The sequence below is a fragment of the Tyto alba genome, unplaced genomic scaffold (assembly GCF_018691265.1).
Source record: "Tyto alba isolate M040663 unplaced genomic scaffold, T.alba_DEE_v4.0 Super-Scaffold_16, whole genome shotgun sequence".
Lineage (NCBI taxonomy): Eukaryota > Metazoa > Chordata > Aves > Strigiformes > Tytonidae > Tyto > Tyto alba.
In genome coordinates this window covers 20,745,181-20,987,593 of record NW_024881278.1, presented here as the reverse complement: position 1 = coordinate 20,987,593, position 242,413 = coordinate 20,745,181, and the positions used below count along the sequence as shown (strand labels likewise).

General features: G+C 40.5%; 4 protein-coding genes across 17 annotated transcripts; 3 read left to right on the top strand and 1 right to left on the bottom strand.

Moving 5' to 3' along the window:
- Nucleotides 1-7,853: 7,853 nt before the first annotated feature.
- Nucleotides 7,854-68,082, bottom strand: UBR2 (ubiquitin protein ligase E3 component n-recognin 2). 4 transcript variants are annotated; one of them, XM_042789295.1, is made up of 47 exons: nucleotides 67,873-68,077; nucleotides 62,392-62,651; nucleotides 59,298-59,376; nucleotides 57,582-57,695; nucleotides 54,675-54,802; nucleotides 53,540-53,678; nucleotides 51,800-51,862; nucleotides 50,440-50,560; nucleotides 47,750-47,857; nucleotides 46,058-46,146; nucleotides 45,282-45,380; nucleotides 42,628-42,791; nucleotides 42,439-42,538; nucleotides 41,281-41,409; nucleotides 40,331-40,514; nucleotides 39,250-39,311; nucleotides 38,340-38,450; nucleotides 36,402-36,467; nucleotides 34,908-35,030; nucleotides 34,463-34,526; nucleotides 34,134-34,258; nucleotides 32,785-32,837; nucleotides 32,408-32,510; nucleotides 31,799-31,847; nucleotides 31,272-31,426; nucleotides 29,217-29,319; nucleotides 28,361-28,470; nucleotides 28,047-28,127; nucleotides 27,106-27,287; nucleotides 26,199-26,398; nucleotides 25,211-25,304; nucleotides 23,600-23,761; nucleotides 23,142-23,239; nucleotides 22,846-22,918; nucleotides 21,924-22,072; nucleotides 21,772-21,827; nucleotides 21,240-21,336; nucleotides 19,023-19,090; nucleotides 18,408-18,543; nucleotides 17,661-17,751; nucleotides 17,024-17,154; nucleotides 13,419-13,527; nucleotides 13,102-13,158; nucleotides 11,522-11,599; nucleotides 11,071-11,241; nucleotides 10,277-10,378; nucleotides 7,854-9,516 (listed from the first exon to the last, which is right to left on the bottom strand). In XM_042789295.1, exons 1-47 carry the CDS (start codon nucleotides 67,948-67,950, stop codon nucleotides 9,375-9,377), a joined length of 5,256 nt encoding a protein of 1,751 aa, XP_042645229.1. In that variant the 5' UTR covers nucleotides 67,951-68,077; the 3' UTR covers nucleotides 7,854-9,374. The 4 variants fall into 4 exon arrangements, with proteins under 4 accessions (XP_042645229.1, XP_032845166.2, XP_042645230.1 ...); XM_032989275.2 differs by lacking the exon at nucleotides 45,282-45,380 and adding an exon at nucleotides 45,109-45,207; XM_042789296.1 differs by lacking the exons at nucleotides 7,854-9,516; nucleotides 10,277-10,378; nucleotides 11,071-11,241; ... (14 more) ...; nucleotides 26,199-26,398; nucleotides 45,282-45,380 and adding an exon at nucleotides 45,109-45,207 and having other exon boundaries at nucleotides 27,198-27,287; nucleotides 28,009-28,127; nucleotides 67,873-68,081.
- An 18,551-nt stretch (nucleotides 68,083-86,633) lies between these two features.
- Nucleotides 86,634-191,978, top strand: TRERF1 (transcriptional regulating factor 1). Of its 6 annotated transcripts, none has more exons than XM_042789740.1 (18): nucleotides 86,634-86,673; nucleotides 86,850-87,008; nucleotides 117,334-117,389; nucleotides 160,468-160,565; nucleotides 168,628-170,280; nucleotides 170,895-170,944; nucleotides 171,730-171,880; nucleotides 172,812-173,060; nucleotides 176,509-176,878; nucleotides 177,466-177,526; nucleotides 178,342-178,481; nucleotides 179,221-179,324; nucleotides 180,520-180,595; nucleotides 185,061-185,149; nucleotides 185,994-186,107; nucleotides 186,917-187,102; nucleotides 187,574-187,782; nucleotides 188,428-191,978. In XM_042789740.1, exons 5-18 carry the CDS (start codon nucleotides 168,895-168,897, stop codon nucleotides 188,747-188,749), a joined length of 3,507 nt encoding a protein of 1,168 aa, XP_042645674.1. In that variant the 5' UTR covers nucleotides 86,634-86,673; nucleotides 86,850-87,008; nucleotides 117,334-117,389; nucleotides 160,468-160,565; nucleotides 168,628-168,894; the 3' UTR covers nucleotides 188,750-191,978. The 6 variants fall into 6 exon arrangements, with proteins under 6 accessions (XP_042645674.1, XP_032845024.1, XP_032845026.1 ...); XM_032989132.2 differs by lacking the exon at nucleotides 86,634-86,673 and adding an exon at nucleotides 167,305-167,412 and having other exon boundaries at nucleotides 86,724-87,008; XM_032989133.2 differs by lacking the exon at nucleotides 86,634-86,673 and having other exon boundaries at nucleotides 86,723-87,008; nucleotides 170,898-170,944.
- Nucleotides 191,979-192,616: 638 nt separating this feature from the next.
- Nucleotides 192,617-207,042, top strand: MRPS10 (mitochondrial ribosomal protein S10). Of its 5 annotated transcripts, none has more exons than XR_004406559.2 (9): nucleotides 192,617-192,704; nucleotides 195,640-195,698; nucleotides 195,805-195,877; nucleotides 197,040-197,179; nucleotides 197,652-197,760; nucleotides 198,873-198,962; nucleotides 199,236-199,331; nucleotides 206,486-206,633; nucleotides 206,809-207,042. XR_004406559.2 is itself a non-coding variant. In XM_032989137.2 (8 exons), the coding sequence occupies exons 1-7, from the start codon at nucleotides 192,669-192,671 to the stop codon at nucleotides 199,320-199,322; spliced, it is 594 nt and encodes a 197-aa protein (XP_032845028.1). In that variant the 5' UTR covers nucleotides 192,617-192,668; the 3' UTR covers nucleotides 199,323-199,331; nucleotides 206,486-207,042. The 5 variants fall into 5 exon arrangements, 3 of the variants coding, with proteins under 3 accessions (XP_032845028.1, XP_042645678.1, XP_042645679.1); XR_004406558.2 differs by having other exon boundaries at nucleotides 206,730-207,042; XM_032989137.2 differs by having other exon boundaries at nucleotides 206,486-207,042.
- Nucleotides 207,043-210,954: 3,912 nt separating this feature from the next.
- UTP25 (UTP25 small subunit processor component) lies at nucleotides 210,955-225,861 on the top strand. Of its 2 annotated transcripts, XM_042789742.1 has the most exons (12): nucleotides 210,956-211,084; nucleotides 212,356-212,395; nucleotides 213,560-213,809; nucleotides 214,596-214,805; nucleotides 216,928-217,016; nucleotides 218,384-218,794; nucleotides 219,421-219,640; nucleotides 221,703-221,905; nucleotides 223,146-223,328; nucleotides 223,987-224,099; nucleotides 224,519-224,764; nucleotides 225,513-225,861. In XM_042789742.1, the coding sequence occupies exons 1-12, from the start codon at nucleotides 210,984-210,986 to the stop codon at nucleotides 225,757-225,759; spliced, it is 2,313 nt and encodes a 770-aa protein (XP_042645676.1). In that variant the 5' UTR covers nucleotides 210,956-210,983; the 3' UTR covers nucleotides 225,760-225,861. The 2 variants fall into 2 exon arrangements, with proteins under 2 accessions (XP_042645677.1, XP_042645676.1); XM_042789743.1 differs by lacking the exon at nucleotides 225,513-225,861 and having other exon boundaries at nucleotides 210,955-211,084; nucleotides 224,526-224,758.
- Nucleotides 225,862-242,413: the final 16,552 nt, after the last annotated feature.

The following is a 242,413-nucleotide window of genomic DNA, read 5'->3' as shown; positions in this document are numbered from 1 at the left end:
TTTGTAAAAAAACCAAACGCTACTCTTACCATAATCAACATAAAATGGAAACAGATCACAAATACTTACTCAAAATGAAAAAAAAAAAAAAAAAAAAAAAAAGAGTATTATTAGAGAGTAGTTAATTAAGAGCTAGGACCAGAAAAATAGAATGGTGCCATGTGATAACAGCCCCCTGCAGGGAGACAAAGGCTTAGGCAAATTTGATTCTGGTAACAGCAGTACAACTATCTCAAATCTGAAGTAATGCATACATGAAACATTTTTGTTTGTTTTTTAAATTATATAAGACCTATAGAGTTCAGTAACTGACAGAAACACTGAAGTAGTAAAACACCTCTCTCGAAGCACCTGCACTGCAGACCCTGTGTCATTTCACAGGTATTTCTGAATTTTGATCCAAAGCACACCCGTGAGGTCAGAAAGCTGGAGGAAACCCTGGCCTGGGGCTCAGCTTTGTGGGTCTCTATCACATTCACAACCTCTGCAGCTCCCTTCCCTGGAGAACGCACCTCGGTTTTGCAGTCTGCCCCTCACCCGTGGTGCCAGAGGAAGGGCTGAGCATTTCCCATCCCATCAAACCCTTCCAAAGCAACACACAGAGAACAAGCCTTGCCTGATTAACCTGTTTCTACTAAAAAGAAGGATAGTCCATAAACAAAAGTCAGCTGTCAAGTTCATTATGAGGGGCATTTCCATAGTTTGTTCTCAAAGCCAAATTCTCCAGCGCAGAGGGTGGTGCAGGAATCAGTGGTACCAGGCAAACTCAGCCGAACGAGGACCAAAGGGCAGGTCTGCAGCCTGTCGTCTGATTACAGCCACATCTCCACACATTTTACATCACGTTCCCAGGCAAAACACGGTCAAGCATCAGAAGTCAGAAACGGGGAGGCTCAGGCATGTGAAACTCTGTAAGGTGTGACTGCGGCTGGGGGGGCGATGGAAGGAGGAAACCAAGCGGTAAGTCTGAGGCACGTAATTCCCCAGGCTGACAGTCTTGTTAAGAGGGTGAAAATGAAGTTTAATGCCTGAAGAAACCCCAAAGAAGTCACTTTGAAATATGCCACGATACAGAATTAAACAGCAAAGAACCGCTGTCCTTCCCAGGGGTGCAGAGACACCCCGAGCCCCCGCCAGGCAGCAACATCAGGACATGCAGACTGGAAGGAGATTGCTCGCTGCATTTAGCTGTTCCAACACACACACAGTCCCCCAGCGCAAAGCTTTCCTTTTCAGAATTGTTTTTTGCCTTCCCAGCTGCCCGGGTAACCTGTTCAGAGGGTATCACAGCTCTGCCTTAGGCAAACGTTTTTTCAGATAGGTGTGAGTTTTCCCATTTACACATGTGTTTTCTCAGACACAAATAACAGATTAAGGTTAAAGATGAAAAAAAACACGGGGAAAACAGAAATGATGACAAGGTGAATTCACAAATTCATATGAATGAATCTTTCATGAGTTATATATATTAATCACGAGCAGAAGTAATATCAATTCTATAATGTTGTTGTAGACATATTTTAAATAAATTATGACAGCATTTCTTGTTTTCACCCCAGAATTTTAAATGTAATTGGGACCTAAAATTTAAATTTAGTCTCTACTTGACTAAGGATTTTTTTTTTTTTAATTTTAGAATACAGATTATTTCTGAGATTAGGTAATGATAAAAATGGATTTAATAATTTCAGGAAGCATTTTGATCAGGAAGAGACTCACAATGGTATGTCTAGATTTCAGATAATTATACCGCAACATAATCCCCAGCTCCAGTGGGATAGAACAACTTTCTGTCCCCTCCTTCTTTGCAAGTTGGTGCTCAACCAGGAGTGCTGCTCATGCAGGTACACATTCCCAGTGCCACATGCCACCCACAAATGTTTCACAACTAGGTCTCTGCCACTGGTGACAACTTACAAGCGGATCCTGAAGGTCTGAAAGCAGGCAACAACCCCACCCTCCTGTCACCACAGTCACTGCTACTGCCGCCCTGGGAAAGCGTGGGCACCTCGCTAGCCCTGCCCGGAGCCCGGCTTCTCACCCTGAGCCCAATGAAGCAACCACGCTGGCTCTTGGGTTTGCTGTCTTCAATGGACACGACACCTTTCAACACTTGTGTAACTTCGATTCCACATCTGCCCAACCATTTGAAATGCTTGCTACCCACGCTGAAATGTTTTATCTCACGTATGTTGATATTAACAGCCATTATCCCACAGCCTCCCAGCTGAATGATGTGTGCTTCTGCACACTTCAAGTGCCACACGTGTTGCTATCACTCAGCATTTACCTCTCCATTTAAAAAAAAAAAAAACACAAACACTCAAAATCCTTTGTTTTCAGCTCCATCCTGTTCAAGCTGACAGTAGAGAGCTTAAAGCCTACATTGCGAAGTAGTACACAGAAAAAGAAAATACAACACAAAGTACTTTGTTTCAGAGTTCATTCCATATTCTGAGCTTTCAGCTACTAGATTATTTTATCAATTACCAAAGCTTGACATGGAAATATTTATAATACACAGATAAGATGCCTGACAAGTTCAACAGCAGTAAATAGAAGCCCAACAATTACTGCAGCTTTTTTCTCCTTCTTCTCGTGTACTTTGTGCAGAATTGCACATTCATTTCAAAAGACTGATACAGTCACTGCAAGAAAACACAGGCTCCTTGGAGCTGTCATTATGTGGAGCAAGCGTTACCTCTCTAATGCAGGCATCTCTGGTTAGAAGACACCAGTGAATTACATCAGTGAACATATTGCTGATCTCCTTCCCTTTGTTATTTGTCTAGAACCTTTTCTCTGATTAATAGCACATTTTAGCATCCTCCATGTTTAGAGTACTGCAAGTACAGAAACATGTTCCATACATTATTCCTCACGTACACAGTTGATTTCAAATCAACACCTTGGTTAGGTCTGCACAGATGCCATCACTAACCTGAGCTCAGCTGTCCCACCCTTCCCAGGGCTGACTAGCCAGCCTGGCTTTCCTTCCAGGATCCTACACAAAGGAGAAGCTGGAAAACTTACCACCTCCGAGCTCATGCTGTCTGGAAAGTGACTGAAAATATATATTCACAAACTGATGGAAAAGTAACATTTAATCATTGCTGTCATGGAGACGAAGATCAGTACTTGCCATTTCTTAGCTGCTACACCTGGTGCACTGCAAAACTCCTCATACTCTCTCTTTTTTCCTCCAAGAGAAGAGTGCTTGACAAATGTCTTTATGAAGACACAGAGGTAAAATCTGGGCATCTAATGTTTGCATGCCAGGAGGGGGAAAGGTGGCAGAAGAACAGAAAACTACTAGAGGCTGAATATACAACAGCCTCAAGATAAGAATATGCAAAGCAGTTTTTATACTTCGTACAAACATTTGTAGAAGAAATGATAAAATTGCTGCAAATTAAGTATTAATATAAACATACGTGAATGAAACAACAGGAGAAATAATTGAGCAAGCCTTTAAAGAGCAGCTTGTATCAATAAGCACGGATGTGACTAACAGAAATAAAGCGGGTAGATGCTGAGAAAGGTGTTGTTTACACCCAGCCCAGGTATCTCGAGCTCCAAATGGCCACAGTACAGCTGACTTCTCAGAAGCAGACCCGCACTTTGGTAACAAGAGGGAGAAAATGGGGTTATAGTGTGTTGTGTGTGCCATTCCTCTTCACATTATTATATTCTAGCCAAGGCACCCCAAAACAAGAAGAGACAATGAGCAGCCTTACTTAAGATTTATGAAGGGTGAAGCAGGATACTAAGGCAATACATGGCACCACAGTTACTGCCAAATAAAAGACCTTTCCAAAAGCCAGCTTGCCATCACCAGCCACATGGTACCTAGGGAGGACTCAGCAGCCATTGCTTCTGTCCTCTGTAGCACATAGTCCTGGCCAGACCACTGGGACGCACACCTCTTGGTGCCTGTGGGCTTAAGTGTGTGGGTGGATACAGTGAACCTAAAAAGTTAAGATAAAAATCACCATGCCCTTCCTATAGGGTCTCAAGCTAAAGAGAGAGGATGTTTTAATATGAAGCTCCCATCCACCACCATAAACAAGCAGCTATTTCTCAGGGCCAGCTACTAAGCAGCATCCAAGCACTCCCTACATGATCAGAGGGGTACAACACACGTTCTAAGTGTGGGATTCACAGGGCCCTGCTTTGTAAACGTCTGAATTATTTTACTGTAGCTTATGTTGCTATATCAGTCTGTATCATGTTTAACAAAATAGGTATTAATAGAAGGTAAAAATAACATCACTGAGAAAGTAGCTCAATACAATTGCATAAAAGTCACACCTGGATCAGCCATCAGACACTGAACTGACCCTCCTGGAACAGAACCAGCAATTGCTATTTCTCCTGACTGCTGTTAGCCTCGGAATAAAATAGATAATAATAAACCCCCTTCTCGCTCTTACTGGAAAAAGCTGCCTAACAGTCTGAAAAGCACAGCTCTGTGGGACTTGCAAGTCAGGCCTACGGAGGGTTTTCCAGTGGATGAACTCCCAGGGCCTGGTCTGGGAGCAAGCACTGACTGGTCACGAGCCTCTGACAAACCCGGGACGCTCAACCACCCACCTGACACGGAGTTCTGCACTGTCCCTTGCCCAATGGCTCCAGCTCGCACGGCAGCAAGCCCCCAGACTGCACGGGTCCCGCGGGCGGCGCCGGGAGGCTCCCGCTCCCTCGGGGCATGCCTCCTGCCCGCGGCCTGCGCGCCCGCTGCACTCCCCACGGGCAACTCGGAGCCAGCCCAGGCTGACAGCAACATCCCCCCATCAGTCACTGCCCGTTCCCCAAACCAACAGGTGACACTCCAACAAGGTGAAGCCACTTAGTGGTAACTAGAAGTTAGCAGCAACTGAAGATTCAGGTGTGCTATCCACATGCACACACACAAGACTTTCATCAGGCACTAAATGGAGACTCCCTCCCCTCAGCAATACATGTTTGCAGTGTAAGATTCCTCCCACCTTTGCTTAAACATAGAGCAAAAGCAGAAGCCAACTCTACTCCTTCCCATTCTTCTCAACATTCAAATCTCATGAGGCAAAAAAGAAATTTGTGGTAAGGAGAGATATTTCCCTAAAGGCAACTTGTCTGTAAGACTTCCCATCGGTGGTAAGCTACCTTTCTGTGTGTCTGTCCCTGAGAATATGTTAAAGCAGTGCCCTAGAGCCTGAACCAGTTACCCAGAGAAAGCGGACAGTCAAATGGTGCCACGTTAATGATGTACGCAGAGGTGGGGGTGGCAGGCTCCCTGGCCATGGTCAGTCACTCCTTGAGCACCTGGAAGCCTGCTTGTAGAAGGCAAGACTTGATAATAAACAAATCCACTGTTGTGCCCATGAAGTCATCAATCTTCTTCATGCAGGGTCAAGTAGGACTCTGGGACACTCACTAGAAGCTGAGGAACTGACCAGCTAATGGTAGAAAAGTGGATGCCTCCCTAAAAATTTTCTTTTAATGCCAATAAAGAGCACCATCCCACTCTGATGATGATACAGGATGGACTAGGTAACAGTCCTGGCTCACCAAAAGCAGAGCAGATTGCAATACAAAAATATGAATAACAGAAGACCTATAGAGGCCCCACAAAGACCAACCCAGTAACTCTTGCTATTACCAGAGATTGCCTCCCTGTCCTGGTCATAAACAAAATCATTCAACTGTTGGGTTAGTTTTAAAGGCCTGATGGTCTTTTCCTTCTTAGTAAATTGAAAGTTCCTGTAAAAACTTTCTCTGTACAGTAGATTTCTTACTTTAGAAAAACTTTCAACCCACAGTTCAGTGTGGGGAGGTGCAGACTAGACAGACTACAAGGTGGACAGAAACCTGGCTGGAGTTTCAGGCTCAAAGGGCAGCAGTGAACAGTTGGAAACCAACCAGTTACAACTGGCATTCCCCAGAGGCTCATACTCAAGCCAAAACTGTTTAATACTGCCACATTTGAGTTATATAATCAATAATCTCAACCGTGGAATGGAAATACCAAGTCACTACTTCTTGCCAAAGGCAGAAGGGAGCCAGATTGCATGCTCAGTTGATCACAACAGGACTCTACTGTGAAGAGATTTGAGATGCAACTCCCCTTGCGCAATTTAATCTTCCAGAAAGGAAAACAGCTGGGATTTTGTGCTGAAAGTACTTGCACAGTTGAGCATCCAGCTTCTCCTCTAAGCATTCAGGTCGAAGAAAATTATCACAATGGTAGAACTTCTAAACAAAACACCAAATCATTTAGCATATAATAAAATGCACTTAAAAATAAGATACCAGAGATGGAGCGTGAGAGCTGGTAGGACTTCAAGTCAAATGTAAAAGGACAGAAAAGGGTCTGTGCAGCTTCACGTGCAATGTCCACTGGCCTAGTACAAGAAAAGTTAACCATATGGTGCAGCACCACACTGAACCCTTCAGTACTGGTTGTTCCCAAAGCTAGAGTGAGAAAGGAGGCCTGAATTTTACCTGCTTAGTCACCAGCATGAAGACTGGTTTGAGGGACATAGAAGGAAGCTGTAGGGAACTGGAGAGATCTGAAGATGTAAATAGGCTCAGAATCCATGAGCATTTCATCTCAGCCAACAAATTCCCGAAAATGAATTCCCGATTAAGTAGTTAGGGAGCTATGGGGAGCACTGGCTCTTGGCAGAAGTCAGAAGGCATCCAGTGTTATCTTGGTTATATACTTCCACCAGAGTAAGAAAGAGCCTCCTAGGGCAGATTGGGGGGAATGTAAAGTGTTATCCTGAAGTATGAACACAGAAAAAATATTACTGATGTGAACCTCAACCCTCATCCCTTTATAAAACGCAGGTTACAATCCTTTAAAAAGATGATTAGACTTTTTGGTAGAGGTCAAGAAAGGTTTAGCTGACTGAAGCAAGTGACACTAATAATATAATCATCTTATATTTACAGCCAAGGAATTGCAGATGTTGCACATCCAGGTATTTCTGTTAGCTTGTGATTAACAAGGTGACACACCTGAAGGAACAAGCTCAGCAAAATTCTAAAAGCAACATTTTAAAAGTACTTATTGAATGTCAACACCAAAAGCATTTATTTGATGCTTTCAGCTTTCCTCTGTACTCTGTTATGATGGTTTCAGGTTTGGGGGTTTTGTGGTTTTTTGTTGTCAAGTTTTTCTCTCCCCCTAAACACATAATACATTCTAGATTGTACACATAACCCATAAATATTAAAGTTATAGCCAATTTATTACAGATATTATTTCCCTGACAGTTAAACAGTGTTATATATAAATATTTCTACATTAATACAAATACATGCAAAACAAATCAGAAAATAGAAGCCTTGAGTAAAGAATGACTGAATTGCAAAAAAAAAAAATATTATAAATTGTATACTTTGCAATTATTCGTGGTCATATTTTTACGAATCTATTCAACCTCACAATTTCCAACTCTGATCCCAGAGGAAAAAAATTCTACGTGTTGCCAGTATTTTGCTTTGATGATACTCACAGATTTCTCCGTGCAATTATCTTTTTAATATTACGCTTACAGGAAAAGAGTTTTCCAGTGCAGCTACACATTATTTGAAACTGTGACACACAGCTTAAGCAGCAAGACTCTGTGCAAAAGAACAGTAATGTCACCAAAAAAAGTGTGATTTTTAAGTACCATGCACAGAAAATTGTTGATACATCAACCAGCTTAAGCAGGGGAAGATAGAGATGAAGCATTAATGTCATTTTTTCCTGCAACTTCTGCATGTCTCTGTAAAAAGTGACAGCAATAGATAAAAGATTTGATCTACAACAGGTAGTAGAGACAAGAGTAGTCTGTACTGTTTATAAGAAAAGGAACTCAACATTGGCCAAGTTTCTTTATTTCGTACTTCACATCTTCACTCAATACTGATGTTTGAAAAATTGTCCTGTACACCATGAATATACAAAATTTATCTGAAGCATTCGATCTGTAAAAATAGAAACAATTCAGTCAGACCAAGTGTAACTGAAGACATGGCAGACAGTAAAGGGATTGTTTATCTGGGCTGAAGATGCAGTCAGAAAGTAAGACTTAACTAAAAGAACCACAGATTATTAAGGAAACAGAACTAGGTAAATTAAGATTTTACTAATTTGTGAGAAGATAGGAGAGATAAAGGTAATGGATTTTATTTTAAATCAGTAAGCATAATGTCACTTTAGAGACACCTTGGTGGCCTAATTACATACAGCTAGAAAACTCACTGCCTTCAGGCACCCTCATATCAAGTGCAAATCTGCGCAGTTATAGAATATATTTATAAAATATACTATATGCAAACATCTTTACAGAGCTTTAAATCAAGCCAAAAAGTAAATATACTGGATGGGACAACAGAAAAAAAAAATCAATGCAAAATGGGGCCAGTGTGATTGTGGCCCTTCCAAACCAGAGGAAACCATTCAGTTTGTCTGCAACAAAAAGGAGATAGGATATGCACCTTAAAAGTTGACTGTTAATAAAAATGAAGAAAATACCCTCTGTGCTGCTGCAAATTAACATAAAATTAGCTTTCATGAAATTTTGCGTATTGTTGTTATCTTAAAATATCTTCTAAAGCACAATGTCAACCCTTAAATACCAATAACCAATCACATAATTGAAAGTGAAAGGGTTCCCCAGCTAAATTCAGATTACAAACTACATAATTCTAAAGAGTGCAATGCTCTCGAAAAAGCTTTAAAATTAAATTATTTTACTTGTAAAGCTAGTGTTAGGGAGGTTTTTTTTTAGTTAAAAAACAACTGGAAGCAAGAAAGCTGCAAGAGTACAAATGACAAAATTGTTTTAGATACACCAAGTGAAAGAGTGAATTATCCACTGATGCAGACAGAAACATCCATTTGCTACATTATTTGCTTCCTTACTTCATTCAATTGCATGTACACACATCTTAAGTATTAAAATGTAGAATAATAAATAAAACGGCTCAGATTACTAGCAAGGGGCAAAACACAATCTGTAATTGTGCTCTAACTAGTTTCTGTTTCAGCAGTCTTTTTCTCTTGCAGTTTATAAGAAAAATCATAGTCAGACTTCCAAAAAGAGTCATTCTTTTTTATCAGAAGCTCAAGTTCAGTTGCCCAGGTTTATAACCCAAGACATTTCTGTGAAGGAAGCACAGTGCAAATTATATGACTAATAAAACTTGCTTACATAGAAAGAAGTTTACTTAATTCATGTTAATTGGTATCTTTATGAAATACATTGTAAAACAAAGATTAAATAACAGGACTGGGTTTGTGTTTTTTTTCACTCAAACTTTTTTTCCTAATCCCTCCATTGAAAAGCTTACTGAGTTACAAAAATCTTAATAAAGTTCCAGTCTTCTGCAGATAGCCATTATAAATGCTGCCAATCAATGCCAACTAGCGTTTGATTTGCTTCTTGTGCATGTCCAATTTCCTCTGTGATACTGTGCTGCTGCCAGAGTTTTTGAATCTTTTTAAATCGTTCTTTGCACAGATGTAACGGATTCCCACGTCTGAAAAGGAGATAATACTTATCAGCAATGATAAAACACTGCAACTAAGCACAAACACTCAGGTGGTACATATGAAATATTAGATAACTCTTCAAAATATTAAAATATTTAGACAATCCTTTAGCATTATTCTCTTGTCAGAACTAATCAACAGATACTTGGATTAGTAAACTGGAGTGGTGCCTTGCCCAGTCCCCCACCCTGACTGCTCAGTGGTTCCCTCCAGCCTCTGGGAATCTCACAAACAGCCCACAGAAGTCTAAACATAGTTTTTCATCAATCTTGCCATGCTGAACCAACTCACATTCTATGATTTTGAACAGTTTCAGAAGTAGCAATTATTAACAATATCAAGTCTTCAAACTATTCTCATACCAAGCAGAGATAGAAGTTAAGACAAAGAACTATCACATTCAATAAAATAATCTCAAAGTATTTTCACTTGGTATTAAATTAACACAGATTATACAAATAAAATTTTCAGCCTTAGTTTCTAGGCAACTTCACAGATGCTAAAAAGATATAAGCTTTTACATCTCAAGACAACTGTTTATAACCTGGCAAAGATTTGCCATTAAGTATTTTTAACCTAAAAACACATATTAGCATTAAAATGTTTAAAGACATCAGATGCAGCAGCAATGTAAAAACATATTACCTATATAGTTAAAATAAAAAGGTAACATAGAAAGTGTACTTTACAACCGAGATAGTTTTACAATCCCTGTCTTTAAAAAGATCCATTTTACAAAATATTTACCTGAGCCCCTGGTCAGTCTCTCCATAGTCATCAAGGTAAGGAGGAGGATAAAAGCAGCCCTTTGTTTTTCCAGCTAAAAATAGCACCTGACATTCTCGTACTCTAGAGAGAAACACAGAGAAGATTTTAGGTTTTGATTTTTTATGTGAATAGTTTCTCATATCTTAATAAACACTGCTTTTCCAATTTTCAACTACTTTTATTCTGTATAATCTGCGTGTACAGGTTTTTAAAGGTACTTTTTTTTTTTTTTAAAAAAAAGCAACACTAAAAATCTTATTCTCTTCCTGTTATAATGCCTCAGTAGCAGTTAAAACCAATGTAGTTTCATGTCATATTACTTGCAGTCTGTGTAAGATACTCAACCACAAGAAAATAAACCAATTTCACTTCTCACTAATCTTTGCCAAAGTGAAAATAGACATCATCTAATCTTTCCTTGTATGCTGGAAGACAACTAAATTCAATTTTCATGTTTTCAACAACAGCAGCAACAACAACAAAAATAAAATCAAGGTATTTACCTTCATTGTTGTGTAATACTTGAGTGGAAATAAACACACAGAGAAAACAAACGCACTTCAAAATGAAATTCAGATTTTTCTATGATACTTTATCTTCAAAGAAACAGCCTTTGAACCTCACACCGAAGTACAAAGAAAACGAATCCACTCTAGTTTTTAGGCCACTGCCTTTACAAAACACCCCTGCGATCACAGTTATAGAACAATTAATTTCCTACCTGCACAAATCATCTAACCTAGCAATGTAAGTAGAGCTATTCAGTTCCTTACCTAAGGAATATGCCCACTCCAGAACCACAAGTGTATGTATGTGCAGTACAAGCTCCAACATCATCTCCTTCTAATTCAGTTTGACAACAGTAACTCTGAGAACATAGCATGGTCCCACACACAAGGCACAATGTTGGGGCTCTGCTTTTATCACCACCTGATTTCGGACACCTTTTGTTAAGTAAAAAAAAAAAAAAAAATAAAATCCATTGTATGTATTAACTCTAGATGACTTTTGAATCTTTATACAGTTAACAGTTAAACAGATCCTTGCAATTTCTATTTCACTGAAATGTACGGCAGTTTTGCTGGAAGAGATGACAAGCAATATGTGCCATTGACTTTATGATTTTATAAACAACTTTATGAGGCTTTCAATTTAGAGGTTTCCCAGTTCATCAAAAGGAGATGACGACCTTAGGGGTCCTCACTATAATTGCATATAACTTACGAGAAATTGGATGCTTGGTTAATGAGGCAGCTGTAGTCATCTGGAAGGTCTATTAATTTGTTGGATTCTCGTGCATAGCTGGAATAAAGCAATCAAATTAATCACTCATATTTCAATGAATAACACACAGTGATTTCAAACTCATTCATGTTTTCCTGACTCATCTAAACAGCATCTGTGAATAATTAAATTTTTACAGTTTTCCTCTTCTATCGTTCATAGAATAAAATGGTAGCATGTAAAAAAGGAATCCACATCTCAGACCACCTCCAGTTTTCTTAGTCATATTTTCTTTGAATCTGAGAAAATGCGCAAGCGGAAAGTCAGAAAAATACATGTCATATGTATTCTTTTAGAAAAACCTCATGATGAGGTCACTACAGGTTTAACCGAATATTTATTCTGCTCCCTTATCAGTTTGCTTTGTATTTTCATTTTGTCGCTAATATTGAATGGAGAATAGTCTGACTCTCAGAGAATCCTGAAGAGAATGAATTATTCATGCAACGACAGGGACCTATTTAATACCAAATGTTTCTATCTGTAGAAATAACAGTTAAAAGTTAGTGTATAGCATCTGCCAAAAAAACCTAAATCTTAACAGTCTTCACAAATGTGACTGTGAAATCTAAATAGAGGTTTGTAATAGAAGAAATGTACAAGAACATGCTGAGAGGAAAAAAAAAAAAATCACTGTCAAGTTAGACATAATCTTGGGAAAAGCAGTTAAGAATCAACAAAAGAAACACATGGAAAAAATCCAAACAGCCACACATAACAGGAAATCAATTATGCAATCACAGTATCCTTACTGTATAAGAAATTCTGTTAATAGCCTGGTATTTAACAGATGAAATGATTAAATTTTATTTTTGCCACTTCACATTATTGCATGTACATTGACTGACTTCATGTACTTTGCACGAGATTAAAATGTAGGAATATATTTAATGATGACACTGTAAACTTCATTCATTTGTAATTATTTGGATAATTGATAACCATTTTTTTTTCCCAGCCTTCATTAAGAAAAACACCTTCATAAAAGAAAAACACATTTCCACACCCACTAAGTACTAGATGTGTTCTGAATACAGAATAATTGCTTAGCAAGTAAAAAGGTACAAAAAGGAAATTTTCATTATAGCAACTGATTTGGTGTTGATTTCACTGAATAATTTGGATTCTTTCAAGAGTTAACTTAAAAAGCTCTTCAATGCCTGGTATTTTTAAACAAAGGTTGTACACATCTTTTAGCAACAGCATATCTTTTGAATCAGAAGGTACAAACTTACTATAGGAAACATGAGAAGAAATATTATGTTCTTCAACTACTGCAAATCAGTCTAAATAAAACTATAATATTTAACTTTGCCTTTAAAATCTACTAATTCAAGCAATATTCCACTTTTCTTACAAAATTCCCCAAATCTCTTTGCTTATCTCCTAATACCTATGTCACTCAATAAAGCAGAACTGATACTATGTTATTAAAAAGACCCTTTAGGAAAAAAATACTTGGAGAAAACTGCAACATTAAAGTTTCTCCCCATCTCTGCTAAAAATTTCTCCATGTTTACCTGATAGCATGTCTCTTCCCTTCCAGATATCTTTTTACTTCATTGTTACTGCACCAACTAAGAGAAAGAAAAAAATTGGCTTTTAACTTCAATAGATGATACTTTCCAAAAATAAATAAGCAAAAAATCCACCATACACCTGCTCAATAATCTCTATAAACATAATGATTTCTATTTCTTTTAAAACACTTCTTTCACAAATGCTTTTCAAAGTCTATGATTCACTTCCATATACACGCTCCTGGGAGAATACTTATATTACTATCTTGTGCAGGATTCTTTATTACATTTAAACTAAGCATAAAAACACAACTTACCTTTCTATTAATGTGTTCAGAATCTCACTATTTTCTTGAAAAAGGCAAGTGAGGTTGTTTGGCAAGGAAAGATAGCTACATAAGTGTTCAAACTGGTTTGTTCCATTTACTGTAAAAAAAAAAGTGTAATTCTTATAATTACATTTTTTTTTAAATGACACGACCTACAATAAATTAAATACAGCTCTAAATAATGGGACACCTATCTTTTTTTTTTTTTTTTCTTTTAAACTGTATTCCCCCACACCCAAAATGTGGTATGATATATGAAAGCGCTAGTAAGGGCACCAGACAGCTATGCTGGAAAACTGCCAGTAATGAAAAGCAACTTTCCTCAGACTTCCCCTCAAGCATGTGTCAAGCCTAGTCATGTAAGAACCACAACAGAGTTCAATGGCCTTTACAACCTAGTATGTCTTTGGTTAATGTCATCCAATAAAGGACTACTTTGCCCTCCTGGGAGTCCGTGACACAAACCAAGACAGGTGGTCAGTGACAGGCAGTATAACAGCCTTAGAAATACAGAAATTACAAATGCCTGCAATGCCAAACTCTACTAAAATACACAGGACACAACCACCAGATAACCATATTCATACCAGTCTATTGGTTTGACTCCCTGGGTCTCTGCTCTCCCAAACTTTCAGGACAAAGAGTACTAGTACCTCTTCAATGGCACAGCTTCTTTTGCTCCTGAATAAAGGAGCAAAGATAATTACAATAAAAGCTGTGCTCACTTCCCTCTCATGCCCAAGTGACTGCCATTTCACAACCCCCAGTAAGACACCACAGAAAGCCAATACAGGCCAGCTGTGGGATCAGTGGGTCCTGGGGCAGGTACATGGGAAGGGAAAGCAAAACACCCAGTGCCACGGCCACTGTCAGGACATCCTTTGGTGGCAGGGACCTACAGGGACATCCAAGCATCTGGGATTTGAGGATTGTAAAAAACAAACAAACAAACAAAAAAAAAAACCATGAAGCAAAGCCTTCCTCTTCCTCTCCCCTACAACCAACTCTCTAAAGGCCCACAGACCTACTGTCTGGAAGTACACCTGCACTTTGTACCACATCTTCAGAGTATTCTTAACCACAAAAAAAAAATTAAAAAAAAAAAAAAAAAAAAAAAAAAATCAACTGGTCACTACTGGTCCAGTCTATGAACTTGAGAAACCTTGTTACAGAAAAATCAAAGTTCAGAAATAATGGTTTCCCTTCCCTCCAGCACGTCACCACAACACACAGCTGGGTGTTGTTGGCAAACTTGCTGAGAGTGCGCTCAATCCCACTGTCCACATCATCAAGATGTTAAACAGTGCTGGTCCCAATACCAACCCCTGAGGAACACCGCTCATCACTGCTCTCCACTTGGACATTGAGTCGTTGACCGCAATTCTTTGCATGTGACCATCCGGCCAATTATCCACTGAGGCATCCATCCATCAAATCCATGTCTCTCCAATTTAGAGGTAAGGTTGTCATGCAGGACAGTGTCAAATGCTTTGCACAAGTCCAGGCAGATGATGTCAGTTGCTCTTCCCTTATTCACCACTGCTGTAACTCCGTCATAGATGGCCACCAAAGTTGTCAGACAATCACCAGTCACCTCCTTATTTACATATGCTCTAGCATTGTTTCCTGGAAGATCTGCTCCATGGTGTTGCTGGGCACAGAGGTGAGACTGACTGGCCTGTAGCTCCCTGCGTCTTTTTTTTTCCCTTTCTAAAGATGCTGGTTATGTTTCCCTTTTTCCAGTAACTGGGAACATCACCAGACTGGCATGACTTGATGCACAGTGGCTTAGCCACTTCACCTGGCAGTTCCCTCAGGACCTGCGGATGCATCTCAGGAGGTCCCATGGATCTGTGCACCTTCAGGCTCCTTATATGGACTTGAACCTGATTTTCTCCTACAGCGGGTGGTTCTTCATTCTCCCAGTCTCTGCCTTTGCTTTCTGCATCTTGGGCAGTGTTACTGAAGCCCTTGCTGGCAAAGACTGAGGCAAAAAAGTCACTGAGTACCTCAGCCTTCTCCGTATCCCAGGTAACCATGTCTCCTGTATCCTTCTGGAGAGGGCCCACATTTTCCCTAGTCTTCCTTTTATCAGTGACATACCTATACAGGATTTTCTTTTTGCCCTCGCCCAGATTTAATTTTACCCTGTCCAGATTTAATTCTGTCAGAGCTCTGACCTTCCTAACCTGATCCCTGGCTGCTCAGATAGTTTCTCTGTATTCCTCCCAGACTACCTGTCCTTGTTTCCACCTTCTGTAAGCTTACTTTTTGGTGTTTGAGCTTGTCCAGGAGCACCTCATTCATCCATGCAGGCCTCCTGGCATCCTTACCCAACTTCCTCTTTGTTGGGATGCATCTCTCCTGAGCTTGGACGAGGTGATCCATGAATATTAACCAGCTTTCTTGGACCCCTTTTCCCTCTGGAGCTTTATCCCATGCTACTCTGCCAAACAGATCCCTGAAGAGATCGAAGTCTGCTCTCCTGAAGTCCAGGGTGGTGAGCTTGCTGTGTGTCCTTTCCGCCCTGAGGATCTTGAGCTCCACCATTTCAGAGTCACTGCAGACAAGACTGCCCTTGAGCTTCACACTCCCCACCAGCCCCTCACTGTTGGTGAGAACAAGGTCCAGCATAGCACCTCTCCTTGTTGACTCCTCTACCACTTGGAAAAGGGAGTTATCCTCAATGCATTCCAGGAACCTCCTGGATTGTTTACTCCCTGGCTGTGTTGTCCCTCCAACATGTATTGGGGTGCTTGAAGTCCTCCATGAGCACCAGGGCTTGTGAATGTGAGGCTGTTCCCATGTGTCTACAGAGGGCCTCATCCACTCAGTCTCCCTCGTCGGGAGGCCTGTAGCAGACCACTACAACATCTGTCCCTGCATTCCCTTGAATCCTGACCCATAAGCTCTCAGTCAGCTCCTCATGCATCCCCAGGTGGAGCTCCACACACTCCAGCTGGTCACTGACATTGAGGATGACACTCATGTCTCATCTCCCCTGTATGTCCTTCCTAAAGAGTCTCTGCCCTTCCATTCCAACACTCCAGTCAGAGGAGCCATCCCACCATGTCTCCATGATGCCAGTAAAGATTGTAGCCCTGTAGGCATGCACATGTCTCTAGCTCATCGTGTTTAGACCCCAGGCTACATGCATTTGCATAGAGCCATTTAAGTTGGGCCCCCAAGGAAGCTGACTTACTGGCTGGAATTTCAGAAACATAATACAGTGTATTTGTGGAGAGATATTAATTATTAGCAGATGCTGATATGAATGAAATCAATGCAAGCAAAAGCAGGGCTCATTTGAAGACAATAATCAATCAGAGATTTGAAATAATAAAAATTTCACATTTTGACCGAAAAGCATCAATTTCTAAGTAATCTAGAACAGCATTTGCCTCTATATTAAAAATACTTTTCTAAAATGGAAACTATTTTTCTTTTGCTTTTTTCATTATGCAGATATGGTTCTCCACTGGTAACAAGCCCACATTCATTCAACCAGCTTCCGAATAGAGTTTAAATGTAATTTATTTTGTCCATAAATGCTTATGTCTTCAAAAGCTGATTTAATACAAAGCAGACAGTACCTTGAATTTCTGAGGGTGCTGGGACTCCGTTTAAGTAATGGAAAAACAAAGCAGAACATCTCAGGAAAGGCATGATTCCAGCTTTTAGATTCCTCCATAGGTGCCACCCTGAGGAAATTTCTTTCAAGGCACTTAAAAACACAATAAACAAGTTTGCTTTTATTTAATCATTTCAGTTTGAGAGCTATATTCGAGTAAGTCTTCAGTCATACTTCATATTAAATTACTGAATTCAGTTGAAACAGGCATTAAGTGTTTATTTCAAAGCTAACTCCAAGAAAAAAGAAATAGATATTCATAAAAATGTAACCGGCTGGGAAAGTAAATTAAAGAAAATTTTGCACAGACATTTCAGATCCTAACAAGTTTTCTGTACTTAGGCACTGTCAATTCCAGATTCTACACATCTGCAAACTAAAAAACATTGTTCCAGAGCATGATCTTCATGAGCACAGAGGAATTTATAGGAACAGTTACTTGAAAAGTTAAACTAGGAGTGGATAAGAAATAAGATGCAAGAGTTCCCAAGTTAAAAGTTTCATCTTTGACATTAGTATATAGAATTCAGTTAGTAGTTAATGTTGAGTCTGGGAGGGAGAACATATTATAAAATTTTATCAGAAGATCGAAATTTTACCTTCCTGTACACTGGCAAAGAAATTTATACAGTGTAAGCACAGCTATTTCCTCTTCGCTGTTAGTATTTTCTTGATCCATGCCATTCTCTTCTGAAGAAGAAAGAAGTAATAAGCAAATTACTTCATATATACATGTAGTTACTTCATATATACATGTTTATACAGCAAGAATGTAATTTTTCAAGTTTTGAGAAAAAGGCCAAAACTAAGTGAAACATTCCACTGTACTACAATATGCTGTGCTGGAAAAAAGTCTTCTGCTGCACACATATGTGCTAAGTTTATGCTATTGTCAACTCCAGTGTGGTGTTGATTTACTTGTTCGATTGGTTGGGTTTCTTAATATACTTGCTTGGAGTTCTTTGTTTTTGGCATACTATACCTTATCCAGTTCCTCTTGCCAGAAGATACATTGATTCCTTACTTTGCCAACTGCAACTTATTCATCATGCAATGCCTAAGCCAAGTCTCTTCAATAAACACTTCCAGACACTGCTACATTAGCTGGAAAGCTAGGATTTATGACTAGCTATGCTCCAAAAAACCTCCAGTGTTAAGCAATAAAGACAAAAGACTGAACTTTCATGAGTACAATTTATCAATACTTTCCATGGGCTGAAAGGGAGAGCACCAGCAATTTTATTTTGCAACTGTAAACTGCATACATTTACCAATAGCACCTTAGTGTTTTCCAAGCAGAAATTTGAGAAATCATTTCAATAAAAGTTGGAAGAAAGTGGCATTACCTGTTGATGAGGTAAGTAAAATTTGTATTATGTGTGCCATAGTGACAAGATGAAACAGGTGAAGATCTCCAGTGCCAAGACTAACCCCTGAAAAATCCTGACAATGTATGGCAGGAAAAGAGAGCACCAAGCTTACCTGTAAAAGAAAACAAGAAATATGTTATATTCCTTTTCTTCTTGAATCTTCCCCTTTTCTCTGCTCATTATGCAACTATGCCCTTTGAAGACAGCGTACTTCATAAGGCTAATTTTGAAGCTAATTAGCCAGCCATTATTTAAGGGAACAACGATTAACTATCAGGGGGTTTTGGGGGTTTGTTTCTTCCTTTTTTTTTTTTTCCCTATTTTTTGTATGTGGTTTCTTGAGCGGGTTGGTTTTGGGATTTTGTTTTGTTTAACATCCAAAGAGTGTATATTCCACCTCATTTCACCCCTTTTTTATCTACAGATACAAATATCTGAAATGAAAAAAAGTCTTTAAGTAGTGAAAAAATACTAAAAACCTGAATATTTTGAAAAGTTCCTAACCCAGAGTAAAGAGAAAGTTTCCAATTAAGTTTTTACATAGTGCCTACTGGATCAAAACATTATTAATGCATATTGTAGAATACTTACCAATAAATGAAACATGTCAATATCAAGTATGCAAGGAAGATTTCCATTTTTTTCATTAGGCACCAGTGCTGAAAGAAAAAGAAATTTCTTAATTGAACATGTATATATGAAAATATTTTAGTGTACTTCAGTTACAAAATGAGAGCCATCTCCTTGGTTTATATGCTTAAAGTACTTAAAATGCAAATGTATCTGTTTTGGTCGGAATGGTATGAACTCAAGAGTCGTTCAACATTACTGTAAAAGACTCTCACCTACTTGACTGTACTGTATTGAAATGAAAGAAACCCATAGTAACTATTAAAAAGTGTGTGCTGCCATTCATTACTCCCATAGCGACTTTCTTTCATTGCTAAGGTTTCCAGTGGGAGATAAAATGAGACAGTACCTCAAGCTCTGACCCAGAAATAAGCTCAAACACTAGTGACTAAACAGAAACACTAGTTGTTCTCTGTTGGACAGCTGTTCAAAGGAAACTTCCGCAATTTGCTTACCTTTACAAGGTTCACTAAATTTGCCTCCTGGACTCAAAAATACATTGCTAAAGAGTCTCCTAAATTCACTATTTTATCTATCATTAAGAAAGAGCTAGGTATTGGTCTCCATCTCTGTGGTTTCACATTCACAGTAACCAAAAAGTATGATCCAAAGCACTCCAGCTGACAACAGAAATTCACACTTAGGAAATTACAAGTACCTCCAGCTAAAAGCAAACATAAATAAAGTGTCTTTAAAACGTTACATTGTATTTAAAGTAACAATCAGAGAACAGTTGCAAACTTCTTTAATCCAAGAAGTAAAATCTGACTTACAATAAAAGTTTCAACTGCAGCTATGAGAATAGTTTTGCAGTGTAGCTATAAGCATTAAGCTGCCAAAATTAAAAACACTACTACAGTAAAAAATAGTCTCCTCATAACAACTTAAAAATACTGTAGTTGAAGACTGCTGCCTTGCTGGGCAAAAAAATAACAGCTGAAGATCTGTGGCATTTTGAAGGCATTTCTATTAGCAAACATTTCACCACCACTTACATTTCAAATGCTTTCACTTTTGCAAGCATATAGCCACAGAATTCAACACAAACGTGTGAGAAATGCTTGTCAAAAACATGACCAGCACAAGTGACTTTCAAAACCAAACTTTTATTCAATAAGTTATCTTTATGTATAGTTCATAGAATACTGACAGATCAAAGGTTAGTAATTGTCCTTATTCCCAGCCCTTAAACATAAAATAGCAAACACTTTTCCTTCATAAACGTAAAAGCAGTACAGTTGCTTCTGTCAGCTGGAAAGAAGAGCTTTGAAGAAATGTTGATTCAAGTTTTCAAGGAAACACAAGCCATGCAGAACACCATATATTACAACGTTCCAGTCAGATAGTGAGTAACATTTTCTCTTCTGTCTCACACAGAAAATGGCTCAGTTGTTATGGCTCCAAAACGATGTCAATTAAGTTCTTCGCCATAAAGCTGCCATATGCTTGCTGAAATAGGTGGTGTATCAAGTCTACTAGTAATTTCAGTATGTGACAGCGTTTTAGAAGTTTCCCTGCTCTACTGACTGTAAATATTAAAATGATCCCATTTTACAACACCCTTTCAGAACAGTCCTCTTGTGTAATTACTGCATTAGGCTGAACTTCAGACTTTTCACCTCTATCTACAAATGCTTCAAGCTGGGAACATTTTGGATGTTCTCATTAAAATTCTCAACTAATTTATGACATTATTTAATAAGTCCTATTTTATCACAGATCCTACTTTTCAAAGACAAAGAAGTTTGCAGATATATTATAGACCTCTGCAAAAATCCTGTTTCATTTCAATACTATACTAATCTTAATTTCATCCACTTTAAAGTTTCAGTGCATCACTTTTTTTTGTGAAGAACCACTCCTTCTCCTCCTTTGCTCTAGGTATCTTTCTAAAAGCAGCAATACAAACGCTGGGAAGAATCAACAGAACTCCTTCACAGCAAAATAGCCACGCTTCTCTTGAAATGTATCTTGGAACTGCAGACCAAAAGAAATGTGTTTTTTTTTTTTCATGGTATGACAAAACACATATAGGTACAGATGTGAAAATACCAGCTCCTGGCCTACTAAAAACCACTACACAAAGCAATCCTCTTGCAATCAAGACTAAAAATCATTTTGCAAGCATTTTTCTATATCTATATCTTTGTGATAAACAGCATAAGGTGGTGAACTTACATGCTAAGAGAGTACAAAAGTGAGTCTGTACTGCTGAAAGAGACGAAACTGACCAGTGAGCTGCTGCAAATCTTGTTAATGATGTAAGGCAGTCATCCTTTAAAAACAAAGAAAAAGAGACACTGCCACTGTTAATTAAATTCCTCAATATAAAAAGGTCTTTTGACTTAGAGCATTCTTTTCAGGCCCCTCAGATGTAGTTTATGGGAGCAGTTTGAGTGTCTCAGTATATGGCAGATACTTGCAATTATGCAAATATACACATGCCCTTGAGTATTCTTATTTTGACTGTTACCATGAGAAACCCTGGCCTTACTAAACTATGCATTTATAGGAAAATAACCAACATAATAGTTTTGCTAGATTTTATTTTCAAATAAATTAATAATCAGATACCGATTGACTAAACAGTGGAATCCAACAAAGAGAACTATCAAATAACCATAACTTAAAATTTAGATATTCTGCATTAAAGAAGCACAATTCCCTCTTCTTCCACCGACACAGAGAAAAAATGCTACTTGATCCTTACCTGTCGACAAGGTAAATGACCAAATAATGGTTTATCTTCATCAGCTAAAATTCGTTCTGGAAAAAACACAAAACCCCAAAATATTTCAATGCTGTGAATTTAACTAAATTCTGAAATTCACATATAAAGGAACAAAATGAATACATTAGTACCTATAGTCTGTATTGTGTAAGCACAGCTTCCCCAGCACATTATAGGTACACGTGGATCTTCTTCATTTGGATGGACCTTCAAGCCTACTTTGTATGTTGCTGTACCAAAAGTTGTCAACATCTCTTTTATGCTCTCGGAATAAGGATTCCTGAAATAAAGAAAACAACAGATGAGCATTCACCCCATAGCTGAACACCTGGATTTTTGAAATTTAAGTGAAAACTCCAATATCCTTCTTTGGATCTGTTATTATGTAACCTCTTTTCTGTGACAGATACACTCCCAATTACTTTTTTATTATTTCTTGGAACCAATCTGATTTTTTAGTGTTAAGAATACCCAGTCTTCAAAGATAAAATAGTTAAGGCTAAATTAAAAGAATTGTGTACAACTGATAGCAAAGTCTGTCATCAGCTGGGATAGGTGACTTGCGTTTCTGTGTGCAGCTGGCAAGTGCATGTCTGTACCATGCAATGAATTTTACTACTTTCTCCTCAAGTGAAGAAAGGGTAGACTCAAATAGAAACACACCATAATAGCTGAAAATACATATTAACGTACTCTCCATTTCATAGTCTTTCTTCCTGTTTTACTTGCAGTGCTGAGCTACAATGATGAATCCTTTGTTCACTTACAAGTAATAGAAAGACACAGCTTAATCCTGATGTTGAAATTTACACAACTGTAGCATCTTCTCTGCACACCCACTTACTACATCCATCTCTGAAATTCTACTGCATTATTTACTACTCATGGCTTGGACTTCAGTATCATTATAATAATAGGATCTACTTTTCTAATTAAAGCAAAATTCATGTATTTCTCAATCATTGAGAACTTACAGTACAGAATTCACATTCTATTTTCATGTTAGTATTTCATAGTGAATTTTTAATGATTTATTAAGATGTAAATACATACTTCGGCTTGAAATCTGGTCTAAATCCTTCAGGTAATTGCAGCTGATCCATTTTTTCTGAATTACCAGAATTGCCTGTACAAACAAAAAGAAATAAGACACTGATTATCCACCTATACATGATTTTTACGTTATAAAAAGGTGCAGAACCGCATTAACAGAAACTGAAATTCCAAGCTATTCTGGCCACTTTTGCCACCATCTCCCAACTCTACTGCGGTAGAACCAAAATACTCAGTCTTTTCCATTAATATTACAACATTTTCACATAGAAATATATACATTTCTTCAAACTTACTTGCAGAGTCTTCACCTCGAAGTAAATACAGTGCTTTTATTTGCTGGGATATTGTTTTGATCCACTGAGTTAGGTTTGGTTGGCCTGAAAAGTCTAACCTGTCCAAAGATATATATAAACAGAATACACAAATTAGTTAAAACCAAACTACATACAGAATTAGTATTTCATAGGCATTCCATGTTCTTCTGTTTCTCAACAGGCTCTTTCTCTGCTATCCATGTATTTATGTTCAATTCTTTTTCTGCAGGTTCTACACATTACTGGATTTTCATACTCTAAATTCCATGCTATACAGTAACCAAGGAACATCCATGAATCGAAATAAACAGACAGGCAATCCATTTGAGATTATCAAAAAAGAAGATAATAAACATTTTGAAAGGGTTTCTTGGGGTGTGTTTCATTAGCGATTTTATTTTCCACACTTATTGAAGACATTTATAAAGCAGACTGACCTGTTAAACAAAACTCTTGGTGGAGGAAGCAGAGGAATAACAGTGTTGCTTAAGCATTCACAAAGTGGGCAAAGGAATTCACCATTTTCTACGTCATAACTTGTGTGTACTCGTAATCTTTGTTGTCTTCGTTGCTCTTTTGCTTGGACAGCATCAAAATACCTTTAGAAAAGAGCAAGATATTAGTGGGAAATTATTAAAACATTACTTTAACATGTAATTCATGAATTCACATGAAGACACTGTTTTGCCTTTTCCCAGATATACCTAAGAAATTATCTGAAGGAAAAAGCTTTACCCTCTGGCTGATAAAGTATTGCTAACTACAGGTTATCCCCCATTCTTGGCAGCCTAAATCCCCCAGAAGTTCTGAAGTACACTGGGCTACTATTAAAATCATGTTTAAGCCTGACATTTAGTAATTTTCATTTAGGAAAAAAAGGGTAAGAGGAATAAGCAGAAAGTTAAATAATTGAAAAAAATATTCTGCAGTTTTACATAAATTTTTAAGGGGAGTGCCATGAGCATTATCCATGTGCATATTCCATTACAGACCATAACAGAGCAACAGCTGGAAAAACTGGTGGCTGATCTCCGAATCCTGTATGAAAAGGAACTGAATTCACTGCTTTGCTAAAGCTAACTGCTATTCCAGAAGTCTCTGGAATGGTTTAGAGAGTGCCCAATGATGACCCAAAATGCACTGTGAATACAGGCACCTAAGTTCATTTATTTCCAGGACTTAATGGCAACCACACAGAACTGTACATGCACCACACAACATGAAGAACACATCTTCAGTGAGCAGCGATTATCAAAGACCACAAATGAAATCCGGGCGTGGTTAATGCCACAGAATCTGAGAGCTCCTATCAATCTTCACACAGAAGGCAGAATTTGAAATCAGGTGCTTCAGGAGCCGTGTCAGGGACCAAAGCAAAGGCCTAATCCAAGTCAGAGGCTTGAATGGTTTGCATTTGTTCACGTGGCATTGGCACCATATAGCACTAAGCGCTTCCATCCTCCTCCAAAAATCAAAGAAGTAATTGAAAAAGGTTTTATAAAAAAACCCCAACAACTTAAGAGCAAAGGATAAAATTGAGTTTATGTTGAAGATGAACTTGAACTAGGTTGCAGACGTTTCTACTTCAAATCAAACATGACAGAGGAATTAAGAGTGCAAGGAATGCACTGTCATTTAAAACTTCAGTAGAGAGCACAAGAAGCAGCAGGAACATGTCTATTACTGAATTGCAAGAAAATCCAAAACATCTGAGCTTCAGTGTTCAGATATATGTGCACCACAGGGGTGCATGTGCACGATTATGCATAGGGATAAACAACCCAAGGGGATGAAAGCTGCCATACGTGGATTTGGATTCTTCTTTACCAAGATGACACAGCAGATGGAAGTTATTTTGAACATGTTTACAGTATTTATTATAATGAATTCTACTTCCCCCTCCCAAAAGAAAGCTGTTTTAATCACCTCATTAAATTACTTTTTAACTTTACTACATGGCAGTAATTTTGCCATTAAAATTAGTGCCATTAGGCAAACTGATGGCATGACATGCTATTTGGACTAAAAACTTCAATAGAGCTTTTTACCTTTGCCAACAATGAGCGTGCATAATATGTCCACAGCTACCCGTGTGTGTTCCACATGATAGATCTGGGTGCATGAATAACGGGTCATATTTTTCTGTATTTAAAACAAAATAAAATTATTTTGAAATAAGCATTTATCAAAAGACTTAACTGCTAATAAGTGTTTCCACATTTATTTTATCTGCATATTTATTTATGTTATCTGCATTATTATTAAACTTTATCACAAAAGTATAACTCATTTGATTAAGTATAAAACATATTGCTAATACACAACAATTTAAACTGTTTAGACCATTTACAAGTATCATGTAATTTTGTTTTGAGCACATGTTCTGTACTTCAACTTCAAACCAAGCTTTCAGAGGTGCTGGGCCCTGGTAAAAGTCCCCAAGATCTATCTGCGGTTTTGGTGGTCCAGTACTATCAAACAGTGAGTCTGAAAACACTAGTCTTCTGAGTGAGAGTGCAAAATGATTCAGTGCAGAAATCTTCTGTGTTTACATATACAGAATTCAGAGGAACCTTTGTAACAATGCCACTGATCATTGTGATCTATTTCACAAAGTTACCTACATCCAAACATTTTTTTATTATTGCTAAGGGGTATTTCAGACCATATAACTCAGAGGAAGGAAATGTATGTCTTGTGCTTTTACAGCAGTGTATCAACACCTCCTCTCTCTATAATGTCACAGGCATAGTTTAAGAACATACACTTCTGATTTTAAAGGCTTTTTAAACAGTTACAAATAATTTGTCATAAATGGCTGGCGGAACATTTAGATAATGCGTTGCAGTGACTATACGTTTTTTAGAATACACGTTTCTACCTCATGAAAAATATGGGAGTTTTGACACTGATTACAATTAAGTCCTTCACAATTACACAGTTAAGGTGAGAAGGTGATGCCACTGTGTCAAAGAAAGCATGCAGTTGTCACAGTGACTCTGACATTCATTAAGGACAAATATGAACACTACTTACCAGGGTCTGGTGTAATTTTGTTTCTGTTTTTAGACAACACAGTTGATCGCTGAATAAATGCTGCCAAGACCATAGCCCTGCTGTCCACTTTAACTTCTTGTTCCTCCTGACACAATATACACATAACAACCTGTCTGTGTTCAGCTACTCTAGTTTGCTCTGGTCCCAAGGCTGTGAGTTTTGCATCTGAAATTACAGGGCTAGAATATCCAAAGAATACTAGTGAGCAAATTATTTGAAAAAATTACAGATCAGATGATGATTTAAATGTGATTAATGAGCTTTCTAGCTTTATGATAAATGCTCTCTGACAAAAAATGATTTTGGCATGTATACAACAATTCCTATGACCCCAGAAATAGAACATATTTTCCAGCAAAAAATCATACCCTCCCAATAGTACTGCCCACTCCAGTTTAACACAGAAACTGTGTCTGCTGCCCTCCATCATCACCATCCTTCAAGTGCCTGACATAAGTTTAGAAAAACTCTCCACTTCCCCACAAAATCCTTAGCATGCTTCAATTCATATTTCTAGCTACAAGAAGATTTTCTTCCAGATCAACAGACATATAATCAATTACCTCCAATTTGCTATGTTTAATATCATAGACTCTTCAGTATTATTAACAATTTACTGGATAATTTAATACAAAAAATTATTGGCCTGTTTTTGCTAAGTGCCATGAGGATGGGATAAGGAAGGAATCAACATTTAACCCACTATCTTGACAGAAAGGGAGAGAAAAGCATCCTATTTACTGTTGCTTTTTTGGTCTCAAAAACTTATGAAGAGTTTTCCATCAAGACAAAAAAAAAAAAAAAAAACAAACACTTTTTAAAGCAGTAACAACAGAACAATCTGATGTAAAAGATCAAGGAAGAAAATTTAAAGAGATTGCTTTACCTATTTTCACGTACTCCAGAGGCTGAAGTATCTAGCTCTTCCAAAGTTTGCTGAAAGAGTTCTTTGTTTTCATTAATGAAGTGCCGTTGCATCTCAGACATCTGGGCCATGATCTTTTCCCTGCGCAATCTGGCAATCTCAGCTTTTCGCTTCCTTTCAGCTTTGTCTTTATCACGTGAACTCTGAAATTTTATTGTTCAGTCATTTTTAAAATCTTGCTGCAACAGTCAATTTATTTTAGCTACTGCTATGTGTAATTTGCACTAACCTCTAAACAATTAAAATCTCATAAAAAGACAAAGGAAAAGTCTATCAAAAAATTATTTGGTGCCCTCTTTACCTCATGTTCAATGTCAGGCAGAATTGCAGATCCAGAAGGGTACCTCTCTCCCTTCAACCTTTAACTGTATTTTGTATTTCTCTTCCTTTTGAGAATTCATAAGATAAAACGCTAAGTAAGGTCTCCTCTCTAGTACTGCTCTTCCTCCATACTAGCTGTATTCCTAAATGCACTACAGTGCTCCAAGGTCTTTGTGTACTATCTAGAATGTCATGTCATGCTAAACAAATTGGCAGAGCTTATCTGGAATAACCAGCATGGTAAAAATACATAGATACCATTCCTTTTAACTTCCCAAGGAGCCTGAAATTATGAGAAGAGTAGAATCATTAAATACTGTGATCAGTACTACAAACAGTTCTAAGGAGTAAACTTGCAAAAGATCTGAGACTACAATATATAAAGCAAAGAAAAATAGTCCAGGAATTCTCCCAATAGGTCTTTCAAACAAATGGGTTTGATCTATAAGCTGTGAGACAGAATTCCAGAAATCACTGATGTTTCCCATCTTTGATTTAGAGCTGCAATCAGAAATATTGTCCTTTGCTAGTCACAACTCAGACCTGTTCTGGATCAGCTAACTGTTGCAGCTTGCTTTTACCTCCTCCACAATATTTCCTTCTGTCTCAGCCACGGGACTTGTAGAAGAGCTTTCTCGTAGCTTCTTAATAGTATTAAAAGTCTGTTAATAAAAAAAACAACAACAAAATGAACAAGTAATTTGTTTGTGATATGCGAATAAAACTGTGTATACTATAATGCTGGCCAGATAATGAGCAGTGTTGGATTCTAGAAGAAGAAAGAAATAGGTACAACAAATCGACATAGGAAATAAAGAAATCAACACAGTATAATTAGGCAAGTTTCCAAAATCTTCTTTCCATGCTTTTCAGCAGTTATATAAAATAGATTTACCTTCAATATCCATCTGATCATGTCCTTGTGCACTTCCAGATGAGGTGCGTTTTGCAGTGTTTCTAGCATAGCTAGTATACTAGGGGAATTATTGGGTGCCTCCCCTGGTCCTGAGAAAAAATTAGGATGATATTTGATGATACTGTTAATCTGACAAACTAATCATTCACTAACATTAGAAACAACAAAAACACCAAAAAAACAGTCATGTATATTTAGCAGCTAAAGAATTCCTTCAACAAATAGGTACAATACAAAACTTGCACTTCCCCCTCTGCAAACATTTTCATGAATACCCTCTAAATCCTGAAAAGTTAGAGGAAAGAGTCTCAGAAGTCTTGCTCACTGACACTGTGTTCTTACAAGACAAATGCACTGTATGTGCTCTCTGGTTGTTTTTATCTTAGGAGCTGACATGTAGAACTTGCAGTATTTTATTTCCCACCTATTTTAAATGGAAGAGTGTTAGCAAAACTGGAGGCACTAGTCAGAAGATACAACAGAGAGCCAAGATTAAAAGGCCGTTTAAGAACACAACTACAGTTTTTGCAATTTTAACATCTGATCATGTTTTGATCAGATCATGATCTTTGTTGAAACACTACTTGAAGAAATTAATAATCAGATTTCCTGGAAATTATTCAACTTTTGGATTTTACCTCTAGAAAAGGCCTTTAGTATTGCTACTATGGGAATCCACACATATGTTAAGCACACATGTATAGTCAACTTGGTAAAATCTTGATGGATAAACAAATATACTCTTCTCCTAAATACTGTTTCAGAAGAATAAAATTCAAGATACTGGCATTTTCAGTTATTTAAGATTTGTATACATTTGAAAAGAAATGCATACTTGATATTTTCTGAGTGAAGGTAAATGTCACAACATTCTCCTCACTGAGATTCTCCAGATGTTGCTTTTCTTCTTGTAGTGCCATTCCAAGCAAATGCAAAACCTAGGTAAAAATTATAAATTATTTCTTAATTAATCCATATAATACCTTTAAATAGTTTGGATAATGTATTAAGAGACAAGTCATACAATAAAATTGTAAAATATGAAATTATAAAATAAGAATATATTTGAAGTTATTTCTATATACATAATTCCAAAGCTACATTACCCAGGAGTAAGAGTGTGTTTGTTTACAAGTTCTTGAAACTTTGCCAGATAAAAAAAGTTTTATACCACTTGTATCTTTCTATTTGCTGTCCTGTCTAGTGAGAAGTCAGTGCTTCTTCAGCTTTCTCCCTAGCACTTGCATTTTATTATTGCAAGTCTCTGGACAGAAACATGATGCGCACTTTAAATCCTTTTTACATACAAAATTTGACTGACAAAGTTAAAATCATTAAACTAAATTTATTCTAACACTCCAGAAATACATTTTAAAATAATGTTAACTTTTAGGTCAGTAAAAAGCTGTAATCTTCTTGAACTTAAAAACTGAAATTACCCTAAATTTGCCATGAAAACAGTCTGAATGGCATTTTAAAGCTGAAATACTTAAATCTGGGTGGTGAAGTCTGTCATCCTGAATCAATCACTTTTGTCACCCCATACAAATCGGCAGGATGCTCTAAACAAAAAGTTACTGAATGCCTGGAATCAACACGGAAACCCGTGTAAGGAAAGGATAATCACCGGAAAATCTGTAGCAGAACTGGAATGCAACACTCTAAGCATCTACAGAAAAAGTGGTAAAATCTGATTTGAGTCTTTGTTTTAAAAAGTAACAGTCAGTTTTTCCTCAGTCAATCACACCTGCCTAACAAGGCCTCATCAGATACGGGCAACTTCTTCCAGATGTCTCAGAACCACCTTTGCACGGTGCTTCCAAGATGAGTGGTTGACTTGGGAAGATACAGTCCAGCTGCATGGCACCAGTGCATACAAAGTGCCATCAGTTTCTGAGCAAGTGATAGATCCCTAATGAATCGCACATTTTGGAGAACACCACAGAGGTACTCAAATGGCTGAGCATGTTTTAGTTCAGTTTCAAAAATAAAAATAAAACCTTACTCTATTCAAAGTTATTCCAAAGCCTAGCATTCTCACATTATATACATGTAACTAAATTCAATTTTTGTTGTGATTTATAATAGTGATATATTGTTCCATTTTCAACTTTGTGTTATAAAGAATTGCTTCGGTTAATTTAAACTTAGCTATAAAAGGTAATATACTCTCAATAAGACTCAATGTCAGAAAATTAATATTCAGTTTTAAAGATGGGGTTTCACTGCAAAACATTATTGAAAAATCCATCAGTATTTTCGAAAAGTTTGGGTTTGGATACTAAACCAACAATCCTGACCAATATGAATAACCCTTTGGTGGCAGTTCGCCACTCACCTCTGCACACCCCAGCAAATTACCACAGACAACAAAATCTACAGTAACTCTCCAGGTTTCTAAAGACCACTATGAACAGTGAGGAACAAACAACTCAATTGAGTTTCCAAAAGCTGGTATCTTTTCAAGTTAGAAAACTCTTTTCTTAACTTTCATGTTCTTTTCTGAAGTGATTTAGCCGAAAATGAAAATAAGCAAAGGAACATCAAGAAAAAGTCAATGTGCTTTACATAATATGCAACAACTCAGCTAAGTTGTTATCTATCATAATAATCACTAACTTTTTCAACTGATTCAAGCAGAATTCTTCCCTCTTGTGCACAAGTCATCAGAAATTTATCTCTGTCTTCCATTCACTTTTAAAAATAAATTGCATCAGTGGCAGAGGGGTTTCCCTAGTCTTGTATATCAGAAAAAGAGCATTTATTTCTCAGGGTATTCTGGATATGTTACATACCAAAAAAACACCACAAACCTATAAACCCATGTTAAAATGCTAAAGTACATATTCCTTCCTTTAGCATAAGCATAATTTTAAATAAGGAAACATACCCTCTGCAGCATGGACTCTGACCAGGCATAGCCATTGTGTTCTACTGCCCACTGCAGTATAGTTCCCATAATACACAGCATGACATCAGACTGCAGAATATTAACCAGACTTGCAAAAAGTGGACAGAAAGGAGGAAGAGCTGGCGGTGGAAGTGCTGAAAGAGAAATTTGTGTGTTTGATATTTCAGCATCTCTAACATTCGCAACACTCATATAAAATGTCTGACTTTCAAACAGCTTAACCCAAGACAGTTTACAGTTGCTTAATAAAGAGTATTACAAATAACAGGCTGTAACATTCAACATGGCTTGCATGTAACAGAAAAGCCAAAGGAATAAGCTATTCAGAAGGCTGGTTCCATGACGGATCAGATTCCTGTCTACAACCAGGGAGACATAAGGAAAATTGCTACATTTTGAACCGATTTCTGGCTAGCTCAAGAACAGGATGTTTGTCTAAGTGTCAGGGCAATGCACAGTGTGATAGGTGCTTCCCTCTTCTCCCATCTTCTCTCAAAGAGAAATACCTGTATCTTCTCTGTTCTGTCTTTTCAGCTTTCTTTGCGCTTCCTCTGCCTGAAATAGAAGAATGATTCCAGTATGATTCAAGAGCTGTACAAATATAAAACTAAGAAAAAAGCATTCATGCTTTATTGAGTTGTTATTGTTTTTTCCCAGCCTTAACTACAGTAAGAAAGCTTCCATATCTTTTCAGATTGTCTTGCATTCTACTTGTAAAGTAGGGTATGCATCTTCAAAATTAATCTTTCATCTTAAAACAGCCTGGATTATTTCTCTCTGGTCTGAGCTAAAATGGTAATTTCCATCATGGTAAGCAAAAATACAGGTTGTTTAAATACTTTCAGTAAAGTAAGACTTAAGAATGCCCACAGACAAGCTCCTGAAGGCCCACTCATTTCACCTGCTCTGTATAGGGCAGAGGATCTGGTGGCACAGAAATCACTGCAAAATCTTGGGCAAATTTTGTTAACATTTCCAAATACATCAACCTTTAATAGTTAACTTTCAACCAGTTGATAATACTTCTTCACAGAATTACGCTTTGGAAAACAAACAAACAAACAAACAAAAAAAAAGCCACAAAATAAAACGCAGGAAGTTACATTACTAGTTACCTTTGATTGCTCTGCCCTTGAAAAGTGATAGAAATAGAGATTGAAGTTCCTGGCACATTCTGGTTTTAATTCATACAGCCCTCTGCCTGTTAATCCAGGTTTCCTACAAAAAAATAAAAACAACAGCAATCAACAAACAACACCAATTTATGCTCACTGGTTATTAACATGTGAGCATAAATGGTTACACCTAGAACAGCTAAGTAACTCTGCTCAATAGGCATTCTAGAAATCAAGTCACAGTATTAAGAACGATGCACACAAGTAAAGCCATGGGTAAACACCACGACCCAGCCCCCTTTCTTCTATTCACTCATTTTCACTAATTTAGATATTCCATTTTTAAAGCTGAAATAGTAGACTAAAGGGAAACATACTTGAAACATGCCACTTCTTCAATCACACTTTCCATTCCCGTCTCTCTGTTCTCCTACATTGAGTGAAAAGGCAAGACAGCGTGTTACCATAGTTCTTGAATTACATTCAAATATCATACAACACTAGATAAGCATGCAAAACAATTGTAGTGCAAAGTCATTTTACTGGCACTCAAGAGAACGTTAAAGCATGTAACATGAAAACATATTCAGGAATACCGTCTTTGCAAAAAAATATTTTTAAAAACTCATGCCATTTTAAGCGCTTGATTTTTACTGTTTTTCCCTGTCATAATAAACTTCGACATAGCATCAACAGAAGAAGACTCTAAGTTCGCTTACTCAGTTTACTTAAGGAATACACAATCAGTATTTCTTGTTTCTAGGCCTTTTAAATGAAATATATATAGGAAAGCTAAAAAGACAAGTCACTGAAAAAACAACCACAAAAGGCAGCAGGAAAAATCAGCTCAAAATCAATTTCATATACAAATTACCTTTTATTATTCCTATCCCTTTCTTGCAATACATATTCACAGCAGTTAACAGGCTGAGGAAAAATTATTTAAGACTGAGAATACAATTTAGAACTCTAGTTTAAATGCTGGTGTATTCTTTCATCCAACTTTAAATTATTTAAAAAAAAAAATAATGCTACCCTAAAATTTTACTTTAAATTGTTTAAGTTTGAAATATTTAGAACAATGAAAAATATTTCAGAATTTATCATTAAAAGTACTACCAGTATAGTAAAAAAATAATTTTTAAATTTTGACTGCCTTCTGAAGTGATATTTAAAAGTATACTTGGAAAATATTCTAAAAAACCCAAAACAAAATAACAAAAAAAGAAAACAACACAACAGAAAACTTGTGTATCCTACATAACAACTCATACCAGAATTCAGACAAATGTTTCTGTCCATGCAAATGAAGCATTTCTGTTACACAAATCGCTAGTGTCTGGTTCCATTTCTTTTCAATTATTGTTAAGCTTTTAAATATAACAGCTTATATATCTGGATAGTTCTAACAATCCATTTCCATACATCTATTCAGGGCTTACAAGCAGACTGCAGAGACTGTTGGCCAGATGGCCTGATAAGAAACAGTATTAAAAAGAGAACAGAGCTGAAGAAGCTCTCAGTCTCCTGCCTCTTTCATATGTTGTTTCTTCTTCTTTAGCTCTTTCCTACTTTCTCCATGACAACTATTAATCTGTATTCATGCTAACCTTGCTCTTAGCATAATCATGCTGCTCCCATTCCACACTAAGGGGCGTAAGAAAAATTTTCAGCAATCAGCCTTACAAAGTTGAACTTGCTTTCTCCCTTGTCCCAAGTTACTTACATCTTCAGGCAATGCCTTTACCAATTCACTGTGAGCCATTGGCCTGATGCTCAGCTGATGGATGATCTCTCGTTTGATTTCATCTGTTGCATTTACTTGTCCTATTCCAGAAGTGAATCTTTCACCTGTAAAGATAAAATATAACCTTTTTTAAGATTTTAAACATCTATTTATCTTCTTTTGCAACTCAAAGGAAAAGACCAGAATATAAGCCTCTTCTGTGAAATCTTGTGTTCAGAACTGAACTGGAGATGACAGTGAAGAATGCTCATTCCAGACCATTAAAGAGACTAAAGTTAAAAATAAATTAAAATTGATTCTGAACTTACCAACAATCATTATAATGAGGTATAGCATCTCTTCTATAAGAGTGTTATTTTGTTGAACAACATCCTGAATTAAAATAAACAAATAAAAAAAATTTACATTTTTCAATTAAGGGTGAAAGAAATATTCCATGTGCTGAAAATATTTTTTCAGTGCTTTAAAACATTGCCTGTTTTCACACTTAGCACTCCCAAATTAAGCTATGCTGAAATGCAACCACAACTGCCTTAAACTTCTTAAACAATGCAAAAATTATGCATCCGTTTTTGATATCTACCAGTTTGACAGGTAAAATTATTTATGCATATTTCGAACTGGTCAAACAACATTAAAATCGGATACGTTTTGCTTTTTTATTAAGAAATCGCACAGTCTCCATACAACAGCATCTGATACACCTTTGAAAACAAAATTGCAGATTTTCCATTGCAGTACTATATAAAATACCTTGTTAGTATTTTCTGTGCTAAATCTTTTGCCATAGTCTGGAGTACTAAATATCTGATAAAGTTCAAAGCGACTCAGCATTATCATCAAGAAGTGATTTGGATCCATCATAGACACACCTGTCTATTGAAGAAAAAAAAGTATTATAAACAGAAAATAGATTGGGTGTTGTAGCATGTTTGTGTATTTATATATGACATTCACAATATATTCTTTATGAAAACCATTAAACCATTCCCCTCTGTATCCTGGGCATGAAGATTTAATTACTTAAGTTTACTCTCTTCCGATTCCAATAACACAAGAGACAGCACGTTTGACAAGCAGGATCCTATGCTTTATCAATAATTTCTGATGCCCTTTTAAGAGTAAAGTATTCAGGGTTATTCCTTTTATCTCAAATACTCTAAATGAAATTCAGCAAAAGACTTTTGGTTGGTTGCTTTTGTCTCTACAATCCTGTTCCTGCTGGCTCAATTTTTAGACAGCATAAGATCACTTTGTATGTAGCACAAAGATTTTAAAAACAAACTCCAATGCTCAAAACAAAGGCTGACGACTTCAGCAAGACCTCCCAAACCTTCCTGTAAAGAGGAATATTAATGTTTCCAGGGAGCCACAAACATTTACTTCCATTTCTGAAAACTACTGGCCAAAGTTTTTTTCCTGTGTAATAAACAATGTATCTAAGTTAGCCAATTATAAATATTTGTTGTTAGTTTACTATTGCTAATGGGACCATCTGTGAAACTGAGTAATTTCCAACAAAACTGAAGGATATCTACCCAAATGGGCAGTTGCAGATGATTATTAAAAATGAGAGGCAGATCAAGCCTCAGGGAAGTATGTCTGAAAGCAGAAGTAACTCAGGCCATATGCATTGTATTGGGTACTGATAACTCTAGGTAAGCCTGGAGGCACTTGCTGAGAAAAGACTTTCCTATCCAGGTGAACTACACACCCCAACCTTCAGATTTTAGCTTTCATCACTCTCAGTGTAGAAGTATTGTATCAGACCTCTTTGTGCCAGAGCTAAGTAGACTGCCAGATTTGAAAATCTCTTCTGAAGGAACAAAATAAAACTACTATATGGGGTTCCACTTTCTATCCAGCCTTTTAGATGCCAACCTTGAAGGCAGGGACAAGAGGCAACACAAACATTGAGTACATTACTGAAGAACTGCAGACTCACACAACTGCCGGTACAGCACAACCCATTAGTTAAAGTATTACATTCTTAAAGATGCAATATTACATATATGTCACACAGAAAATTCTGCGCTTTCCACAGTATTTTTGCAAAACAAGGATTACAATAACAGTATTTTCTTTACCAATTATCCCATAAAGACACAGATATAATGAAAAATCGAAGTCATTCCACAAAAAATTACTTTTTTCCTTGACATTAAAAGGTTCTGATGGAGCTGAAAACAAACCCCACACATATCCTGAAAATGCTTGATAAAAATGCAAACTGGTGCATACGTTTACCTGAAGCATTACGATGTCCTTGTCAAACATCTCCCTCCTGCACTTCACATTATGATAGTAATAAATCTGAAATAGAAAAAAAAAAAACAAACCCAAACCACAATAACTAGCAAACATCATATTTAATCTAAACATTTTCATTCTGGAAAAGTAAACTTTGTTATACAGTATTAGCAAAAAAAATGAAACTGTGATTTGAAAAAAAATGCATTTGTATGCAAAAAACATTTTTATATAGCATAAAATAAGCACAGTTGCTGTCTGGCTTGTATTGATCTAATGTCTAAATTGCACACAGTTAGAAGGAAAAATCTTGTGGACGTGTTTGGGCTACATTTTAATGTATCTATTTGTTTAGCAATTAACTGGAATTCTCAGGAGAGAAAGCCCTTGCAGTTGGAGAAATGTTCGTTCTTTGTTCTACGAATTACTCTGTAATTATTTGAGATATCATATTTCAGGAATTGCCAGTTTCAGCAAAATACTAGTATCATGATAGAACCACACTTAACTCAAACCATCATGCGAGTGAACTCAACAGTACTAAGCAGCAGCAACACTGCAATCAGAGCATGGCACTGAAATGTGGGAACAGTTGATTCTACCACAATTAAGGATAAATAAAGAGGGCTGTCAAGTTTCTACCCGGGACTGGGAACAATCTTCATTGTGCCAAACCTTGCTCTAGAGACACACCATTTCTCACCAGATTTACAGGGAAGAGAGGTAGGCATGCCTTCCCTCTCTTCCCCACACTAATAATCCAGACATATAGATGTCCGCTCCTACCTTCTGAGAAAACACCCAAAAGGAGCTCACTGAACACGAGCTATCCATAGACAAAGTAAAGAGAAAGGACTTCCAGACTGTGGGAGCCCTATTATCTAAACTAAACCAGGCTCTTAACTTCAAGATGCTGACAACCAGGGAAATTAACAGAAAGACTTATTTCTCCATCCAAAGCTATGCTGAAGTTTTAGATTTGATGTGACTACAGTACAACTGTACATAATTAGAGCTCCTTCTGGTTTAATAATGACAATAAAGGACATGACCTTATAAACATTCTTTAGGTTAAGAGGCAAGAAGTGTCAGAATATAACGTTTGAGCAGCTTAATTCAGCCTCCTAGTACACACGCACTGCAATTATCTAGTGAAGATGGGGGCTTGTAGGAGAGAAAAAAGTTTCCTGAAAATAAATCAAGCTAACACCCCACAGAAGTAAAGCCTATTTCTGTTGTAATCTCTGTCTTGCTGAGAAAATCACTTTAGACTATCACCCCGGTGGGCAGCCCTGACATTACAGTACCCATTTTATAGTCATTATGCTTGAAACACCTAAAACCTAACTCGTATACACACAGAGAACAAACTTTAGAGATGGCTGAAGCTAGTCTCCAGGAGCATGAAAGAAGTTTGAGATAAACCCCCAAAAATACTCAGTTCTACACTGGTTCTCATGCTTCTGTGTGGTCTTTTGATTTCAATTACTTTATAAACATAAATAGTAATAATATCTTAACACTACGTATTTTTATATTTGAGACACTTTTATGTGAAGGTGATGAACGCATTGCTAGAAGACGCACAGATTAATTGTGCATTTCATGCTGCCGTTGAACAGCATACAGTAAAAAGGCTGGGAATCATTAACTGCATTATACTAAAACATCTTTATGAACAGAGCACTAAGTTCACTGAGCTCTGTAGCAGTCCTGAAACATAAAAGCAACTTCTGACTAAGAAATCAAAGACCAGATTAAAAGCATAAATATTCAAATGATGAGTGACAATATAAATTCCTACCTCATGCTGCCTTCCGTAAGATTCACGTAAGTGAAATTTGAAATCAATACAGAATGGGAAGGTTTTGAGGTCCAAAATTATCTTGGGGTCATTAGCAGAAAGCAGTGATTCTACAGCTACTAGGTACTTACCTGATTAACGAGAGAGAACCCATTTCTTCTCCACATCCCTGCATGCACCTGGGCACAGAGGACTAGGCATCGCAAAGGATGTTCTATTAACATGGGCGGGCTAAGTTCACTCTGCATTAAACAAATGTAATATTTTGATATATACAGAGAAAATAAACCAAAATGGGACTGAAATTAAAGCGGATTATATTTGTGATCATTAAAATATTTTGTCAATACAAAAGAGAATCAAATCCAACACACATATTACGGAAGTTTGATAAGCCTATTCATGATCTACCCAACTGTTGTTAACAAATCTTACATTCTCCCTTTGCTCCACAGAAGTATTCCATAAGAGCTTTAGTTTGTTCTTAAAGACCATAGTAAGTTTGCTATTGTAAAACATCAACAACATCAATAACATTGTCATTTGCTTTCTTTCATTCAAAGGTTAAGTACTTCTTTCAAAAGACACTGAGATTTTTTTCTCCCAGTTATGTTTTCTCCTCTTTTAATTTATCTTTTTCTTTTTAACTTCCCCTTAAATAAACAGCATATCAATAAGAACATGCAAGAAGCAAGAAACAGCTGGGGAAGAAAATTAGAATCTAGGCCAAAGAGAAGGAATCAGATCCTGCCAGGGGCTCCTAACAACAGTTTCTACTACAAAAAGAAGGTAACTGTACACAAAGAACAAAATACAAACCTTAAACTTAAGGCTTAAGAGAGTAATAGTGATTGCTTATGCTCCAGTCATGAATATCTAGATCTTAATATTTTTAAAGGTAATTTTATCTACTAGTCTCTCTACACAGAATTCCTAGCAAAAACATCCTTTGCTTTATTTAATAATATCTTACACTTACATGACCAATTTCACATTCAGCATTAATTATATTTAATGACTATGCTACATTTAATTACATACCAGGGGTAGCAGCTCTGGAAACTTATATGCCACTTCAGTTTTACTCAGCAAAACATGCAAGCCTACATAAATACATGAAACAAATACATACATAATATTACACATAGCATTTTATATAATCCAAGTGGGACAAAAAAGGTCATCTAATTTACTATCAGATCTTTTTCTGGACACAGTTGCAAGTAAGTCTGCAGATTTAACACTCTGAAGACACACAGCTACTTCCTGAAGAGATACATTACAAAGCACACATTTTAGGAGAATTAAAGTTTTCCCAATGTATCTGTATAAAACTTATACTTCAAGTGAGACAGTTTGCCTTTCTTTTGACTCTGTCATGTCCCTCAGCAACAGTCAACAGCCCTTGGTCTATAGGGACAAATTATCAACAACAGATACCTCGTCCTTTCTATCAGGCCTTAGAGGTTTATCAAATACCTCAGGAACTACAAGACCCCTACAAAATACGTAAGTGTTCTCTGGTTTGCTTTCTTTGCTTAAAGATTGAAACATTCAGTTATTTGATGCTGAGCTGCATAGTATTTCATCTAAGAATTACCTTTTTGACTTCCTTACGTATTTTTATCACATAACTTTCTGATTCTGTAAACTAAAACTCACCAACCTTTTCTCAATACAACTGATGAACAAGATAGGCCTAATAGAGAAAGACACCGCTTAATTTTCTGGTGACACATCTGTTTGATAAATCTGCTCTCTAATACAATGTTGATTAGTCTATTCAATCTGACAGCTAAATGTATCTCAAAACAATGAACTACAGTCCATATTTGGTGGCATTTCTTTTGCATCACTCAACTGGCAAAAGCAGCAGTAACACCCTACAACACAAACCACCAACAAATCCAGAGGCATGAGAATCTCCCCCAGGCCTGAGAGGGTACCATCATCTTCACTGCTTAGAAACATTTTGCCTGAAGGCTATCAAACAGCTAGAAAATGGGCCAAATGCATCCCATTCAGGCTTTAAAACTGTTGTGTGGTTCCTTATGGACACACAAATACAAAATCACATTTACACATTTTCAATTTCCTGAAATATTTTTAAACTAGTTCATACCTGCAAGTAAACGAGAAACTGGAAGATGAATGCTAACTTTTTCCTGAGAAACACAGTATCTGATGGTCTCAACTGAATGTCCACACATACTGAGAACAATAGGCTGTTCTCCATCAGTAAAACCACTATGACACTGCATCAACACAGTCAGGCATTTCTTGTAGGCTTCAATTAACACTTTTTCCTAAGAGAAAGATCATAGTTTACAAGATTATGAAAAAAGAGGTCTGCAAAATAATACAGCCAACAAAAAAAGTTTAATGGATTTGGGGTTTTTACCTTTATTAACAGTCCTGCAAAATTAATATAAGCAATTCAACAAAAGGAGCTGAACTAAGGGGATAACAGACTGAGAAACTCATATCAGTATGTCTGATCAGAAAAATACCCACTAGTATTTATTTTTTTTGTAACTGATATGGGAACTTTCTGGGCAATTACCATGCTAGGCTAGCAAAGCCTGCACATTAACTAACAGTGATAGACTCAAACCAGCTTGAATGTTCAAATATTCTAGGATCACTTGTTACACAGGCATATTTTACCATGCTGAATCTCTGTACTTTAAAAAAAAAAAAAAAAAAAAATCAAACCAAAACGAAACAACAACTTGAAACATTTATGAAGTAGAAACTTCAGGCAGCATTTGGTAGATCCAGAGCTTACTCCTCTATTCACCCTTCTGATAGTGTTTTCATTATCACACCTTTCAGATGTGTGACAGAACTGTCTCTGCAATATTTTTTAAAAGGCTTAACCATGTCCTTATGAATTGGTCAGGCTGAGCCATAAAAATATGTGTTTAAATACAGAAAATATTTGTGCTTGCTCAGAATATAAGATGCTGCCTTATGGTGCACTTGCGTTTAGCACAGTTGTTACACTTATTAATGTCTGGGTTCCTTACCCCTTCATATATGCACATGAAAAAAAATTCAGAAGGAACTTACATCTAATGCACACCAGTCCTGCATCATTGAAATAACAAGTGTTAATTTCATCTGCAATGTAAATGCTGCTTCCCATTCTGGTTCCATTTCTATGTGTTGTCCTACTTGACGAGTTATTGGATCCATACCCTAGAACAAAAAGAACTATGCATTTCTATCACTGAAATTCATTGACAACATTAGTGTGACAGACAGTGGTTACCTGTCCTTATAAATATAATGTTGCTACTAAGGGAAAATAGAAGCTTGGACCATCGGAGAAGGAATTATACACATTGAAATAATAACAAGAAAACAGACAGGAATTGAAAGAGAATACTAGGACAAGAAAGGTTTCAGACATGAGCTCTGTTTATTATTAACACCTGTAGAGATTTCAGTATTATGGTCAGTACAACACCATTTGCATACATAATATTGCATACACATTTTGGTTTTTGAACATATTTTCTAGGGATATTTTCTAGACAGTTAAGTTGTAATTAAAGGCTGGCTATTACAGTATCTAATCAGCTCTTGGCATAAGGAGAGAAAACGCAGCATGATCTGAGGATTACAATATATTCAAGAGACTACCGTAAACAAACAAAAGCTAAGTACTGAGAAAGGTATGCTACTGAAGTACTGCAAAATGGGAGTGATTCTGACTTATACCTTACTGATCATAGAGTCAATCTGCCCTTGTAAAAGCTGCACTGCTTTTAAAATATTCCTCTTAAGGAAACATAGCACATGAAAAGGCTGGGGAAAAAACACACAGTGAAGAGGTCTGTCTGTCAGGAACTATATATTCCTCAAGACAACTCTGCTGACACTGGAGTAGTAACTGGAGCTCTTGCTATGAGGGAAAGTTGATTAAGGTGGACCATATTTCGCTGACACAACTAATTGTGTCTTGTCTGACTCTGCAACTGCAAAATATGCTCAAAATGACAGTTTTCTTTTTGAACCACTCTTTTATTGATCTCTCTACAACAAACTAAATTTTAAAAAAGTTAGGTAAGATGTTATGTTTTAGGAAAACATGATGACTCCAAAAGTTATACCACATTGAAGTTATAAAGTGGAGAGTACATTAAATTTCTTCCATTTTTATATCATGATAGCTAACTTCCTGCTTTAATTTTGCAAAATTTTGTAATTCACAGATTTACATACCTGCATACATTTGAGTAACTCTAAGAAGGCATCAAAACCCTCTAGGAACTTGTGCCTCAAGTCATCTGACCACTCAGTTGGCTTACTTATCAACACATACCTGGGTACATTAGAAAGATGCAAGTGTTAATTTTATTTTATTTTTTTCCTCCTCAATTGATCAAATCAGTGCATAGTTAATATACTTACTTGAGATCCAAAATAAGGCTCTGAACACGCCTGAATTTGAAAGCCTGCAGAGCAGTGTAACGTTCAAACTGAAACCTGCCTTGGATGTCACGGTGCCTTAAGTGGTCCATAAAAGTTTTGATGATAGTGGTCATGAGATTTTCTTCTGTTATTAGCATTCGAGCCTATGCCAAAGTACATTGAAATTTGCTGTAATTAACAGACACAGCTAACAAGATTTTCACACTGCACCGTGAAGTTTATAAATACATGAATTTTTATCCAAAATAGTTACATCAATAATTAAAAGAGAGGAATATATTGAAAGCCAATCTTCCAAACATTCACAGAAGAAAAAAAAAGTAATCTAGCCAGAAATTATCATAATCCAGATCTCTTTCGTCAGATCCCAAACAGAAGTTTGACTATGGTTAGGCCTCTGCTAAACTATGTAATTATGACACAAGACATACATTATTATGTGTCTTATAATTATCTCGTACCTCCCTTTAAGTACGTATTGTCTCCTCTCATATAATTTAAGTATGAGCCCTTTAGGGGACTGACAGCCCTTCTGTTTTCTGTTTACAAACTGTCAACCACTGTGGTGAACAGAGAATCTTCTGAACTGCTAAAGAACTATATAGTGCAATTTCCACATAGGAATTACATGAAATGACTCACAATTCTCCTCAAGGGCTACTGCATATATCCATGTGTTGTAGGAAACAAATCAACAGGCATCACCAAGTCTGATGAAAACAGTCTTCCACACCCAACACCACAACAAAGTAGGAGGCGCTAAGAAATTACTGCCATCTCCTACTTGTGTGCTCTTCCAGAACTTCCCCATTCTGTTAGTTCTCCAAGGTAAATGGAATGAGTCCTGAAGTTCTTGGAGCTCATGAGAATTTTATTATGTGGCTGGTAGATTCAAGAAGATTGGACACCCTGATCTACCTCAACAACACTGTGGTTGTTAACTAGAGCTTCTGGGTTCTACAGTTGCTAATAATACCCCAAAATACAGTTCCTAAAATGCTACTGCAGGGGGCAGAAATCTAATGGTTAACATTTTCCACCAAAAGATCCACCAACACAACCACGCATCTTCCCTCAAACCAAAAAGCCTCAGTTACTTGGTGGTTCAAATTCAAATTACTAAAATCAGTTTGAAAATGTTACTGGGGGGCAGTGGGGTGGTTTTACATTCTTCAACTCATTCAGTTAAGAATGAATGACTCTAAATATATCTAAAATAATTTTTAATTCATATGGTAGGAATTTATAATTACTTTCATGTCACCAGTCTATTCTATCCTTCTACAAAACAGTCAAAACCAATTTGCTTTACTTTTTTTTTTTTGCATGCTTTTGAAATGGAAAACACTTAAAAGGGACACTACAATTATTCCCCTCTAAGGAAATATTTTAAATTCCTTTTTTTAAAAAAAAATAATATATTAATACACATACTCCACCACTTCATGTACCAAAGGAAGAAATAACACCATAACCATTTGAATAACACTAGTTGGTTAAGTCTAAGTCTGAACATTGGCAACATGCTTGTTGACAGCATTAAAATTAAAAGATGTAACACAATATTGCCCTGAACCATGGAAACAAAATCCTGAGGTCCTGTTGAATTCCCATGATAACATCCACCCCTAGGAAACTAAAAAACAACTTTACTCAGTATCATAACTGCCATGCTAGTGTTGAATTTCAGAGCTCAATCAAGCTGATTCAACTTGGAAGAATTCAGAAGCATTCATTTTCTAAACAATTCTGACTGAAAATCATACACTTATTTCCAATAGAGCTGCAAAGTTTAATTTGTCCAGTTTGTAATGCACGTACAGACTTATTTGGAGACTGGAGCAAAAAAAGACACTTTGCAAACAAGTAAAAGCTAGTGAAAGACCAGCAGAGTTAGTGAGCTGGGAGGAGTACCAGTGCCTGAAGCACTGTAACAAAAAAATAACTGGAAACCTAAAAGAAGGCATCATCCAAGTCCAAAAGTACTAAAGGAAGCAGGGAATATCATGAGACGATTCTTCCTTGCACATGTGATTGGAAAACTAACATAAAGTGGATCATTTTTAAAACTGCACCAGAGGTATACTCCAAAACTGTGATATGCAAAGCATAAAATAAACTTCTACAAACAGTAACTGTGGCTTGGTAAGATGAGGAATTTAAATGTTATGTGCGTGTGTCTAAATAAACATTTAAGTATCTCTCAAAAAAGTAAAAGAAAAATGTAAAAAGAAAAACTAAAAATACCCAGCCCACTCTGGGAAGTCAGACTCAAACTTCGCAATGCTGAATGCTTTAACATCTAAACCCACAGCAATGTATGCAAACAGTCTGACTGCTGTGCAGCAGCGGTGCCCTGCATTTCCATAGTAACGTTAAAGAAATCTGCAGTCTTGATTCAAGAACCTCAAGTGGCTTTTAACAAATAAAGATTTCCTTTTTTGGTCTTTTAGTACTTACAAGAGAAGGCACTGTGAATATCTGTATCGAGAGGTCAGCAATTGAGAACTCTCTGTCGTGGTCATCTTTCATAAAATCACTCTGCAATCGCTCATAGTTCTATTAAGAAGGAGGCAAAAAAAGGCAAGGAGTGCCAACTATCAGTTTTTAAAAGAAAGACAGGCACTACTCACCAGAGTAGGTACAGTGAAGAGTTGGACAGACAGAGCAGCCACCGATACTGCCCGTTCGTGATCATCCTCCATATAATCTCTCTGCAATTGCCGGTAATTCTAAACAACAAGGGGAAATTCACCTCTAATCCACACTGACCTGATTTTTTAATTTAAATGTCTGCTCTGGGAAACTTTAATGCCATGATAAAGGGAAGAGTAGCGTTTACAGCTTATTATATAGGTAGTTTGTACAAATAACATGACAATGTAATCTGCTCACAAGTGAGATCTATCCACTCTCCTTTTCACAAAAAAGGCTAATATTTTATTTTCTACTCAAAAAAGTTATTTGTCTTCAGTAAAGTGAACAGAATTTTGCCGTGATGATTTAAACATTTCAAATACTAGTTACTGCAGAAACATTAATCGGCATAACTGAATTTCAGCACTATTTCTGAGTAGTGCTGTAACAGCTTACACCTCAACAATGAAAAGCAATTAGCTCTTAAGAAGTGATAGCCTGCACAGTTGACGGGGAAGGCAAAAACATCTGAACTGCTTTAGTTCTGGGGAGCCTGGAAAGTCCATTTTCTTCCCAGGAGATGAGATGCCATTACAACTAATATTTTGAAGACAGAAATAAGGTAGTCAGCATTTCATTTCAACTTTTCGCTTTCAAAAAAGGAAAAAACCCCAACCTGGATAACAGTTTATTTGAAGCTCTGTATGCTAACTAAACTCTCTTCACTAGACAGCTGAAGCATTTAAAGGCTCTTTTTAAGAGAACTACTTACTCTTGCAAAGCGGATAGCAAAAAGTTTCTTGTATTTCAAATCCATTAGTAGACTGCTCATGAATAACTGGTGGTACACATTTCTAGCTCCTGTCAAGAAAAATGAATGAAATATTGCATGTCACTATTTTCTGTCAACGTATTATGGAAACATAGAAAAGTAAACTTTTACATAATGAGGTAAGTGTGCATTTCAGAGCAAAAGCTGCTTTGATGAAGTCTGTCAGGTAAAACAAAATTCTGCAAGTGCCATTATTTATTACTCCTGTATAAGATAACACAGAGCTGTTGAATGGGAGCATAAACCTTCAAATATAAGTCAGGTCAAGCAGACAAGACTAGAACTCCATTACACCTCAGGATAAACAAAGCAGGGAAAAAAGGACCTGCTATTATGAGAGGTCCTGTGAACTGCAATAAATTTTGCTAGTTGTGAACAACTCTCCAAAACAGTCAGCGCTCTGAATTTCTAGTTTGTTTCAGCAGCATCTCAGAAAATATTATCAATACAGATGAGAACTGACTGTATGTAGCTTGGAAACACATGCACATATGTACCACTTCTTTCTGTAGGTCACTTTTAAGTCAAAAGCCATTATGCTGCTTTCTTAATACAGAGTAACTACGGAATATACGAAAAAGTAGAGAAATATTCATGTTGAAATAGAAATGCAAAAGTTACTCCTTGCTTACAAAGACATTATCCTAACAAAAATGTTGTAATGGTCCACAAAAGCACTACCTTTCAGATCGTTAAATTTGCGGTTAAAAAAAGTAAAAATTCTGAGTGTCAGGAATTTATTCACACAAGATAAAAGTATTAGATAAAAAAAACCTAAAAGAATCATTTTCTCCATATTACATCCACCTTCCACCTTACTTCTTTCATTGCTGTTCCAAGAAGTTCCCAAGACAGACCACAAAGAGATGTTACTATTCTCTAGAATTTCTGTACCTCAGAACTGAAGAACAACATAAGATACCGGGGGGAGGGTAGCAATCTTCAAAATATTATATTAATGTTTAAATAAGGAAAGGACACATATATTGCGTCATTCTCTACATTCTCTTTGTGCTTCTCTTTCTTACACCTGGCCTTACATGCCCTTTCAGAATATCAAATCCGACACGGAATCCTTGAAGGAAAAGAAATACCTCCACTTCCTCAAAATTATACCCTTCTAGCCAAGCCCATTATATCAATCAGGATTTAAAAATTTTAAGGGCTCTAAAATAACACAACTGTAGTTTTCACTGAATGTTCTCAGAAGACTTAAGAATACCTCATGAACACAAACACAAGTCAAAGCAGAAAACCTCTGCCCTATCCCTTAAAAAGAGGCATTTTGGGAGATATGATATAGATGATGAGGTCCTATAAAGCAGACAAACCCCAAATCACTCTACTATTTACTCAATTTCCCTTAACTATCACTGTCATCTGTATATTCACGTCAGCCCTAATTTCAGACTATGTGGAAAAATTAGATCTAAATCCCATCTCCATATGGTCTCCTCATGTTCTTGTCTTCGATACATTTGGAATGCCTCATGAAGGGACAGAGTATAATAAATCAGGCAGTTCTACCTATAATACACCACAGTAAAAATGACCAAACATTAGCAGACACAGTAAAGGGAAAAAAAATTTACGCATAGCTTTAGTATTTTCCAGAAGTTTGAGAAAACTCACCTTTCCACAGTTTAGAATCATACAACATCAGCTTATCAACAAGAGAAGAATTTTCACAATCTGGCCCCTCCTGTAAACCAACCTGACACAATATTCGACGAAGGCCATCTTAATGAAGATAAATGATATAAGTTAGTTATAGCTTAAACACAAACTTGTACATTATTTTGACGTACTGGAATTTTCACAAGACACAGTAGAAGCCATAGGGCCCTCTTGTCCTGGACAACTGAATACAATTGCCCACCTTTTGCCAATAGAAACACAAATATTTTATACCTTGCAAGTTTCATACTAACCTTATGGAACATTAGGAACCTTGTGAAAATTGCCAAACAATTTATTTCAAAGTTACTAAATAAAAATGTGCTTTCTTAAAAGTGCTGCTGGCCTACTAATGTAAGAAATAATTATACAGTAGACGAATTTTCTAGGTTATAGTTTTCCTGTTTAGAGTTCTAGCAAAAGGAAAATATAATTCATATATGAAACAAAACATATACTCATATAGGAGTTTTTTTGTTTACACTTACTAGCTGCTATTATTTTAAAGCTTCTCTACATACTTTTTTCTAATGGAAAGCAGTAATAATTGTTATTATATGAACATATAAGTTATTATATGCTTGCAGGCAAGTCTGCATCTGCAACAGAACACAACACAGACATGCTCATATTAAGTGTTCAACCTAGCTCTGCACTGCAGGTAATGCATATTCACTAGCAAAACTATATTACTTACATGCATTAGCCCTTATTTCTGCACACTGCTTCGCCATCTCAGCTTCTTAAGTAGAGCTGACAGTGGCTCAGTGCCACCCATACCATACCGTGCGCTGCATGGTGCGGTTCTATACTGTCTGTGAACTCCTATAGCAGTCTGTTGGGGTTTTTTTTGCCTTGCAGAGTTCAATTTCAACTACTGTTATGAAGGGTAACAAATTAATGGAAGCTACAGCACTGTTCAACAAATGGCAAACAGATGTTTATTGCTGAAGAACTGATATTTGCTAAAAAGGATATGATAGTCAAGCTTGTGGCAAAGTTCCATAGTAAGGTTTTTACCTTTATTCACTGACAAGAGTTTGACATTCATTTCACAACAGTCATTCAGCCTAACTTTGTGGCACAGCAGAAGACCCTCCACCTGCCAATCACCCTTTGGTCAAGGACATTTAAGTGTAACCACCTAACCAGTGCAATTCTATCACCCCATGTTACAGATGAACAGTAACAGGGTTTGTTAAAAAGCTAAAAGAAACCAACTTTTTCTGAAGTGCATTTCACAAAACCAGACTCCAAAGTACATTGCAAGACTGGATCCCAAGGTGTAAGGCATTTCAAGTAGTTGAGCACACAGGTCACAGACAAAATGCATACTGCTTACCATCAAAGATTATTTTTGCTCTTCTGAATCATAAAGGAAACCGCATTTAATTAAGTGAACTTTGCAGAATTTCAGAAATGCCAAACACACAAATCAAACTACAAATTCAATGCTTTCATCTGTAATTTGATATTCCATTAACATATTCAAGTTACTTTTTTGCAACTGTAATTTAGTGCTGAAAAATAGTGACTTTGGCACCTGGCACAAGACTGGGTTTAAAGAAAACAAGAAAGACAGTGCCTGCCTACATGTTACACAAACGAAAATTTATCTCAGAAATTAAATATCTTCATGTCTCTCCTTCCTATTAATACCTATTATTTGCCAGCAACACTGGCAAATAGTTGCACAAAACGCAACCATAACTTTTCAAAAACTTGATTTATATATCTAAAAATTAACTTAGACAAACATACTTATCTTTCAAAAAAGATAACATGATACAGAGATCCTGTGGCTGAAATCTTGGCTAGTTTTTTCAACTATCAGTTTAATAAAACATATACAATCTCTGAAGAAATCTTGTACCTATGCAGAACATATACGCAATAATACAGCTGTGTGCTTTGCTAACAATTCTTATTAGCATTTACAGATGCATAGAGCAAAGTGCATTGGGAACTGTATCTACATTTCTACATACCAACAGTTTGACACACTTTCCTTTTATTTACCCTCATGCTCCTCATCTTCACAACCTTATGATTCATCAGAACAAAGGAAGAACCAAGTCAAAACAAACACAGAGCCTTTCCATACAAATGATGCTGTGCATCTTGACTCCTCTGAAGTAACCTCTTTTTAAACATCCGATTAATACTTTGTTGGCTTCTGTATTAACCCAAAACCCTCCACACATCCTTGCATTTTTTCTGTTGTTCTACTTAGTAAAAAATCTGAAGCAATCACTTTCATCATCATTCATCAAATTACTTCTGAATAATTTTGTTTTATCTAATCAGATGGGTTATTTTCAGCTTAGTGCATTCATTTAAAAAGAACTAGGGACTGAGAAATAGCTTGTTGACATACAGCATCTGACAGCAATTCTCAGCTTCTGTTCAACAGCAGCTACACAGAAAACAGTATCCAAAAAGACTAAGACTGGTAGCACGTTCATATGGAAGTTAGAACGCAGAACAGCACTCCAATAAGAGAAACTAGAATGAAGTCTGACAAGTTATTAATAGCTTTGCCTTATATATCACATATCTGAAATAAGTCGACAGAATTGCTTCAGGAATTCAGCTTGCCTCACATGTATTCTGTAACTTATCTCAAAAATTTCAAGTTTGCCTACCTGAATATCCAATAACACTGCCAAGCCAAGTTAGGAGTTTCAGACCAAAACTCTGATGTGCAACAATAGATGAATGCATAACTTGTACTTTCAATGGCTTTGTCTGACGACTGGTATTTCTCTTAAAAAGAAAAATGAAAAGGAGGTAATGAATATGTAAGTGAAGACTAGCATATATTTCTGCACAGAAACACAGCATTCTTATGATTAAGTGAAATAATATATAATATTAATACATATTCTAATTACTAACACGTACATAGGGAAGAAACAAAACTAAAACAGTCTCAACTTTGTTTATCCTGTTAATATTTGAAGGACCTCATTATGCAGTAAACGTGTTTAGGCCAATCCATTTTCCACTCTTCGTCTCTTATCAATGTAAACATTGATTTGCTGCATTTTACTGATAAGCAGTTCCACGCACGGCATAAGACAGCCATGCGCATTTGTTCCTCACAGTATGACATGCAAGTCACACAGCAGCCCTCCAAGGAGAGAAACTGATTGCCCATGGACTATTTTCAAAAGTACAAATTAAACATACAGAGCTAAAACAAGATAGAAAGTATCTCCCCACATCTCTGTGTTAGAAACCTTATTAGTTAGACATTACACACAAAAGCCATTTATTCTTTGACTGCATAGGTAGCAAGTTAAGAATATTGCACAACTTTCTCCTTAAAGGTATGTTAATATTTTCAAAATATCTTAAATAGTTGAAAGCCAGTAACTCTAGCCGCAGTATTTGTTTTGCAGTGGTAGCAGAATTATTCATGAACTATTTATTTCATATGATTAAGTACTGCATTGTAGCAGTTAAAGATTAAATAGAAAATATTATTCCCATGTCCTTACATGGAAGGACCTTGTAATACATAGATATTATGAATATATATACACATATACACACATGCAAAATTAAAGTGTATTTTTAGTTTTACACTTGGATTCAATCAGTAACTATTTCCATAGTTGTGGCTGTGAAAGATGCAAACAACTCCATACCATAGGAGAAAAATTAAACTTCACTGATCTGAACTGACATGTAATTCTAGAAGATTACACTTGAAGGTCTTGATCAAACTGTTTTCTAAACAGATAAATTGTCCAAGAACTCCTTTTTAGGAAATTATTTTGGGTGCAAGGTAGATCACAGTAGAAAAAGAACAAAAAGAAAAACAGAGCATAAGGCTGTATTTTGAAACTATTTAAATAAGCACAGTAGAGGTATCTCCAACACTTTGTATTATTAAAATATAAAGTCATTTCAGTAACAATATCACAAAACTCTGTAGCAAATTCTCTTTTCACTTAAGATGAAGCAAATAAGTAGATATTACTTACCACTATTACTTACCACTATTACTGATTTTGCTTGATCACAGTACTGAAAGTCTCCATATCGAACAGACCTACGTCCCTTGAAATTTGTAAAGAAGTAACATTACCACCAGCTTCTAAACAAGAAGTTCAAATGTTGTGTTTTACATTATTATAAAAGGTACAGTAAAAGTTTCAGATGCACATTAACCACTCTTTCATGCTATTTTCATTTTTTAAAGTACTGTACGTAATATTTGGATTTCCAAAATGTACCCTGTATTTTTTTAAAAGAAAATAAAATTACATCATATATGCAGTTACATGTTATACTGAATTTTCTGTGTATAATACTGTTTTTAAGATGTAACCATCACACTTCTTCAATTTAAAAATACTGAAAACTTATCTTTAGTACTAATGCAATCAATCGTTAGTTCTGGTAGACTTTAATGGTATTTCAGACATTTCAATGTCTTTTTAAAAGTAGATATTAAAGCTAACTGGCCTTTTAAACACAAAACTAAAGCACTCTATTTCAAAACTGGGAAGTTTCCTGTCTTTCTCTATTGTCAGTAGATACTAAAATAGATAGTTAATTAAATTTATAGTGTATTATAGACAGAATAGATTACTGAGCTTCTACATCTGGTCTGATGTCAAATCATTGTTTCAGTCAAAACCTTCAAATTTCTTTTACATACATACATGCACATGTATATATGCATTTATGTATGTATTTAGAAATAGGACAGGGATCAACAGTAGGGAAAAATCTCCAACATGCATCCAGCAATACATAGCATGTGCTCAAGTCAGCATTTCATGGATCAGATGGCAATCTTCTGGCTATTGATATCACAAAATCAGAGTAGTGATTAAAACAATTAATACAAAAACAAAACCCAGTTCTGTGTTGAGTAATATTAAGTGGTTATATTTCCTTTTCCACTGCCCTTCTTGAAGTACTTTAACAACCCAAACTGACACTCATTGCCATTTTGGAACTTACTCCCTCCCCACACCACCCTCCAAAAAAAGGCACAAGCCAGCAGAAAAATATAAAAGGACACTCATTTCACAGCAACTGCTTAGAGACTCATGGCACAAATAAGAAGATGCAGTTGTCCCTAGAAAGTGTCTCTTTCTTAAAAAAATAGTGCACAAGCCATAATACAAACACAGCTGAGAGGGCTTCTGAGACCAACATATTAGTTAAAATTATATTCAGCGTGTAGTGATTCTGACCTCATTGTTCTTTCTAAATGCTGTAAGAAACGCTTTATTGCTTCCTGCCAAGATCATCTGACAATTATGAAAAAGAAAATTAAATTTACAAAAAACACAAATAGTTCCACAAGCACCAGAACAAAAGCAGTCAATTATGGATTTTATCCCTCACAGTTGACTGCTGGTACTCTAAGAAGTACTTCCCATGCTTGCAGAACATATAGGGGCTCCTTCCATGTCAGCTCCTTGGTGTACAGTAAGGGATGAGCTAAAGGTGCTGCCTGTCCTTGACAGAGGAGAGACAGCCTGCTATCTACACTCACCAGAGTTACTGGAATACAGTTACACTGAAACATTCAATATTAGGTCTGGTTTGGATTGGCCAATGAGTTAAGCATTAAGGCCACCCCATTTTAGGGTGGCCTGACACACAGGGCTCAAACACACCAACCGCGCTCTTTGAGAAAACAAACTAAAGCAAATGTAGACATGTAAAATAAACATTAGGATAAGTATAATTAAAAGTTCTAGCAATTAATTTACTTACATCTCTGTCTACTGTTGTTGCAAAACCAATAGCTTCCTTCTGAGTGCAGTTGACAGCCTTCTGAAGAGTATAAATAACTTGTTCATAGGTATGGACTTCATCATTAAACAGCATGCAGTAGTAAGTGTCACTCTTCTCACTTCAAAGCAAAGATTGAATTATGTGACTCAAAGTAACGTACTTGAAAAAAATCAACTTTGAATTTAACAAAGGTTTCCACCAAGTAGAAATCCCAAATCTTAGCTTTCTTTGCTATATGGGAACATATCTCAACAATTTATTTAGGAAGGACTGACCACTCCTAACTTGTATAGGAATGTGGATCTTCCCTGCAGAATTAAGTCCAAAATGAGCAAAATCTTAAGACAATACTTAAGTCAGAGTATTATTTTTGAACATTTGTTGATTATGAATTGATAGTTTCCTACTAAGGAAAACACATTTCCTTCCAGTGCAGCTGTGCTCAATACATTCCCCCATAGCTTCTTAGAGGTGTCACTGGTCTTGGCATTATTTTGCCACATCTGTTTCCCCAATACTGCATAAAGGTCTATTAGACAACAAAAACTTGGCAGTTTCTTAAAAAGCCCAAATTCCACAATCTTCAAAACCACAACTTATGAAGCTTACATAGATTCAGTGCAATTCCCATTGTTTATTCACACAGCATTCTTATTCACACAACATAAAGGAAGATACTAACAAGATGTCACAGATGAATCCACGATACCTATGATGCTATAATACACTTAACCATTATGTCATGCTTCAAAATTTTTAGTAAGTGGATCACCAGAAGTACAAAATATTTTTGTCATCAGAATTTCAGTAACTTTGATCATAAGAAATTAACCCACCACTTTTTTTAGGGTATTGTATTTCACTAATACTTCCTTTTCGATGTTAAGAAAATGAAGGTATCATGAAGACATTGTTTCATCATCACTATGGAGAGAAATGAACTGTATAATCACAGAAGTAAAAAAATATGAGAAAAACAACTCAATTAAAATTCTTTTAGTCCCAGGAAAATACTGCTGACAATTTTAGGAAAGGCAGAAAAGATACTTAGAATTTGCATTTTCTGTTGTAAATATCTGCAAGCCCTCAGAAGGCAGAAAAATACTACACTTACATCATTTCTAGGCCAGGCAATTCATTTTCCTTTTCCCATGTTAATATATCTACTGCATATTTAAATGTGATGGCAAAAATATTGTAAGCTCTTGCAACCATATCTTCTGGTAAGTGTACAAGAGGATCCTGGAAAATAAATACCAATTGAGAAATTAAATTACATTGAAAGCAGAAATTGTCAAATTTGCACCTCTTTGTCAAAGATGATGTAGGCATATTTAATGATCTCTTCCTTTAAATGACTTCACATTTCAAAGGACTAGAGTCAATAATCATCCTGTTTTCTTTTTCCAGTTCTTCACTGACAATCACCAAGCAGTAATTTAACATTCAATATCTAAATGTTAATTTGTCTCTGATCAGCCACTTATATTTTCACACATTTCCCCATTTTCACTTTGTTTCCACTGCTGCACACCTTCTAAGATAGTTCTACTGAAGTGCTTTTAACCTCAGCTATATTAAAATCTGCTTTTTCTGCAATGCCTTCAAAAACATAATTTGCAATCACTTTCTTTTGTTCCACTTACCAATATTAGCAAACTGCAGAATACAAACAACTAAGGCAATAGATGCATGTTTTATATGTCTCAGGCATTTAGAGGCAGAAGTTTTGTCTATCCAAGTTTATACAATATTCAGCACACTGGGATCATGATTTATGATGCATGTCTCACATGCTGTAGTACATAAATAATTAAATGATTAAACTATGTATTTCATAATGATCTGACCATGTCTCAGACTTGTTCACAGACAGCTGTTCTTTTGTATGTGGACCATGCACCCACTTGTGCCCATTCTGCCCACTCTAGGGTGCCCTCCATTTGAAATCTGCAGCAGCAGACAAATTCATCCTCCTCTCCCTGCCAGAGCAGAATAGCGGCTGCTGCAGGTGGGGGAAATGAAATGAGTAGGCAGGAGGAAGAGGAGTGCTGCCTCAGTCTGCAAAGCCAAAGGGACTACTTTTTGGAGCAGCAAATATGAACCCACTGCCAGCTCTGAATCAGGTAGTAGAGGTACCCCTGACATTTCTTTCCAATAAATGTCAAGACATTTGTGTGTGAAAACAGTAAAAACCTCTTCTCTGAAAGGATTCTTTTACTATTTCAAATTTTTGATGCTCTGAAAAATTAGTCCCTCTTCTACAAAGCATGGTCACCTGCATGTATAATATACATTGGGTCACTGACTCTATTAATCACTTGATGTTTTGAAGTATGTGTGATTGTTAGCCAATTAAAATATTTAACAGTAGCTCAATTTCTGGTTTAGGATTACCTAATAGCAAATTCTGCATTTTACTACAGTTTATTTTATAAAAATAGCCACAACAATCCTTAAGAATTTAAGTCTGCATTATCTACTGGAGACCCTTTACAGTCAGCAATTCACCTGTACTAATAAAGTTTATCCACCCCACCCCCTCCAAGATTCTCTGGGAATATTTGGAAGCTTTACAGACATGTTAATAACTGCCATTTCTCTTTTTTTGCTTCATGTAAAACTTATCTAGGGTATGGAAAACTATCAGTCACCAAAAGCAAAGGCAAACTAAGCAGCAGCACTGTCTCCATTCCCAGCACTTTCAAAGACACGTATCTGGGCAAGGCAGAAAACAAGCTCCAATAATGCTCAACAAATTATCCTTGATCTACACCTCAAATACAACATTGCATATTATAAGAGATCTCAATCCCCATCACTCATGGTGAAGAAACACAAAGCCTGCCCAGTACCTTAATTTTTCTGCCAGTCACACTCAGTGTTTTGGGTATCTGGACATAGAAGTAGCAGTCCACTCAAGATTTCAGAACAAGAATTTTCTAAGGCTGCCAACTACTGTAAACTGGCACGGAGATCAAGTGCGGGGTCCATGCGGCAGTTCTAGAGTTAGGGCTGAGATAGTGAGCACAGACTTCAGAAGGATCACTATCACTGCAAATACAGTTACAGCTGCTTCACTTAAACCATCATATCAGCAAAATTTCTACAAAAATTTGCCTTTTATTTTCCCTTCAAAAAAATCTCACAGAAATTATAGTAAGTACAGACATGAGTGGCTAGACCAGAAGACCAACCAGCCATTTTCATTCCTGAAATGTAATAACAGATACTAAGGGAAGAGTATAAGAAAAGGACAGAATGTTCTTTTGGTCTCTAGTAACTTAAGACACTAATACTTCCCACACCAAAGATGGTATCTGCAATTGTAGATGGCCATTGATCATTTTTTCCCTCCATAAACCTGATAAATTCCTTTTGAATATATACAAACTTTTAACAATGGTGTTTTTAACTGTTAGTCTAACAGCTTGAATTCATACTGTAAGAAGTAGCATGTCTTTTTGGCATTTAATATGTCCAGGTTGTTATGCTATGAGAAATCCTGAAGATGTGTTCTCTATTTACCTTCTCCATACCAAACAAGTTTTTATTGACCTCTATCGTACATCTCCATTACAGCTTTCCTGTAACAGCAAGTTATTTTAAACAACCTGTGTACTTTACTTTGCTAAGAATCAGAACATACGTTGCACAGACAGCTTAACTGGGCTTCTTATGCACATGACTACATACAGATATTTTTCACACGGCAGACTCCCTTCACCTTTCAGAATAAAACAGAGAAACAAGAACAGAACAACAAAGAAACAGAACTAAAGCTGCAGAGGTGATCAAGAACATAGAAAATGAAGTCTTTAAGTAGAAAATGTCATTCTAAATAACTCCTTAAGTTAGAAATGACATCAATTTTGTCTAACACAGTGTGGTTCAAATATTGTTTCCTCCCATCTCTCATACGTTGCATACAAGATTAAAAATAACATCATATGAATGATTTTTATATATATACACACACAGCTAACAATGTTTTGAAACATGATGCCGGAATTGTTATTACCTCTTCTTCTGCAGTCTCTGAAGTATTAAATTCATGCTTTTGACAGTAAGGACCTTCTTTCCAAGCTTCTGTATCACCACAGTCACAGAAACCTCCTCCACCTGATGTTGTCATCTAAAATTATTTAAAAACAAAATAGTTCATGTGAATATGCATATACATACATGCACATGAAGAAATGAGTAGTCATAGCTAAACTAAAAAAGTATGATCACAACACCTGATAGCTTTAGCCAAGTACCCTGTTAAAACCACGTCTGCTTCCATGACAGATAAAAGCTTATCTACTTCATCAGTCTGTCTATGCCAAAATAATAATAATAATAATAAAAAAACCACACAACAAAACAAACAAAAAACAACACACCACAGAACTTCCAACACTCCCATTCTGTCCCACCTAAAGGCTATGGGGTTTTTCTTGGTTTTCAGTTTTTCTGAATCTATTATTTGCAATGCCATCCGTACTATTTCAGATTCTCACATTTTTAATCTGAACAAAGCTAAATCATTTCATATAGCACTATTACACAGAGAGTAAGACGGGCTGTTTACGGTAAAAGGGGTTTACAGGCAAAACTTAAATTGTTCATATAAGTCTAAGTAAACATAGAAAAAAGTATCTGAAAACTGTAATGATATTTACCCTGTTTTCATAAAATTTATTTTAAAGCTAAGACCACCTCAAATTAATACATTTAATGATACTCTTTTTGAACCACAACTATTAACTGATTCAGACTAGAATTCTTCTTTCACCTATTTTTGTCATACAGGTACATTCTGTACATACAGGTACATCCTACAGTATCAACAAAATTAGATGGACATTTGAAAGAACATTTGCTTACGCTTTTCGATGTCACCTAGACTTGTTAATTCATTAAGCTTGCATACTGAAAACGTACATACAAGAAGTATATGCTGATATAAGCAAATTGGCTTGGGTTTCTTGGGGCAAGTTGTTGTGCTTGTTTGGTTTTGTTTTGTTTTTTTTTTTCCCTAAATCCTAGTGCTCAGTGTAATCATGCAGTTATCAGATTTACATCAACAGCAGTGCAGTACTGTCCAAAAGAGATCTACAGAAAGATTGCACTGGTCGTTTCCACTTCTTGTTTAAAAACACACCAAGGCCTTATTGGTTTTGTTTGTAGATAAAAAACCAAACAAACAAACAAAACAAAACAACCTAATCTGTACTACTAATACCAGTATATTACTAAAATAAACAGCATCTACAATTTGAGTTTTGTATTTTAACTTCATGTTTAAAACCAAACAAAAATCCTGCTGTTGTACAGAATTTTAAAACAATTCAGATTTTAAAGGAAATAAGTTTTAGATAAAAGTGTTTTTTTAATAAACATTTTTCAATACCTTTTAAAAATAGACAAACATTAACATCAGAACAAGTCAAAACACAACTCTAATGCTGTAAAGTTCACTAAAGGGCACATGTTAAAATTAGAATACGTTTGTAAGCTCAACTGTTTTGAATAAAGTTTAATTGCTCGATATTTTAAAGGGCTAATTTTCAGAATTTGCACTCAGATCAAAACACTCAAGTACTTGTAAGATTATGCAGACACAATTCCAAACTTCGCGTTCATCCAACATTTTGATATTATGTATACATTCTTTAACTTTAAACAATACGTTTCATAGACATACAAAATTATTAATGACTACATCATATATTCCAGCAGTATTACTAACCCTGTATCGGTGGTCTCTATGAATACTTCCAAGAAAGCACTCCATGCATAACACGCAAGTTGGGTCAACTGCACAATCTCTGAAAACAGCAACAACAAAAATGTATTAAACAAATGTTTTTATCTTCAGTTACACGTTGCAGAACAGGTGATTTTCAAATATCACCAATACCAACCTCCTGGCTACTGTATATATTATTCTGAAAGAGGAAAGGGGTGGCTTCCAAGGAGGAGGAAACAAGAAAAAAAAAAAAATCTGTTCTAAGAACAGAAGAGGCTCTAAAACATTGTCTGGGTAGCATGTATATTTGAGCAATATAGCCATTGCCTTCAAGAAACGAGGCAAGTATGTAATCAAGTAAACAGATGAATTACAGAACACAGTACAGACAGGTAAAGAGTATAAATTCAAGCACATTCTCTCAAGTAGAGAAGACAAGCATTAACAACCTCCAGCAGAGAAGACATTTTTTCACTCAACACTGGAAAGAAAGCACACAACAGATTAGATGAAACCTGCTTCCAAATTTAGCCCTACAAGCTCACTGAAGAGGTCCGAGAATGCAATTTCCTCAACCAGGAGATCAGAGACCAGTAATAACGTCTTGCCTACAAGCACTGCTATATTAGATAGAAGTAGTATTTCTAGCAAAAGGGGCTAAAGGCATGAGACACTTATGCATTATATTTAACTGTCTCCCTGAGAAACACTGAAAATACATGAACCTATGTAATGCCACTGATTTGAAGGCACCTCAAGGTTAAGGGAGTCACATTTTGACATGTAAAAATAATTACCAAGAGAATGTCTTATGATGGTTATTATTAAAACAAGAATTCAGAGAAAAAACTTATTTAGTTCAAAAGCAAATACCAGAGATCCTATGAAAAATTACCACAAATTATCTTAATTTAATTTCACCAAATAAATTAAACAAGGTAATCACTGAAAGATAATCAAGCAACCATGACTTATTACACATAATGTACCATTTTCACATTTGTTTTCTCCAGGAGTCACTAAAGGTAAAAACATCAAAGCAAAATTACATGAAGCTCTTCTGTTTTAGAATAATGTATGTTCATAGTATTTCTCTTCTTATTTAATTAAAAAAAAGAATCAGAAATATTTATTGCAACAATATGCCTACAAGATTGGGTAGATCAGTTCTACAATATTGAGTACTGATTCTTCAGAGCCCTAAACTTGTGGCAATATACTTACATACTCAGTACCATTTGCCAATTAATCTCTCAAACAAATAAGGGTGCTTACACCCAAAGCAAAGGCAGACCTGTAAGCTTCACAACTAGACAGAAAAGCCACCACTTTTAATGTATTTCACAGACTCAGAAAACAATTATTTTCTGTATCCCACAAAAGTTTAACTTAAACTCCCATTATTCTTCATTACTAGCTCTAAGTCAAAGAAAATTATTAAAGCACAACAGGAAACGTTAGAAGTTTTATGTCTATGTTCCGTACTTAATCGAAAGAAGATGAGACACCATCTTGATAGCAGCAACAGCAAAAATATTCTGTATTCACTGCTGACCCTGACTTGAGCTGAAAATTGGACAAGATGGCCTACCAAGACATCCTTTCTAACCTGAATGGCATTATGCTTATATTGCTGTATTTAAATCATTTATCTACTGAAACAAAGACCCTGAGTATGAACAGTACATTAACACATTCTCTAAATTCTACAACAATGGATTGCATTATTCTATGTTTTCATCATATCTGACCATCTTCTCAAGGATATACTTTACACATTGAATTGCTGGTCTTGAAAAAGCAAGTGTTTAGAAGAAATTAACAGAACTCCCAGAGTTTTCACAAGTCCATATTAAGAGTATTCAATCATTAACATATTAATTATAGGCTGTAATGGAATTTGACTTGAATTACACTACTAGTTCTGAGGTTTGGATTTTTAGTTCTTTGGGACCAGATTTCGTGAAAAGGTACTAAAGAAATTGTGGACATTCTTTTTATAGCCCCTGAGAGTCTTCAACCTCCCTACTCAGATATCTTACCTTTTTCACAGGTGTAAAAAAACCTAAGGACACCTGAGAGATGGAGCTTTCTTAGTGGTTGAAAGTATCTAAAGTACCCACCAGTTTAATCTCATCCATCTCAAGATAAGAGGTTTCAAAACATTTTCAGAAACATCTATTGTAACTGATTGTTGAAATAGAAATGCAGAAGAGGGAGCTTGCTGAGTTAAATATCTCAAGTCCACCCCGAATCAGAACTTCAGTAAATAAGGCCAATAAGGTATCATGTTTCTAGAAAAGAAGAGCACTGGAGTGTAAACTTCTTCTACAATCACTCTCTCTTTTTAAATGAAGGGGATGGAAACCCGGAAAAATAAACCCTTGAAATAAGACAGACATTCCCTCCCCCCATCACTCCATCAAGTGTTCAAGCATTCAAGAGAGTGGTAGAAAACATAAAAAACCAGAAGAATCTGTGACAGAGAGGGTACAAACTAAACAAACTACAGACTGTTCAAGAAAGAAAAGATCATAAAATAATGAATACACAGCTAGTGATACACTGGCTTAATACTGAAGATTCTTAAAATACCTGTAATTGGTTAGTAACGCCCTGTCCTCTTTCAAGTAAAACTGTATTTCTAGAGAGATCTAGAGTTAGAGGTAGGGAAGGACCAAGAAGCTGGTGCACCTGTTTTAGCACCCAATACATTGGTTTAACAGGTCATGGAAAGAGGCCTAGAACAGAGGATCAACACTAACAGCTGATATTAAAAACCTGAATTACACACACATACACCTGCCCATTTACTTCTGATTAATGTCCTTAAATCGCACTGAGAGTTCACTCCAGACACTTTCTTAATCTTACAGTTCTTTTGTACAGAAAACATTCTGTATTATACTAATTAATGTATTTCCATGTACAAATCTGTAAATTTTCCCTTGGTCCCTGCTGTCACAAAACACTGCAAGATTACTTTAAAAATACATATGGAGTATTAACTTTTCATTAGGACAACATATTCTTATCGAAAAATGTTCCATGACTTGACAAATTAGAAATATTACACAATGCTAAATTGAGCTACCTGCAAGAATACGTAGGCTCTCCCACTTTAAAAACGCGGCCACAGAGATGGGAAGGTTTGTTTGCTTGCTCAAGCTTTGGAAAACCAAATGCAGGATCTTCACCACAAAGATACCATTCCATTGGTCCCAGCAAAACGTGTTGTGCCAGCATGTCTTCTCTCTGTGGGGCAGGGTTAGGACCCCTGCAGTAAATTTTTGGTACATAATAGGCCAGATGCTGGTATACTTCTTTCTGAAGGTCATTTGCTTGCAGCCATTTCTTTTAAATTAAAAGGAATGAGAACACAAATTGTTCATTAATAAAAATACCAAACATAATTCTATTCATCAAGGTGACTTTTTTATTACTAAATCAAAAATCTAAAATTTAATTGCAAATCTAGAAAGCCATACTTCCTTCTAAGTGTTAAATCCATATGATCACAGAAGAAAGGTATTAGGAAAAGAATAATTTGTTCTCCCGCTTGCACATTTTATCCTTTTTACATACAAAATTATTTTCAAAACCACAATAGTTAAGAGACCAAATTCTTAAAAATTTTCCTCCAGGATGCATGACCAGTAAAACATCCCAACATTAGCAGTGATTTTTAGCATAAGGCCTAGACTATGCTGGTTGCATCTCTTTGGAGCACTGACTGATGCTGCCAGCTGGGGACACAGGAGCAGTGGAAGCCTGGAGTTGGCAAGGAACAGGCAAAGACAAGAAGTACAAAGAGAATGGCAAAAACAGTATTAGGTAACTGTCCCCCTCAATTAATTTAAACAAATTATCTATGAAAATTACATGTTTCTGGTTCCTCCTACCACCAAAACAACTTATCTGGCTTACTATTTCGGGTGTGACGTTAGATCTATGAATTATTGCACTGCATTTGCATGGCAAGGTTATGGTAGCAGGGGTAGGGGGAGGGCTAGAGGGGTGGCTTCTGTGAGATGCTGCTAGAAGCTTCCCCGGTGACCAATGCAGCTGGCTCCAAGACAGACCCACTGCAATTGTGGCTACAGAGAGGATTAAGAACATGTGAGAGAAACAGCTCTGCAGACACCAAAGTCAGGGCAAGGAGGTGCTCCAGGTGCCAGAGCAGAGATTCCCCTGCAGCCCGTGGTGAAGACCATGGTGAGGCAGGCTGTGCCCCTACAGCCCATGGAGGTCCACAGTGGAGCAGATCTCCACCTGCAGCCCGGGGAGGACCCCACACCAGAGCAGGTGGATGCCCGAAGGAGGCTGTGATCCCACGGGAAGCCCATGCTGGAGCAGGCTCCTGGCAGGACCTGTGGCTGTGTGGGAGGAAGCCCACAATGAAGCAGGTTTGCTGGCAGGATCTGTTCCTGAGGGACTGCACCCCATGGAAGGGACCCACACTGGAGCAGTTTCGTGAAGAACTGCAGCCCGTGGGAAGGACTCACATTGGAGAAGTTCATGGGGAACTGTCTCCCATGGGAGGGACCCCACGCTGGAACAGGGGAAGAGCGTGAGGAGTCCTCCCCGTGAGGAGGAAGGAGCAGCAGAGACAACATGGGATGAACTGACCACAACCCCCATTCCCCGTCCCCCTGTGCCACTGTGGGGGAAGAGGCAGAGAAATCGGGAGTGAAGTTGAGCCCAGGAAGAAGGGAGGCATAGAAGGAAGGGGATTTAAAATTTGGTTTTATTTCTCATTATCCTTCTCCGATTTCATTGGTAAGAAATTAAACTGATCTCCCCAGGTCAAGTCTGCTTTGCCCGTGACAGTAATTGGTGAGTGATCTCTCCTTGTCCTTATCTCGACCCATGAGCTTTTCACTGTATTTTCTCTCTCCCCTGTCCAGCTGAGGAAGGGAGTGATAGAGCAGCTTTGGTGGGCACCTGGTGCCCAGCCAGGGTCAACCCACCATAATTCTCTTAGTCAATCAATTGTAAAAAACAATGCTGACAGAGTTTTTAAAGCCATCAGACTACTGTACCTGCTATAAGCCACTGAAAAACTCACAGCTCTTTCTAGGTTTTTTTTCCCTTTGAATACACACACAGAGTAAAAAAATCCTCTAGGACATTTGTTTTATTTTTGCCTTGTGGATTACAATTTTATAAAGGTTTAAACTGTAATTTAAGGCTTCAAGCTTTTTATAATAAACAAATGGCAGCAAGCACATACTGCAAATGTGCACTGATTAAATCCTGTGTTACATAAGCAGCCTTAGAATGCCATTTCTCATCGTAAATATGACAACCAGACACCCCATAGCAACTTCAGAAAAAGAACTCAAAATCAACCTAAAACTGTACATGAAAACCAAGAATGAATTGTACCAAAAGAAATGGGTTTGGTAATCAAGTGTTACAGGTTGATTTACTCTGAATAATTTATGACTTTCTCTAAAGAACTTACGTTTGAGACAACACAGTTGTAGCCAGTTCTTCAGAACATAGTCAGCTGAGCATTTCTGCATTTTCTTTATTATATTGTTGTATTTTCATTTACTAGATTCTGTTTTCTAAAGCAGAACTTCATACTAAAAAAAACCTTATTTGTCATTACAGCTCTTAGTAGAATAACATGCTTTCCTCACTTGTTTTTCCCTAAATTTAACTTAAAATCATAAGCAATCTACTAAATCTTTCTGTACTGATCTAGCTTTGATGGTCAAAGCGCAGATTTTTTCCAAGGAAGCCCATGGGAAAAGGTTGCCAAAAAGCCATATCCAACAATCTAAAAGTTTACAGATAATCTCACAGTTCCCACTAGGACTCAGAGAATATTCCACAAAAATTAAAAAAAAAGTAAAGTTTTCATTACTATGAATTTGATTTGTTTTGTTCTGTTTTTTTTTTTTGTCCTAGCTCATTAATATTTTCCTCTTCTTTCATCATTTGTGCCAAGTATCTACTACCGCTAGGAACTGACCCAATCAAAGGAAACTTACTTACTCTCTTCCATGATTTCCATTTAATAGGATCATTTTTAGATTATTTTCTAGCGTATATATTAGTTACGCCTGTATTTTTCTCATCAAAATACCTTTAATTTCAGCATTATTATCTAAAAAATAGACAGTGCATATTAGCTACACTACAAGCTCAGACAAATACCTAGCCAGAGAAAATTCTTGTTCCTCAGGTAAACAGCTTTCCCATCCCAAAAGTTCTGGGAGTAGTTGCCTGAAAGTTAGGTGTGGCAACATCGAACGTCATCACACCAAAATCTCTTTGTGGAGCCGGTTCTATACACGTAACTGTGCACACAGTTCTGAAAATCAGATCCTAACTGAAAGACTGAGAAGGAAGTACAGGCTACTGGGACAAGGAAACAGATGTCACTCCAAGAGCTACTGGGAAGGCAACTCAAAATACTGCTGTGAATGCAAAATTGTTACTGGAAGTATATACATATTCATAAATATGTTGCACTGCCTTTCCAATTGCTACTTGAGACGTACTGAACTCCAGCAAAACTACTCCAAATTTTGGCATTTGTTCTTTAACAGAAACATTTTGTATTTAGGCAAATTTTCAATTTATATTTGTCTATCTCCTAACCTGAAGTCACATGTAAAAGAAGCTAATGATCTACTCTCCCAAGAAAGGTTTTTAATAAAAAATGGGAGTGTATTACTCTTCACTTCCTTCCCCCCTCAAACTTTCTCTCCTGCACCAATTTTTGACTGCCCTGGAAAACAAACAAAAAATCTAAAACAAAAACAAAACAACAAAAACAACAAAACAAACAAATAAACAAAAAACCCCAACCACCCGAAAAGCATTGATCAAATAACATTTTACGTAAGTAAATACCTAATGATCCATCAGAATTTCTATTAAATCCACATACTGGGAGAACAAATCATGTAATACAAATAAGCCATAAAACAGCTCAGTTTACTGTTTCAAAAGCTAAAAGGTATAATTTATGTTTTTCTTAGCTATACAAAGAAATATTTGCAATGTAGGCTCATGTTCTGTTACAGATAATTTATACTTTTGATCATAGCTCTTTGGAAGTTTATTGTTAAGTTGTTGCAATGAGAAACTGAAGCTTCAAGTGCTACAACTATTGCTTTGGGTTGGCTATCAGCTAAGCAATGCTACCAGCAAAGGAGGGAGAAAAACAGTGCTAAAACATAAGTATGTTGTTTACATATACAATCAGGCAGTGCCAGCAGCATTTAGTTGCTAACACACTGTAGATTTAAGAGTGATAGATCTCAGAATTGTAGCTTGTGCTGGTGATGGCAGAGAATAAAAATAAGGACTAAATTTAAACTGCCACTTGCACCTATAGCAAACTCCCAACCGTGTTTCACTTGGTGCCTTTGGGTTACCTACATTGCGACCCAAAAAAAACCCATCTGCTACCCACACAAACAAGGTAGTTTGGGCTCAGTTTGGGCTACTTTATCAAGTGTTTGATGGAATTATTGTGTTTGCTGTTGAGGGAAAGGAAGACTAATCCTGGAGCTAAACTAGCAAGGATATTGCTAACTATGCACATTTTCCCATCTAATCATACCTTTGTCTGCACTGTAGATATACCAGCATAATCTGAGGATAATCTGAATCATAACATTGCCTTTTATTTTGGAAAGCAGCCACTGTAATTCTCATTGAAACACACACAGACAGCTAGCTTTTCAAGGTCTTATCCTACAGACATGCACATGAGCAGTCCCAATATTCTAACACATAAATCCTGCTCCTCAAATGCGCAAGTGTTTCTGGCACCTACACCACAAATTAAAGTTTCTGTAAAAACTTTACCCTCAAGACTGCACTTCTCTTTCAACTACTCTGCATAAATGCAAGAAAAAGTAAACAAAAGTATATTTTTTCAAATATTACACTGATTTTACTAATATTTCCTCTGCAAGCATCCCATTCTAATCAACCCAAACTTAACCCAGTGCAAGCTTTTCCCAGAACTGGATCTTAAATCTGAGGAAGGAAGAATCCTGTAGTGAAACTTTTACTCTACAAAGCGTATTTGGGGTCAGATATCCACCTAAATTAACGGGGGGGGGGGGGGAGGGGGAGGGGAATCTTCTCACGCCGAAGGACGACCGCCGGCAGCGAGATGTGAAAAGGCAGCAAAGTGGGTAGGAGAACTAAACTTCTGGGCTGTTTGGAAAAGGCGAGGAGGCGAAGGAGCGACGTACCGAGCAGCGGCCCCTCGAGCGCGCCCGCCAAGCCCCGGAACGGCGGGGAACGGCGGCCGCCCTCGGCCCAGGGGCTGAGGGCGTCGCGGCGGCCGGCCGGGGAGCCACCTGCGCCAGCCAGAACAACAGGAAAAGCCGGCTGCCATCTCGGCTACCGCAGCAGCGGCGCTGGCGACAAGAGCGGGCGGAGGCCAGGCAGAGGCGCCGCTGCCGGCCGGCGGAGGGGGGTGGGGAAGGGCCCTTCGCACCCGCCCAGGCAGCGAGACCCCCTCACGAACAAACCCCTCGCCGCCCCGGCCCCCGCTCCGAGCACTCCTCGCCCTTCCGCCCCGGGCCCGACGCCTCACCACAGCGATCTCCTCGGCGGAGCACTCCAGCAGGCTCTTGTCAATGGCCTGCACCTCCGCCTCCAAGTCCGCCGCCATCTTCTTTTTTTTTTTTTTTTTTTTTTTTCTCTCCCCCCAGCCCGGTGCGAACCGCCGCCGCCGCCAAGGCAGGGACACCCGGAACCGGGCCCGGCCGGCCGCTCTGCCCGGGGAACCCACTTCCGCCCCTCCTCCGCCCTCACGGCACCGCCCACGGCGCCGCGCCGGCCGGCCGCGGGGCATTCTGGGACTTGTAGTCTTTCCCCGCCTCCCCTGGTCTCCTAGGAGACGACCGGCTCCCCCTTGCCCGGGGCTGCGGTGCGGGACCCTGCAAGGGCCCAGCCCGGCGCCGGGGAGGAGGGCCGGTGGATCGGCACCTCCGCGCCCCGGTCCCCTTCGCGGGATCGTACGCCCTTCTCGTCTCCTCCTACGCGAAACAATGCGCGGGACCGGGGGGCATCTCCCGGTGGTCCCCACGGCTGAAGCCCGCTCGGCTTCACGGGCCCGGCCGGTCAGCACTGCCCGTGGGTGAGGGGTCAGCGAGGGCTTCCCAGGAGGTACCCCCCCGTGTGGGTGAAAAGAAAGAAGGAAAAAAAAAAAGTAAATTACGTCAATCCGGCAATTACAGCTTTAAGACAAATTTTACTAATTTGCAGAAGCTATAAATCCTGTTCCTCAGCCGCCCTCATCCCATGACTCCCACAGGGGCCACGTGCCACCGGGGCTGTAGCGTGGATGTTCAGCCTTGCTCATTCAGGTTGAGCGCCAGCTTGCAACTTAAAACTAAGTCACCACCAACAAAAACAGCAATCATCCTCCATAACTCTATTTAATTTGAGTTAATACAGGCCCAGCTTCTTAGGAGGCCTTTCCAAAAACCTGTTGTACCACTGTTGCACCCACGGGCTTGTCTGCGTGTTGGCGCTGCACCACTGTAATTACAGCTGGGCCAAAAAAACGAGCAGACATGTCTAACTGTGTGTGAGGCCACACAGCACCCGGGCGGCTGCGCTGGCCACGCCGAGGGCTTCACACCACACCTTCCTCTGCTTGCTGGGAATTTCTGTGTGGCCCTAAAGAGTCAGGCACCAACTAAATGTTATTTCCACCTCACACCATCTGGCAGCCTTCACAGAGGTAAGGACCCAGCCTGCAGGAGTCTAGCCCAGAAAATCCTGCTGAGGAAGTATCTGCGCCGGACAATTTACACTTCCAAATCTAGACAATGCATGGGAGGGGAATAAACAAGCAGAAAAGACAAACTGAGTTATAATTGCCTGAAGTACTAGCCGAAGGTGGCCATCAATGTTCCCTTTGCCAAGCAGTACTACCTTACAACAAAACTGTGCATTAAAAGTGAGTTCCAGTTCAAAGCTTATTTTCCTCAACAGTTTTTAAACATTCTTATAGTGGGTATGCTTAGTTGTTTTTTTCCTTTTTTGTCTCATTTCTTTCTTCCTCAATTTCATTCTCCCCTCACCTAGTAATTTAAATATTGAGTTATCCAAGGGAGATACATTATCTTATATCTGTCCAAGCAGTAACAAATACATCTATGGCCATATATTAATACAAGAACGAAGGTGGGCTGCGTGCCATTGCCTGGTGCCTCTACGAGATTTTAACGTTCCCCGCATCAGGGGGCAACAGCGCTCACTCACATATTAGTCATACTTTATAAGCACTTGTTTCTGAAACCTCAAGGGTTTATAAATCGTTGCATTTACTTAAATACAGTGTTTGGGAGTTCTGGGGAATTTTGAGATGGAGTATACAAGTCTGGAAAGACTGCAAGAACTGAAAAAGATGGGTTTAGCCAGTGCTATGAGGGAATCATAGCGTGGTAAAAGGATGGCCTTTAGTATATTAATTCCACCTCCTAATATTCTAAGAATAAGCATAATTTCCTTTTGTCTGATTGTACCCTTACTATATGCAGGGTACGTCTTTTTACTATATTTAGTTTTATATCGTTTGCCGCTTTTTGAGTATTCGCTCTTTGAACATAAAAAATAATTATATATTCCTTAGAAGATCAGTGAAGCCCACGCTGTTTCTCATTCATGTGCTGTTGATGCCTAAGGAATACAGAACATGATGCCTCTTTGGAAGAAGGCAGAGGGTGAAAGTAAGCTATATGATTTAATTGTCTCTCCTTCTGGGCTGCTTGAAGAACATGTTAGAAAAATCCTGGTTTAGCTAGTAATGTGGAAGGCATCTTATTTTCCTGAGAAAGGTGGGCAACCCAAACAGAAATTAGACTGCAGAGCCATTATTTCAATATGAGCATAACAACTTCCTGGACATCATTTTTAATAACTTTGGGTAAAATTTTCCATAACTTTTAGCCTGTGCCATTAACTTCATAAGAAAAGATATTATTCAAATTCTGGAACAATAATTAAGGTTCAGGAGACTGCTTTTATCTTCTGCCAAAAAGCCTAACTCTTCCCAGGTCTATTATGAGATAGAAATTGAAGAAAAGAAATCTAGAGTATTTAATGTTTCAGCAGGGTTAATAGTAAACCTGCATAGCATTTCCCCATGCTAGCTGATACATTTCTGGGTCTCACCTTCCTTTCAACACACTAGATAGCCCACAGAATGCCACAGCCTATGGTTATGAAAGATGCAAATATCGCGCATATCTCTTTCACATCCTCACCTGTCTGTTTAAGCACTGCTTGCTTCTGCCATTTAAAAAAAAAAAAAAAAAAAAAGAGAGAAAAAACATCACAAAACAAAAAAAACCAAAAACTAAATGGTACTTTGACTGGGGGTCAATTAACTTGGTTTGGTTCCAGTATTTTTAATAAATGCTGCATCCATTAAAAAAACAAAGTAGGCACAAGTGAGTAAATATTAATTATTACAATGGAGACTGCTGGTTCCTTTCTAAAAACTGTTCTAGAAGCTATTAATGAAACAGGATCTTCCACACTAGAAGACTGAAGACTGCATCTTGATCCAAGTCCAACAGAAGCCACCAGTGGCAGCCGAGCTGAAGCCCAACTATTTTGCAAAACAAAGGGCCTCCAACAGAGCATGTTCCAGAGGTGCCCTGCCTATAGAAATTATTGTCATCTTGGCTGAGTACTGCCTGAATGTGATCATCTTCAGGGCCTGTTGCATTTGTGAGTAGGAATGGATGAAATCATAAGGTAAAGGGATATTGGAGGGAATTTTCAAGTGGCTGGTTCACTGTACCTTAAATGTAGTCAGTTTAATATCACATTAATTTGAATGTAGATAGAAAAATATTCCGTATCTAGACTGCAGAAATAGATGTCTTCTTTATAGACTCAGAAAAATAAAATGCTATTTAATTTTCTCCACACCGATTGAGTTTTCTGGCAATCATTATGCAAGGCAAGTCTTGTGAGAAGGATTCAGAAATGTTTCTGTTCTCTGTGAAAAGTTCATCTCCTGGTACAGTTAAAAAAAACATTTTAAAAGCATTTATTTCCTTGTCTGCTCTCTAAAACAATGCTGCCGCTGTAACTTAATTTAAAAATTTAACTATGAAAGCAAATAATCAGCATTTTGCTGCATTAAGTTGATATTACGCACCTATATCTAAGATCATCACCTTGCAAAGACATTTGTATCTCTTTAATCTTTCCTAAGTCAGCAACTCTTTCCACCAAATAAAGCATGTGTCTAAGTGTGGGATTCAGGTTTATATTTTCAGTAACAGTAATTTTGATAAAACAGTTTGCTTAGCAGATACTGAATGGCCAAAGTAGTGATTTTTACACTGCAAATATAATTTTTAAAGCCATTATCATTTACATGGTTTCTCTCCCTTCCTCTTCAGTGCCGGATGAGGTAGGTTTGTAGTCACCATCTCCTACATCGTCTTCAGATAAATTCAGATGGTAATTCTTTTATTTCTGTACTGCCAATTCCAATGACAAATTACGCTGACCAAAATAGAATTTTGCCTGTGATAATGTTAATTAAAAGATGAATTGTGAATGAGGTGAACAATGACACCCAGTACTTGGTGGATTGATAAGACATAGTTCACTAAGCAAGACATTATTCAGAACAAAAGAGCACACAGTAATCTGCAAACACAGGTTATTTTAGGAATTTGGTTCAGAATTAGAGTATTAAAAATACTATCTATCTGACAAACTGTATGTGATTCTTCGTCCCTTGGAGGCAACAGTGCTATAATATCAGCCCTTTTAGCAATAAATCAGAATAAGCTTATCTTTTTTCCCTGCTTTGGCTTTGCATGATCTTAGATTATGGGTGCATAATATTCTGAACATGTCAAGAAAAAGTATTTTAAAAAGATACTAAAAGCCGAGCATATTGCATAACAACAGTGAACATAGGAGACACAATGGAAAGCATAAAGATACTGTGGCCATCTTCCTGTCTGGTGAATGCTCTCTGCAAGTCTAGCAAAGGCAGTTACATAACTGATTTTTATTGCATTAGGCAACAGCAATATTGCTAAGCAAACTGATGTGCAGAATTAGAAATCTTCTTCCACAGTGGAAACGAAGAAAAAAGACAGAGGAAGGGTTTTCACTTAACATCCAGTAAAAGGGCAGGGCAAGAGGGTGTGCATCTTCATTAGTGGATCATGTCAGGGTAACAAGATGATTTATTCTCATCATGCAGTGTCTTAGAAAAAATGCAGTGCAAACTCAGTCCATGATAATATCACTCCTTTCTGCAGTGTAACGTGTCAACAGTTTAGAGCTCAAGCTGGTAAGTTAAAATGCCAACCTCTAAAAGAGATTTAACAGGAGGTAAGATAATACTCAGTAATGAGTTGTACAGGGTGAAAAAATTAACATGGGAGCAAAGGAAAAAAAATACACATGTAAAAATGTGTCTGATATCATTTGTTTTCACTGTAAATTCGGAACAATGCTAGTGTACATTTAGACATAGCAGTTAATACAAAGGTGTCTGTGAGCTTGTACGAAGAAAGCCTACATTTGTGGCACATGGGTGGTCATCTTTGACACCTAGGGAGGTGCAAGCACCACTTAAAATTTTTGCTGTAGTTAGTACCCTTCCTTCTGCTCATTCACTGATGCTGATGAACATACAGGCTTACGTTGCAACCTGCACCTTAGTGGGCCTTTCTTTCTTGTGGCAGACTGTTTTTTGAGCTTGAACAAACTTAATTATCCTTTAGACTTCTGACACTCATATTTGTGTGTCAAACAAAGTGATAGGAAAGAAGGTATACAGACAGGTAGACAGCTGTATGAGGTGTAACTGTATATGCTATGTTGCTGTAGGACCAGACTTTTAAGGCCCCTGTGCTAAGAGAGAGCGGTCATGATATTTAGCATCAACTGCAGTGCAGGAAAGGGCATTGTCAAAGTTCAGAGACCTAAACCTGTTATAACGGGTGTAGGATATGGTGAAGTAGGTAGGTTAAGCAGTGCTGCTACCACAGAAGAGGGCCTTCCGAGTCATGGCTGCTTCTGTGGCTGCCTTGCAGGAATCTCGGCCTTGAGCAGAAGGAAAAATCTTGCTTTTCCATATTCGCAGCACTAGGTGGCAATACGCTGCACAGGCATGGCAGTGCAGAAGTCTTCTGCTGCCTCCACTCCAAGCCCTCGCCAGCTCCCACTCACTCCAGTCTGCAACCGGAAGGGTGTGGGCGGTGGGACTGGAGGAGCCATCCGACTTCTGATTTTTTTTCTCTCAAATCAGGCTTTAACTGGTTAGTGACTGGTACTTAGGAAAATTCAAGACATTTTTGGAATGAGGCATGTGTTAGAAGACAAGAAATGTGCCGTGAAATGCCTGGGGGGCATGGATAGGGCCCTGAGTGGCAGCAGAGGCAGGAGAGGGAGAGGACTCACCCTCAGAGGTGGACGGCAGGACGAGTGCAGCTGCAGCCATCCCTTGGCAGAAGAAACTGGAACAACCTCCTCTAGCAAGGCCCCTGCCTACAGAACCACAGAGGAGCTTCTGGGTGTCATGAACAGCTGGACACGACGATGGTGACACTCAACAACATTGCTTGTTCTCAGCTGATAAAGACTAGAACTGATACTGAACCGCTGGAGAATGAGTTCTTGGTTCCATCTGAAACCACGTTCATGTGCAGCTATGCAGCGGATGCACAGGGGAAATGGGAATGTACAGACCACAAGCAAAGGCAGGGTGGATGAAGGATTCATCTGGGAATATGAAAATGCTTTGAACAAGTGAACTAACTCTTCTTCTTTTCCCCTTCATTCGCACAACAGAGCAATTTTAAATTAGAACAGGTTGTAACAGATTTAATTTAGATCACCATGGTGCCTAGTGTAATGCTACAGCGTTTTCTAGTTTATCTTTTTCCCTGATTTTAAAGGGCTAAACAGTTTTTAAATTGTGAATTTGTTATAGAATGTATGGCTGCTAGACAGTCTTAACCAATTAGAAATTTTTTTACTGCACCATGATTAATTTTGTTAGATAAAACTACTGAAATACAACTGAAGGTAGAAATAAAAAGCATTTAAGTGCTGTACAGCCATGATTTACTCTTCAGGGATGCATTTAATGCTGTCTCCAGCAGAACAGCTTCATCCATTTTCCAAACATTCATTTGTTTATTTCAAGATTAGTCTCAGTTATAAACAGACATTAAATCACCTCCAGGCCCTAATACATTGTAATGAAGTATTGTAAACCATGTAGTATGTTGGTTTAAACAATGTAATCAGAAAGCAACAAAACCATTTTCTCCTAGTTCTTGCTGGCTCCCTGACTTCTTCTGTCTGTTCAAAGAAAAGTTCTTTTTAGTCTGTAAATGTCAAGGTCAATCAGAGGTCAAGTTTGTGCTTTTGAGCCATGGTTCCTTTCAGGTTATTGGCTTTGTTTTATTGCTGAAAGGAACCATCCATTTTGGCATATAGAGCGAAGAAGTCATGTAATCCTATTAAATACAAAACCAACATGTACAAATAATGGTGAAGGTTTGACAATTGCACAAAAGCCCCCTTTTTCTGCCCACGGTAAAGCCTGTGCTGAGTAATTAATGGTCCTTCTATGAGCCTGTCTACACTGGGAAAACTGCCTAACCAGTTTTCAAAATGCTTGCTCAGAAACTGGTTACAAGCACAGCCAAGAGCCCCTTTTAGGCAAGCTGGCATCTTTCTACTGCGATGCTCAGGAATGGGAGTGGGACAGAAGCAGCTACCTGTCACCTTCCCTCTCAGAGCAGAAAATGGGACAGAAGGAGACAGGCACAATCCTAGTCAGAGGATCCTTGGAAGCAGAGAGACGTGAATTAACAAGGATGAAGGAGGGAAGCATCTGTAGAGAGTTAAGGATAAAAGGAGGTACTTTAAGTTATTAGAAAATAAACTTGCTTTGTTGGCAGCAGAGAGAAGTGGAAAGCCGGGGTTACAGCACGCAAGTTGAGATGTAACTGGATCATTATGTACTGGGCACAAAATCTAAGACATAAAAAATTAACTACAAATATCTCACTGATTTCCTTACAAAGAATGTTTATGCATAGTGCAAGGTCAGTAGAAGAAGAAATTAGGAAGAGGACACAAGGTATAATCAGAGGTTCAAATGGAGCAAAGAAAGTATAGGATAATTTAAAGAAAACTGTTCGCACAGTGGTATCTACGCAGAGGTAACTGAGGGAAAATCCTGAGGATTTTCCTGTTCAATTAGTTATGATCAGATGTAAACCACGGGCTTGCAATGCTGTCAGTTCTACTTGTCACTTCTTCGAGGACAGTCAACTACAGTACGTGAAAACTACTGAAGCTGTGCAAAACCCAGTTTTCATAAACAACATTCATAACATTATTTTCACATCCTTCAGACAAGCATATAGGTTATCACAACCTTAAAATCTCTGTCTGCTGGCAAGACATTACCATCCTAGAGCGTGTGCAAGCACATGAACCAACTGGATCTATTACTAATAAAAAGAGATGAGCTGATTGAGACCACAGATAGCAATTGCAGATAAGATGAAGAACTGCATGAAATGTAGGCAGGAGCTGCAGAAATTAACACCAAACCAGACATACAATTGAATATAATAAACATTACAGAAGTGGAAATGGGAAGCAGAGAAATCTACATTACCCAGATTGTGAAACAAGCCTTACAAAAAGCCAGACAGTAAAAGTTTCCAGCCTATCATATTGCAAGGTCAGATAGACAACAAAGATGCTTGGAGCTTAAGTGTGGAACAGGTCCAAGATCTTCAGATAGCCTTGTAAGAGGAAGGGAAAAACACTGGCACACCACAAGGGAAGGACCTCCACGCAGGACTGCTCCTTAAACGCAGACTCCAGAGGTTTTCTGCAGACACTTCATTGAGAATGGCCTCTAATGGTGCAGTTTTAAAACAAGTCTGGAAGAAGCCTCACTCAACCCTGGGTTTGCACCCTGGTTTGAGCATATTTGTAGAAGGTCACAGGTTCAATATGAATAATTAGGGCTGAATTTATTTTTTTGTCTTCCTTTGTTCCCAGCACATCACTCAAGTAGTGTGAAGAAAGTGAAATACACCCACAACTCCTTATCTGGGGACTTCCTCAACTGATATACAATCAATGTATAATCAGCTCCTTTGCCTCTCTCTGAGGTTCAGAGGAATTATCAATGTCTCAATCTTCAGCTATCACTAGATGCTAGATTAGTCAGCTGGCGTGGGACTCAAAACAAAAAGCCGTGGAGCAGTACCTGTCCTCCAAAGGGGGTTTAGAGGAGATGTTTGCACAATAGGAGGACATATAAGCTGGAAAATATATACCCAGAGAAACACAAATGCATGCCTCGTCACTGTTAGAATTTCTAAATAAAGTGAAATGGATTCTGCAGATAGACACATCAACTAAAGCAAATGTCAATTTGAGAAACCTCTTTTCCTTCCCTAGATGTGACTCCCCATATTTTTTTCAAGCTTTTCTAGCAAGCTGGCAATGCTGTGGGTACCGCAGACTAAAAGATGAGCCATCTGGTCCCTAGGTTATCCAGTCATCACTGGTGGGTTCCCAGGGAGCTCTCAGATGCAGGAGGACAAGTTGGTACTACACGTGGCTGGAAGAAAACTTTGGAGACTTTTACTGGAAAATTCCACACTTTAGTGACCCAGAAGAGAGTCTTTTTTTTTTTTTTTTAACTCTCTGAAAACAGTCACATTCCCAAATTGCACCATTAGTTCTCTTCTCAACAGGACAAACCCAGAAGTGAGAGATCTAAGCTTGCATCTGAAGCACTACACGGAGATCATTTTGGGGATCTTCTGTCTAATTTCCCAACCGTTATATTTGTTTGGAGACTCATAGGCCATTTGGATGGGATGGAGGTAGTTTCTTCATCTCTAGAAGCAAAATTTGTCCATCAAAGCATACTAGAAGACTTCATGTATTTACATGTCTCTGGATTTATTTATCATCTGCTGCCCTTCAGCTGCTGCTGGCAAAATTGTCTCAACTATAGAGCAAATTGGTTTTCTTCTATTATTAATTTTGTTAACTTGCTTTATAGGGGTCCCATGCAGTTCTCTGACTTACTGAAGCTATACAGTAACTCCATTGCATTTTCTGCTTTCTGTTTTTCAGTGCAGCTCTCGCCTTGTCAAATATTTAGGGGCCACCAAACAAAACCACTGACAAAGAAATGTAAATATGCTTGTCTTCTACTGTAATTGTGTTTCCATCACTATAAAAATGTGAAACGATACAGCTTATTTCAATTTGATGATGTAAAGTGCCTTACATCACTATAAACAGAATATACTGTATATATATTGGATATACAATGAGTCTAGCCACGTTATTTAATAGTATTTTTTAAATCATGACAGCTGTATCCTTACAGTTTAAATGCATATCTGCCCACTGTCACATATGTAAGAAACAAATAAGTAAGACGCACTGAGACCTAGAAGTGACTGGTATATATGACTATAAAAGACTTATATAAAAATTCAGGTTACAGTTCTGAATAGGAAAGTTCAGAGCATAAGATGTGGATGACTGTTTTCTTTTAAATTTCTTCAGCAAACCCTAGAGAGAGTACTCTGCATAAAATCATAGAATGATAGAATGGGTTGGGTTGGAAGGAAAGGGACCTTAAAGATCATCTAGTTCCAACCCCCCTGCCATGGGCAGGGACACCTTCCACCAGACCAGGTTGCTCAAAGCTCCATCCAGCCTGGCCTTGAACCCTTCCAGGGAGGGGGCAGCCACAGCTTCTCTAGGCAACCTATTCCAGTGCCTCACCACCCTCACAATAAAGAATTTCTTCTATCTAATCTAAATCTACCCTCTTTCAGTTTAAAACCATTACCTCTCATACTAACACTACAACCCCTGATAGAGTCCCTCCCCATCTTTCCTGTAGGCCCTCCTGAAGTACTGGGAGGCCGCTATAAGGTCTCCCTGAAGTCTTCTCCAGGATGAACGACCCCAATTCACTCAGCCTGTCCCCATAAGGGAGGTGCTCCAGCCCTCTGATCATCTTCCTGGCCTCCTCTGCACCCACTGGAGCAGGTCCATGTCCTTCTTATGCTGGAGGTCTCAGAGCTGAATGCAGCACTCCAGGTGGGGTCTCATGAAAGTGGAGTAGAGGGGGAGAATCCCCTCCCTCAACCTGCTGGCTACACTTCTCCTGATGCAGCCCAGGATACGGTTGGCTTTATGGGCTGAGTTCCATCCACTAATACTCCTAGGCCCTTCTCTGCAGGGCTGCTCTCCATCCATTCATCCCTCAGCCTTTATTTGTACTTGGAATTGCCCCGACCCCTGTGCAGGACCTTGCACTTGGCCTTGATGAACTTCATGAGGTTTGCACGGACCCACCTCTCCAGCCTGTCCAGGTCCCTCTGGATGGCATCCCTTCCCTCCAGCCTGTCACCCACCACACAGCTGGGTGTTGTTGGCAAACTTGCTGAGGGTGCGCTCAATCCCATCTGTGTCACCAACAAAGATGTTAAACAACTCTGGTCCCAATACCGACCCCTGAGGAGCACCACTCATCACTGCTCTCCACTTGGACATTGAGCTGTTGACTGTAACTCTTTGAGTGCGACCATCCAGCCAATTCCTTATCCACTGAGGGGTCCATCCATCAAATCCATGTCTCTCCAATTTAGAGATAAGGATATCATGCAGGACAGTGTCAAATGCTCTGCACAAGTCCAGGCAGATGATGTCCGTTGCTCTTCCCTTATCCACCAGTGCTGTAACTCCGTCGTATATGGCCACCAAATTTGTCAGGCACTATTTGCCCTTAGTGAAGCCATGTTGACTGTCACCAGTCACCTCCTTATTTTCCATGTGACCTAGCATAGTTTCCAGGAGGATCCACTCCATGATTTTGCCAGACACAGAGGTGAGACTGACTGGCCTGTAGTTCCCCGAGTCTTCTTTTTGCCCTTTTTAAAAATGGAGGTTACGTTTCCCCTTTTCCAGTAAGTGGGAACTTCACCAGACTGGCACGACTTTTCAAATATAACAGATAGTGGTTTAGCCACTTCATCTGGCAGTTCCCTCAGGACCCACAGATGCATCTCATGAGGTCCCATGGACTTGCACACCTTCAGGTTCCTTAGATGGACTCGAACCTGATCTTCTCTTACAGGTTCTTAATTCTCTCAGTCCCCGTCTCTGCTTTCTGCATCTTGGGTGGTGTGGCTGGAGCATGTGCTGGCGAAGACTGAGGCAAAAAAAGTCGTTGAGTACCTCAGCCTTCTCCACAGCCTGGCTTACCAGGTCTCCCATTTCCTTCCGGAGAGGGCCCTCATTTTCCCTAGTCTTCCTTTCATCACTGACATACCTATAGAAGCTTTTCTTGTAGCCATTGATGTCCCTGGCCAGATTAGCAAAATAATTTGCTTCTGTGCTGAGGAATACGAAACAGAAAACTGCTGAAAGAAGGGTGATACGATGACTGGGGTAGTTCTGATCAGAGATGGCTGCCTGAGGTCTTTCCACACAATACACGGTGTGCTATTGCCAATATTATATCCACTTTTGATGGTAAAAATCCATAAAAAATAACACTGATGCCGTTGCACTGAAACGTAGTACATACATTGGAAAATGTTAATCTTGATCTCAGTTTTCGGTGTGGACTTGACCATGTTTCATGTTGTGGTAGGGAGCCACACTAACTTCATCATATCTGTATTTAGATATTATCCTTCTGTTACAGAAAATTATTTAGATTAACTGCAATTTAAAGTTAAGTGCCAGGCTTCCTTCTACTCTCATGACACATCTTTTCCATAACTGTTTATTTTTTGTCTTTAGAAAATTTTTGCATACAATCAGCTTCATTTTTCCTTCCTGTACTCAAAAGTATGAATTCTCTCATTCAGGAGACACCTTAGCAATTAGTACAGCTCTGTGTAATAAACTGTCCTGTAGCCTCTTCTTGTACATGTCAATTTTACCACATTACAGATTTTTAAACCCATGAAAAAACAATTCAGTAAGATTGAGAAGGGCATTCAACAGAAGTCATAGGAGATGCTACCTTAAGTCTGTCACTATATTTCACTGGATTTTAAGTTGATGGTGTCTCTGTAAAGATAGTTTCCACTGAATACTGTAATTGAATTGAATCTTTGCAGACAGGACTGTGTATTTCTTTCTGGTAGTACAACTACAGGACATGTAGATTAAGGTGTGTTTCTTCATACAGCAGTTTTCAACTTTTACTTCCAGGAGTGCATACAAAGCCAAGGGGATAAAACTTCTTGCATGTCAGTCAAAGCTCCAAACATTGCAAGTTGGGCATAAGACTTACTTGAAAAATACTGGCCTGTCTTTAAGACATACTGAAGTGCAAAGACTTAGGAGACTTGGTTTCATACTTTACCACTGCAGCTACTTTCCTGGATGACATTGGACAACCTTTGCTCCCTAGTTTACCTGCCTGTAAAATGGGGAGAGTATTACAGGCCCCTGATTGTAAGACCCCTTCAGATCTACTTATACAAAAAGCTGTAACAGAGTGAGCGGTTTTAAAATTCAGAATAGCTCAAATCACACCATCGACTTAAAATCTGGAATTTATTCAAAAAATAAAAAGATGAGATTTTCACTTATGTTAGTTTTATAAAGATACATGAGTTTTATATGTTTATGCATTCATAATTTACAAACGTATGGATTATAATTTATATAATGTATCTATTATACACATTTGTAAATTTATAAATACATATGTCAGTGCATTTTATAAAATAAAACATTTCCTCTTCTCCAGCATGTGAAAATGACACATAAACTGGAGTGTTGTTCACTCGGACATGATCCCACAAGATGGTCCATGTCACTGTATCTCTTGAGTGCACATGTACATGCCCACAGATTATTCCTGACAGCATGATAGCAAAAGTGACTCTTCCAAGAGGAACGGGAACTGACACAAACAGAGCAAGAATGTCCTCTTTAAAACTCCTGATGTCTCTAGCTCATTTTCCTCTCTAGGGCTCACACACAGTTGCAAAACAGTAATAACGCCACTGAAAAAAATTCTCCGAGTATCACTATTTCTAACTTGCCTATCTGTAACTTCTTTACCAAGGTATTCCCAAGTAAGTACTTTACAGGCTTTAATTTGTTTCAGAGCATCCCTGTGAAGCAGCATCGTATCTCCTGTGCGCTCAAGCGCGGGGAGGTCAAGGCCGGGTCCCACCGAGAGCTGCCCAGAGCAGCCCCTATCCAGCAGCACCCGGCTCCATCAGCGCCGGGCCGGAGCCCCAGGGGCTGGGCAGCTGCCGCAGGCTGCACCGGGGGAGCAGCACAGCAACTGACTCATAGATGGGTGTCTCTAAGCTATGTTAAAAAGTTCCCAAGGTTCAAGTTGAGAGAAGACGAACGCTTCTGGACGTCCAGAACTGACTGCAATGCAAACAGCCATGCGGGTTCACGGTTCCTTTATGTTTTTTCTTGTCCACTGCCTGGACCGACCTTAAAGAGCATTTTATCTGCTAGATGAGATGGCAGCCATGGCTTCATAACAATTAAAGGCAATTTAAACTGGTGTGACTGCAAATCCCGCTTTTGGCCACACAACCCTGCCTCCTTTTCTGCTGCTTGTCTGGCTGACTCAGTGAAGCAGTTCAGCGGAAAAATTACACAGGTTTTCTGCCAGTGCTGGGAGGTGATCTGGCTCACCAAGGAAGCAGGGAATGTCAGCACTGGGGGCAAACAGGAGATAAAACCATGCAGCTGGAGGCAGCAACTTGCAGAGGGGACAGCAGGACCTTAGCCATCACAATTTACTTTGGTTTTAGCCTTCACGGAAAGAGACCCAGAGGTGTTCTGGGTGCTCTTCTCAGCACATTTTCTGTATCACTCCTAATGATGTGCAATCCGCGAACCCATCTGGTTGAAAGTAAAGAATTAAAAAAAAAAAAAAAAAAAAAAAAAAATCTTATTTCCAGTATTATTAGTTTTCAAATGGTGGTGGCACGGCCTGAGATCAGATTGGGCTGCCAGTGGAATCTGTGACTTCGCCTCATATCTGGGATCAGAGCAGCCGCTTCATGGGACAAGAGGCAACTGGGACCAGCAAGGCTGGGATGCTGCATGTCTGACACAGGTCTGCTCCTCACCCGGGCGGCAGAAGCGGCCAAAGGGAAGTATGCAGTAGTTCGCAGTAGCTGGGGTCCTGATGCATTTTCACTAAAAATTATTCAGCTGCACTTCAACCTCGGCCATTTTCCCTAACTTGCAATGGATGTGGTAAGAAGTGACGCCAAGGAGCACAAGCTGTTTTATCCTGGAAGCTCTCAATGTCCTGAGCTTCCCAGGGAGAGGACCCGAGAGGGAGAAGCACCAGACTTGAACATTCATGAAGGCAAGGAGCACCAAGGCAAGAGCAGGGTTGTTAACATCACCTTCAAACAAAGCAGAGACACAGAGTTTTTTGAGCACAGGGGTACCTGGGACAATGTACTTGCTGATCTCGGAGCAAGCCCATCACCAAACTGTCATTTATTTCTCTTGTGTTCAGGTATGTGTGATGCTGTGGCTACCTCCCTTATGATGCACAGGGAATGTGATCACAGAAAACACACATTTGGCTTTTTAAACTATTCTCACCCTACTAGTGTCACTCCTATAAGGTCCCAGTGTTTCTTATTTATCTAACAGGAAAGAGATGAAGGTAAATGACTGACTAAATCCAAGGGATTCAGATGATACCAACCTAATTTAGGAGGTAAAGAACCAGCAATGTCACAGTGGAAAACTCACAAGTTTAAATGAGAAATCAAGTTCAAACATTTAACCAGGAGGTGATCAGTAATTACATCAGAACAACTGGTAGAAGAAGGCATATTTGCCATTTCTTGAAATCTCCAAAATGACTTTTTTTTTTTTTTTTTTTTTTTTCCCGGAAAATAAACTTCAATTGAGCAGGTTATAATCTCAGCTACAAATACTGCAGTCCACATTATGTAGGATGTCAGATTCTGAGCCTGAACTTGCTTCTGATCTCAAGTCCTGTATTGGTACACTATATGGCTCAAAAGCTCCATATTAAAACAAAACTAAGCCTGTCATTAGTTTTGTCCAACCAACTTGGTTAATCACGGTCTGACGGTTATTTTTTTAAGATAACATCCACAATTCAAAATTCAATCTGGAAACGGGCATCCAAAACTGAGAAACTGGATGGACATCCATGTTTTGGCTGCTGTGACTCTGCCCAGCAAGGTAGTTGCATAAATGTGATTCATTAAGGACTCTTAAGGGGTTTTATTTTAAGAACTCCAGCTGTTGAACGAAGGTATGTTGCCTCCTACCACAGTCACACTATGTTTTCTTCAGCATTGTCTTTCTTGGAAAGCTCACAAATTCAATGCAAATCCTCCTAATAAAAACTAAGGCATTTGGGAAGATAATGACACAGCAGTCCTGTGTCAGAAAGGAATGAAACCAGGAGCATGATCAGAGACCTCTGTCACTTCTAAACCTCTGTAAGTCCTTAATTTCTGAAACAGCCCTGCTTCAAAAAAATTAAAATTCATTAATCTGGCAGAATGATGGCACTTACTATAAGACATTTGCTGCTTTTCTGCTGTTGGTAAGTGGTGGGAGGTTGCAGGAGGCAGCTGAGCACCCTGCCAGCTCCCGGCCGCAAGCAGCAGCTCCCCTGGAGCTGCCCCCAGCCTCCAGCTGCCCTCCCAGAGAGCTCCCCAAAATGGCAGGGAACTACCCCAGGCAGAGAAGGAGTCTTCTTCTGGCTGGCTGAGCTGAACCAGCGCAGCAAGGTCTCCCTCTTCTGACAGCAGCAAGCGGGAGGCTCGGCCGGCCAGGACCTCAGCCCAGCGCCGGGGCTCCCAGCACTGCCCCGCTTGCCAGCTATCAGTGCCAAAATGTTGTTAAAACAACATCGTGGCAAGCCCATAGAATTATTCTGAGGTTTAACACTGTACATGGGAATATGATTTGTTCTTCAAAACCAGGAAGCTTGATACTCCAGTCCTTGGTGATTAGAAGAAGGATCAGGAAAACTGAGAATATAAATAAAGGCTTAGTGCTTTTGATGGAGACCAATTCATAAATTGCAATACAAGTACAAAGAACGCAGTCTGGCTACAGCCAGTCCCCACAGTTTTCCTGAAATGTCCAAAGCTAATAAACTATTTACTTGATTCAAAAGGGTTTTGTGTAGCTAAACTTATGGCAGAGTAAGATGGGTCCATTTTATAGAATGTTAGAAGGCTGCTTGATAATGATTCTTTGTTCAAATTATACATTTGCTTCTATTTTGAGAGTTACAGCACAAACCTGCGTGTTTCAGGTAAATCGAGTAACACCTAGCTGATTCAATATAGATTTGTTTGTATTGATTAGTTGGACAAGTTGAGATGCTGGGACAAACCTAGAAAGACTGTGTTAAATTCCATTGCTTATTTTCAAAGGTCATTTTGGAAATCACAAGTAATATGGGCTATTCTGGGTTTTAGACTAGACACAAAAAACAAACAGAGGCAAGGCACATGTTGAGTTGTGGTTTTAATTCTATTTTCAACATAGTTTATATGACTTAGGACTCCAGCAAGCAAACAAGCCAACCATTGAATCCAAAACTCAGCATAGATTTTGCATAGCTCAGCACAGAGAAGTTACAATATCTGAATGGTATTTTTCACTTAAGTAAAAATAAAATTAGAAAATGACTAGCTAGCTGGGAAAAAAAAAAAAAAAGAACTTTTCTCTTGACATTTTAAACAACTGAGACCTTTGCGTATAGTACAAAGGAGTTTAATAGGCAATGGGTGATATCATACTTTTTCAGTCTTACTCTAATCTGCACTGTAAATCAAAACAATCTCATAAAAGGTTAAATTATTAAGAACGGTGGCCCAATGGAAGTGTCATACAACCAGGAAACCAGGATGACCATAAAAAGAAAATGAGGCTGCCGGTAACCATTATAATGTAAGGCTGAATCACAAACGCTAACACCAAAGACCTTTTTCTGTTCCAGTTATAACCCTTGAGAGTTTTGTCATTTTTTTTTTTCCTCTCTGAAGGCAGAAGTAGGCCCTCTAACATCCCCCCTTTCAGTTTCTCTCTTCCCAGCTACGGTTTCTTACAGTAACTTGTCATTGTCGGCGAGTTTAAACAGAGCTGTGTAAGCTGTCCGCATCACATATCTGTCCCCACGATGCAAAATCCTTCCCTGCAAGGGAACATTTTGGTGCAATCCAGTGCAAAACCTGAGCTTAAGAGAGGCAGGACGGATGAGGTATTTCACCAAAACATTTACGTCGAATTAAAAAAAAATAACAAGGAGAAAGAAATGATAATTTAAGACTACCAGTGGTAAAGCTCAGTGACCACAGGAGCAAGTTCCTACATGGCTCGCTGCATTAGAGAATTAACTTCCAAATTAACCCAAAGCGCAGGAGCCTCCCCGGGGCCGGAGACCTCCCCGGTGAGAGCGCGCCTTTACCGCACCGGCATCCCCCCCCCCCACCCCCGGCGCCCCGGGGCTGGGGGGCGGCCCGGCCGCAGCCCCCGGCTCCCCCGCACGGCACCCCCCCGGCACCAGGGGAGACACCCGCACCCCCCGCCAGAGAACCACGGCGGCGGGGAACGGCAGCCTCCCCCAGCCCCGGGGCGGCGGGACCACCCCCCCCCCCCCGAGCCCCGGGGCTGGCGCAGTGTCACCCCTCGGCGCCGCCGCTCGGGCGGGAGCGGGAGCCGGCCCCGGCCCGACCGCCCTGCGGCATGCGGCGGCGCCGGGAGCCCGCGGCACCCCCTCGCCCGCCTCCCGCCGAGCCGCGGCCCCGGCCCCGGCCGCGCCGCGCCGGCGGGAGCCGCTGACAGGTCGCCGCCGGTGGCCCCGGCACCTGCGCTGCGCTCGCCGCCCTCAGAGGAGGGGCCGGCGGCGAGACCGCGGCGCGGCGGAGCGGGGCGGGGGGGAGGCGGCGGCGGCGGCGGCGGCGCAGGGCCGGCGGCGGGTCCCCGGGGGCGGCGGGCGCCCCTCGCCCTCGCCCCGCCGCGGGGCCGGGCGGCCGCGGCCGCGGCGCCGCCGACACCTTACTTCCTGCTTCGCTACCCAGGGCCAGACCCATCGCGGCGGAGGGATCCCGCCGCCTCCCGCAGCCTCCTCCCCCTTCTGCTTCTGCTTCCCCCCCCCCCCCCCCCCCCCCACCTCCCTCTCCCCCTCTCTCTTCTGCAAGAAAATAATTTGACAGCGATTTGCTGACACCGGGATTTTTTTTTTTTTTTTTTTTTTCCTCTTTTATTTTGCATCACGGACTCGGCACAGGCAGCGCGGCGGGCGGGGGAGGCCGTGCCGGAGGTAAGTGCCGGTGCCCGGAGCCTCCCCCGGCGCGGCGCGGGGCGGGGGGGTGCGGCGGCCCCCGCCCCGCTCCGCTCCATGTGCCGCCGCCGCCGGGGCGGGAGCCTGGCAGCGGGGCCGGGGCCGGGCCGGGCCGGGGGGAGTATGTTTCCTGGCGGAGCGATATTTGTTTACAGGATGAGCGCCGTACTGTAAGTGAAGTAGGACCCAGCCCGGGCAGCTCGGTAATAAATTAATATCGCAATTGCTCCCTCCTCGCCGACACCGACATAAGCCCCGCCGCTTCCCGCACCCGGCCCCCCCGCGCCTTGCACTTGTTGCAGACTCCACGCCAGGTAGGCGAATGCTTCGCAAGTTTCATTTTTGCACGAGCTGGGGCTGCGCTGGAAGGAGGGGGGAAGAAAAAAAAAAAAAAAAAAAAAAAAAGGAAAAAAAAAAAAAGAAGTGGGGGGGAGGGAAAAAAAAAAAAAAAAAAGTTTGCAGTTTGCAGTTGACTTTCGGTCTGCAGCGGCGAGTAGGCGAGGCCCTGCTTGCTGCCGCCTCCTCCTGCTCCTCGCCGGTCGCCGCGGGCGGGGGGCGGCCGGGGCGCTGCCCGGTACCTGCGGGGGGCGGCGGGCCGGTCCCGGGGCCCCCCGCCGCGGCGTGGCTGCCGGGTCCCGGCCGGGGAGGGCGGGGAAGGGCGGCTCGGCGGGGCTTGCCGCGGAAGTTGTCCGAGCGGCGCGGTCCCCGTCACGGCCCCCGGCGCGAGTGGCCGGCCCACCCGCGACTCCCGCCCCGCGACGGGCAGCGCGCTCGGCGCGGCCTCGGTACCGGTCGGTGTTTTTTTGCGAGGAGGCGGTCCCGGGCTGGGGAGCCCCGGGGGGCACCGCTGGGTGCGAACTTATTTTGGGGAAACGGGCGTTTCTCCTCCTTTTCGGCGGGAGAGGGATGTACGGCGGGCTGGGTGCTGTCGGGGTGCAGAAGCGCTTCGTTCCTCCAGCGCGTCAAAATATGGGGGGTAACGAACAACAACTCCTAGCCAGATGTTTAAATACCAGAGAGGTAATTTGCAAGTAAAATTAATTGGCAGTTAACCAGTTAATAAATGGATAATGCCTACTCATCCTTCTGCTGACTTTACAGAGTGGTTTTTACATCTGCCAGTCAACTAGCCAGGCTTGACTATTCGAGATGTAAACTTAGAGGGGTTAAGACCTTCGTCCAGTAAAATCTGACCTGTACTTGCAGTCCCAGTGCATCAACACTGGTCGCGATTCAGGTAGTTACCGGTGAGGTTTGTGATTTTTACAGACTGATACGACAGCAGCAAAATAAACATGATGACCCATAACTAAACTATTTATGGAAAACGTCGCAAAGTGCTTAACTGCTTGATTAATGTTTTAAGCAGGTAATGACTGGGGGTGAAGTTTTATGTCTTTGACAGCTATAATTTTTATGTAAGTATGGGAAGAGGGGAGAGTTCAGCCAGCAAGCTTGGGCCTGGCCTGCCGGGCTGCTTGCGGGGCCACCCGGCTGCCCCCACCCGTCCTGCCTGGGGCACCCACCGGCCCTCGCAGCTCCCCGGGGACCGGCCCCCTGCCCTGCTCGGGGTGCGCTGTCACCATGAAGTGACCTGTCCTTGTAATGCTGGCCTGTGCGTGAACTGACCCTGCACGTGGTATACGCAGCTGTTTGCTGTGATTGCTTATCTACTTGGTGGTCTTGTTTGGATGTTAAATTGGATCAGAATGGAGCCATTTCCTTAGTAAAGATGCATCTATCTAGAAATAACCCCTTTCGCTTTGTTACCCACTGAAGTGATGGGGTATGATGTGCCCTGGTTGGTGTGTTACCTGTTTTTTTTTCGTATGGCTTGTCCAAGGTGCATATTTAACATCAAAAATGCTGCTCCATCAATGCTTTATGCATGCATATGCGGCGTGAAGGTTAAGCCATGTGGCTTTACTTAAAACAAATGTATTTGTTTAGAATTTAGATAAATGATTTTTCATATAAAGAAAACGTGTTGTATGCATTTTTCTTCTGTAACCGGTAATCTGATATACTTCGGAAAAATTTAAGGCTTAAATATACCCTACTCAAAAGTTTTGGTGGAAATAAACTCTGTTATGTTCTGTTCCGCTACCGTTGATAAGCAGCTTGTGTTTCTGAAGTTGGGAGACTCCAACGAGGAACTGAGCAGCATTGTTGGTGTGGTAGTCAAACCAGTGTATCTTGAAAAGCCAAAAAAGCTCAAATACAGATAATGCACTTCACTGTGGGAGCTGGCCTGAGTGAGGAGAGGAGAATTGGCCTCTCGGTGAAATGGTGAGGCCAGAACTTAATCGTGCTGCTATCAACCTATGTCTTGCTGCTGGCATCCCTCCCCGGGGGAGAAGGATGAGGCCAGGGTAGCGGGGGAGGCATTCTGCCTCCAGTGTTTATGTCACTCCTGTGTGGGCCAACGTGAGCGTAAATAAACCACAGTGTGACTAGCCTCTATACCTAACGTTGGGTCATGTTGTACTTGGATAGACTGAAGAAGTCTTCATGTCTTGCCCACTTAATTGTCTCAACCTATCAGTTATTGCTGATGACCTGTCTCTGAGAATACTCCAGTATGCATTTCAGACCATAAGGTGAGTCCTCATTTCAGGTGTGGTTTCCTTTTGGGTAATGCTCAGCTACCCTAGGTAGGAAAAAAGGAATTCCTAGGTTCTAAACTCAAAACTGTTACTTCTCTTCTTCTGGCCACTTTCATTCTTCCAGAGATACAGTGAGGCTTGCTATTATAAATTCAGCTTGTAACTTGGCATCTGGAGGGAGTATGGGAAAAGCAGAAGAGTAGCAGACCGACCTGTAATGTACTGTAGGTTTTCTAAAGCAATAAAATAATATTTTGCTGTGAATATTTGAATATTTTTGTCTTTTTTTTTTTTTTTTTTCTCATCAAGCAGGGGATATGTCATTTAAACACTTACTCTGCAGAGTGTTCGAGAAGGTTCTTCTCTGCCTTTCCAAATACTGTAATGGGACAATGGTAACCCTGGGATCCATAATGTCATTGTGAGATTCTGGTGCTGGAAGTTTGTGTCTTATGGTTTATCATAATAACTTGTGAGATAAGGCAGCTTTGTGCCAGCTTCCTTAGAAATACTCTTTAATTTTTTTAAAGTACTGTGTTTGATAGGTACAAAATAATTGTCAATATGGAAACCATATTTTTCCTCCCCTTGTGTCTTTTTGAGGCTGCATAGCTTCCAATGAAAAATTAGAATGAATATTTTTTTTTTTCTGTAAAAATTCCCTAAAATTAACGGATCCATTTGCCTCTCCTCCACCTGTAAGATGTAGGCAGAAGCATCTTTAAGTGCATGTATGAATTCTGCCTGGCGTGGCTGCCATGCACTTGGTTATTTATGTAAGGTGAGCAGCACCAGTGGTCACACCGACTTCTGTGGCACTGCCTAGAAGAGTAGAGTTACTGTGCGTATGAGTATTTGTAGGGCAGAGAGTGATGCGGCAGCACTCGAAACTAAAAAAAATGAAGGCAGCAAGTATGTTTTGCTGCATATGAAGTTGTAAAACCTCTTCTTAACTTGTCTGTCTCTGAGAAACCTATTATTGTAATCAGTTGCGGGACTGTGAGGGGAAATCAGGCCTTCTAAGATAAAGACAAAAATAGTGCATTCAAATACGTTTTAAGAAAGGCAGGTCTTCCTTCAAAGAGTAGGTCTGAGAGTGGTTCAAACAAAGGTAGCAACAATTTTATCGGTTTTGGTTTGTTCTTTAGCTGTTGAAGATGCTTGAAACCAAACAGACCTAAGCGATCCATTGAATTTGCTTTTGAGCAGCATGCCGAGTTATCTCGTAGAACTTGGGGGAGTATTTCCCCTTAGGTCTGGAGGTGCCGGGGGCCGGGTCTGGCACCATCATCTCCTTGGTGCTGCCCCTGCACGTCTGTCTCCAGGTAGCGCACGGTCCAGCCCGGCCCGGCCGGGAGGACAACGTAGGTAACGCGGGTGGTCAGCGAGCCATATCGATGCTGGTTCCTGTTGGATATTGGTTTCTGTGGGCAGAAGGAAGAGTATTTTTGACAGCAGTTTATTTTTTTTCTTTCTTGGCCATATTGCTCCGTGGTGGTGGGGGTGTGCGCTTACCTGGCCCTGCTTGAAACAGCAGCAGAAAGAAAAAACACATTGATTTGTGTGGGGAAAAACAGAAAAAGGTGCTCAGGTTACAACCTGCTGCTGCAGAAACTAGGAGGCAAATACATGATTTATGTTACTTTCTTCTTGAGAGGAAAATGGTTTGGGGAACCCAGGACATGCTTTTAATGTATGCCCTATTGCCCTATAATAGGGACTTTAAAAAAAATGTAAACTCTCCATATTAGAGTGGGGATGTTGCAGGGCTTTGCAGGAATTGTGTAGCATTGGGTGTATTTTGAGGTTCTGAGTGAAGTGAGTCTTGTGGTTTCAGCTTACTCTGTAACAGAGAGTAATGTGTCTCACACAAACAGCCCACCTAAGTTTTCATAGTTGACTGATGATTTGCTCTGGAAAGACCCAAAATGCTGATATGATGCAGACTCAAAAGGTAGTTGATTTTTTTTTTTTTTTTTTTTTTATTTTTGGCTTGTCTTTCTTCAGTTTACATTTCAAATTCTGTTAGAATTTCACACGAATTGCTGATCTTCAGCTTCCCATCCGCTGGCCAGCGGGGCCGGTGTAGGTTGCTTTCCAGGCACATGGCCACAAATGCTGAGTTTCTCTACCCCACCAGTTTGAGCTTTATAAAGCAGCCATCCTGGGCTTTATCACAAATCTTCTCCTGTCTTTTTAGTTCAGCAAGAAAATGGTTGCTGTCTTTCCTTTCCCTCCCCTCATCAACTGCTCATGGTAAGATTTTTGATAGAGCCTGCATTGTGATATGTCCTTGAAGGGCAGTGCTGCAAGGTTTTGTTTTGCTTTGTCTTTTTTTTTTTTTTTGTTCCTCGTAGGCAACATTGCATCTATAGCAAAGCAAGATTGTTGTAGATGGTCTTTTTTAAATTTCTTTCTTTTTTTTTTTTTTTTTAATTTGTCAAGCATCTCATGTTCAGTAATGAGGAAAAGCTCAGACTCAGGTATTAAAACCTCCAGCTAACCCTGGAGTGTAAAGACTGCAAAAATATGGATTGGGGAAGGATTGCCCCAGCAAAACAGGTATAAGTTATATGTTAAATTATCCGCAGCTCTTTTTTAAAAGGTCCCTGAAGGTGAGAGGTTTTTGTTCACACTGTCTAGCTAGAACAAGGCTTACCAGGGCTCTTAAAAGGACAGGATCCATTTGAGTTGCAGAATTTATATCAGGCACTTTCTCTTTAAGTGATCATCAAATCCTAAATAGCTTCAGCATGGGACTGTGAAAAAAAAGTACCCAACCCTGTGAAGCCAGTGGCTATTGAGTTTAAAATTTTATAATGGCTGAAGTTTTCAATCTTTAAAATAAGAAAAGCCATTTGACTCTTAGTTGGCCATAAAAGATGCTGTACAGACCCATTTTTGTCTTTATTCTCCACTCCCCCCACCCCCCTATTTTCATTGATGGGGAAGTTTCATTTCCTTTATTTATATATTTTTAGTGTATGTGTGTTTGGAGGGGTGTGGGGGAGGATAGGAGGGAAGTTTGTTCTAGTTTTTACATTTAAAAGAAAAAAAGAATAGCTAATACTGGTGTGTTTAGAATTGACCTTAAATACATTCTCCCATTTAAACCAAAAATTCTGCTGGTAAAATAGTGCTTATTAGGGGATTGAGGGGTTTTGCAACATTTCTGTGTGGGTAAGAGTCCCATCTGAGTTCCAGTTGTACTAGCAGAAAAGTGTTTTTCCCAGTATTGTCATGCTTCACATGCCAAATCAGAACTAGAAATGCCTTTTCCTGGAAGGATCTCTATTTACACTTGAAGGGTTATGCCAATTACAGCTATATTAGTAAGGCTTTTTCCTTTGCTGTTTTTTGTCTTTTAATTTTACACTTGACCTAAATAATAACTTCCTTCATTTTTTTAACAGAATGCATGCTACAGTCCTGGCGTGTAGTTTGGACTGGCCAGCAGGGTAAATCCTGCTGTCCTATGGCACAAATGCATATGGGCACTCTTGCAAAAGTATGATCTTAAGTGGGTCCTAGTGAAATTAATGCTCTTAGAGCTTTGCACAAGTTGAAATAGCCCTTTGCTCTGCATGCAAAATTGAATACAATTTATTGGTGAGCAGGAAATACACTATGAAGTATGTTATTCATATGTCATAATATTTTTTTCTCAAAGAGATCCCATGTACTTTAAGTTTGAATACAGTTTTAATTCCTGCAGATTAGGAAACACTGCATTATAAATTTGTGAAAGTTTGGAGGCATATGATGCTATTAATACTCATTTTGATCAGAGACTAAAGGTTATTTGCTCCTCTGGGCAGTGTAGTGGTGTATGAAGAAGGAGCAGGTAAATGGGGCTTCTTTGTCAGGAGTGTGTAGCTGCTGGGTGTTGGAGTAGGACTGCTGCTGGTGGTGCTGTCTGCTCGACTCGTACCGCCAGCACTTTGTCCCTGCTGCTGCCTTGCTGTCTTTCTGCTGGTGGAGAAGGTGTCCTGGTAGAAGATCCTGTTTGTACCAGAAAAAAAAAAAAAAACAAACCTGACTAGTAAATAGTGTCATTGTTATTTCCTCAGCAAATTTGCTAGTTATTTGATCTTTGTATGATGTTATGATTTGCATTGCTAGCAACAACAGCAGTGTATTAAATAAAAAATGGATGCTGACCAGTCGCATCTGCCACAAGTATGAATACGTAGGAGACCCTACATAGCTAAACTGAGCTTTCTTTTCCCCAAAATGTAGGCTGCCCAAGCCCTGAAATATTTATGATATTGACTTAGAGTTCGGTAAATATCTTCCCAGTTGCTTCTTTTTGGCCTGCCTCTTTCACGTTTTGTTTCTTCCTCTGAGCATCAGAGCTGGGCTTACCTTGCAGAGGGGTGGTGGTCTTTGAGTTGGCTACATGCTATCTTCAGCAGGGAGAGGGCTGTGGGTTGCACTCTTTCTGGAGGCTGCAAGCATCACCTTTGCAATGGCTCCTAGGTCACAGGAGGACTTTAAATAACCATGAGCTCTGTGACCATTACCAAAGCTGTCTCTGCTGAGCACAGGAGGCAGTAGTCACCTGAACCACAAGTTTATATCATGCGTAGCTCAGTGTTGAGCACAGCAGTTTTGTTGCTGCTTGTGCCCCTGATATATTGGGGGGAAATGGGCGGAAGCAGTTCAGAGGCTAACTTGCTGGTTTGTTTTTTGCATTTTTATGTGTTACTTTTCAAAAGCTTACATTTAGTGTCGCAAAGAAACCCCTGTGTATTTTGATAAAACAAAAAAAATGGTTGATGTTAAGCTACATTGAATGGCGCAGCTCTGCAGGAGTGTTGATACTCTGTCTGCCTCTTTGGCCTGCTATGAAATTCAAATTCAAACGAAGGTCTCCCACGTGGTTATTTGCATGTGTCCTCCTATCTCTGTTTTGTATCTGCAATTTCAATATGTGCTTCCAGAATTATTTTTGTTCATTTCCAATCATTCTTCAAAGATAACTGGCGAAAACCAACAGGCTGGTTGTGATTTTACAACAGTAGAAGGTAGACAACTTTGATCTTCTTGTTAAATGAATTTTCTTCATGTGTGGGCTGGGTGTGTAGTGTGTTGATTCGGTTTTTATTGATCAGTGTAAAAACGTGAATTCAGCATCACAGCAATGATAATAAACAAGTACTTGCAGTGATAATCTAATGAGTTCCTGGCAAAAATAGGGCAGAAAACCATCCCAGAGATTGAGGTGCTTTAGTGGTGAGATGCTGAACAAGGATACTTTATATAAAAGAATTGAGTAAAGCTGTTTGAAGTTCTAACTTTCTTTGGCAACACAATTGCTGCGAGCAGTAGCATGCCAGGCAGGGCAGGATGCAGCCTTTTCTGTAGGCATTTGAGTGTCAGAAATGGCATTCTTGCCTATGTCTGGAAGGACTTCCGTGCTTCTGAACAGGCCAAGATAAGACAGGTTGTAGGAACCAGGTAGCTGCTTTGTTAGAGGGTATCTTTGAACATAAGCAGTGAAGTACTAATTACCTTTCAGTCCTCATCTGCAGGGATGCCCAGTGAACCATCCCCATTGTGGTGGGTTGACCCTGGCTGGACACCAGGTGCCCACCAAAGCTGCTCTATCACTCCCTTCCTCAGCTGGACAGGGGAGAGAGAAAATACAGTGAAAAGTGCATGGGTCGAGATAAGGACAAGGAGAGATCACTCACCAATTACTGTCACGGGCAAAGCAGACTTGACCTGGGGAGATCAGTTTAATTTCTTACCAATGAAATCGGAGAAGGATAATGAGAAATAAAACCAAATTTTAAATCCCCTTCTTTCCATGCCTCCCTTCTTCCTGGGCTCAACTTCACTCCCGATTTCTCTGCCTCTTCCCCCACAGTGGCACAGGGGGACGGGGAATGGGGGTTGTGGTCAGTTCATCCCATGTTGTCTCTGCTGCTCCTTCCTCCTCACGGGGAGGACTCCTCACGCTCTTCCCCTGTTCCAGCGTGGGGTCCCTCCCATGGGAGACAGTTCTCCATGAACTTCTCCAATGTGAGTCCTTCCCACGGGCTGCAGTTCTTCACGAACTGCTCCAGTGTGGGTCCCTTCCATGGGGTGCAGTCCCTCAGGAACAGATCCTGCCAGCAAACCTGCTTCATTGTGGGCTCCTCCCACACAGCCACAGGTCCTGCCAGGAGCCTGCTCCAGCATGGGCTTCCCATGGGATCACAGCCTCCTTCGGGCATCCACCTGCTCTGGTGTGGGGTCCTCCCCGGGCTGCAGGTGGAGATCTGCTCCACTGTGGACCTCCATGGGCTGTAGGGGCACAGCCTGCCTCACCATGGTCTTCACCACAGGCTGCACTCTGCTCCAGTGCCTAGAACATCTCCTCCCCTTCCTTCTTCATTGACATTGGTGTCTGCAGGGTTGTTTCTGTCACATGTTCTCACTCCTCTTTATGGCTGCAGCTTTCTTTTTCCTTTTCTTAAATACGTCTCCCCAGAGGCACTACCATTGTCACCGATGGGCTCAGCCTTGGCCAGTGATGAGTCCATCTTGGAGCTGGCTGGCATTGGCTCTGTCAGACATGGAGGAAGCTTCTAGCAGCTTCTCACAGAAGCCACCCCTGTAGCCCCCCCGCTACCAAAACCTTGTGTTCCAATAAGCCTGTATGGTAAATCATCAGGTACAGAGTGAGAGGAATGGAGGGAGGTTTCTAAATTAGCAGACTATTTGTGTCTGGAAAAGTGAGATTCCTATTCATAACTACATTAAACCCATATTTCTGCGTATGGTAGGGACATGTCTCCATTTAAGGTGGCGATAATTCCTCTAAGCCAAAATGTTTGCAGAAGTGGAGGCAGGAAGCTTCTCCTTTTTTTCCATTGATGCTGCATGTTTCCAAGACTGGAAGAGGCTTTTCAGTCATGATGACGAACAGTGATTCTCTATATTTTTTGGTCAGATAAGCTTGTTTTATGCTGTTGGAGTTCAGTAAATCGGTATCTGAGCTGCATGGATCACGATGCAAAAGTATTGCTGCTGTCTGTGTGTGTTTGATAAAAGTAGAAAATGAGAAGCAAAATTTTTATGAAGTGAGGAAAAGTGGGGGTTTTTTAGGACTGAAATTTTGAAAGCACTGGTTCATAATGAACTTTAATACTTTTTAAAAGTTGCTGCCATTATAATGAAAAAGCATGAATAAGAGAATATGCCTTGCAGGTAAAATGAAAAAAGGCTTTGCCATTTATATGCTTGAAAACCAAAGATGCAGTGCAGAGGATGAATTTTACCCTTCGTTTTGCTTGTAGTAAAAAATTAGTCTTTGAAGTTAAAAACAGCTTTAGATTTAAAGAAGTAATACGCCTGAAAAGGGAGGTGCACAGAAAAAAGACATTGGGTTAAGTGTTGTTTTGTTAATGAAAAGAACGTAAGTTAAGCCAAATGTGGCTGCCTGCATAGTAAGGTACTGCTTAACATGAGTGGGAATGATAAAACAGGGTCCTAGCAGACTTTTATTTCAACCATTTCCAACTTTCAGAAGAAATTTTAATCTGGATGCTGCATGCAAATATATAAACGATAGACTAATACCACAGAATTACAATAATTTATGAAAGGAGCGATACTTTCATGCTGGAAGTCTGTCAGCATACAATCCCTAGGCTAACTACTTGATCGTTAGTTAAAGTAGGGGTTCATTAAAATAACATGGGCTCATCTGGTTTTAAAGACTAGCTCTCAGCCAGTAGGCGATGGTCCAAAAGTAATAAGGTTGCCGTGCAGACATTGTGGCAGTGGTGCATAGATTACTACATAAAGCTGTTTGATGGAAAGGCTTCCATTGGATTAAGTGTGCTCAGTATTGGGCCAAATTTTTCAATTTTTAGTCATCTGTAGTAATGCCTGCTTATATTGTAGTCAGTTGAACTACCTGTGTGACTGAAAGAAGGTGCAAGGTTGGGTCTGTATATGAATGCAGCTCTTTACTGTAATTACTTGACTCTGTAATAATTGTATTCTTCTAGTTGAAGAGTCGTAATTGCAAAGTGGATGATAGGCTTCAATTGTGTACAGAAAATCCTTATATTTAACCCCCACACTATCCTTAGTATGAACAGCCTTTTTTTTTTTTGCAGGTAGAACTTTTACTTTCAGGTTATTTCTGGAAAATCCGTACTGCTAATTATGTAAATTGCAAGAAACGAAAAAAGAGAACAAAAGAGCGGGACATCTTATTTTAGCCTTCAGCAAATGCAAAGTCATATGTGGCCATTCCAGCTATCTATAGTATGTGTCTGTGTTGTTCTGCTACTGCTTTTGTTACCAGTAAACCAGATCACTTAAACTGGGCGTTTCTCACAGGCTCTGTACGATCAGATTGCCAAATGTTAGAGCAGGGAAGTTTTTCCAGTAGCAGAGTCAATTTATGCCCCATAGAGAGTCCCTTCCCGCAGGGCTCCTTCCTTGCACGCACACAAGTTTCTTGCTAAAAGAAAATGTAGGGCTTTTTTGTGTGTGTGTGTGTCTCCTTGTTTGTTTTTATGCTTCTGTGTCAGCAAGTCTGTTTTTTAGGTCAATCCTGTACAATAGTTTTTGTACCTGCACCTATTGCCTATTAAGGCAATAAGAAGCTCTCCTTGAATGAAGGGAAGGCAGATTTCAGATCTGCCTGCAGATCAGAGGAGAATGGAAGAAGCGGCGTTCAAGTGAATGAACAAACTTTCAAGCTGACTCAGTGATACGCGTACAGTATACGCTGTAAAGATTAGTCACCACTTACTGTAAGTCTTTCTTTATGGTGCTTGGTGGGCATGTGCCTCTATCAAACTGCAGTTAGCAAGCTTTGTAGAGTGGGAATGAAGATAAACGTTATTTCCACAGTGTTTTCCCATTGAACAACAGCAACAAAACCCAATGAAACCTGAAGACTTGTAAATGACTGAGCTAAAGGCAAAAGAAATCTTAGTTATCTCATGGTGCTGCTATCTTAATCTGTGAAACTGGTAGGAAAGTGAATAAATTATGCAACAACTTTTTTTTTTTATTATTTAGAAACCTGTGCTTACATGTTATTAGTGCTGTTCTGCCCTGTCCTGTGCAGGTTGGTTTGATTTTTGTTTTATTTTTTCATTAGGTAGGCTTCAAGCTGCATTTGTGTAAAATACCAATTTACATGATGGTAACAGAATAACAATTACAGGCAAGGATATTCATCTGTTGAAAACACTATTTTCATTTGCCAAGCAGAAACTTCAGGAAAATTACCCTCCAGGTTGAATTTTCTCATAAAAGTTCTCAAGTTCTAAAATTATTTACTGGCACAACAAGTATGCATAGCACTTAAAGTTTGTATTAAGGAGTTAATTTGGGGGGGGGGGAAAGTGTGTGGGTTTTTTTATTATTTAAAAAAGAGTTAATATTTTATAAAAATTGTAAAATTATTCTGCAGCCTTTTCTGAATTACCCAAATTTACTAAGGTTTTTTTTTGGTGGTGTTTTTTTTTTTTTGTTGTTGTTGTTTGTTTGTTTTTTGTACTTTTAGACTCTTTCAGTGGTTTCTTTCTCTGTTTTATTTTTTTGCTAATTTAGCTGATCATCTTCTATAATTCTTAGATGCCCATTCTCTCTGATCTTCACCTGTTTTGCTTGGTCTGTTTAAGGTGTCTGTAGAAAATTGTTAATTTCAGCCATAATCGTATCAAAAGTCTTTTAGATTTGTTACAGCAAGATTTTTTTTTTTTGACAGATTGTTTAAAATTACTTCCTCCAAAAAAAAAAAAAAAAAAACAAAACAAACCCAAACATCTTGTTGAAGAGTGAGAACCAGACTCCTGGCACTGCTGGGTGGGACGGTGCTGAGGCTGCGTGCCTGTACAAGTGATTTGACTCGCTGCTCTCCTAGCGATCTGATCCTGTCGTAGGCTTCAAGTCCTCTGAAAAGCAGGAATGAAGGCTGAAAGCATGATTAAGTTTTTGAGTTATCTCACACTGTTTATTTGAAATGGAGGCCAAGCAATTTGCCTATCTCTGTATCTTGGATCTGAAAAAAAGATTTTTTTTTTTTTTTTTTTCACTAGCCTTTGTGTGGAAATGACATCACAGCTTATGTTGGCCATGCTAAATTCAGAGGTTTTTCTCCACCCTGTTGGGTTATTAACTGAGTATTAGCTCTATGTTGAGAGTCTTCCCTTGCTGACTGTGGCACAATGATTAACTTCATTGTAAATGCTCTGAATTTTGTACGATGAAAAGAAATAAAGACCTGGTCCTAAAGCCTTTTGAAATTGGAGGGAATGTAACTCATTGCATTGTTGCGTGTGCGACCGGACTGGGTGACCCCTTAACCGACACCGTGTTGTTCCCAGGATCGCTGATGTGGTGTAAGCAAGCAGGGGGGACCATGCTGCCTTTTGCCAGATCTGGTGACCACATCTGGAGTTTGCTGCGGCACATTGTCGCACGGGTATGTCCCCTCAGCTGTGCAGGTTAAAACCCCCCACCCTGGGGAGACTGAGTAGGTTTTTGAGCCGAAGCTCTTAATTTGTGCTTGAAATGTCCCATATACCAACCTGAGCTCCATGACAGGGAATAGATAGCTCCTCATTTCTACCAGAAACACCATGGCTTTGGGGCTGCCCTTCTGTGGTTGGTGCTAGGGCTGCAGCTATGGCATAGTGCGACATGGAGGCATGGGGGTTTCCTATGAGAACGTGAGGAGCTGGGGGGAGGGAAACAGAAATCAAATTAAAGTTGACATTTTGAAAAGTTGATTGCTGCCTTTTTTTAATCATAAAGCAATTTTTGAAGTAAATCACTTCCCAGAGGAAAAATAAATACATTAAGAAAAGAGAGAAATGTGATGTTGAATTTATGCATTAGAATGTAGCAGACATGGTACTGTGGTGGTGGTGCATAAATGCCAAATGTGCACAGAGGCAAAGCAAAAGGATAACAATTGTCCTGAATCGCCTCTTGCTAAATTTCCTATATGCAGAAGGTTTTTATTTATCTTCACTATTTTGGGAGGTCTGAGGCAGTGGGGAAGGGACTGATTCCAAGTACTTTAAAAAAAAAAAATACAGTGAAATAAACCCACCCATCACAACAGTGGATGAGGAGAGATTTCCCTTGTTGTCCTGCCTTGTGTAGGCTGCACTACACCCTGGAGAGAAGGCGAGGAGGCCTCTGGGCGCCTTCAGCGGGAAGGCTTGCAGGAACAGCTTCGGATCGGGCTCTTGGCACACAAAGGCTATGGATATCCATTTGCACGCCTTGTATTTTGTTTTTTTTTATGTATCTTTTGGCTCGGCTCTTCTTCTGTAGTCTTCTGTAGCAATCGAGGAGAAGGGGATGGAGGCAGGAGTGCTGAGGGGTGCCCTGGGAGGGCACGTGTTGGTGTTACCCCCATGCACATGTGTTTGAGCGGTAGGTGCTCACACAAGCCCTGGAGGTGTCCCGCTGGAAAGCTCTGGTGAAATTACTTGTTCCTCTTAGAGTTCGAGAGGAGCACTTTGTCGCTGTAGTTATTTGTATAGACATATGGTACTCTTTTTTTCTTACAGATGTTCTCTGATAATTGTCAGTAGCAGGTGCCTGCGAGCTGAGGCGGAGCAGTATTTAAAAATCAGACTCTTAATGGGGATAAAGAATCGTGTGAGTTTAGTGCCAGGAAAAAGCCCAGGTTGAAACTGCTGGCCTCTGAAGGGTATATTCCCTGCAGAGCAACAGCACAGTTGGTAGCAGTGCTGGTCCTTCAGCTCTACAGTTCACCTGCAGAGGTGTGACCTTCAAGAAGGAGACAGGTCTAGTTTTGGCTCTGTCGATCTGGTTGGGCTGAATCGAGGAAAAAGCACCATCCCTTCTGACGTGTGCACCAGCCCACAGGAGCTGTATTGGATGTATGTTGCACCCCAGCTTGGTATCTTCGGTGGTATGGGCTGGGTGGAGATGTGACATAAAATCTCTAGTTTGGTTTCTCCCACTCTTTGACCCCACCTTCCTCTGTATGTTTGTCAAGCATCCTGAGCTGCGCTAATTGTATTACTGGTTGCCGTTGCATTGCATGCATGTGTATTAAGTCCCCATTTTTTACTACCGTGATAGTAACTGTTGATCTCGCATCTCCTTCCATCATTTGAAGAACAAACACCAAGATGAAGATGTGGGGAGACTCGTAGTTGCTCTGGACTTGGAACAATGCAGCTGTGTCCACTGAAAATAATTTCAGGGCATTGCATGGCCAGAATCCCCCAGTATCCCTAATACTGCTGTCACATCGTCTTCGCATCCCCACAAATAGCTCTCTAAATTGCCATTCCTTCTGTGTATCAGTTGGGGAACTTATAGCAGGGTGTAACAGATGTCTTGGAGACCGACAATTCAGAAGTAACTTACATTTCAAAGTGTAAGGGAAGACATAATGCCCCTAATGTTATTTTTGTGGGGGGGTTGTTAGTTTTTTTTTTTCATTTCTGGTAAAGAACTAGTAAAATATAGAGCACATATGGAAATGGCAGACGTTGTTAGGTTTTTGAATTTTTCTTGTTGTCCTTGTTTCTAAAATTAAGCACACGGGAGTTTGCAAGATTCTGCAAGGAATTCAAACGATATTGCACAGTCATGTGTTCAGGGAATCTTTTTAATCTAGTCGCATATATAGTGAACAGATCCAGATTTTAAAAAATACATTGCAGTAAGGAGAGACAAACCAAATGGGATAAAGACAAAAGACTGCTATATATCTATGGTTTTACCTATTAAGTTTAGGTTTTGCTGCTGGTATTCTGTTGTGTTTCCTTTTTTTTTTTTTGTTGTCCTTCATGTTCTTCCCCGTGTAAGAAAGTAACCTGTGGTATCAGCTGTTCTGCTTATCCCTTGCAAAATGTTGGTAACTGAAGATTGGATCATGCAACCAAAGTGAGTCCCTGTCTGTGTCAGAAAACTAACTGTGTCTTTCATGTGCGTGGGTTATGAATCCACTTGCATCCATGTACATGGCTAGTAAGTTTTTATTCTGCCACTTTATGTTTCTGTAGTATATTTCTGAGCTGGGTTGCAGGAGGAGTAGTGATCTCACAGCCTGACCACAAATGCACTTGGTGGTGTTCACATGGGCACAGCTGGTTACAGAATTTGGGTCAGCGGGACAGTATCCTGATGAGCTGTCTAGCACAGGACCCCGTAAGACTGGCTAACTGTATTAATTTATGCTAGCTCTTGCTATATATACCATTAAAAAAAAAACCTTTATTGAATGCTTTTACCAAACATTCGTGTGTATCATAAATATGTTCCCTGTCACACAGTCATATCCCTACATGCAACTGATTAATCCAGTCCATCATTCGCACATTATTCGTTCATCACTTTTTCCTTTTCTTACTAATTCACAGCCTAATTCTACCATACTTCTTGCCATCACTGCTTGTGTATGTTTTCCTTTTTCCTGGAGTAATGATCCCAGAAGGCTTACTAAAAGCAAAGTTACATCTTCAGAACCTAGACCTTGAACTACTGCAAAACTTTTTGGGATAATTTTGATGGCATGTCCTATGCCACTTCAGAGCAAGTGCTGCTCAAGTCAGACACTGAAGTCAAGTTTATGCTTTGTAACAGAAAAAGATGTACTGCATGTGGTATAACTGTATATGATATTTTTTTAATTGTTTCTGACAGTAAATTTAATAAAGAGGTCTTGAGAGATCTATACACACACACACACACAGAGTGCAGATCTGAAAAGCAATGAACACAGGCATATATGCATTATATTGCAGTTGTTTTCCCTTGGGGGTTTTGTTATTGTTGTCCCTTTCACAAATTGTGAACCTGTAATTTTTCATGTGCTGTTCTTTGGCCCTCTCTGCCAGAGACACTCAATCTGTCATGTTAAAAAAATCAATAAAAAGTCTAGAGGTTTATTTATAAAGTAGAGCATGGAGAGAGGGTGCAAAAATTCCATTAAAATGGCAGTTTAGCGCTAGCTACATCTCTTTGGGACTAAGCTCCAATATTTTAAACTATTAAAATTGTTACAAGAGTGCTTTTAAAGTACCACAAATCACAGTAAAGCTTTCTAGTTGAAACTTGCCTTTATATATTGCACTAGAATTCATCTTATATATGTTCTCGGAATGCCTGATGCTGCCCTCAAACACCATTTTAGCATCCATTTTAGAGCTTTATTATAGTTAATAATCTTACAGGTTTATGCTCAAGTGAAAATACGTGGACGTAAGAAGTCAGAATTTATTTTCCTTCAGAAGCATGAGTATACATATGCCTTTGTGCAGATACAGCTCTGAGCAAATTAATTATTTCTGAGAAGTCTATAGGCTTATAATGCAATTCATCAGGATTGCCTGGCTTGGCACATGCTACTTCGTTAGAGGAACTTGTAAATTCAGATGGCTGTAGGTTATTTTATGACATAGCAGTTTGCGCCAGTGACGTGATGGTCATTTACTTCATCTTTCCTACCCAAAGAAATAAATGTGTTCCTCTGCTCATAAATGTGATGCTGAAGAGTTTATGGGATAGTATCTGTATTAAACCTCTCAAATACCGGAAGTAGTGTATCTGAAGGGTAAGCTTCACCTCCCACCAGTATCTTTCTGACCTGTTTTAATAGCTGAAGAGGATTGATCTTGAAACTGTTCAGTTATAAATACAAATGACATTATATGGTTTTGTGTTGTATCATCTTTTATGCTGGGATGAAGAGAATTGTTTCTAATGGAAATATCCTTTATTTACTTCCAGAAATGTCCAGGAAAAAGTAATGAACTCTTGTTTGGGCAAGAAACGGTCTGTGTGTTGTGGGATTTGGTTTCTGGTTTCTGATGGAAGTGGTGTATAACTTGAAAGATGAAGAAACTGCATAGAACTGACCCAAAAGCAGACTTTTCCATCTTCAGGAAACAGTGCGAACCATCGGAGAGCTCTTGGTGGAAGCCATGGGAGCAGGCTACATAAATGAACATGAGAGAAGGCAAAAGAGAAACTCCAACTCACCAAACATTTGTGTGTATCATAAATATCCCTGCATACAACTGAATAATTCAGTCCATCGTTCCCATATTATTCATCCATCACTTTTTGCTTTTCTTACTAACTCACAGCCTATTTCTACCTTACTTCTTGCCATCACTACTTGTATATGTTTTCCCTTTTCCTGGCTGTATGAAATTGGAGTAGTGATCCCAGAAAGCTTAAAAAACCCCCAAAGTTATTAACATGGACTTGTCACTGTTAATTAACATTTGAAGTTTCAGAGAAACAGACAGACCTGTGTAATTACTGTGTGGTTAAAACTCTGTGGAAAATTCACACTAGTTCTTGAAAAGTAGAGACTTAGTTGTGTTACAGAGCTCCAAGCAGAAATTATAAAAATGAGCAAGGGATGTTAATGAGGATAAAGGAGAAGAGCATCAGTCAGGAAGAAGGAGTTTCCTGTGGAGCCTTTATAGTCTGGAATCACCAGTCCACCAGAAAACGGGGTTGCAGGTGGGTTAATTGGCTTTGGCCAAATTGTGATTGTTGCCATACCTGCTGGGTTCTTCTGCCTGGGGCTTTGCTGCTTGGGGCCTCTCTTCCTTCTTCTTTTTTTTTCTTCCTTCTCCTGGGCTTACTGTGGCTTGGGAAGGAGTAAATTGCCTCACTCATCTCTTGGTCCTCCATAGTGCTGCTGTGTCCAGGCCTATGTAAAAAGCCACAAGGTATAGAAGGAAGCTGGGAGGTGGATGAGAGTTGTGGGAAGAGGTAAATGAAAGAAAATCATGTAGGCTAGGATATTAGGCTGAGGTCTTTGGAAGGCTTTGTTAGGCCAGTAGTGTTGAGGTTGCCTAAGGTAATCTAGGAACTGTGGTGCCTTTGAAGGAAAATGAGTCTCCTCTCCTTTAGCCATCCTGCAGCTCTCAGAGCTGTTGTGGATGTTAGTGCTTGACTCCGTTGGTAGAGCAGCTGTCTGCCAAACTTTTAACACTCCTTGATTCATTCTGCTGGTTTCTATTTCTGCCGCTCTCAGAGGTAGACATCTTCCTGGTCTAGCAGGAGGCCTTTCTGCATGGTGTTCCCTCCATGGTCTTCCCTCCATGGTGTTTCTCCATGGTGTTTCCCTGGGGGTCTTTTTCATTCGTCATTCTTGTCATATCCATGTGAGTGATGTGGAAGTGTAGGGAAAAGTGGGTTTCTATTAAACATTTCCACTAAGATGTGGTTGCTGGGCCCTACATATGGCAGTGTGTGGTGTGTTGCTGCTCTGGGGGTGTGGTAGGAGTGGGTCTTCTCTTGGTAAGAGCCACTCCTTTGGTCAACTCATCTTTCAGTAGGCAGGGCTAGATCCTAGGTTGCCATCGCTTCTTTTCCTTCCATGCCCGCATTGGTAGCATCTGTGCTGTCACCGGTGGGACATGTGGTGGAGGATGTGGGGACCCTTGGCTGCAGAGAGTCTCAGCAGCCTCTGAGGCCCAAAACCGACCATGTGTAAGGTATGGTCCTGTTGTAAAGCTGCATGGGTCTGGTAGGGTACTAGGACAAGCAGAGTGGCCTCTGTAGGAAAACTTGATGCTTGTCTTCTTGCATGCAACGTTGACTTTTTACGAGTAGGAGTAACATTTTTGTTGTTGTTGAGCATTGACCAGTTTTGGTGCTGTCCTTGAGAACAGCAGACTTGCAAGGTGTGCCAAGCTGGCACTGCGAACAGCCGACACTTACTTTGTGTAACAGGTAAAATCTGTCGTATTAGAGTGAAATTACTCTAATTGAGCTCTGGGTCATCCCCAAAATAAAGCTGCACAGGTTTATCAAAGGGGTAGTTGCTGATTGCTTTAGCTTCTAAAATCTGTTTGGGGAGAACACCGCCTTTTGCAGGCTGCCTGTGGGGTGAGTCCAGTTGGACATTTACAGTTCACTGCATAGTCTTTGTGTTGGGGTTGGGGCATGGGCCAGCTCCTAAGGAAATTGCCTGTCCCACCTAGTGAGTTTTTCCGATTACAGTGATTTGGGGCATGCTGGTGTCCCCCTTTCTTTATGTGGAACTGTGTGTGTGGGGGGGGGGGGGGGGGGCGGGAAAGCCATTTTTTGTGGGTTTGCCATAGGGAGGAGGTGGTGTGTTTTAAGATGTTCTGAGGTTTTTTTTATTTTTATGGGTGTGCATGTTCTGATGACCCTCCTGAGCTGAACAGGTACCAAGTAGTTGCTGGTGAATGGGCAGGACTGTCCTTTTAGAGGTCCAATCCCTTAGAGGTTTGTGGTCTTATTTTTGTAACAGCTGTTCTCCGGGACACTTCAAGAAATCACCATTTGTCCAAACTGGTGAAACCATGTGTTTTTGGCATTGGGGAATTTCCCACCAAATCTGTTGGTCCTGCCCTTTCTCTGGGTTGTTGTACATGAACACCAGCATTGGCCCTCTCCTGTGCCTGGGGTCGAGCCCACAGTAAGAGAGGAAGGACTCTCCCGTCTTTTAATTTTTTTTTGGCACAGGAGTGGAAGTGGTAGATACCATTCTTCCTCTCTCACACGTCCTTCCACGCGCATCTTGCTGGTGGCCACCCAAACTGTCCCCTAGAGATGTTATTCTACCATGACTAATTTCCTGGCTTGTATTTTGAAAATGCAGTCATCAGAGTTGTGCAGATCAGCTGAGGCAAGTTCCAGCCTCTTTTTTTACATGAAAACCTAGAAAGCATACTTCTGGGAAGACGTGTTAGAGATGGGCTGGGTTTTGTGTGGGTTTTTGTTTTTTTTTTTATTTTTCTCTTTTGAAGAAAAAGGAGGGCAATAGTGAATGTGAGGATTTTAATAATTTAATCAGTGTACCTATATTTCAAAATCAAGTCTAAGTGCAGTGGAAGCAGTAGATGCAAACTCTGCCAGGTACAAAGCGTAAGGCATAACAGTTAAAAATTTATACTGTTAATTGTAATGTCATAAAAGCTCTGAGTCTGGTTGACAGGATGATCCACCTGTGTAATAAACACTACCATCTATGTCTTCTGCTGTTAATACGAATATTTTTGTTAGTAAGTTGCGGATGGCACTACTTACCTGACTGTGCGTGTTGCACATAACTCTATTGGTTAAAAAATATTTTACCTAATAGATGTACAAGCATGTGAATTTAGCCATTTCTTTATGCATTGTTTTCCCAACTATAAAAATGTTCTGGTTAAGGAAAATACTAACTTTTCTCAGCAAGTAAATACTAGGGAGAAGTATTTGGTGTATTTTTGTGTTGTGTGGTTTTTCTTTGGGATGTGTGTGTTTTTTAAAGAATGCCAACAGATTAAAAATCCTTGCTTGAGGTATTGGTGATTTGGTAATGTAAGGTAAGATATTTATATTTCTTACATTTATTGTGTGCCATTTTAAAAACAAACAAATTCTCATATGTATTTCATGTATATATATGACTGCAGATGTTGTAAAATACAAAGCACAGAGTAGAACAGAAGCAAGCTTTAATTGTTGTAGATGCACTGAATTAACTGAGATGCCTGGGGAAGTGAATTTAGACAGGAATTAAGACAGGTCCTTCCTATATCTGAGCAATTAAAAAGTCACATACCAGCTAGAAGTAAATTTTTAAGGTGAGTGCAGTTTCAATATCTGAAAAACGTTTTTTTTTACCAGGTTTTGCATTTATTGGCAGAGCTATAAATAAATGGAGAATAATTTTACTGAGCTCCACGGAGTTTCTGCAGATCAGCATCAGCCCAACGGCTCTCAGAGTCTGGCCTCACTTCCTCCTCAGCTGGAAAAGCCAACCCAGTTCTTAAAAGCTGTGGGGAAACTGGCTGGGCATTAATCTTAGACAAGTGGGTTCTTGTGGTGTTGTTTTTTTGTTTTGTTTTGTTTTAATTGAAAAAAAAAATCTTTTTCAGACAGATTGTTTCCTAGGAATGCTGGGAGAAATGATTAACTAAGGAGTTTGCTGTTACCAGTCTTAGTCCCAGCATTTGACTCCAAAAAAGCAAAATACAGACACCCCCCCCAGACTCTCAGAAGCCCGCCCAAGCCCTGCATACAGCCTCCGCTCTCCTGCCGCCACCCCGAGGGGAGTCTGGAGCACAGGGAACTTAGTGGTTTGGTAAATTAAGTAAGGGGACAGTAAAGTTTGCAGTGTTTCAGTGTGGGAACCGAGAGAGAAGCAACAGAATTGGGTGTATGTTAGTCTAAAAACAGGGTTAGGAACTTCCTTGGCTGGTACGAACCCAGCTTTTTTGTGGGGAGCTGCTTTTAGGTTGCCTGCCTTAGGAACTGTTTGATACCATTTGATCTCAGGGAAAAGGGAGTCAGTTATATAAAATAACATTTTTGTTAAAGCCTTGCCCCGTTGTAAAATATTTTAAGTCTAAAAAAAAACCCACACCAAAACACTTTTTTTTTTTTTTTTTTCTCCTTTCTTCCTTCTTTAAAATTGTCTCAAAGATCTGACAGCAGGCTGTGAAATGGTTGTGACACTCACTATCTTGACTTAAGCCTGTATCAAGACTCCACTCCAGGGAGTGCAATCGAACGATAAGCGGACTAGTCAAACACGTCTTAATTGCTGCATACTCGATTTAGATGCTTTCTGGGGCCTTCTCCTAGCAGGGTTTTGCAGGATTTAGGACCATGAATTAGTTTCACTGTACACTGTGGGTGACCCTTGGCTAAACAGGGTAAAGAAAAAAATAGCATGCATGCTCATAGAGACGTAGTAAATAAGAGGGCAGTTCACCTTTTAACTCATGGCAGTGCAGGTTTTATTGAATTGCTGTTAGAAGAGGCTTGGTAAGATCTAGAATGGACTTGCCCTGACTTCTTCCAATGATCCCTGCACTGAAGTGCTGCTGTGCTGGCCCTGTGTTTCTTGGGTTAAGAAAAGTAAAGCGGGACATCAGGAAGCGAGGATGTAAACTGTGCTTACTTCTCAGAAGCAGCAGGAAAATAATGACATCACTGGTTTTTCAAACTTTGAGCAATCTTAAACTTGTGTAGCTGTTTTGATCATATCTATTTCATGAAAAAAAATGTATATATTCTGTGGTGCTTGATGTGATCATATTCTTAACTTTACAGTGGTGGTTTATACAGACATGGTAACTGCTTTGAAACAGTGTTTGTTTTATTACAGACCTGATGAGTTGGGAGGAAATTGAAATTACAAATTTTAATAACAACAGGTATTGGCAGTATCTTTTTTTTTATTCCCCTATCTATTTAAATATCTTCTCCTTTCTTTTGTTTCTTTTTATATGAAGTCTGTGCATGTTATCTCCTGAAATAGTAGTATATGAGACAGTTGTAATTGAACATTTTGTGTAGTAATCCATTTCAGCAAAAAAAAAAGCTGTGAAACTTTTATTAAAAAGTTAAAAAAAACCCAACCCAAACCAAAAAAGTTCTAAAAGTTCTGGGTCTGGAACCCCACTTTTTTCTTAAATTTTTACTTGTTGGTGTAGTTCTTTTCAAGAGGTTCTGCTGCTTTCAGAAGAAAATTATGCCCAGTGAATATTATGGGATAATACAGAAGGCTTTGTGGGATATGCACTGACCTACCTAAGAAACCCAAGAGAGTTAATTACAACCTTCCTTAGTCTCCGTGTAAATGCACTTTGCAAACATTTTTCCAGAATGTGAACTAGTTACATTTTGGAATCTATACCTATATGGAAAATGGACTGTAAAAGAGATGCCTATTTCAGGCGATTTTTGATGAGTTCCAGATTAAAAAAAATATTATAGCATATTAAATTATTAGGCATCTTTACTAGGGTGTAAGGAAGATTTATGCTGTAATGAAATATTGCTGCAACCTAATTTAGAACTTGACAAATCTGGTTTTATAGGGCTGAATTATAAGGGATACCTCATTATTTGAGGGGAAAACGTTTTTATTGTTATTTTTGGCACCCTGGTCTCCTTTGGTTGGGCTGTGCTCTGTAGGAGCTGCTTCGGGCAAGATGTCTCAGCTGATCCTTTTTCAAGGGAACTGTGGAGGATGAAGTCATAATTAAGGATCACATCCTGGCAAGCCTTTCTGACCACATGTGGCCACTGATTTCAAGTTAAATGCAGTCCTCATTGCTCCTCTGGGTCAGAAATGTAGGTCTTCTTAAAAGCACAGGCTTCTACTTTATTGTCAGATACTTCTTGCTGATAGTGTATATCAGATACTGTATCTGATATACAGTATCAGTAGCTATACATAATTCAGCTGCACCAAAATTACATGTATACTATACATGTATACTTAAAAAAAAAAAAAACCCAAACAATAGCATCTATGCCTTCCTTCTGCACACCAACCTCTTGATTGCCTCTCTTTAAACTCAAAGCATGCCCTTGTGCAGTGTATTTGGAGTATGACCTGGCATTATGGCTTGCAGCAGACAATAGGGAACATCACAATAAGGCATCATTTACTCAATTTAGGAAGTGTACCCAAAATTTGGGCAGCAAATGCCTCTTTGACCATCTTTTAAGACTGCTTGTGTTATTCTTATGCTGCTGTTCACAGGTCCTCAGTTGAGAAACAAAACTGGAAACAAATGAAGTTTGTGCATTTGACTAAAGTGAAGACCAAATTTTATCTGGAAATAGTATTTCTTTATAGAGTAATGAGTTTCTTGTGTGCAGGGTTTGTTTCCCCTGCTGCTGTGGCATGCAAAGTGATTGATCATAAGCAAATTACATATACTTGTAACTACAACCATATATGTGCACATATGGGAGCATGTGACAAAGGAAAAAAAAACCACAGGGTTTGAGCTTGTAAATTTTTTGGGACCCTTTACTTCTTGTTCCTGGGAGACAGAAGTCTTAACTTCTCCCAGTGCTGTCTGAATGTTACCTGGCCCTGTGGCTCCACAAGTGCTCTTTCCAATGTGTTGTGCCTGCTACATCAGAGAAGTAAGGCATTGCTGGATGGCTTCTGTGGTCAGGTATGTAACAGATGGTGTGTTTACATTCAGGAGAATCTTCTATTGAATACTTAGAATGACTTGCTGTTAAGCACAGCTTCAAAAGTTTAAGAAGAGTCACAGTCTGGTGTGTTGAATGTGCACTATGTTATGTGCTTAGCTTCAATTATAAACCATTTGCTGAGTTTTAGTGACTCTGATGTTTAGTCTTTGTCCCCCCTGTTTAGACATCAGTAGCCAAGTGTTTTGCCTCTGTATGTAGCCTCAAGTTGCACTTTTTTCTGATGTAGTCATCAGATCAAATTATTTATAAAATGAGGACATCCTTTTGGACTTGATGTGTAAACAGTCTTAAATATGTGCACAGGCAGAGAGATTCTTGTCTGTTTATCCACAGTTGAAGCCCAAGTATTAATAAAGACTAATGCTAAATAGTGGGTCTTTTTCTCCCCCTTCAATCTTGATTTAAGTTTTCTCTTTAAGGCTCAAATATCTTCTCTAGATTACCTAGAGAAAAACTTTCACCTTGCCCTTGATCAAATTACAGTAGCAGAGACATACTGCAACTAGTGAGTTACCATGAATTAGGGTAAGCAAGTGAACTAACTCTTCCAGAGTGGTTCCTACTGGGCAGGTATTGGCATAATTGAAATCATGGCTGCAATTGCTGGCACATGCATTTGAGGGTAGGATCTCCCATCTTCAGGCAATAGGGTGACTCCAGGTCTGTTAAATTTTGGGATTAATGGTGAGAGCTAGAAGCTTGCTGCCAACCCACCAAGGTGTCATTTAAAATTTCTTCAGAGCCAAGCTGGTGTTGGACTAGGCTGCTTATTTGTAAGACATCTCAACAGGCAACAAAGTGCTCCTCTTGTAGTAGGGATTTGGGGGTGGTGGGGAGGGTCTGTTGCGATCACAAGTGGCTGGTGTTGCCTCAGGCCCTGCAGCAGGGAGACACTTTTTGCTCTCTCTGCTGCATCTTTTTGCACATGATGTGCTGGAGACCTGGTAGGTGGCTGTCAGAGCAGCTGCCTTCAGCTGGAAGGGTAGATGGGTAAGTAAGAAGCAGGATGCTGTAAAACGGGCTGAGAAAGATGCATCTTTCATAGGTCTTAAAGGCACTGACTGCTACCAGGGCAACTTCATTTGTGTATGTTTTAGCTTTCTGGCTTTTTTTTTTTTTTTTTGGGGTGTGTGTGTGCTTGCTTTTTTTTTAACAAAACTTCAAACACCCTTTTAGCCAATGACAGCGAGGTTTGCAAATCAAAACCAAATCTGAGCATAGCACTGTACGTGAGTGAGCTGTGCTAATCTAAGATGAGCTTCTGTTTCCTGCTTAGAGTTTCTCCCTCATGCTCTTGTTTGGCGCATGTACAGTGCTGCGTGCTGATGGACACCTTTGAGACACAGATCAGTTAAAGAAGTCTGTGTGGTGACAACTGCTCCGAGCTTGGGATTTCATGTACTTATTGGCTACCTACTCATGGTTAGGAAGTAGGTGTTTCGAATCATGTAGGCTAGAGAGGAGTCCTACATTTTTGAATTAACATCTATAACAGAGTGGTCTTAGGTCCTTTTTGTGTGTTCGTATGATCAGACATAAAATGTAATCTGCCAATAAAAGTAATGCCGGTAAGTAGTTACACAGTGCAAGCAGTGTGTGAGCAGAATATTTTAGGTAGCAAGTATGTTGAACTGATAGAATCCTGAGTAGCCCAGCTCTGTGGTTTGTATAAAAGCATCCCCTTAAAGACCCTGTGGTTCTCGTCTTCCATCAGCAACTGAATGACTTTCACTTTCCTTATGGTAATGGAATTGATAAAGAAGAGAATTTGCTATCGGTTCTCTCTCTCTACATTTTTCCAGGCAGTTTGGCCTCCACAAATTGTACAGCCTCCCTTTTCTCTGCGTGGGAGAGTACAGACTGCTGCTGGAGGCAAGGAGGAGAGATTAACATTCATCTGTTCTCGCTCTCTTTTCCATCCCGTGGGCATGGGAGACTTATGAATGTGCCGTTTCTTTGGGGAGCGTTTCTGTTCATTGCCCTGATGAGAAGACCACAGAGACACCGGTAAGGTGTACGAGTTTCACGTTGCTGATTAAATAGGCACATGAAAAAGACGAACGCAGGGGCTCCCTGGAAGAAGTCAGAGAAGAAGCTGGAAGAACCAGTATAAGCTTTAGGACATTCACTTGCTAAGAGATCTCTTTTTCCAGAGTCCATGTTCATTGAGGGCTTAATGCAAAGTCTGCCTCCTCACTTGGGTCCTTCATGAAAAGTAGTGTGGGTTTGTTTTGCAAGAGCTCTGTTCTGAGCAGAGATATTTACTTCTTTGATTCTTACTCTGTGTTTCAGTGTTGTGTGTATAGCCAGGAAATCTGATGGGGAATATGGGGAAACAAATGTTGTTTGGTTGGGGTTTTTTTAAATCTTTGCTGGTATGGAAGCTAAAGCTGATACTGTACATGCGTGTACAATCATAGCAGTGGTTGGCAACACTCAAACGCAGGTTCAGGAGATTTAGTTTCATTTTGCAGTGTTAGCAGGGACAGGAAAGGTCTTGAGAAGACATGTCTCTGAATCACCCTGCTGCAGGGGAGCTCTCAGCCGGTGCTGCCCTTCAGTAGCCATTTACCCTTCACAGGAGACAGGTGCCAAGGTGGGTGCACACCGTGAGGGGCTGATGTATCTGCTCCCATCCCTTTCCTTCTGCCTGAGCACCAGCCTCGGGCTGCCTGGGCAGAAACAGCAATCTCCTGGTTGTCCCCAGCTTCTCCTGCTGTTATCAAATTAGAGGATCTCTTAATTGACAGCCAGGCATTCTTTCTCCCCATTGCCCCCATCCCCGAGGAGTGGTTGGTAGTTAACATTTACTAATGTATGACTGCAGAAGTGTGTTCTCAACGAACTGCAGTCAGGAGGTCTTGCTCCTCCTTCAGTTAGTAGCCCCTGCAAGGAAAGAGGGCAGTGGGCCTCGTCCCATCCTTTCCAGCACTAGCTACTGCCTAGTGGGATGTGACAAGCCAAGTGCCACTGCCACAGTGGCCTGGAGGTGGTGGAGCTGCTGGTATGGATGGTGGTTGTGAGAATCGGAGGATCTGGGAAGTCTTAAGAGCATGCAACCAACATCTTGCATGAGGTGGTGGAAGAGTATAAATACAGTATTTTTGAAAAGATATGGTGAGGATTTTACCCAGGGTAGCATATATATTGCTGGCAGCGACAGGGAATTTCTATGGAGCTGTTTGTTGAACTTCTGGAAGAATGTTGCTAACAGGCATCAAGCGTGGTGAGGTCAGTACAAGAGGAACAAAACCTCCCATTCAGATAAAAGCAGGGAAAGGGAAACACTGCCACGTGTGGGCCTGGTTCAGGCTAAACTGGTCCGTACAGTAGCTTCTGCAGCGCTTTGGAAACGTACTATGGGGTTGAGCTTCCCAGCTCAGACAGGTCTATGTTCACGTTCCAGTCAGGCTTTGGGAAAGCAGGAACAGCACCATCTGTGTCCCACTTCATTTGGAAAAGAAAATTAAAAAAAAACCCTTGAATACCAGCCATCTGCTGATACTGCATCCAAACTCTATCCCTGTATCTGGGGGCAGAGGAAAGAGATGGTTTCTTCAGGGAGAGGCACTGTTTGGAGTGGAAGAGCTGCCTGCACCTGGAGGTGCTGCTGGATCCAGAAACCATGAGAGGAGCATGTACAGGATGGCTTGGCATCTCTGTCCAGCCACCTTCTGTAGTACCAAAACAGTCCTGCCCGGAGAGGGTGAATGTGAGTCCCAACCTGCTAAGAGAGTCCACAACACTTGGTTTATGGATCATTAAGAGGAGATTTGAGTGTTTTTGTGGAAAGGATACAGAGTAATAGGGTGGTTAGCAGCCACCATATTAATCGCTGAGGCAAAGAGAGTCATCACATTTTCCTTATAGCCTGGTCATTGGGTGTAATGTTGTTTTGGAAACAGATTAGGTTGTGGTTTTCTACAAGTTGGCTATTAAAACAGGCCCACTATCTCAATGGGAGCTAACGAGCCCTCAGCTGGATGCTGGAAATGAGCAGAGTCATTTTTCTTTTTGTCCCAGATCTCCCCCAGCAAATGCCCAGTGAGTTTTGATTTGTTTATGAAGGTGCTTTTTCTGAAGTCAATGTGTCATTTTTCTGTGTTGTATTTCTCTTTTCCTCTCTCTTAGAGGAGTGCTGCTTCTGTCCTTCTAGCTCTGTGTGGATGTGAACACAAGTAAGGCAGTAGAGAGTTAAAAAAAAAAAATCCATTAATTAAAATATTTACATTGGAAGCTGCAAAACATTTACTCTCTGAGTAAAACAAACTTCCCCATTGTTCTTGTATGATTGCTGCAGTTTCTCTGAAAATATCCAGGAAGAGGTTGTGCTCTGAGGAACTTTACTGTGTTGGCAGGGGAGTAGGAGGGTAAGGATACTCAAGTGGGCTCTTGGTCTCATTTATTCAAATCTTTCTGTCACATGGAAAAAAGATCTCTTCTTCATAGAAAAAAAACCAAAAAGAATCCAAAAAAAACCCATTGCGATGGAAGTGTATTGTCATATCATTCTGGTAATAAAAAAATAAATTATCATCAGTAGGAGATAAGAAAATTGTATTCACTGGATGAAAGGTTTATTTTTAGCACTTGAAGTGTACACTAAAGTACACTTAAAGATAGGGGAAAAAGAAAAACACCCTAGAGCAGGCAGTTCGGACCCTGGCTCCCTGGCAGCTCTCCTGACTGGGGACCCATGTGCTGCTGTCACCATTTTGCTGTCAGGGAAATGGCAGCACAGCACAGTGAAGGATGTCCCTTTTCTGTGGTGTGGTTCCCACTGGGGTCAGTGGGCATTGTGGCTGTTCAGCGACCGAGGAAAACAAAGCAAAGGTGCAGATTGGGCACATCACGCCACTGAAACACAATGTTTTCCTTGCATCTAGTTTTGTACTTTAGGCACAGGGATACTCTTAGTAGCATCACTACAGGAAAAGTAAGCAAACATGGAAAATATTTGCTTCAGATCCTCCCATTCCTGACATATCTTCCCCCAGATAATTGGATTGAAAAGTTATGTGCTGGTTGGTTGGTTTTTTAAATAGTATTCTCTCATACAGTGTGCTGCTTCACTCTTACCCATTTCTGGCCTTTTCCAGCCTGGCACTAACAGGCTTCTAGGTCTTGTGAGCAGGACACTGAAAAGTCTAAAAGCCTGTGTGGAGAGGTTGGTTTGTTTGGTTTTTTAGATCCTTGATTCATATTTCTCACTCTAGGCAGACTCTTAGGCTTTTCGAAGTTGCCAGGCAGGAGGTCTCTCTTCTGCCCTAGTGACTCACCGACTGACTGGATTGCAGGTCACATCTCCGTTTCTGAACAGTGCCATGGGAAAGTGTTCAAGCCCGAGTCTGTTGTGACTGTAAATCGTATTGACAATTCCAAGGCTGCAGTTTTGCTGGTTAGGTGCATGGTACTCTTTCCTCTGATCCCAGTATGCTAGACTGCGTCATGTTTACCTATACTATAGAAACAACTTTGTTGCATTGAAAGATTGGTTTGTAAAGGTATTAAGAAATTAAATGTATTTGTTCAGGATAGGCGTCATTTAAACTCATGCATGAGGGCTTTGTTCCATCTGTTTCTTGCATGCTTTACTGTATTTAAGAAAGGCAGCATGCTGACAGTTTCTTGGCCTGGAGATAAAAGGTGCTGCCTACCCAGGTTTGATACACTGATGGAAAATTGTCTCCACGATGTATAACACCGCTGTGATTATTTCTAGCCATTACCACTGGTCTCATTTTACAACCATTCACATTATGTAATTTGATGCTCATTTAATTTAATGAGAGGATGCTGCAGACTTATTTATGACTCGGCAGGGCAACCTGTATGCTTTAGCCACCTCTGTTATCCTTGCCGAAGGAGGAAGAGCAAGTTTCTTACAGAACATGTTACAACATTTTTAATACCTTTATATCCAGGTTTCCCAGATTGCTGCAGTCGGGAGGGCGACTTGCCTGGGGCGTAGATTATACTGGAATGGCAGCAGAAGTTTAAATTCTTTTTCTCTTGGACTGCTTATCAGCCTTTTGTTGTAAGGTTATCAGGAAGTATTAATGGACATTTCCTTTTGTTACAGATGGAATTTTATGATTTGCTGGATTCTGAATAGGACGAGGAGATGTGTCTGATAAGGTAAGGGAGAGGGTAAGAGAAACATGTTCCTATGCAAAACAGCCTCACTGGTTTGTTGTTCAGGTTGAAGATAACTGTTTCCTTCCCTGACAGAACCCTGCAAATAATTGAGATACTTATCTTTAAATTACATCTGCCTCTGACCCTCCGAGCAGAGACCACCTCTGTTCTGTATACCTTCTGACCCAGTCCTTTCTCCTGGTGAACTGGTGTACAAAGTCCAGAAGACAAAAATGTATGCCTTTCTAGGCATGGGGGGTTAGCAAGATAGGTCATACTTATCCTACTATTTTAGAGCTTTATATAAAGTAACAGATGAGGTGGTAGAGTTTTTGATCAGTTTTGAGATATTACCCACTTTCCTCCTCTGCCCAAACCACCCCCCCACCCCCCCACCCCCATTTGTAAGGTAAAAAGATCTTTGAGCTGTTTTAACTTTTACACTTTAAAACTTGTTTTTCCTGTTGCAGTATTTTCTAATTTAGACTGGTTTTATTAGGACAGAGTGTATATAAGTAGAAAACCTCTAGATTTGAGTTTGAAATTAGTATTTGCTGTCACTAGTGTGCTGAAGGAAGCTGTAGGTTTGCTGATTTATTTTTTATTTTTTTAATAGCAGTGTTTTTAAAAGGCAGTGCTTAGATACTTCTGTTTTCTTTCAGTTTCTGGTTCAGAGGATTGCACTGGTAGAGAGGAGTTAGATGTCTTTAAAACTCCTAGGTGTTGAGATAACCATATTCAAACAACAAACAGCCAAACACAGTAATAGTATTACATAGGGATTGTCACTGTCTTTCAACCTATGATTCACCCTGCAACTATACAGCTCTATCACCTAGGTGTTTCATTTTTTCTCTTCTGTCTTGCTGAGTTCTGTGCCATTTACAGGCCTCAAAAAATCCCTATTGTTCTTTTTGTCTGTTGGTTGGAAAATGTAGTGGAAACAGCTACATGCGTGATGTCATTGTATGAGGACCAGGACTAAATTCTTTTCTCATTGGATTCAGAGATTTACCTCTTGTAGACACTATTGAGGTTTGGGGGGACATTTTTGGCAGTTTTGTTTTTTTTCCATTTAAGTTTTGTTTGTGAAGTAGAGTTTCCCTTTGGAGGGTGGCTGCCCAAGCAAGAACCAAAAGCATGGAATGGCTTTTGGCACTGTGTAGAGTATGCAAGAATCAAAGACTTGCTTGCTGCTTACGTTTTTTTTTGCAAGTGTTAGGCATTTTGTCCGTTCAAACTACCTTCTTTCATGGCACTGTTGAATTGTGTTACGAATATTTTAATGGCTTACTCTCTGCCCAAAGGTGGTCTCGTATGTGTATGGTTGGTAAAATACAGCTCTTCAGGTGAGAGGTCTTGCAATCTGCAGCCCTATAATACAGAGCACCTCACATGCATACCTCGTTTGTTATGTAAACGATCTTCTTCACTTGCACGTGTTGGAACCGGTCTACCTGTGCTCCAATAATGGGTAATTAAAATTGCTTTCAGGACTTCTTAGAGCGTGCTCAGCCCAACCTGTGCCGGCATCCCCCCTCACGCAGGCAGTTCAGCTGCCATCTCATCGCACGCCTGCTACCCGCATCGCTGCGGTTGTAGGCTGGGCCATTGCCACCCACTCACCAAAAAGCAACACTGCCAGGATGGGATAGGTGGAAATGCTTGTGTTCAGGCTGGTTTGTTCTAGCAGATTCAGTCGACCGAGAAGTGTATTTGTCCAGTGCCAGTGCAATACTGGGTGCTTCTTTGGCATGCATGTGGGGCAGCACTTCAGTCATACTCCTTCAGCTGCTAGTGTTTTCCTAAGACGTTACTACTCATGTATTATACATATATTATATATTAAGTTGTTTAATTTCAAGTACTATTCTGTTCTGAGAAGTGGATATTGATAAATCTGTGTGCTGTAACAGGGGCAGCTCTTATGGCACAGCAGCTGCTGCTATTGTACCGTCTTTCCCAGGGCGAGCTTGTTCTCCCCTTTCCTCATAAAACAACCACCGAGGAGGCTCCGTTTCTAGCAAGTTTTGCAGCTTGAGGCCATGACACCTTTTCTCACTGTGGCTTTATTGCCAGCCCCAGGCACATCCATGAGCCAGATCCCTAGCAATTGCAGGGCTGGCTTTGAAATGAGATTCTGGGAGGAAGAAGTAGCACTTTCCACTTGCTCTCATCTTTTGCCTCTAGAAGAAAATAGTATGTCCTCATTTTGTGTGATACCTTCTCAGAGTTGAAATTAATCCTGAGCTATGAATGTGTGCATCTCATTTTTATTTATCTGAGAGGGCTTCATTTACCTCTTCCCCAGCAACCTGATCTGGAGAAAGGCCACTGTCCCACTCCCAGTCCTCTTGTGTCGCAAGAAGTGGTTGTATTGGTCATGCTTCTTCTCAAGGCCACAGTTGTCAGGTGTCCCTCATTCTTTCAGCTGTCCCTTACTACTACAGCATCAGTGTTTTATTTTTTTTTTATTTTTTAACCTTCTGTTCCCTTTCTGTACTCCCTCTCCCTGTTTGTTTGGGTTTCCATCCTCCCAGATAGGCATCTGGATCCTGCCCCAAATGTACCCTCAGGTCCTGTCTGTGCCTTCTGTCCATTATTTACCTTGGTTGCTTACAGATTTCATGGATATTTCCTGACCCGTTCCCTGCTGTTTCTTCTGGCGGAGTACTTCTGAAGCAGTCGCATGTTTCTTGCTGCCACTGCAATTGAAGGGGTTGCTATCTTTTAGTCCCATTTAAAGCAACGAGAGATGGTCCAGTCTGTGCAGGGGGTAACCTTATTTTAATACTAGTCATGGTGACTTCCTTGTAATGGCTGGCTTTTGGCATCCGTCCTATTGATTACGTGATGGGGTCGAATAAAAACAATGAATAATAGCTCTTCTAATATGCCTGAAGCGTAACGATGAAATTATGAGACTTGGCGAGTTTGCAGCAATGTTGATGGGTGCCAGACCTCTCGCCAAATATTTTTGTTTCCTTCCCCCATATTTCCCTGTGCCTTTATCTTATTTCCTTCCAACGAACCCGGAGCCCTTGTGAACTGCAAGTCAAGTTTCACACGAGGTCTGCCCAACAGCTTGGATCATAAATATAAAATCATTGTACAAGGCCTAATCTATTTTCAGAGGTACGTTTATGAGATAAAAATTACTTTAATCGCTGAAACGGCATTGTGTCATTTTTGGAAGGAAATGACAAGGAAGTAACTGTTATCAGGCCTATTTTCACCCGCCGTTAGCTTAGACTTAGCTCCGAGGTTGCTTGCCTTAACAGTTCCAGATTAGGTTGCCAATTAATATTGATTATTTGAAAAACAGTAGGTTGATGTATATTCTATTATTAATAGCTGTTAATGCATTTTATAATAGCAATCTGTTTTGCAGACATTTTCTGGTTGTTCTTTTTTAATGACTTGGCAGTGAAAACCCTAGTTTAACACATGCAGAACTACAGTAATTCGTTGAAGTATTTGTGGTTTTTTGCATTTTGGGTGTTTTTGTTGTTGTTTCTTCCTGGGAGTAACACTTGATTTTGATGAGACCAAACTGAGGCAAAGTCCAGGAATGATTTCTGCCTAAACTGGTACGTTGTGGTTTCTTCTTCTGTTAGTGCACATCAGTGCAAAACTCTTGCATCACTGCTAGATGAGTTTTAATAACTTCCTTTGACATTGGCTATGAATATTTTTGTCTCCACAGAAGCCATCTTAGAAAAACTTTCAAAATAAGAAAGCTAATTTGAATAAAACAGTAACAGGTATTTTGAATTCCTTTTCTTGTGTTATTTAGCTGTTTTGTCACGATGTGTGGAAAGTACCTGGAAAGCACAGGGAGAAAAATGGGAAATCTCTCATGCATAAGGAAAAGCCTCTAGATAACAAAGTTTGGGGTGGGGGAGAAAATATCTACGTAAATGTAGACATCAAGGTAAATGCTTTTTCCTTTTCTTTTTCTTCCAGAAAATTTGAATATTTTCACAATCTGATGTTGCAAGTTGTAAATGCTTAACACTTCTAAAAGAATAAATTACTTCAGTGCCTGAATGTGTAGGTAACTGTCAGCTTCAAAGGCTCAAGTGAGTTGGAAGGAATGTCTGGAGAACTCCGTGTAGGCAGGTACCAGGCAGAATATAGAAGGCAGGGGAATACATTCAGCTAATGTAACAGAGGCCTAGATGTAAGTGTATATATAAATTAAGACTAATCATGTTACGAAAAGTAAATTTCTGTGGTTCTGCTTTTAATGTAAAAGTGGAATACTCACTTCCCCCTCCCCATCTCTGTCACACTACGTTTCCCATGCTGCTTGTTATAAGAATTGTGTTGCTTCCGTAAATACTGAGATGGAAAATTAACCTATTTAATAATTTTCAAACTACCTTTACAAAAAAGGCCACCTTTTGCTGTAGAATATCCTCACTGGGAGCTGGCTGCTTCTGTAAGATATAAGTAACTTTGCACTCTTGACTAAGCAATTAAGAGAAACTAAAATCAGTACTGTAAAATGCACATTAAAGCTATAGGGCTAAGATGGAAAGAGCCATTTTAGCTTTTGCTTGAGAAGAGAACTGATCCGAAGTTCCCCTCGGAGTACGTAAAGCACAAACAAGATGGGGTATAGTTTAGCGTTGCAGCCTCTGGGATGTGTGCTGCCCGTCTTTCACCCCACCCCACCCAGGGAGCCAATGCAGGGTATTAAACCTGGCAAAACCACTAGCTCTGACTTCTCCTTGGGGTTATTTTCCTGACCCAAGTTCTCTGGGCTCCAGTGGGCATGCAGGCACGAGGGGAGCGTCAGGACAGCCCCTGAGGGTCGCAGCTGCCCCTTTTGGGGTGCGTGCCTGCCGGAGCAGGTCAGCAGGGTGACGTGGGCATCACCACTGCTGCTCACGGCTGTGCCCACCACCCTGGCCGGACGCACCCTTCGCTCTCCCTTCTCTGGTGTTGGTGCTGTGACTGGAGCCTGGAGGCACGGCGTGGGGAGCAAGTGCCCCTCTACCCGGTGAGCGCGCCGGGTACCGGCTCTGGGGCTGTGGGGCGGCCGCCAATTTCAGTGCTTGAAAATAGCGCTGGCAGCCAGGAACTTCTAACTGCAGCTCTGCTAATGACTAGTGTTGTGGTTTTGGGCAACTCCCTTGGTCCTCTATTAGTCAGCTCCCCTGTCAGTAAAAAGGGGGATGATACTCCTTTGTAACTTACTGTTGAAATGATTAATTATTGTGCTTCAGATGTCAATGTCCTGCCTTGGAGGAGGTCCTATGGAGAGACCTCTCAGCTTTTGTTAAGGAACTCTGGCTCCAAGAACACAACAAGTTGTGGGGACTGTTTGGTTGGTTTTGGTTTTGGTTTTTTTTTTTATTGTTTACATATGAAACAGATCAGATTGACTCTCGGTACTGAAGTGCTAACCACCACTACTGACCATTTGAATCTTGGACCTCTCACCTCCCCTTTTCCTTCCTCTCTGCAGCTCCTTTCTTGACTGTCCTCTCTTCCTATCAAACCTTTCCCAAGTGAATTCAAGACAGGGTGCCAGATAGAGTTAAAAGGGAAATTTTAACTGAGGCCAAAGGTGAAATCCTAGCAGTGAAGCTAAGGGTTTGCTGCCGGTGTAGTGAGATGGAGAAAAATTCTGCTTTTTTCTTCTGAAACCCATTCTGTGTGGAGGCTATGTAGCTTCTAGGCTCTGGCTTGGTTGCCAACCTGAGATGTGCCAGTAACTTGCTGTTTTTTTAAAAAAAAAAAAAAAAAAAAAAATTTAAAATAAAGTTGGGGGGAGCCCAGTGAGTGAAAAGTTGCAAAATTCACATATGAGATTAAACTAAACTTAATTTAAAAAACTCCTAGATATTTAAATTAAAGGAAAACACTAGTTAAGGTACCTAGGAAGAGCTGATGTGTCGAGGGGCTGAGGGCGTTCCCTAGGCCACCCATCCGGGTGTTGGGGTTGTATGGGGCAGGCAGCTGTCGGTGCTCCTGCTGGCTGGGTGTCTGTCCACAGCCCAAAAAGCAAAACCAGCCGTCACTCTCATTTACTCTCTGGTTGCCTTCTTGATGCTCAGCCAGCATGCCTTGGAATTACAGGAGCTGCTCATGACTCGTGGACTTCATAAACTCCAAGGAATGGGCTTTAGATTTAGAAAACATACTCTATGAAATACATTCATAGATTTCTGTCCCCAGAATGAGCCTCTGGCACTTGTTCATCCTGTCTTACTAGCTAGATCATGAACTCTCACTCGGTAATTTCTACAGTGAGTCCATAACTCCTATTGTTACTTTACAGATGCCTACTCCTGACTATAAATGACAGAAGGTGACATGTCCCAGTTGTAAATTACAGTAATTTCCCTCCAGAAGAATTTTAGGCAATTCTATTTTGTGCTATAGAAATTCTTATGTGCTTTGTTCACAACTGTAGTAGTAGTACAGTAAACTTTTTTTGTTTCTCTTTATCCATGGAGGGATGTAATATATCATCCCAGTGTTTTTTGCTTAATACTAGCCACTATGAGTTAAAAAGTGGAGAGAGGAAGACCTGGATATTGTAAACTTTGGTCCTCATACCTGCCATGAATGATTCTACTTGGGAATCACTTCATGTTCCTCGTTTAGCCACACAAAAATTTGAGTCTCCAGCACCAATTAACATTAGCTAGAGCAGCAGAACAGTGGATCGCAGTCTGTCCTGGAGCTCTGGGAAAGGCCTTGAATACCCTGAACTGAGGCTGTGGAGCACTCTGAAGACAAATGAATTTTGATTTTAATATTCCCCTGGTGTGTAGGGAGCAGCCGGTGCTTCTGAAGTGATGTACTCCAAGAGCCATACTGGTTGGAGTTACCTAAATGCAGAGGTCTGTATTTCCAAATGGGTAGCATTGCTGCAAAGTGGGGAAGATGTAAATGCCAGCGGAATTGTAGGGGGTTTTAGTCAGCTGGATGAGATAGAGGGTGGTTCATGTGGATACTGATTTTTGCAAGCTTGATGTCGATGAGTTTCTGAACATACTACACATCATATCAATCAACTGTAATTATGTACAGTCAGGCAGAGGAGACTAATTCTGAACTCTTCAAAAATTTTTCCTCTGCCTGACAGTATCTCTTTGGGGCCCAGTTTTGGCTAATGTATTCTTTATCTTCTGAGTAAATTTTGGTAGAAACATTTAGCCATTTTGTCGGTAAGTCACTGATAAACATTATCCTCTCTGATAAGCCAAATATGCAGACTTTAAAAACTCTCGATATAAGATGTATTTTCTGAATCTTTAGCTGTTCTTGTGGTATTTACTTTTCTGAAGTGAATAGACCAGAAATGCATGTCGCCCTTGCTGTTATTGTTCTTTAGATAATACTCTCCCTCCCTGCCTTGCCTTATACAAAATAATGTTCTTATCCGTCCAGAAGCTACATTTCCTTGCTTAGCTGCAGATTTGTGCAGGAAGTTTAGCGTCTAGATTGTGTCTGCCATGACCCTCAGTTTATTTTACAGGATTGTTGCCTTCCCAAATGCAATTCTCCAAGGGTAACTCTCGCAGCTCTTTTTTTATTCCTAGGAGTTTGTAACTCTGTGTTATTGCTGTATTAAAACCAGCTGTTGTTCAGATAAACCATACCTAACAAGAAATATACTTTACTAGAAGGTAACCGGATTCCATTTTTGCTTACCGTTGCTCCAGGTTTCATGTTCTGTGCAGATGACGAGAAGTGATTTCGTATTTTCTTTCAGATCCCTGGTAATGGCAGTGGACAGCATCCCATCAGGCCCTCAAAAAAACAAAGAAAAAATATGAGAGGAAGGGGGGTACATGATGTCATTAGAGATAACACAGGATTTTGAATCCCTAAATTGAACTTCTTGTGCTTTGCACTTTTGATTTGTGTGAACATAATTACAGCTTTGAATTCTTTCTTATTGCATGTATGTGGGGGAGTAGTTGTTTTGGTTTTGCTAAGTAGCATTTTTCTAGAGAATTGTATTCATACCACTTGTGTTCTTTTTTTGAAGGTAAAATTTAAGGTTGATACTTTTTTTTGGTCTAGTTCTTGTACGAGATTAAGTACCAGAAGTTGCACATTTACCATGAACTAATAGTCAAAAGGTACAGTCTCACACAGACTTGGCTAAAACTAAATGAATAGCTCTCCATTTCCTGTGGGTGGGGTTTTGTGTGTGTGTGCACTGCTTACCAATAAGGAATAGAGCAACTTTCCTTTTCTGTGATAGCTGTGTTGCCAACTTTTATACTGTTGAAGTAATTTTGTTAAACAGGAGGAAGAAAAAAGTTCATGAATTGTCAAAAGGAATTTGTCTACAAAGTGTGCCAACAGGGTTGGGTCTGTTTTTCCTCCTCCATTTTGTCAGGAGGTAAAAAAGCTTGTTGCTTTAGTACTTGCTTAGCCCTTTCCTTTCAAATACTGAGCCTTAACAGCGTACTGCTTTAATGATTTATTTTAACAATTGACTGTGAGCGTAGTATTTGAACACACCTCTTAGAGATTAAAAAAGGTCAAGACCTTCCATAGGGATGTTGTACACGGCCTCATTTCATGCAGATCACTGCCTGTTTCTGAAGTGACTTGAGCAAACTGCTTATGGCAGTGTGGGAAGCCTGGGGGAATGGAGTAATGGTACCCTCCCACCAAAGCCATCTTCTGATGGTTAGGGAACACTCTGGGTTTGGTCTACCAGTCATAGGCTCAGATTAGTTTTGTGCCTAATAAATAATTGCTAGTTTGAAAACTTGAGTGTTATTCTAATGTTTGCATGCTTTTTTTTTTTTTACACAAAGGACAAGTGTACACTCTCTAGCTCTTATCCTAGTCTGTGCTACTAAAAAGACAGGCAAATGAGTAGACTTGACTGTATCCTACTTAAAATTCCTCTGGACTCCCTGAATAGACAACTTGGAAGAACAAATTATCTCCTGTCCTTTTCCTCTCTGCTTTCTTCTGCTGGCTTGCAGCTTAAAATATCATCCCCTTTTGTAGCCTTAAGAGGGGGTGATGATGAAGTCTTCACTAGATGTGTTCTCTGAAGTTGAACAAGTTACACCATCGATCCCACTAACAAAGCTCAATTGCAGTAGTGCTGTCGGACACAATGCTAGGAGGGTATTGACTAAGCTTTTACTGGTTGAAAAACATAAAGAATGGGCTTGGGATGTCCCTGTGCAGCTTGCTGTTTAACTTTTTCCTTTGATGATCTTTTGGATGGAACCATGGTGCCTAGAAAACTTACCATTTTTACCAAGAGAGGCTGTTGGAGAGCCAGTGAAGGTTGCCTGTGTTATCTCTCTAGCAACTGATAAACGTGTGCTCCATGTGTCTCTTACTGGGAGACCAGCTGTTACTCCTCAGTTCTGGTTTGAGGGTTGGAGTCAGATGAGGGCGTGTTCTTGTTTCTCCAGTTTCCAGACACCATGTGAGGGAATGAAAGGGATGAGAAGACATGCTCTGAATACCCTAGTGAAGAGTGGAGTCTTGAGGATGCTTTGTGGCTGAAATTTTTGAGGTGAAAATTATTGTTTAATTTAGATTTTAGCAGGTTCTTAAGGGTCACCTGTAGGATAATCTGAAGTTGTGTCACTGGCTTCTGGTGAGATCTGTTACTGCATGAGGTTTGAGTAAAAGTAGTAATGGCCACTGTTCAGCAAAACCATAGCTGGCAGTGGTTCATGACAAGGTAGTATCTTGCATTATTGAAGTACTTGTTTTAAGAAAAGGAAGAGGGCTGTGTGACCAGATGTCATGTTGATGGATCCTGGTGCAAGAATCAAAACAAGTAATATTCTTTAGGCAGTAGTGAGTCATGTACAGTTAGGAGCTCCCATGCTGTCTGTCATGCAAGACAAATCCACGTTTGCGTAGCTTTCCACCTTTTCATACATGATTTTGGTTTCCACTACTGATTAAATTTGAAATTATTTCCTTATGTTTTCACGTGTTGCCATAATATTAAAGTGTTCATCCTTTTCTGGTTGCTTGTCCTCTTTTGTTTATGTTTATATTTACTTCTTAGTAAAGTAATACACTTTTATGTAATTGTGTAATAGTAGCTGAAGAATAGTTGAAGGAGAGAGACAGAAACTGACCGATGTTCTTTTTCTCTTGTTTAAAACAAATTGAGACTTACATGATATTTTACTATCGGTCTCTCCCTTATCCAGGGAAATTCTTTTTAAAGACCAGACCCTGAGATTATTCTTTTCATTTGGAAGGGGTTTTTTGCCTTCAGCCAGTGCAGCTGGTATTTGGTGCATAGAAACACAGCCATACAGGTTGCTGTTGGTGAGAATGTTGTTTGTATAAGTAGTTTCCTTAGCAGGTGATCAACTTCTTCCTTAATGATTTAATTACTTAATCTGAGGAAATCCTTGGGGGAAGAAAGATGTCTGGGAAGTTCTGCCAGAGACTTATATAGGTGTGGTAATAGAGGAGGGAAGGGACGGCTTCAGAAGAAGTTATATGTGGGGCAGAAAGTGCTGGAGCAAACATTGGCCAGAAATGCTCAAATACAGAATGAATTTGGGGAGGCGGGACACAAGTTCTGGTGGTTAGCCCAACAGCAAGTCACTTTAGCCTAAACATGCCTCTTGAGTTTCCACCTATTGAGATGAATTATAATATGTGCCTCAGAAGTACTGTGAAGGTGCTAAATTAATGCTTTCAGTGGAAGATCACAGGATGCTTTGAATAAAGCTTTACAAAGTGCACAGTGTTCTTACTATTAATACCAAATAGTTTGTGTGTATCTCTTAAATGACAAGGAAAATGAAATGTGCCAGATTTGTGAAGCTGAAGAAACATTTGCTTGTTATTTTGAAAGAGCTGGGAAGTGCAGATGGAGAAGGGAGGATTGAAATCTAGGTATGGAAGACAAAATCCCATGGATTGTCATCATGGACATGCTTCTGAAATCCTTCATCTTGCTTCTTCGTGTCTGTAAATCACCTTTGTAGGTGGCTGAGTGTTTCTGATCAGGGTGAGAGGGAAGATAGTGTTCACCAATGCAGAGTAATGCACAGCAGAGGAAGCTGCTGCTCAAACTCTTTATTTGAAGAAAATGTGACAAACCAGGAACTGCTGTAGTCCTTCTCTTAAATAGGAAATACATGCAACCACAAAAGACAAGCTCAGAGCTAAGTGACTGGCTGGAACCTATATTAGAAATCTGAAATTACAAGAAATGGTCTCTCGGCCTACTTTGCCATTTTGATCATACTTCAAAAGCTGAAAAAACGGACAATATGCAACCCTCCAGCAGAATAACAATCAACAGCTTTTAAGCTGCATGTCCCCAGTCGGGTTGTCCTTTCAAGAGATGCCTTTACTCTGGCTGGTGTCACTGAGATGCAGGCACAGGGGGAGAGAGATCTTTGCTGCCCTGTCCAAGCTGTCCCCAGCTGTGCAGTGTCTCTGTTTGCCTTGCCCAGGCTCGACTTCTCTACCACAGGCTTGATCTGGGCTTAGAAAAATCGCCTGATTCACTTGAAGCCAGCTCACACAGAATGGGAAAGATTCATGTCGTCTCAGATGACTGGAGCTTCTTGCTGTATTTGAGTTATTTTAGTTGGTAACAGTGAGGTGTGAACTTCCTGTGAGCAGGTGAGAAGTGAAAGCCCTGCCTCTACCTTGCCTGGGATACTAGCACACTCAGAAATGAGGAAACTGCTGCCCTTTTGTGTTTTGACCTCCATCACAAAGTCAAAAAACCCCCAAACTCCTCCTATTCAGAGAAATGAGTCCTCAGTTTGGCTATTTAGGAACAGCTACGTGATGATCAAGGCTTTCTTCTGATGGGCAAGTTGGCCATCATTTGTTAGTTCTGACCAATTAAACATTTTATTTTTAAATGTGCTCTGGTGGATGTGTTCTTAGCTAATCAGTTAAATATCCTAGGGAAGGTTTTGCGGCTAGTAATTAATTCTGGTAATTAATTCTGCTGTTGAACTAGTGTTCAGTAAATGGCTGCACTGGTTTTACTTAAGCAATGCTAACCTGAGGAGATGTGTTGAAACTCCTTTGACCTTTGTTAAAAAGTTAAAGCTCTATTAAACTTTAGCCTAGGAAAAGAACACCTTTAGGTCTACATTATAGTGTTTCCGTCCTCTAAATAAATCCATGTGGGCAGAGCAGTGCTGGGTAGTTGGGTCTGGCGTCTAGCCCCCTGCTTTTCATGGGAATCCTCTTATGCAGGCTTTATCATCAACTGACATCCAGCTCCGTTATGACGGTGGGTTCAGACTCTTCTGCCCCTGATCCTCTTTATGCATGCTACTTTTCCAGCATACCATTTCAATGCTGGTGCCATTCGTCTAAAAGATAAAGTTCTCTTACAATAGAAAAGCAAAATTAGTACAACTAAATTGGTACTTTTGTCTATAAATATTACTGTTATTTAATTATGATAGGAATCCTCCTGTTTGAGCTGAAAGGAAAAGCAGCACTATGTTCTGACAAGTTGTTCTGACTCAACTTCAATCATAGTTTTTTTCAATAGTCACTAAATGCTTTACTGTATATAAGAAACAAAACAAAAACATTTTTGCATTGGAAGAATGAGTATTTGATATGACAGCATAGAGCAAAAGTTTATTATGCATATACAGTTGAAATAAGTTAACTTGTTTAAACTCTATTGTAGACACAGTGCTCCTACATTTGAAAAAGTTTCATGACTCCATGTAACCATATCAACATGTTTCCATAGTTAATTTCCAGCCTACAATTGTATTATCTTTTGTCTAATGGAACATCATCATATTAAGTAAACTAATAACCATAATGTTAATGTTGCTGATGCTTTATTAGATACTACATTAAAAAAAAAAAACCAAAAACAAAAACAAACAAACAAACAAACAAAAAAAAAACAGCAAAACCCACAAAATAACAAACTACAATCCTGCATTCACTTAACCAGGATATGTTTTAACTCATTAAGCTTTTCTGTGAGGGGAAAGTAAAGGTTACTCTTAAGAATACTGTATCCAGTATTCAGAGTGGATTGGTATGCCATACTGGTGCTTTTGAGGATATCAAATACACATCCACTGCTCTTCAGCACTTTTCTGAGAAGAACAACACATTTTATACGGGGACTTTTGTCACATTCATGTATGTCTACATGTATGGAGTAAATAGAGAAATAAGGGCAGTGAGTATAAATGGGTGATGAGGCAATGTGATTATTTGGAAGGGGAAGGGAGAAGTAACTACAAGCCTTTAGCTGGTAGAACTGAGATAATTTTATTTCAAGATCACTGATAATTATACTGAACAAAGTTATTTCTTCTTAAATTTGAAAATGCCAACAAAAATCAGGAATATAGCAAGTAATGACATGTCCTTTGTCACACTGGGATTAATTTCCTTTTGGTATGAATTTATTTGAGTAGTATGAATGTTAGTACAGACCAGTCCACCTCTGTACTTTATGCAGGGGCAAGGGCTTGCTACATTATGGAGAGCAGTTTACATTGGAAGAGACCTGGGGTGATGGTGAAAAGCTAACAAAATACACAGTCCTTGCAGCACTACTAGAAGAATGGATACCATCTTTGGATGTGCAAGTCAAACATGTCCTGTAAGAATATACAGTATTTTACCAGTGTATGATGGCACGGGAACATTACTGGAATACGGAGTCCAGTTCTTACATGACTGCTTTAGAAAAAAAATGCTTTTTTAAAAAAAAAAAAAAAAGGCTGTAGAGAGCTGAGAGATCAGTTACAGTTGGAAAACCTGTTTTACTTTTAATTTATTTATTTTTAAATAGAAAACCTAGCATGCTTACTTTAAGTGGCTGAGTTGTGTTCTGCAAATATCTGTAGAGGAAAGGAAGTACAAAGCTCTTCAGTTTAGTAGAAGGAGGTGTAATGAGATTGAGTAGCTGAAAGTTGAAACCAGATTAATCTGGGCTAGTTGTAACACACAAATTATTAAATAGGATAAATTACTCGCTGAAACAACTCCCTTTGGATGTGCTGGATTCTTGATCACTTGCTTGTGAGTTAGAACTATGCTTTTAGCAAGGGAGATTATTGCTGAGGTATGTATGTTCTGGAGTTTCACAAGGAATATATCTGCATGTAGGTCTGTGGGAGGTAGATAGAGATCACCTAATGCTGTGAAATGGTGAACCCACCAAGCGTGGTGTTTGCGCTCGTATTTATTCCCAGTACTATCTCTAGCAGGCTGGTGGGGTTTTCTGATTTGTTGTTTCTTTTCTCTTTGACACATCTGCTGGTTTTTGATTCATTACTCAAAAGGGAGAAAACAGAGTTTAAGTCCTGCCTACCCATTCATGTGGCATCTGTAGTTAGAGCAGGGAGAATTCTGAGGGACTCTGGGGTTTTTTTCAGTAATTGTGGATTGGTGGGGTTTTTGTTTGTTGTTGGGTGGTTGGTTGGTTGGTTTTTCTAGGAAGATGAAAGGAGTCAGACAAATGAAGTTTTGCATCCATGCAGGTATCCTGCTGGTGTAAAGAACAGTACAAGTAGAATAGAGACAAAAATGAATTTATGATCAAGGTTTTTATGCAATTTTTGCTTGATCTTTTGTGAAATAGGTGAATTTGCATGGATCATAGAAAATGAAAAGTTAATGCACTAGGGACCCTCCACTGTTAGATAGGTTTTCCAAATTCATTCCATATCGGTAGCAACTGGACTTTTTTTTTTATCATGACTGTTTGCCCATATAAAATACAGGTTTTTCTTAATCTAACTTCAAATAGAGGCATGTTTCCATTGCTGTGTCAAACTTCTGGCACACTTTTTGCAATAAGTGTTGACGGAGGTCACACTTTGCCTCTTTGGGCCAGAGCAGAAGACACAAGGTAGTGCTGTGGAACACTGCTGCACCTGGGCAGTGGACCCAAATTGGCAAGTCAATATTAGTTACAGGGGTGAAAATAAAATTCACGTGTGTCATTTAATGTCTTAAAAACAAATGAATTCCACTTCTCGTCCCCACGGTGGCAATGCTTGTGTAGAAGTCTCTATCTAAATTGTGTTGTTGCAGAGACCTTTTCTGAGAATGAAGTGTTGTGTTTTAATGAAAATTCAGTGTACTTGTTGCATTTGCAGTGTTATGGCAGAGCTTTGTTTCACTAAGTATGGGGAGCTCTGTGAGGATGGTGGAGAAAATGCCAGCGTCTTCACTTCTGACACATATTGAGCATGAATTATTTATGCCACTTCATTGCAAATGGAGTGTTCTGTAGTATATCTGTAAATAATGAATTCTTTATGACAGGACATCTGTGTCTGTGGATCTTGTGTCACAGAACTGGTTTTCTAAATACACTTTACTATAAAATATCTACCCCTTTTCCCAGGCTGCCCTGTAATAAAGTACTTTTGTATTCCTGCTATATCTGTTATCTATTTTAACTCTGACTCATAAATGATATATGAATAGATACATATGTAAAAGTTTTTGTGCTGTTTGTTACAAGCTGATATGGTGTTAAGTTAATTTTATAATAAGTAGTTATCTTTATGTGTAAGTGTTCTGATTTTTGTGCTGTGTAAGTCAGGTTAGTGGAAGGCTTATGTGCCATATAAATCTTCTGAAGAGTACATATTTTTCTAAGACAGTACTTTCTGTTTGTGTTTTGTTTTGTTTTAAAATAATAAGAACTAGTTTCTGGTTATGGCACTGATTTGTGGAGATAATGAAAATGCTAAGTGCAGTGTGCAGTTCAAAATGGTCATATAAGAAATGGGGGACAATTGCCTGTTTGGCCCAGTATGTGACTTTGGGGCAAAGCGCTTCCCTTGCTTGTCTGTGCAGTTTGAGTAGGGCTCACTTGAAGATTTTATTTGTGTAGGACACTGCTACAGCGCATTCCCTAACGAGTCACTAGCGAAACTTCTCTGGCTCTTTAGGATAGTCAGTGGCAAAACTGAGTGTAAACTGCCTACCCTCTGCAAAATGTTAATACTGCCCTTTAAGCATCCCGCCTAGTTACTTTTTGCCACAGGGCTGTGGAAGAGGCTGTTTTACCCGCTCCTGCCTGCCATCTCCTGCGTGAGCGTGGGGAGAGTTTTGGTGGCGCAGGAGAAGCTGCCACTTTGGGGGACCGCAGATGCGTGTGGCCCACCAGTGGGTGACGGAAGGGGCTCGACTTTGCCTGTGCTGCCCCGACCCCCTTGTGCCACTGTCCGGTGAACCAAGCCACTGGAAAGACCAAAGTTGGAAAAATAATTTTCCACAAGGAAAAGGCTAGTTTGTCACCCAGCCTGTTTCAGTAGCCTCTTTTTCTGTGTGGTTCGTGGCTGGATGCTGCTGGCTTAGTGAGGGGGCAGCTGTCTGGGGTCAAGGCTGGGAGCTGTGTGGGGCAGATCAGCAGTGAAGCCCCGGGCAAGATGGGGGGCTGGCTGACCTGGCTGCTGGCCAGTATGGTCCAGAGGCAAGTCTGGAGTGGCTGTGGAGGGAGCAGCACCACTACCATTTTAGCCACGTTTGCCAAGCCGATGTGATACAGTGGCTACAGTGCCACATGGATGAGAAATGCGCCAGAAGGGAAAAATACTTTGGTTTTGGTCTGCTAAAAAACCTGAAGAAATCCTGTGTTTTTCATTTTACAGAGGATGGGGAGCCTTCCATTAAATTACCTCCTGCATCCCCTCCCTTGTCAGTGCATGGTGCTCAGGCAGCAGCGTGCCAGCCCGGTCCCCTCTTGTCCTCCCCTCACCCCCACCATTGCTCTTCCCCTTTTCTTTCCCCTCCCCGTAACTACTGTCAGAAACTTGGTACCAGTTACCAGTTTTGCAGCTAATGCACTAGTAAGCCTTTTTAATTCCCTCAAAAAGAGAAAGAAGTTTCTGCTGGGTGCCCACCTGCCCCTGCTCGGCGGCTGCCGTTGCCTAGCAGCCGGCGGGAGGCACGGGAGGAGCGGCTCGCCCCTCCTTCACTCATCTGCCAAGAGAAATGAGAAGACAGTTATTACTAGTTGGGCTGGTTAACATTTTTTTTTTTTTCCCCTCTGTCTCTCCCGCGCACACACACGCTCTCATACCTGCCTCTGCTCGGCAGTTTCTCACGAGCTGTGAAATGGAGTCTCCTGCATTCACGCACCCTCCGCTGTTCACAGGCTTACACGAAATAACGCAGTAACTGTCACGGGTGACTGCGAGGTCTTAGTCTGCAGCGTCGCAAGTGTACTTCATAGATGTTTTACCCTCTCTTGGAAGAGTGGGGTTGGTTAGATGCTTCAGCTGTCGAGGTCGTGGTTTTGCACACTGGTGTCTTTCTGAAGTTTTTTCCATTTTTAGTTGCAGGGTGCTCGGCGCTTCTCACCGCTTTTCCTCGCAGGCTCTGACAGAGTAGCTCTGCTCAATCCTCCTGCGGTAGCTGGAGACACCTCCAGATTTCAGCCAAACATTGTCACCTCTTCTGTTACCAGGACTGGTATAAAAGGATGCCTGCCCCTGAATTGGCCATACTGGTGCAGGGTGGTTGAGACCTTGGATGGAGCATGGGCTGTGACTGGGGAGGCTGAGGTATGTCTGGTTACTCTGAGGCTGCCCCAGGGAGCAAAAACGCCCTGAAAACACAGTGGGTAGCTAAGGATGGTGGCGTCTGTTAAACAGCCACAGTGCCTTTGATGCACATGAGGGATGGAGGTGTGCATCTCTGAAGGAGGATGGGTACCAAGATGTCATCTTGTAGAACTTCAGCTTTGTTCCAGCGGGGTTTCTGTAAACTTGAGCTGGAGAAGAAAGGATTAAGAATGCCTCTAACCCTTTGAGTAGCCAGTTAACTAGCTCAGCACTTATGTCTCCATAGTTTTAAGTGCCAGTGTAATGTAATGTCTCGGAGCAGAGGCTGTCCTCAAAGTGATACAGCTGTGAAGTCTCCAGTGCAGTGGGATCCTTCCTTGCTTCTTTCTCCTCTAAGAATGTTTATTTCTGATGGGCACCTCTGACTTCAGTGAAAGTAAATGATGCAAACAGAGAAACTGCTGGCTGTAACAGTCATAGGTCAGCCGGTTTCGTGTGTCATTATACTTTTCATTTTAATGGAGATTCCTAGATAGCCATGAACCTAGAGTCGGAGGAACAAGTGCATGATTTATATACAGAAATATAGCAGGTAGTGCTTGGATTTCCTTTTGAAAAGGCTAATTGTGTTAATTTGCTTGAGACACAATTATCTCAATGGGATTGATTTGCTTAATTAACTCGGGATGCCTGCAGGTTAAATAGTGAGTATAAGTAGAAGGACAGTGGGGAATGCATCACTAATGTTTGTATTGCAGAAGGATTGACTCATATGTAAATGAAGTGCTGCAAGCCTGCCAGGCTAACCTAGTTCTGGGGTGGTTTCTAGATGCAAAAAATCCCTCATGCTGTCATGCATAACACCAGGCTCATACACTCAGGAATAAGTTGGTGAAGAGTGTACACTGTAGTACTAATGGCAAAAATACCTTGTTCCTGTTAGAAATACTTTGCCTATGAGCACTTTTGTGAACACTGCAGAGGGATGGTGTCTGAAGGATGTGGTTTGTGCCGGACCACTGCTACGGCACTGCCCTGATGCAACCCAGCAGCTTCTTCAGTGTGTCAGCCCTCTCATGAGAAACCAGTTCAATTTCTTGTTCCAAACATTGCAAAGGCCACTTCTGAACAGCGAGCGCAACTACCCTATATCTAGCATCCTTAGGCTGAATCCTCGTAACAAAGCTTTAGATGTTCCCTTGTTCCCGGCTTCCTCTGCCTTACTGTGTGGCCGTAACACTCGACACTTCTGCAGAGGATTAGATACCTCAGTGGACCAGTTCTGCACCCTCCATGTGTGTCCTTTGCCTGCTGTTTATGAGGGCCGTACCTGATACTTTATCATGTCCTTTGTCCTAAGGTGGACAGCTGTGTTCAAGTCACAAAGAGAAAATTCCGAGCCTTTTCTGTTAGTTTGTTCCTGTACAGTGAAAAATCTTACATCCTGCAAATACAGAGAGGACAGGCAGGTGTTTCTGATCTTTCCCCTACCTAAAGTAAATTACTCGTTATAAGCTATATAAAACCGTAGTCTTTCCCTAAAACTTTCCAAAGTTTTTGTCATAGCTTGTGGCCAAATATTGTGCAAACTGAGCACTGAATTGAAATTAAAAAAGAACAACAGAGCTCTGCCACAGAACCAAACCAAATAAACAAACAAACATTTCCTTTTAGCAGCTTTAAGTGTATTGCTGTTTCAAAGATGCCCTTGCTTCTGCATGAGGAGAGTGTATAGGAGCATTGTAGTCTTTTCCACAATCCTTTTCTTTATATCCTTTATAATTTATACATCTCCTGTTAGTGTGGTTGCTTCAAACTTCTCCATCTTTCTGTACAGAAATCTGTCTTTGTCCTGAATTATTCTTGTCCCCATTTTCTGAACCTTTTACTACATCTGCTATCTCAAGAAGAGATTAGATGATATGAGCTGAACGCAGTACTCTGATGGAGAACACGCTTCTGATTTATGCTACGTCACAACAGTGCTGTTGGTCTTATCCTTTAGATAATCATGTGTGTTCTTTTGTCTTTAAAAATGGGGAAAAAAATAATATTTCTAAGTTGTATCTTTGCATATCTAGCAGTGTTTTTCACTTATTTGCTGAAGACTTGATTCAAATATTGAGTTACTCCAGAACTGTTACATCCAACAATCAGTTTTGAGTGCTTCACATTTTTCATTTAAATGCACTTTGCTTTTTATTGATCTGCAGTGGATTTAATTTGCCCCTTGGCCTGGCCTTGCATGGTTCATCTGGAATTCTTTCCAGTCTTCTCTGGTTTTGACCAACTGTAAATAATTTTGTCATCTGTGGATTTTAGCAGTTCAAGTTTTTTGAGGGGAGAGGAGAGGAAGTGTTGCCTTCATGTCTTTCCAGTTCGTTCAAGAATATATGAAACATTGCTGTCCCAGTATAGAGCTGAGGGCATCCCTCCCTTGATTATTTTTTTTTGCCTTATTGAAAGCTGTTTCTTTTGTTCTAATATATTTTCTGTGTCTCTCTGCTGCTTTCTAATCTGCATAAATGCTGTCCCTAATAAACCTAAATTTTCTTAGCAGTGTAAAAGGATTTTGTCAAATATTGTTTGCAAGTCCAATTCCCAGCCTTTTAAAATCCATACTTATGTTGACAAGCCAAAAATACTCACGAACAGCAAGGAGAAAAGTATGGAAGTGTGTATCTGTTGGAGAAACTAGTCTTGGAAAATTGTATCCTGTTAGAAATACTTGAATTATGTGCACCAAGTCTGTAGCAATTCCACCTTCAGGACACAGTTGCTCCAGCCTTTGTTTTCATTGCTTGTTGTTATATCCTAATGCTTTATTATGATCAGTCTGTTTTGAGTGCAGAGAACTGTGTCTCTGCCAGACTATTTCCAATGACAGTAATCGTCCTGTCATATTACTTGTCTATCTGAAGGAAGTTTGTGGTCTGGGTTTAGGGAGGGGGTTTTGGTTCTCGTAGCAGGTCCCTCAGCTCTTCCACCCCTGCCTTCTGCTGAAAGATTCCCTTTCCATACATGCCACTTGAAGTCAGGACACCTACATATGTTTTAGACTGCTTATGAAAATAATGGAGCCCTAGAAGAAATGTCACACTTCTTCCATCTTGCTGTGTCAGCCCAATGAGTGCTGTTACTGTGTTGTCAAGGCAGAGACTTCAGCCCTTCTGACATTGGACATAGATGCTGTTTTGCCCTACTCTCCTGCCTGTAAAGTGGGGTTTGCCAGGCCTTCAACTAGAACTAAGTTTACCGAGTCATGGCAGTTAAACTTTTTCAAGTAAATACTACAAAGGAAAGTGGTAGGGAGCCCTTGTAACTCGCATCAGTGATCTCCCAACATTTGTGGTTGTTAGAATGGGTTTGATTCCCCTTTGCCCATTCTGTTTGGGTTAAAGATGTCAGCATCTGAGGATGATTTGAGATCTGTTGAAGGAAACATTATGAAGAACTTCCCTAAAGTTTCTTAGAAGCTCAGGAGTTAAGGAATAGTAGCATTTCTTCCCAAGACACAATTTCTGACCCAGTTATGTATATTTCACTTCGTTGGTGTAAATCAATTTTGGTTCTGCCTTAAAACCACTGTGGGAAGAGGTCTTTTTACAGGATTTGGGTGTTTTTTTGTTTGTTTGGTTGGTTTTTTGTTTTGTTTTGTTTTCTTTTTGTTTTTTTGTTTTGTTTGTTTTTTTAGTTTTTTTTTTTTAATCTGTTACAGTACAGAAGCATTAAATAACTTATTCTTTCCAGTCCATGGTTTCCCCTGAGAAAAAGTGAATACACCTCCTCAGAGGCACTTTGAAAATGATGCTACACAAATGTGCAGGGATGCGCACACACAACCAAAGAGCACTGTGAGTTCAACTTTGAAAGCCTGGGGTGGTGAGGGGGCAAGACACTGGAGGAAGCACAGTAAACTGGCCTGACTGGAGACTGACTGACACTGTATATTCAACTTAAGAAATCGTGAAGTACCGTGCTTTTGTAATGTACATACTTCATGTGTTCAAAAGCGTACTCAGACATATTCAAAATACATTTTGCCCATGCATGTTATTTCTAAATTACAAATCCCTCATGCAGAAAAGATGCAGCATGCTGTTCTACAAAATTACAAGAAAGTTTCTTCCAAACTTTGCAGGATGGTTAACTAGAGCAGTTCTAGGCATTTTGTTCCTGTATATTATCTTCAATTGGGAGAACATATTGCTACAGTTGGTGCATTCAGTGGCCTCGCAGATTTCTTAAAGGTAGGTTCAGAAATTTGTATAATAGATTATAGTAGATCAGGATAGGCCAGGTAAGGAAAACTGGTTATGAAAGTCATGTTAGGCGCTTCAGAGGAAGTTAAATTTAAATGAAAATTGCTACTTCTGTTGGAGTGGACCCTTACAGGAATGCAAACTGAGTAATACAACTAGATGGAGAAGCAGGTTGCGTGTGCTGCAGGGACTGCTTGGGACGAGGCAGTACTGGTATGACAAATAGCAAAGGGAGCTGGAGATGGACTAAGGAGTATGGTGATTCGAATTCTGGGTTTATTTTTAAAAAGTACTCCAAGACGATGCTGTGAGACTGTCAAGAACCACCAAGGATGTGAATGAAAAACTAGAAAAGACATCAGGTAGAGAAAAACCGCCAGAGAACAAGGATGGTCTGGAAAAGGTTCAAGCAAAATGCTTTTGGCTTTCGATATAACAAAGGCTATACGTTGCTACTTTTGAAGTAAGCCATGCCCCAACTGTCTTTTTACTGCAGAAATGCCTTTTTTCCTCTGTGGTATTTTAGAAAGCCACATCTTCAAGTAAAATTGATTTTGACTTGCTTTTGTCTTTATATTGTTGACATTGAGTTACCTGCTTACTGGATATATGCTTGTCGTGCAGGCCACCTAAGCTGCCACCAAGGGATGGTATCCTTGAAGGATGTTTTCCATGTGGTCCTAAAAATAATACATTCTGAAATGGAAAATACGTTTCTCCGTATTATTTTATAAGATTGAAATCTTTTTCCTTTGTTGCCCTCACTGAAGTGTGGAAAATAGGCTGACTGAAAGGCTGACTATCAAATTAAGTTTGTGCATGTTTTAAATAACTTTTCACATTGAATCTCTTGAGATTTTTATCCCTGTATCTGCAGAAATGTCAGTGAAATTTATCTTAGTCCAAGATTTTACCAGGGCGAAATCTCAAAAATGTATGCATTTATTCTCTTCACCCTCTTTTTTTCCAGTTCTGCACCAAGTTGTGCCTCTTTTCCCTTCCCTCGAGTGTCCTTTCCTGATGCTACTTGCCCAGATGAGTTTAGGTTTGGGAGGCACATCTGCTTCTATCAGCCAGCTGTTACGCTCCTCTGCATGTGTATGGATTTCTGTTTGCCATAAACGAACTTGTTTATCGTGGCTGATTTGTAGAGACTGGAGGAGCTTCTTAGCACTACATAATATTCTGTGCAAGGGGAGGTGGTTACAGTTAGGAATAACTAGTTCATAAAGTAGGACAAAGCTGTTTTTACAGGAAAACTTGCTCTATTTTGCATGTTTCTTTTGAGTGATGAGTGGAAAAAAAAAATCATGATTTTTGCTCTTAATTCTGTGAATTCCTGTAATGTTCATAAAAAAATGTGATTAGAATTTACAAGATTATTGCAGGATTATGCAATGGTCCCATATCTGTGAGCAGTTCAGGGAGAAAAAGTCACTGCTACTTGTACTGTCACTTAAATATGATATGAGAGAGAGACACTTCCCTCCCCTGCTTCCTGCCTCCTTTTATGTTCTTTGCAATGTGAATATACTAACATCTATTTGAAAGTTATTTTTGTCACCTAGGCTTTCTCCTTCACGTCTACCTCAAAAGCAATGCATGCGTCTTGGCGGCATGTGTTAGTTTAATCTAAGGAAGAGCAAAACTCGTTCAGATGACAGCAAAAGCAGGAACAATTGTTTGCCCAAGAAGATGATGGCATGCATTTGTTTATCTCACCTTTAAGGTGTTTGGTAATCACTTTTTCCCAGATCCCAAAGATAATTTCCTAGGAGATAGTAGTTAATAGATGCAAATACTGTGTGTATTATACTCGAATCAGTCACCTTGTGCTACAACAAAGGAAGAGAAAGAAAATGGATAGTGGTCCTTGTTCTGCAGTGTGTTGAGGGCCCTTGACTTGCCCTGAGGCAAATAAACAAAGTGGAAAGTGGATAGATACAATAGAGTAGAAATTATCTTCTTTTTTTTTTTTTTTTTTTTTTTTTTTTTTTTTCCCCTCAGTGCCTCACCACTTCTGGTTTTACATAGATGTGATGGAACTGTTGTTTTTGAGTGTTAAATAATATACATACTTACATAAGAACAAGCTCTATCCCTTTTTTGTGGGAGTGGTACTGTGTGTGAGGAGGTTTGTTTTTTTTTGTTTTTTTTTTTTTCTCCCAGACACACATGACAGCAGCTTTAAGGGCTTCTGAGATTCTTGCAAAATTTCTTCCTTACGGTGCTGTCCAGTGGGAAAGGCTGGCTGCTCGGTGGCTTGCACGTGGTGTGGGAGGTGCAGCTTGGGCATTAGCTACGTGCTGTTCGGCTTTTGCTGCCACGGTGGTCTAATAGCACACGCGGCACTTTGGTACGTTTGGCGGTCATTCTGATTTAGGTGGTTCTTGGGTGGTTTGGTGTGGGTGGGCAGCTCAATGTGTTTGGGGGGTTTTCAGCTGGGTGGGTGGGTTTGGTGGGTTTTAGTGTTAAATACAGTTCCAGAGGTGGTTGTCTCGTGGTTCTCCAGCATAACAGTGCAGCAGTATTGGATCTTTGCTGTTTGCCTTGCAGAAAGTTTTTCCCTCTTCTGTGTTTTGTAGCATTGGACCTGCCTCATCGCAGCCTGCTTTCTTGTAACCTTGTCTTCGTTAGCAATGCCTTGTAGCCTGTCTACAAACCGAATGATGTCTGATCCCTAAAAAGCCAATACTGGTTACTTATAAAAAAGGTTTAACTGAACTTAATGCTGTTGCAATTTATGATACAAATTGCAAAAGACAGAGGTATCAATAATGGAATGTTCTGAGTTGTCCTAAGTTTAGTCTTCTGACAAGATCAGCTAATTTAATTAGGTTCCTGACTTCATTAGGCCCCTTCGCAGTCATTAGAGACAGAGGGTCTTTTCTTTAGGGCAGCTCATCACGAACTGAATTTCAGTGCTCTGGATTACCTTATTTTCTGGAAACTTCCCCCCACCCCCCCCTTTTTTTTTTTTTAATTGCCTGTATAGGAAACCTGGAGAGATGAGCCAACCAAGGTGGCGGTGGTGTCAGTTGTACCCACAGTTGTCAAGTGGGACATCTTTGGAGGGCGATGGTGAAGGCATTGGTCTGAAGTCCTGCTTAAATAGTTTGCCCAGCGCAAAATACTTTTTACAGCGTTGAAGGAATGCTTACTTCTTGAAGAAATTGATATACCTGCGTTTCTTACTTTTCTAAATGCAGCAGGCCTTTGTGAATTGATAGAGATACAAGATCAGCGTCTGAATTTCCTCACTGTTAAGAGCAAAATACAAATTGAAACTACCCGTAGTCAAATGGGTTGCAGAAAGTAACACACATCATTTACTCCTTTCAGTGAAGTGCTTGCTACCATATGAGCATCTGTATACAGACAGATCCCTCCTGTGCTGGTAACAGCTGTTGATAGGCATTTTCTGTGATAATAGAAACTGCTTCAAAACAATCTGCCAAACAGAAACCCCAAATGCTCTTGTAGGTATTTCTTTCCTAACTGAACTGATAAGCGGGAGAGAAGAGCATTTGAGAGAGTACGTGAATGATGCAACCTTGAGAATTTGAAAAGATGGAAAATTTTGTATCTGGCATGATCTGGAAAAGTGCTGTTAAACTGGACAGAATTTATTTTGTTGCCTTTTTATAAAAATGAAGTTAAAAAATACTGTAGGTGTTTTCCCCCTATGATGTTACATTTTTGAGTAAAAGTGTAACAACTTAGGGCTAGTAACTGGCTGGTGGAAGCTTAGTCTGTATGAGTCTGTCCTCATAGGGAAATGTTGGGAGAAATACTGTGGTGCGAGTCTGTGTGACTCCTTTTACTGAACGAGCTGTTTATTACTGGAGTTGGTTGTTTATGGCTATAAACTGTAATCTGAGGGGGAGAAGGCAGGAACAGCACCAGCCTGTGCTGTTGTCATGTCTGAGGAGTGTATGGTATCATCTGTGGGGGGGCTGTGCCTTAACCCCCTCGCCAAACTGAGTTCAGTGGCAAATTTGAGGAGTTTGGTGGTCGAACATGCAAGTCTTTGGTGAACCTGCTATGGCTTCAGGGAGACATTTCAGCCCTTGTTGGGAGACCTTCATTGCATGTCTCTTGTGTACACTAGTTTCTCCCACACGTGCATCTTTCCACTTGTCTCTCCCACTCCCCCCGTTCACCTCCTGTAAGCTGCTTTAGGTGAGAGTAGTGGAAACGAGGCTGCCTGGACAGACCCCAGTGTTGCCTCTTAGGGCTCTTCTTTACTCTGTCTGAAATCAGTAAATGTGGACTTGCTGAGCAGAAAAGACAGATTTCTATCTCTAGTGGCCAATTTTTGGTTTTGAGGGTGGAGCAAATAGGTTTAACTTTATATTTTGATCAAATGTATATTTAAATTACTATTAAAATGATATCTTAGGAAAAGTGTTCATATATTTATGGAGAAAAGAGCTATTTTAGGTAGTTATTTGAGGTAAATGTACTTGTCAAAGAATTTATTATTTGAGTCGTGTGGTCTTTCTGAATGCATTTGACATGATCGTTATTCACTTGTACCATTTGTTTCCTGTCTCATTATATAAGTTAGCAAACCACTCTAGGGTTACCTTTACTTTTATTTGCATTAGAAATTGCACCATGAAAAATGTTCTCGTTGGGTTGCCTGCTGCTGAGCCAAGAGCTGTAAATAAAGTGGTTTCTAATTGAAATACAGGAGAACCACAGAACCATTATAATTAATGTACCCTCTGGTTTTTCTCTTTCTCTCTTTTTTTTTTTTTTTTTTTTTTTTTTTCCCTCCTGATACTACCACATATCTTTTTTTCATAAAGTGAACCAAGTTTCTCTTCCTCCCAGTTATGCTTAACTAGAAATAGTGAATTCTTGCTGAACCAAGTGCTCCAGACCTCTGTTTTACATGTATAGCCTTCTGCTGGTGTGCCTACCTCTGATGCTGTTAGCGTTTCTGTACACTTTTCTGGGTAAGTGAACAGTGCTAGGAAGAATACCTGAGGCTACTTTTTGGCCTGTTTTGTAATTAAAAAAAAAAAAAAAAAAAAAGACTTATGGAGGAGAACACTTCTAGATAGAAGTAAGGAAAAGGTATTTTGTGGGAAAGAATCCATGTGAGCATCTTGTGATCTGCAGGCAGATGTTACTGAGAAGTGGTTTTCTGCTTTTGACTGGGAGGGTGGGCACATTTTGCCACTCGTGTTTTAATGGAATACTCCATCTGCTGTCTAGCCAAATCTCTTTCTGAACATGAAAGTTTTGTGCCAAATGTAACATCAAATTGAGAGAAGAGAGGTGGGGTGTTTTCTTCAGTACTCCATAAATGTTAAAACCTAGTGTGTCTGAGAGGGTGGGCAAATCCAGATCTTTTTGTGTATCTTGTTCTTTGGTTATTTTAGAACAGCAAATACATGTAATTCCAGTTGATTGCTAATTTGGAAACTCATAGGCATGTATTCTTTTTATCTGTTAACAACTATTTTGTTGGGTTTATAGATAACTAATTTTATATTATCTGGTTTATTCATAGAGTTCTCATCACAGACTACCTAATGTGCTGTATTCCTGCCTCTTGTGATGGATGTTATTTTTACCCTTTTTGCAAAGGCTGGTGCCATGCCACTAAATAGATTTAATTTTTTTTCCTTCCAGTGTTAAGGAGATGCAGTGAATATGTCATCCATTCTTAAGATTCAGAATTCATAATACTCATGTACTTTTCTCTAAACAGCTGCAGTTATAATTTTTAATTTTCTGATTCTGTTTATTGACATGGTACTTTTTTGTTCAGATATGACAGTCATGAATCATTTGGCAAGTTATTTGATTCACATGGATGATTCTTCATTTTTTTTTAGAGCACTCAGGGGTGAGGGGGAGAACATTTTTCTTACTGCTTCGCCAGATTTAGGAATATGAGCTACGAGGATCTTTGCTTCCCCCTGCTTATTAGAAACAAAGCAGATGCTAACAGCCCTGTGAAGGCAGAACTGGCCATTTATGGTGACCCTTTAGGCATGGGAATGGAGTGAAAAGCTTGAATTGTGTCAGTATTTTCCATCTTACCTAAAGTCTTTCAGTTTAGGACTTTTTAGTGGGTTCATGTCTTTTGTAAATTGTGACATTCTCAAGTCCAGAGCAAGTTCCTTCTGATACTAACCTGACACTCAGGGGACAATATGTCTTAGGATATGGCTAAAATGAAAATAGGAAAGAGCATACTGTCTTGCTAACGATACTGTTTTTATTGAGCGTCATCTTTTTGTTAAAAGCCTACAAGAAGATGAGAAATAGAAGTGAGATCTAGAAGAAGTAGGTGATGGTGATTTAAAGTACCTGAAAACGTTCAGGTAACATGAACCAGAAGCCTCTTGCTGACTTGGTATCTTATGCTTGGGGACATATAAAATGTGCCAGACTCTTGCTCGCGTGAAAGATCTAAACCTCAGACAGCAGACCAGTTAAGTCATGTCCACAGAGTTATGCTACCACTTTTTCCTCAGGTTAAATGGACTGTGTAACCCCCTAAAGAAGTGAAAATAGTGATCAACCACAGGTTGTAGAGTTTAGCTCTATGTCTGTTACTGGTGGAGAAGTTGCACAGACTGCACTCACTGTTCTTTGCGCTTTGAAAAGGATGAAGACCTGTGAGCATTTCCAAATCTCATCTTCCCCAAGAAACTCAGCAGAAGCCTCAAATTAGAGAGGTTTAAGGTTTATCCATCTCAAGATCTTATGGCTTAAGTAGTCCTATGTTGTCCAGAGAAAATTACTAGTAATGTATGTTCTATGATAAGAAACACCTTTCAGTTACAGGCATCATAGTTCAGACTACTGAATAAATCATCAGAATCTCATCTTCAGGTTCTCCTGACAGGAACTGGCATATCTGTTGGAAATAAGGATATAGTCATTTATTGGATGGATCTCTAGGACCACGGTCTGTAATTGTACCCTGGTTTGCTGGTGGACATCAAGAGGCATCGCCGCCTGCCTCAGCAGTGCCTGCTTTTAGTTGTGCACAAGGAACAGAGAGATGTTTTTCTTCTTATACAAATACAGGAAGATCGTCTGCATTCATTTTCAGCTCCTGATGTATTTGTGGCATGTAACAGGTCACGTCTGAAAGGAGAACACCAAAAGTCATCTGAATGGAAGAGTAGCTTTTGCTGGTACACCAGGAGCAAAAAAGAGAAGGCGTGAGCTGGCTAGAAGTAAGGCACACCAGACTGGCACTCCTCTGTTTTCAACAATTCTTTGCATTGTGCAAACCCACTGTAATAGTATTTGAGAAAAGACTGTTACCTTATCTGAAAGAGATCTGAAAGATCTTTTAACTTGAAAGAGGGTAGATTTAGATTAGATATTAGGAAGAAATTCTCCACTGTGAGGGTGGTGAGACACTGGCCCAGGGTGCCCAGAGCAGCTGTGGCTGCCCCCTCCCTGGAAGGGTTCAAGGCCAGGTTGGACGGGGCTGGGAGCACCCTGGGCTGGGGGAAGGTGTCCCTGCACATGGTAGGGGGGTTGGAACGAGATGAACTTTAAGGTCCCTTCCAACCCAAACCATTCTATGATCTGTGTGTCAGTGGACTGACTCAAGAGTAGGTCTCAGGGGAGCGATGGCTCAGACTTGCAGGGCTTCAGACAGTGTCGGAAAGTTTGATAATTCAATCATAGGTTTCCGTGTGATGGAAGATGACTTTATAACCATCCGACTTTCTGGAAAGGGCAGAAGATCTCAAAGAAACGGGGCGTTATGGATAGTCCATTGAGACCTTTTCAGCCTTGCAGAACTCGGTGCCTGGAGTTAACGAGATGACAACTGAAACTTTCAGTGTGCAAAGGAACTTCAGTCCACTATTGACTCTAGACCTGGGTAAAACTCTTACACAGAAGATGAAAAGAGAAATGCAGCATTTGAGATAGCTAGGGATTGCTGGAAAATATACCAGCAGGACAGTATGGGACCACATAGACTTATCAGTCCTGCATTGCCAGAAACATTAATGTAGGGGAAGATGAGCTAAAGAATGCCTTAAGGTTTTTCTGTCAGATGAACTTCTTCCAGGCCAATGCACTGTAGGAAAACTAAAATGAAAATCAAATCTGTAACAAGGATCTCAATACTTCAAAAATAAAATTTAAAAATTTAGGTTTAATCCACTCTTCACTTTTTGAAGATAATCTTTAGACATTCGTGTTGTTACATTATCTAGTACATCATCTGATACACAGACTTTTTCCTGTAGTTTGAATTTCCAGTTCCGGAATGCCAAGAACATGGCAGAAAACAGTACTCTTGATTATCTTTTGTCTCATGCAGTTACTTCTTATCCAGAAGGCTTGTCTCTGAATCTTCCATAAAGACAATTTGATTTAAATAAAAAAAAAAATTGTTTTAGGTAAGACCATTGCTTATTAAAAAAGAAAGCATTGTTTTGCACAAGACAAAATCACATTACTGTTCTGGACTGATTCTTGGCATCTGAAGGAGAACAAATGTTTGTACATTAGGTATTTGGAGGCAATTTTAAATCATATGTGCAGTACCTTCATTATATATTATCCATCCTTCTTACTGTCTTTTAACTGAAGCATGGTAATAAGTCTCCACTGCCAGATAAAGGAACAAATGTGAGGTTGTACATACATCGGACAAAATTCTTTAATAATATTGTAACCCTCCCATGACGTCTCTACTTAAGATCTTTGTCAGATGAGACTGCTATTTGAACACCTACCTTACGTTCATGCCAGTTGATGCTTTCTTCCTTTGGATATAGTCTTGAGGGAAGGTTGTTTTGGAATGCCCCAGTGCTGCGCTGGGTTCAGTCACCATGTGCCGACTGCCAGCCTTGCTGGTGGTGAGGGTGAGTCCTGGCTCCCAAGTAGTGCAGTGTAGTACATGTGACTGGTATGGCTTTTAAAGAGAATTCTTTTATTTTTCAGTAGTAATATATCAATTTTCAAGAGGAATAACTTTATATCAGATTTCAGTATCAGCATTCAGTAACAACTGTTCAATTCAGTATTCAAAAAATTCCAGTGTGATGCCTTTCTTGTGCTACTGTGACTTAAATCAGTGCTAAGAAAAACACCAACCAAGCACCACCACCCCCCCTCCCCAACAACCCCGCCACTCTAAAGAGAAAGTTTTGTAGCGTGCACCTAAGTTAAGGACCATGAGGTTTGACCAAGAGGAATAATGCACTTTTCCTTAACGTGAATCTAGTGTTGTGCTGTTGGGGACGAGTGCGGGAAAACAAGGGCAAGGCTTAGCATCTCCTCAAGCACTTCAGGCCACACAGTGGTAACGCCAGCCTCTGCTCCACAAGTCTGCTACCACACTTTGAGTGGGAATATTTTTCATCGTGCGGTTTTTGGAGACTTGTGCCCCTGTTCTACCTTCCCTTATGTCTGGCTGTGTTGAAGCTTTGGGGAGATCTTTAGCTGCTTACTCTGGGTAAGAGAGGCTGAAGCCTGCTCAGGTCTGGCTGGTATTGCATGAGCTGCTTTTGCTTCTGACTTGCTCAGCACGTTCACAATGTCTCCCACCTTTCATTTCTGCTGCAGTTGTTTTTACCTTCTGTTTTAATTGTGTTTTTTGAATCGACTTAGAATTACTCCTCCCTCCCCTTCTACAGCCCCAAGTTATGTTTGCTGGTATTTGCGGTCATGAGGGTTAGAAATGTCATTATCGGTTGCATATTTCTGTCATGAAGAAGTCCACAGTTGTAACTAAAAATACCTGAGGTTCGTGGCATTACTTTTCAATCCTCTGGTCACGTTCCTTGTAGCCACTGTTCCTTGGGCAGTTCCCAAGGATGCATCAGTGCCTAGGTTAGCATCCATCCTGCTCAGAGTTACAAATCACTTTTCCAGTCAGATGTCTCAAGTAGATACTCCAGAGAGACTTGAATCTGCTGTAAGTGAAAAGTGAACAGAAGGGAAACCACGAGTGTGTCAGCACCACCATCTTCTTTCCAGAATCCTGTGATAAATCAGATAACACTGTTCTGAGAATTGCTTGCTTACTAATTATTGAAAAAACATTACCTTTTCTTTGTGTCTGTAATTAGCATTTCAGCTTGAGTCTAGGGCTTGATGATAAATGAGCCTTGTATGCCATAGGTTCAGTAAATAATGAAAAACTGAAGTCTGTGTTTGCCTACTCTCTTCCTCCATAAAACAAACAAAACTGAGCTGATCTCTAAGTAGAAATGGTGTCAGAAATGATGTGGTCTAAAGGAGGAGGTTGTTTTTATTTTTATTTCTCCATTTCCTCATCGGGTGGCTCACAGTACATGTAAACAATGCAATAAATAAATACTCTAAGTCCAAGCTTAGCTAAGATAACCATGGAAAATCCTTTCATGCATTTCTAAATCAGAGGATAAAAATGCATCTCCTACAGACTAGTAGGAGAATTATAGAGCAAGTCTTTAAAAGCATGATCTGGAGCAGCCTAGATTTCCAGATAGCACACTCTGAAACTTAATATCCATATAAAACAATTGATGAAAAATGTTGATGTAAAAACATTGTGTATCCATTTGAGATAACAGTCTTTTAGAGAGAGAGAGAAGAGGCTGAAAAGCTAAGGCAAGCTCTGTGAAGTGGCACTGAGGTTCTGTCTGCTGCGCTGGCTTATGGAGTTTGAGACTCAGAACTTGATACGTGGGCATCTGAACAACACCGTGTCTGAATGCAAGACTTGTCTGAGCAGAATTTATGCTAGGCGTGTTATCTAGTTTGTTTAAAGATAGGAGCTTATTCTGAAGATGTTGGAGATCTTTTGCAGACTGTTCAGAGAGATAATTCATAGAGGCTTCTCTAAATGACAGCAGATGGGAAATCACAGATTTTAGCAGAAGTGTGATGTCTCAAGAAGAGAAAGAGAAACCGGTGAGCAGACTGTGGAAGGTTATTCCAGAGGGGAACCTCAACAGCTCGAGTAAACAGGACTTCAGAATATGTCCACTGCTACCTCCTAGCAACCAAAACTTTTATGAGGTTCAGTTGGCACAGATCCACTTGCTTGGAGGGTGATCATGCATAATTCATGCTACATTCAGGTCACTGTGACCTCAGCGAAAGTTGGGACTTGAAATGAGAGATGATCCTTGGGCTCTCTGTTGCTGAGCCCCCAGTTCCTTTACCTTTGTGCAAATCAGCATGCCTGGATGCCATTTGGGTCATGAGGAAATGCGGGCAGAGCCTTTTGGTTCTTGAACTGTATGGGACAATAATTCAAGCTCTATCTGTGACAGCACTGCAAATGGTATGAAATGGTCGGGCCGTACATTGCTTTCAGTTGGAAGTGTGATGCTTGGTAACATTCCAGTAATTCTGCAGGATTACTTGGTCAACTGGTATGTAAGGTAGAGCCATAGATGACAAGCAAGTTCATCACCTACTTCAAAGTGTTCCTACTTATAATTCATTCCCAGGAGAAGATCCTATGGAGTTGTACTGTGTCAGCTATAGAGAAGGCTTCCTCCCTGGTGCTTGTGAAGTGCTCTATGGAAGCTCCTTCCTATTGCTCTGCAAGCTGGAAATTTTGTCAGAAATAACCTTTAGCCATTAATTTACTGAAAAGGCCCTTTTGTTAAGGTGCTGTTTCGTTTGATGGGGTTTTTTTTCTCCCCCCTCAGTTGTCCACAAAATTAAAAACAAAACAAAAACAATCTAACAAAACAAAATAAGAAAAACCCAACCAAAAATAAAAACCCCTCAAGAAACCCCAGTGGCCAAATAATTCTCTGTAGCCTATCTGAGAAAGGAGATGTTACCCAAATCTGTGTTTCTCTGTTTATATTCTTTCATGTAAGTGTTAAACAGGATGAACTTGCTCCTTGCAGAATCATATGTGTTTATTTTCTCACTTCTGTATCAATAAAGTACTTTTGTAAGGTGTGCTGTGTGCTTTGTCATAAGTTGGCAAAATTGGAGAGTCTTGTGCTGCTGGACCTGCGTTTAGTGCAAGCAGTACGTTGCAAGTGAAGTTAGAGGGACTGGGAGCAAGCCTACTCCAAAATTTAGGCAATCTTCTAAGAGAAATAGTAGAAGCCAGTTTTCAGAGCTTCAGAGGCTGTGTATCTGTACCTGTGGAGTAATTGGGCAAAATGTTCATAGCTTAGCTAGGAGACCTTTCAGGAGCATTGATGTTATTTTTGCAAGTATTAAATGCAAAATCCAGATTTGTTACAGAAATGTGTCCCTAAGTTGTGCTTAGCCACTCTCCCTTGCCTGCCAGCTGAAGGTACCATGGTATTAAAAAGCATCATTCTTTCCCCTTTCCTGTACTACTTCAGGTTACCTGGAATACTAGGAAAAGAAACTAAGGATTGGCAAATACCACCTGCTCTACAGAAGATTTTGTACAAGGGAAAAGATTTCTATAGGGATGGATAAGAGCTTTTAATGTAATGAAGAAAATACCCAGTGGAGCTAATACTTGTGGGGAATAAATTCTTCACAAAGTTGAGAAAGCTGCTGAGTGCCAATGTTCCTCTGAAAATGGTAAAAGTAATTGTAAAAGCTGAATGGCATGGCATTTAATTATGTAAGGAACCAAAGGGGCTAAAAAAATAATAACCTGGTATACCAGAAAGCAATTTAAAATATAAGCTAGGGAAAATGGAATATTTCTGTCACAGTAAGATGAATTCCACCACTGCCTGCATTGATTTCATGTCTCAAGTTTTGTTCCAAGCAGATCTGTAACTATGGAGGGGAGGGGGGAAAAAAAGGCATACTTTTGTTCCTTAACCTCCCAAGCCAACCCATTCCCCTTCTCAGCAAGAATGGTGAGAAAGATTTGGATAAATATGCAAACAGGACTTAAGAATTTAATTAGCTCTGTTGGTCGTTCAATCTCCAGTTGTCTGATTTAATTGTCCCTTTCAAAGGGATCATTTGAAGCAGAGCTCCATATGCTCTGTGAATGTCAGTAAACGAAGCTTGTTAGTGTACAGTGTGAAGGCCAAAGCTGAATTCTTGTGGGTATTCACAGCCTTTAATAAATAGCGTGGTGGTGCTGAGAAGGAATCGTTCCTTACGCCCACTCGCCCTTAAGATGTTTCCCTTCAATTCAGAAATGAATATTCAGTTGAAGAGTTATTATACATCTTGTGTCTTTCAAAAATACTCTTGGCACTGCATAGGAGTCTGTCTGCAGAGGGCCGGGATGTTTTTTGTGGTTTTGTTTTGGTTTTTTTTTTTTGTTTTTTTTTTTTTTTCTTTTTTTATTCCTTCTTTTTTTCCCTCCTACCTTCTGCATGGAAGATGTGGAGCCAAGCAGTAGCTGTTAGACTTTAGGCTTTTCTGCTTATTTGTTTCGGGTTGTGTTTTTTTTTGGCCTGGCAGTGCTGTTTCCTGAGCTGTGGAGCTCCTGCTCCATCTTCTCGGGGCAAGGATGGCAGACTAGCATGGCATGAGAGGTCCAGGCATTTAGGTTGTCAGGCTCTTGACAGAATATCTTACTGTGGAGTATTCTCAGCTCTGCCAGACTAGAGCAGCTGGGGCTAAAGTTGGTTAAGGGGAGTGCCTGCTTGAAGAATTTTTTTTTTTTTGAGTGATTGGGGAATGTCATTTAGGAGAGTGGCTGTTTCCCAGTAAATTTGCGATGGGAAAGAATAGTTTGAGGGTGTTTTCAAGGAAGCAGGACTGTTTATTGATGTCACTTTTGGTGATGATTTTGTCTGAATGGTTTCAGTCACCTCATAGTTTAAAGTAAGGAACTGGAATTTTACAAGAGTGTAGGCTTAGGGTATTAAGAATAAGGAAAAGAAGGACTGGCTGAAATGTGTTGCAGGAGAATTCCTTGTACTGCATGATTGGATGATAAAATGCTAGAGGAAAATTGCTTGTAGATAAATGAAAGTAATGTCTGTGGGAGGAGGAGGAGGGTCACAATGGGGCATATGCCCTGTTGAGTGCTGCACCAGTGTTACTGCTCTGGGGCATATGCCCTGTTGAGTGCTGCACCAGTGTTACTGCTCTGGAAGAAGACTTTGTGGTCATCCTGTAAAAATGGCAGTGTAATGATCAGTAAAACAAGTGTCAGTACTCACTAGTGAAGGAACAGAAAACAAAACAGAAAGCATAAATGTGCCACTGTGTAAATGCGTGGCGCTTCCCTGTCTTCAATACCCTGTGCAGCTCTGGTCCTCATTGTCTTCCTTCTCATTTCGTCCGGTCCACAAATTGTTGTAAAGAAGAAAAATCCAAAGCATGGGGTGACAAAGAGCTACCAGGAGTCCTTGGTCTGGAAAGTACTTGACACGGAGAGACCTGCAAAAATTATGAATGTCAGGAAGGAGATAGGGAGTGAGTGTGCAGGGTCCTTCCTGGGAGATGAACATGAAATGAGTGTGAGAGCTGTGAAGGGGAAGGTGGTGGTTTCTCTGGCAGCCCTGAGGCTGTCAAATTTGTACTGCCAGCTGGCATGCTACCCGAATTCGGTAAGGGGAGGACAAGAAATGGTTGTGTGGCAGGAGGTATAGGTCATGGACCTGAGGGGAGAGAGCTAAGTAGAGGCAGAGGAGAAGAGACTGGCTCAGTACCAGAGGAATGATGCCTGGCATGACAGAGGAGAAGAAAATGCATCTTGGAAAGGGAGTCAGTTTTGGAGAAGGGACTGGCTTAAGGACAGAAGAAGAAAGAAAGAAGCAGATGAGCAGAGGAGTTGTAGGAATGAGCAGACAAACCTCTGCTTACTCAAACACGCTTGTTTACAAGGTGGGGATGGGGACAGGATTGTCAAAGAGAATCTGAGGTTCTGCTGTTGGCAAATACCTCTCCAACTTAGATGAGTGTCCTGCTGGCATGCCTTCCCCCAGTGGGTGACAGCCTGTCACTGCCATAATTTTACTTTATTCAATTTGACTGGTCTGCGTGGAGGCTGTATTAGACTGACTGAAGAACCATTCCCGCTTTTAGACAACAGCATGTAATGGAATATCCTTTTTAAATGACACTACATAGATAAGATATTAAGCCAACCTCTTTCAGATTATAAGTCAGAATGAAAATATGCTTTTATAACTTCATTTTAGCCTTGTTTTACATAAATGCACTTCATGAAAAAACTGTAAACTGCATTTATGTTCCATGTCTCCCCCTCCCCAAAACTTCTGTCCAGCTTGGTTCATTATGATGGATTTGCTGTGAAGATAAATTAAACTCCTTTAGAGGGAGGCTATGTTGGACCCCCAACATATTTGCTGCAGTTGTTTGAAGTTCTGTAATGAAAGATGGAAGGAATTGCAAGAAGGAGTATTTTATCCTGGATGGGACAACCTGAGCCCTGCCTGAGGGAACTGGATTATGTTCTTGCCAGTGCCACAGAGCAGCTGCTTGGTGCAGTTGCTCAAGGCAGGCATCTTCTGCTAGTCACCAGTTATGCCTGTGGTGGTATCTTCTAGTGTGAGCACCCGTTTGCTTTGTGTGAATGGTAGGCATCTGACCAGTAGCTTGAGTCAACACTGCTTTAAACATAATCTAGCATTGTACCGTATCTGTTATCTGAAGCATTTGAACCCTACATGTGGAAAACTAATAGATTTTAGAATTCATAATCTATCTGTGCCATAGCATCTCATCTGTAAGATGTGCCATTTTGTCAAAGAGATTTTGTCTGGAAATAAATGTCATGCAAACATTTAAAAATGTAGAAATGAGCACATGAAAATAATTTTGCGTGCACGAGGAATCCTGTACTTAGAAGACCATTTGAATTCCTAGAGTTTTTCTAGGAAGATGCAACCAGAAAGCTGAGCGTGGACCAGGGAAGGGCAACAAAATCATGAAATTGATGGTTAAAAGAGGACTTCCAGCATGTGGAGTGAGCCTGTGCTCTGAGGTAGTTAAGTGAACCAAGGTAATGGTACATGATGATAGTTCTGGTCCTGTCGACTTTTTTTGTTGCTGGTTTTGCCAGTTGATTTTACAGTCTTTGTTGGTATTTCGTGTTTAATACATGTACTCTGTTGTTGTTCTTATGTTTCATATCTTAAGGTGTATTACTTTCCCCTTTTCTGCTCAAAAAATAATTCAGATCTGCTTAATCATGACCAACCAATTTAGATAACAGGATGCTCTTAGTCACCTTTGTTATGACAGAAATAATGACAAATACAGTGGAGAAAACTCTTGTTTTTCATTGATTTAAAGTAGATGAGGTTTATTCACTTCATGGGAAGGTTATAAACTGGTGTTTGTGTATGGTTAGGTAGACAGGTGGCCACTGGGCAGGGGAAGAGAAATCTCAAATGACCTTTTTTTTTTTTTTCAATATTCTCTCAAAATCACATTGTAGATGCTCTGATGATGATCTATAGCAAGTCTGAGTTCCCAGTTTTAGCACTTCAGTAAATTCTTAATGTCACATGATAAAAAAAGTCCATCCCATTAAAGTGAATATAGCTATTCTAGAAGAATACATGTCCAACATTTTACTTTATTTCAATAGAGGATATGTGTATCCTCATCTTTGATCTGTATCATTCTTTTAATATCTAAAATCTGCTGTGCAGCTGAAGTGTTGTCCTTGGAAGCATGTGGTCTGTGCTAGGCACACTTGACCAGCCCATGGAGCATGTGCATGGCCTTCCGTGTTGTCACTGCTCTTCATGGTGATTGAGTGGAGCATCTTCACCGACCAGACAAAGGTTCTCCATGTCCTAACCTGCCGTTAGGCCTCAGAATAGTAGCAGAAGTTTGGGAAGGGGGATCAGCATCTTAGAGCATGATGTAGTCACAGCAAAGGCTGAAAGATCTCTGGCAAATGGTTCTTTATGGCGACCTGCAGCCAAGGGGAGCTGAAGTGTTGCAACAAAAATGCTGCCCCAAAGCTGCTGCCGTAGCCGTGTGCCATAGGTTGTGTAACCAGTACTGGTGGTTGTGCCACTGCTCCTAGAGCAGCACTGTGTCTTTCTGCTTCTCCTTAAATTTGCTCTGTGAAGGCTCCTGCAGGACTAATTCGACCTGCATCTGTAAATCTTCCTCTCGTGTTGCAGTAACTTGCAGGTAGGTGGAAACTTCGAGTTTCTGAACTGTAATGTGGCTGGAGAAAATCCCTGTTCTTTGGTGTGTTGCCTAGAGTTTTACTGCCATCCATTTTATCCCTGGAAAAATACCTAGTTTAACTTTGTCTGAAGCTTTGCTGATCAATACGTTACAAGCATAGTAAAGTTCAAGAAATTGCCTCCATTACTATCTTGAGATGAGAAATTGATTTAGCTGCATTCTCTCTCTGCTAATTCGTCTGTGCTTTACGTTCCCATAAAAGGTATTATGTGCTCCTTATTTTCCAGCAGTGTCATCAATCCTAATGGAAAGAAGAACGAAAATTTATACTGTGTGTATGGGATAGCTGATCTCTGACTTAGCTCTTAATTTGTAAACGTTGCTGTAGGCTTCACTTCTCAGCTTCTCCTTACTGTGCTTCAGTTATATGCAAAATCTAGGGGCGGGACTGGGAGCAAAACTGAAGAATATGGCAAAAGAATATGAAGCTAGATTGCTTTTTAATCTAAACCTCAAAAAATGAGATGCTGATTAAAATCTAATGAAAGGAATTAAAACCTCATTTGTGAATATTACGTACTTTTGCAGTGTTTGGTCCTGTGTTAATTACATTGGGACTGTTTTCAATATTTATCAGCCATCAGTTCACTACCTCTGGCTCTAAAATGCCTCAAGTTTTATTCTTTAACTATCATATTATGTATGTGATAGGAGTGGGTGGTATTGTAGCTCTGATGATGAAGCTGGTATAGTGGGAAAAGCAGCCAAAACAAATAAGAAAAACAGGAAAAGGGTTTTCCTGGTCATTCCTGTCGGTGCTTTTCCCAGTGTCCATCAGCCTGGCCTCTGTAGGAAGCTACCAGGGATGGGTTGTCTGCAGAATATTTTGACGTTTATGGGTTTAATACCAGCACTCGTTGTTCCAGAGCAGATGGATAAATGAAAAAGAAAGCAAAACTATATACTATGGCTTTAGTTACTGCTCATGATACAGCAGTTATTTTAAAATGAAATTTAAACATCTTGGCAGGTTCTAAACAGCTGTGTTAAACTGAGGAAAAAAAGACACAAATGTTTTCTCTTTTGGCTTCAGTGGTGTTAACCTCAGGTTTTCCCTGTGCCTCTGAATATTTCCTGTTACAATGCAATGGTATTCACCTGTCAGTCATCTAGAAGATCTAATATGCCTGTTACAGACCGAAGGGTGTTAAATACCTGTATAAAAAAACAAGTTAAATAAAACATTAAGTACATGTGGGTTTATTAAAACCTGTCTTATTTCAATGAGGCAAATTCATGGGATTTGCTGAGAAAGGCTGTCAGAACTAGGATATAAGCAGGTAACAAATAGTTTGTTTTCAGGGACATTTGTAGCAAGACATTGACATGCACTGGTTATAGTTACTGGGATGCAACACAATAATATTGTAAGCAAAAACTCACATGGATCTAAGAAAATCGATGTGTCCTTGTGCAATGCTACCAGCATTTACCATCATCTGAGGCATTCTGTCAAAGACATTTTGGGCAGGTCAGGTTGTGTAAGGAGCTCCACTGTCTCCCATGGCACACGTTTTGGTGGAGTGGGTTGGTGTCTGGATTGTGCTGTGGACCTGTTTGTTTCCTGTGGGCTTGGGGGAAGGTGAAGGGGGAAGCAGAGGCTGGCATTCAGCAGGACAAGGGAGCTGCATGGGCTCATCTCCCCCACCTTGGTCATGGGCTTGTTCTGTGCAAGGAACTGCAGGACTTGGGGGACAGCTTCTTTCTGTACATAGTAGCGTCACAGTGCTTGGGACCTATTATCAGAGGGTTTTAAAGAATAATTTAAACAAGTGAATCCAGTGTGAAGGTGAGAGAAGGAAAATGCTGATAGAGGTCACTTCTCCCACAAGTGGTCGTTTTATACAGTTTCTTCTTAAGCCTGGAATGACTTTCTAAAACCTGTTAGGGCTCAGTGTGAATGAAGAGCTTCACATTGACATCAGTGAGCTGTGAATTGCACTTGAAGCTTCCAGGCTTGTTTCATAGAATTACAGAATGCCAGGTTGGAAGGGGCTTCAATGATCATCTGGTCCAACCTTTCTTGGCAAAAACATGGTCCAGACAAGGTGGCCCAGCACCCTCTCCAGCTGAATCTTAAGTGTCCAGTGTTGGGGAATCCACCACTTCCCTGGGGAGAGTATATCGGTGGCTGGTTGTTCTCATTGTGAAAAATTCTCTTTGTGTCCAGTTGGAATCTCCCCAGGAGTAATTTGTACCCGTTACCCCTCGTCTTTTCCATGCGACTCTTTGTAAAAAGGGAGTTTCCATCTTCTTTGTAGCCACCCTTTAAATACTGGAACATGGTGATAAGGTCTCCCCTAAGCCTTGTCTTTTCAACACTGAACAAACCCAGTTCTCTCAGCCTTTCCTCACATGGCAGCTTTCCCAGTCCATCGATCATCTTTGTGGCCCTCCTCTGGACCCTCTCCAGCCTGTCCACATCTTTTTTGTACAGTGGGGACCAAAACTGAACCCAGTATTCCAGGTGTGGCCTGACAAGCACTGAGAAGAGTGGAATAATGACTTCTTTATCTCTGCTGGTGATGCCCTTGGTGATGCAGCCCAGCATCCTGTTGGCTTTCTCTGCCGCAGCAGCGCATTGTTCACTCATGTTGAGCTGCTTGTCCCCCAGGTCCCTTTCCACAGAGCTGCTCCCCAGCCAGGTAGATCCCAATCTGTGCTGCACTTCTGGATTATGTTTTCCCAGGTGCAAGGCTTTACGCTGATCCTTGTAACTTTGTAAGGTTCTTGTTAGCCCACTCTTCCAGCCCTTTCAGGTCTTCCTGTGGAGTGGTTCTCCCTTCTGAAGTGCCAACTTCCCCACTCAGTTTGGTATCACTGGCAAATTTCATCAGGCTACACTTGATCCTGTCATCCAGATCACTTACAAAGATATTAAACAGCATTGGGCCCAATATCGATCCCTGGGGGACCCCACTTTTGTGACAGGTTGCCAGTTTGAAAAGGAGCTACTTCCCACCACCCTCTGGGTGCGGTCTGGCAGCCAGTTCCCCACGCACCACATAGACCACTTGTCTAGACTGTAACGCATCGGTTTCTCTAGGAGGAGACTGTGGGGAACTGTGGTGAAAGCCTTGGAGAAATCCAGGTAGACAATGTCCACTGCTCACCACACATCAACTGAGCTGGTTACTTTGTCATCGAAGGCGATCAGGTTTGTCAAGCACAATTTGCCCTTGGTGAATCCATGCTGGCTTTTCCTCATCACGTGCTTCATTTGACTTGTGACAGCCCCCAGGAATATTTGTTCCATAACTTTCCCAGGGACTGAAGTAAGAGTGATGGGCATATAATTTCCTGAATCATCCTTGAAGCCCTTCTTGTAGTTGGAGGTGACATTAGCCTACTTCCAGTCTTCTGAGATGTTGCCTGATCTACAGGACTTCTCAAAAGATTATGGAGAGCAGCATCGCAACGACATCAGAAAGCTCTTCTTAATGCCCTCGGGTGTTCAGGGCCTTGCCTAAAAGCTGTTTGGCAGCATCACCTACAAAAACAAATGTGTTGTTTTCATTTAAATAATTTAAGATGCCGTGTCTAGATATCTCTTATGCACTGGGTGACAACCTGATTGTATCTCCCGCATCTTTGACTTTCATTAATCCCTCCCTTCCTGATTGCTATACCTTCTCTTGTTTGTGTGATGCTTGTCATGTAGGTTACAAGCTCTGGGCCAGCAAATCTCTCCGTGAGAGCATCCCACCTGCCTATGGGTTCTATCAAAGCAGCATAAGATGCTGTGAAATCTTTACAGTCTCTGCAGTAGAGACACAATCTTGTTTTATTTATTGCATCAACATAACCCATTCCTCATTTTGCAGTAGACGCCAAGCTGAGTAAGAAGAAAAGATTAATTTACTTGTATTTCAGTCGTATTCATATGAGACGCATACTCATATTTGAAGGACCGTGGATTTATCAATCCCAGAAATTTGACAATGAAGCAGTTTCTCGCTGTTGATACGGGAAAGAGGTTCTTGGTTGTTCTTTAAAGGAGTTACAGTGCTGATAGATGTCCCCTGAAACAGTGACTTGAAGAACATAGTATCCTGGAGATACTATTTTGAATAGAAGTTAGTATTTGCTTGTGTTACAATAGGAAACTCATTCTTGCAGGTCTGCTCATGGTTTGGGGCAAGCTGATGATCTTATAGAAGATAATCACAGTGGGGGAAAAAACTGATTTCCATTCTCTTGCTTTATGTTTAGATACATCACTTTGAGATCACAGAATGAAAGCAGCATGAAATGTTATGGCAAAGACAGCACAGCAAGATACAGAAGTCTCACGAACCTTCAGAAGTCAGGTAATGTTGCAGCATCATATGTCCACTTTCTGTAAGGCTGACTTGCTCAGTGAGGCTCAATGCTTTCTGACTGTGTTCCAAAATCTGGGCTTCTGAGTCTCTGTGGCTTTATTGATGGACTTCTCAAATATGACTAGTTGTATATTGGCTTTGTGTCCTGTAAAACATTATTTTAAGTAGCACAGTATTACCTTAATTTAAAAAAAAAAAAAAAAAAAAAAGTAGCTGTGTTGGTCAGTTCTGCATAGCCATTGGATTTTACTTGGCTCCACTGCTACGCACCAATATGATGTATTTTAGAGGGATTGACTTTTCACAGGGTCCTGCAGCTGCATTTCTGAAGACTGTCTCCTTTGGGGGGGAGACATTGGGCTCAAAATAACTGTTCCCTCCCTACTGAAAGCTTAACCATATGCTATTTTCCACATACTACTACTTCTGCCTGGTTTTTTTTAATTGTTTATCTGTCTCAGGATGTTTCCTTCTTGCCTGTTTTTGCAAATCCTAGCATATGTTCTCTGACTGTTTCACAGCATTTACAGTTACAGAAAAAGGCAATCACATTACAAGCTTCAGAGCGTAAACACTGTAGAGGTCAGGAAGAAACTGGTTAAGTGCGTTATAAGGATGCTCACCTTATACTAAAATTTTATGCTTATCATGGCTGTAGTCACAACAATAGCCGAGGGATTGATGTTTGAGTGGAAAGGCATAAAAATTTTCCCTCCTCCCCAAAATCAACAGCAGTGACCAGAGGTTGTAACATCACATACAATAAATGTGCAAAGTCTAACCTCTCTGTCCTAAGATCTTTGTGCTAGGGTCTTGTCATGTCTGCAGAACTAGGATCTTGCTGAGAAAAAACAAGTCACTCAGTTCAGTAATAGAAGTAAACTAAAATATGAAATTGAGGGCAATTTTGATAATAGGACATGTTTATTTTCCAGGAAGCATTTGAGAGTATTGCCCTTGATGCAGGACTGAGCAGAAGGTACTACAATTTATTTCATGTAATCAGTCAGTAAACCCGGACTGGTTGAATAGATTTCAAATCAAGTTTCATAGATGGTTTCAGCCTGGATCAAATATGCAGTAATGTATTGGAGAATATTAAAAAAAAAAATCACTGTGTTTATCACAGGTGATCAGCCCCTTTAATTAATGCTGTCTCCTGTATGCTTTTTAGTCTTAGTCATGGAATAAGCACTGGCCTTCGTCAAGGTTTGTATTTTATTTTTATTTTAAGTCAGTATTGTGAGGAGATCACAGCATTTTGTATTTGCCATTTCTATGAAGTAATGTGATACCTGCTTCAGTTGCAGTTCTCTGAACCCTTCAAAGTACCTCGAAACTGTAACGCCAATTCACTGACAGCAAAGATAATCAGATTTGGTGAAGCAGCCTTCTTCATTTCTTTGGGACTCATGGAACTGTATCTCCCTTAAACTAAATTGAGTTAATGGCTTTATTTAGAAATCAGCCTCCTCTTCTTGAATAACCAGAATTCTGTTAGTTTTGGGAAAAAAAGTTTTCATTAAATTACCAGTGCCTCAGAATGCATTTTCTACTTAGATCAAAAGGAGAGGAAAATGTTTCTGCTTGTTTGTCTTCCTTTCTCCTCCCCCTTTTCTAGAGACTTTCCTGAGATGATCAACTGTTGGTTTTACTGTTGGGGTTTTTTTGTTGCTTTTTTAAAAAAAAAACAAAACAAAACCAACAAAAACTTAATTGAAGTAGAGAAATTGCTCGGTTCCCCTCCCAGTGCCATCATTACTCTCCCCTCCCCCAAGTCCAATGTGTTCCTTATTAAACTGAATTAGGACATTCTGGTCTCTCTTAAGAGTGGAAATGGGAACAGTTTAAATGAGCAGCCACATGAGACTCGGCAGCCTTTCCAACTGCACTGCAGAAGGAGCTCAGCTGCAAAGGGAATGATAATTTTTGAAGGATTTGTGCAACTGTTGAAGAATTACCAGCATTGATATTAAAAAGCAGTTAATCTGGTTTTCCGCTTCCGTTTTAAGAGTGTATAGCTTTTTTACTATGCTTGCTATAAAGTCAGTGTACTGAATATTTTGCTTCCTTTCCATCCTCTTTTCACTTTTGCAGTTATTTTATTTCCTTATGTTCTCATATACTGAAGTGGGTTTTTGTTGCTGGTTCTGCCTAGCAATGCCAACCATGGGGTTTGTATGCAGATACGGGCATGGATTTGAGATCTCTGCCACTCAGAGAAAGCCAGAATTGAAGTGCAGTAGAAAACATATGAACAGTTATATCCAGGACTGGGATGAAAAGGTTTTTCAGTCCTATAAGCATTTGTCTTTGAGACATAAAATATTCTATATAAAATTCATGTTGGTCCTTGAAATCCATGTTGCTATTTTGGTGTCTGTTCTAACCAAAATAGCCATGATCCTGTTATCTTTTCATCCTTGTTTTCAGTCTCTGCCTCTTTAGTGCTATATCAGATATCTGTAGGGTCCCTATAGATAATTAAAAAAAGAAAAATAGATCTTTGAGTTATCTTCTTGCCTCTCTTTCCCCTTCTCTCTCTGCTAAGTTCACGCAGCCACCTTGCTTGGCGTTAGAAATTATTCATTCAGTTTCAGTGCTGTGTTGCTTTTTTTCACATGCTAATTTCCTGTGCCGAAAAACTGGAGCGGGGCCTTGAATTGTGGCTACATGAAGAGTTAGAGGCAAACCTGATATCTAAACAGCCTGCAGGAGCATGGGGATCTCTGATATATGCCACTCTTCCTCTCCCAATTCTGTGCTTTTTCAGCCATTCAGCATTAGTGCAGTCATCACATCTGAAGATGTAGAGGTAGTGCCAGCTCCACTCCCGAGAGCTGGGTTTGAGTGATGCAGGTGCGTCCATTCTGAGGTAGCGCGCTCTTGGTTTTTAAAGCCGCTCTTCTCAGTGGCTTCTCAGTGGTGGTTGTACGTTGGTAGTGCCCAGCTGAAAATCATGCCTGTCTGTGCTGTTGCTTAAAAGCTGAGTTACGTTCTGCCCATGTGGCAGGGGCTGCTGCTAGCATCAGTGTTAGCAGAACGGAGGCTAGCGGGGAAGGAACTGCTGTACATTCCTGTGCCTGTCCTAAAGGAAATCAGCAAGATTATGTGAATGATGGCTGTCTTGATTTAGGAATAGTTTAGCAGAAGATGTCACAGTTCTGAATAACAAAACACTCCAATAAAAACATTCTCATAAAAAGGGCTAAAAATGGAGTAAGATAAATCCTGATTTGTTTCTCTTGAAGCTCTTGGTGGGGAGGAATTGAATTGAAAGGAAGGAAGGGAACAGAGGACTTCTGTTTTTTTATTTCATCCTATCCCCAGTTAAAAATTAAGTCTATATTCTAATACCAAAAATACAGCCCCTTGAGAAGGCCATGTGTCAGCCTGTGCGACTGAAGGGCAGTGATGCACAATTAAAATGTGTCTGCAGTGTTGGGAGAACACATAGCAATGACACGTTTCTGTAAGCAGCCATGCCTTGAGTTAAGTGTTATAAAAAACAGTTCAGACTGCAAAGAGTGGTTGTTAAACTTGCTTTAACTGAGTTACCGTCCAGGAGGGAGAGACATGAGGAGGGATGGTGCCCCAGCAAATGAGCATCTCTTGACACTGTTGCTTATGAGTAGCTGCAGATGCTCTGACCTGCAGAAGCTGGATGAACATGGAGGCTTCTTTTGCATCTGCCACCTTATCCAGCCACCTTTTTTCAGACTTACTAGTAATTGCTTGGTAAAATAATGCAGATTTTTGCATAAAGTGAAATCTGAAAAACTTGAATTAAGTTGGACAAACAATAGGATCCAATTCCCTTTTGATGCTCAGCTATGCAACCTACTGAGATGGCTTAGATCAGTGCTGTAATAACTTTATGGCCTTTTAATGAGTCTGCTTCCTTCAGCATCTGCTCTCCTCCAGTCTTTTGTCATCCGTCTCCATTCACACAGTTCTGAAATCGGCACTGGCTGGCATGCAGCCCTGGTTTTGCAGCCCACACCCTGCCCCACTTTCATGGACTGACTTATTTGGAGTGGATGTGTTGCTCTGAAATTCATGTAGATTCAGGCAGTTTGATAGTATGATTGTGGCTTGATCTTTTGTTTACTGGAGTTGAATAATTCTGCAGGTTTCAGCTTTTGTAGTGTGTGGTGGATCTGGGAGTGTTTTTTTTTTACATTAGAACTACCATCTCCTTGGTATTTCACTGCCTGTCATCTTCTCTAAGTTCTTCTGACTTTCCAGTGATACAGTTAATGAAGGAGGAAAATCATACCACCTTTACTGAAGACAGATACGGCTGGAATATTCTTCTGTTTCATGTTTACCAGAATTAAGTTATGTTATGCTTCCAGGGAAGACTACTACTTGTTAGTGCCTTCCAGTTGCTTGTGTTTGAAGAGGGAGACAGTTGGAGTGTGTAAAGGCATTTCAGCCAGACTAGCATGTCCCAGGCTTTCAGTCTGGAGAAGGGAGCTTTGAGAGTTGCAGGGCACCATGCTAAAATGATGAGAAAAGAGTTGGAGCAAAACCTCGTCTCTGTTGAAATCAATTGAACTCCCATTAGAGTCCAGATTCCATCCATAAACTTAAGTAGGGTATTTCTCCTCCTAGGCAGTCTACAGAAATGTTCCTGTCCTTTTGCATTTGTTTTCATGTTTCTTTGTAATGATTATGTAATTGGGATATATCTGTAATGTCAGAAATGTAATAGGTTAAGTAGCATAAATGACTGTTGGGAAGAGGAGAAACACAGAACTGCAGAACCATTGTTGCTTTAAAACTCGTGCTGCTTTTAGCTGTTTGATTTAACCATTTAGTAGTTAGAGTTGTTGTGATAAATTGCAGTGATGAGTGTTTAGGCAGGAGCACTAAAAAAAAAAAGGAGAAAAAGCACCCTTTTCTTCCTATCATTGAAAGAAATAGAACTCACTCAGTACGCTGCCAATGGCTTCTCAGTTGGCCAGAGACTAACTCTGGTGCCCCTAAAGCCTTAATGATGTTGTGTACAGCACTGAAATACTGTTAGAATTTAATCTAACAAGAAATGTGTACTGTTAGCATTTTGTAAAAGCTGATAGCAAATGCTCAGTGCATCAAGCCCTTGAATTTAAGCCTGTTCAAATTCTATAAGAAAATCTGGTATCTGAGGGACTAGTTTATTACTGATTATGCTTTTTTCAGTGTGCCTGTCTGATTTTTTTTCTATGTTACCTGAAGGTAAAATAACAATGCTTTTTAAACATTTGCACTTCTCTCCCTCCAGATCAGTGATGCTTTTTGAAAGGAATGTTTTCATCTTTCTTTTCTTTTTTTTTTTTTTTTTTTTTTTTGGGGGGGGGTCAGGGAAGGGAAAGGAGTGAGGAATGGGCGCTTGAAAACAATGCAAATTTTTTTTATGTGATTCTCATAGTGACCGCATTTTCCAGTCTTTTTGTAACTTGATTGGTATTTTAATATAATATTACATTATCATTTTTTCAGATTTTTACAAATACTTCTGTGTAACTGCGATAAATGTAATCTACCTAGTATCAGTATGTCCCAACTCCCAAACTGGAGGTGAGTTGAGGATGCTGGAGTTGCTGGAGAGGAAATTTCTGTGTGCATTTATTTATTTATTTATTTATTTTTCCTTCTGAGCAGGGAAGAGAGGTTTGTGCTAATGCCTCAGATATAAAACCTTCTTGACTGTTTTCCAGTACCTTGACAACTGTGACAGGTAACCCCTAGATGAAAGGGTGCAGTAAGTGGAATTTGGTGCATACCCAAGGGCTGACCACAAAAGTAGCTATGGCTGCTGGTACAGGCGGTAGCATCTGCTACCGTGGCGCTCCTGCCTGTGGGAAGAGTAGGGGATCAGGGGCCTGGCTATCTGCTCGATTCATTTTTATACCAAAATCATGTTGTTTGCTGCCTTAAGAATAAGTGCTTTTACTGTCCTTACTCCTGAAATTCTTGTGGTGTTTCAGTTGCCTCCTGGAGCTATTCAGTGGTTTGTATCACTACTCTTTCTTGTCCTTTGGCTAATACTTGTCACTTCAAACTTTAAAAAGAAGGGCCAAAACTAAGGAACTTGGTATAAATTACAACACTGTTAATAGGTGAAATGGGACATACCTCCCATACAGAAGGTGTTGTTGACAGATGCTGTAGTGCCCTGTTTTCACGAGAAGATGTGTTCAGAGCATCGGGGTTGAGCTTACTTAACTTGGCAGGCATAAGAGGAGATGCATATTCCTGTGTAGGATCCCTCTCTTCCTCTAAAAGGTGATGGCCTTTCAGTGTGAAATATCACATAGTGTTTATTTTTATGCCCTTTGAATGTTTTGTGGAGGCTTTGTTTAGTTTCCCTTCATAATTTTTAGTAGGAAGTCTTTGAAGTTGGGTTGTTGCTGAAAAATCTTGTTGGCAGCCTGACCATTCATTGTTGACTCCTATCTTTTTTTAATTGTGCAGCTATAAAAATCTGGAAGAGAGGGTGTTCAGATAAACTATGAAGCAATGTATATTTCTGGAAAGGGGAAATAAACTTTCAATTACTCTTGGCCATTATTTGTCACGTGAAAATGTTACATGCTAATGGCTGCAGATGGTTTACGCAAAAACTGTACAACACACTGAAAGCCCTCTTCATTGGGAGCTAAGGTTTTCTGTCATACATTATGCTAGAACGGAAAGGGGTTTTTTTCTGCCTGCAGCTATGTATTATCCTTATTTGCAGTTGCTAGCACAGACCTCGTTAATATGCATCTGGCAATGGTTAAAATTTTCTCCATCGGTGACTTCACATTTATCCATCTAGATCAAGGATTCTCCTCAGTTTAAAAAGGTAAGGACATGAGTACGCAGGAGTCTTTGGAAAGCATTAAGTTTAGAAAGGCAGATGTGAAGCAGGGAGAGTTAAGGTTGCGGTCTAATATTTTTGTGCTCTTGTTAAAGTTCAGAATCAACTTTTATGTTAAAACATATTTATGTGTGTGTAGGCATACTGCACCTCTGTGAGTGTGTGTGATTGTAGACAGTGATTGCTTCATACTGTGGAATAGTAAAACAAGCCTATAATGTGCCTGTGTATTTTGTTTTATTCATTGAAAACAGTACAGACATCTGTAAAGTGTTACTTTGAATTACAGTTTATACAGTAAAAATTATAAAAGGTTGCATTCGGTATAAATTAGTCTGTTAAAGTAATGCAAAGTGAAGAAGGAAGGGTGAGAGGGTAAGCGGAAGTTGGAGTTCAACACTCGTGATGGAAGGTGAGTGATCAGAAAATCTTTCTGTGGACTGGTTTGGTCTTAGCATTAATTACATTTCACATAGACATAGCACACAAATCAACGTGCACAGATACAGTTGGGAAACTGTGCTCAGTTTTTTACTTTTTTTTATTGTCACAGCAGTGAGTATTAGTGTCGCATCTTATTCTTCAGTGATGCTCTATTTTCATACCACCAGTGGACACCTTCTGTAGATAACACTGGAAGTTGCAAGAAGCTATGGAAGGCTCTGTGCAAATCCCAGATTGCCATTAACTTCTCTATGTTCTTTTCAATGCTGATATCTGAGTACGGTCAGCTTTGTTCAAAGCCATGGGTTTTTTTTACCTGTCTTTTCAGGCCTTTGTGGAGGCAGCTGTGGTGTCCACAGTACTTTATTTTGTGTTAGAAAATGGGCATGTTGCTTCTGAGAAGATGGCTATAGCACTAGGAAGGTGACTTGTCTTGATAGTCAGCTGTCTGACTAAAACTACTTATGAGAGAGCACTATGTGGCCAGCTAAAGCTGCTTGAATGTACATACACTGTTTTGAAAAATAAGCCTTTACTGGTTTGGCTGAAGGATTTTTATCAGAGCACTAGAGAAGAGGGCAGGATAATGGGATGAGATGAAGTAATCTAACTGCTCTGGAATAGCCCAGCTGCTACATAATCAGATGCAAAATTGTATTTCAAACTGGGAGATTTTACAGTTCCTTTGAGGCAATAATAATAATAACAGTTTATGGAGAGAGCCAACACTTACCTTGTCTTTCTCTTACTCCGCAGGTGCCTGGCACACTGAACCTGTTGATCTGTGTAGGATTTGTGCTGTGGTCCATTTATTGAAGATGTGAAGCAACGTCGAGTCTGAGATTGGAATTACTGATAGACTGGAGGAAATCTTAGTCCTTGTGATGCACATGGACATGCTGAATTATAAGTAATTCCAGCTTCTTTTCCCTTCCCCTCCCTTCCCCTCACTCAGCTATCTCAGGGTTTATAGAGATTTCAATGGTTCGTGTGCCTGTAAGTTTGGAAGAGAAGTGACCAAAAATGGGGGACCAGCAATTGTATAAATCTAACCATACTGCCAACAGCAATGAGAACTTGTACTACCAACAACACCAAATGAACTCCCTTCCATCTCTAAATCACAGCTATGGGACATCTGTAATGGATGCTCCCCAGGCATCCCCTCTCTCTCCCCAGTTTCCCCAAGATTCAAGAGACAGTATAGCCTTGCCTGTAGGTTCAAAAAGTCTTGGGTCAATGGATACATCTAGACAAACCAGCTGGACACATTCTGGCTCAGGAAACCATGTCCCTGTGAGGAACAGTTTGAATAATCAAAGCGCAATGTGGAGTCCCCTCGGGCAGGGGGAGTCCCATGACGGATACCAATATTCTTACTCTCAACCCAGTGAAAATCGATCGCAAAAAATTACCAGTGGGGTCCTGCATAAATTGGACTCCTTTACACAAGTATTTGCTAACCAAAATCTGAGAATTCAAGTCAACAACATGGCTCAGGTTTTGCACACGGAGTCTTCGATGGCGGATAATTCTGGTGACAGTGCGCTCAGGCAACTGCTCTCCCAGAAGCCAGCGGTTGAGCAACAGCCTGTAACTTCCAGCGTACAAAGATACCAACCACTGCCACAGCAAACACACCAGAATTTTGCAAGCACGCAGCAAAAGCAACAAATGCAAGTCATGCAGCACCAACAGTTGTACTATGACTACCAGCAGCATTTATCGCAAATGCAGATGCATTCTGCGTTTCAGCAAGGACAAACACACGTTCAGCAAATGCAGTCCCAGCAGCTCCTACCACAGCAGATGCAGCACTTACAGCAGACTCAATACTACGCTCAGCCACAGCAGGGACATCAGCGGCTTTCGATACAGGAGATCCAGCAGCAGCAGCAACAGCCAACTCGGCAGCAGCAGCAGCGGCAGTGTCCAATGCAAATAGCTCAGTATTACCAAACACAACCTGTCATGCAGCAGTTACAGCAACAGCAGCAACAGATGCAATTGCCGCTTCCTCCGTATCACAGGGAACCCGATCCAAAGACTATGCACGAACCACACCAGTACTCTCAGGATCCAAGTCATCCTGTGCAGCTTATCCAGTTGGGAGCAATGCCTCAGTATTGCTACCAAGATCCCCATGAACAGTACAGGCACTTGTACCCACAGAGTTTACTGCAGCAGCAGCAGCAAGATCAGCAGAAGCAATACCCCAGTGAGAGCAGAGTGCCGTCTCTGAACTCCCACGTTGGCCTCACTCCACCAGAGACCACAGAGGATCCTGCAAGGCAGGACATTAATTCTATAGGTAATGCTGTCCCTCATCGAACACTTTTGCCACCCTCGGGAGTTCATCTGAACAACAAAAGCACTCAGCAAGACTCTCCCAGCACCGCGTGGCCTCAGGTAGGTAATTTTTACGTCTGTGCTCAGCCAAACTTGTTCTGCAGAAGAGTAGCAAGGTGTGGAACCACAGCGGTTGCAGGAGAGCCAGAAGATTAGGAGTGAGTGGTGGGTGTTGCTGGAATGTTTTGGGGACCTGCATTAACAGACGACTCCTGTCTACATCCCTGGGCTGGCTTTGGGCCAGGCTAGCGGCAGCACAGAACTGCTGCTGATGCAGAGTGGCCTCTTCCCTCGTGAGAGGCCTTGGCAAGTTCTGCCTCAGTTTCTGGTGAGGAGGCACCCAGTTACAGCAAAGCGCTCTTGCTGATTTTTCAACACCTGAGGGCCTGAGTGGTCAGGAAGAGTTAGTCGGCTCCCTGTTTCCGAAAGTCATACTTCTGGGTCAGAGCAAAGGCTTCAGACAGCAGGTGAGCGTAAGAAAACTTGCACTAGCTGTGCTTGGAGACACTGATTTGGTAGACATGTAAGGCTCTCGACTCAGAGTTTTTTAATATTAGTAAAATCATACGCAAAATGCAAGCGTAATTCTGTGGGGACCTTCATTTATGCATTAATATTTCCTGAAAAATTCTTTTATCTTTTTTCCCCTCTTTTCCTCTCTCCTCCTTTGATAGCAGGTGCAACTGTCAGATAGCAGACTGCAGCCAGTGTCCCCAGAACAAAGGTATTTTTAAAAGATTTTTTTCTTTAATTACTTATTTTTTCCCTTTTGTCTTTAAATTTGAAATTTAAATATGATAAATAGAAAGGAGTGCTGCAGTTTAGAGGGAGGAGAATGCACTTTGGGTGGGTAATAGTTGTTGCTCTTTCAGAAACATCTTTATTTTTGTGCTTTGTGAATTTAAGTTTGTGTGATTTCCACCCTCCCTCCCCATCAATAAAAGCAAATAAATGCTTTGTCTTTCAAAAAAAAATTAAAAAAGTAAATAAATAAAAAGAAAAAATAAAGAACCAAAAAAAAAAAAGAGACAAAAGCAGTGGAGCAGTTTGCTCTCAGTGTTGCATTTATATATCTTTTGGCAGCAGGGATCTTCTGTTTTTCTTGAGGTCTCACCTCCAAAGGGGTGAGGTGTCCTCCAGCACAGTTGCCTACCGTAAGTAGAGGCATTGTGTCCAAATACTTGTTAACTGCTGTCATGAGTGGGGGAAATGTAGGTCTGTCATGGTAGATCTTGTGGGTTCTCAGACTTTTCCATACTGAGGGCCAAGTTTTGATGAGTGTGCCCTACTCAAAACTTTCATTTTCCTTATCTTGGGAGGAGCTGATCTAGGTTATTGCCCACGTATTCCACAGAACTCAGCCCATGCTTACTTGTGGCTTCATAACCATGTAGCCGTAAAATTTTATTGACTTCCTTGACTAAAAGGCTTCCTCTGCAACAAAGGAAACATGCCAAACTAATGTCTCTTTTTGTGTTCCATGCTAAAAAAAAATGAAAATAAAAATAGTGGCCAGAACAGAGAAACACTTCCTGAGAGAGCTGATGCAAAGAACAAGCTAATGTGTTCAATATGCTTGAAGGAGTTTAAGAGTTTGCCTGCTCTAAATGGTCACATGAGGTCACATGGAGGAGTAAGAGCATCTCCTAACTTCAAACAGGTATCAGTTCATTTTACTTCAGTATTTGGCTCTCTCCTTTCCGTCTTGATGTTTGCTTGCTTTGCCATGCTTTGCTTTGCTGTCAAAACTTGTTCTTCTCAACGCTGTTTTTTTATGTCATACCCCGTGTAAATAGAAATGCACATAATTCTGCTAGTTGGTAGGCCAGAAATCTTACTTTAAAGTCAGAGGCAGTGGTGGAGAACAGAACAGTGTTTGTCCCTCTGTTTCTCTGCATGTTACGAAAACACCCTACAAAGTTGTGTCAGGAGCATCTAAAGTTTTCCCCGCTCGTGTTTGTTTATTATATTAGAAATATCAGGAACATCAAGTCTTCCTTATTTTTGTTTGGACTACTTGGATGACTAAGCGATGTTTATTGGAAGCCTTCCCAGGCTTTAATTGAAGGAGCAAGATTGTTGAATCTTTGACAGCTTTCTTCCCAAGTGTTTTAGTTCTATAGGTATCAACAAATACCAAACCAAAAATGTGGGTTTGAATTGTTCTGCATGAAAATAACTTGCCCTGTCAGTCAGTCCTGATATTTTAGAATTTCTGCCCTATCGAGGAATACCACAGGAAGGCAAAGAGCTAACAGAGTTACACCATCTGTGTCTTTGTTTTCAGGTGGGTGATGGAGAATTCTGTCTTTATAGTGACAAAAAGAGCACATGTTTATCTCCCCTCCTGCAAGTTATCTTATAAAGATGCTTAATGTGGTTATGTATCACCGAGGCCAAATCCTCTGTAGGAGTCATAAGTAATCTGCCAACTTTGTTCAAGGCAAATAAAGGATCCAGGAATCAACGCTGTTGTGTGTTTTGTAACCCTGGCCACTTCTTTTCAGCCACGGTGCCATACGTTGTGTAGTGTATCGATCCAGAAGTAGCCCTCCCTCACTCGGGCTGAAAGCCTTTAATTGTCTGTACAGGATGAAGGAGAGAAACCACCACAGCAGCCGCTGCCTAAAGAGGTGGATGGCCTCGCACCCATCGTCATGCCAGTGTCTGTCCCTGTAAAGCTTCTGTCACCCGAGCCCAGCACGCAGCCCTCTGCCAGCACTGCCACAGTCAAAGACAAGCCTGCCAGCTCTGTGTCAGATGATGAGATGCCCGTTCTCGTGAAGATGACTTACTCTCCACCGTGCAGTCCAAAAGTGGCCAACCCCTGCTCATCCTCTGTGAGTGCTGCGTTTCTTGCAACTAACTGTGCTGTGCTTGTTAAATCCCTTTGCTTATAGTGCTGCTACTTTCTAAAATGTCCGTGTTCCAGAATATTTTCTGGAATCTTCATGATGCCTAATAAACAAAAAAGGCCTGTAGCATCATAGCATTTCTTCCTTAGTCATTTGAAAACAATAATTTTCCCTTTGCTGGGGAATCAAGACCTCAGTTGAAAATAAGTCATTTGAAATTGGAATGTGATATTCTTTTATCCCACTAGAACAAAGGGATTTAGTATCTTTTTACTGTTTTTGTTTTTCCTTTTCAGGCTGCTTTGTTTTTCTGTTATTGCTTAAATTCAGCAATTTTATTTCTTCCTGTTTTTGAAAGTCAGATATATGTGCTTCTCTTTCAGTTGAAGATAAGATGACACTGTGCAGTGCTTACAATGTGTGCTCTAAGCCAGTATGAAGCTTGCCGACTCAGAGTTTTGCAATGAAGTCGTTTTTCCCTTTCTCTCTGCATGCATCAGATCTAAGGGTTAATCACTGAGAATTCTGATATAGGAGAAATAGCTATGCTTAGTGCTTTCATTTTGCTCATAAAACTGAAATTGTCAGGCAGCATGAGGAATTTGAGTACTTGAATGAGATGTGAGAATGCTCTTTATTGTTTTCCTGAAAGAGTCCTGGAGCAAGCAGTATTTATTTCACGTTCCAGTGTAGGAATAGATGCTGCTCATTCCTTCAAATCCGTGCTTGCTTGCAGAGTACGCCATGATAAGAGATTACTGGGGAGTACAAGTGCTGTATGGTATTATCTGTATAATACAGAGAAATACTCTTGTGATTTTTTTTTTTTTTATGTTTTTTTTTTTTCCTTCTCATGAGGCTGATGGCCAAAGAAGGGGACAGCGTATACCATTGTGGGTGACTTCTTATAATATTTGTGTGTTTCACCCCCTTCCGACCCTTCATTCAGACACACGCACTAATTTTAAATATATATAAAATCTTTTACTCTCCTCCTTTCAGACAGAGATTTTACACGTAAACTTTCACTTTACTGTGGAAGACAGCATCTCACAATACTTAGCTTGCAACTCACCAGTACAGTTTTCTATTTCTAGTCTCTAGAGAGAAAAGGGACAGTCTTTTCTCAATCCTTGAGCTCTGAGTGGGAGATCTTCTCTAGAGACATCAGAGTAGGTGGCTTGGGCTTGTGTATTTCTGCAATGTATGTAAAGTGACTGTGATTAAATCTGCCAGTGTTTGGCTAAATGCGCATTCATTCACTCAAAATCATGCTTGCAGTCTTTGTTACTGGCCAAGCAAACTAAACTCATGCAGTTTCCTCTCTGGATCCTATCTTTTATATAAGCAATAGCATTGGAAATGCTCAAAGATCAAAAGATCTACGGTTCCCTCTTCTGTAAAGAGATTCTGCCATCAGAGACTTTTTTCTTTTTTAATACCGAAGAACTGGAGTTGCATTTATTTATACTGAGCTTTGAGCTGTCCAGAGAAGCTCCCACAAAGGTCATGGAACCAGTAAAATCAAATAGTAGAAGGAAGCTAAATATTCAGCAATGCTGCAGGATGGTCATCTGAAGTTAGCAGTCAAGTGAGGTCCATCAGGATCTACCCAGCGTGGATCTGTCACAGTGTGGCAGCAAGGCCCACAAGGATGCATTCAGTCTTGGGTAATGAGATTCAGTTCCTGGAGCTTCAGAAAAGTATTGGGGTGAATCTGCATCAAAAGGCCATGGACGATTACTATCTCCTCTAATACTCAATGTGATATTTTTTGGTAGTGTTGGCATAACCACACCAAGGCTAAAGTATGAGGCTGTAGGTGAAGCAGCATAAGGAGGTGAAGGTATACAAGGCTGGTATTGATGTTGCTTTGGTTGGTTAGCTTGCTTTACATGAATGAGAAAGGAGTACCAGCTCTTTCACATTTAAAGAGCAGAACAAAATGAGTCCTTAATCAAAGACTTGGGTCTGGCCTTCGGGAGGTTTTTTAGGTTTGGTTTGGTTTGGTTTTTCCTTGAGTTTAGGAGGGTTTTTTTTCCCCCCTCTCTCCTTTTTGAACACTAAATGTTCACCGTCACGATGGACTGTGTCTGTGGTTACAGGTAACTCTCACCCTTTCACTCTTCTGAATGTCTATTATCAGTAAATTTCTCTGTAAAGATGCATTTTTTCCTGCAAAAGGAAAACTCTTCCAAAATGTAATTTTTTTTGAGAGAAAAAATGTGAACAGCTGTTGGAGAGGATACAGCCATGATCTAACAGAGGACAGGACCTCTGTAATCAAAAACATTTCCACAAGCTGGAACGTATTAACATAAGGGATGAAGGGTGACAGTGCTAATGGTCCTTTAACATGATTTTTATTGGGTGAATGTGATTCTCAAGAGCCACCCATGGTGTAAAGATGTATGTTGTCTAAACATACATTGTAGTAATTTACTTAGGTAGTAGAATTTACCAGATAATGCAGACATTCTGGAGTAACCCTGTCTGTCAAAAATTTTCTTCCACTTTCCAAGATTATCCTAAAGAAGATTTACAATCTGAACACCTGAAAGCAGTATATTTAATACTGTGTTCATCTACCAGCTTCTGTGTGTTTTTAAAGCACAACCTGAGAACCTGTTTCTTCCCACCTCACCTCTACCCTTCAGAAATCCAGATTCCAGGTTTGCACAAATTCTGTGCCTTCTGCTTCTGTGGAATCTATGATTTATTGTTAAGTGATTTTTAACATTCAAATTCTAGAATTCTAGGCATGTTACAGTGTGAATTTCTTAAATGGTCATCTACTACCCTTTTTCCTCCAAGGAAAGAGGAGAGAGTTAAGTTCAAGATTTGTTGCAGCTGGACTGTACTCAAGCTGATGGGAATGTAGTGATAAGAGGAAAAGAATTTGAATTTATTACATTTTTCTTCCTTTCCTGCTGCTGCAGTAATTTCACTGAGCTCATGCGTCCTTCCTAGTCGAACAAAATAAATGCATTGGAAAACATCTCACATAAAGTTTCTAATAAACTGTGACTGGGTAATGAAGTAACTCCCAACCGCCTGTGTGTGTTCAGTGCAAATAGAAGTGCCCAGGGTGTTTGGGTGGAGCTGGGGAAAGGTGTGGGAGACTCATGGCCTGGGAGAGCTGTTCCCTGCACCTTCAAAAGCTGGCAGCAGCCTCTCTGTGCCTGTGCCTGCGGCTCAGCCCTACCTTGACCCAGAGGGCTTGCTGAGGGAGGTGAGGGTAATTTGTGCTGGTTTCTCTTGCTCCCCTGACTTTTTTTGTAGCACCAGATACTGTACTGACCAGGCTTATTATGGTAGTACCTGAATAACTGCCTGGTGGTAACAGCTTTTCTGTGGCTGTTGCCTTAAGCTGTAGGAGACTGTGTGCAAACAACATTTAAGCATCCCTAAAGTTCTGTGTGTTTTCATTTAGGAAATTAGCAAAAAACCTCATCAAAGTGCTGTAAAATTGGAAGAAAACTTCAAACCATTGCAGGACAAGAAGAAGTATCGGCACAGACCTGAACCTCTCTTCATACCTCCTCCTTCGTTCAACTTCAGCATGTCCCACTCCGGTGCCACCCTGTACCAGAGTCAGCTTCGCTCTCCCCGTGTCCTCGGAGATCATCTGCTAGACCGGACGCATGAGCTGCCCCCCTACACTCCACCACCGATGCTCAGTCCGGTTCGGCAAGGGTCTGGTCTCTTCAGCAGTGTTATCACATCATCTCATAGCACCTCACACACTCAGCTGCCACTTACTCCACTGACACCTACTCCACGGGTGCTCCTGTGTCGGTCTAGTAAGTATTACATTTACAAAGTGGCAGTACGTAGTAAATACTGCTGTCCTCTCTTGTGTTGTTACCACACTGATGATTTTATGTGTGCTCATATGCATGGCTGGTTCTGCTACTCCACAGAAGTTCATCTTTGTCAGGGATTTTGCCTGTGATTCTGTAGAGGTGGTATTAAAGCATGAAGTGAATAGTGGAGCCAAACCAGTGAGTAAGGCTGTGATCTTTCAATGTGGTCTGCCTCAAGAAAGGAACACCATGCCTCTCGTTACATCTGGGCCTTCTGAAGTGGAGGCAAAGACCTGGGTTGATACATGGGCTTCATTTTAAGTATTTGTTGTTCAGTGCTTCACAAGAAAAGATGACTGATCATATGTGATCAGCACAGTAGAAACCTCTGCAAGTTCAGACATTTCTGTTACCTAGAACAATTTAGGCTGTTTCTGTCTAAATATTGATTAAGCGTAATTTTTGCTTAATAGACTGGAGTAATGTTGATGTTAATAGGGAGGTGGCAATGCAACACAGGAGGTGAAACATCAGCAGTTACTACCAAAATACCTTTTAAACTCAAACTTCAATCTCTATTTCAGATAGTATTGATGGAAGTGTCATTCCAGTGACACCTGGGCCTGGAGAACAGACTGTTGAACCGTAAGAAAAACAATATTGCTTTTGTCACTGCTTTTATAGACTAGCTCCAACTCAGAGCATGTGGTCTGAAGTCTTTTGAACTGGGCAGTTAGCGTTCAATTACCTGAAATCGTGTTGGGCTGGATATGTTTAAGGTTGCTCTGCATGGTGGCTGAGGACATTGGGAGCAAAATGGATTTGGGTGATGTAGATGTCGTGTCTCAAAAATGCTAGAAGAGGCTTGGTGGGAGCCCCTGAGGGTGAAACTAGAGTTAGTAATGGCTGGGAAGAGGGCCATGAGGAAAACACATGCTGATCCAGTACTCTTGCTTTTTTTTTTCATATATATATTCATATATATATACATGTGTGTATATATATATATATATATATATATATATATATAAAAACTGTGGAGCTTTGGAGAGGTGTTACCTGGTAGGTTCCCCAGGGCAGACTGCAAACAGGATTGTCCCTCAGCTCTCTGCTGAAGAGTGCCATTCTCTATAGAACATAAAGTTATTGTTTCTGGCATCTATCCTCTTTCCTAGTTAACATGTATATAGGCTAGCTTGGGTTCTCTCTAAAGTATGATGTCTCAGTATAGTTTAAATTGTGTACTGAAATTTTTGTTTCCCCCCAAGAGATTGCTTCTCTCTAATATTCAAGTCACTTATCCCACTGAGAGTAAAGCATTGCGTAAAGCAATCTGACACAATTTCCTGCCACTCTAGTGTAACAAAAGTTTTGTTGGAAACAAAGTAAACACTAATGTGACTTCTGTTTTTTCTGCATGTTGTATAGTTGAATACTTATTTATTTATTTGTCTTCATAGACGAATCAATATTGGGTCCAGGTTCCAGGCTGACATTCCTGAGCTGCAGGACAGATTGCTGATGGAGAACGATGTGCACAAGGCAACTTTAGTTTGGAAACCATGGCCAGAACTGGAGAACAAAGTCTTCCAACAAAGAGGTAGAGTGACTTGTCGTTTTAGAAGTTCATACATCAACCTGTGCCTGTTGAAGAATTTCACAGTGTTTTCTCATGTGTATACTGTACAAAACATTCAAGAGACTATTAATTACTGAGAAGGCAGAGCGAGAGACCAGAGCTGCGTGTTACAGATTCAGAGTAACAACATTATATAGTGGCACTTAAAGTGAAGTCTGGATGAACTGCTTTCTGACAGCCAAGGGGGAAAGATCGTTGCTGGAAAGTGGGCTTTTTTGGGCAGTACTGAACTGCCTGGTAAGGGCAGATGTCACAGATGAGAGGCAGCTGATGGTTCCTGGACCCATCCTGTGACCATAACTGAGAGGAAATGTGATAGGCTCAGTGGCTGCTACCAGTCCTGAGCAGAGTTTGTTCCTGCTTCCAGCATGCTTAATTTCTCTTTCTCTACCCTGGCTGGAGCCTTCTTGGCACAGCAGCATCACTGGCCTGTGCAAGACACTGCCTCACAGCCAGATCTCTGCTTCTGGCTCTGTAGTAGCCTGTCCCATCCCAAGGCTGCACTCCGCAAATCCCATTCACATCCCCTCCTCGGTGAGTGATCCTAAAACCAGGAGATAAGGTGCTGGGGAGAGAGAGAGCATGAAACCCACTGCCCTGAACTACACTGTCTTTGAGTGGCATTACAGAATCCTTGGCTCTGAATGTTTGACTGACAGGCAACTGTATTAGCAGTAAAATGTTGACTTGTTTCTGACAGTGGAAGACCTTTTAAATATGAGCTGTTCCAGCGTGTTACCTGGTGGAGGAACTAACTCAGAATATGCTTTGCACTCTCTCTTTGAAGCGAAAGGAGATATTATGGTAAGATAAGAAACTGAAAGGGGAGATATGATCCTCTTCTGCAGATAAATTAGCATGCTTTATTAAATGGATTTAGATATGGTTATATAAAAAAGAGATTTCTGATTGATTTGCAGTGATGCTTTAAACATCCTGTAACATTTTTGGGGAATGACTTTTCCCTTTCATTCTTTAATAAATTTAAATTTCAAAGCAGTGCCTCTCTGAAGGCTTACTGTATATTTCATATAGATAAGATTACTTAGTTTATAGCCTTGGGGCTTTGAATGTCTCCCAGTGCTTGCTCCAGCCCTGATATTTCACAAGCTTTATATTTGGTCACAGAGAGCTTAGCCCTCTTCTAGTCCTTATAAAAACCCTTTTTCTTAGCAGCAATCACATCTACTTATTTGTTCAGAACTGTGAGGTAATTGCACACAGTTCTTATATAAATAATGCATTCAAATATTTGCATTAGTTTAGTGATGGGAATGTTATTAACTAGGGCAAAACATCCATTTTGCCCAGTGTTGGGGAAAGACAAGGCCCTGCACCAGTTCCTGGAAAGCCAATTTAAAACAAAATGCAACAGAACACAGGGCTGGAGTGAATCTCACAGGGTTGTCTAATGCACCGGTTTTTAGCTTGTGTCCCAGTTAGCTGTATCTGAGGGGTCTGAGACATGTGATGGAACTTACTGTCAGGATGTGAAATTTGCTATACAGGGGAGTCTGCATTGTCAGGGGAGAAATTTTAGGGATCCACAAATCATCTGTCTCCCTGATCCAAAGGAGGATTAACTACACTTGCTGTCATTCCTGACAGATGTTGACCTAAACGGATACTCTAAAAGACTTCACGCTATAAATATTAATGCTATAAACCCAGCCATTAAATATTAGTATTAATTAACACTATCAAATCAAACACTATAAACATATTTGTATGTGCCAAGCAGAAGGGAGGGAAGAGATTGAAGTTGCTAAGGAATAGCCACATTTGTGCTAATTAAGGCAGGACAGGTGTGCATTAGCTGTAGTGTTAATGGGCCTTGGAGTAATTTGATGTGATTTTGTATGACAGAAAAGAAAAAAAAAAAACGAAAATTAATTCATATTCTCATTCCAAATAGTCTTCTAAATGCAGTTATATGCAGTAGCTGACTGCATTTGCTAAGAGAATTTGCTATTCTCTTTTTCCCTGCTTTTTCATTTAGGTTGCTCTTGAGAAGCTGCTTTTGAGAAAGCCAGTGAGATTGAAGTGTCATCCTTTGGCAAATTACCACTATGCTGGTAGGTTTCCTTGCGATTTCAGCATCTGCTGGTATATGGAGTTCAAGGCCAACGTCCCAGGCTGGAGCGTGGGATCACGCTGCATTCTCTGCTGTCTGCTGCAGGGACGGCAGCGTCTAATAGAGAGGTGATGTGGACAGTGCTGAGTGGTACTTCCAGAACCTTTTGTTACGCGGTTTGGCAGGTTTTTTTACCTGACTGACGATATACAGAAACTTTGCATCCATGTTGCTGCATAGGGTTCTACGGATTTAAAACTGCCTTGAGTAATTTTCTTCTTCTCTTAAACTAAAATTTAATTTGTTGATCTCCTTTTAAAACTGCTGCAATCATAGATTATAATTTACTAGCAGTAAGGTCTTAATTTTCTGCTATGTAAATGTCTGTCCTCATGCCTTCCTTTTCTGAGGTGATGGTGCATGATAAATGAATATGATAATCATGAGCATCCTTTCAAAGAGGCAGTGTTGTAACTCTCACTAGTGGCTTAGTACTGAATGCAGAGCCTCTCTTTGCATGGATCTAGCCAAAAAGAAACGGGTCTGGGATGATGATTTCATTAACAAACACAGCAAGAACTGCATTTTGGTCATGAAGCAGAAGTGCCCTGTGAAATGCAGAAGGTGGTGTTAAGCCATTAGACTTATGTCCCATAAGCATAGGTGGCAAATGCCTCTCCTCTGCAGCCCTCCATGTTACTGTTTAATGCTTCATAGTGGCTGACAACTGCTTGGACACACAGAATAGGGGTTTACATAAGAGATTCAAGACTTTGGTTTAGGCTCAGTAGGAAACAAGCCAAGAATCTTCTGGTTGTCAGTCAATCACAATGTCCGGGGTCATCAACTTATTTCCAGTTACAGTCATTGTGTGACATAAGTATAGAAGCAAGCTACTTCCTGGCTGTAGCAGCTCACTGGAAAGACTCCCAAGTAACAGGGACTCTTTTGTAAAGCAACTCCTTAACCCCTTGGCCTGAGAACAAGAACAGAAACATGTTTGATGGCAGCTGATAACAAGAGGGAATAAATGTGAAGATCAGGTTTTGAGTCTTGTCTGGGGGAGATGCCTAGTGCCTTTGATAACAGCTCTGTTGCAGTTCAGAGGGTGGACATGGGGGTGGATGGAGAAGGAGGGTCTCAGCCAGGAACTTTGATCAGGGTCTCTTGTCTGAAGAGACAACACCAAATCATATGTGTGAGACAGTCCAGGGCATGAGAGCAGGAAGATGAGGAGATATCCCAGCAGCCTCATCCTCAGTGAGCGATCTAATTAGCAGAGTAGATAAGCAATTTCTGCCAGTGCGGCAGTGGAGGAGGAACAGTCTTTACTGAAGCAACTTCACAGTAGTTTCAGAAGGTGTTATATTATGGTGCAGGGAGGAGCCAGGAGAGACTGTTTTGTTTAATCTTTCACATGAGATGACACTAATCCTTGCTAACTAGCACTGAGACTTGTGGACATCAGTGTATCCCTGTTTCTCAAGCAGGAAAGGAAGTTTGATTTCACTTACTACAGCACAAAACAGAAGCTCACCAGTCTGGATTTAAGTGCCATAAAATAACAAGACAAAGCATTGCTTACTAATGCTCTTGAATGCAACATGTGATTGCAACTTATACAGAAAGCCATGTTCTAGCACCATGCAGCAGCTCTTGAGTAATAGCTTATTTGTGGTTGATAATAAGCCACTTGAGGCATATGGGAATTTCTCACAATCTGGTGCATGAATAGCTTAATGCAACTTCAAGTGGCATTTATTTGGGTTAACTCTTTGGGCTTTCTGCTCTGTACTCAGCTCTCAGGCATTGTCCCGTTTAAAGGTGGAATAGACCAAAACAGAGCATGGCACTGGCTCATGAGAATTAACTGATACCACAAACAATAAATATACAAACTCATCCTTAGCATTGCCTTTGAATGATGGTAAAAGCAAATAGCTCACCTTTGAAACCTGTTGGTTTGTGAGAGAAGCAAGTTGTAAAACTTGAGGCTTTTCCATTGTGTGCCAAGAGAGCTGGGCATGCTGACCCAGGGCTGCTTGGAAGAACACCCTAATCTCTCTGTCTTAATGTTTTGCCATCTGTCAGGATGGTGTTTTAGGGCAGAGAGAGGGAACGTGCAGCTAATACAAGAGGAGCACTGTTTCAAAAGCTTGAATTTTTTTCATTTGAACAGTGGCATTTCTCAGGTCTGAAGTTTTTCTGCAGTGAGAATTGCAAGAGAGATGGTCTCCAAAATAATGTGCTTTCAGCAGTCCGGAAACTTCTTGTATGCACTGTGGTAGGGTGTAGATCAGGCCCAGCATATGCTGTATGTATGGGATTTGAGTCACCTCTCAGGGGGGCTCCCTGAGCGTAGGTGGGGGCTCCCTGGGTGTAGGTGTAGCCCCCTTGAAACCCACAGGTTGGGCCCAAAACCCCCAGATTAGTCGAAGACATTTATTGACAGTTAATCAGTGCATAAACAATATGTCAGGTAAAACAAAATGTAGAACAAATGTCTAAACATAAAGATCAGTTTTAAAATTGTATCTGTATTCCAAAGTCCAAAATTCTTTCTTGCTGCATTGCAGATCTCTCTCTATACACGTTCTCTATATCTCCCTCAAGCTAACAAGAGCAAAAGCGGTTTCCCAGCAACCAGAGTTAAAAACAGCTTTTCTTCTGTTTCTTTTCCTACACAGGATTTATTCTATTAATTAGGTTACTTCCAATTAACCCGCATAATCTTATAAGGGTCTCTGCTAATACCACAACTATTGGGGAAACTGTCAGGCCTGAATCCTCCATAGGTGTACAATAAAATTAGTTCATGGAAGTGATTCTATATTGTTATTACTTATTTTTTTCCAGGAGGGTGGGGTGGAGGCAGGAAAGCATGACTAGAGAGGTTTGCCAAAAACTAAAATCTCTTCTTTGGTGTTGTCATGTTTTTTAAAGTTATATTTTGGCGTAGTAGGGCAGCCCACTGGACTGAATCAGTGCATTTACCCCCCTGCCCAGAGGGAGGCTAAATGCAAATGACTGGCAAGTTGTGTAAGAAGGGAATGACGCTGGTTCAGGGTGGGAAAGATGGCAAGGCAGTGTGTCAGCAAAAAGATCTTTGGGTGATAACAGAATAAATAAAACTCGTGGCTTGAAGCCAGTGCCTTTCTCTGATGCTTAAGAGAGCTTTAGTGTAAATCTCTGTGGAAATAACTAAAGCACGCTTATATCCAGTGCTGGAAAAGCCTGCAGAAAACAGACTGCAGAAAAGTTAATTTTGTAGTTTTCAGCATATGAAGGAGCGGTTAGATACCTGCTCTAAGCTAGTAAGCCTGGCAGTTGACTGAAAAGCAAAGCATTTGCAGTTAATTAACAAAATCTATATATTTTTTTATAGACATAAGTAACCTGTAGAGTTCAATGCCATGCATGGTGCCAAGACTAAGTTAATTGAATTCAGTGCAGAGGCAAGCATTTCTATGGAGAATGGTAACACTGACAGGAATATTAGGGGTTTCTTTTGATAAAAGTTTTAGACGTTTCAGAAACTCTCAGACTTAAGCAGAATCTTCTCATAGTGTAAGGCATCCACTTCATGGCTTATTGCATATCTTTCCTTTAATGTATGTAATGCTGCCCACTCTTACAAACAGGACACTGCTTTGATGCAGTAGAGCAATCCTGTGTTCCTGCTGTTTGACTAATACTGAGGAAGCACAAATACATTTCGATTTAAATGTTGATTTCACATTTTCATGTGCAGTTAGGCTGGTAAAGCAAACACAGAATAACAATATTTGAAAATGTTGACTATTATATGCCTTTCTGGTCCCTTCATCTCTAGAGGAATGTTTTAGTTCTGGAAAATGTCCGGAGAGGGACAGTAGTAATGACCAAAGGTGTGGGAGTGACAGAAAGGATGTGCAATCCTGAATAGCATGGAGATGATGGTCAAGATTAGGTTCACTTTCTCTTCCTCTTGAAGAATGAAGGGGCATCTAGTGAAGCTACTGGGAGCCCGGAAACAAAGAAAAGGAGGCAGTTCTTCATGTGAAGGGTCTACTGATCTGTGAAACGCCTCGGCAAAGGATGTTTTGGGGGAAAGAAGTTTAATTGGTTGAAGGGAAGAGTGGGTTGGCACATACAAGGATAGTTACTAAGTAAGCAAATTGCAATGGATTCAGGAAATCCCCTGTGCCATAAGTGGTCAGAGGCTAGGAATAATTAGGGAGAGGCATTGTATTTGCTTGCCCTGATCCTACTGTTTCCTAGGCAACTGCCTGTGACCGCTGCTGGAAACCGAATACTGGCCGGATGGACTTGAGGTCTGACTCAGTACAGCCATACTTGTACTTGGGTAGCAGCAGTCACTAGCATGTGCTTGAGGCTTCCCAGTTTTTGTCTCAGGTGCTACATTAACATAAAGGTGGTGGGGTTTTGGTATTTATAATGAATTTGCTCTTTTTTTTTTTTTTAAGGCTCTGACAAATGGACGCATCAAGAAAGGAGGCTGTTCAAAGAGGCACTGTCCACCTACAGCAAAGATTTCATATTTGTACAGAAAATGGTAAGGTTATTTCTGTTCTGTTATTTGTTTTTTCCATTTGCTGTATTCTGTTCCCCTTTGTTTTTCCTCCAGTGCCAGACTAGCTTATTGCAAGCATAGAGCCAGCAGTGGTTATGAGAACGCCAGTAGGAGTGGTATATTCCATTTGGTGTTCTTATGCATGCAACTGCAGCACTAGTAAAAATAAAAAAATAAATTCCCAGTTAAAAATAAATAAATAAAATCCATTCCTTCTGTTATTATATGTAAAAGCTTCCATACCTGGAATCCAAGTCATGGCATTCTGTGTGTGGGACAAGTACGGTGCTCTGCTATGCTCTTGGTGTTCTCTAACAGTTTGTTAAGGGGTAGCGGAGTCAGTGGCATCAAGCCTTGTGCCAGAAAGGGTTGAAACCTGTTAATAAAGAGAGAACATGTCTGGGCTTAATTTTCATGTTCTGCCACAAAGCAGAAAAGACAAGGTGTATACATCTCAGGGCAGAATTCCTTACTTGTTAGCTCAAATGTTGAAAAACATACGGGTTTATAGGAACAAACTCTTAATTTCTAGATTTCTCAGTGGTATTGTACACTTGAGCTACGAAAGTATATTCTCAGTCATTTTCTGACTAGAGTCTAGAGAATCCCATAGAACTGTACTGAAGTTGAAACAGTCAATGCAAATTTGACTGAAAAAAATAACTAAAGAAAAGTTACAAGAGTGTTCCTGTTGTAGTCAGACTGACTTTTTTTCCTCCATATGAATGTTTGAGAAATAAAGCCTGCCTCTTGGAATATAATAAAATTGTGTTGAATGAAAACAAAAAATTGAGATTGGACTATTTCTGCAATTACTTAACTACAGGTTAAGTCTAAGACAGTTGCACAATGCGTGGAATACTACTATACCTGGAAAAAAATCTTGCGTTTGGGACGGAAACACAGAACACGTTTAGAGAAAAAAAGAGAGGAATGCCTGGTAAGTCTAAAAGAATGTGAGAAAGTTTAACTCTTGATAATGTCTGTGTTTGTCTTGTTCGGAGGAGGAGGTTGGACTAGATAATAGTAGGTGTCTTTCAACCAAAGTCATCCCATAACTCTAAATTATGTTCTGGATGAGCATCCTGTGACCTCAGCTACAGTCCTGTGTTCCTGGACTGTAATGGAACAAAAGTGTTTTGACTAGTGCATTATCTAACTCTAGTCCAGCAGTTATGGCTTTTACTACTAATGAAGCAGGTAAACCTGTAAATTATGCCTGTACCTGTGCCTGTGTGTTCTCCTAAAGACTGCTCCAACACTCTAGTACAGGTACAATTTACACAGACTGGCAATGCAGTTCTTTGTGTGCAAGGTCTGTATTACCGGTAGTCTGAGTGGTCTCAGGAGATGTGGGCAGTTGGGTGTTTTTTGTGTTTGTTTGGTTGTTTTGTTTGTTTCTCTTAAAGTCATTTAATTTGACGATGAATATAGCGTACGTTGCCATTCTAACAGCTGGGGGAGAGTATTGCACCTCGGAGTCTGTAGATTCTTGGAGCCACAGCTCTGTAATACAGACAGAGGGTGTTTTGAGCACTGCAGTGAAGCTTCATGAGCTGTAGCTTGTCCATTAAAAGGTGGTAGTTCCAGCAAGACCAGAAGTTCATTCAGGATGGGAAAAAATACTGAAACCTGGAAGCAGACTTGACTAAGGAGCACGCAGTTCCAGTACTGTCTATGTCCTACTGTCTCATAGTGTCTGTATTTGACCATATTTCTAGTATTTCTTAAACTCACTGTCTATTTCAGACAAGTGGAGAAGAGGAAGTGTTAGAGGAAGATGAAGAGATTGAAGACCGAAAGGAAGAAAGGGAAATGCAAAAGTCTCCTGACCCACCAACTATCCCTCTGGTTGGACCTATAGATCTGCCTGCCCTTCAGAGTCTTTCACTTTCTTCGTCCTCCTTCATCTGTGAAATGCCAAACTGTGGCGCTGTACGTGTGTGTTTGGTGTCTTTAATAGCAGGGAGGATGGTATACTAGTGAACTATGATTTTGGAAGTCAGGGCTTTAAATTATTCCTGGCCAGCAATAGCTCCTACATACCTTTGGATAAATGATTTTGCCTGCTTTTAATTCCCACCTCACAAAATACAGGCAACTGAATTCCGAGATGTTGTATCAACTAGAAATACTGTATGGTAACAGCTCTGATTGCTACAGTTGTGTAAGAAAAAGGTAATAGGCTAACTCACTGGTTTGTTTTATTATGACTAAGTTTCTTTAACGCTAGTGGGATATAGCTGATAGCAAGCAGCATTTGACTAAGTAGATTTTGCATATTAGATATGTACAGTTGTTAATTGTAATATGCATTCTGCATACTTTTTTCTGCAGTTCCTGTTCCAGTGCAGTATTTCTTGGTTTTTATTTTTTTTTGCTTCCCTCCACCCTACTCCCCGTCAGGTGTTCAGTTCCCGACAAGCGCTAAATGGCCATGCTCGCATTCATGGAGGTACGAACCAGGTGACCAAAACACGATGCACCATTCCAGGCACTAAGCAGAAATCTGGTACTCAGAGCGGATACTGCTCCATCAAGAGTTCACCTGCTCACAGCACAACAAGTGGTGAGACTGACCCAACAACGATTTTTCCTTGCAAGGAGTGTGGCAAGTAAGTGAATGTGACTGTCTGCAGTATCACATCACATTTGCCTATTTATATTCCAGATGAACAGTGTTGTAGCAAACTCTTACTTTGCTCTGATGATCTCAAAAGAACAGTTTCCCTTTAGATGATATGTCCTCTTACCAGAACCTTCAGAGATTGGTTCGCATGATGTTTTGGATGCTTCCCCTGCAGTATTTACTTTCAATTTTCCAGAAACCTGCTAGAATTTTTACATCTGACAGTCCAGCTTCCTGCTTCATCACAGACTTTCATGTGACAGTGGACAACTTTGTGTTTCTGTGCTTGAGTTTGTCCATCCTAACATGGGATTCCTTTACTGTTTCCCTGTTGTGCAAGACTGCAGTGAAACTAAGTACAGGGAGAATTAGGATGTGCAGAGATACTGAAGCAACTGTGGGCGCTACAAAGTACCTGTGGCAGAGTCTGAGTAGGCCATTTTCGTACTGTCAGGATGTATAAATCTGGTAGTCTGTCCCTGAAATTCTCACCGTGGCATTGCAGACTTCACTGACTTCTATTTCAGGATAAGGAAGCAAATGTACTGATAGGTTGTTGAGTCTTTTTTGGCTCACTTCCTCAAAAGCAATGCATTTTTATCTGATTTTTTTTTTTTCTTTTAAAACTTAGGGTATTTTTCAAAATCAAAAGCCGCAATGCTCATATGAAGACTCACAGACAACAAGAAGAACAGCAAAGGCAGAAGGCTCAGAAAGCTGCTGTGGCAGCAGAAATGGCAGCCACTATTGCGAGAACTACTGGGCCAGTTGGGCATAGTTTGATCCCTCTGGATCACATGAGTTTGGTTAAACATGTTGAAAATGTTGGTGACATTGATGATGATGTTGTTCAGGAGTTGGGTGGTGTCATGGAAGAGAATGAAGTCATGGATGCTGACCTTTTATTGGATGATGAAGATGCAGATCTACTGCAGGATGATGCTGAGTTGTAAATAAAGTTGTTCGATAAAGACAGCTACTGAGCACACCCTGAATGGATCAGTCAGGAAACCTGGACTGCTCGTTTATTCCCCGATGATTGTAAACTACCTGTTGAAAATTATAATTCTTTTATCCAGGTCTAGAAAAAAAGAAATCTGCTTTTTTCCCTTTTTTTTTATTAATTTGTGTTTTTGGGGAAAAAATAAATAATTGGTACAAATATTCTTATAAGGTGTTTTTATCTGAGCTCATTTTGCTGATAACTTTTAAGGCCACTAATTATAGAAGTTCATGGTTTTGCTATCACTTCCCTCCAGATAATTCCAGTATGATCTTTAGTCTATAACTGAAGTTTCACTTTAGCCTAATTACAAGAATGATCTTCACAAATTTCTGATGAAGCTTTTTTTTTTTTTTTTTTTTGCCTGTACTGGATCATTTCCAGCATCTTCCAGAGACTAAATGTCATCTCTGTTAAGGAGATGATTACATTCTTTGTCCTTGTGCTGTCATGTTAAGGGAGGTGGGGGAAAAAAAAATTACTCTGATTTAGCTGTGGAATAGTTACAGGAGTGACTGTATAATCTGTAGTATCACAGTACTTTTTCAGTTCTGTCTTGCCTTAATGCATACATGTTAGGCAGTTTGTAAAAGCATTGGTTACACTGTACATTTTAGAGCTTCCATTTTAGCAAGGTTTTGATCTACTGATTTTAAAATTACCTAATTCAAGGGTTGAAGAAAGGAGATGATTGTATTGTTGTTCACATCATCTGATGGGAACACTGAATCAGGAACACTGCCTTGGTAATGAGATTGCACTGGAGATATATTTTGCTGTGACAATAAATCACCCTGTTGAATAGCCATCTCGGTGGTTTTAGGAGAATGTATGCTTGAGCAAGGCAGGAGCGTGCTGTCTCACCAGGCAAATACAGGGAGACCTTCGTGCCAGTGGAACAGAGATTGATGGAGAATATGCCTTCAGCACATGTTAGTTTTTACTTGTAGGCGTGAAGTGTTACTCCGGTGCCATTTTCAGTCCTCCTCATTACATCAAATTCTAATGTTGTTTATTTAGTAAAACAATCCAAAGGTGAGTTGACATTAATGTTTAACTACCATTTTTCCTCTCTTAGGTTCAGGTCTACAGGCTGGATGTCTAACACCATTTATATAAATATAGATTTGGTGTTTTCAGCAAATAGGATCTCAAAAGAATTGTACCTTGCAGAATTAAAGACTTAAGGAAGAATTGGAGTTAGGTTGAGTGGACCTTTAATTACAGAATATGAATACTGATTTTAGAGCTTTCACAGGTAGCAGCACTGATTTTCTTGTGAATTTTGCACAGTGGAAGAGTATTGCTAACTTTATAAAGTATTTTGTAAGACTGATTTCAGATCTTCCAGGTTTCAGGGTTGTTTGGGTTTTTTTATGGGTTGGGTTTTATTCATTTTTTTTTGCCACATTCCGAACATCTTAAGCAGAATCTGAGAGATGATGGATCTTATTTTCTACTGTCTTCCTTGTATAACTATGCAAAATGAGGGTAAATCACAGCACTTTTGTATCAGGGTACCAGACCATACAAGTTCAAAACCAGTGGGACTCATTGGCAGAGAGGTGCCTTCTCTGTCAAAGCCAAGTATGTGAAGCCAAATGACCTGAAGTTTCTACTTTAAGGTCAAATGTTCTGATACTAAAGAACAACCTTTCAGGAAAATCAAAATCCCTTCTCAGTTTCTGGTTAGTGAAGTTCCTGTGTACATGGTTTGTTTTAGTGTTTTTTGAGGTTGTTCCAGAGATTTTCTTGGTTGGTTTTGACCAGCGAGTGGAATTTCACTCCCTCTGCCTACGTAAGGGATGATGTTCTCAGTTACTGTACCTGTGAGATTCAGGAGATCAGGCAGCAGCCGCCTTTTCTTTCCCAAACTGCCAGTCAGCACACTCCCAGCAGTTCCTGTCCATGCTGTGACATGTCACTTTTACAGGGGCCACGTAACCCAGGTTCAGCAGACCGGGTGTTCAGCTCTATGCTGCCAACTAGATCCACTGATAATAAATATTGTAGCTTGTGCAATTCTTAGTGGTTTGCAGAGTGGAGGTTTTTGTGAGCAGTAACTTGTGTTGGGATTTTAGGAGCCTGTTAGAAGCAACCCAGCAGAGTCTATTCTTTCTCTTCCAAACTTGGATCATTTTGAACTTCTAAGGATCTTTCTAAGAACGGCTGCTACACTGGAAAATGGAAACATTTTCAGATTCCCCCGTTAACAGTGGGGAAAAAACCTGAGTGTTTGAGCAAAGCGATAATTGAAGTCAGTGAGAGTTCTGCTTGAAGAACAGAGTGAAAGACAGTAGAAACTTGTGGACTTGATTCTGAAGAGCAGCTCTATATTAAATAAACTACAGTGGAACTTTTCTAGCAACAATTGGACAGGTATCTGTGCTAAACTTAGTATATATGAAAATATATATACATACATATATGCCTGGTTCTGTAACATAAATTGGGTGCTGTTTTATTGTACAGCCAAGAAGATAATAGAACAATGATAACCAAAGAAGTTATTCATAAAGGAAAAAAAGAAATACACATTTAAGCAGTACACGATTAAGGCCTCAGACATCAACTTCATTATTATTAAGTGTTGCATTGGCTGATGTTAAACAGATGCTGTTCTGCCTATTTGTACATAAGTTGGACATAGTTTTATTTCAGAAAACTTATTCTCTTGCTGATGGTTGATGGAAAACTGTTCACTATTGAATTTAGTCATCTTTGATAAAACCTGTACATATAGAAAACATATTTTATGAGAAAAATCTTATTTTCAATATTTAAGTGTTATTTTATTAGAAGATGGTTGTAAATATTTTAGGTGCTTTAGTGTAAAAAGCAGACTGTAATTTTAGGTAGCAGAGGAAGTAACAAAATAAAAAAATATACGTTTGATATAGCTTGTGATCTATGCTGGTTTCAGGTGCCTGCTGTTAGCGTTTGACTTGCACACAGCTTAATTTCAGGTTACTACCTACCTGGATGTGTGTGTTAGGATGGCTTAGTGATGTGAATTAGTACTTGTTTATTATCCCCTCTCCCCCTTAAATGTTTGGTACCAATCAGAACTTGTGTTGTGATATTAACTGCTACATCTATGTGTAAAAAGAAGGGAGTTTGTATGACATTTCCAGTCATTTTTATACTTTGGTAAAATACAGTTGGCTGGGTTTTGCTAACAGGCTTGTATACTTTTTTTTTTTTTAGCTATTTTTAAGAGGGGGGGAAGGATTAAAACGAGGTTCATGTGTAATTGTTTTTCAAAGGATTCCTGAAAATATTTCATGTATTCACCTCTAAACTTAGTGCTGGACATGAGTATTCTTGGTAAGAACGAGTTGTGGTAAAAAGCGTTGTCAGGAAGGGGGAGAAAGCTGAAGAAACCTTTTACCTCACACCTTCAGCAAAAAACAGTGTCACCCGCCCTGCGTCGGGGTCGGGAAAATGAACAATTTCTGCTTTCTACCCTCCGGCAGCGGGTACCTTCTCCGGGAAAACGGGACGGAGAGCGCGTGTGAGGGGAAAGAGGGGCGACCGTTAGCGGGAAACCGTTTGGGCGCGCGAGGAGGTGAGGAGAGCCGTTACCGCCTCAGCCCCTTACTGAGGCAACGCTCGGGGGAGGCGGGGACGGGGGTGGGGAGAGGAGTTGGGAGCTGGTATGGCGCCATACGAGCTCCCAACTCGTCACCCCACCCCCGAGGGTGCCGCAGTGCCGCCGCCTCACCGAGGGTGCTCGCTCCGCCATGGCGGCGGGGGCGCTCTTCAGTCGCCTGGGTCTTCGGCGGCGGGGAGGAGGGGGGTGGTGGGTGAGGCCGCTCTTCTCCTTCCGGGCCGAGCGCGATGATCGGCGAGTTGGGGGCGGAGACAAGATGGCGGCGAGGTGGCTGTGGCGGCGGCTCTGTCAGGTGGGGTGTGTGGCGGGAGAAGGGATGCTTGAGCGCTGTTCTCCTTTTCTTCTCATTTTCCTAAGGTGTCTTCGCTCCCGAGGGGGAGACGGAGAAGGGAGCGGGAGCCGCGCAGGTTCAGCCGCATGGCTGAGGGTCGGTGCTCGGCGCTGTGCAAACCCCCAGCATCGCGTCCCGGGTGTGAGCCGTATTGGAGCCGGCCCGCCCTTCTCGGTGGGCTCCCGCGGGCAGGGGAGATCGCAGGTGGCTTCCTTCTGGCTGCGGGAAGGTTGGAGTTTCGCAGCGCGGGGCTGTGTCTCTGCCCCCTGTTATCGGCGGAGCGGGTCCTCCGAACTCCTGCAGACCTGTTTTTGTGGCGGTTACTCTGGGTGTAAGGGATGACGCAGAGTGATGATGACTTGGATTTGGAGGTCATGTGCCAAGCCTGTTTCTGGTCTTAAAAATTGTAAATTTCGAAATTACAATGTTAAAAAAATAGGAAAACTTTTTACACTGTTTATGTTTTCTGCTCGTTTTGACTTTTAAAGAGTGACTATTTTCTCTCAGGTTGAGAAAATTTGATGTTCGGGGTTTCATAGTCATTTTCTGAAGCCCTAAACTGTTCTGTGTATGCATTGTGTTCTGACGTGCTTGCCTTTCAAGTATCTGTCTCCTGAGTACTTCAGAATCTTTCAGCTGAACAAAGATGTTATTTTGCATTAGGGGAGGGCTAGTTTTGTTTTGTGCAAGGCCTTGGTTCACACAGGAAACATCAGTTCTGTAATGTTGTAGCCCGAGTGTCTTTTCACCCTCTACGATGGCCACAGTGCACAAAGTCTGTTTAAATTGCAAAATGAAGTAAGCAAAATATACTTTACTGCCTGCTGAACACTATCTTTACTACTTGAGGTACTCAACATTTTGTCCAGATTTGTACAGATCACCTTTTCATTTTATTTTACAAAAACACTTGACTCCATGCGTACTTGCATAATTAGTAACAAAAGGAGATGGCATGTGGTGGGAATAATATGCACAATCACTGATTATTGTAAAGGCTGCAGAGCTTGGTATGTGGAATAGAACTCTACTGTTCCATCATGTTTTGTTTGACTCTATTACAAGAAGACAGAAATTTTTGTATCCGAAACCACATAACACAATGTTGCATGCAAATAATAAATCTCTATTACAAGATTAAGCAGTTAGAAGTAAAAGAATACACAGCAAAGACTGCATACACACCCAAAAAACAAAACCAGATAGAAGTTTTAGTTAAAATTCCAGTCAGTAGTTATATGTTTGTCATCTGGGGTTAGGTTCTGTGCTATACACTTGCACACACAGTTTAAGCCCTGCACTGAATACAGCCTTTTATGCTTATAGGCTTGCCTGCTCTCTGAAGTGATGTCAGGTGATGATAGTGTATTTCATATTGGCATTGAGGGAAAAGGAGGCAGTATTCTCACTTCAAAGATAGAGAATTGAAGTGCAAAGATTGAGATCATTTTATCATATGTATGTCTTTAATTTTTGGTATTAAGGCTCAGTTAGTTCCCAACATGAACTTTGAAATATTCAGAATGGTCATCAACTATAGCAGCAAATATTCAATGCTCTTAAAGTTGCTTATTGTGTCATGCAATTAAGAATAACCCTGGTGCTCATCTGTGAACACCTGGATTTGAAAGGCTTGCCTAAGGGGAGACATTGAGCTGTGCTCTACAGACAACAGTCAGATTTCTAAACAGGACTTTCCTGCCTCCTCCTGCAGGCATCTTCCTTATCGGATGCAGAATGTGTAGTGTAAACAGTGAAGGCGGCAGAATTACTTCAGAAAACAGCTTCATTCACTGCTGATCTGTAATTAATATATAATGCATATTGGAGAAGGTTAGGGTCTTGATAGCATTGTATAGTTAGTTATGCATATCCATGAGCAGGTAAATTAAGATTACCTGGAAAAGTGTCAGTTCTGGCAGTTTGCTGATGTTTTGATTATACGGTCACCTACATAACTGATGTGTGGGATATCTGTCTTCTCTCTTAAAGCTATCACTCCAGCACCTGTTAAATAAGAGCAAGTGGCCTGATAAGTCGCTAATTTTGCTTCAGCATTCTGTTTCAGCCCTAAGTTTCTCTAAAGCAATTGAGAGTTCTGGTTTCTGTTTGGGCTGTTTTGTTTTGTTTTGTTTTTTTCCTCTCCTCAAATAGTCTATAACTTTGCCAAATTGAGAATTAGAGAAAGGAAGCTAGAAGCCATATAATGATCAGAAGGGAGCAATTATGCTGGTATGAAAGACAGTAATATTACATCTTAATCAAGAGTTGTATTCCCTTTTTAACAAATTAAAAACATGTTATCTTTTAACTATGGTTCACTTACTTGTTAGAGGTATTCTTATTTAAATGTTCTCTTCAGAAAAAACAGGTGTTCGAAATCATAAGGAACTTTTTGCTAAAAAAAAGGAAATTTCCAGTTTAATTCAGAAGTTGGTTTTTTTGCATTAATAAAATACTGTTTTCAATTACTTTTACAACAGCAAGTCCTACTTAGGCTTGTCACTTGACAAAACTGATACATATTGTGCTATGAAAGTAAAACTAAAGAGAAAGTATTATCATATACAGAAATGGTATCTGATGCCACACAAAATACATTTTTCTGCTGAAAAAATGCTTTGCGATTGCTATTCAGGTGCATCACTAGTAAGTTCAAACTGATACATTGTTCTGTTAATGTGTTCCTTTTTTTGGATGCTGTTGTATACTAAAATACATTTCCAAGCTCCTGTTCTCCTGCGTTTTCTGACAGAGCAAACTTTGTAGTTTGGCAGATCAATGCCTAGGAATGTATTCTGTTTCAGTGTGCAAAAAGTAACCTTTAATAAACCTGTATTAACTGGCTGCTTTTCAGTTCAGGAAAAACAATCGATAACCTATTTGTTTTATACAGGGATCAGCTTTTTCTGTCAATTATGCAAGCAGAATTTTGCAAAAGCAGTGTTCTCTTCTGTAAGTAGAAAAGGCCTTCCTTTCCGCTTCTCCACACTCCCTAAAAAAAAAATTAAATCCAACTATAATGACTTATTTTATGCTTTCCCAATTACCACATTTCTAGAAGCTCCAACTTGATGGGAGCACGGCTGGCTGGATCCCATGTTGATACACAGGAGCCTAAGACTAATCCTTTGGTAAGTGTTTTATAGAATAGTATTTTGTATAGCGTCTTAGTAATAAAGAGGGTGTATAGAAAATACCTGAATATCTTTATTGCAGCTTTTTTAAGCTCTGTTTTAATGATGTCAGATTTGCTCTAGAGAAAGAAAGACTTTAGATTATTGGTATTTGAGATTTTTTTTTCTAAGCAAAATTTCTGTAGCTCACAGTTGCCTCTTAGTAATTTTCTTCCTTCTCTCTGGAGCTGTAACTATGAAATACTGGCTTTTTGGCCACATCCAGTTCAGTGCCTGCACCAGCTTAATCAGCCCAGGGCCTTTGTCTCTGGCTTGGAAGCTGGGAGCCCAGGGCTGATGAGGTGGGAAGTTCATGAAGGCATGTGGTGGATATCTTGCTTTTAGATTCCAAATGCTTTCATTTTGACTAGGACTTCAGTAACACATGCTCAATCTGTATAATACATGCAAGCAAGCCAAAATCTTAGAGGCAGTATTAGATCTACAGTGCAAACACAGCCTTCCTGCCCTGTCTGGTACCTGCTGGATTTACTGTGCTAAACTGCCTGGGAGTAAACCTGTGATTCCTGGACACATCGAGGCTTTTCAGATAATCAGTGAGCCCAGGGCGTCAGAAATTGAAGCTCTAACTGAAAGTCACAAATTTTTAAATGAAAGTTGTGAACTTGTACCTGGACAAACACAAAGGATAATATACCTGGGGAACCTACTATGTTTAAAGTAGTCTTATAACAGTGAGAATTTTGGTTACTGTCCATATCTAAGCGAAGTCTGAGAATTTCATGTATGCTTACACCGCTATTTAAAATACAAATACTGCTGCACCAGACTTGCTTTAACAATAAGTTTCATTCTGGCCTTTGCTAGTGTTGTCCTCCTTATATTTATCTGGCATTCCCTTTCCTTTTACGTTCAAGAAATTTTACCTAAATCTTCAGAGGTAGTTAGGTATATCTTCACACTTTTGCCTTCCCTGACAAGTGAGAACTGTCAATCAAGGTAATACTGTCAGACTTGCAGATAAACTAAACTAAGCAGCTAACAGTGTGTGGGTTTTTTTCCTCTGTTGCAAATGGTGTGCACAGGCTAAGAAAATACACAGTGCATGCATTAAGGAGCACATGGAGTGGTAACACTCGATCTTTCTTTAAAAATGCAGGTATCTATTTCAGATGAGCCAGAAACACTGTACAAGAGATTGTCCCTTTTAGTTAAAGGCCACGATGAAGCTGTGTTGAACAGCTATGAATATTTTGCAGTGCTTGCAGCTGAAGAACTTGGCATCTCTGTTGAAAAAGTGTAAGTAACTGATCTGTAGAGTGATGTGGTGTCAGATGCTTCTTATGTCATCTACTGTAATTCAGGTTCTGTGTTTAGAAGTATTTTCTCTTTTTCGGAAGGAACAGGTGTAGTCTGACATTTTTTTCTCAGATTATAAATCTAACATTTCTTAAATGGCAGTGTAGTGATGAGAAAGCAGCAGCAGTTCTACACTCAGCACTGCCGCACTAGAAGTGCATTTTAACTACAGGAAGGATACTGACAGTACTCTAAGTACAGTTGTCAGTGCTCTAGCTTCCCTGAACTAATGCTTGTTAGTACCCGAGCATTAACCATGCCCATGTGGGTTAATAGTAAACTGTACCAGTGTTTAATACTTCCTTCTATATCTTCTGAATGTCAAATAAGAACAGGGATTTCAGCATAATCTTTCAGATATGTGTTAGCATGCTTTATATAAAATTGAATTTTCTTTTTGTGCTTTGTTCAGATATAAACCTCCAAAGACGATAGAACGATTGACACTTCTAAAATCTGTACACATTTACAAGAAGCACAGAGTTCAATATGAAATGAGAACGCATTACCTGTGTTTGGAGGTAAGAAAGATGTTAAAAAAAAAAAAAAGTTATGTTCTAGGTGCACAATTCAAATATGTTAATAGATGTTGGTTCAGGAGCGAACACAAGCTTCCAATGTACTTAGGTTGTGAAGGAGGATGCAAGGAAAAGCAGAAAGCAGCTGAGCTGGGTACATGTGATTTACTGCAAGTTATTCTGAATGTACAGCCTACATAATTTGTGGATCAAAAGGCTGATTTTGACCATCATTTTAACAGCTGAAAGAATGACTAAAAAATAAGGTAGAATCAAGAGTTATATGTTTTATGATCTTGGTTTCCAAGAAACAGTGGGATAGGCGCTTTCTCCAGAAGGGAAGAAAATGCAACTAAATCATTGTCATTACCGGTCACTAAGGGTTCTGTTCTTTTTGAGTTTGTCTGCTATTTTTGAACACACATACTCTTTTGCCCTATGCAACTTCATGTGGCAGGCTAGAACTGTGCGAGGGAAATACAAGAAAGGAAGCGTATACAAACCACTAGCTCTTGGCTGATGACACAGACTTCTGTGTGGTTTAGAATGCAGTTGTGGTCGACTTTCTTAGAAGAAAGGTTTACTACCAACATTTTGTGGCCTCTGGGTGCCTTACTGTATATTTGCATGGTGCTTAGCAAAATGGGACTTTGCTTTAAGTCCCCAGACATTAGTGCAGTACAAATGGCTGCCCACAAACCATAAGCACTATTTTTGCCATTCAGGAGAAACTAGAAAATCAATAATTCAATAGAATTCTGATGTTGCAGGATTTATAACAGGCTTGAACTTTGAGAGTATACAAAAGCTGGTAATTCTTGTAGAACCTGTAATTAATTTCATCCAATACCTGTGTTAGGATCCACCAATTCCATCATATCAATGCATGTGATCACAGGCAGTATGCGCAGTTGCACGGAGTGAAATAACTACTTTATGTTTACAGGAGAGTTGTGTACGGCTCAGCTGGCTCTGTTCAATATTTTGGAAGCTGCCTTTCCTGTAAGATGTTGAATCCTGTAGCAAGAGCTAGAAAAGCTAGGGCATTTTTTTTTTTATTCTGTTTCAAGTATTATTAATAGTAGTTCATTAAAAAAACATTACTTCTGTTTTAGTTAAAATACCTAACAAGCAGTACTGCTGCAGTTTACTTGGAGTACGTTCAACGAAACTTACCTGAAGGGGTTGCCATGGAAGTAAAAAAGGTAAATTTCCATCTCACATTATTAACTGTTATGAGGCTAAGTCCTGATGCAAGTACAAAAAACTACTGAAGTCTTTAGAAAGTCAGCAGAGATGTGTGTAGTTTGGAAGGAACATTTTCCAAAGTATTAAATGGTAAAGAGGCTGTATTGCTTGAAAATGTCACTAGGTGGCATTTTTAATTTGATAAATCTCTCAAACCAGAATAAATAAAGCAAGGTAGTTAGATGTTAACTAGGTGGTGTAATAAATTAGTTGCTTTGCTTTCCTTTTAGACTAAGATAGAGAAAATACCTGAACACATTCAGGAACCAGTTTGGGACGCACTACCTCAAGTAGAAGAAACTGAAGTCAAGTCATGAACTCACCAGGTACTTGGCTCCATTAGTGCTGAAATTAGTTGCTTCTATCAACCTAATTTACCAAGACAGTCTAATGTTAAATAAAAGTTCTTTTATGAAGTAATTATATAAACTCTTGTTTCATTGAGTTATTCTTGGTCATAACTCTAGTACATGTAGACTGAACAGCTATAAACTGAAGAAGTTTGACTGTACTCTGGGATCAAGAACTATGGTCATCTATCATATGTTTGTAGAAAGGTTAAATTTATATATATGTGTGTGTGTATGTATTTACATATAAATGGATATAAAAATCAATCTCATTTTGATACTGAATGACTTCTGAATTCTGAAATACTTGTAAAATCAATTTCACATTTGTATAATGTTTAATATTATGGATGCCAGATTGTTACACATTTTTTGCTATAGCTCTTCTGAGGTAACTGAATTCCAGGTGTACATACAGCTTGCATATTAACTTATAGTAAGTCAAAACCCACAATCTTAGAGGACACTGAGGCATACTGAGATTCTTCTAGGCTCCTACAGTTCCATTAACATCTTTTCCAGTCTTAGTAACTGCTTGCTTAAATAACAACACAGTGATCACAGTATAAATCTGAGACTTCTACAGGCTTACATCTCTGACTTAAGTGAATTGCTTGTAGAACCATATTGCAAAGCAAATGGGTACTAGAAGGTGTCATTGTGAATAGGACAAACAGTCCATTAAGTTTTAGTTCACTACAGGGAAAGGCATGGCCTTTTTCTAAACTAGCTGGGTTGGTTATTGTGTAAACCCAGTCTAGCTGTACGCTGCTTATGCTTAGAAGGGAAGAACAGTACAAATAGCAAAGGAGTGCTCAAGTGCTTTGAAGGTTAGTTCACCGTGAATCAAAGGAGATAATACTAGGTGCAAAGACATCATCAACTTTACCTTCAGATTGCATTAAACACTTCTACCTTTACTAGGTTAGCAGGAAGGACACAGCTGCAGGAATCTGCTTCGGTATTAAGGGGGAGCTTTGATTTGGCTGCTATTAAAGGAATTTACAGAGGGAATAGCCAGCTGGGTCACAGGACAAAACAACCAGAGAGGCTGGATCATACTTATCAAGAGCTCTCACAGCTTTATACAGTTGCAACAGACAAGAAGCACAGTGTTGTTATCAGATAGTAGTGGACAATCTTAATGGGAAATAGCTGAAAGACAAGAAGGCAAGCTTGTGCTTGAAGATTGTCTGCATTTTCTAGCAGTAGAGAGGCCCAAAGCTGTTTTAGGAGAGGTATTTCAAGACAAAGACAGTCATTCGTGATAGAAAGGAAGCTGCCTGTGCATCTTCTACAATATGCCATTAAAAAAAAAAAAAAAAAGGAAGTTAATGAAAGCCCTTATGGGAAGATATAATGCCTAGTTCTCCCTTCAAGGTGTTTGCTTTCCTCAATTTCAAGCTATTCTTCCTTTCTCTCATTCCTAGTATTCAGTCATAATAGCATTTCTTAAAGTCAGACACTGACGTGAAGGAAGAAACTGTGAGCTGACCTGGTTAAATAAAGCTGGCGCTTCAAAGGAACAGCCTCTTTCAAGTCTTTATTATATTTTCTTCAAATTTGCCATGCTTTAGTTTTGCATAAGCCACCTGCCAAGTTCAAGCTTGTATAGAATAGTATAGAAATGTGACTGTGCTCAATTCTGTCTTTCCACATCTTGGTTTGATGGATGGTAAGATTGAGGGGTTGTATTTTACTATCTTTGGTGTTCTACTCAGTTTGCAGTTTTTGGCTAAATGGACAGTCAGCATGGCTTTTCAGTTGGCTCAGAGTTTTAGTTACCAGACCTAAATAGGAACAGACTTAGGAGACAGCTGCAGAAAGTATTAACCCACATAAGCAGCCCTCTGGCAGAAAGAATACTTGATCTTGCGAAAGATATATTATTAGAGAATTTCTTGCTTCCAGCCTCGTGTATTGGGGAAAGCCAATGTACGTTTAAAGTGACCTCTGGACCTTAACTGTGGTGACCGAGCCATAGCTAACAGCCATCACAGATCATCTCCACCCCAAAAAAGCAGAACTATGACCTATGCAGAGTCTCTGACCATTACAGGCCAATATTTACTAGTCCTGTTACCTACTAACCTCAGTACGCTGCACTTCTCATCCATATTTTTCCCTGTATGAAACTTCCTCCCTTTTAAGACTGTGATCCTTCCCTGCTTCCTCTGTATTCCCCTTCATGTTTATGGGTTTTCTAAGGCATTACCAACGTCTTTACCTCTAGCTATGCATTTGCATAATGCTCTAACTGTGCAATATACTCTGATGATCCTTTTTCATTCACTAATGGGGCTTCTGACTTTCACAGAATGTTCCCGATCCGCACTTATAAAACTTCAGATAAACTATTTTGTAGGATAAACTATTCTCATTCTTTACTATTTTTCCTATTCTTTTACCACAATTCTCCAATTTTGCCTTCTACCACCTTTCTTATCAAGTACCAACAGCAACACTCCAGTCGTTGCTTTAGGTCTTGTCTCAAGTCACCCTTCCACCTATTGACCGTCTCATTTTCAGTCAGAAAATTTTTAGTATTTTTAGTTGAATTTTAGAGGAAGTTAATAAAAATGCCATGCTTCATACAATGTATAAACATCAGTATCTGAGCATGCTGTACTATGTTCTAGCGAGTATTGAGTTCTTATGACACCCAGAGCTTAAATGATACCTGTCTGAAGTGCCCACTTTTGCATTCATAAAGCAAAATTGCCAGAATCGGCAATTTCATGCCCTGAAATAAAGGCAACATATGCCACACAACATGCTCTGTGCATCACAGCAATGCATTCCTACCTTCCTAGAACTCCAGCTACAGTCTGAGACTCACACCTCACTGTCAGTGTCACTATATGTGTCAACTAGCACTTCCTCCCTAAGGAGGGAGGGAGAAGTTTTTAGGCAGGGAACTGAACAAAGTCCTTAGGATCAGTTCAATATCACTGCCTTTTTTATATGAAGGAAAGCTGGATGTAAAGACTTGACAGCATGCAGTAGCAAAGTTTGACTCAGTATCCAGTAACCTGCAGTCTCACCCTGTAATCAGGACACAGATTCTTAATACTGCCGCTCTCTGGCTGATCCTTCATGAGTCTCATCTACCAAATAAGTTTAACCCAAGTCAACCATTCAGAGTTGATTTTAAAATGTTTGGTTAAGCTAATGCTCTGTCTTTCTAGATGGAGTTTTACTATATATGAACTTAGGCAACAATTAGCCTTCGACCTAATTACCTCTGCTTTCCTTCCTGCCAGTTTAGGTTTCCCTGTGATTTGTGTGTGGCATTCAAAGAGACACCTGTAGTCTGAAATCCAATCAGGTTCCTTCCACCCCTTTGCAAATAGCTGTATTCAGTTCTAGCCTGCTGGAATACTCCCACTGAGTGCTTTAGAACATCTTCAATAGAAAAGAACTGAAAATGCTCAAGAACACAGACAGACCAATGAGCAAATACTTGATAAAGTTTTCCCTTATTTAAAGGCTAAGGCAGACAACCCAAACTATTTGCATTAACAGAAAGTAAATGGTGCTCTTCTGAGTACAGTTCCTCACTGTCAGAAACTGCTTTATGAGCATTCTTGAGCTTGTACGGGTAGATGTCTAGCATTATCTACCAGTAAGAGAAAATACTTTCCCAGGGGTCATAGAAAATAGATGCCATGTAAAGCTGTTACAGAAACCCACTGAGTGGTAGCAAATACTAAGAAAAGTATCATGAAAGCAATTGCCAGATATGACAGTGAAACTTCTTAATTTCAGTAATTTCAGTGGTCTCAATCTAAATAGGAGCCATGCTAAATACTGGCACTGAACATAGGCATGTTTTCAAGTCCATTCAATCTTTAAAATTCTTGGTCACTGCCAGTAAGCTGGAGGTGGATTTCCTTCCACAATTGCTTTGTGACTAACAGCTCCCAGCCTACTTGAGGTGTCAGAAAATATACAGACCAGTACATTATATAAATAATACAGAATGGCTGTTTATAAAATTTTCATGTTTATCGAATAGTCTAAAACTAAAACCACAGCATTCATTTACATTACATTTTCTTTGAGCCATTTAACCATTTAAAAATTGTCAGGAAGACTTTGCTCAAAGGCAGGTGTGGCAGAATCTTCTTACTTATGAATTAAAGATATTTTTAAAACAGTCTAAATTACCCTGTGTTTCCAAGATACCCAGAGTTCATTTGCCATATGACCATATCTTTCAGTACAAAACCAATTTGTGAACAGTAATTTCTGTATCATTTAGTAAGGCATTTAAAGACACACTCCAAATTTATTCTCAGTATTTAATGGAAGTGCTCTAGATCACCCACTCCCTTTCTTATACATGCCAGGGGTCACCACTCATGCCTGGAATGTTACTTCAATTTTGCTTTCTACAGTTGGTCTTAATCATACCGCTACCACAATTTAACTGTCATGTTAGCTTTAATTTGACTATATAGCAAGCTTCTTGCTTTAGAAGCTTTTCCTGCCAGTCTCTGCACTTCATGTGCCAGGAAATTAATTATTATCTACCTGTTATTCCAGGGAGCACTGGAATTACAGCAAGTCCAAGGGAAGGTAATTTACCCAGGAAGTTCTGACATGAGAAGGGTCTGCTATTTCTGTAATACAAAGCTGTAGTTAAAATTACTTTGAGTGTGCTATTGTCTTAGTTCAAACTGCACTAAAACAGGCGGAGTCCACTATTTGTCCCTTCAGATTAGAAATTTGGGAATAGAACCTCACATGCCAATCATGGGTTTTCCCAGCATGGGCCACTAGGAAGTGCCACCCTTCCTCTAGTTTCCGTGTTTTTGCATCCACAAAATAGCACAACTGGCTTTAAAAAGTATCTTTCCTGTCATAAGAGTTGGGAAAATTTCTTGCTCCTATTTACACATTCATTTCATTCTCAGGTTTCCTTCTGACTAGTTTGCTGTGATCTTCTCAAGTTCAGGGTTTTTTTCCCACAAAAAAATAGTATTCACTCTTGTCCATTTGTGTGATGAAAAGTGGAAGTTATATTTCTGACAGTCCTTCATAAATCAACCGTGATAAATCACTAAGGACCTCGAGGATCTGAGTGTTAGACAGCATATTAGTGCACCAGGGAATGGGCGTACCACTGAACACCCATATATACTCAGTACGTCAACTGACTCAGTTTCTTTAAGATACAGGAATCAGAGAGGTATTTCATTTACAGTAAGAATATGGAAAAATCCCTTTTAATACAGGCAGTTTATTTGTTCAGGTCGGTGCACACAGCACATGTGAAGTTTCTCTTCTGTAACATTTTTCTACATACTTTTGCATAGTCAGAGGACAGCATTGTGGGATTTGGGGTTTTGCATCCCTCTGAAAAAGAAGTTACTGTCTCACTGTTCAATCCAAAATTCCTAGTTCTTTTTACAAAAAGTACCTGTCTTTGGAAATGCTACTTATTGAATTACAAGAAACACGATTGATAAAAATTACATGTTTTCTTCTTTGTACTTAAATAAAACGCTACTTGATAGTATCAGAAAGCATGCAATCAGTGTATCACATCTGCTGATGCAAAGTCTTTCATGCATCAGCACATTATTATCACTTATCTTTCATTCCCTCCTGCCATCTAAATATTAACTCTTTGCTTCAGTATTAGAATGTTTCTAGTTCAACATAATAGGGTTTTTTTGTTAGTTACTGAAAATATTCATAGGGCTTTTTCCCTAAGCCATTAGAGTACAAAAGTTTCAGCTTTTGCTCGGAGGAAGTTAAAATATCTACATTATGCAGACATCATAACTGAGTAACACCAGCAAGACTCCAGACATGCACAACAACTTCAGATACCTAGAATTGATTAGAGCTGCTTTAGCCTGTGGTGATCATGCTGCAAAGAAATTAAAGAGCAGAAGGTTTAGTTTGCCATCAGAAATCAAATGGAGTGATGAAACTTTGAGACCAAAACAATCATGCTGTATTGTCCAAGTTGGAACATTAAAAAAATATAATTAGTTTAGTAACTACTTGGGAGAAAAATGAATTACAGTATTTTAAACAGGATCAATTTTAAACTAACTAGTTCTTCCCTAATGTTGGCACACACCCAAAACAGCGAAAGTCATAATGCAGGTTTCTTTCCTCTTTTCTCTAGTGTATCATTCAAATCTATACCTTTATTTCACTTTCAAACATTTAATAACCTGTCCCAATGCAGAATATCACGGGTTGGAAAACCTGGCCTTATATACTCTCTCCAAACTGGGCATGGATGTACTGCAGAACTAGTTTGGAACACTGAAAATAATGTATCTGTTTTTCTGAGTGTCTGCAGACGGTTTAGGGCTATGTCTTCATCCCCTTCTTCCATGTTCTGTTTTCCATTTCTGGCATACAAGCTGGAATGCACATGTCTGCCAAGCTGTCAGTTAAGCTATCTACTGTATTCTGTGTGCTTTTACATAAATGTTTGTGGGTTTGGGGGTTTTTTTAAGATAATTTTGCTGTAGACAACACATGGATTCAGGCAGCTTATGTGGTTAGTGTACCTTGGATCTTCCTAAAATGATTCCCGCCCACCCTGCCCCAAACCAGCCTAAAATTTTAAGAGACATTACATTTAAGATAATATCTTATTCTGCATATTCCATACTTTTTCAGTGCATAAGATGGATAGTTCTTTAAAGAAGAGTAAGTTAATTGTAGTGTTTTTACATTAGCAATACATAATAGTAACTGCAGTGTGAGGAATTACAGTGTCGGTAAACGTAACAACCATTTTATTGTCAAGAGAACTGCAGCTTGATTTTCAACAACATCACTGAAATACAGCTCACACTGGGTGGTGGAAGTAGGGGGTGGGGAAAGCAGTGGCAAAGCAGTTTCTAAACTTATTTTGCTGATGGAAACTATTAGGCTAAATATGGCTATTTGAGAACAGATGTTTAATAAAAAAGCGCTCAGCAGTTCAGTTCTTAGCTAAATTAGTTTTGCATAAGAATAAACAAACAAGCAACTTGCATACGTAAGTAAAAAATATTTGCCTGAGTAACTTTTTGTTGATCATTAATGCTAGAGAGAGATAAAGAAGTTTTAAAAATCTGTGTCACCATAAATATGGCCATGCTCTGCTCTTCCAGTAGGTCATCTTACCACCTCCAATTAGCTTCAAAGGTTGATCGTGTTAACCCTTAGAAGATAATAGCATCATTCATTCACCAAAAAAGTCATACCACACCCTGGAAGTCCTACAAGTGAACTGGCCTGCTGTGATGGCCAACTCCACAGGTACTCGTGTTCTTATGCAGAGAACTTTCAATTCCATTAAGTAGCCTGTAAGTAGAAATTTTTGTGCTAAAAATTTAATTTTATATTTTAAATCAGCAGGTATTTTGTCATGGATCTTCTTTTTTATTTTCATTGGTATTTATTTTCTTGCTGTTCTCTACATTTATGCAAATAGCACACCAAGGCAACATCAAGGTACTTGCCTATGCGTTGGTGCCAGATGTTGCCAGGAAAGGAGTGATATATAGAAAGAGGCAACAGAAGATTAAGCAAGGGTAGACTGAGATGAAGGAAGAAATGAACTCTTCTGTTACCCTTCACATTGTTTCAAGCCAGTATCTTAAGAGTTATGCATCTTTCCTGTATGCCACAAAACAGCTTATAGTGAATAAATCAGCATCCAACTTCATAAGCTATGTGCCTCAGTCCATGGTGTAACTTACACTGCCTAAGTAACTTATGGCAAAATGATTTCAAGTTTAGCTTTCCATTTGTGCATTTGGGTAGGAAAAGTGTGTGATCAATACATTTATTCCAATTAAAACATACACTGAGATGAAAAAATGTCATCTGTCAAGGGAAAAAGCAAAAGTAGTAGAAGAGCAGGCATGAAGAAAAGCATAAAAGTGAGTTAGTGCACTGGTAAATGAAATGAGACAAAAGAATGAAGCTAGCAATGAGGAAACTGTTCAGATGAGCAGAGTTCTCTAAAGGAAGTGGCTTTCATAAACCATGTGTCTCTGGAACATGTCAAGCAGATAAAAGTACTGAAGATACACAGGTAGCAGCAGCAGACTTCTGCTGACAGGGCTTAATCAGGGCTGCTGACAGAATTAGGTCAGCAGAACAGATTACAGATAATTCAAGCTTTTTGCCTTGGTTTTCTTTCCAATATTATTGCTGGAATCAAAGACACTGGTGCTTAGGAAATCTGTAAAAAGAACATTGCTGGTGATATGTTATTGTGCTAGCAACTAGAAGCTGAAGCTCCAGTGTAAATGATGTGATTTCACTTCTTCAGAAATGCAAGTTCAGCTAGCAACTTGGTTTAAAATTTTTAAGTGGAGGGAGTGATTAGCAAATGCATTTCATTTAGACCAGAGTTGTGGAAAAGCTGTGGAGAGAGCCTCAGGGGAGCCAGGTTCGGCACTCCCCACTGTTTCCCTTTCCCCACTACTTGTCCAGGCTGTAAAGCCCCGGGCCGCCCGGGCGCCATCACCCACAGAGGCGAGGGCCCCTCTGCCTGCTGTCCTGCTGCTCCCACCTGCCGGGGTGACCTCCAGAGCGCCAGGCAGGCTCTGTGTGCACCCCAAACCCCCCACTGCGAGGAAAGGGACACAGCCCAGAAAGGGTGCAGGCACCTGAGGTCCGAGCTGCCTGCCCGGGTTAGGTGCACACACTCACCGCTGACACGAGGGACCAGGGTCACGGCTGTGGGCTGGGGCCCCCCGCACGGCATTCTTCCTGCGCCGCTCCCACTCTGGAGGGAAAACACTGCCTTAACGAGGGCCCAGCTGTACTAGCCTATGTCACAGCACTAAGCACTGCTCGAGCCTGCCAGGTATGTTACCGACCCCCGTGTTAGTGTGCCTGCAGTTGTCTAACGGGGATGTGCTTCCACGCAGACTGCAGAGGCTGACCTGTAGCTGTTACTGGTATGGTCCCTGATACCAAAGAGAAAGGACTTCCATTTACAACCTCCTCCTCTTGACTGCCTTGAGAAAAATGTGTTGCATCCAGCCTGTAAGTTGGAAACATTAAAAAATTATTTTTTTGCTGTTGCTACATGTTCTCTGAGGAAGATAGATCTAATTTAAGAAAAGGATTACCGTACCATACTGGGTGGATAGCAGTGTCAGTACTGCTTTACTGCCTGTGCCTCACCACAGAGAAACCGAGATGGTCGTCATCTGGGGAACATGTCTTCTAAGACATGTTTGTGAATGGCAGCACAATGTTTTAAGTAGTTCACAAATAGTTTAATCCTAAACATTAAATGCTACCCAAGCAGGATCCTTCTCACATGAGGTGTGGGAGGAGGGAGGAAGGAGTTGGGCAGAAAGAGGGCAGCAGTCCCAAGAGTATAATCAAGAGTTAGATTGAAGTCAGGATAAAGGAAAATGAGGTAACAGTAGATACTAAGCCACAAGCCCAAATTTTGTAAACTGGTAGAAAAACCTCACCGTTACTGTCAAAAGAAGTGTGAATAAATGATCACAGAAGCAAGTGCTGGCATTCAGAGCATCACAAAACAAGATTAATGCATTTTTGATTCATAAGGCAACATTAAAAAGCAGAACGAAACCCAAGTAAGTAGTGTGAAATATCGTAGCCAGAATTTTTGAAAGTGTACAAAAACCACTTAAATCCAAGATTTATCCCTACTACCACTGCCACCACGTTCCTCTAAATTCCCCTTTTTTATTTTTAACACACACGGGAATGCATAGGCTTCCCCCTGTTCACTGCTTTAGCAGTTGTGACCAAGTCCAGTCCCCAAAAAGCTCCTGAGCCCTCATGGTTCAGCCCTGAACAGAGACTCCTGATCTTCCTGCTGTCTCCCACTGCCAAATTGTAGAAGTCACTAAGAAACAGTTATTGCAACATACAAATAAATGTCCTTTTTCACACTTCTGACAAGGTAGCATTGATTGGCAGTATTTTACAGAGCATGGCTGCCAACTCCACAAAAAAAACCTGGTAGTTGGAAATAGTTTATTTTAGTCAGTGTTGTTACACAATGTGTTGGCTTTGTCAGAGCCTGCTAAGGGAATCTACTGCTGGGCCGCAGCTCGTGTGTATCTGCCGGGGGGGTACTCGGTAAACTGGGTCAGTGGAGTGATTTGGTTTAAGACAACTTCTGCCACACCAGAAGGGTTTATCTGTGAAGCTGGTGAACTTTATTGGTTTTATGGGATGGCAGCAGTGGTATTAACACACAGGAGTAACTCCTGGAGGCTTCTGTAACTAAAGTCCAGTTAACATGTTTACTCACTTCAGTCAAATCCATGGATGCCCTCAAGTTAAGACAGATTACCTAGAAGCTACAATCGCCAGCTGCTAAACCGTTTTTCCCCAGAATAATCCATGCCTCCATCCTATTTGGAATTGCCTTGCTTTTGCCTTTTTTTTTTGGTACTCATCTCCAGGAGAATCTATTGTGCATAATTTGCAGGAGGGAAAGCAGCAGTAGAGTGCCAAGTCCTGCATTACAGCCCCATTTATAAACCCTCCTTACTAAAGATCAGGAGTTTCAGCTAGGTCATACAGAAACACAGGGATATGAGGAATATAAAGAACTTTTTAAAAATTGAGTTTTAATTTAGTTTCTTATTTGACATAATCTAAGGTGTTTTCTGGGGAGTTGTGTATCTTTGTACATGCTTAGACATTAAACTTCACCCTTACAACAGCATTCGGTAAGATTCAGCAGTAACATGTTAGAAGATCCAGAATTCAGTGTGATTTGATTTGGAGCTTTTGATTCTACCTTTTAGATTAAAGCAGCCTGAACATTAAGGACTTCTGGTGGGCCTCTTCTTCCTCCTCCTCTAGCCTTACTGTAGAGGTTTTCCCAGAAAATGTGTAGCTTTTAGCAAAGCACTGCAGATCATAGGTCAGTTTGGGAAGGAGTCCACGCAAATACGCCGTTTGCAGTGTTCCCCTTCGTATGCAGAGGATCAGTCTCTTAAGCAGGTTAGATTGATTAGATACAGCAGCAATAACAATCTGAATGCAGAGAGCAGAAGTACTGCTGCATTAATGCTGCAAGAATTTTAAAAATGTTCATCAGATGAATAAAGCTCAGAGCTTCCTCTTAATGACCGTTTCCACGGCAGAAATCGGAGCTTGTGCAAACGCCCCAGGCTCGACTAATCGTATCCCCAGTGTATATGGGAAAAATATTGTGCTAATACTACACAACAGCTTCGAGTCGCGGAGAAGAGCAGCGGGGCTTCCCCCTCTGCTGCCCACCCCGCTTACACACCCCGTGCTCCGGCAGCGCCCCAAAACCCGCGGCCCCCGCTGCCCCGGCTGGCGGGGGCGCGCACCTAAAATGGCAGCTCTGGCGGGAACAGCCAGCGCGGAGCTCTCGGCAGCGGCGCGCGTCTTCTAGACGCCGTTGCCGTTCCGAGCTGCCTGGGACGAGTAATCCCGGCCGGTATTTCCCCCTCCCGAGGGAGGCCCGCCGGCATAAACACCCCCCGCCCCTCCCCGCTCCCCTCACGGAGCCCCGCCCCGCCCCGCCCCGCCCCGCCCCGCCCCGCCCCGCCCCGCCCGCGGCTTCAACCGTACGGCAGCGCGACAGCGGCGCGCTCTGAGCGTGCCGTAAAGCGCGGCGGGGCGGGCATGGGGAAGCGGCGGGCCGGGCGGGAGCTGCTGCGCGGCCTCAGCAAGAAGCAGAAGCGGCACCTGAGGGCGTTCGGGGAGGAGCACCCCTTCTATGACAGGTGAGTGCCGGACCGGGCCGGGCCGGACCGGGCCGGCGGGCGGGGCCGCGCTGGTGGGTGATCGTGGGAGCTCGGGGCCGAGGCCGGCCTAGGCAGCGTCTGCCCCCTGCCAGCCTTGCCCCGGGCTCCTGAGGGAAGGGCGGGCGCCGCGCCTGCGTTTCGCGTCGCTGCTCCTCGGCCCAAGGTCTCGGAAGAAGAAGGAAAGGCAGAAAGTCTGGGCTCAGATTTGCTTGCAACAAAATGCTATGAAGCTCTCCTGTGCAGCCCCGCGGCTGCCGTGAGAAGTGGGAAGGTGGAGGAGTGTGAGTTGGACTCTTCTTCTGGCACTAGGTCGGTCCCTTGGCGGATGCGGGCTCCAGCTTTGCTCCCCGTGTGTCGCACACCCCTTTCTGATCCCGCGAAGGCGGCAGAACTACGGCGCCGAAGATCCAGTGTGACGAGAGCCGTGGCTTCCTCAGCACGATTCCCCTCTGTCAAAAAGGCTACCTTGCTTCTGGACCCCCACGTAAACTTGCAAGGAACGAGTGCCTTAGTCCAAATGCTTTGTGATTTGGTGAGAAGGCTTAGGAGCCTGTGAGTAAGACACTGTCAGGTCACCTGCCCAGTTTATATGCCTTTAGCAGCAGGTAAATAGCATTAAGGTCTGTTTGTGTGTGCCCTGGGACCCCCCTGGCATGTGTTGCCTGGGAAGGAAGGCAGAGTCCTGGCCTGCCGGGGAGCTGTGTCCTGTGCCTCACCCTCTGCAGTGGCGCTTTGGCCCACTGGAGGATCTGCATCTTTTTGAAAGAGTTGAGGTTAGTCTAAGAACAGCTTATACAGTGTCTTGTCTGCAGAAATGCAGTCCTAGCACTGGTTAATGCCGTTTTTCCTGTAATACGTGTCTTTTCCCACCTCTGCGGATCAGTATTTAGTGCTAGAGGCAGGCTCTTGCCCCGCTTAACTTTGTTGTACAAACTACCTTTGTAGTTAGATTTCTTGATTTCCTTTTAACACTTTGTCCTCTGATTAAAGCCAGAATCTACTTTAAAACGTTTCACTTCTTGATCAGTTATAATGCTTGAGCACTCAGACTTCACATATGGAGCGTAGCATCACCTGAGAGAGTAACCTCTTAGGGTAAGTGCCAAGTCTGTTTTCTTAGGGAGAATTGTGTGACGCTTTGGTTTTAAGCTTTCTTTTAATGTCTCTAAGACATGTTTAACTCATTGGTTCCTTTTTCCCCCTCATCTCTTTCATTGTCAGAGTAAGATATTTCAGTGCTTTCTTTTCAGGGTTTCTGGAAGATCAGAAGCAACTCCTGTCTGTGATCTGGTAAGATGTTTTTATTTCTTCCTTTTGTTTTTGTGTAGTTCAGAGATGTGAAATACTTAGCATTTCATGTTACAACTCATGAAATTGTTCCCTTTAGAAAACCTGTATTTGGGAAAAAAAATGAATGTGGATTTTTTGTGGCTCTGAATTGTGTTCTACAGTGTCTAACTTGGACTGTAACACCATGAGAGGGCAGAAGCAGTGGGAAGTAACATAATTGTTCTTGGTTTTTTTGCATATTACGTAGTCACAGTGAAAAGCAGATCATACTTGAAGTTGTTTTAGTAGTTTTAGTGTTGCATGCATTAGAAGATGTTTCGTTCTCTGTTGAATGAAGAAATTAGTTAATGCTCACTCCTCTTCTTCAGATTGCCAGTGCTTTGCTTTTCTTTCAGTCAAGATTTGGTAACCTCCTTTATCATCAGATTAATAAAAGACTTCAGAGTTTCAGGGTGGAAAAATTATTTATTCTGGTTCATTTGTTTCCTTTAGCAATTTTGTGCATTAATATTGTATTTACTGATTTTTACTTTTGGGGGTGAAAGGAACTAATAAAGGAGTAAATGGTGCTATGCTTATACTCCTGGTTTCACTGTAATTTTGGCTATAACCTGGCACACTGTCATTGGTTTGTGTGAGCCTGGGACAGAACTGACTCCTGGTCTGGTGTGTTTGAAGCTTTATGGCTGAGCCAAACCTGATGGACTCCCCGGTGAACTGTCGTCAACCGACAGCCGTTTCACTTACCTTCTTGAAAGCCAGAAGCATTTTCAGTGTGCTCTGTCCCCTTCTTGTGTGCTCTTTCACAATTTTTGCTCTGTGTATGGTTTTCTTGGGAAAATCCAGTGCCAGTTTGGTAAATGCCTTGTCTGTGGAGATCAAATATACTCAGCTGAGACTGAAAGAACCAAATTTTGTGATTCTCTAAGTCAAATCAGTGTAGAACGAGGCACTTCAGCTGAAGTCTACCAAGATGCTTTCAAAATCTAAATGGAGGTGCCTGGCATAACTGTTTGCCTAAAGTGGTGATTTTTTTAAAAAATTCCATTGTATCTGCATAAGGGTAGGATGGGAGAGGGAAAAAGTAACGTTGGAACTAGAGGTGAGGGTATGTGTCTGCTGCCTAATAGATTGTTACTGTTACACTTGTGTTCTTCCTTCCAGACTGAGAATTCTGATAAATCGAGTGCAGAAAGCGATTCAGAGACTGAAGTGGAACAGGTCTCTGTGTATCGTAAACTCCTGGCTACCCTGAAGACCTCTCCCGAGTCTGAGAGTGAGGAAGAGGAAGATGAAAGTGAGTCAGAAGAACCTGGGGAAAGTGAGGCAGAAATGGACAGCGAAGGGTCCCAGGACACCGGAGAAGGAGATGGAGGTGAAGAAGATAAGAACGGTGTACCAGAGCAGGAAGAAGGTAGTTTGTCTTGTCTTTTCCCATGCTTTGGTAAATGTTGTTTCAGTTAGAAAGTTTGAATAATGTGTGTTTTTAGCCAACATCCTCGTGTAGACTGGCTTGTTGGCTGGATGCTCTTCTGGCTTGGAGACTCTGTTGCTCCATTGCCTCTGTGTGGGTGGGAGCAGCAGCTGCTGAGGGGTTCAGCAGGGGAGAGGGTAGCTGTGTTCATTTTCCGGCAGACAGCCCACTGCTGCTTCCTCAGATGTTGTTTGTGCGGCAGCACAGAGGAAATCCACATGGAGCAGCATACCAGGGGTTCTCACCCACTCATGGGAGACGCAAGCTGTTCTCTCGCACAGCATCTGGCTTGGCTGCTGCCACCGAGAGGAGGGAAAGGTTTGCCTCATAGCAGAGGAGAGAATATGTAAATTGGAAGAAAACCTCCTCTTTTATGACAAGGCGTCCTCATTCATGAAGTTTGCAAAGAAATTCTGGGAGAGGAGTCAACTTTTTATTATTTTCAGCTATTTGGGGTCTTCAGAAACTAAAACTTATATGCCCCAAATAGGTTAATTCTTTAATTTTCTGTGGGAACACATGTTGTGTATTATACAACATTTGGTATGCTAGCCAAAAGTCTTCTTTAATGTAGAATACAAAGCCCACTTTTTATCTTTTTGGGTAGAGTATTGGGAGAAAAAAAATTGATAACTCTAAGGGAACAACAACCTAGCTAGCAAGAGGTAGCTACAGACAGTAACTTTTCCAGGAGAGTATAACCCATTTCTCTCTAACAATTCACAGCTACAGGCACAGCAGAGCAGACGCTTGGCCAGGAGCCGGCTGATGGCACAGATACCTCCTCTTGTGACCCAAGTCATGGAGTAATTGAGGAGTTTACTGATGTGAAACATGAATCTGAATTTAGCTTGGAAACTAATTTCATGGAAGAGGAAAGTGAAGATTGCAATGCAGATAAGAAGGGCAGCAATTCTTCACGAGCTTTTTCAGAAGGTAAAACACAGTATGTTTGTGTTCAGCTATCTGCCTCTGGAGGAGTATCTGTAAATATGTATGTTATCAAACACCCTAATGATATGTGATATAGCTTCTGAGTTCTTCTGCTACGTTTTTCATTGTGTTGCCCACGTGTGAGCTGGTTCCATATGGGTTGCTTAACGCTAATGCAGATGTGTAGCTGAACCATTTGTTTTCTGCAGCCCCTGTGGACTGGGATTCGTGCATAGTTTGTTATGACTGGTAAAGCTTGAAATATCAGGAGCTAGAAATGTGTGTGGAGGGTGTTACCTTGTTCTGTTGCTTTAATAGTACTTTAAAAAGCTAATGTAATATGAAGGGCCCTGCAAGCCTGTACTTGACTATGGAAGATATTCTTGGCACAGGCAGCACAGGAGATAATCACAAAGCTGACCTGGGAGGTCGTCCTTCACAACTTAGTGGAGTTAAAGGTGAGCTTGTGGGGAGCTTGGGGCAGCCACAGTAATTTAGAGAAATGCTCAGCACTCTCTGAGTTTTGAAGGTTATGCAGAGGAGTCTGACTGCACCAGGATCAGGAAGGCACTGAGGCATCAGTGAAGCATCTGTGTGGTATCTTTGAAGGGTGTAGCCCAGAATCTCAGTGCTGCAGTGTGCTGATGGGTACAGTCTGAGCTCCAGTGTTGGAGTCATCCCACCATGTGTAATACAAATAACTGTGCACGGGTGTGTGATCGTTCAGTGATATGCCACACATTGGCACTTGCAGAGCTTCTATTCATATTTCATGCTCTGTGGTTTTAATATCAGATGGCATAGTACAAGCGAGAGAAATATGTTTGTAGCATCCCTAGTGATGCTGGCTTGTCATCTTGGAGCAGCAGCTGACATTAGATCTGGGAGGCAGCCTAGCTGATACATGAAATGTGTGGAAGCATCAAAGGGCCATGTGATAGAAAAAACAGCTCGTTCTTGTTACCGTGAGAATATTACTTGGGCTGTTGGCATTGCATTTTAATGAGAACCATAGCTCTCCAACTGCATGCTAAGTATCCTAACAGCTTTGTTCAACCTATAAATGATGTGCTACTTTCCAGTGGGTTCCTGTAGCTTGGAAGTGGCTATGTAATCTATTACAGAAGATGAGTCACCTAAGATAGCAGAAAGGGGATGAATTTCTACTCTGGTCCTGAGGTCACTAGAATGCCTGAAAATACTTCACGTTATTCCCTCTGCCTTATCTGACAAATGCTGGAACTGGTAAAACTCAACAGAAGAGAGAGCCTGTATTACAATTAAATGATATCCTGTTCATTTGCGTTGCTGGGAAGATTTTCTTGACAGTGTCATGATCAGCAAATGCCTTGACTTTTGCCTGGATAACTTGTATGTGGGCTGGATATCTGTTGGCAAGCACTGATGTTCTATAATTAGTTTTCTTCAGGCAGTGAGAGCTGCTGTGCTGCAAGCAGTACACAGGGCTTGGTTTTCAAAATAAGCTTTGCATGTGACTTTGTGTATGCCAGTGTCTTCCAATATAATATGATTTTACAGTTTCTTGCCTCTCCTTTCCTTTCCAAAAAGAAATGCTGATTAGATAAATCAGACTTTTGCTCACTTCAGGCAATTTTTGCCCCTCTTCCCCAAAACCCGCCTAATTTGTCTCTCCTTTATCACAAACTGTGTTCATATCACTGGTCAAAGATGCAAAACCCTGGGTAGAACTGTTTATAAATTAAGAAGGGCAGTAAGTTCATTTGGGTCTTTACTACTGACAGCCTGTTTCACCTGCAAGGGATGGATGTGTCAGAGCTTAAGGCAGAAAATTGCCACAATGTTTTCTACTACATATTGCTTTCCTGTCCAACATTTGTTTTGTGATTGAAAGTTCTAGTACTTCCATAAGTGCTTCTTTTTCCTTTTTTAAAGCAATCTGTCAAATCTGTTATCTCTCTTCTTGTGAGGAGAATTTGACATCCCTTCTCTCATCTCCAAGTGCTTTGAAATAACTAGTTTTAACCGTGGTGTTGACCAGCATGGAAACTGTTTGTCTCATTTGCAAATCCATTCTAAAACTTGATTCCAGTATTAGCTACAATAGCTTTCAGGATGTTTTTGTTGTTGTTGTTATTATAAATAGATCCATTTAAACAACACATGGATAAAGAACTGGAAGAAAAAGAAGTAGAAAAATTGTCTACACTTCCTAAAACTTCAAGTCAAAGCAAGGTAACAGTGTTCTTTAGACATCTAGAGTTCCTAAAGATGCCTGGTTTAAAATCTTTTTTATACAAGTGAAGTAGATTTATAATTGTTATTACGGCACTGGAATTGTCAAGATTTTGTCACTGTGTTGTTGCTGAAGTGTTTTCTTTTTTACTTAGGGCTGAGCAAGGGTTGAAATCTAAAGTCTGCTGTCATATAAACATGTGGCAACACATCTGAAAAACAGCTTTAGAGTTTGATCTGTAGTCCCAAAACCACAGGTTTAGTACTTGTGACACCAGGTAAAAACAGGACTGGTTTCTGAGTGTTAACATTACGATGCCAGGGATGTGCTCTGCAGCTGAGCTTGTGAGGTGACCGTATACAGTCTTAAAAGTATTTTTGATGTGCTTCCACGTTCCTGCTTCAGGATGGCTGTGTCTGTACACATTTACAAGCCGGTAAAGGGGACTTTAATACTGGAAATAATAGGTGAATTACAGTACCAGAAAACCACCTCATTGCTTGAGAGAGAATACTGGTTTTCAAAATACTTATTTTTAGACAAACCTTTGCTTCCTAACTTTTCCACATCTGATTTTGTTTTGGAGAGTTGCCTTGCATTCTGGTCAGCCATATGCTGGGTGACATTCATTGGAAGATATCCAATGGTTAGTCAGTCAGAGAAGCTGTGATTTTTAAAATTTTATTTTATTTTTCTTTTTTGGAATATGGTGGCCAAAAATACCAGTGCCACCTGAAGCAATGTACGACATACCTTTACTTAATTTGGTGTAGCTATTTTATGGAGATAGATAGGGACATCTTGCATGGCAGAAGGCTTAAAGTTTAGAATTTTCCCCTACTACGCTGATAGCTTTTGCCCTTGAAATCAGACAGACTCCCAACAAGATTGCATTTAGCAACTGATTCACAACTTCTGTGTTTAGTCCCTAATGGGGTTTTGTTTTCATCTTTAAACAAAGTACGTACCTCAGCACAGCTGATCTGTAAGTGTAGTTGGACTCTGGGGTTCTCATCTTGTCCCTGGTTTATGCCACTGATTTGCTGGGTGGGTTAGGCAGGAATGACATCCTTCTTCCTCAGTTTTCTCATCTGTAAAATGAGGACATATATAGACACATCACTGCAAAATAAATCCAGATCTGCTGAACTCATGGTTATTGTAATTTACCCTGGCAGACTCTAAAAGAGATTGCATATTGAAAGAAAGGGTTCAACTTATATTATGAAATGATAATTTCTCAAATTTCATTAACTTGTTTAAACTGCCAGCTGTGGTGATATGCTTTTAAGTATACTAAGTTTGATATATATGACTCCTTTTTGGTGGTGTTTTGTTATTTTGTTTTCTTTTCTTTTCTTTTCAGTGGCCAAGGCTGGGCCAACTAACCTTTTCTTCCAATTTGGAGACATGTAAAACTTTGAAAGCAGACAAAGAAGTTGATGTGAAACAGCTTTATCTTCACAAGCCTTTAGAATCCACTTGGCCAAAAGTGAATAAACAATTTTTGTCCTCGGTGAACAAAGCAAGCGATCCCTCTTTTACCCCATTACAAAGAGAGCTCTTTTGTATCATGAATACATACCGGGACTTGTTCTATCCAGAAAGAAATGCTTTAACAAATGGAGAAGAAATCCGACATGCTTACTGCTTGCATGCTTTGAACCATGTTCTGAAGGCAAATGCCCAGGTGCTCAGCAACAATGCCAAACGGAGAGACCAAAAGCCAGGGAGTGACAGTGATGACTACAGGGATCAGGGGCTCACCAGACCCAAGGTAAGAGAGCTCCATTAATGTGATTCCCCCACCGCCACCCTGGCTGGCTGTATAAGCATCCTGCTGATTTATCCAGAACTACTTCTGTTGCTGCTCTCTCAGGTGACACGTTCCTGGACGTGTGCCTTTTCACATCCCTTTATCGTGCCTGGAAATTTTGTGCCATGGCCAGGGCAAATACCCTGGGAGAAGCAGTGAGCACAGGGCTGTTAGCCAGCCTGTTTCTGTGCTGACTCCCCAGTTAGGTATTTATATTTCAGAGTTCTGTGCAGAGGCTATTGCCACCTGTCCAGGAGCCAGCTGTTGAGCCTGTCTGTGTTTTGTGGGAGCTCTTGCTTGCTTGGGGGTTAGGGAGAACAGGAGAACGTGTTTGGTTTTCAGTTCTCCTGTAATGGTACCCTGGCTGTGAGATGGGGAACCAAACCAAGCTGCTGGCTTGTACCTGTTCGTGAGCACCCTGTGTCCCAGCTCATCCTCCCTCCTTGCTGCATGTCTGAATTGTTTTGTTCTGATTGTTGGATTGCCCCATGGGGGCAGATCTAAGTCAAAAAAATTACTTACTCACAGTTAACTGTGCGTTGTTCATATTTTATGGGTTATTCTGTTGTTACTGTTGATCTATGCAGGTACTGATGATAGTGCCCTTCAGGGAATGTGCTTTGCGAATTGTGCATATTTTCATCAGTCTTCTTGAAGGGAATGACAAAAGAAAAATAGATGTAAGTAATAAAAAGCGCTTCAAAGGGGAGTTTGGCTCTGACCCAGAAGAGAAGCCCCCCAACCTGAAAAGACCTGAAGATTACGAAGCTGTCTTTGCTGGCAACATTGATGACCACTTCAGAATTGGTAATGACCTACTGAACAGATGATTTTTAGCTTGTAAAGAACTGAGAAGTAACAAGTTCTTCCTAAATGTCTAGGAGCTATCAGGGCTGGAAGTTCTGGTGAGACTCTAGGCTCTGTGGTATTCATGCTGGCTTTGCACTGGCAACTTGGATTTCTCTGAAAATTTTTCTTGCCTTGCCAGAACTTACAAAGGAAGATGAAATACAGAAGTGATGATTTTCACATCAAGTTCAGAATCACTTAAAATGCAATGATTCCTTTATTGTAGCAGAACTGCCCACACCTCATTTTAAAGAGAATAGCCTTGATGATGCAGTAAAATCTTCCACGTTATTAAAAAAAAAATAAAATCTTTTGGGTTTAATTAGCCTACTCTCAATGTCTCTTGTCATCAGTAATGGTTGGAACAAAATTAAAGCTCAGTACTGAGCAAAGTAGTTTTCTACTGTGCTGCCTGTGGTTTTCATGAAAGCAAAGGGGTAGCCAGCAAGTAGGACTGTTGGACAAGCAGCAAATTTGAGACAATTTCATAATATTGTAATCTCATGCTGTTTCAGTAACTCAGTATGTGGAGAATTATCTAGTGGCTTAGTTCTTGGAGCTGCCATGATAAGTAGGCAGTTTTTCTAACTTAACTTGACAGATCAGAGGTATTTCAAATTATTGCCCCTTGAAAGATAAATTGGCATCCCAAGGGATATAATGATACAGTGGAAGATGCAGGTGGGTCCCATTCAGTCTGTCTTTCTTCCCCAGTGAATATGTCTCTGGCTGAGAGCATCTTACTTTCAGCAGAGTAGTAATTCTCCGTTCAGTCCTCTCCCATGCCACAATCTGCTTGATCCCCTTACTAGCTGTGAAGAAATGCTTGAAGAATCTTTGTGCTGTTACTTGCAGAAGCAAATCCTAGAAGCAGGAAAATTATTCTTTCTTACTGTGCCTCACCCTGTTACTTCTGCCCAAAAATCTCATTTAAAGCACATTTGTTATGCCTTATTAAAACCACCCTTTCACTTTTTTAAACAGAAAAAAGACTTGATGTTGTTAAACTGTGTATATGCTGTGACAAGTGATATCTTCTTCCTGGAAATTCAACCAGTTGCACCTTTCTTTTTCTTTCCTTTTTTATCATTGGGTTAAAATAGATAGCAGGAGTGGTCCCTATTGATACCTGTGTGAAATGTTGCAAGTACCTTCAGCTGTGCCCATGGTAGCTGGATTCACACAGAGAGGGGGAGAAGTTGAAGAGACACCTTTGTTGGGCAGACTGTAGCGGGTGCTTTGAATATGGTCTGGGCTACCTGGATTTTTTTAAGATCCAAAAACTGTGGGTCCTAGCAAGGTTGCCATGTAGTTACGACAAGGGTAACAAAAACCTTTGATTCCTTCCTTTTTATTTCTTTACCATGAGAGTTGATGTATAAGCTAGTTCAGCGTGCACATCGCAACACACGGTGTCAGAAGCAATGCCAGGGAAGATGCAAGACTGGTTGTGCTTTCAGTCCTTGTCACACGAAGAATTCTTTCCTTTGTGTTCTAGTAGCAACTGTCATGGCCCTGTGAATAAAGGCAGTTTATAGTCAAGAGGTCCACACTGAACCTTTCATGACAGATGAAGGTAACAGTTACTGTACTACCTAATGGCAGAGACCAAAGTCTACGATTTAGGGAGAAGGAAATAGTTAATAATTTCTGCCTTTTTTTTCCCCCTTAAGTTCTTCAGCCCCCTCATCCCCCTTTTTAGCAGAAAATCACAAAAAAAACCATGTTTCAATTAAAAAATGTTGTCCAGGCTATGAAAAATATGGAAAAAAAGTATGACTGAAAGAGTTTGCTGAACTTGATGAAAATCTCCCAAATGCTTGTAAAATGGAGTAGGGTGGGTAAGCACTTTTGAGGGGAAAAAGAGTTTCAGACAGATTGGTTTTGTCCAGCTATAATCATTAGTTAGTATGTGTTAAGGGAGAGGCGATGTAGGGAGTTAATATTACAGAGCCTGCTGGAAGAATACGGTTGATTATTGACCTTAACTAAAAAAATACTGTTGGTTGTTGTTGGACAGGAGTTGCAATTCTTCAAAAGAGTATGAGACTGTATGCACCATTTTACTCATCGGATATCATCATTGCCTCTCCCCTGGGTATGAGGACTATTATTGGCGCAGAGGGGGAGAAGAGAAGAGATTTTGATTTTCTGTCATCCATAGAAATTCTCGTAATCGATCAAGCAGATATTTACCTGATGCAGAACTGGGAACATGTTCTGGTGCGTTTTCCATATGTATTAATTCTTGTGTTGTACTGTGTCTTGTTAGTCTGGTATAACTTAGTTTTGGCAGGGAATGGTATTGCTATTTTTTTACTGACTTGCTTCCAGACATGTATGCTTGTTCCTTTTCCTCCCTCTGCCCTGATATTTTCTGTATACTAAGAATATTCTTTCTACAGATTTTGGCAGTGTTCAGCACCTGTTCTCTATAAATCTTAGTATTTGGTGCTGTAGTGGCATATTTCATCGGAGATTTTTTTTTGGACAGCTTTAATTATCTTGCAGGATGAGATAACGATGATTCCTTTAATCACATCTGGGAGAAAATATGCCAGCTGTCTGACTGCCCAGTGTCTCAGATTGCAGCTGTATGAGGAATCTGTACAACCTAATTCAGGTTCCTCCAGAAAGCAATAGGAGCTGGTGCTTGTCTCTGCTGACTTCAGAGATACTAAGCATTAGTCATGTCTGGAGTTAAACAGTACAGAGGTTTTCCTGTATGTATAATGAAAATAGAGCTCTTGGGTTGTGGCTGGCATGCAGTAGTACCCATGCCTTTTGGCTTTTAGTTAATAAAAATTTTCAAGATTGAAAGGTTGGGTTTTTTTGCATATAGAAACACCTTTGAGGTACCTAAGCCAGGCATTTTGACAGCACAATGTTACTGTGCATTTTGAATGAGCCCAGAAGGTATACTGTTTCCTGGGGAGTCCCAGGAAAGCTCCATGAGCCTTTATGATATCCAAGGAATAAGTCCTGGAGCTGTTCCCTGTTTTTTTCCTTTGGGTGCAACTGCCCACCATTGGGCAGCAGCGATGCCAGTCCTAGGCATCATTCAGCGAGGCCAAAATGAGGTGAATTTCCACACTTGCACCCAAGCTCTCCCTGAATGTGATGAGAACTGCCCTTGGGCTTCCTTTAGCTCAGAAACCTTGGGCCTATTGACTTTAATAAAAACAAATCCATTACACCTGCCCCGTGGGAGAAGATTGGAAGCAAAGGTTACTGTTACTGATGTCTAAAGAGATGGTGGCTTTCAGTTCTGTGGTGGGAAGTCAAGGAAATTACTCTTACTGTGATCAATAAATTCCAGACCCGCAGGTCTTGGGAGATTGCTACTGTTTTATATTCTGTGCTGTCTTGCTCATCCCTTCCCGCTTTCTCTCTGCAGTTAAGGCTCTTGCAGCCTGGGTGCAGGGATGTCCGTCAGTAACAATGTGTGGCCATCTCTCTGTAGCACCTGATGAAGCACATGAACCTCCTGCCTCTGGATTCCCATGGGGTAGACTTTTCCCGAGTGCGAATGCTGAATCTCCATAACTGGTCCAAGTACTACCGCCAGACGCTGCTGTTCAGCGCTCTTCAGGATCCCCAGATTAACTCTGTCTTCAACAAACACTGCTTCAGTTACGCGGGGCAGGTGAGTTCGCAGAGGAGCTAAGAGCTGCCTTTTAAATGCTGACATAAGGGAGGGGAAGAGGGACAGAAAACCTAACGCATGGAAAAATTCCATAACTCGGTTGCAGAAAGACTGTCTGTGTGCCAGTCGTTTCCATTACTCGAGTATTTCAGTCTGAATCCCCACGACGCTGAATGACAATTTCTAATACTGTGCCAAAGGCACAAAGAACTACTCTTCTTGCAGCAATATTTATTTGATCCTTTTCTTTCATGGGTAGCTGTTTCATGTCAGAAATCAGATTTTGTTTTTTCTTAATTTGACACATACAAGCTATCTTGTTTTATTTATTTTGTTGTTAAATGGAGAGTTTGCCTGCTTCCTTTTTTTTTTTCCGTCCTACTGTATAAGAAGCACAAACTGTTATTACTTTGAAAGAAGCAGGAAAATTAAAAACCTTAGATGTCCATTTCAAATATATGGATGCCAGGGCATAAGCAGTGGTCCTGTATATTTAACAGATCTGGCATGTGTATATGTGAATGTAGTTTTGTACTGGAGCTTTCTTAAGAACAGCCTTGTTCTTTGCTTGCAGATGTGAGTTACGAGCAGAAAGCTGGCTGGACTGTGGCTGCCTTTGAAATGCTGCTTCTCTAAACTTCCTGCTTTCTTCTCACAGGTGGCTGTCCGCAACGTACCACTCAGTGGCTCCATTAGCCACGTTATGGTCCAGCTTCCTCATGTTTTTCGGAGGCTAGAAGCTGAAAATTTAACTTCTGTAATAGATACAAGGTACTCTGTGTTCCAGACTATTTTGCTACGCCCTAATGACTGCCATTTTGGGTTTAGTTGAGCATACTGTTTCCTGCAGAGCATGCTGATTTCACCACAGAAGTATGCCTTCATTACTCTTTAAATGCCAGCTGGGCCCTGCACAGGTGGAGGGGAATACTGACCTTTTCCTTGCCGAAGGCACTGGGGAGTAAAGTCTGGGAAGGGAATACTAGTTGCTACATAATTGTGTAGTACTGATAAAGCCTTTACCTTTTATCTTCTACATGAGTAGAAATCCTGTGAAGTTAAAGAAGGAAAAATGTATTCAAAATCTTCTGTAGTCTGTTGTCGGATGATATTTCTGTTTGAGGTCATATCAGTATTGGAAAGCTAAATGTTAACTCCGGTTAAAAAACATGTTTGTTTTCTTAACTGAGGTTTCAGTTTTTCATCAACAAAGTTTTGCCGGAGTACCGCGATGCCATCATGTCACACACGCTCGTTTACGTTCCATCGTACTTTGACTACGTGCGTCTTCGAAATTACTTCAAGAAAGAGCAGCTGAATTTTACTCACATTTGTGAATACACTAAAAAGGCTGGTGTCTGCAGAGCAAGGATGTTCTTTCTCAAGGGAGAGAAGCAGTTTTTATTGTTTACTGAGCGCTTCCACTTTTACAAAAGGTGAATTGTGGACTGAGTTTTCCTCTTGAGTTGTGTGTGTGCTGTTTTGGAAGTAGAGTCTGACCTTAATCATAGGTGAGCTATATTGCTTTTTGAATCTGTTGGATCTCTCTGAGGACTTCTTTGATTGAAGTAAGAGCTTTTCAGTTTACTTTAAAATTTTTGCATCTTGTCAGCAGTACCTTGCAGGGACTCTAATACTTCGGTATGCGCAGGGCTTTATTCGGGAAGGTAAGTGCTGCCAAGTTCCACTGGTGTCAGGACAGGATGATATCACCTACAAAATGGGGATTCATTGTGCCTTTTATTTGTCTTCATCTGTGCCACAATAATTACATAAAATTCTGAAAGAGACTGAGGCCACCAGGAAAATTTGCTACCTCCTGACTGGAGCTGTTTAGAAGTTCCTAATGGAACAGTTTTTTCTAGTAGCTGAATATGTTTTGGCAAATACAAGAAGCTTTGTGAGGCTTAATCTGATCAGGCTTCATTGTCTTAAAATCCAAGCTAAAGAGGCTGAATACTGCAGAAATTGGTGGTGGTCTGTATCTTGGAGGAAGTCACTGAGCCTGGCAGTGTTAGATATCCCCCCCTAAATTCCACATCTGCGCTAAGTTTAGCCTCCAGTCCACGACAAAGGGTTTCTAGTGTTGAGCTACAACTGATGTGCATTGAAGCTGATGGAAATTGGAGCAAGTGATACAGGATTGGTGTTTTAACATGCACGTTTTGGTTTTTCCTCCTACAGGTATACGATCAAAGGCATTAGGAACCTCATTTTCTATGAATTACCAACATACTCCCACTTCTACAGTGAGATGTGTAACATGATGAAGGCCACAGACAATGGAGTGGATGCTACTTGGACCTGTACTGTGCTCTACTCCAAGTATGATGCTCAGAGATTGGCTGCAGTGGTTGGCATAGATCGCACAGCTCAAATGCTACAGTCCAAGAAGAATGTGCACCTCTTTGTTACAGGAGAAAATGATTAAGTGATATTGCAGACTAGATGATTGGACGGACCTGGATTTTACTCCTAATGCGCTTTTTGATGTTCCTTTTCTAAAAAGTATTAAACTTTTTACTCCCTTTTACTAAATATTCTGTTGAATTTGTTCATCTAGTATTAAACTTTGTATTCCAGTGCACTGTCCAACAAGAAACAAAAGATGTAATTCAAGAGAGCAGGGGTTGGGGATTTCTTCTGTATAGAAACAAAATCAATCCATAACTATTATTGCTGTATATTGAACAACTCACGGGTCACTAAAGGTTGATGCTGTGCCAAATAACTTTTGATTGGATTGCTTCATTTTCAGGTGTAGCAAGCTCACCTTCTTTTATCAAAGGCAACTTTTCCTTTGATGTCGAGAAAAAAATCTGCCCAAGTATTAATGCGGTCACTGTTCTGTAAGCCTACATCAGGGAGGTGCAGGCAAAGGCTCTCCACCACAGCGTATTGTTGAATGAGAGTTGAACCTGCTTCAACCTGACAGTTGTGAGCATTAGAATCCATGAATGTGCTGGGGTAGGAGCTATAGTTTTGCATTTTTTTCCCCAAGTGACCTAAATATCTCTGCCTCCTATTTACAACAGCCCCTCTGGCTGGTGAGTTTAACCAGGAATAAGTTTTTCCATAAGAAAACAGCATTGAACTTCCTAGGCCTGCCTGGTTCCATGATCACTGACTCACCATGGCAGAGTACAAAACCAGGTGGTGCAGCTGCAAATACCTGTGGTCTCATATCTTGCACCATGGGTGGGGTGGGTTGGTTTGTTTTGTCCTCTTAATGGTTGCATGTGGACAGCATGGAAGCATCACGGTGCTGCTTCTTTCTTTTCTTCTCCTTCCAGGAAGCTGAGCCTAATTTAAAAGGAGCTAAAAAAAGAGATTAGTTTTTGTAAGCATGTGCTAGGACTGCAGGAAGACTGTTCTGTGGAGGAGCAGGTGAGCCCAAATGCAAGAAGGAAACATCCATCCTGGGATAAGCTTTGAGGGAGCTCTTATCTGGGAGGCTCAAGTAAATACACTGAAGCGAAATAAACTCCTTGAGTAAACAAGGCACACAATTTTAGCTGATTTTTTTAATCATATTCTTGATTCCTGTATTTCTCAGAGGCTGTGAACTCAGGTAGTAATTGAAGTCCTGAAATAATTTAGTAGACATGCAAATCCATGCAGTTTCTTGCTTTGCATTTTAAGTAGAGATTTACATTAATTTTGTGTACCTCTGCAGTAGCACACAAGAAGTAATACCTTTCCTGTGGCTGGCTCTTGTGAACATTTGTCTGCTGTACAGCAGAGACAGCAGTAGCAGCAAACAAGGATTGTTCTTGTATGGCCTGGGCTCAACAGGGGAGGGTTGTGGCTGTGCATATGAAAACAAGCACACAAAATAGGATTAAGGAGTTTTCTTTCTACACGGATGTACTTAGCAGAGGTGAATAGCTGACCTCTGAGGAAGCTAAAGTGGGATAGCTACTTAGGGAGATAACGTGATGCAGTGCAGCTGCTGTTTAAAGAAGCAGCAAGAGTTTTGTGCCTGAGCCTTAGCTGCACAAGAATTTTTCTGCCCCCAGTGAGATTAATAGCAAAGTGCCTTGATGGGAGTTGGGCCAAATTGTAGCCTGAGGCCCTGGTAATTTTTGTATCACCTGGGTTTCTTCCTAGGACAAGCATACTTTGAAATGTATATACCTGTGTTACATTTTTAATGTTGGTTACTAATTACGTAACTCACTGATTTCCAGACTTGAGTGTGAAAATGCCACCTCGCTGCCTTCAGTTAGGGCTCTCAGATACAAGCACAAAGTCGCTGTGTGATTGCCCTTACAGAGCTCAGGCATGAGATTTTTATGCCCTGGTGAAATCTTAGTTGCTTTAGTAGGGAGCCTCATCAGCCGATGCTAGAAATCCTGCCTAGGGGGTTGTGCTGGCCAATCGAGCAGGTTCGGTGATCCGGGGAGCCTGGCTCTGTACTGATGTGAGAGAGTTTCTGTCCCCTGGTGCTTCCTCCTACCCCCGTGCTGGGATGTTCCCACGTCTCAGGTGTTGGCCCACTTGATAGTGGAATTGTGGTGAACTGGGAATAGGATTTGGTCTTATTTAAAACTTTCATTTGCCTCTTTTTATCTTGTTTTTTTTTTAAAAGAAAAAAAAAAAAAAGAAAAACACAAAAACCCAAACAGTTCCCTGGTGCTGTCACAGCCCTGCGAAGTGGTTTGTCCATGAGTGGCTCCGAGGACGGTGAGTTACCAGGAAAGGGCAAGGCCTGAGGGCAGAGTTTGGCCCATCCTGGATGCCCGGTTGTGAAGACCAACGCTTCGCTTGCTGGGGTAACTGCTGGCTCCAAAGGAGTTACTTAAGAGCCTGTCTTACAATGCATTTTCCTGATGATAATGCGGCTTTCGGAGAGGTGGCTGAACCTAATGCGTTATTGTGGACACTCTTAGTCAGTTTTTGAAAAGGAATATATATATATATATGTGGTTTGTCTCTTTTATTAATTGTTCAACACTTTTAAAAATGTTCAAATTCTGACACAAGTGGAGTAAGAAAATATGTTAGCAAATACAATATTTTACCTATCTTACCTGACAGCACACAATCTTGGCATGGCAAGGTTTTTTGCAACTTTTCCCCAAACAGTGCACCAATGATGGTGACTACTTGTCTTGAGGAAACAAAACCCTGATCATTTTGGCATCATTACCATACCTGTAAGGGGTAATGATGTTTCTTGAGAATCCTTTTGCGTTGACTCTGAGATTCTCTTGAAGACTACTGGAAACTAACCCTGTATTCTTTTTTATTTGTGAAAGACATTGCAACGCAGGGTGAGAGTTGCCTGACTGGCATCAGGCAGGCGGCTTTCCAGGCACCAGCTGCTAATGTGCAGTAGTACTGAAGCATTAGCAGCTAGCTTTGGGGAATTCAAACCCAAGGGTAAAAATAAACTGGGATTAAGATGTTAAACAAGAATTTGTTTTCAGCAGCTCCTGTCTCTCAGGAAATCTGAGTAATTGATGACCCAGAGAAAGATGCACCTGTTTATAGGAAGACTGTTCTTCTAGCTAATGAGCTCATGTTGTGACAGTTCCTTTTTTTCACTAGAAAACCTAATCAGGATAATAGGTTTGTTACATTTTGTTGCTCCTTATAAAGGTGACAAAAAAGCAATTTTTTTTATTTTTTTTTTTTTTTTTTTGCTTGAAAAGGTGTTTGTAGGATAAGAGCCAGCCTGCTGCTGCTGACTATTAATGAGGAGGGAGGGAAAGGTGACTTGGGGACAGTCTGTCTCCGGGGCTGGGGAGCTGCCTCCTGCAAGGAGCCAAGTTGTTGGTTTTGCAGCAGTCAGTGGGAGACACGGGACAAATCATGTGAGAGAAACTGGAACATTCTTGTTAACAACAGCACAATTAACAATTACTTTACAGCTGTGCTGTCAGGCTCCCAAGGTTTCTCACCTCTGTGTTAGTCATGCTCCCTTGGCCTCAGCCCCCCGAGATACTCTCCAGGGTTTGGCTTGGTTTTGGACTTGGTAGCCAAGTGCCTCTGGTGAAACAGCTTTCTTTGCTGGGGTGGTTTTAGAAAGCCTGTCCACCAACGTGCACGTGGGTGTGCAAGGGGGCTGTGCACAGAGGGAGAGGGCTGAGGATGAGTGGAGGAAGGCTGTGCCCCCACCCCAGAGCCTGCTGGAGCGAGGGCTCCTCTCGCCATATCGGCCTGTTCACGGAGCTCCCGCGGGTGCTGCGCTGGGGGAGGAAGCAGCTGCCCCGGGGAAGGTCACTGGGGTGATGCTTCATCTTTTGCCCTCCCCGGAGATGCGAGGTGACCCTTAATCCTGTAGAGAAGGCGAAAGTGCTGCTGCTATGCAGGCAGGCACCGGTGCTGGATGAGTCCAGCCATGCAACAGCCTGGGACTAGGAGGGCACAAAGCCAGAAGCCTGACTGCAAAACACTTCACGGGGCTTGTATGTGTGTATTACTGTTGCCAGCTCTCATCCTGGTCAACAGGATGCTTCTGCCCACGCTAGATCCAAGATACAGTTCAGTCTCTGTGGCTTTAAATCTCATCCTCTGTGCTGAGCTTGACAGTAAAGGATAATTAATCAGCACGGGCCTGGTTACATTTTAATTAACTATTAGCTTCAGCTGTGCTTGGGGATTGCTCGTTTTACCAGCTGGACAGTGAGTTGGGCTGAGACCACCAACTCTTGGATAGATAAACAGCTAACAGGCATGAGCTCGTGCTGTGAATTAGTTACCTAAAACAGAGATGTTGAAGTGGTTATAACATTGAGTGGTGCTTAAGAAATAAATCTTTCATTATGGAAGAGAGATGCAGAAATCTGCAGCAAAGGACATGAGAGAGATCAAGGTAAGGTACAGAGAAACAAAATAGAGAACAAAAATAGGATGGTAACCTTGGAGCAGTTGACAACATAATTATGTCACTGCAACTGAGAGCAGAAATTTGGCCTTAGTCTTTCAGACAAAACAGCAAAATCACACTGAAGTCTTACGTGCTGCACATGATGTTTCTTTTCCTGAGTCAAATTCTTACCACTGATACTGGCATAAATCTAAAGAGATGTTCCCAGAGTTGCTAAAACAGAGGTTTACCAGGATGCTGTAAGGTCCATTACAGTGGTAGCGAGCACTGTCTCCTCCTGCCGTTCCAGATCTTTCAGGCTGCTTTGTACTTCAGTTCTTGCTCCATTTCTCCCATGTTGGTATTGTGATAGGAGTTGGGTGGAATGCAGTGAAATGCTGGGAAAATGCAGCTAAACCAGGAAGAAGCCCCAGAGGAATAAATTAGTGTCTGAATTAATTTCTGCTACAAGCTGGAAGCTTTCCAGTAACTTCAGAGGCTGCTTGCTTGAATCCAAAGGAAAGAGAGATAATTTAGAGATTATGTGGTGGCGCAGAAGTTCTCTGCATGCTCACAAGCTTTGTGGGACAGCTCACCTGAAATCCAGGCACAGATACATTTGGTGGAAATCGTCCCTGGGAGATGGGGAGCCTGGGAGCACAAAAGAGGCCACCTTGCCCTCAAGGATGAGAAGAACCAAGGCAGATATCAGCAGCACAGTAAGGTCCTGTTTCCAAAGAAGGGAGCCTGGATGATAATGCTCAAAATTTGAGCACCTAAATGCACCACGCAAGCTACTTTTGAGTGGAAAAATATACTAGGGAAAGTCTCTGTTAGTTACTGGAAGATGTTCCACAGTAACTGTAGTGCTGCAAGCACCAGGCAATGGGGTGTTTCTGGTGGTGCAGAAACAGCCATCAGCATAAGCGAAGAGCAAACAAGACAGCTTGACCAAAGAGGTGGGACAAGGTACAGAGCACCAAGAGCAAAGCTTCCCGGCGTGAGAAGGCTTGACTGAGAAATTTTGCTGCACCGCTTTCAGAGGCACAGAATAGAGTGGAACAAACTCAGATCCAGGGTTTTTTTTCCCCTAACTTTGTGAAAGGCAAAGGGACTTATGATATGAAGATACTTCCACATGGGCAGAGCCCTGAAATACTTCTTTTTTTTTTTTCCCTCAGTCAGATACAGTTAGGTATCGTTTTCCTTCTGTTGACTTGTGGTTGAGAGGAAAACAGTGAAGGTCCTCTCCCCTCTAGAAACAGGTGGGATCTGAGGTTAGAAGGAGCTATGAAGGAGGGTGCAGACAGAGCCTCCACCACACAGGGGTGGAGCAAAAGAACTGGCCCTCAGCTATCACCCATTTACAGTAATCAGACCTACAGTCAACTCGTGGTTTAGGGAGGGCTAGAGCACACCAGGGGCATCTGGTTTTGTGTACGCATCGCTTTTTCTTTTAATTTCCTGCAGGATGGGCTCAAGCAGAGTTTGGCAATGCACAGAGATGTGGTACAAGAATTCTGCTCCTGGCGGTAAAACCATAGTGGTTCTGCTCCCTGTAAAGCAGAGAGGAGGAAAGAACAGCAGGACTTGCCTGTTAAGTTTTGCAGCAGAAATCTCAACAGCTTGTGGGAGACTAAGGTTAGTCTTTTCCCGGTATCGCATCTTACTGAAGTTGTTGAAATAAATAAAATATATTCAGTAGGTAACAGAGAAGCATCAGCAATCACATCAGCTAGTAAGCTGTATCCTTAAACTTTTGGTCTTATGTTGTACTCTGCCATTTTTTTCCCTCGGTCAAAAGAATGTAGTGTCTTTAGTGGGCAAAGTGCTAACACCTTCCATTTGCAAGTGATAAGCAAGGTGTGAGGACTTTTCAATAGGATATGCAGCATCTAATAATCACTTTATTCAGCAGTGTTTAGAGTAGCCAAACCTAAAGGAGAGCTTTTCACCTGGGCTCACCTTCTGCATGAACTTTTCAGATGATTGTGCACATGTGTACTAGTAAATTAAACATATAAATGGCTTCCAGCTTATAGAAAAAAAAATATATATTTGGGGTAACTAGTTTCAAACTCTTTGGCTCCATCACATTTTTCAGTTCTTGGATACAGGGGCTCATTGAAGGCAGGTACGGAGAGTCTCTTCTCGTGGTTTCCCTCTCCAGATGGTCTGGCTGGGAGGTTCTGGGACACCTGCTTTCTCTTAGGTGGCCTACCAAGACCTCCACTGGTGTGTAAGCTGCCTTTGACACCGGAAAGGGCAAAGCAAGGGGCAGACCTTAAGAGATGCCTCCAGTGCATTGAAGGTGTTCCTGGTCTCAGTGTGGACATGGAGAAGGTGGTCAACAATCAGATCTTGTTTCTTCTGCTCCCTGGAGCCAGCCAGTAGTGTGTTATTGTGTATGTTCTCGCATTAGGAAATTCTACTTCAGAAAGTGTCACTGAGGAAACAATTTTAATGCCAAGGCAAAAGTTGAAGCCCAAATCAGCTCTTGGGAATCTTCTGTTACCTGCAGAGTGGGCGGCTCAGGCATTTTCTTGTGCTGTGCTTCCTCTATCCCCACCCCTCCTTGCATGCAGATAAGTTCCCTGACCAACCTGTCAAATGTGAATAATGATGAGAACTCTCAGTGATTCATGGCTAGGACACACGAAGTGCTCCATTCTCTGCTCGTACTGTGAGGCAATTAATGCAATTTATGCTGTTTGGCTGAGTGAACAGTTTGAAATGAACCATTGAGCCATCTGTTCCTCCAGCTGACACCAGGCGTGTCAAGAGTAGCAGTTAGCTTTTGCTGGGAAAGAAACATCTCACTGTCATTAAGGAAAGTTCAAGAAAGGGGGGGTGTGGTTTTTTTTTTTTCTTTTCCTTCTACTATATTTAAAGCAAACTCTTTCTTTCATATTTTCTTGTGGCTCAGGCTATGTGCCCTGGAGATATTTTGGCCTCTAGTCAGGGTCTTGGGAGCACGGAAGCAGCTACACCGAGCACCTTCTTCTCTCACCTCTTGCATGCTTTTGGTGAGAGAAGGAGGTGATCAACAGAGTCTGAGTTTTACACAATTGTTTTGCTCTTCCCTTCCCTTGCTCTGTTATCTCTCTAGGCTGCTTTCTTGAGCTGAAGGCTTCAAGAAATAGTCTCCCTTGAAACCAGCTCTCAGGAGGGGCTTCCAAAGGTCATATTTCATCCCTTGCAATTATTGAAAGATACCTGCTACAAGAAAGAGTCATTATCTCATTAGTAATATGAAGATCAGGAAAAGGCTCCACCTGTTTTTCAGTGGAGAAGAAATGCTATCTACAAATGACAGAGGAACTGGGTAGTTGATGACTATTTTTCATTTGTGCTCACTGAAGAAGGGTTACAAGGAACAGACAGCTGGTGCAGCTAACACTAGGGGTAAAGGGATGAGATGAGCCAGGTACACTTAAAAGAAGACTTAAGCAAAATGTTTTAAGATTGACCAGGCCTGGTGAACTGCGTCCCTGAATACACTGAGATGCGACACAGGATTTCTGAAAGCTTGTTGTGGACAGGCAAGATACCAGCAGATTGGGAGAAGTGAAGACAGTGCCTGTCTGTCGTGGTTTGAGCCTGGTTGGCAGACTAATACCACACAGCCACTCTCTCTCCCTTCTCTTCTGGCACTAAGAAGGGACAGAGAGCCAGACTTGGGGTTCGAGATAGGACTGGGATGGGGAAAAATCCCCCTTTATGGTCACAAGCAAAAGGCAGACTTGTTAGGGGAAGAAAAAAAAGAACATATATTTATTACAGACACTAACAACACTTAAGAAAGTAGGACAGTGAGAAGCATTGCCACATCTTGAGAACACCTTCCCCCCACCCCTCCCTTCTTCCCGGGCTCAGCTCTGCTCCCGATATATCTACCTCCTCCCCGCAGCAGCGCAGGGGCAGGGAATGGGGGGTGCAGTCAGCGCTGCCGCTTCTTCCATCTTCAGTGGGGGGAGCTTCTGGAATGTCTTCTCCCTGCTCCATTGTGGTCCCCCTCTCACAGGAGACAGTCCTCCACAAACTTTCTCCAACATGAGTCCCTCCCATGGGCCGCAGCGTTTCCCCACACTGCTCCGTTGTGGGACACCAACTTTCTCCAACTGGAGTCCCTCCCACAGCTGCAGCCCTTCTCCAGCTGCTCCGACATGGGACTCCCCCACATGCTGCAATCCTCCCAGTGCTGAATTACAACAGCAGGGGCTACCTTTTCCCACAAGACCCCGGCCTTCTTCAGGCACAGCACCTTGATCATGCAAGCAAAAACCACAGGCCATAAATCAGTGTCTGCTCCACCGTAGATTTTCATGGGTGGCAGGGGGGGGGCCGCCTTGCCATCTCACCACAGGGTACAGGGGGGGTCTCTGCTCTGGCACACCTCCCCCCTCCTTTCTTCCTCTGTTCCTCCACTGACCTTGGTGTTCACACAGCTGCCACAACTCCTCCTCACAAGTCCCACTGCTCATCACCACGTCCCTTCTTAAATATGTTATCGCAGAGGTGCAGATGATTGGCTCAGTTTCCAAACAGAAGTGGAGCTGACTTGGAGCTGGGGGAGCTTCAAGAAGCTTCTCCCAGGGCACCGCCCCTATAACCCCCTCCCCTGCCACCAAAAAACCCCACCACTCACTCAACCCAGGACAGTGTCTTTAAGAGGTGTATCTGGGGGCAGGTAGAGCAAAGTTAAGAAATTATAAAGCAGTTTGCATCAACTCAAAACTTTCAGGACAAATTCCCCAAACAATTTAAAAGCACCTACAAGAGAATTGACTGATTAAAATAAATAGATAAAACTACTTCACACCAAGCTTATTTCCTTCTAGAAAAGAGTGGCCAGAGAAGAAGCCACAGATGCTCTCTGTTTTGATTTTCAAGGCTATGTCAGTGTGGCACAACATTCCTGTTAGACAAAGCCAGGAAAACAGTGGAAGGCCTGAGGGATGGGTTTGATGCCAAGCTTGGATGGGTGGCATCCCTGGAGGGCAGCAGTGGCAGCAGACATTACATCACAGGCTTTCCATTATAGTGTGTTCTGGAGCAAGTCTTTTAGTGTGTTTATTCATAGCCACTCCTGGGCAAAGACCTATGCTTTATTATATTTGCAAATGATAAGAAGCTTCAGAAGTCTTTAAAGAGCAGGATTTGAATTCAAGATGTTATCAACAAATAAGAAAAAATGGCCTGGGAAAGAAAAAGAAAAATTAACTAGAACAAGATCATGGTCTTAGGCTGGAATAATCAAATGCACAATACAAAGTGACAAAATATGCTGCTTAACAAAAAGATCTGTGAAAATACAAGGTAGTGGTATTGTGGACTACAGATTAAACAAGAGTCCACAATATGATGATATTGAGAAAAAACAAATGTAATTCAGAATTGTTTACATTTATAGGAGTATAACATTTATGAATTTAGAAGTATTCATTCCTTCTACTCAAAAACATCAGACCTTGTCTGACCTGGAGAATCCATCTAATTTGGGACACTGCATTCAGAGCAGGTGTGAGCCAATTAGTCCAGGGAAGGCTGGAGAACAAAAGAGGTGACTGAAAGGTGAAATGCTTAGGTCCTCAAATGCATAAAATCCTATTGCAGAGAGCAGGGACATCTGCTCTTTATGGTGGATAGGGTAAACAAGGAAAATTAAGGTTCAAAATTAGGAGAAACATTTTAATGGAGATGGTACAAAGGCACGGGAACTGGTTGCTTGGGGAGGTGGCACCTGTGTGAACTTTACTGATGACTTGGCATAAATGGAAACTGCTGTGCGCATTGCCACGGGAAGAAAAACTACATCTGTGGCAGGGGGTGGGAGGAATGAGAGGGTGGTCAGGGCCCTGAGGGCACCATCAGGCTCTACCACCTCTGCCCCAGCCCAGGGCTCAGGTCCCCATCCTGCTGCTCTCCTCCACAGGTGCCCCAGGGCTGGAAGGGCCCTTGGGGGGATGGACCTGGGTGCCTGAGGTCCTGGGGGGTCCTGGTGTGGGGCAGCATGGCAGAGCTGGGTTTGCTCTGTGGTTTGTCAAAGGCCACCTGAAGGGTTTGGGCTTGGGTTTTGGATGGAGTCAGGTGGGTGAAGTCCCAGTGGAGGCTGCTTTTTAAGGTGGTCACCTGCCCACCATCCTTCTGCGAGTGCCTCTGCAATGTTTCCCACGTGAATGCCACCTCATGTAGGTGTTCACCATTTATAGGAAAGAACAGACATTTTTAGCAGAATGGCTTTTTTTGCCCAAACTAGGATTCTCCCTTTACTGTAGAAAACGCTTGTGCTAAACGGACAATAAATTAACCAATTTTATGGTCAATTATCCCATACAGTAGAAAAAAGCAAACTACTATCTTAAGCAAATAGATACTAGATAACAAAATTTTATTTTTAATGCAGAATTTATATTCATCCAGCCCTATGTTGTCATTTTTTTCATATACCAAGAACTGCAGCCAAACCAAGTTACATGGCTCATCTCTGTTTTGCGATCATTTCACTTGTTCATAATTAATATGTCCTACATCCTGTAAACCCAAGCAGTAGCATCTGAGAGCTTTTTTTCTCTCTCAGTAGTCAGTAAACAGGCATCTGGCTGAGACGCGCTTGGCATTGTTTAACCAATAGACAGTTGTGTTTTATCGGATTGTGGCACACTGGGCCAAATTCCAGTCCCACTGGAAATCCCTGGTCCCACTCCAAGGAATCCAGGATAAAGACAACAGAGATGTTGGGGCCCAGTGTTTTTATTTTGGTAGGTGGGTCCATCCCTGACTTACCAACAGCTATTCGCGGGTATATGGGATGTTGCTCTAAAGCTGTTGGATACTCTGGTAGGTGTTTCTAAATAGCACCCAAAGACATTTTGGCTGCCTCTGCACTTGGTGTTCCTCATAGCACATGCAGTCCTTGTACCTGTTTATTTGGAGAGCTGGTCGGGATTCCTTAACAGGCAGCACTTGATAGGAAAATGATGAAGAGACCAACTGTGCTGCACTTCCAACTTGAGCAATTCAGGATGACGTTTCACAATTGTCTATCTATTTTAGTAGTTAAAAAAGAAAAAAAAAAAAAAAGTAACTAAGTAATATTATCCTCCTTTGGCATAGGTTTTATGTTTTTCATTGCACTTAGCAAGGTTTTATACTTCATTTTATCTATTTGAGGTAAACATCTCCTTATAATCTACACTTACTAAACAACCTTTCCAAAACCCTTTCCCTAGAGTATTTTACCAAGATCTCATTGACAAGGCCAGTTGTTCTCCTGTTTGAGACAGGAATTATCTCTTTACCTAACAAAATGCATACCCTGCCAGGACTTGCTGTCCAGATAAGGGATGAGCATTAATACAGTGAGAGGCTCCTTCTCCCAGGGCTTATGAGGTGGGGAGGAGAGCACTGGGTGCCAGCCTGAGCCCTGGTGGGGCCAGCCCGGGCAGGTGGCCAGGAGTCCCCTGGGTGGAAGCCTCGCTCGAGCGGCGCGGACAAGAGGAGCCGGAGCTGCCTCCGCTCTTTCTCCCTCTCCTGTCCTCACTGCTGCTTCCCACACTTCTCCAAGTGACAGAAATTTTTCATTAAAAGGAATGCTGGATTCTGAAGCTCAGCTTCCTATTTGCATTCAAAGCCATTAATGAAACTATTTCATTATTTGAAATTTAAATGGAATTCATCAATTTCTCCAGAGGAAGGGCAAGAAAGAGCTGGAGATGTTTTGAATGTCCCAAAGCTCCTCAAGCTTTCTCGGGTTCATGACTTTCTAGTGCGAACATGGTGATAGTTGCTTGCCAGCTAAATATTCTGTATGTTGCAGGAACATTTTCTGTGAGGGCAGATGGTGTTCAATTGATAGTCAGAATAATACATGAACAGCAGAGAAGATGTGGGTTGATTAAATAATTAGCATACTGTGACATTCTATTGCTTCACTGTAACTTAAAGCTAGGTCAAAATGTTGATCTATATTGCACCTCCCTCCTTTCTTTCTTCTGATTGCTTTTATGTTCACTGCAAAGGAAAGTTTTAACAGAAATTAAATCCTTTCTTGGTAGCAAAATGTAAGAATTTGTTACTCGGCCCTCTGTGTTATAGAATAAAAGCAGTAATATAAAGGAAATTACATTTTGCTAAATGAATTTAAGTTGCCAGGCAACCCGTCATACCCAGTGTGAGATCTACTCAAGCATTACTGCAAACAAATGGCTTAATATGTTGCACAGATCAGTGTTTAAAACGAAATGGATGATCTCAGGAAGCCATGGCAATGAGGACTAGCAGGAGGACTGAAGGCTGGTTTTCAGTCACGGTGTCTGTCTGGATAGCTCTTTGCCTTCACAGTTTTTTTGTATGTCCACCAGAAGTCTGACTAGATAATCTTATCAACTCTACCCCTTTCTGTCCCCCTGCTCTGTAATTGTACAGTAACAATAATTGCAGTCAGTTTGCTATCAACCGAGAAATAAACATAGAAAGGATGCTTCTCTCAGCAAGGGTATCATTATTCACTAACCAAATACAACCCACTGAATTACTCATCTTCCTCTCTAAATCCTGTTATCTATTCTGGGGTTTTGGGGACTTTCTGTGAATAAAACCAAAAGAAGTTGTCCCACTAAGAAATCACTATCTTGTAAAGCGTTAGTGCTGACTAAAAAGAGAGCAGTATCTTTGGCTGCCATATGCCACTGGCCAGGGTGTAGGGGAGAAGTTGCTGTAGTAACTTGCAGGTTTGGGTGTCTGAGACTTTGGATGGTGTTGTACCTCCACGAGGAATAAAAATGGAAGAAATGAAAGAAATTATCATCTACTACTCTGTATGTGTTAGTGCTGTCTCCAGAGTAGTCTTCTGGACATCCCCAGTGCTGCAGCTCTAGTGTCTTACAGTGTCCAGGAAGAACCCTACAAAGCTGGTAAATCCCATTTTCTTGTTTTGCTATAAAATGAACATTCACCTTGCTGCTGTCAGTACTGAAGATGAGGATTAAAATTTCACGTTTGTGAATGATCATGGTAGAATTGACCAGGGGAGGAAGTTCGTGACCTCTGCTAAGGTGTGCGGACGCTGTGAAGGAAAAGCAGTAATGCCCCTGGAGCAGCCTGAGAGGATGTACATTCTCACTCCAGCATCTGTCTGAAAAAAAAATTTAGTATTTCTGTGTCAGTGCTGCAAAATAAAACTATACAGTTAATGCTTATGTCAGTGGGACCCCTCAGAAATCACACTTGGAAATCAAATTTCTTGATGTTCTTTTGCTACTTTAGAGAGCAAACATTCAAAAGTGATATTAAAATTTACTGAATTGTTTATATTAAGTAACCTGAAAGATATTTTAATACAAATTCTGTAGTTAACTATTTTTATTTCCCTGAACAAACACAAAATATTTGCATTGTGTGGAAGTAGAATGTCAACCAAGAGTAATATAAAAAGAAATTATGCAGTTACAAATATGTATTGAGAAAGAAGAAACCACTGCTTTTAATGCAAGAGAGTTGATGGAGCCTTCCACTGTGAAACTCACAGTTCAGCTCAAGACTGTTTTGTCTCCTCCTAAAGTCTGCAGAACTTCTTGCTGCTCAGGTGTGTGGCATAAAGACCAGGTGCTACTCCTGAAGACACCTTCTGCCTCCTAGATTTCTGGGTGAACCTTTATTTAGATATTACATTCTTTGATTCTTGCCCTAAACCGTTAGTATAATACTTGCTGCCTGTGCTGAGCAGTTGCTTTCTCCTTCTAAGTGATTAAATTCCACTGCTGGGAGAAACTATGCCAATATACTCCTCTTTATCTTACAAAATATTACACAGTTTAATAAATGCATAATTTTAGGGTCTTTGGGTAATTACTGCTATTGTTATTTTAAAAGTATCTTATTACCAGAGCCAGACCAGGAGGTTGGAATTGTTGGCAACTTATGCCCTCCTTGCTCTTGAAGGGATGACATGATGAAGAAACTGTCTTACCTGAGCACTGGGACCCACAGCTGCATTTCAAATTGTAAAATAAATTGACTTAGATCACACACCTCAGGTTCATTTACTCATTTAATTTATAAAATACACCTTGAAAAGCATGTTTGTTTCATGTAAAAGATCAAAGTCAAATAAAGAGGACTGGAATGGATGAGAACAGTAATTTCAAAATTGGCATCCCTTTAGTTCAGTCAGAAGCTGCAAATTGACAGCACTCCTAAAATTCAAATTCACCAGGTGAATTACAGAATTCATTTTCTCCCCAACTTAATGAAAGGAAGAAATCCAATTATATTCAGAATTCTCAGCAAAAATAGGTATAACTTTGCATCTGGTTATTAACATTTACAACTGCCATCAGGGGGACTGTTTGGAAATACAGTAAATTCTCCTTCCTTCTTGACCTCTGGAAGGCTTGAAAATACCAAGTACAGAGCATTTGCTATCCATAAAATATTAACAGATATGGTCAGGTTTATACCAGGGTGCTTAGATGTAGATAGTGAAAAGGACAAGCTGAGAGTACAGAGCAGATTAATTTTGATTAAGAATACAGTTGAAAATGTATGGTTATGGCACTAAGCTGTGATCCTGAAGGTCTGGGAGGGCTGTGAGTAATCAAATTCAGTTGAAAGTCAGTGGGAGAGGTAGCATGACTAGCATACTAACTCAGCTGGTGTTGCTCAAATTTTGTAACAGACCCCCAAGCAAGCATACAGAATTACCTAGCACAACATTCTTATCAAGGTCCAGAATTAGATTACTCTGTGGTCTCATTCTCTTAATTTTTCTTTATCAATTAACTATGTTTTTATAATAAAAGTGAGGGGTCATCACATTAGTGGGATGTGGGGGTGGTTTAGGACTGAATGTCATTACTTGGTTTGAGGGACCCCTGAGACATGCAATAACACAGTAGTTATGCATTATTAATATGTGTGGGTCATAGTCCATACAGGAAAAATGGCAGCTACGGGCCTAAAAATCATAAATGTTTGCTATTTGGGTATTAGAGAAGTAAAGGGATTTGATCATGTAGCATACAACATTCAGTAAACTTTGTCAGTTATGCTCCTTTAATCTCAAGGAATTAATCTGAAGAAAAGTTCAAAGGATGAGATTGATTTAAAAGCTCAAAAAGATACCAGTTACTGCGTACATTCATAATAATTCTTGGCTGGTAACCACTTTCTTATATCTACTGATCAAGCAAATCTGTTTTATTGGAAACCTGATTTAGATATTATTTCCCAGTGGCAAAAATCCTGATATTAAGAATCAAACAAACAAAAAAACCCAAAACTACCGACAAAAACCAAATCAAACAACATCAAAAAACCCCAACCAACCAAACAAAAAGCCACCACCACCAAAATTCCCCAAAACAATGTAAAATCCCCCTTACCCAGCCCCACCCATTTTCCTTAAAACAAAAGCATCTTTTTGAGGTTCCTGTGGGCCTGGAACACATGGGATGTTTTTATGCCTTTCTCTCATACTTCACAACAATTATAGTAAAAATGTATTTATTCTTTATTGTATCTGCATATATTTTGTTTTCCACCATTAGTTTGGAATGTTCCTGTTTAGCTACTGCAAATGTTCCCTGCTTGATAACCTCTTTCTTATTTCCAATTGTTTGTCTGAATTATAAAGGAGAGGTTACTATCTCCCACTACAAAATATGCTTGATGAGTAGTACAAATAAAACCTTCTAAAAAACAAGGGAATTTTTAGGGTTCCATTCTGGATTTTAGCATCCATCTTCTGATTTACTGAGAAGGTGAAAGATGTGTATGAAGCATATGGATGATGTACTGTTCTGAAAGATGCTGTGACTAGAAGTGCTGAAACACGAGATGCTGACTCAAAGGTGAATTTATATATACCATTATATTTGTTTGGGTTTGTTCCAAATAATGGTGGAATTAATTTTAAAAGCTGCTCTTTCTATCTGGATGAAAGAACAAAAACATTGAAAAATGTCTTCAGCTTGTTGCCTTTCTTTGGCATTTGCAAATATGAACTTTTTTGCAGTTAAAATGACAAAAATTCCAGTTCTTTAATTTGTTAAGTACAAAATTATTTTTGAAAGTTTTGTTATGCAGGAAAGCATTTAGCTTCCTCTCTGAATTTGCCCATGGACTTCATGAGAAGAGGAGCAGCTTGATAGTCCTGGTGGTTCAGTCCTGCTAGACACCCCACCGGATAGCTATGGAAAGCTTCCAAGGGTAAACTTAACGCTCCCAAGTTTGTCAGCTGCATGCAGGTCTAGTCTCCCTGAATAATTTA

Bases quoted from the DNA above. Each gene is read 5' to 3' on its own strand.
- UBR2 (XM_042789295.1), bottom strand. From the start codon at position 67,950: ATGGCGGCGGACTTGGAGGCGGAGGTGCAGGCCATTGACAAGAGCCTG. The intron at 39,312-40,330 runs GTATGAACTAGT...GTATTTATGTAG, and splicing joins AGTTTCTCGTTTACTTGCAG to GCTTGCATGTTTTGCTGAGT. The intron at 19,091-21,239 runs GTAAGTTCACCA...TTTTTCTTTCAG, and splicing joins CTTTTGTACTCTCTTAGCAT to CACTGGTGCCTAATGAAAAA.
- TRERF1 (XM_042789740.1), top strand. From the start codon at position 168,895: ATGGGGGACCAGCAATTGTATAAATCTAACCATACTGCCAACAGCAAT. The intron at 173,061-176,508 runs GTGAGTGCTGCG...GTTTTCATTTAG, and splicing joins CCAACCCCTGCTCATCCTCT to GAAATTAGCAAAAAACCTCA. The intron at 185,150-185,993 runs GTAAGGTTATTT...ACTTAACTACAG, and splicing joins TCATATTTGTACAGAAAATG to GTTAAGTCTAAGACAGTTGC.
- MRPS10 (XM_032989137.2), top strand. From the start codon at position 192,669: ATGGCGGCGAGGTGGCTGTGGCGGCGGCTCTGTCAG. The intron at 195,878-197,039 runs GTAAGTGTTTTA...TTAAAAATGCAG, and splicing joins AGCCTAAGACTAATCCTTTG to GTATCTATTTCAGATGAGCC. The intron at 197,761-198,872 runs GTAAGAAAGATG...CTTCTGTTTTAG, and splicing joins CGCATTACCTGTGTTTGGAG to TTAAAATACCTAACAAGCAG.
- UTP25 (XM_042789742.1), top strand. From the start codon at position 210,984: ATGGGGAAGCGGCGGGCCGGGCGGGAGCTGCTGCGCGGCCTCAGCAAG. The intron at 213,810-214,595 runs GTAGTTTGTCTT...AACAATTCACAG, and splicing joins TGTACCAGAGCAGGAAGAAG to CTACAGGCACAGCAGAGCAG. The intron at 218,795-219,420 runs GTAAGAGAGCTC...TGATCTATGCAG, and splicing joins AGGGGCTCACCAGACCCAAG to GTACTGATGATAGTGCCCTT.